Here is a 226,089-nt window from a genome sequence, read left to right on the forward strand (position 1 = left end):
AGGCCACAATACAGAGAAAATACTTGATTTGCAAAAATAACCAAATACATGTGGACAGGGCTTTGAAAAACATCACCAGGCTTCAATTTTGTATGATAGAAAGAGGTAGGCACACTTAGTCCATCTTTATTTACAGACATTGGTTTTGTCATTATTAAAAACACAACATCAATGTGTCCTTCTGGAAGCATGACTTTGAATAATCAAAAGGCTATTTCACTGTTTTTCCAATGAAAACGGTCAACAAGGTTTTTCTTTGAATTATCGTGAGTAACAAGCCTGGGCTGGGAAAGTGGGCAATAATGATGTTGAATCAGGTAGTGAAGATGTTGCAGGAACTTCCCTTTTTGTCATTTAGAAGACGTAGTCAATGTTAAAACTGCTTTTTTGGTTGCTTTCAGGGGAAATACCTTTGCCATTTTTGTAGCAGGATGACTATCACATTTTTAAGTGGCAAAAACAGCTTCCATTTGACTTCATTGTGTGCCAAGCACAGAACTGTGACAGAGTTGTACTAGTAGAAGAGATTGAATTTGCTTGGATTTTAAGAGGCATTCATTATTTTTGGAACAACACATTAGTGTTGAATTGTTTGAGGAGTCAACAGCGGTGGGAATCCGATATGAAGGCGGATTTTATGTGCAGTCTCGTTACTCATCCCAAGAAGAGTTATGTCCTCAGGAGACTCCTTGATGACATAAGAGGAATCACTGATATCTTTAAAAATGTCAGATCATGCTCGCAGGCAACAGATTCTTATCAGTTAGCCTTGTGTTACAGTGGACATGTTTATGACTTTTAATCGTTTCGTCATCAGATTACTAACCGTGGGTGGGTGGTATTTAGGATTTTGTGAAGCAAGAAATCAGATAAATCAGGGCTTTAAAAAACATGTTTAGAAAGTTGGTGTCCCAGCATTAACTCTGGGTTGAACTCTGCAGAGGAGGGGATGCTGTCAAGTTTCAACATTGGAAGTGAAGTAGAGGCATTGAAGCTTGACTAAAATGTATGATAATGCAAATGTGGAAGAAGGTTTAATTTTTACTTACATTAAAGAGGCAAAAGAAACAAACAAATGTACTCGTGTGCATACATCAGCATTAAAACTATCTATAATGAAGGGAACCATGTTTGAGAAACATATACACTACCAGTCAAAAGTTTGGAAACACCTTCTCATTCAATGGTTTTTATTTATTTTAATTATTTTCAACATTGTAGATTAATACTGAAGACATCAAAATTATGAAATAATCTGGTTTTGCCATAATCTGGATTACAACAGTAGTCAAATAAGGCCATCCATTGTGTACTAACCCTACCTCTGAACAACACAACTGATGGTCTCAAACACATTAAGAAGGCAAGTCATTCTACAAATGAACTCTTGACAAGACTCATGTTAATTAGAAACCATTCCAGGAGATCACTTCATGAAGCAGACTGAGAGAATACCAAGAGTGTGCAAAGCTGTCATGAAGGAAAAAGGGGGCTACTTTACAGAATCTAAAATATAAAACATATTCTGGTTTATTTAACACTTTTTTGTTAATTAGATAATTACACATATATTTTCTTTCATAGTTTTGATGTATTTGGTATTAATCTACAGTGTTTCAAATAATTCAAATAAATAAATATCGTTGAATGAGAAGGTGTTTCCAAACTTTTGACTGGTAGTGCACGTTCTATGATACGTATGATATTGCGAGATTCTTTCCGATTCCCAAACCTAGCATTTTCAGTTTGTCAAATTACCACTGTGTAGAGTGACTTTCACAGAAACTTTAATCTTATTTTTAGCATTTTAAAAAGCTGCATATTCCTCAAACTCATTGAGCGAACACATATTTTTGGATTACATTTAATTCTTCTAGTATTTTATTGTATGTGTTTATTCGTCATAAATCCGTCCTTGCCCCTTTTTTATTGTTATTTTACTTTATACTATTAATTCTCAGACATTTGGTTTAGTTGGCTCCAAAATCATAATTTATCAAGCACAATATCTGAACATTCTCCAAGAGTGAATAAGAACCCAGCAGACTATTTCTATGACTTTAATCTAGGACTAAAACAAAGATTAGAGGCTCAAGCAGCCCTGCATACGACTAAAGAAAGCATTAATAATAAACAAGATAAAAAGAGTGTTATCTTTTCTGTACTTAGTGTCATAAACAGAACAAACCTGTTACATCTGTACAATTAGGTGTTACAATGGAGGAGGCGGGCTTTATGGCCAGTCAGCAGGGGGAGCTCTAAATGCTTTGGCTTCTCATTTAGGGAGCTACCATGTCATCATTTTTTGGTAACTGTGGTGGAACTACTGAGATGCTGTGACAAACATGCTTCTGATTTTTACTGAAGCTCATATTCAGGACATAATTTAGCTTTGCTTGTATAGCATCTTAACTAAGGATGACTTGCTTGCTAGCGAATTTCTAGAACCAGAATTTTCCACATTGTTATTGAAGGTCAGCAGCAGCACTAATATAAATTAGCCCTCAGGCCTGTAAGCTGATTGTGTGTTCGTGTGTATGTGTGTGTCCATCCACATTGTTACATGCAACATCAGGCTTTGCCCTTGGTTTCCCACAGCAACAGTCTTCCTGTTGCTGATGGCCAGACTACTGGTCATCTCTGTGGTGGCTGGGCCCTGAACAGCTGGCCATGTGTGTGTGTGTGTTTGTTCATGTGTGCAAGAGGGAAAAGGGGGGGGGGGAGCTAGCATATGTGCATGAGCTATCACATGTCATAGCTTGGTATGCTAGCTATTTTATGTATAGCTGGAAAAAAAAAATCAGATAGCCTTTGTTGGAGAGCTAAAAGTCCAGGAGTTGGTGCGTGTCTGTGGATGTGTGTGTTTCACTGAACCTTACAGATGAGTTGAGGTATGATGATCCTCAGGAGAGGTCAAAGGTCACCATCTGAGATCAGTACAGATGACAAGATCATATAGCGTAACAGCTGCTGTTCTCCTCAGAGGAGTAAGCATGAGGCTTCCTTCTTACGCTCGTTAAGTCGCAGTCAGCTGTGTGTGTGTGCGTGTGTACGTGCGTGTGTGTCTTAAGGGAATGTGTCTGAGGAGAAAGTGTGTGTGCTGAACATCTGTGTGTGCTTGTTTAAGCGTACATGCAGGTACCATAGTATCTTTAGTTTGATTTATTGTGGGTGTGTGTGGGGGAGGATTAAATACGTGAGTGTACCTGTTTAAGTGTACACATGGGGACCACTTTTATTTATTTTTACTGGGATCTTGTGGTGTGTGTATGACATACCTTCTTCTTGTGTGTAAGGGGGTATGTGATGGAGGGGTACCAGTGTACCTGTTTAAGAGTACATATGGGGACTAGTGTCATGGTTCCCGGATGTTATGCATTGATGTGTGTGTGTTTGTGTGTGTGGTAGCATTTTAATTTTTTGACTAGTTTCAGCTCCTGTGTGTTAGACTGTGTGTGTAGTTTGTCTGTGGGTGTTGGTGTGAGTGTGTTGTGCAGGGGGTGTGTGTTGTTGACATTTGTGTATGCTTCTTTAAGTGTATGTGGGGACTATATGTTGTTCCTGGACCTTGTAGTGCATGCTCAGTTTTTCAATGTGTGTTTGTTTCTGGGGGGTAGAGAGACTACATAGGACTACATTTTTGTTCCGTTTTTTGTAGTCCATGTTCGGTTTGTCTGTCTGTGTGGATGTGGGTGTGTGTGTGTGTGTGTGTGTGTGTGTGTGTGTGTGTGTGTGTGTGTGTGTGTGTGTGTGTGTGTGTGTGTGTGTGTGTTTTATCAGGATAATATGTGTGTGTTTTGTGTGTACCTGTTTAAGTGTACATGTAAGGACTACTTTTTTGTTCCTGGATTTTGTAGTCCATGTTTGGTTTGTCTGTTGGTGTGTGGGTGTATGTGTGTGTGCCTGCGTGCGTGCGTGTGCGTGCGTGTGTGTGTGTGCTTGTGTGTGCTTGTGTGTGCTTGTGTGTGCTTGTGTGTGAGAGAAATGTATCAAGGCAATATGTGTGCGTGTTTGTGTGTACCTGTTTAAGTATACATGAGGAGACTAAAGTATTTTGGTCCCTCAATCATGTAGGTTATGTTTGATTTGTCTGAGTTAAAATCCTCCTCTCTGCGTGCGTTGTGTGTTGTGTGTGTTGTGTGTCTTTGAATTGTAATTCAGTCTTAATGTCTCACTCTTGTATCTCTGCAGAGCCTCTGTGAGACTCACTCTGACTTTAAACTTTGCAGGGAGACAAAACTACTTCAAAACTTTTATTTTCTTTTTATTGATTCATAGCGGCTGACATTTTGAAGATAGCACATTTTCACACTGCAGCTGCAGGAGAGAGAGAGAGAAAAAAAGAGACCGCTGGGAGAGATGGAGGCAAAGGTTGGAAGAGACAGAAGGAAAATAAGTGCAGGGGAAATAATGTAGAGACTGCCTGCAGGGAGATTTAAAGGTGGATTTAAGAATAATTCCCTCACACATTTCCATCTTAAGTCACATTGTGTTTGCACACAGCTGCAGCCACACGCAGACTAGCAGAAAGCACATCAGTGCTCACGAATAGACTCAAATTCTGAACTTTAAGTGAACAAAAAGCCATTACTCCTGAACAGTGCGAGAATTTAAACTCAAACTGGAGCAATTGCAAGGTATAAGGTAATAGAGTTCATCTCATACTGAAGAAAACACTCAAGATACATGAATCTTGGTCAACTCTTGTGTCCTGGATCATGAGTTGGACTAAATATGAACTTCCTTTAGTAGATTGGGCCCTAAGTGCGCAAACCACGGCTGCTATGAGTGACGGAGGATGATGACAGTCTTGCAGAGGTAACAGTCCAGTGAACTCATAGTGTTAGTTTAAACTTTGCAGCAGCAGCAGCAGCAGAACATTGTTTGTGATTGGCATATTGGCTTTGAGTCCCACCACTGTGTGCAGATTCACTTTAAATGTAGAAACTGGGGATTTTTGTGACAATATGTCAAACCTGCTATAGTCAGAGTCTGCAGGTGGATGCTGAGGAGGTGTTGGGGCTGACAGTTTGAGTGGAGGGCAGCGGTGGCTTTGGAAAACGAAGGCAAAGACAGGAAACTTTGCAGCTTTAATGGACTGCAGTCTGCTGACTGCCTTTAATAGGCGTTGATCCATTTTTGAACCCTAATACAGTTGGAGGAACTTCATTGTGGATTAAATGACGGACAGTGCTAATGCTCTTGATCAGGGAGGTCATTGTCCCTCCCTTGTAATTTAATTTTATTGTATCATATATTCAGTATTGCTTCCTCTTTATCTTCTGCTTTGGGATAATGTTGCCAAACTTTAGCCCTCTTTGCATGTCCTCAAAAACAACTAACAACCAGACTCCTTCACTTTGTGGTTTTATACCTGCTGGCTGGCAGTTCCATTTAATTTAATAACATCATTGGACAAACAATGTGTGTTTGTGCATCAGTGATTTGATTGAAACAGCGTGACTTGACTTGAAATGAAACATTACGTCACTGGACCCACAGGACTTGATGGCAGAACTGATACACTCAAATGTTGACTTTTAAGTTTGAAGAAAATATGGAACCTTAATTGATCCTCATCCCTAATGACAAATATTAAAGCTAGGGTTGGTAGTCATGGAAAACTAGCATGAATTTGAATGTAGCATTTCCTCAGGACTCTGAATTAAAAAATTATGAACAAAGTGTATTCTTAAACCACAAAATGTTTTGGGTTTTTGGGGGGGGGGGTTATTTAGATTTTTCAAAAGTGCAAGTACACAGAGACATAAGACAAGACATACACAGACATAGAATAGAAAAAATACAATATAATAGGAGACACCACAACACTGGACACAACACTGGTGGGGGGTTGGGGGAGGGGGTGGGTGGTTAAGGTACACAACAAAACATCTTGGAAAAAGAACACAAAATGTAACATTTATAACCCAAATTTGTGGTGTTTGGGGGCCCTGTTGGCCTAGCAGTCTAAGCAGGTGCCCCATGTACAGAGGCTGTAGTCCTTGTTGCAGCAGTCGCAGGTTCAACTCCTGGCCTCCACCATTGGCTGCATGTCTTCCCCCTCTCTCTTCTCCCCACGTTTCCTGCCTAGCTCCAGCTTTCCTACCCAATAAAAGCAAAAAAGCCCAAAAACAAGTGTAAACAAGTGTTTGAAGATTGTTGTCAAACTTCTAATTCTGAGGTCATTTGCAGCTTGAATACTCTAAAAATATGTTGCATATATTTTTGGCCACAATCAAAAAGAAAAACAACTAAAAGCTGATACTCCATTAAAAGATCGATTAGTTCAGTCTCTAATCTGACCTTGTTTAACTCTTAACACACTTAAAAGCACATTTCCTCTGGCTCAGTCATGATGACCCTCCTCCAACTTCTCCCTCCTCCACCTCTGCCTCAGAGACGTTCATGAATAAACCAGTGAATTGAAATCTTTGGCGAGTGACCACAGTGTAAAACGGATAATCCACTCTGAAGCCTGCATTAGCGGATTAGTTAAAACCCGCTACACATCAGGTGGTTCTTTACCTTCACGTCATGTGTCGAAATCCTTTAAAACAAACACCTCCTTGTGGATTATCCCTCGTTTAATCTTTAAATCAATACACAGAGAAGATATCTTTGTCTCCTGTCCGTCTCCTTTTTCTGAACCATCGTCTTGCTAACAGACGGATCTGGTTTCCTTTCACTGTGCCCTAATATCTGCAGCCATCGTAAGAGAAACCTAATCACACCGGTGTAATTAAAGAGGCCGGAGTGTTGGTGCAGAGGTGGAGAGAGGAGGAGGAGGAGGAGGAGAGAGGAGGGAGGAGGAGATAGCAGCAGATGAGACGAGAGGTCGAGTCTGTCCGCTGAAAGCCACTTAAATCCCTTTCTTATTAACTCTATGTGACATATGATCCACCTCCATCCCCTCTATGAAAGCACACACACACACATACACACACATACACACACTCATTCAAGTCTAACCAGCTCCTGCATCTCTGCTACTTTTCTCTGCATCCCTCTCCTCTCTGAATCTGGATAATTTCATTCAAAACAGGTATTACTGACATTTTCCAATGCAAATCAGGCCTCACCTCCAGCTGAAGAGGCCGCTGTAACTGAATGTAATTGACCAACCCTGGAGAAGTTGACATTTCTTAGGGCAGTAATGAAAAGTTCAACCTGTTCTAACTCTTGCAAGTGTTTTTTAAGGACTGTGAAGAGGGTGTTGTTGGGGGCCTTTGCATACATGTGTTTGTTTTAACACCAGCTTTACTTTCTGAAGTCTAACTACACATTTGGGGATTCTTCGTTGTCAATAAAATCAAACAGCTGTTCCTTCTTTTGCTTAATTCAGACGTATCTGACACTTTAGCTGCTGAGTTGAAAATGTGAAAATGTTTCACTGTGGCTTGGATCTCCTCCTGCATGTCAGCTCATTAAGTAAGGGGAAATGTGTGGTTAGCAGGTAGTTATGGGAAATAGAATCCCGACAGGGTGAGACAAGGGTCTTGTCAAGAGTCTTGTCTCACCCTGAAGGGGTTCTATTTCTCATAACTACCTGCTAACCATACATTATCCTGCTTATTACCCAGCTACTAACTTAAAGCTGGGGTTTGGTAGTCACGGAAAACTAGCATGAATTTGAATGTAGCATTTCCTCAGGACTCTGTCTAACCCAGGGGTGTCAAACATGTGGCCCGCGGGCCAAAACACGCCCGCCAGAGGTTCCAATCCGGCCCGCGGAATGACTTTGCAAAGTGAAGAAATTACAGAGAAGACATTAACTGCAATTTTTCAATAAAAGTAACTACTATTTCAAATTTTTCCTATGGGGGTCACATAAAATCATGGTGCTGATGGAGAGCGCACCTAACCACCATCTTTGGGGGGTTAGACCAGGGGTCGCTCATAGTTAGTTGGGTGACCCTCGAGTGGCCCGAAAGCAACTGCCGAGTGATTGTGACTCGGGTCCGGCAAGAAAAACAGCTTTTACTAAATATGACAAGTACTGCTCTTTTATTGTGTTTATGCCCTTTTGGATGTGGCAATAAGTTAATAGAAATCCAGTGTGTTTGTTATCTTATCTATTTGTTTTTCGTTTAAATGGTTAACTTTGCTCACTGTCCAGCTCAGCTCATGTCCTTAGTCTGAAAATCCGGTCTGACCAAATACTTAATTGAATTGCCCTGGTCTATTGTGTCAACAAGGAGAAGAAATATGTGCCGGAACTCTTTCCGCGGATTGATTTGTCATGATTTGTGATCAGTTTGCCTCAGGTGTTGCTCATGTCAGTGAAAGTTAATAACCGTTGTCAAGGGGTTTTGATCAATCAGAATCAAGCATCTTACACAACCAGAAGATCAGTAAGAAAGCCGGGTGATAAAAGTAAAGAAGGAGCACATACAGGACATGAAAACACTCCGCTCAGGCCTGGTGTAGGAGATAAAACAGGAACCATGGCAGACACATTAAGGTGTCGTGTTAAATGCGATGGATTTTCCAGACTGAAGCCACTGGAGGTTATTCTTTCATGCTACAAATAGCTTCTCCTACACTTGAAGCGCTCTCCACTTCTGCACACTGTGTCCAGACAAAACTGTAAATGTAAAGGGAGCAAGGCGGTCATGTTTTTTTAGAAGAAAACGCTTTATTTATTTATGAGAACAATGGAACATTTTCCCATGATTCAGTTGTGCTGAACCTCACAAGAACTTTCTTTAAAAGCAGATATGTTCCTGTTGCAGAAAACAATTTTGGCATGTGATATATAAAAAAAAAACCCACACTGATAGAGGAACTCAACAAGCACTCAGAGCCAAACTCTGTTGTTCAAGGTCTTGCTGGGTGAGCTGCTTCAAACACTCAAATTACTGGACGAGTGCTGTAGCAGATTGAATTTCCTGTTATTTTTATGACGTGAATTAATAAAGAATACATCAACAAGTAAGAATAAGTGGGCCCTGGACCAGAAGTGTTCTGGTTTTTGTTTGTAGTGCTTAGAGAATGGTATGCAAGGGTTCAAGAGGACATTGCTTGCATGCAGGAAAAAAGTCTACGTGTAAATCCTGGTTTATACTCCTGGGTTGAATCTACGCCTTAGATTCCCATAAATAAAGTCTGACCCTCAGTGACCCCTCAGGTTTATATAAAGGCTGATTTAATAACTGATAAGATTAGAGACCGGAATAAAAATCCAACTCTGGAAAAACCCATCAAACCACAAGTTGCAGACGTGGTTAGACCATCAGCATACTTTGTAGTGACACCGAAAACAATTAACTTGTATCAAACTCACTCAACTGTATCCACAGCAATCTGTGCTTCAATTAAAGAGGGGACGCTCATGTGTTTGTGATTTTGTGTGTGCCTGCACAAGTGTGACTTACGCACATTCCTACTGAGCTAAACCACTGAAGCATCTCAATCCCTGCTGTTCCATTGTTTTTGGAATCGCAAAAATAAAAGCCAGTCGTTGTGTTTCTATTCAGATCTCCAGTGAGGTCAGCTGCCAGGTTTTCAACTGAATTACTAATAATTATGTGAAAAACATCTTGATATTAGTTATCACCAAAGGCTGATTTAATTCTACCATTGTTTTATAATCAGCAATTAAAATAATGTCTCATCTCATGCCTATTTATGAGCTTTAAGGGCCTGTCTCCACCAGCTGCATTATTTCATTAGCAGTGTCCACAACCTCAATGACAGCATGCTTCTCACTGGTGCTTACTGTTTCTAAGTTACAAAAGTTGACCCACGACCTAAGTGGTGACCATAAAGACTATTTTAAAATGCTCTATGTGCTTTTCTTTTTTGCTTTGATTTGATGGAATTTGAAGGAAAATGTAACAATTGATAGAAATCATGTCATACTATTAGCAGCAGCTCTAGACCTGGAAATTGTACCTTGTGTACAAGTATGATTAGTATGTCCTCCATACTGACCTCCATTATTACTGTTAACAAAGCTGGTATCAGAAGTCCCGCCCCTTCTAGACTTGGATTGGTTTGTGATGGAGAAGTGACATTGATGAAAATAGCAAAGTCCTAAAAGTTGAACTATTAACAGATGATAGCACTGCAGTTCCGTGTTCTGAGGGGTGGCCAAGGGTGGCACTGGCACCCCTTGAAATCCTAAACTATGATTGGCTGTTTGCCTTGTCAGAGGTGGGGTTTCTATTAAAATCTATAATTTGGGATGAGTTAAAAGGCTGACAGTAGATTTCTTTATTAGTGCCCTCAAATGTGACTTTGAAAAAACATCTTTTGTAAGTCCTTAAAGAATCAAACTTAGAAGATGTATGCCACTTTGTCATGTTTTTCTTTTGAAGTCAAAAGGAATGTAACAACTGTTTAGAACTTTAATGAACGTTGGTTGTGAAGACAGAAAGGGTAAATGTTATTTATTTGTAAATGCACTGGCCACCCCTGCCTATGTGAGGGCCTCAGTTAGGCCACCCCGGTCAAAAAGTTCTGGACACGCCCCTGTAGCACTGCAAGAGAAGCGAGTAAAAACAGTTGACACTGAGTGTGTCAGGTGCTGAAAATGTTAAATTGCACTGGTCTTGCATAGACAAAACAAATTACATGCTTGATCAACAATTTAAGGCCCTTTCAATCATCTTGTCTGCTGCTGCTGTCAAGAAATGAGAGATGAATAGAAAAAGAAGTAACAGTGAGTCGCTGCCCTAAAAATAAATAATTCAGCCGTGTTTGATTTGAAAGCAGATTACACAAATCTAACCCAAGATTACAGATTTCAATAGTCTTCTTTGTACAGTAGATGATTTAATGATGCCGATTACCAGAGTGGGCGGCAGGAACACAGCTGCGGTCAGCAGCTCCCAGCTGGGGCCATCCATGCTCGAAATTGATGCACCCATGCTCGCCCACCGTAACTTGGCTAAAAGCCTACATGGTTTAATTCTGCTGCCTTAAGTAACGTGAGCTGACTGTCATGACTGTTGGCATGTGTGCGGACGGTGTAATCAAGGACAGAGATGTCTGCCATTGTCCCGCAAGTGAGATACCATCGAGAGAGGCTTGGACTTGTTCCCAGGTTCCATGGCTGTCGTAGAGTTTTGGTAAGTGCGGGTCAAGTGACGACAGAGGACTCTCACTGGGAAGTGTTGTTGGTTTTCACATACGAGCGTCGCTCATTACTGACAGGACTTAATGTGTGGCGCCATCTGTGCAGGGTTTGAGCCAAGAGAATATAAAATAGTGTGAAAGTGAATGTGACTGTTACAGCTGTGGAAGGTAATGAAGGTATCATTCACTGTGTTATTACAGAGTGACAAAAGCCAAGCATCACCACCTTCTTTCTCACTAATGGATCCCTCCATTATTTACTGGATAAATCCTCCTCACTGTGTCTCTTCTTCTTTGTTTCCTTTTTTCTTCCTGTCCTCCAGCTCCTCATTTCGGCTTCCTTTTATCTTTTCTCACCGTGACCCTTTCCTCGTGTTTCCGCCTTTTGCTGCTGGTTCTCCTTCCACCTCGTCTTCATTTTCACTTTCTCGTTAAAACCTCCTGCTGCCCTCGTTCTGGTGCTCTTCTGCCCCACCTTTTTACTGATGCACTCTTCATCTTCTCCTCTTCCACCTCTGTTCACAGCTCCAGTGAAGCAGAGCGAGATGTCGCAGAAGAAGATATTCCTGATCTGTGTCGCCATCAGTACCGTCAGTCTTCTGCTGCACCATGGGGGCCACTTAAGCTGGTGAGTGATCGAAACACACCTTGCACAGATGATCCCTCTCTGAGTCCATATGCTGTTAATTTTTATATAAGATATGAAGACCGTGAGTGTTGAAGCATTGTTATACATCTCAAGGGACCAATTATAAAAGTAGAGGGATCGTATAAAAGGCATTGTTAGGCATTGTCAGCCCTATATTCAGCTCTCCAACACTTTTCAACTTTCTACATTTTCTCATAAAACTTTTTTCCAATTCCTGTTTTTACTGCCTCTGTTAGTTTAATGTTATTGCTCAACCCCCCTATCTTTCTAGTCTCTACATTTTTTCACATTTTCTCAATATCCGGTCATCTGCTGTGAGGCTACACGCTGTAATACTGCAGAGGAGTCAATATATATGCATCCATTCTCTGTAGGATTGAACTTTCCTGGGATTTTATCATAACATCCTTTGTTATGGCGACATTGCGTCATTAATATTCATCCTTACTAGACTACACTCATACTGCTTAAACTTAGTTTTTATGCTGTAAAAGTAACGTGTATGATTCATTCATACCTGATGCGCATGCAGAAATTTGGGCTGGGACCAATGGCTGAAATCAGTACTACCATCATGTTGAGATAAATCCATTAAAAATGATCAAACTAATGATGTGCATGTGACAAAACTCTTTCAACACTGAACACAGACTGGATTATACAGTGTTCAATTTAACTAGGCTGTGAAATATCCCTTTAAAAGTCTAAATTCTTTAAAAGATAACTTTTTAAAGCTCCTGTGAGAAGCTTTTAACTAGTTTTCAAACAGACTGAAATTAATTCTGATGCTTTCGTATAACCTACGAAGCACACAAGACCGTCAGCAACAACAATGATTATTTCTATATAGTCATTTTTAATGTTTGTAAGCGCAACCATGGGGTAAGGCAAGGCAACTTTATTTGTATAGCGCATTTCATACATGAGGACAACTCAATGTGCTTTACATTAAAACATTAAAAGCATTGGAAACATTCAGACAAGCATAAAAGAGCAAAATTAAAAAGACAAATATGATGAAACATAGAAAAGAAAAGGAAAATTTGAAATATATTAAAAGTAGATTTAAAATTTAGCATTTTAAGCAAGTTAAAATAAGCTAAGATAGAAAGGCAGTGGCAAATAAAAAGGTCTTAATCTTTGATTTAAAAGAGGTGAGAGTTGGAGCGGACCTACAGCTTTCAGGGTAGGTGTCAGCCTATGTTTAACTTTTCTACAGTAGAAACTTACAGACTAGTGAGTGATATGTTTCGCTGTTCTAAGTCAGGAGGATGTTATATTTAATAAGAAACGTAAACATGACCAGGATGAGATCAGAAAAAACAATAGAGGTTCCACTTTGTCCACAGGGGGCGCCAAAATCAAGGCAAACGAAATGTTTCCTCACAGGAGCTTTAAGTACATACTTTTAAAATGTAATTCCACTTAAATTCAGTAAATGATCAATGAGGAATAATGTCTAGTGACTGGGTAGTTCTGCAAATTAGAATTCCGACCAGGTGAGGAGGACTTTGTGTGGAGAAAAGTAGGAAGAAGAGGACCTAAAAATGCAGATTAAAAAATAAAGAACTTAACAAAACTTACTTTAGAACAAAAACACAGGAAACACAGAAACATGAGGACAGATACAGGGGAAACAGAGGAACTAAATACACAGAGTAATTAGCACAGGTGTGGAACACAGGACACAGGTGAAACTAATGAGGTCAATCAACAAGGAGGGAAACACAAGGGCAGAAAGGAACTAACCTGGAAACACAGGGGATTCAGAACTACAAAACCAGAGATCACAAGACAAGACTAAGAAACACCAGAAAGTACAAAAAGAGACATGGATCACAAAACACACAAGGGACACAACAAAGGATAACTGATACTGAATAAACACAGGAGAAACCAAGGCATCCCATAGGAAAAGAAATTTAGAGAGGAGATCTCAAAAGTGTTTCATTTATGAGATCAACAATGAGATCTGTTTGAAAGCAAAATGAGACTATAGCTTATGTCTCAGCTTAGTCTCAGTTTCAGTTCAAAAGGAGATCTCATCAAAATCTGAAATGATTCTCAGGTATTTCTCAAGTTTTGTGACTCCTTTTGAGCTCAGGTGGAGAAATCAGGGCGCTCTCTCAATTGTCTCAATCTAACCTCATCTAATAGTTTTTGTCAGACTCAGTTTTGTGTCTCAAGCTGAGCTCAGATGGAGCAAAGAAAGAGCCTGAGCTCATCTTTTCATGAACATTTATAGTGCCCTGCAAAATTAAGATTTCAATGTCAATTTCAGCAAATTTTTTGAGCATTCAGTACCTTTGATGTTGTGTGGCGATTGTTCTGGACAGTATTTATCATTGTTTTGGATTGCTGCAATAATAATAAACATGCATTTGCATAAGGCAAGCATATTTGTCCACTCCCATGTTGATAAGAGTATTAAAAACTTGAAAATGATCCCTTTAAGGTACATTTAGAACAGATTAAAAAATGTGCGATCAATTTGAGATTAATCGCCAGTTAACTATGGACAATCATGCAATTAAATATTTTAATCGAGACCAATCAGAATCAAGTATTTCACAAGTAGTATTTCGGCTGGGTCATTGTTCATTATATGCCCCCCTGCTCCTCATTTTAGCTCCCCATAAATTAATTTTTTGTTGCCTTCATTTTCATACTCTCCAACATATCAGCCTCTTCCATTTCTTTGCAAAACCGTCACTAATGTCAATATATTATCTGAGGAAGTGGTCCTCTTTCAGAAGTTAACAGAGATTAAGTTTCAATATTCCATTTCCTTCTTCTCTCTCCAGGACCATAGAGGCCTTCCACCTCAGCTGTCCAGGCCTCCGTTCCCTCCCTCTGTGGGGCCTGAAACCGAAGCACACCAATGTGGCCTTCCTCAAGACCCACAAAACAGCCAGCTCCACCATGCAGAACCTGCTCTTCCGCTTCGCTGAGCGCAACAACGTCACGGTGGCGTTGCCGGTGCAGGCCTGCAGCCACCAGTTCTGCTACCCACACTCCTTTACCTCTCACTTTGTACACCAGCATACAGTACCACCGAACATCATCACCAGCCACATGCGGTACAACAAGGCAGAGCTACAGCGCCTGATGCCCAACGATACACTATACATTACAATCCTCAGAGAGCCTGGGTCCATGTTTGAGTCTTTGTTCAGTTACTACAACCAGTACTGCCAGAGCTTCAAAAGGGTCCCCAATGGATCCCTGGAGGCTTTCTTAGAGGAACCTTGGCGCTACTACAGACAAGATGAGAAGGACTCAATGTATGCACGCAACACTGTCACATTTGACCTGGGCGGAGACAAGGATCGGCCTGCAACAGATGTTGCATATGCCCAGACCTTTTTATCAGAGGTAGAGCGAGTTTTCTCACTGGTGATGATAGCTGAGTATTTTGACGAGTCTCTGGTTCTCCTTAGACACCTCCTGTCTTGGGATCTGGATGACATTTTATATGTTAAGCTCAACATGAGGACGACCAGCTCAAAGCGAAGCCTGACACCGGGCCTTTCTGCAAAGATCCGTGCCTGGAATTCCATAGATGCACGTCTCTACGACCATTTCAACGCCTCATTGTGGCGCCAGTTGTCCGCTCTAGGTCCTGCCTGTGTGGCGAGGGAAGTTCGACTCCTTAGGCAAGCCCAGGAAAGGTTAATGAGAAGCTGCTTTGGTGGACGCATGCCCCTTTTACGCTCTGCCACGCAGATAAAGAACAAGGACCTCCGCCCCTGGAAGCCCAGTGGAAAAGTAGACATTGTGGGCTATGACCTTCCAACAAATCTCAGCCGTGGCTTTTCAACGCAGGCCCAGGAGCTCTGCCTCAAGCTAGTCATGCCTGAAGTCCAGTACACAAGGGTTCTCCTACGCTCTCAACTGCTGCGCTATCGTCGAAGCTACCAGCTCCGGTCACCACAGCAGCCACGTCCCCCGCAGCAGCCTATACGCACAGTCATGCTGCGGCATCCTCAAGGGCAGCGCAACCAAGCTCCCCAAGCAGCCCCAAACCCTGCATCAGGAACAGGGTCCACCTCCACCACAAAGCCTGCTGAAGGGGCTCAAAATCCCACCACAAAGTTAGGGCCCAAATCCTCACAGAACGAGGCCTCTGACTGAAAAATAGAGAGACTTAGACAAAATCTGAGTGCCCAATAGACTGCATTGTTCCACCCATCCTGACCCTTAAGACGATGATGCTTGATTGGGAGGTTGGGGGGCGTTGGAAACATGGGTGTCTTTTGGAAATCAATGTCTCCCCTGTTCCTCCCAGCCAGTTTGTGATAAAAAATACATGAGGAGAAAGAAGGGGAAGGGGGGGTTAGTAATTTCGGGACTTGAACTTGAATCCCTCCCCTCTCTGCTCTGTGAAACAGTATCAGAGTTGGCAGACACAAGAGCTGGAGAAATCTACACTAGGACTCGGCTCAATTGCACTCCTCTGCAAACGGATTGGAGAGGTTTTAGGTGAAAGTGGTCCTTTGAAGCAAATCTGTTATATGGGACAGGGACTCAATAGGGAAGTGGCGATATCGGGCCTATTGTGAGGCACAGAGTGGGCTTTGTGTGTATCACACTGGTAAAGTATCACGTTACTTGCTTTCATTCTCTGTATCTGGAGCTCTCTTTCGTTCTCTCTCCCTTACATATGCCATTAAAAGTCCTTGAGAGAGACATAATGACATAAAGGGATCAGCTGTCAGGCCTCTAAAGAGCCTCCTAGGAGGCCAGACAGACACTGAGATCACCTTTAAGCATTAATACAACTGCACAATCAACAACTCTTCTCTTAGAAACTCTAAAGGCCTGAAGAAACAGTGGGAGGGGGGTTAAAAGCGAGGAAAAACACCTCGTCCAGAGGGTTAGTCTATACTCATTACTGCTGAGACTCAGAGACTGGATGCACTCATAAAGCCAGTGTCCCTTCAGCCTCTCTAGTTCACTCTCTGCATCCTCTGATCCCTGCTGCTGCCCTGTGGTCACCCCTCTCAACCCAGAGAGCTGCACCAACATCTCACTTCCTTTACAGTCCCCCCTAGGACCACCAGCTCAGATCACTTCTTTGCATCCCGCAGCGAAGGCGAGGTTTCTGGATGTTGGGGTTTTTATTGCAATACGATCCCCAGGCCTTCATTCTATATGAAAGGCATGTGTTTAATGACCTACCAGCAACCCCCCACACTGCATACATTGGCACAAACAAAAACATAAAGCAGCTTGACAGGACAAAGACTTGAAGCCTGTGGGTCGCAATGTTTGAATATTTAATTCTCTCTTCCCTCATGGGGCTCCTATGGCCCGTGCACTTGGGTTACATGTCGGTACATTTTCATAAAGAATGCAAGGACTGGGCAATGCTAATCATGTCAGAACCTGGAATCACAGGTGAGCGAAGCAAAATCGTCGGCGTATGCAGTGATGCTGGAAAAACCTGCGAGGCTGGTGGGCCGGCTGGGCTGTCTACGAACTGACAATATCATCACTTATCTCAGCGGTGATCCATGTTTAATGCATTCTGCTCATATTTAAAGTGTCATTTATGTTATTCCATTCTTCCAGTGATCAGCAGGGTACTGCTCAGTGACGGAGAAGTGGAGGAAGGACATTTGTGTGTGTTTGTGTGTGTGTATGTATGTATGTGTGTGTGTGTGTGTGTGACACTGAGTATGTGGGCCAGGAATGTTGTATTTTTTCATGGCCGACCAAGTTGGCATGGCAACAAAAGGATGTAAAGTGTGTGAGATTTATTAAAACTATGTATTATTTATTATCGGGACCTGAAGAGTCCCATTACTGTATTTTGAATTGTTATTTTTCATGAACCACTGGATAAACACTCTTCTTTGCTGTGGACATTTATGTGTCCAGGAAACCACTTAAGGCAACACAGATGGTCAAGGCATGTAGAGAAGATATAAATTATTAATTTATATATGTTTTTACATAATGCAAATCTACAAAAACCACTTCTGAAAAACCGCACATTGAAGTAGTCGCTTTAAAATTGCTCTTTCAGTCAGCTGTGCTTGAGTGTTTGAGCGCTCAGAGCTTTTGTGGTTGGGAGTCTGTCACACTGTAGGTTACCATAATGAAAAACCCACAAACTGCTGCTGCTCAGATGGGAGACAAGAGCAGGAGGAAGAACAGACACAAGTCAAGGAGATACGATTTTGTTGTTCGGGATAGGGAAATTCAAAATTTGCTAATCTGAACTTGACGGGAAAACATCAGCTTTTGAAGCACGAGATTCACAGCTGTTTTTATTTATTTGCGGGTAAATTAATTGTTTTCCTATATTGATATTCATATATTCATATATTTGACGTAACATTGTAAAACTGATTTAAAAACGTATATTTTAGATGAGGTTTCTATATCAAAGAAAATCCCAAACGAAAAGACCAAACTAACAATGAGTCCAGTCCAATGACTTCCTCAACATCTCTGTTGAGCACAGCTTCAAATGAGGAAGTGAGTGATTTAAGCAAAACTTATATTCTGACAGAGAGACGAGCCTAAAGATAAGAAAACAACAAGAAAACGGTCAAAACAGTATTTATTTAAACACAGGAAGTTTGGGGTAAGATTGTGACTAAGGTTAGCAGAGCTAGCACCACCAGCCTCCAACCTCCTTACAGGGATGGTCCTTGATCATATGCCAGTTTAAGATATTTATACAACTTTAACTGCACCCTGCTATGAGATGCTATTTGTCACTTCCTGTTAGATCTGGGGTTCCAAAATTGTGGGACCCCCTGCCCACATAGCAAACTTGGTCTGGCCCGGTTCTGGCCCACAATACACTTAGACTCGGCCAACCTACCGCAAAGAATGACGGCCCTTAAGTGGCCCAGATATAGTTTGCCAGAGACGGCCCACACATGAGTCAGCTCAATCACAAGCTCAACCTTAATAAGCCCAGATGTGGCATTGGACAGATCTGGGCCACATAAACCAAGCCACAATCGGGCCAGATGTGGCATGCCATCATATATACAATGCCATCATTGCCAGACCTGGTCCACATCCGGTTGACATACCACTTGCCATGCCAGCAGTGCCGGCTTGACGCCAGTTCTGGCCCAGACCTATCTGCTATGTGCGTGGGGGATCGTGAGACACCTAGATGTCCTCGCTAGATGTCTTCCAGTTTTTTTAGTTTTTTTTTAGATAATCTAAATTTGCTTATTTGACCAATTATTGTAAAAATATAGATACAAATAGTTACATTTTAAATAAAACCCTGCAAATAACTACGTTTCATTAGTTTTCTGCCTTTCTTTGTTGCCAGATGATTCCTAAAGTTAGAGTTAGGGTTAGCTAACAGGCAGAGGCAGCTGTGTAACTGACGGGAGCTCTGATCTGAGGGGAAAATGTCAAGAAAAAACTTTGTTAAAGTGAGAAAAGGCAGGATGTTTTAAGCGCCAGTGAGGACATTTCTGTTGATGTTGATTTTGGCGCCTCCTGTGGACAAAGTGACACCTTATCTTCCCTTGTCTGAAAAGGACAGTAGTAGCAGGTTAACTCACAGCAGAACAGGAAACAGCCACATGTGCATGTAGATAAACTAATTTTAACCACTTGGAGGGACAGTGGGGGTCACAAGTCTTTGGCCCCTACATTTTGGGCGTCGCTGGCTGAAAAGTTTGGGCATCCCTGTTTTAGATTTCGATGTGGCAGTACAGCAGTAGCCAATCAATGGAAGCTACAGCGCTGGCAAGCGTCGGGTGTATGTGTTACAGCTTAAACGCAACATATGACCAACATTTTGGACCTAGATTAATAAAAGTATTCATAATTTGATTAACTGACCAGGTGAGGACAAGCAAGGGTGACAATCTTTAATTCTTTAGTCGACTTAATGTGAAAATTCCTTCTCCAAACTCTCTAAACAAATCACATATTAACAAGTTCATATTTCAAAAAGGCTCAATAAGTTCCAGCTGGTCATTGTAGTTCTTCACAAAGTTACAAAGGGACTACAGTTAGCTGCAGATGGAAAACTCATTTACCACTCAAATGACATAAAACTCCACACTAGTTCATTGTAATCATGGAATATGCTCCCAGTGCACCAGAGTGACACAATGACATGCTTTTCATTATTGATTTTTAATTTATTTTTAACATCAGTAGTGGTCAATAGCACACGCATTATTCTACATTAGGCTTTGACAACACAGTCTGTGCTTTCCAGATGGATAGAGTCACTGTTGGTTTTGGTCTTTTCATGGGATTTTTTTTTCCTCAAATGGAGAAATGTAAAACATCAAAAGCCTTATCCTTTAACAAGTTCACATTTTAAACAGTTTAAAATAAAGCTGCTGCTTCGACAATGCTTTAACCTGCTGAAAGATAACACTGAATTTATGTTTTTGTCTGTCCTTGTTTTTTCTTAAGTGTTCAATATTCAAAATACAGAATAAGATCATGAATTGTACTATCATGGGAACAAATACAGTCAGATTATAAAATAATTTCACTGTTAAGTAATCAGGTGACAGTTTCTGTTTTAATCATGATGCCGTTTTATAAAGTCTGGGGCCTCTTCGGGGTAAAGGCAGCTGGAGCTCTGATCTGATTCATTTGACTTAGACGCTTTGGAAAGTGGACGTTTTGTATTAAAATAACAAGGGAAAATGTCAAGACAAAACTCTGTTAAAGTGAGAGAAAGCGGGATGTTTTAAAGCTCCAGTGAGGATTTCGGTTGATGTTGATTTTGGCGCCCCCTGTGGACAAAATGACACCTCTTATTTAACACTAATCTCCTGTATGAGTGTAAATCTCATCCTGCTGTCTTTTAACACTCTTATGGTACTCATCATGAATATTTGCTTTGGAAAGCCTCAAAATAGTGTCTTATTCGCCTCGAGTAAATCACCTTAACTGACACCTACCCCCTTGAAGTGGCTTCAGGCGTTAAAATGACACGATAGAAACCGTCAGTCTTTTTGCTTTAGGTCTCTTTTGCTTTTGTCCGGCCATAAAAAGGTTGCAATGTTAAATTTCTAGCGGTTTCAAAACCAGCTGAAAAATCCTCACAGGAGCTTTAACATTTCAAAGATTATGTCATATGATTTAATGTTTATGTTACAGATTATGTCTGTATTTTTTTGCATAATGGGTCATTTGTAGACCAACAACGGTACATGAATTAAACAGTGTGGGAAACAGTATTTATCAGATGTCTGATTGGGAGTTAGTTAAAGATTCTGCTTGGACCTCTCCTCCTGTAACTCTTCATTTTTGTCTGTTCTTCGTGGCTGTGAGTCTCTTTAAGTGCTCTTTTGATTGTACAACTTTTCTGCTTCTTGTGAGTGAATTCCTCTAATGGTCCTGCTGTCATGTCTCGAGTTTCAGCAGTTCTTCTTTGAAATGACTAAGAGATCTGAGGAAACGGTACACTCTTCGTCTTCTCATACAATGCACCTCCTTTCTTCACAAAAAATGTCTTTTTATTTTGTTTTAAAAGAAAGTAAGAGATGGTTTCTTTGAGTTTGAATGGACTGAACAGCAAAAAGGAGACTCCATCATCCGGTGGAAATGGCGTATTTATAATTCTCTTACTGTATTTTCCTCCATTGCCTCTTTAATCTGCTCACAATTCTGATCCTCTGTTATTTGGGAACTGAGAAGAATGAGCCTTCTTTTATTTCATTTGGGTGACTGACTTGAAGAGTTTGGGTGGGTAACGGGGCGCTGAAGAAACGCCTAATGACAATCAGAGCTAGGGGCCCCAAAGCTTTGTAATGAAGGACTGTGAACGTGAAGAATAAAGTTTGAATTGATTCAAATCAACTGCTGGTGCACATGTTTTCGTCTCTTCCCTGTCTCCTTTCAATGCAGATTTATTCAGTTATGCACAGACTTGAATTATTCTGAATATTAAGATGAGACACACACTCACACACACACGCATGCACAATCAGCAGCATTATGCAACACAGCGACAGTTGGGTCAATTAAGATTCTGATCCTAAATGGTTTGTATTCCCCTGAAGACCTGGAGCACAGATTTGAGCCTGCAATCAGTCGTTTGAAATTACCTCAGTCCAGCTCGCCGGCCTAAACGAACGAACAAATTGCTTCTCAGAAACACAAAAACAGAATGCAAAGCGGTGTGTGTTTGATACAGCTGTGATTGAAGCAATCACTAAGCCACGTTGACCTCTCCCTCCAGACTGAGGGGGGGCTTCAATGGCGCCAGTTTTTCACAACTGTGCCGCCTTTGTCTGCTGCTTTTACCCTCCATATAATCAAATTATTACCATAAGCAATAATCAAAGGAAAGAAAATCATCATAACAAGATGAAAAGAAGCAAAACTGGACTTAACCCTGAAAATGACGCATTGTAAATCAAGGTGCCAGGCAGAATTCTCATCATTTCTTTCCTCTAGCCTCTTCCTCTGATAAAAAATGTGAAACGTATGTTTATGAATGCATGAACTTATGGACATTTTACATAAATCTACAATATTATGAAATATCAATGATATCAATGACTTTTCAGCCACGCTAGTGCCATGGCTCTGCACAGGCAGTCCACCAGAGCCGGCTCTAACTGACTTGGTGCCCTAGGCAAGATTTCAAATGGTGCCCAACTCCACCAACAATCACATCACATATATACTTAAATAAAACTGATATACAGTTTTATGTTTAAAGGTTTTCTTCATTTAAAATAAAAAATACCTCCAAAAGAACATTAATAAAAAGGTAATAACGCTGATATTTAGCAGGGGAAAAATATACAATTTCAAAATACATAATGTAATAGTAGTATAATTAATTCAGTCATTATATAAACATAATAATTGTCCCAGTACAGACGCTTCAAACAAAGCAACAGTCATGTATTAAGTGATGACTGAAAAGGCAAAAGCAAAATGCTTATCTGAGCCTAGCCTACATTTTCTAACTAACTAAGCTTCAAAAGTGTAAGGAAAACAACAAAACAAAACAAAAACAAGAAAATCATGAACACTAACAGACTTCAAAAACTGATGTGCAAACCATTAGTTTTAAAACTAAAAGTGAATCACAAGCTTTTAAATGTATACTGGCATCATTCCACAATTTAACCCCAAATTATATTGGATAAATGATATTACTTTTTCTATTATCTTACAATTTTCTTCCTCATTCATTTAGGGGGCAAGCGATGCCCATTTGAATGGATGGTGCCCCAAGCATTTGCCTATACTGCCTTTGCCACGGGCTGGCCCTGCACTCCACAACTCTTTTGGTCTGTGCAGAAATATAAAAATGACTGACGCACAGATGTTCAGGAACAACTAAAAGACGTGTTGTTCTACAAAGTACTTTTTAAAAATTTTTTTATATATGACTCTTTCCATTTGTTTGTTTGTTTGTTTGTCTTTATGATGTTTCAATGATGACTGTTTTTATTATCTGTAAGGTGACCTTGGGTGACTTGAAAGGCGCCCAAAATAAAATGTATTATTATTATTATTATTATTATTATTATTATTATTATTATTACTTTCACTATACCCTTAAACTTAAACTCAAACTCAAACTTATTCAAGAGTGTCCACCAAGCGGCAACCTCCGTCTATGAGAAATGAAGCTGATGCATAAGTTCTAAAAACAGCAGAAACATGTTCACAGCCTGGTGCATAAAATGATTTTAGTCTGAAGAGCTTGTTTCTCTATCCACACACACTGTACGAGGGGTGAATTTTTCATAACTCATTACTTTTGAAGATATTAAGCAAAATCAGGGGCACAGCTGACTTGACTCACAGGCGGGTGAACTGTAGCTGTTTGTGAGGAGGCTAAAGGCCCGCCTCCACTCCACCTCTTTGCCTGAAGTTAGGTCAACTGAAAGTTAGGTGAGTCAGCTTTTCCAACATGGCGTCTGTTATGTTAACCAAAACCCCCCTACACACACAAACACACACACACACACACACACACACATGCACGAGAACAAACAGCTTTCCTGCTGTGTGTATAAAGAGTGTCCTGTCCCACTTCCTACAGTTTCTCTTTCCTGTATTTGTCTGATATTTGACAAAATTCACCAGCAGCACATTTTTTTAGGATGACCAAATAATACAAGTCATGTTCTAAAATCTTGTACTTGATATTACGTTATCACAACAGCGGATCCAAACGTGGACGAGACTTAGCGTTGCAGCCTTTCACAACGATCCATACGGTGCTGATCTGCAGCAATTAACTTACCAGTTAATTTTAAAAACAGCTGACTGAGAAGGTTTAACATGAGACATCACACTCTCATCACCACATTAACTGGAAGGATGGACTCTTTGACCTTTCTTTTGTCTACAGTAGCAATTAACTACCAAAGGTTAGCAGTGGTTTAAACTTGTGCCATGAGATAATATTGCGCAGTTACTTCAAACACACTGAAAAGACAATACTCACAATATCATTGGTCGCAGATGATGATGTTACACCTGTACAGATTAACATGATCTTTTGATGAGTTGTACACAATTTTGGGTTCCCTACACTGTCCCTCTGGTTCCTTTATTAGATCAAAAATAAGTGTGCAGTACTTAAAAGGCAGATTACCAGGGTGCTGGTGGCCTAGCTGTCTATGCGTCCCAAATAAAGCGGCTATAGTCCTCGTCACAGAGGTTGCTGCTTCGATTTCCAGCCACAACCATTTGCTGCATGTCTTCTCCAAGCGGCAACCTCCGGTCTAAAATTATGAGTCCAATGCGGAAGTGTTAAAAACTGCAGTTCATCAAGGATCCGCTTGAGGCTGGCTCCAGAAGTACCGGAAACCACATACACACCAATTCAAAAAAGATGACCTCTATCTAGCATGAGAACCAGACTCATGCTTGACAGACATCTACCTTTACTGAGTTGGGGTTGGATAGAGGGATTGAGGGAGATGAAGACAGAGAGATGATAGTGGTGAGATGGATAGAAGTAGCTGTAGCCACTGGAGTCTGAGCAGAGCACTTTGCAGCATTTAGCAAGTTACAGCGGCAAGGACAAACTTCCTTGAGCAGGACCAGACTCATGCTAGACAGACATCTGCCTTGACCAAGTTGGGGTTGGATAGAGGGATAGGGGGAGAAGAAGACAGAGAGATGATAGTGGTGAGACAGATAGTAGTAGTTGTAGCAGCTACAAGACAAGGGAGCTCACTACAACACTATTGCACTATCAGACTTCTTTGACTTACTTCTGGGAGTGTTGATCTCTTAGACATTTCCTTTGGTGGCCATCTTTGTATTTTCTTTGAGTAGTGTTAGGGACCAAGGCACATGACAAAGTTGTAATTTTTAAAGAAAAGTGTTTTTGTTTTTTTTCACAAAACCAAAATTATAAGAACTAGGCCTATAAAAGAACTTCACATAACTCAATTTAACACAACAAAATGTAAGGTGTGAACTGAACAAACAGACCTCAAACAATGAGACAAACAAGGAACTTATATAGTGGTTGGGCCAAACCAAGTTTAACTCAAGGGGTAAACAAAATGGAGCCTTAATTAAACTGAATTCAAAGTAAAACTAACTAAGCCTAACCCCCCCCCCATGACATCAGAGCCCATGGTCTGCTCCACTCAGCTGGCTTCAGCATTGAAGTCCTTTTCACCTTTGGCCACGCCTTTCGTTCATTCCAGGAAGTGCCATGCCTCCACAGCCAGATAACTCACAGTGTGTGTGTTTATTTGTATTCACCGAAAAATAGACACAAGCAGTGTAGAAATCTGATGAAGTGCCAAGAGCTGGTTTTTGTGATCTAAACCAGGCTGAACACCATTTTCTGTGCTCACAACTCTGCTTGTTTCAGCCCCAGAGATCAGTTAAAGACGCACATCTGTAACTGTGTCTGATGTCGAGACAGTCAGCTGAAGTTTGATTCAAGAGAAATGTTTACAACAGGGCAGAATGTACTCTGTGGCAACATTCATGAATCAGTCTTCAAGTGTAAACATCATTTTGTGCAATTTTTTTGTTCTGTATAATGTAAATTCACTTCCTGTTGATGAAAAGGGCTCTGACATTTAAAGCCCAATCATTGTGCAATCAAGGCAGAGCACTTGAGCTAACCTTTGACAGTACTGTTCTTGCAAATTACCCAGAGTTCCACTTCTGCACTTTTAAATTAATTATCCAATAATTTGCTAAACAGAACAGTATGTGCTCGGCATGTTGAAACATGTGATGGAATTAATGAGCTCCACTGAGGCGGGGTGTTTGGACTTAATGTGTCCTCTGTGTTAATTACATCGTTGGTGTCCGGGGTCTCATTTTGGTTTTGTGTTATGAGGGAAGTTTGTTTGTGTCCAAGAGGCCTTTGTTTTCATGTGTGGACGTCCAAACAAACATTAGTACAAGATTAGATGTATTTAAACTTATTTAATGCTCTCTATCCGGCTGAGAAATTTGTTGTGAGTGCACATGGCCTGATATTCAAACGAGTGTCCACATAGTAACCACCCTGTCGGTCTTGTGATGTTGTCCGTGGAGACATGGTGTTCTTTGGCTCTAATGTGTTATTCAAGTTATGCAGCATTGAAAGCAAGTGTCCACACCACAAAACAACTCAAGGTTTTACTGAACAAAATATACAAATATCTATCAACTTAGCAGACTCTGTAAGTAGCTAGCATTTACTGGTTGGCACAGAGTGCAGCTAAGAGTCACAAAAGTGTTAGCTATTTGGGTAATCTGCTTTTTGTTTTTTTGTTTTTTCAAGTTAAAGTTATGTTTTGGGGCATTTTTTGCCTTTCTGATAGGACAGTTGAAGTGGGACAGGGAACATAGGGAGTAGAGAGTGAGCCATATTGCTGCTGTCGAGTGATTGTGACGTAAAGAGGTGGGCTTTGAGCCTCCTAGCCAACAGCTACAGTGTTCACGCCTGTCAATCAAGTCAGCTGTGCCTCTCATTGGAAGACTAGTAATCTCAATATCTTTGAAATTGCCACGTTAGAAAAAAATTCAGCCCCCTGTTCAGTGTGTGTCGATCGAGAAATGAGCTATCCGGACTACACTCGTCTTTTGTACCAGGCTGTAAACATGTTTATTTCTGCTGTAAAGATCGGCTTTTTTTAATTGGTGTGTATGTGGTACTTTGGGATCCAGCCTCAAGCGGATCCTCGATGAACTGCAGTTTTTAGCACTTCCGCATTGGACTCATATTTTAAGACCGGAGGTTGCTGCTTGGAACATACAATTTTATTGTAACACAAAGTGCTGTACAAAAAATAATAAAAATAGAATAGATTAAGAAGAAAAAAAAGGTTAAGAACACAATATATGCAACAATAATAGAAAAATAAATAAAAATAAAATAAATAAATACAAATAAAAAATAAGCTGCTGAACGAACTGAGGAAATGCTCTCTGGATACCTTTTAATGAGGAAACACTGGAGGTAAAATAAGATGTTAAAACTCAACACAGGAAATTAAAATCACAAAATAAAATACATTTCTAAGATAAGATAATAAAAATAATAAAACACTAAAATATCAAACCAGTAAAAGTAAATAAGATGATATACTTAAAATAAATAAACAAAATAAAATAAATTACTAAGATTATAAAACACTAAAATATTGAACCATAAAAGGAAAATAAGATGCAATACTTAAAATAAATAAATTAAATTAAATAAATTACTAAGATAATAAAACCCTAAAATATTAAACCATTAAAACAAAATAAGTTGCTATACTTAAAATAAACAAGATTAATTACTAAGATAATAAAACACTAAAATATTAAACCATTAAAACAAAATAAGTTGCTATACTTAAAATAAATAAATACATAAAATAAGATTAATTACTAAGATAATAAAACACTAAAATATTAAACCATAAAAGGAAAATAAGATGCTAAACTTAAAAGAAAAAATACATAAAATAAAATAAATTACTAAGATAATAAAACACTAAAATATTAAACCATAAAAGGAAAATAAGATGCTATACTTAAATAAATGAAATAGAATAAAAAGTGACTAAAATTTGAACTAGATGATAAATAAAAAAATAAAACTCTTAAGAATAAAACTCAATTTAAAGCGAGACTAAAAAGGTAACACAGTAGACAGCCATTGTTGTTATTGTCTTGCAGGGCTATTTAACAGGGATTGTAAAATGCATCATTATAGGAGTGGGCGCTGTGATTTCACCGTATCGCTTATTAATATAGCAGCTGAAAGGGATGTTTTCAAAAAATCCACTCTGCAACCTGTTTCAAAAGGACTTATGATTCCCTGATTCTCTAAAATACTAAACTATAATCAACCCAAACATTCTACTCTATAATTTGATAAGTGTCACATTCAAAAGGTTTCATTATTTCATGATGCTCAGCTTTTTTCCTCCCTAAGTTAACACCAGCAGGCAGATGCACACAGCTCTCTGTTTGTCAGACTGTGTCGGCGACGGATGTTGCTGTCTAAATGTAGTCCAGCTTTCTGAGTCACAGAGAGCAAGGAGGCACCGCAGCACCAAGGTTTTAATGTATTTCTCCCTTTTGTGAGTCACAGCGTGTTGGAACAATGCAGGAGCGCAGGAGGCTGGCTAGGTGGGCTGTTAGAGCAGCTTATCCCTGTTAATGTTCGCTCATCCCCTCTCTGAGTAACTGTTCTGCCGGGCTCAGAGGTGCTGCTGACATCCAATCTACCTTTTGTTCTCGCTTTCACTTTCTCCTCTACAGAGATGGAATTTATAGTTAAACATGTGTTTCTCTCAGGCAGGAATTATGTAATTGAGCCGGATAAACCTGTGAGAGGATCACAGGTTTTTCCAGGCTGAGAAATACAGAAGTTCAAGGAAGAAGCAAGAGTAGGGAGCTAAACTTTTAATTAGGTCATTAATGCTAGTTATTTGGGTTGTCATAGTTCCAGCAGGTCACACTGGACTGTAGCTGTTTGGACATGCTCCCTATAAGCACAGCCTCGGCTTCAGTAAACAGCCAGATACTGTAAAGAGTCCCATTATTTCTTCTTTCTCTAGTATCTGAGCATTTCACTGTCTGGACTGGTAATATGTTCCAATTGGACTGGACCAGCACATGAAGATTCTGGGTGAATACAACAGTACTGCACTGTAAAAAAAAATGCCCCTCCAAAAACAAGAAAAACATTTATTTCAATAGAAAATAGAAAAAGTGAAAATTTGCTTGGTAAGATTTCTTAAAAAAAGATGTAATATTTAGAAAACTGTAATCTTAATATTAGCAGGGAAAATTTACTTTAAGCAGTATTTTAAAGTTTAGTGTCTCAGAATAAGACAGGAATGCTAACAATTAGTATTTTTTCACTCAAAAAAAGATTTTCTGCACAAATACATTTCATGTCAACTTCTTCATTTGAGATATATTCACCTTAATTTGAGTTTTATTATAGCGGCACTTCTCTGGGTTTAAGACCATCTTGTACTTGAAATAAGATTCAAAGTTTAATTTGAGCATTTTGAGATATAATGTCTTCTCATAGTTAGCTGGATATACTAATATTCAGTCATGTTGTTTTTTAGGATAAGCCAGTTATATGCTCTAAAGTAGGTGTTTCATTGTGTGCATGAAGTTTGAGGATGAATATTTTTATCTGATTTAGAAGAAACTGCCAGAAAACTGTAACCCACCCTTAAAAAACAATGTTTCTTTCTTTCTTTCTTTGTTTTTTTTTCTTCCTTTTTTCCTTTCTTTCTTTCTTTCTTTCTTTCTTTCTTTCTTTCTTTCTTTCTTTCTTTCTTTCTTTTATCAATGGAGCTGTTTTCTGATAGATTCTCCAATAAAATGCATTTACTTAAATCAAGTAAAGTGTTTGTCTTAAATCAAGATTATCCATCTTCTACAAATAAGATCTCGGCTTGAAAAGTGTATAAAATGTAAAATAAACCTTGTTTCTTCTAAATTACAACTCAAAACAAGATCATTTCAAGATTGTTTGACTTAAGATATTTAAGATGTCTTAAAACAAGTCCCTCTGTCTTGCTCAAATGTAACTTGTTCGGTAAATGTATCTTAAATCAAGAGGCATAAGACATTTTGACTAAAAATGAGACAATTTTACTTGGTAAGATTTTGAGTTTTTGCAGTGTGCAAAAGACCACAAAGATTTGACTCTACTCTAAAGCAAGTGAAAAAAATCAGATTGGTTTAAAAATAATTGATTCATTTGACTTTGATAACAGTGTCTCAGCAGATATACGAGGTCTTTCTTTAGCTTTGCCAGCCCACACACAGGGGAGTCCTTGGGGAATGTTTAACATCAGAATCGGTGCCAAGTTTCTAGCAGAGTTTACGATGTATGTGTGAACTGTGTACATTTTTCATTTCAAGTTATTCTCTTATCAGGATTCTAATTTCACCATCACAAGCTTGTATTTTTCATCTCTTTTAGGGAGTAGTATAGCATTTTCACTTGGGGATGTTCAGCAAAGGGAATGGTCAGATGAAGGGATGGGGGTGATTGAGTGATGCCTGAGTCTGGCATGAGAGGAAAAAGCCTGACTCTGTGTGTTGAGTTGACTTCTGACAGCTCTAGTCCCCCACAACAGACGGCTGGGACGGTAATGAAGCATTAGCCTGAGGGAAAGCCGGATTGACATCTATCAGACTCGATTTTTGTTGTTGTTTCTGTTTACACGAGCCAGTGAGGGGGGATGGAGGTTAGGTCTCATTTCTGTGAGCAACTTAATTAGTCTCCATCTCTCCCTCTCTCTGGTTTGTGTGTGTGTGTTGGGGAATGGAGGCATGCCTGAGGGAGAAAGAAGAGATAAATGGTTTCTGCATTAACATGAATAAACAAATACTTCAGCATGAGCCCATGCTCGCATAGGAATACACAGCTTCCTGTGTACGGGTCTGGAATCATAAAGTGACACATACTGACATGTGGGTTCACATGCGCCTTAATTAAACAACATCACATGGTTTCCTCCAAAGCTGTCTGTGTATACAGATGGAGGAGCAATTTGAATACACAGACTTAAAGGCTTCAAACATAAAGACAGGTTATAAATCATAAAGATGGCGGCTGCCATGTTGGCATACTTACACCACCTAATGGTGTGTTCCATATGGTCTTGGAAATTGGAAATTCGAAGATGTCTGGTGGATGTTTCACCCCTACCTCCCCCTAAAGTCAGAATTCTTATTCAGAAACTCAGATCAACTTCAATGACCCCTTGCTTGAAATCCAAGATGGCTTCTTCCTGTACTTTTAATAGTGTTTATTTGCAACTCAGTCTTGTTCTGCGTAATCAAATCAATTAAAAACGATTGTATTGTGCAAGTATCTATGGACATGTTGTTATGTTGCTTTTGCCGACTAGCTATCAAATAGTGTGTTGTCATCACCAATTGGCAATCAATACTAACAACAACAGGAGCTAATGGCTTAACAATTTTCCGAGTTGTATCAGCTCGTAACTGGATAGTGGTCAACTCAGAGATCTGTCGTCATTCCCAGCTCCAACATCCAACTTCTAAGGTAAATGGAACGCATCATAACTACGGCTGAAAAAACAGGTTGAGGAGTGGAGGCCAAACAGCTACACGTGCCACCTGTCACTCATACCAGCCAAGCCCTAAGTCATGCATAATTTCTCAGATCTCTTAGTCTAAATACGATACAAAATTAGGTCTAGATACCAAAGTTGTTTTTCATACCAGGTTCTAAAATATTTAATGTGGGCTCCAATGAGGTTTCCACTGCTTTCGGAGCCAGCCTCCAGTGGACACTCAAGGCACTGCAGATTTTTGCTCTCCCACATTGGCTTAATTTTTCAACACTAGACGTTACTGCTTGACGTTGACCATAGACTGGGTAGCCTCAGTAATGTCGGCCATTGGTTTCTAATGCAGAGTTTTGAAACCTATTGTTGGAGGACGCCAAGTTGGAAAAGCTGACTCGCCCAACTTTTAGTTGACCCAACTTCAGGCAACTTCAGATGTGGAGTAGAGACGGGCCTTTAGGCTCCTCGCTAACAGCTACAGTGTACCCGCCTGTCAGTCAAGACAGCCGTGCCTCTAACTATGCAAAATGTTGTAAACATGTTTTTATTGCTTTAAAGATTTTATGAATGCGTGTGTATGTGGTTTCCAGTGCTTCCAGAGCCTCTAGTGGACAGTCACAGAACTGCAGTTTATAGCACTTCTGCACTGTCTTTATTTCTCAAGGCCTGAGGTTGCGCTTGGTGTTGATGCCATTAGTAAGATGTGGATGTAAGTTCTTTGAACTAGATTCTGCACCTGCAACAACACCCATCAAACCGACCCAAAATATTGATTTGAGTTGTGTTTGTTGCAGGCTCAGTAAAGCTTAGCCTCATTTCAGAACTCTTTGGTCCATCTTGCAAGGTTTCTTGGACAAACAGAACCTTTAAAAGGTGTTCTTTATCTCATTTCAACATGTGCTTCTTATATTTTGCAGACAATTTCAGGTTTATTTTTGCTCTAGGACATTTTCTGCAGTCTCCTTTCACAGCAGGAGGTCATCAGCGTCTAACACGAAGCATAAAAAGTCACCCCCTGTACAGCGTGTGCAGAAAGAGAAATTGGCAATACAGACTGCAACTGTTTTATGAACCAGGCTGCTAACCTGGGTATTAATGGCTGTCTCATTGACTTATGCAGCCAGCCTCAAGTGGACAGTCAAGGAACTGCAGCTTCTGGCACTTCTGCATTGGCTTCATGTTTGAAGACTATAGAGTTTGCAGCGTGGGTGATATCTTTATCAGAACTTTTGCTTTTTGGAGACAGTGACTTCATGGAATATACTTTAGTTTCCATTGGTAAGTTTCCCAGTATGTTTGCAAAATGTCCAAATATTCCTTTTAGAGAGATCAAACAGCAAGAGGCAAGCAGCAAAGCAAACAGCATAATAACTAAGAGGTTTGAAGCACCGGAGAGCTCTTTGGGCCGCCAACCATCTGCTATTTTGATGCGTTGAAAAATTACAGAAACGCTGAGAGCAACCTTGCATCAAAGCCTTGGAAGCTAAAAGGGGTTAAAAACAGACGGAAATTAGGAAAAATGATGATTATGGATGATGAGTTGCAGTGAAAAGATCAGAAATGAGAGGAAACACATTAAGAAATCATGTGCTATCAAGGCGGTTGTGTGTTGTGTACCAGATGCCTGTGCTGATTGTTGATCACACACCCCCACACTGAACACACACTCGGTAATGTCTCTGCACACACATCCTCTCATATCCTGCTTCGACTGCACACTACTCTTTCCAAATGAAAGTTATTCAAACTCTAGAGACAGAAGTTTACACACTTTGATGCAGCCATTGCATCCCACATTCACCGACTTAAAAAACAGAAGACACACACAGGGAGAGGATTCACATGTGAAAACCCACAACCGTCATCTTTAGCGGCCTGCAGAGGCTCCAGGGGATGAATCAACTGCGGACCTGAAGCCTCCACCTACGACCACAATGTTTACCAAGACTCCCATGACCACAGCTCAACACACGCCTCATGCCTCCCTCTGCAGAGCACCCCTCTCTGACCCCCATGCCCACACAGGAGCTTTGATCTAAAATAAAACACACACTTTGTTCTCTGCAGAGTGAAACCCGCTCGATATCGAAAGAGAAAGGGAAGGAAGAGGGAACCTCTGAGGGATGTGTGTGTTTCTTTTCAAACGGGAGATGAGCTGGACAAATCTGTGGAGATGTGTGTTCATGTGAGTGTGTATATGTTTAACTGAGCAGTCACGGGTCTGGATCTGCGTGTACTTTTGTCATCGTTTGCGTCTTTTCACCAGGGAATGATTTTTTGTATGTGTCTAAATTTTCTTTGGAGCTTTCAGGTTTGCTCCATTATTGTTGGTTAGTTGTGGAAATTTGTCCTCAGACATCATTAGCTGCAACACAAAGCCAGAAACCCAAACCATAGCTGCAAGCTGTGTCTGTGTCAGTGTGCAGAGCAACAAAGAGCATACAGGATGCCACAGACCAAGGCTGGGAAGAGAACCTCTATTTCTATCGTCTGAACCAAATGCAAGAAGATGTTACTTTCCAGTAGCATTAGCATAAAGTCATTTACAGGAGTGTTGGTAAACCTTGTTAGATAATGCAATTCTTAAGATGCTGGCTTCACTTGGGATCTAAAAGTTAAGTTTATTATAAGAGGACAAAAAAAAACAGAGAAGCAGTCCTTGGAAAATACATTTTTAGTTCACTGACTAACATAGTAGGGATGGGTATTTAAAGCAAAACTACTACTCTATAGTCACTGCTAACTATTCCCTTATCATTTGAATAGTCCCCCACCCCGCAGACTTAAAGAGAGAGAGACCTGTTTGATTACCGTGCACAGTTGTTGTAGATCAATCAATCAATTTTTATTTATATAGCGCCAAATCACAACAAACTTTAACTCAAGACGCTTTTAAAACAGAGCAGCCCTAGACCGTACTCTATGTTAAATTACTAACAAAGACCCAACATCAAGACAGGATAAGATCCAGTCCTATCTTACAGACAGGGCCCAGTCTGATCTCATCTTAATCCACCATGAGCAGAGCACTTTGCAGCATTAAGTTACAGCAGCAAGGACAAACTTCCTTTAACAGGCAGAAACCTCCAGCAGGACCAGACTCATGTTAGACACACATCCGCTGAGACTGTGTTGGGTTAGGAAAGAGAGATAGAGGAGGTGAAGATAGAGATGATAGTGGTGAGATGGATAGTAGTAGTTGCAGCAGCAGCAGCTGGAGTCTGGCAAGTCCACAGCAGGAAGTCCAGCAGAGATTCACAGCAAACCTACGAGACAAGGGAGCTCAGGGAGAGTTAAAAGCCGTTTTTCGACCGCAGGGACTTTACCCCTGAACTACGTGCGTTTCGACCAGAGGAACCAGGGTCGAAATTTAGTTTAGGGGTAGATAATCTCCCCCCTGAAAAGCCCCTGCTTGTGGGGTAGTACTTTTCAAAGGTCCTGGGATTTTCAGTGGAACGTTACGGTGTTGGTGGAGTTTACACAGTTGTTGAAAAACACAGAGGGAGTTCCTTGGAATGCATACTAGTTTAGTTTTTTATTAAGATTTCAAAATACTATTTATTTATTTATTTTTTCTCCAAATGTCACTGGCCTGATTTGCACAATCTACCCGGGACTTCAGCCTGCGGTCGAAACGCAGACAACAATGGGGGCACAGGAACCTTTTAGTTCCGTGGAAAGTAGTTCTGGGGGCTAAAAGACCCCGGAACTCTTGGTCGAAATGTACCTAAAGTAAGTGATAGGCAGAGAGAGGAGAGAGATCGGATCCTGGTGTGTCAGTTCCCCTGGCAGTCTAAGCCTATAGCAGTATGACTAAGAGCTGGTCCAAGCCTGAGCCAGCTCTAACTATGAGCTCAATCATAAAGGAAAGTTTTAAGCCTACTCTTACTCTACTCTCTCCTCCCGGGCCCTGACTGGTACATGATTCCAAAGGAGAAGTACCTTTTGATTTTTTTCTATTAAATGATTTTTTGACTATTCAAAAATACCGACTCATCCTTACTACATAGAATTTAAGATATCAAAACAGTGCAGCAACTAAAACAAAGTAATTAAAGAAATCTGTATTGTGCTGGTGATACGATTTCAGTCGCCAACAATGTCAGTGGAAGCTTTGGAGAACACCAGAGAGGCTACATAGAAAGAGTTCCTATTTCATACTGATTTCAGAATTTCTGTAGATGTCTCTTTTTAGATGTACTTCTTTAAATGCTGACGTTTTTTAACAGTCTGGTTTCTTCTGACAGAGATTCCCTCGTATTTAGCTTTTATCTGAAAAACAAACTGAGATGTCAAAGTGTCTCTGTTTAAATTAGGTAGATTTTTTTATGTACCCTTAGTTAATTAAGAGTGTCTTTCAAGTAAAGCAAGGTTTAGTGAGCTGCAGATTCAAGTTGCTGAGCTTTTTACTTTTTTAGCTCTGAAATCCACTAATGAGTCCAGCAGCAGCGTCAGCCAAACATTTCATATTTTCAAAGGACTCCTGCTGAGTAAAAGCCCTTTCGTCTGTCTGCTACTTTCTTACTAAACAACATCAGCAGTGCAACACAAACCAATCTCATTATGTCAGTTCCGTGAAGGTAACACTGGTGATAAATGTTCCGGGCTTGAAGTGCCTAAAAACCTACCGGCCACCCACACAGGTGTTTCCACTTATGATGCCTGATTAGACCTTTTTTTTCTGTGGGAGTGAACAGACTGCGGCTAATCGACTTCCTCACTGTTAGCTTTGTTATGCCTGCTAGGTGTGAGACAAATTATACCTTCATTATTCTTCATTATGCAGCCAGATTAGTGAACTCACGTCATTAACTTCTACCTTAAATACACCCGACGGATGTGACTTAAAAACACACTATGGTGATAATACAGTGAAATCATTGCCTTATATTTAACCATACTTGTAGATTTGCTTTAAGGGTAGCAGTCAGTTCCTTTGATCCAGGCTGAAATATTTTATTCCTCAAATAATAATTTATTAAAGCTCCTGTAAGGAATTTTTAGATGGTTCCAAAACAGGCTGAAATTAACACTGTTGTGTCTTTATGGCCTACAAAAGCAAACAAGGCCACTAGAATGAAGTTATTTCTAATGTGTAAAGCAGCAAGTGTTCAAAGAGCAGTGAACAGCTTCCATTTACGTTTCACAGATCAAATATTCTCAATGAGTGATAAATGTGACTGTTAAAGCTGGGGTTGGTAGTCAGCAATCAATAAATAATGTGTTCCTAAAAAAGAGTGAAAAAAAAGCTGCTATCTACAGCCGAAGTAAACCTGGGAAAACACCAACCAATCACTGCCATCAGGAGCCAAATTATGAAACCAATCAAATCCCATCCTGCCGTTCTGCCCGCCTCCTGCGCGTACATTTCCCCGGCGTGCACTCCGAGTCCCCGTCCCCTGCCTCTGCTTCCCCTGACTCTACTGACTGCCCCTCTCGCTCGACCTCGGGCCTGTCCCCTCTGACCCGATGAGGTGCTTTGCTCAGGACTGTAGTCCGGATCAGAGTCTAAAAAGCTCTCACCACGGGGGCTCTGACAAGGGAAAGAATTAATGACATTTAGTAAGTCCTACAGAAATGTATATGTACTGTAGCGTCAGTCCGGACGCTGTAGGGATGATGAGCCGATTCGTGAACACGTTGAGTTTTAATAACCGGTCACTGTCGGACGTGATCACGCCAACCAACAAAACAACAATCAATGTTTGAATGAATGAAAAACTTATCCTCTCCTCTCTCCCGCTCACACACGCTACACCTCTCCTGATGCCTTCACTGACCGTCAACACTGTAGGAATTAAGAACATCTACACTGAACACGTTTAACAAACAGTAGAGCTGTTACAGTATTATATATGTGTTATAACTTTTCTCCTGATATCGTGTCACTGGTACAACTGGATAATGCTAGCATGACAGTTGTGAGTACTAACAGGAGCCATGTTTGTTTGTGTTTTTAACTTTCACTATGATAATGTTTTGGTGTTTTGATATGCTGAGGACTGGTTCTGAATCAGTCACGATCATATGGTCGCTAAATCAGCGGTGCTCGTGCATGTGTGCGGGGGCGTCGTTTTGGAGGAGCTCCGAGGGGAGGGGGGGAGGGGTTAGACGGAGTCCTGAGGAAATGCTACATTCAAATTCATGCTAGTTTTCCGTGACTACCAACCCTAGCTTTAATACAAGGCAGAGTGAGAGCTCACACATGAAGAGGACAAAATAACCCAAGACATAAGAGATTCTGCTTTCTGCCAAATGGTGCTCCAAAATCATCCGTTACATCATCCGTAAGTCAAGCTCAGCCCACGGAACTTCAACTGCTCTTGATGCCAGCCCTGATTAGCTGCCAGGTCAGCTGATACATCTACACATCCAGTTGGCAAATAGCAGAACAGGCGTTCTATTTAAACTGCTTTAGCCTGCCGGCTCTTGCTGCTCTCCCTGATTATACCAGTGTCATGTGTGTTGTCACTGATGCCTGCTCTGTTCTGTACCCAGGGGTCTTTGCTGCTGCTCTCTTGGTATACATACAATTTTATGCACAAACATGCAGTGGACGTGCACTTAAGGAGAGATGTCAGAGTGAGGATGCTGCCATCAATCTGCGCACCCTGAGCAGTTGAGTGCCTTGCTCAAGGGCACCTCAACAGTGCCCAGGCATGTGAACCAGCACCTCTCCAGCCACCAGTCCACTTGCCAAACTTCATGCATGCTGGGACTCGAACTGGAGAGTAACCCTCCGGTTAACCCTCCGGTTACCAAGCCAAGCCCCTATGGACTGAGCTAGTGCCGCCCCACAACCCCAAAAGGGAAAAGGCCTGCCTCTTTACCTCACACTAGCTTGGATGAAATTAGGTTAAGTTCAGCATTTCCAATATGGCACCCACCAACGACTGGCTACAAAACAGCGCTTCAGGAATATATGGGTGACATCACGAATGCTACGTCTGTTTATTATACAGTCTATGCTCAAAACCTAAGAGTACTTTTAGGTCAGAATTGTGAATACCACAATATGGGATGCTATCATTACAGTTGGATACATTTTCAAATTTCAGGCAATGAACATGTCAAAACCAACGCCTCACACACATTCAGTTATTAAAAAACACACTTTGATTTCAATTTGACTCAATGGAGAGTTAGAGTTGTACTTTTCTTATGAAACCAGCCCAGTCTGATTTATTTATCATGAAATGTTAGTTGCGTGACCACAAACTCATGTCCCCAAAAAATCCAGTCTCATACCTATTGGCATGAAGTCAGCATTAATGTTCTTTGAGCACAGATTGGATTATATCTGTATGACGTCTTCACCTGTCACATGCAGCTGACGATGCAGTTTAGGCAACAAATCCAGTTAGGATTTAGGTATTATATTTGATTCCTGGTAAAATAAGATTGCTTATGATGAAACCAAAGGAAAAAAAATAACCAAACAGAACTTCTTTGTCTGACCTCGCTTTATCCATTTCACAGCCTGACTCTGTTTTTTTCTTTCCTGCTTTTTATTTCCCCACATTTCTCCACACGTGTGAACAACAACATATGAACACCACATTCATATGTTACGCTCTGTCTCTGCATTATATTCCACTTTGATAGATTCCACACACTACGCCCACAGCTTCGCAGAACCCCTTCTTTTGTTTTTCTTCCTCTGTTTTTTGTTTTTTATGCCATAATGTCGTAATGAGGAAGGAGCAGCATGCATGTCAGGGAGATGACAGAGCCTGTCTCACTTTCATTAAACCTCACACAGACCCGTCTTCACCCGCAGATAAAAAGAGCAGGAGAGGAAGACAGGAGGATAATTGGAACAGGAGTTTATGCAAATATCGAGGCATTTAGAGGATTCAGGGATGTTTGTGTGTGTGTGGAAGCAGTGGGTGGTAGCGCTTGTGTGTTTTCCGTCTGTATGTGGGGGTGTGTGTCTTTTCCAGAGTGTCTTTTAATGGACGTTTTTTTTTGCCTCTCTGTGTGTGTCTTCTCCCCAAGCGGTTGATGTCACTCAGTAGTCGAGCAGAGGAGCATCTCCGGTTTCCCGTGCTCACAAAGAAAATAACGGGTGCTCTGTTGTGGCTCTCCATTCTTACAGGGGTCTGCAGAGACCTGGTGGGCCTTACAGAGGACCCCTCGACCCACTCATTTACAACACTTCTTTTTCTCTTCACTCAAAGTCGCTAAAACACACATTTATTTCACCCTCTCTTTGTTCTCTCTTCTGTCCTTACAAATCCAATTTCTCTTAGATCCTCTGGCCTTCACTTCGAGAATCTCCTCTCCTTCGCCAGAACAGCTTACAACTACTCGAAAAACAAAATGCTGGCAAAGAACACGCCTCAAAGGATGACAAGAATGAAGATCCAAGCGTAAATGCGTCACCTTTTTCCTCACAGTATCTCTCCGTCCTTTCTGACACCTCCGACTTGACAAAACACGGCTGAATTATGCATCTCATCTTCGTGTTTTGGCTTTTTTTCGGGGGGATAAAAATTATGATTCAGTGCATGTTGGAGATTGTGTTCCTCCCCTGATGTTAGACAGGCTGCATCTTTCATAGAGGAGGGGCCTTGTTTTCTGTAGCCTTGCTTCAATAATGCAACAGTCCAAAGCATCTGTCCATACATCATTCAGGGGGCTCAACTCTACTTTCCTCTCGCCTGCCTCCTGCAAAACTCACCTCAACATCTCCCGTTCTTGGTGATTTTTCACTGAGATAAATGTCTTTTTTAAACAGGAGCAGCTTGGTTAAAATCGATTATCACTTTATTGTTTTCTTTTTATGTCCCAAGGCATCTAAGAGTTGATCTTTCTTGTTAGGAGATATGAGCTACAGGTTGTACCAAGAGGATAATCCAGCCATGAGATCCTCTTGTTAAAAAAACAGCTTGTAATATTGAGCTTATGTAAGAGGTTACAGGAGTAAAAGCAAATAAGACACTGATGATGATGATGATGATGAGTGTCTTTCTGAGTCAGATCAATAGACGGTATTAAACATGGATGAGGCTTCAGTGACGTCACCCTTGCCTAACAAAGGAAGGCATCATATTTGAAAACCTGACTCAATCAACCCACATGTCGACTTAGCCACCCCCAAAACTATGTGGAGTTATGCACCACTCTTAATATCTCAATATGAACAAAACGGATGAGTTATTAAAAAAACACAAGCGCACAGTTGTTACAAATAAAAAAAAATTTGCTGATCTGACCAAAAACGTTTTAAAACTAGGCAATAAACATGTTGGTCCACCAAAACAATTAAATGACTTACAAAAACACTTAATTTAGTTGATTGTTTTATACAATTAGCTACAACATGTATTGTTAACTAAACTAGATAATAAAGCTTGAAAAATGTAGAAAGATAATTACAAGGTTCTTAAAGAAATTAGCTGATGTTACTTACTTACTAAAGACAGTAGCTGGGTCCTAACTGAGAGGCTGCATCCTCTGAAGGGTGCATTATAAGGAGTGTTTGCGTCTTAGTAGTGAAGCTGTCCTGCTTAGAGCACTCCTTCAAAAGTGGCTGACTAATGCATCCTTCTTTCTCTTGGCCACAAAGGATGCATTGGGTTCAAACATATCCTTTAATTCTTTGCAGAGTAATACACTGTTAAATATTAGTAATTGGGATCGTTGTTTTATGGGGTTATGGTCATGAAAAGACCAGTAAAATTGTTGTATTGCGTTGTATTGAAGTACTGCCATTGGTGCACACACTCTTTGTATCTCCTTTTACACTGCCAATGCTTACATGCACTGTAATTACAAAATCAATGAAAAGAATTGTGAAAGAAAAGATATTAGTAATTGGGATTCAACTCAATGGAATACAGAGCAATACTGATATGAATAAGGACAGACGCCTTAAAACTTTAAATAATCTTCAAATGATGGTGATGTGGGTTATTTACTTTACGTAAGATGTTAGAAGGTTAGCTAACTAGTTGCTTGGTGACATTTGCAGTGCTATCAATACAGTCAATAGTTGGCTAACAAGCTACTTTTATTTAAAGTGACAGGTGCAGTGCTATCAATACAGTTGATAGTTAGCTAGCTAGCTACTTTTTGCTTGGTTGACAGTGGCAGTACCGTAGATACTGTCAGTGTTGCGTCATAGTTGTGGGAAAACATCAGCGTGGCGCCAAACAATCCTTTTCCCAGCATGCAATGCTGCGAACATGCAGATTTTTCGCTCTGATTCTAATGCTAACAAGCTGTAATCTCCTACTGTCATCAGTCATTACTGTCAGCTGACAAAGAGTGATACATAAACTAGAAGAATAGAATCAGATTCTTGTTCATATGTTATAAATGACTTGGGGAACGATCCCACTCAATGTCTTAAAGGGACAGTAGCTGAAAGTAGCTGTAGTAGTAGCTGAATTTTATTACAAAGATATCTTAGAAAGCCTAAAAATGAGCATCATACCTCCTCTTTAAGTTTGTTTTAGTCATACTTAAACACAGGAATCACATCAATTTACAGATTTTTAAATCTTAACTTGTTTGAGTTGTAAAGAAAAGTTATACAAAGGAACGTTCTGATGAAATCTGATGAAAAAACAAACTCAAGGCCAGAGAGTGACAAACATCACTTCACTGCACTGACGATTAGCTCCTGGAAATTTGGTTTAACAAAACACTGCTTTGATCAGCAAGAAGAGAGTCAAAGAATCACGAAGCAGAAGAGAACGCACATTCATCCTTCAGGTGGTTGTAATCTGCATGGTTGGCTCTCAGACTGAGCCAATCAGAGCGCAGCTGAATGACACCGTCTGGTAGTTCAACACAGCAGACACTTCAAGACTCCATGGGAAGAAACGAGCAGAAAATACAAGAACAAGATGATTTTATATTACACTGATGGCTTCCTCAATAAGCTTTTATTAAATGAGCTGCGACAGAGAATATTGAATATTACATTTAATGTTATAATAATCCTTATGAATCAAATTTACAAAGTATGACATTTCAGTTGTTTAAGAAGTTCAGTTTTGAGGAAAGTTCTCAGTTTTTCTCCTCTCTTTCTTCTTCTCTTTTCTCTGTCATGTTCAGGATCCCAAAGAACAAAGGCATGAAACTTGAGCATCCGATAAAAGCACTTAGTTATTGGGTTATTGAACCGGAGTGGGGGGGGGTCTTAACTGTCCACTCTTCCCCCCCGTCACTCCCTCCCTCCCTTGGAGAGAGCGGGAGTTGTGGATTTAAAAAACAAATGAGCGGTTACAACACAAGGGAGGAGAGGCGTAACCTGACCCCTGTCCTGCTTTGCATCCACATTAAAGAACTACTCCTGGCTACTTCCACCTAAACACACACACACACACACACCTAAACACACACACACACACACACACACACACCAATCCTCCTCCTCTGAAAGACAGCTCTCAGAATTGGATTACCAGCTCTGAATGGGGTCGGTTCCCCTCCGCTGGGTTTCGTCTCCATCCCCTGCTGGGACTAGTGGTCCGAACACACACACTTAACATGCACACACACACTCACACACATGCACACGCACACCAGTCCTCCTTAATTGGTGGGCTGTGCCCTCATTACATGTCCAAATATATGCATGTGCTGCTATTGTCTCTCCCCAAAGACTCCCTCTTTGAATGCGGATTGAAAGCGTGTGTGCGTGAGTGTGTGCGTGCGTGCGCGTGTGTGTGTATGTGTGTGTATGTGTGTGTATGTGTGTGTATGTGTGTGTATGTGTGTGTATGTGTGGGTGTGGTGATCACAGCTGCAGATGTGTCCTTGATGGCAGTGAACTTGAATCTCAATCTGACCCTATTCTTTTAGGGGCAGAGAGGGGGGGTAGAGTGGTGGGTTCAGAGACAACGCTTCATACTGTCATTTGGGACACCCTGAGCCCTCTCTCATACACACACACACACATACACACACACACTCACATGCACACAGGCAGGTGAGCTCAGTGGGGGCTCGGAGGGGAGATGTGGTGTCTTGTTATCTGCTGCAGGCTGTTGCTCGCTGTGCTTCGCGCTGATAAATACCTCAGAATAATTACCATAAAATATTCAAACACAGCTAAGGAAAGTGGAGCCTCTTCAGCAAAAACCACAATTATCTCACATTCAAACCACGTGCGACGACAGAGAGGGAACCAAATGCATATTTTGGGTGTTCTAACATCCAGACAAGATGCTTGCTGCTTAAATTTTTGGAGAAAAAAAAATACCCCCCAGACTCAGCTTTCTGTGCCAACGCTAATTTGTCTGACTTCATCTTGTTCTGGCAGTCTGTAATGTTAGCTGTATAATCTGAGCTGTGGAGCATCCAAAACTACATTTAACATCTTCTTACCACAGAGAGTGTAAAGCATCAAGCACAAACAGAGCAGGTCTAGACCACTCTATGTCAAATTATGAACAGAGATCCAACACCGAGACAAGATAAGGATCAGTCTGACCCCACCTTAATCCACCATGAGCATTGCACCTCGCTGTATTTAGCTGGTTACAGCGGCGAGGAAAAACTTCCTTTTAACAGGCAGAAACCTCAGGCAGAACCAGACTCATGTTAGACAGCCATGCCTTGACCGAGTTGGGTTTGGAAAGAGGGATAGAGGAGAATAAGCAGTGATAGTGATGAGACGAGTAGTAGTAGCTGTTGCCGCTGGAGTCCAGCACGTCCGTATCAGCTGGAGTCCGGAATGTCCACAGCAGGAGGACGTCTACAGCGGCTCTGAGGAACCTACGAGACAAGGGAGCTCAGGGACTCCAGAAAGGTCTATGGTTAGTAACTTAAATGGGACAGGCAGAGTTAAAGTAAGTGATGGGGGGGTGAGATAGGATCCCAGTGTGTCAGTATGCTAGTTCTCCCGGCAGTCTAAGCCTATAGCAGCATAACTAAGAGCTGGTCCAAACCTGAGCCAGCTCTAACTATAAGCTTTATCAAAAAGGAAAGTTTAAAGCCTACTCTTAAAAGTAGAGAGGTGTCTGCCTCCCGGACCCTGACTGATTACAATGTTACAATGTTACAATGTCATTTAGCAGACGCTTTTATCCAAAGCGATGTACATACGAATACTGGTAGATGACGTGGGAGGTGAGGAGAGGTGCCTTATAACTGAAGGTTCTACCTCCCATACTACTAGCAGGCCTGCATGCTGGGAGCGTAGTGTTCTGGAGGGGTAATAGGGCACTATGAGCAAAGGCCGAAGCTCATTTGAAACCAGATGTGATCAATCAATCTTTTTGCCAAATCACAACAAACGTTATCTCAAGATGCTTTTACAAACATTGGAGGTTTAGACCGTACTCTATGTTCTATTATTAACAAAGACCCAACACCAAGGTAGGGTAAGACTCAGTCTTACCCCCACCTTAATCCACCATGAGCATTGCACATTGCGGTATTTAGCGAGTTATTATTTCTCCTCTTCCATTCCTTCCAACTCAGTTTAAAATTTGTGCTGGGACACAGCTGAGTAGAAGTAATAGAAACTGGAAATTATATTGAGATTTCGTGTTCTGTCCAATCAGAAACAAGAATTGTTGTTCCTACCGTTCCTTTCCGTTTTGTGAAATGTCGTCGTGTTTTGTGAAATGTTGTGTTTTGCCCTTCAGGGCCACCGTACAAAACATCTTCTTTAGTTCTCATTCCCATAGTCTGTGAGAAGTCATTTAGAAACATATTCCAGGATTGAGGGATTAAATAGCAACCAAATAAAAGCCCTGTATGAATGATGTTTTGAGGGAAAACCAACATCTCTATGTTTCTATTTTTTATTAAATCTCTTAAGGTTTTCTGTTTCTCTTCGTTCTTACATTTCCTGTGTGCATTCTTTCATCTGTCAGTCATCCAGACCTCTCACCGTTTAACACATTCATTTGTACAGAACAGTGATTAGTCATCCAGAGGTCTGATAATCACGCCTGCCATCCTACACTTAACACATCCCCCACCTCATAAAGACGATATCCTCACATTCCCGCCTCCGCACACTCTTAACATCCCTATCACTCCCTCCTCACTTTCACACTCCCGCTTGTTTCCTCCCTCGATCTGTGTCTCTGTCTAGAAGGTTTTTCTGTGCGATGACCTGACGCTGCTGACAGCGGCGTGTTTATGCAATGCATGCTAGAGCTGCTGGTGACACACAGAGACAGAGAGGAGAGAGCTGGAGGTGGTGTGAATGTATGAAGGAAACAGAAGAAAAGAGACAGTGATGTTTGTCTGTTGTTAGTGTTTGATAATGCTTAATGTATCCGAGTTTTTCTTTCTCTTTCTCTTCAATATGACGACTGAAATATGATCTATTGATAAAAAACATGCTATTTCTTTGACATGAACTCCTTTTAAGATGTAGATCGATTCTCAGAGGTGAAGGAGACTATACCGGTGGTTCATACCAGGCTGTATGCGTGTTTACTAAGCAGCTCAATGGAGACTGACTCACACTGGAAGGATAGGCTGTATATATAATGGACAGTGTCGCTCCGCCTTTTCCCATTGTACGGTTTTGAAGCCAAAATATCCTGTTCCAGAAAGCTGCTATCTTGTACATTTTCTGCAGCCAGAGTCTGCGCAGTAGGGAATTTGTGTGTTTTGACAGTAGCGAGCTCCGCCCTACAGTGTATCGTCCTGAGGTCCGATGGAGTTTCTCTCTACAGCAGCTTTCAATCAAAACAAACCCGGATGTTAAACCCCGTTTTTTAACTTCTAATAACTAATGAAAAAGACATTTTTCAGAAAAAAAGAGGCCTTGAGCACAAAACAGTGAAATAATAACTACAATATCACCACAGCATACAGATGTGAGAAACATTCGTATGACGTGTATTTATTTTTTAAAGTTTGACTGCAGCCCCATTCAAATGAATGGGGGAGACAAAGTTTTTGATCTATACTGCAGCCAGCCACTAGGGGGAGCAGTTTTTGATGCAGCCTCACTTCAAGCCGAGCGACATGACGTCCATTTTATATACAGTCTATGGCTGTTTTCGAAACCACCTACTATACTATAGTGATGGGAATTCCGGCTCTTTTTAGAGAGCCGGTTCTCTTGGATCGGCTCACTACAAAGAGCCGGCTCTTTCGGCTCCTGAGTGGCTCCTCAGATTTTTTCTTGTTTAAATTAATGTATGACCTAAAATTATGTAATATTATATGTAATGTACAGCAGGTTCCCTTCCCTGTCTTTATTCTTCACTTCTTGCACTGATGGATAAACAGTTCTAATGTCCATGACCTGGATGACTGAGATCCTTCACAGACACTTCTAGTGTGCCTTTGCAGGTTTTTTGTGGACCCTGATTGATGACATTTTCACCTTGTACAGTCTACACTCTGCCTTTAAACAGTCTATGCTGTTTAAATGTGTCTAAAGTTTACTGTTTCCTGCAGTCACTCGTTTTCTCACCTTTCCAGTGTCTTCTCTGTCTGTCGCGCATGTTCTCCCTCTCGTCTCCCTCCTGTTGGTGTGCTCACTGTGATGTGTGTGTCTGTAAACCCTCCCCTTCCCATTCTGCTCAATGAAGACACGTGATTGGTTAAGTCGCCACCATGTGTTGACCAATCACATGAGGCTTTAACAGAAAAAGACGAGAAAAAAACCCCAAAACGGCTCCCAGTCAGGAGCCGGCTACCGTCGTTCACTTCTTAGAGCCGGATCGTTCGTGACCGACACATCACTACTATGCTAGCAGTACGTACTGATTTGGCCAAAAGTCAGTATGTAGTATGTAGTAAGTGAACAAGAGCAAAAATCTGCAGTATGCCAAAACTCCCCGGATGTCTACTTCTGGAAAATTTCATAGTATGCATCGGACCAGTCTGCCTTGCGTACTGTTTCCCACAATGCACAACACTCATTCTGCTTTTTCTTTTCTTTTCTTATTTTGACGGGAGGAACTCAATATTTAGATGCTGTGAAAATTATTAAATTCCATATAAACCACTTCCTAACATTTTAAATCATAAGTGATGCTAAAGAAGCAGTTTCGCTATTAGCTCAGCTGTTGTGTACTTCCGCTTTCCGAAACCGGAAATTCAGTGACGTCTGGCCCAGCATACTGCAGATCAGATCGAACAGAACAGTCATACTACAGACTAAATTCAAACACAGTATGTAGTAGGCAGTACCTACTACCTACTACATTAGTAGGTAGTATGTAGCAGGCCATTTCAAAAACAGCCTATGATTGGAAGCCACCTCCAAGTGGCCACAGCAGGGGGACAGCAGTTTTAGGTACTTCATTTCTCCAACTGAAAATCTACAGCATAAATATTACAGATTTTACATTTACAATTTACTGAGGAAGCCTCAAATTATCAACTAAGTGAACAAAGTTATTTGGAGATTGTGTATAATGTAATTAATCGACTGGGAATTCGAGAAAATCTCTCATCTTGATCAATGCAATAGGACTGGTTTTGAAAAACAGTGTTAGCTTCATTATGCATGACATGAATTTCATATTTAACTTCATATTTGAAAGCAAGTTTGAAATTCCATATCAACACCAAAGAAAAAGTTTTAGTGGATATATATTTTTACTTTCTCTAAAGGAGCCTTTTAAGGTTTGGTGTTCCTTTCCACTCTCACAAAGATAAGTGTAATACCGCCAGACTCTCCAACCCCTGAACACGACTTTCAGGTACAGGGAGTTTGGATTTTGTGTTATCACCTCCGTCTCTATCAGAAGCAGTAAACACGGTGTGTAGAGCCAGACGGCTGCTGTAGGAGATCAGGAGTCGAGAGCTGACGGGCGACATCTCTGACAGATGTAGGTGTCAAAACATTTTCATAAAGCGTCTGTTCCAGTGGATGAGCTGTGATATGGGAGTTCTGTCTGTCACTTTGTACTGGTTCACTCCTTGTCTGTCTTTATTTGACACAAGCATAAATACACACAGAGGAAATAAACACTCTTGTTGGTTAGTTATAACGTCTCTGTAAGTCTGAACAATATTGTTGGCACATTGGCATGAAACAAAAATGATATTAATTGATATTCATTTGTAGCCCTGTGATAGGTTGGCGACCTGTCCAGGGTGTACCCTGCCTTCCGCCCGAAGCCAGCTGGGATAGGCTCCAGCCCCCCGTGACCCCTAACGGGATAAGCGGTCAAGATAATGGATGGATGGATGGATATTCATTTGCAGAAACATCATCCACTGATGAAAAAAAAGAATGTTTTCTGTAAAGTACGGTCAGGTGATTCAGTTCAATGTCAACAAGTTACCTTGAAATGTTGAAAAAACAAAATCCAATATTTAGCTCTTTAACACTGCAGAGGAAATCGAATCAGGTAACGTGAATATCTGACCGACATGTGACATTTTAAAGCAATGAACATGAAATGCATTTAAAGTGTGTACCTACAAGTGTGCACTATCAAATGTGTACTTACCAGTGTGTACTTACAAGTCTGCACTATCAAGTGTGTACTTATTTGTGCACTGTATCAAGTGTTCTCTTATAAGTGGGCCCTAACGTGTGTAGTTACAAGTATTTACTTATAAGTGCGCTCTATCAAGTGTGAAGTTATCAGTGTGTACTTACAAGTCTGCACTATCAAGTGTGTAATTATAAGTGCACACTTTCAAGTGTGTACTTACAAGTATGTACTTATAAGTCCGCTCTATCAAGTGTGAACTTATCAGTGTGCACTATCAAGTGTGTACTTACCAGTGTGTACTTCCAAGTCTGCACTATCAAGTGTGTACTTATAAGTGGGCACTAACAAGTGTGTACTTACCAGTATGTACTTACAAGTCTGCACTATCAAGTGTGTGCTTATAAGTGCACACTTTAAAGTTTGTACTTATAAGTGGGCACTAACAAGTGTGTATTTACAAGTATGTACTTATAAGTGCGCTCTATCAAGTGTGAACTTATCAGTGTGCACTAACAAGTGTGTACGTAGATGTGTACTTAACAGTGTGCACTATCAAGTGTGTAGTTACAAGTGTACACTATCAAGTGTGTACTCATATAGTGTTTGTGAGAGCCAACTGCAACCACCTTTAGCTACTACCTGTTAGTGTGTAAGCTAGTGCTTTGCTAGATGTGAATGAATGAGCTGTTGAGCTGGCACCTGGCCTCAGACCGTGCGCCACTGAGAGAACCTATTACCTGGGCCCACTGTCCCGAGGGAGACCCACCGTTTTTTCTGCGTCACCATTTGATACATCCTCATCACCGAGGAGGCGAGTTGCGGACTTCTTTGCTGTTGGTTTTGGAAGAGGCAAGTTCTATTATTTCATTTTGACACCAGAGGTTTACTTTAGTGTTGCTCTGAAAGATTGATTTTGTGAGTTTATTCTATTTCATTTATAAATACTGAACACATCTATTTTCGTTAATGAATAATTTAAAGTTCATGTTCATCTCAGAGTAGTTGATACAAAAAAAGCACTACATAGTGTAAATATTTTCTTTGTGTTGAACTAAAAGCAGTCCTGGTGTGTCTTCTGTTTCCTTTATTTTTATTGAGGTCAGATAGTTTTGGTAATAAAGAGATGTTTACTTTGTAATTTTTGTGTTTACTCTTCCTGAAGTCGTTGTTTATTAACCTTGTGTGTCAAAATAAATGGAACATTTTGGACTGCAGAGATTGGTTTGTTGGTCGTCACTTTTAATATTGAGTTCTGGTCTCCCCTAGGCCGGGCATGTAAACATAAATTTCAATTCATACACTGTTATAAATACAAATGATGTCTGATTTGATACAATGATACAACATATATGATATTTGAGAGGAGAGGAGAGGATGATATGATAGGAAGTGATTTGCACAAAGAGACATGCATATGTGAGCGCAGTTTGTTGAGAGTCAGATGCAGTGACGTCCAATTCCATCAATCTATCCATTATCTATACTGAGCATCCTGTTAGGGGTCACAGAGCTCTTGAGTTAATCTCAGCTGTCACTTGCCAAGAGGCAGGGTGCACCCTGGACCTTAATATGTACGTTGATATGGCAGTAAAAACAAGAACATTTGAGTTTAAGACCATTTTCTACCTCTTTTCCACAGTTTAACAATTAACCAGGTCAAACTCTCTGAATATCCCGTCCACTTGGCAAACACCAGCTCTTCTCACTCTGAACAGCAGCTTCATGCTGCTTTGTGACTGGCCTGGAGGATTAGCAGACTGTACCCTCGCCCGGCTCAGCCTGGAGGAACTCTTTCAGCCCTCCTCTGGTCCAGCACAAACAGCTGTGCTCCTGCGTCCGCTTATTTGGCCTCTGCGGTTGTTATCCAGCCACAGACTTCTGACTTTGTGACTCAGCTGTCAGTTTCTGGGTCGGGGAGATGCGAATAAGGTGTCAACTCGGCTGTGTCGCCGAGCAGGGCGGCGGAGGACTGATCTGTGCTGAAGGGGAGGCGGACAGAGAGACAGACAGAGGAATAATAGCGTGCAGGGGAAACGAAGAGCCAAGTCAGCTCTTCTGCCTGTTATCATATGCTGCTCAGGCCGCGGGCATTCTGGGAAATGTGCATGTGAGAGTCTTGGCACGTGTGTTTCGCGTGTCTGTGTGTGGATCAAGTCTCAAAGTGACATTTTTCTTCTCCCTCAGGATTCTTCAACATATTCAAAGTCATGAAGAAGGTTGAAAGGGTCACATTTAACATATTTTTCTTCTTCTTTTGTCTTCTTTTACGTCCTCTTTGCTCTAATTTTGAACAAAATGACTGATCTGACCTACTGCACTGTATGGATATAGGTGCATGTTATAAATCACATCATATAGCACTATATGTATACATATGACTCACTCTTGAGGTTGCAAAATTGAAGCCATCCACATTTTTTGAGCTCAACTTTTCCCAACTTTCTCCAGAATTCAACCCGTCAGATTTGGTGTCTTTGGAAACTTCAGGATCTTTGCTCGGATTCAAAACAAACTTCAGTGGGTTTGAACACTATCTGGCAGAACAGCTTGGGCTTGTATTGACTGACTCACCAGTGGCACAGTGGGGGTTTAAAAGCTTAAAAGTGTTATCATGCAGCTGACGAGCTGGAGTGGAATGACATGTAAATTTACATTTCATAGAATTGATCACAAAACAAAATCCTACATTGTGTAAGTGCTCCTTAGATCGGTTATTGACCTCGGAGACCAAATTTGACAAAGTGACATGAGGTCCATTCGTGGATGGTTTAATCCAGTCCTCCACAGCAGACGGAGCTTACGTTGTTGTCCTGGATTAGTCAGTTTTCAAATATAATGTTTCCGAGGTCAAGAATAAACTTGCAATCAGTCATCGTCGTACACAGAGAGGACTTACTGAGAAGGTTTCATGGGTACAGGCTCAGGGGCCGAGAGAGAGAGGAGCTCATCCCAAATAATACCAGTCTTAAACAGCATAACCACAAAGGGAACAAAGGACAGGTCAGACTAGGATTTTTATGTCTGTTACGATGGTCGCTGTGTTATATTAAGTCATCACAGGACCATAAATATGTGCTGTAACTTGACAGACAGACTACACATGGTACAGGACCAATCATCATGACTGGGCTAGATGCAAGAAGACTGTTACTATCATGAGCTGCTTTGGTTTTGTATTTCCTTTGTTGTATTCTGTCTGATTTCTGGTTTTATTCTATAGATTGTCCTTGCGTTTCTTCCCTGTTTTATATCCTTTATTGGTTATATGTGAGCTTGTGTCTGGTGTGTATTTCCTAGTGATCCTTGTGTGTGTTTCTTGTCTATCATGTATCCGGTTTTTATTTTGTAGAAATAGTCTCCCAGTGTGTTAAGTCTAGTTTTACTTCTTGTGTTTTTCCCTCTTTGTTGAATGTTCTCACCTGTGCCTTGTTGGGCTCACCTGTGTCCTGTTACTCATTACCAAGTGTGCATATAGTCTCTGTGTTTCCTCCATTATGTTTGAGATCATTATCTACCCCACCCGCATGTTCCAAGTGTTTGAATTGTTTCCGTGTTTCCGGTGTTTTTGTTCGACAGTACGTTTTGTTCATTATGTTTTGTTTGCCGTTTGCTGAATCATGACAGTTACGTTATGATGAATAATACGCAAGCTTCATGCTTATGCTAACAACGGTTATTCGCCGGGTTGCTGAAGCATGTGTCGGCTTTTTCTCACCAACATTTCTTTCAGTGAGTCATGGCTGTCCCTCCACGACACATCATGAAGGCAGGGATGTTGTTGCCAGAGGTCAACAGACTTTTATTCTGTCTCAGTTTCACCTTAGGCCAAATCTGTCTCCGGTCCGTCTCTGTAGGAAACAATCAGTTTGCTACTTTGGGCTATAATCATGCTCATAATGACTAGTCTGACGCTCTCAGAATCAGAATCAGAAATACTTTATCTATCCTGGGGAAGGAAATTGGGTGATTACTGTTGCTCTATACACAATAAGTTATACAAATACAATAATAAGCTATGTAGAACATAAATACGTGGTTGAAGTCCCCGGAGATCAGGAAGAGGGCACTCTGGTGGTCTGTCTGGAGTCTGGCTATAGCAGTGTTGAGAACATTGGACTCAGAGGCAGAGGGGGGATGTAAACAGCTACCAGTATCACATGTGAGATCTCCCTGGGCAGATTACATGGTCGGAGGCCCACAGACTCGACGGTCTGCCTGGACAGTCTGGAAGCCGTAAATGGAGATATTGTGGTCGGGAATATCCTGATGCATGCAACAGGTCTTGTCGTGGTCACTGGTTCGACTCCCGGCCACGACCCTGTGCTCTATGTCTCCCTCTGTTCTCTCCTCCCCAAATGTCCCTTTCTCTCATGAACTATCCTGTCTAAGAGGTAGGACAGCTGAGCCAGCTGGAATCAGCTGCCACCGTCATCATAAACATACATCCCTTTGAAGGATAGGATAATAATAATAATAATACATTTTATTTAAAGGCGCCTTTCTCGGCACTCAAGGACACCGCACAGATATATATATACATACACGAATTTACATTAAAGGAAACAAAATCAAAGTCAAAATGAAATCAATATAAACTAACAAAGTGGTAAGAAAAAATAGAAACAATAACAAAATGACAGTGCAATTGGAGTCAGACGAAGTAGGCGGTTTGGAACAGATATGTTTTGAGTTGTGATTTGAAATGGGGTAAAGAATCTGTGTTTCTGAGTTGAGGTGGCAATGAGTTCCAGAGACGGGGATGACCCATGTCCCTAAAAACACATTTCCCCAATCCTTCTCTCCTTACATACACCTCCCCTTGCATCACTGGTGGAAGAGACGAGGAAGATGCAAGTGAGTGAAGCATGAATACAAATGTAGGGACTTGGGAAATAATGTCCCTGACAATACAACAGCAGGAAGGGCGCGACGGAGCTGTTTCATTTCTGCACCCAGGGCCACATCGCCTCATAATCGTCCCATGATGGAACCGGCAGTGTGCTCATAGAAATTTTCCCCTTTATGTAGATGAATCTGAAAGCGGGCCGTATGTGTCAAACTGTCTGCACATTACGTCAAACATCCAGTGATGATTACAACGAGCAAAACACATTTCAGAGCTGAGGGGGCCATAATATCTCAAGTGTTGAAGTGGGCACACACTCACATACAGTATCTCTTCTAGACAAACAACTTCCCCATGCTCTACACAGTGCCACTTATTGCTCTGCAGCTACCTGTCCCCTATCCGTCATCACGGCTCCCCTGAAGAGCTCTCGAGTTGACGCGGAGAGGTCTGAACAGCAACACGCCCGCCTGTCTCTGTGACCTCCCCACGGCATATGATATGAGCCCACACACTGTATCTGTCTTGAGTGTCACACGATGACACTCTCCATACACACACACACACTGGCAGTATCCTACATAAGCAGTGTCCGTGTCTATGCTCATTTCTCTCCCGGTGACTCAGAGATGCTTTGTGCCGCGTTGAGACCACAACACATCACTTCCATTTTAGTTCACACTATGAAGAGCTGTGGGCGGCATCAGTGTGTGTGTTTGTGTATGTGTGTGTGCAGAGAGAGTGCACAAGGGCACAAAAGGGAAGAGAGATAACTGATGTGCACGTGTGCTCCAATTAATTAGCATTAGCTTAGTGCTGTTGGTTTCCGAGTGGCTGCAGATTGCCACTCTTGTGGTTTTTCCGCTCGGTGGACGGAGAGCCCCGGCTCACTGTAATCTGGCATGTGGAGGATGCTGGAGAGAGGGAGCTGTCTTAGAATGGCAAACACCCAGCTATGACACACACACACAGCCACACATCTGAGACAGAGTTCCCCCCCAAAGGCGTTCAGCAGCAGAACACATCCTGAGAAAAACTGGACGATTATAAAAAGACATCATGTTACCTAACATGGAATGACACAGTTTCTTGAGCCAGCTTGGTCAGAAAGCAGGGGCGGATCCAGAGGGTTGTAAGGGGGTGGCCTGGCCCCCTTGAAATCTGATTGGCCACCCCTGGTCCCAACTTAAAATCTGTCAACCGTCATTGACTATTCAATTCAATTCAACTCAAAACCTTTATTTATTCTCAAAAAGACATTGAGGTTTCCCTCATTTCCAATGTCATTGAGATCACAGGCATATTAGAAACAACGAACAAATGCACAATCATTCACAAAACAATATATTAAAACAGTTACAATGTGAGACACAGTGGTCTGAGATCAAAATCTTGAACTCTGCAAAAGAGGGAATGGATATCAACTTTAAAGTCTGCTGGAGGGTGTTCAATGGAAAATGCTGATCAACCCAGTTCAGTATTAACTCGAGGTGCTTTAAGAATGAGCCAATCAGAAGAGCGAGTCCCGTAGGAACTATAATTCCATTCCAATAAATTCCCACAATCTAACTTCTCTCAAGCAGAACTTGCTTTAGGCTTGCCATACACTCAATGATTTTAGACCTGATTTACCTCCACCAATGATCAGGGGGCATGACCTGATTCAGGGCTTGTCGTAACCAATTATTTGTAACCAAATAATCCTCATGTGTGATGTCAATATGACAATGTTCCTGCTTCTGTCGTGTCAGTGCACTCCCCAACTTGGGATCGTAAATATCAACCATGTCAGACTGCCTGAATAACCGCAATAACCAGTGAGAGGAGCAGCCTGGGAAGTGTCACTAACTGGATGTTGGATACTTTTACAGCTCACAAACGCGGCAGTGGACATAAACAAAACTGTAGAATACAACTGTAAATTATTTGTTTTCCTCACTTTTAGTTTTTTTGCTGCAAAGTAGACCACACGCCAGGACAGCCAGCTCGTCAATCCTCCTTCATGTTTGCTTGTCTTCTGAAGTCACGTTTGATCATGCAAGTTTCTGTGAGATCTCGTGTCTGTGGAATCACCACTGTGAAATTGTTACCACGAATGTTAATTATGTGGTCTAGCAGTCTTATTGAATGATCCAGTGTGTGTGTTCAGAGGACTGTAATGTTGAAAATTGGTCAGAGCTTTCCTCGTGTGTGTGCGTGTGTGCGTGTGCGTGTCCATCATGTTAGAGTCAGTTAAGATCTAAAAGTCGTCTAGTGTCTGGCCAGACTTTAAATCAACTATTTGGGCTGTAATGTGACAAACTGCTAGTAGCTGTCTTTGCATTTCAGTGTTGCACATTTCCTTTTGTTATTACTTTGGACATGCATCATCTTTTTTTGTCAGTAAAGAATTTCAAAGATTTGTGTTGTACTTTTTAAGGTAAAAAAATGTATATACTGTATATCACATTTTCTAAATACCATAATGTTGGTAGTAGATATGTTTTTTTTTATAAGCTATATTTTTGGCCCTTTTGCCTTTATTTGATAGGACAGCTGAAGAGAGACAGGAAATGTGGGGAGTAGAGAGAGGGGGAAGACATGCAGGAAATGGTCGACCGGCCAGGAATCAAACCGGCAACCCCTGCGCTGAGGACTGTAGCCTCTGTATGTGGGGCGCTTAGACCACTAGGCCACCAGCGCCCCAGTAGTAGATATGTTAAGTGGAGATAGAAAAGGTAAATACATGTTATTCATTTACATATATAGGCCCCCACAGCTGGGCCACCCCAATCAAATAAGTCTGGATCCACCCCTGTCAGAAACAAGCTATTAATATCACCGTGCATAAACATTGCAGCCAACCTTAAATTAGTGTTCACAGTGTTCAACGAAGGAAGGTTACAACATATTACATGCACAGTGCATTATGTTTGTTTTGCTTTTTGGGAACACAAAACAAATATTTGAATAAACTGTCATTGATCCTTTGATTCTGTTATTTAGCCCCGAAACACAGACGGAGTGAACGTTAGCACCGCTGAAGCTCCCACCGGGGACACAGAGGTCCCATCTGTGTTTAAAGGCTTTGTGGTGACGTGGCTTAAGGGGTCGTAGTGTCACTCTGCCAAGCTTAAACAATCACATGGAGCATCATGAAAACTTGTACTGACATTTATGTTCCCCTGAGGATGAACCCTGCTGACTTTGGGGAACCCCTGACGGTTCCTTTTGCCAACGTGTTCTCACTTCCCATTTGTCAGATATGGCACTTTGGGCTACGGCTCTTGGCTCCAAAATATAGATATTTAGGTAGAAGGCTAGGGACAATTTGGTTGGATTGACTTCAAAATAAAGCTAGCTGATTGGGGCACCTGCAGAGCTCAGTGGTAAAAGTGATACCCCATGTATTGAGGCTGTAGTCCTCGTTGCAGCAAACAGACTTTTTTTTTACTCCCAGCATCAACCCCTTTACGCACGTCTTCGCCTGCTCTTCTCATCCCACGTTTCCTTTCTCTCCTCAACTGTTCTGTTCAATAAAGGCAAAAAAAGCCCCAAAAAATAGATTGTTAAAAAGAAAAACAAGGCTTACTAATTACATTCCAAGTTCTACATGCTTGCATTAGCATTAATCAATCACTCAGGGTTAACATTATAAAACAGTCAGAGTTACGTGAAGGAAAGGGATCATGGTTGAGTATATCGTTCGTATGCTAGCTTCTTTTTCACTTTAAAGCTAGGGTTGGTAGTCACGGAAAACTAGCATGAATTTGAATGTAGCATTTCCTCAGGACTCCGTCTAACCCCTCCCCCCCCTCCCCTTGGAGCTCCTTCAAAACAACGCCCCCGCTCACACCGCTGATTCACGACCATATGATTATGACTGATTCAAAACCGGTCCTCAGCACATCGTTTGTGTTTTGCACTACGTCAACTCATGTCTGACTCAGCGGTAAGAAAACACCGAAACATTATCATAGTGGAAGTTAAAAACACAAACAAACATGAAATGTACGCGCAGGAGGCGGGCAGAATGGCAGGACGGGATTTGATTGGTTAGATAGTTTGGGTCCTGATGGCAGGGATTGGTTGGTGTTTTCCCAGGTTTATTCCGGCTGTAGATAGCAGCTTTTTTTCGCTCTTTTTTAAAGAACACATTATGTATTGATTGCCATCGGGACATAAAGATAATTTTAACCAGCATAACAAAAAGTGTATCTAAATCTGACTACCAACCCCAGCTTTAAATGGTTATGCTACAAAACTTCAAAGACGTGCGACTGAATAACAGCACCACTGACTTTCAGATATTTGGTCTCATGGTACAAGCTCTAAATCACCTTTAATTCAGGTTCATCCAATCACAACAGTTTAACTAATTTGGGGGCGGGTTTCAGCCCTATTTAAGCCCCATGTGCCTTTCACATCCAAGATGGCTGCCATGTAGGTGGAACATTCAAGATCTGCAGCTGTGACAGTGTCAAGCTAACTGGATGGTGGTTCACATTAAGCTCTACTGGTAAGTCTGTCATGCTACTGAATCATGTGATGCCAAGTGTCTACACATAATGTTGAAGTTGAGGCTGTTTACTGGATGTTTGAGGTAAACTGCTAGCTTAAGATGCTACCACTACTACACACTTTAGCTGTAGCTTACTTCATAACACTTTCTGGAGATGGAAAGTAAAAGCTTACAGACTAATCTGTGTGTGTGATTAAGGCTTGTTTTCAACAAATTCCCCTGAAACAGCAGCTCCTCATAGAAAATATGATTTCACAGTTAAACAAAGAAATTAACATTTTTTTTTAGGAATCAACATTGAGAGGAGAAAACTCTTGAGTGTGACCAAGCTGAGAGCAGGAATTAGTTTACAGGAAGTGTCTCCAAACATCTACACTATAGCAGAAAGTAGGAGGACTGTAAACTCATTCAGTCACTCCTTCCAGTCATCACTTTGTAAGTGTCATTGTCATCATTTTCAAAATGGCAGGATTTCACAGTTACACTCATCATCTGTGAGTTTGAATCCAGAGAACTTCAGGGAAACAAATCTCAGTGGCAACAAGAAAACAAAACCCGATTGGATTAGAGTGTGAGCGAAAGAATGATGATGGTTTTTAGATGGATGGGTGAGACGAGGAGAATAATAATTATTCATCAAACATCTGGAGCTGCCAAAGCACCAACAAACACTGCGGAGAGAACAAGCTAATGATGAGGAAGGAGTGTTAGCAGGGACTTTAGAAGAGATCTGATCAGGAATCAGATGAAGTGACGTGGGTTTAGGATGGGAACGGAAAGTGTGAATCAAGCTTTAGACTGATCCTGTGCTAAATCGTGTTGTCACGCGTAGTTACTTTCCACAACTCAATTCTTCTTGTTACCACACAAGTCAGAACAACAGATACAGCGAATGAGATCAAACAATAATAATGATAATAAAAATTAATAGGATTGGGGCGCTGATGGCCTAGTGGTCTAAGCGCCCAACATACACAGGCTACAGTCCTTGTTGCAGGGGTCACCGGTTTGATTCCCAGCCGACCATTTCCTGCATGTCTTCCCCCACTCTCTACTCCCCACATTTCCTGTCTCTCTTCAGCTGTTCTATCAAATAAAGGCAAAAAGCCCCAAAAATCTAACTTTAAAAAAAAAAAATTAATAGGATTTATATAGCGCTTTTCTTAATACTCAAAGTCGCTTTACATAAAAGAAAAGTAAAAATAAAACCGGTAAATAAAACAGAACAAGGACAGAGGTTGGGAGGGGGTAGAGGTCACCTTTTTGTATGCTTTTTTGAACAGGTAGGTGCTGAGGTGGTTTTTGAATGATTGAAGTGAGTCAGAGTTGCTGATGTTTGGAGGGAGAGAGTTCCAGAGAGCTGGGGCAGCGATGGCAAAGGCTCTGTCCCCCAAGGTGCGGTGCTTGGACTTGGTGATAGGGGACAGGAGATTGGCATCTGATGATCTGAGGCGGCGAGATGGGGAGTGGCGTTTTGAGGAGGTCAGTCAGGTATGAGGGGGGCGAGGTTATTGAGGGCTTTGTACGTGATGAGCAGGATCTTGAAGTGGATTTCGGTGCTGTATGGGGAGCCAGTGGAGGTGATGAAGGATGGGCTCTGGAGTGGGAGTGGAAGGGAGGGAGCATGACATAGCGACCAAGACCCCAACAGAAAGTGAGGAAAAGTAAACTACATTTTTGCCAGAGTGTCAACAGGCAGAGGTGAAATGCGCTATGTGGTATGACACCTACCCATGTCAACATGATTATGGCATTAAATATGACAGTACAAATCTGTCAGTCTTGTTGCTGGTGGTTGTGAAATCATTGTAAGTTTCGGTCTGTTTCATAACCTGATAAGAACTCCTCACAGGAGCTTTAACACAAGACGGTAATACATGTAAACAACACACACACAGGGACATAGAGAGAGAGTTGTTGCAATCCAGATGCAAAAGAGTGAAGGATGTAATTTCACATGAGTCATGAGTTTTATTTGTTTGACATTTTTTCCAGAATTCAGTTTTAATGTAATTATAAGACATTATGAATAAAGTTTGTTCAAATCCCATCATAAGATACCTCTGCAGCACCTTCCCAAGAAGCCTTTTACTTCTTTAATTGAGCCATTATCTCTCCCTCAGTGGTCGTCCTTCTGCTTTCAGCCTGGCTTAAGGCGGCCTGTGGCGCCATCCAGTGGACAGAAATTAAATCACACTCTCACCTTTTCAAAATGAAAAAAAAAAAAAAAAGAATAATGATGGATGCAGCAGTCCAGAAATAGCTCATACACTAGGAGGGAAGAAAAGTGCGCTGTGCGTCAAAGTCCAGCTCTGGTTATGTGACGCTCTAACAGCTTTACCATGGACACAGTGTTAGAGGAGTGTGAATTTTTTTTTTAGTATTTAAATGCATCATTACAGACGTGCATAGGTTAAATTAGCATTTTGAGAATCTGGTCTGATCTACCCAACCTAAATACAGCGTGGTTTATGAAATGAATGAATGTAGAGGAGGGTTTGAAGATTTAAAAGGTGGATTGTAGTGATTTTAAAATACTTTTTGGGCTCTCATTTGCATCTTTTAAATGTTTTATAGTGTTAACCTGTTGATCCTATAGTATATTGTGGCTTTAAATTGAACTATTAAAGGTATGTTTTTAATTCAGTGTACACAACTTTAACATAATTCTGTCTTTTTTGGAGTTTTATGCATGATGTTACAAAAAATATTCTGATACATGATTATTTTGTTGCAGAAAACGCCCTTTTTCGTTGTTTTCTAATCGACAAAAAGTGATGTTACAGTCAGAATTCCTCTCTCTCGGTGGCATAATGTGGTGTGTGAGTGTGAGTGTGTGTCAGAGTCAGAGAGGCGGGAGGGGGAGGGTTGGGGGGGCACACACACAGTGTCTCTGCTGTGACTGTGTATCACTTCAGATGCTCAGACAGAATTAAAAATGCGCTCCTCCGCCTTGTCACCAGTGTTGTGCGCATTTTCTTGACGCGCCCGTGTTCCCACAGCATGGTGCTCGGACTCCTCGGCTCAGCACTCTTCATCAGTCACCCTTAAACTCACGAGGACGCCTAATTAGCCAGCAGCAGCACCTGTCCCCACCTTCACTGAAGAGGTAAGTTATTCTTTCTGGAGATGCATTTACGCTGTAAAGTGCGCGCAGTGTGCGTTTTCTTTCCCACGAAGTGAAAGAATGCAGCCGGAGTTTCCTGCAGAGTTTTCACATGCCTTCTGGCTACAAGCTGCTGTTTCTGTATTAAGATCTTCTCCTCCCTTTTTGAAGGTTTTCTTTCTATTCTCAAGTTCAAAGCGCGTTGGCGTTTGTTGTTTAACGTCGTTTCCGGTCAGCAGGGGACGTCTTGGTAAACAATGCTGCTCGGTGACTCATGCATATGTGACATTCAAGCTATGCCAATTAATCAATTAGTGACCAGGGCGAGCAGGATATGGAAATGAGGCTATCCCACAGCCTGGCTGCAGCCCAAAATGTGTCATAATTTAATAAAAGAAGAGTTATTTTCATCCATTGTAGAACAAAAGTGAGTTTGTCTGATTGTTTCAGGCTGAAATGAGGTGTAGGTGTTCAGAGAATTCTCATTATTGGCAGACAGGTCTGTGCTCATGATGTCAGAGGCGCATTTGTTTCCTCTGTTTGAGCTGACAGCTGGCTCTCCTATACAAGTTTGAGAGATGACTTTTCAGTGCAAGGCTGCACGTTTTGTCTCGTCTAGAGGGAAACAAAAGCCTTCAAAGTTTCCAGTCTCTGTATGCAGGAGCAGAAGTTTAGTTTGTGTTTGTGTGTGTCTTTAGCAGATATTTCAACACACAGAGCTTAAATCTACCTCTTTCACAGCTCTCAGTGTTGTCTTTTTATACACCTGTGCTTCTGTGCCTCTCCACCAGCCAGAAACACGCTCAATTAGCCACTCAGACTTTTATTTTTGATCCCTCGTCTCCCCTCTGAGGGCAAAGTGAATGTAATCTCACACCATTGGACTGTTACATAACTTTAAAACTGAAGTGCCATCCTGCCTGCGTAGGAGTGGATGTGATGTTCCCACTTCCTTGCTGTTGTTTTGCTCGTTAATTCTGAGAGGCGCATTACTGTAAGTGGCGTTTTGTGACTTTGCTGATTTTTTTTTTGGGATGCAGATGAGGCCTGGGGCAAGACTGATTGCTTTTAAAAGTCCTCGCTGTGATTATTCAGCCTACCTACATGAAGTCTGTGATTGTTGAGGTCGCACTGACATGTTGATTTCCACCAAATGTGTGTGCATGTTACTGCTGCTTTTGTGTGTGTAAGTGTGTGTGTGTGTGTGCTGCATTCGGGCCTGTGCTGTGTAGGAGGAGTGTGATCACAGTGTGCTCGAGCATGACGCTCAGAGATGTTGGACACATTTCAGTCTTCTGCTGAGCAGTTTGTCCTCAGCAGTGCACAGACAGACATGTTACAGTAACCTGACTCATGGGTACATCATATGGCAGGCTTCCCCCAGCTCTGTGCATGGACTGTGTCAGCATGAACATGCAACACTGATAGAATGAACCAATAAAGAAAATCACACCATTTTGAAAATATCTGGCAGCTACTCATGAAAAAAATGATGGACAGTTAAAGAAAACCTCATCAGTGTAACACTCTATGAAGCAAAGTTGCCCTGGGACCCTTGTATGTTACAGTTAGGGTTGCACTTAGATAGGCTGCGTCCATCTCTCTCCGATTCAATTGCCCAGACCCTCATCCATGCTTTCATTACCTCCCGGCTGGATTACTGCAATGGAGTCCTGTTCGGGGTACCCAAGGACAGGCTCCAATACATGCAGAACTCAACTGCCAGGGTTCTCACACACACCAAGCCCTGGCAGCACATCACCCCCACTCTCATGCACCTCCACTGGCTCCCTTCTAAGTACTGCATCATCTATAAGCTCCTCCTCCTCACCTACAAATCCCTGCATGCCCTTGCCCCCCAATACCTGGCTGACCTCCTCCACCAACACACTCCATCCCGGAACCTATGGTCTTCGGAGTTGGGTCTCCTTTCCATCCCCCGGACTAAGCTGCAGACTTTTGGAGACAGAGCCTTCAGTGTGGCAGCCCCTACTCTGTGGAACTCTCTCCCTCCCAACATCCGCAGCGCGCCAACCCTGGACAGTTTTTAAAAAGCAGTCAAAACGCACCTTATTCTCAAGGCCTTTCCCCGTTAGATATCCTCACCTACCCTCCAGACCCCCTACCTGACCCTGTGACGCAACCTTGGGTTTCTTGAAAGGCGAAATATAAATACCAGTTATTATTATTATTATTAGATACTAATAATTCGTTCCTTGGTGATCCAGTGCAAACAACGAGAGTCCATGAATTGTGGCCCCAGAAATGTGGTCCTGAATCTGCAGCCTCCAGGTCTGCAGACACATGCCCCTCCGTCTTCCAGCACTCTTATAAGTTTAGTATGCATTCACTAAAGCCTTTTTCATACTTATGCCCAATCCACTCCATATTATATGTCTGTGTAGCACTAAACCTACCTGACGTGCAGCACCTCAAAAATGTAACCTCACTTCGAATCAACGCAGACCCCATGCCCTGTGATTGGTCCGTTGGATAGCATCATAACTTCCTGCATTTACAACATTTTCAGTATCGCCGCCCACACTGATTCAGCGGCCGCACACTCAATCTCCAACTTCAACATAATGCGCTCTGATTCAGCCACCATAATTTTGGTGCACAAAGAAGCAGCAGAACTAGGAACTGCATGAGTTGCTGAGCACATTAATCGCACTGCCAACTAGTGTTGAGGGGGAGTATTGCAGAGTGATGCGAACGCTTCAATGCACAAGAATGTACATCTCACGACGGCTTGTGCCACTACAGCATATCAATGACTTTGAGTCAAAGCAGGAGAATTACCCAGATTTTACTATGATGATGTCACTGTCAGAGTGAATCTTGGTTTCTTATTCAGAAGTAGATCCTGTTTCTCCCTCAGAGCGAGGAAACTTCTCGTATCTACAACTTGTCTACCTCTGATAGATTACGGTGATGTGTTGTATTTGGGGGGCCTCGGCTAAATGTTTGCAGTCCTTAAATAGTGTACATCACTGTGCTCTGAGGTTCGTCACGAGTGCACATGCCTCACTCATCAAAAGTTTACGTCAAAGCTGACTGGCCATCCTTGAGTCAGGCATACACATTGGCTACGTCTGATTTATAAATCCCTTCTTGGCTTGGTCTGGACTTATTCATCACAGATGGATTCACTGAATCAACACGTGAGAGGAGATAAGAGCGAGTAACAAAGTTTCAACACGGCTTTAAAATAATTTTTAACTCAAAAAGCCGTGGCGGAGATCGGCAGTGTTTTGGTATAAACAGCAACCCTGTTAAATGCAGACTTTCAGCCGGATGCATCCCTCATAAACGTGTTTGGACGATCATTAAATATCTGATGAGGATATTGAATCTTAAAACTCCCTCTGTGTTTCAACAGCTGTGTAAACTCCACAAACACTGACATGTTCAGCTGAAGGTCTCCAGTTTACAGGGTCAATTTTAAAACCGTAACACCGGGACACCGCATTCGTGGTGGGCTGAGATAAGACTACTGTTACAAGCTGTTAAATCAAGTGAATCACAGCTTCTTCTTTTGAAAAGTACAAACACATACAAAACAGATAGAACAAATGAAAGAAAGAGAAATCAAGTGAATCACAGATGTGTGTAATGTTATTGTGGATGATGGGCGAAATAAAAACACTGCGGTTAATCTAGACACGTTCAGCATTGCAGGTCCTGCCCCCCAAAAGCCCCAGGGCTTTTTGAAAAGTACAACCCCCCCTAGCAGGGGCTTTTTAGGGGGTAGATTATCTACCCTTGAACGAAATTTAGACCCTAGTTCCACCGGTCGAAACGCACGTAGTTCAGGGGTAAAGTCCCTAGTTCTGGGGTAAAGTTCCTCCGGTCGAAAAACGCCTTTTGTGTGTACCTACAAAGATCAAAAAGCCACTTTGCCTTACGCTCCTGCGACATCTTACAAATGATTGTTCCCCGTGTTCGGACAGAGTTCGGTAAGAGAGCAGTTTTGATGCTCCTACTGCTTGGAATCGATCCAGAAGGACTTGAAGTTGTCTGATTTTATTTCACTTGACACCTATGGCTCCATCTTAAAAGAAACACACAACACAGAACAGTGCCTGTGTTTAAAAAAAAATGCTGTTTTGTGTTCACGAATTGCATTTTATTTACAAATTAGTTGCAAAAGATTGATTGTTTCTACACACTCAGTATTTATCTCCATTCTATTGAACTGTACTATTTATTTTGACGTGTGCTGCTGACCTTTTGGCCAGGTTGCCCTTGTACAAGAGGTCTTGATCTCAATGGGTTCTCATCTGGTTAAATAAAGGTTAAGTAAAATAAAACTTGGAGCAGTTAGGGCTCAGTTTATTTCCCAAACACAAAATAAAATTTAAATTTAAAAACATATATTTTTTGATTTTAAAAACTCTTGCTCATGCACACCTCAGCATTTGGTTGTGAAAGTGGGCACAAACCACCAACCTTCCAATTGAGAAACAACTCTACCACAGACCGAGCTCCAGCCGCCCACAAGTGTTACATCTTGTTTTCAAAATTTTGCCCACTGCACTGGCGGCCATTTTTTTACTTTTACAAACATTCCTAGTTGTGGCTCGTGATATCTGGACTTGTCAGGTCAATGTGGCTTATATGAATTAGAAATAGGAGGCATACACTCGGTAGGATTGAAGCTTTTTGCTGTGTGAACATTTGAGAAGAAGATTCCAATAGATAGCAGGTGAAAATTACACTGCAAAATAACGAAGAGGACAAGAAGCAGTGGGGGGCAGAATTAAAAAAAATGGCATATTTTTTCTGTTTATTCTGTCTTTTTCTCAGAATTCTGAATTAAAAGTCAGAATTTTAAAAACAATCTGAATTTTATTATATTAAGTTTATTTATTAGCAAGATACTTAAAAATTACAAACACAAATTTAGAATATATTTATTTTTTAAATGTCCTTACTTGGCACTCAGTTTGTCCGTCCAGTTTAGAAACTTTAGGGTCAGCTTAGTTTAATCTCATCAGGTGTGTTCAGATTTAGTTCCATGCTGGTTCATAGCTAACTTTAACTTTATCCTTAAAGCTGGGGTTGGCAGTCTCAGAAAACTAGCATGAATTTGAATATAGCATTTCCTCAGGACTCTGTCTAACCCCTCCCCTCCTCCCTCAGAGCTCCTCCAAAACGACGCCCACATGCACGAGCGCCGCTGATTTGCGACCATATGATCGTGACTGATTCAAAACCGGTCCTCACCAAAACATTATCATAGTGAAAGTTAAAAACACAAACAAACATGGCTGCTGTTAGTACTCACAACTGTCATTATAGCATTATCCAGTTGTAGCAGTGACACGATATCAGGAGAAAAGTTATAACACATATATAATACTGTAACAGCTCTACTGTTTGTTAAACGTGTTCAGTGTAGATGCTCTTAATTCCTACAGTGTTGACAGTCAGTGAAGGCAGCAGGAGAGGTGTAGCGTGTGTGAGCGGGAGAGAGGAGAGACAAGAGGAGAAGTTCTTCATTCATTCAAACATTGATTGTTGTTTTGTTGGTTGTCGTGATCACGGCCGACAGTGACCGGTTATTAAAACTAAACGTGTTCATGAATCAGCTCGTCATCCCTACAGCGTCCGGACGGACGCTACAGTACATATACATTTCTGTAGGACTTACTAAATGTCATTAATTCTTCTGCTTGTCAGAGCCCCCATGGTGAGAGCTTTTTAGACTCTGATCCGGACTACAGTCCTGAGCAAAGCACCTCATCGGGTCAGAGGGGACAGGCCCGAGGTCGAGCGAGAGGGGCAGTCAGTAGAGTCAGGGGAAGCAGAGGCAGGAGACAGGGACGAGGAGTACACGCCGGGGAAATGTACGCGCAGGAGGCGGGCAGAACGGCAAGATGGGATTTGAATGGTTTAAAATTTTGGCACCCAAAAAAGGCTGATTGGTTGGTGTTTTCCCAGGTTTACTCTGGCTGTAGATAGCAGCTTTTCTTTGCTCTTTTTTAAGAACACATTATGTATTGATTGCCATCAGGACATAAAGATAATTTCAACGAGTATACATTTTTTTTTATCTAAATCTGATTACCAACCCCAGCTTTAATTTACTGTCTCATAGTTGTAATATTCAGTGTAATGTTAGCGTTTGTTTTTGTTCTTTTAGTAGTCAGTGAGTGTCTAAAAGCCAAACTGCTCTTGTTGTTCTACTTTTAAAAAAAAGAAAAAAAATCTGCCCTGATAAGTTAGAGTTACTCTTTAGTAGAGAAAAATGTCAGAACTCCAAAAACACCCTCAGATTTCTGCACCTCCTCCATCGCTCCATCCCATCACTCAGCACACACCTCCGCCCTCTGACCAACCCACAACCCAACGGAGTCAACACCAAAATATCAAGAATAACCTGCAGCAAAGAGAACACACAAGACTACTGTCTCATACTGCAGGTACTTTAATCATCAACATGGTGGACGTTCAATGCACCGTACCATTGATTCAGTTCAGTCTCACTGAGGTGATATAATATGGAGGGTGACATCTTGGTGCTGGCGTACTTGTCACAGTGCATAAAATCAAATCATAGCAAGAGCATCTGTCTTATTAAAGGTCACATAGATCTCATTAGACTCAATTTAAGCCACATTCACCTGACAAGTCCAGATAAACATCTTATTTTATGATGTTATTAGCAAAGAATATTGCTTTTGATGGGCAAAAATATCTGTCAGTGCAGTTAGCAAATACAGAAACTCTGCCTGAGTATTTGCTACACTTCAAAAACTCAAACCTTGCCAAGTGTAGCTATCTTAGAAATTGTCAGCAGAATTTTCTTGATGTGTGAAGAAACTTTTGCGTAATACATTGGCAGATATTTCCACTCATTACAAGCAAATCAGGCCTTATGTTGGGTTTGTAATAAGAAGATAAAAGCAGAAGATGAAGGTGTACTTTATTTATCCCCAAAGGGAAGTTTGATGTTGTCACTCTGGTGTTGCACATGCATGCTGAGAACAAACATGCATAAACAAGATCTTATGGATATGCACTGTTGGAGAGAGTGAGGGAGCTACACACGGATGCACCCGAGCAGATGGGGGTTGCCACTCAGCAGTGCCCAGAAGCCTCCCCAGCTACAGGTTAAGTTTCTAAATGTAGTCCACACCTTATTCCCTCCTAAAGGTTACTCCACCCGAACAGGGACTTGAATCCTGGACCCTCAGATTAAAAGTCTGATGCTCTACCGACTGAGCTATCCGGGCTCTGCAATAATGCATACAAGATGTTTAAGTGGTCAATGTGGCCAGCACACTTCTGATGTTTTTTCTTGTTAAACAAAATACACTTTTTGCTATTCACTGCATATTAAATGCACAACATCACTTTATTTCCATCCATTGGAAGCTGTGAAGCCGAAAGATGGTTACTGGTACAACCAAAGCCTGCGCAACCTGGCTGGTAGAGTTGCACGACTGACATCACACCCACAACGCTCACCAAAACACACATTAAACCTACCGAACAAAACATGAAAAATCCCCCAGGTGGGTACAATCCACATTAGAACAGATTCTTGTGTGGGTTTCAAGCAGATACTTATGGCTTTAGAAGGTTCAGTGAGTGTTGTGGTGGAGTTTGTTATATATTTCTCTAGCTGGTCATCCTCTGCTCTGCTAATCCTGTACTGAAGACTGCAAGAGATAGGATTTGTCAACAGAACTGCCAATCAAATGATGTTACACCTGCTCTTTTTAAAATTAAATGACTCAATAAAACTAAACTTATCAGTAAAATAAACACTTGGACATAAATCTGCATAATAGGAACTAGGGTTGCAAAATTCCGGGAATATTCAAAGTTGGAAACTTTCATGGGAATTAACGGGAATTTATTGGAATTAACGGGAATAAACCATGAATTTACTAAATTGATTGTTGGCTCTTAATGGGGAACTTAAATATAGTTGGGGAAAATATATTTTAGCATAATCCTGACTTAAACAACCAGATTTCATACAAGTACAGTTGAATATCTATGCTATTCCTCAATCACATGCACATAGCACACTGCTTACTGCAGGGCTATTGAGACCACGCCCCCTACATGCACTGTGCATTCCTCCATCACATGCACAGATGATTTCTAGAATCCTGCAGAGGCTTGAGAAGCTTGAGGGAAGATGCTTTTTTATTTGCATGTTGAATAGGACTCTTTGGAGGGGAAACGACTCTTTTAATTTAACATTTTGAATGGGACTTTGTTGGGATTGCATTTTTATTGATTTTTAAATGGGTTGGGTGGGGGGATGAGTAATATGTAACTCAACATTTATGTTTTTTGTTCTTCAATGAAAGAATTGATTGTTCAATATTTATTTAACACTTGATAAAGTTCTACTTACAAATAAATCTGTTTAAATTGTATTATTTTGGATGGCTGTCTGCTTATAACAACAAATATTTATGCTTAGATATGATACCTTTCCATTAAATTACCCTCAATTCCCAGTTAATTCCCATGGAAAGTTTCTGATTTTGGAATATTTCAAAAATTCCCCAGCTTAACTTCCAATGGAAATTTACCAGAAACTTTCCCGAATTTTACCTGAACTAACTCTAATGACAGACAAATGTTTTGGATGTGTATTTCATATTGATAGTTTGGCCTCTTTCCCCTCTGTTAACCTTGTGGAGGCGGGGCTTATGAACTAAACTGCTGTCAGTCAGCAGGGGGAGCGCTTAGTCTTTTTGCCTCAAAGCCAAAGATCTCATATGGCGTCAATTTTTATATACAAACTATGCTTTATGGTTTTAAAAACATCATTCTTTTGGGGTTAAATGATTAACCCTCCTGGTATGATCGATTCTCTGAATCAGCAATAATGTTCCTGGGTCAATTTGACCCGGGGCATATTCAATTATCCAAAAGTGTCAGAACCACAAAAAATCCCAACACACATTTTTTTAATCAAATTTTTAACTCCATTACTAACCATTTAAATCAAGATCAAGATTTAGTCCATTGGTGTTCTTTAATTCTCACAGATCATGCTTCAATGAGGATAACTCACACATTTTTTATTACAATTAATTTTAAAACTTTTTTTAATGTACATTTGAAAGCCCTAAATATAAATACAATAGTTTTACATGACATAGATTTATGTTTATTATATTTCACATTTGTGTATTTTTTTTTATTTTTATGACGTGATGTTGACAACTCCTCTTCTGTCACATGCTGCCCAGATTTTTATGCTGCATTTAGCTGGTTTGGAAGGCATATAATGCCTAAAATAGACTTTAAAAAGTGTCAATTTGACCTGCAACATAACAGGAGGGTTAAAAGATAAGTAGTTGTATCATTAAAGTCCAAATTTTCATGAAATGTCTCTGTTTAACAACGTTTTTCTTGACCAATCAGAGCAATTTGGGTTTTTTATCTGATAATATGGTGAATACAGACAATCTGGCTCCACTGATTCAACCATACCGTTTTTAATCCAGCTTTGTTTATTATTGTGGTGTCATTTTTTTAAAGATACAGGACTCCTTCTTCATCAGAATTACCCCTAAGTCAAAAAGTTTACCCTTGATTGTTCAATCCTTACACTCCTCAAGTGGTTGAAGACAGATTTGTGTCCCTGAATGGCCTTGAGGGAGTAAAACGCTCAGAGGAGTAAATAAAAAAGCAGAACTTGGCGAGGAAAAAGGTGTGAGTTCACTTCCTCCCTCCCTCCTGCTTCAGAGAGAACAGTATTATTACCTTACAGTATTGCAGGCTTTTGTCCTCTTGTGGTCACTCTAACACAATGTGAAAATGGAGAATGAAAGTGATCCTCTTATTGTCATTGTCGAGGCTGATTTGCATAAATGTAGAAAGCCTTGACAGTCTAGCGGATGAGACACAAACAGACATTCAGCATTGTGTAGGATGCATAAAAGCTTTAAGTAGAGAAGATTAGACATAAAGAAAATACAACATTTCTTTAAGACAGTTAGTTCTTGGAAATGATCTTTTAATTTTACATGCTCAAGTCTGATTTATAGAAAACTAATCCTTGACCTGCGAATATTTAAACCAGGTTTTAATGCAGCTAAAATTGAATTAAATTCAAAGTCTGAAGCTCTTCTGCTCCCTGATTTGGTGAAATATCTCCTTTTAACATCCAAAACGAAAACTTTAAAAAGCACTCAGCCTTTAAAGAGGCATTATTCACTCTCACTTATGGAAAACCTCTGACATTACCTAACAATGCTGTACAGAAATAACGCTCTGTATGGAGAGCTCCTCGTGTCGATCTGTCATTAGTCACACAGTGAATCACACAATTATCCAGAGGTGAAAACAGAGCGGTAAGAGCAGAATGTGTGATGTTGAGAAGACTTTTAAAGAGCATAACATCTTTCAAAATCGTGATTTCATTGATTACAAAAAAGGCTCTGAGAAATATTTACATTTCCACGTCAGGTTTTTAATTTTTCTTCTCGAAATTAACATATTTTTTCACAGCGTAGGCTCGAATCCAGCCTCAGTCATGTCTGAATTGAGTCAAGTGTGAAAGCTCTGACAGCATGCCGACATTATTCTGCTTGTTTGGTGTTTAAAAAGTGATGGAAACAAAGTGACAGCGTTTTGGAGAAAAAAAAGTTGGTTTTTAGATTTTTTCAAGGCAGACAAGGGAAAAAATTGGAACTCGATTGTTAAACTGGCAAGTTTTCACAGCTTCTTCTGAGAAGAATTTGATTTCAAAACTCAAAATGCTCGATTGGATGACCTGTTCCTTTCGGATGAATGTGGTGTCCGAAGCCAAGTGCTGCCTTCATGAAAGGCTCGAAAACATGGTGAGAAAAACAAGACTCAGTGATAATTATTCATCAGTCATTTCTTGGTTACAACAATCAACAAACAATCAAAGCTTTTGAAATCATGATCACTACGCAGTCCGTTATCCTGGCAATGAAAAACGGGGTGCCCAAAGGAAAAAAACGTGTAACCAAAAACTATATTCACTCAAAAAAACATACAATGGCAAAGAAAAGGACACACAAAATTATAGCTAATGCTGATTTGATGGAGAATCCTTCATCTGGAGACTTACAATATCACATCAATTGATTTGTGGCCACTTGGGGGCAGCAGTGACAAACACGACACAAAACAGACGTATCCCTTTTAATCTAGTGTGGCTAACATGCTAACAGATGGTTTTCTGACCATGGTCCTGCCTTATTTGACTTTGTAACATGGTGTAATGACAGCTACCTCGACCTTAATGTATCCAAAACAAAGGATATGATTATTGATTTTAGACACAATAATGTACACAAAGTTAGTGTCATTCATGGGGAAGATGTGCAGACTGTCGAGTCATACAAATATCTGGGAAACTGTGTTTGATTCCAAATTGAAGTTTGATGTCAACATAGTGTCTATGTATTGTCAAAAGATGCCAGCAAGGGAGTTACCTGCTGAGGAAGCTGAACTCTTTTAATGTCAGTAAGAGGATTTTAAGTAACTTTTATTGTTATCTTATTGAAAGCCTTTTAAGATTTTCTTTTATCTGCTGGTTCGAGGGCTTACCCGTCAAAGAGAAGAACAGCCTGCAGAGCATTATAAAAGTTTACTCCAAGATTAGAGGACTTAAACAGAGAAACTTGTGTTCCCTCTGGGAGAACCAGGTGCTGAAGAAAGCGAAAAACATTATCCGCCAGCCATTAAATGGTCTTCGTACCAAGTTCGTACTGATGCCTTCAGCTCGGCGTTTTTATGCACCCGTGAGGACAACTAATCTTTTATCCCGTCTGCTATCAGGCTTTTAAACTCAGACGGCAGTCTTTTTAGTCATTTTAAATAACATTGGTATGACAAGAGATTATATTGTCTTTTAATCATTGTCGTATCTTACTGTTACTTATTTATTACATTAACTTATTGCTGTCCTCCACAGACTCTCTAGTCCCCATGTACAGACCCGGTGCTTGACTTGTGACTTGTAGCATGTATATATGATGGATGTGTTGTAGATGTTAAATGTTGTATGGTTGTTGTATAAAGTTGTCTGAATTTTCTGCACATTCAGCAGGAAAAGAGTGGCACTGTCATTTATATGCAGTCCTTATTTTAATAAAAAGAAAAATAACTTTTTTCTACATGTTTGGTCTCCACCAACCCCTTAGGGAAAAATATGCAACTAGAAGTCCTGTAGCGTTTGGTACCCGTGTACCCGGGCAAAAGCCAATCAAGACGCAAGCTGACTCAGCTGACTGACGGAAGAGGAAGAAAAAACAAACAAAAACATGATGCTGGCGAAAACTCACCGCTGTAATGAATATAACTCGCCCATTCCCTCTGTCTCCATGACTTTTTCCATAATTGTTTTTCTTTCTTGTGTGTTTTTTCGGAAACTAAGAGGCCGAAAACAATCATAATTGCCTCTTCCTGTTGGTCAAAGTCACGTTTTACTACTCGCTCAGGTCTTTTCTTCCTGCAGAGGTCAGACTCTATAACCAATAATATATATATGTTGTAAGATATGCTTGATTTTACCTCCTTTAATTTTTAATTACTAATAATTTTTCAATAACTGATATTACATAGGCTCTTGTTTGATTTATACTCTTTTGCACTGTCTTTGCTGCTGTGACACTTAAATTTCCCCGTATGTGGGACGAATAAGGGACCATCTTATCTTATCTTATCTTATCTTATGATATCTTACACACAACGTATATACACAACTAAATAAGTAAATTTACAAATATTTCCAAAACCAATGACGCGGTGAAAAATTAGGTATAAACAATGTGAAGAACAGAACTGGGAAGATGGGTAGAAAGACGTATTGCACATGTAAGAAGAGAAGGATGAACTGAGATGAAGTGATTATTGCACGTTGAAAATATATTATATATATAATAATATAATATACTTACTATTAATCCTATTTATATTATTTTATTCGTAGTCTATTCCTTCTTTCTATTGATATTTTGACTTTTTCATAATGTGTATGGCAGCATTTTGCAACAACTGAATTCCCCCACAACTGATTTCTGATGTTTGTGCTGTGGCGGCCATTTTGCATTTTGTTCACTAAAAGTGAATAGTTTGAAAATAAACATGACCAGTGAGTCACAAGCCCCGGAACTCTTGACCAAGATCAAAGGCAGAATTGTAAAATGATGTCACAACTGACCAGGCTATAAACCACATACACCAGACACAGTCAGTGATCACAGCACCCAGCACACAGACTATTTACACAGTCAGTGATCGCAGCACCCAGCACGCAGACTACTTTAACTTCAAACTTATCAACATCCGAGACACTAACTCTACCCAGATTAGTAATGGAAAACAAGGTGAAAGTTAACACTATGTCGAATGCTAGCAACAACAGCGGCATCCAGCGCCCCTCTCAGCCAGGAGCTAAGACTCCTTATCAAAGGGGGGAGAAAGGCCACCCGGTTCACTACCACCGGACCTTTTACCAAAAGGTTGAAGGAGGCCACCAGCATCCCCACAACCATCCTGCCCATAATCCAGGATATCAGAGACCCCCTCCAAGATGGGAGGTGGAGGCAGGTCTCAAAAAACGCATTGAGGAACTGGAATTGCTTCTGAAAAAGGAGAGAGAGACAAAGAAGGAAGCAGTGCCACCGAAACCAAGCGTCAGAGAGACATCAGTGGATGAGGTTCACAGCGAGTGTGACAAGCAGATCAAGCAGATGAGTGAAGAACTTAAACACCTTAATCCTTCCTACTGCGTACCACAGGATATGTTCTATTACTCGCTGAAGACCAAAGAGGAGCTCTTAGGTGTGATTTCTGCGCAAAACAGAAAGCTCGCACAACTCCCGGCTGGCGCGGAGCCTGATAATACCCCGAGAGTTGAGAAAGAAGCACCAAAAGAGAAAGAAGCACCAAAAGAGGAGATGGAGGTCCTGCTGAATGAGGCAGTAAGCAGAAACCTCACCATCACTCTGCAGATGGAGGCCTTAGAGAAGGCTCATGAGGAGGAAAAGAAGGCGATGAATACGGAGATGGCAGAGATGAAAAAGAAGCTGAGGCTCTATATGTGGGATCCAACAGAAGAACCAATCAACGTGGAGGAGGACGAGGAGGTCCCTGATGAGAATGGTACTTCAGACCTAGCTAGAGATACTTCTGGAGAGGTTGGAAAATGGTCAAAAATTCAATATAAATCCACCATTAAGGCGACAAAGAAAACTGCCAAGGTGCACGAACTCCAAAATGTCATTGCATCTCTTAACAAGCAGCTGCGAGCTGAAAGGCTCAGGTCCCACACCCTCCAACAAGAACAGTATCAATTTAGGTGTATGCTTAAAGACATAGCAAGCCAAGACCCAAACCAGGCTGAGACACTGAAGGCAGAGAACATTTCCCTGGAGGAGAAGGTGAAGGCCCTGCAGGAAGAAGTCTGGAATATCGCATCAGAGGAAACAGATAATACAGACAAGATTCAACAGCTTCAAGCTAGTGTTGAACGTAAAAACAACCAGCTGCAGGCTGAAAGACTCAGAGCTGACAACCTCCAAAAAGAAAAGGAGACATTAGAGTGTAAGCTTCATGAGATAGCCAGCCAAGACCCAAACCAGGTTGAGACACTGAAGGCAGAAAACGTTTCCCTGGAGGAGAAGGTGAAGGCCCTGCAGGAAGAGGTCTGCAGTATCGCATCAGAGGAAACAAATAATACAGACAAGATTCAACAGCTTCAAGCTAGTGTTGAACGTAAAAACAACCAGCTGCAGGCTGAAAGACTCAGGGCTGACACCCTCCAAAAAGAAAAGGAGACATTAAGGTGTAAGCTTCAAGAGGTAGCCAGCCAAGACCTAAACCAGGTTGAGACACTGAAGGCAGAAAACGTTTCCCTCGAGGAGAAGGTGAAGGCCCTGCAGGAAGAGGTGTTGAGTAAAGCATCAGAGGAAACAATTATTCCAAACAATATTCAACAGGTTCAAGCTAGTGTTGAAAATAAAGACAACCAGCTGCAGAATGAAAAGCGATTAAATGAGACCCTTCAAAAAGAACTGGAGAAATTTTGGTGTACTCTTGAGGAGGTAGCCAACCAGGACCTAGAGCAGGTTGAGGAGCTGGAGGAGCAGAACCTTTCCCTGAAGCTGAGGGTGAAGGACCTGCAGGAAGAGGTCTTCAGTAGAGCAGCAGAAGAAATTATTAATACAAACAAGATTCAACAGCTTCAAGATAGTGTTGAACAAAAAGACAACCAGCTGCAGATTGAAAAGCAATTAAATGACACCCTCCAAAAAGAACAGGAGACATTAAAGTGTATGCCTCATGAGGCATCCGGCCGGGACCTGGAGCAAGGTGAGACCCTGGAGGGGGAGAAACTTTCCCTGGAGCTGAAGGTGAAGGCCCTGCAGGAAGAGGTCTTGATTAGAGCATCTGTGGAGTCTGAAAATAACAGCGAGATTCAAGAGCTCCAAGATCTCCTTTCAAGACAAAACGACAAGCTGCAAAATGAGATGTTGAGGGCTGACAACCTCCAGAAACTAAGTGTGGAGGTCGTTAATCACATTGAGGAAATGTCCATCAAAGACCGGAAGCTGATTGAAAGGTTTAAGAGAGAACAAGACTCCCTGAAGCAGGAGCTCATGGACCAGCAGAGTGAGATCATCAGCATAGAGAAGGCAAACAGAGAGCAACTGGAGCTCTTGAAGAACCAGCTCACAGAAAAGACCAGAAGCTGCCTTAAGCTGGCCTCCAAACTAGACGATCAGGAGCAAGTCAGTCAGGTGTTAAAGGAAGAGGTGGAGGGGCTCCATGAGGAAATAAAGGCGCTGACGTGTGAGGAGAAGGCAGAGCCCTCCCTTACATTAGACACAATCCAGGTCAACGGTGAGGGAGACACTCCAACCATGGTCGAGGAGACATCTGAGAATATCCAGGCAACACCGGAGATGGTCAAGGAAACACCAGAGACTGTAGAGTCAAGACCCGAGATGGAGAATGTCTCTTTGTGGAGGAGGTTTAAGAAGTTTATGACCCCTCACAGTCGCCGCCAATACAAGCAGCAGAGACGGAAGAACCAGGAGTGAGACCCCAAAACACACAAGTCATCAAAAATATTTGATTCAATTCAAATAGCTCTAAAAAAAAATCAATAAAAACAAACAAACAAATTAATTATATTCTTGGAATACAAATCATTTCTTTATACATGGATTTCTGCATTTTTTTTTTTATTCTGTAATCTGAAATTTTGAGCATCTTACTCTAAATTCCTTGCATTCTAGTGAATATTTATGGGATCATTTGTGCTGGAAATTAAATTATGTAAATAATGAAACCCCAAATTGCTGATACATATATACAAAATATATATATTCAAATCCCTGAAAGAAGCTTACAATCTAGTAGAATTTGATGTTATTTTTCATGAGGTCTTTTTCAAACTGAGAAGTTCAATTTAAATCAGAGGTTAAAAAATAACTGATTAAACACTTATATTAATAAACACTTTCTGGGGTGTTAAAGGTGACGTATTATGCTCTTTTTCATCAAAAAAAAAATATTGGTCTAAGAGGTCCCCAAAACATGTCTTTAAAGTTTATTGCTCAAAAAAACACTTTGAAATCAGATTTTGGTCTGCCTGTAAACCCCTCTTTTTTCAGCCCTGCTCAGAACAGGCTGTTTTCTGTGTCTGTGCCTTTAAATGTGAATGAGCTCTCTGACCACACCCCCTCAGGAAGTGGATGTGGCCTCGGCTGTCCAGCACGTTGATCTAATGTTTACATGTTGGCTGAATATACACGGCTGCTCACAGACCCGTGTTACTTCAACCCTCTGAATTTGATCCAGAATCTGATCCTGACGGAGAGGCGCCTGCAGCAGGACCTTTCTGAACGATTGGTCACAGATTTTGTGTTTCTTGTTGTTTTATTTGTCAGTATGTCGACGTGTGTCTTGGTACACAGCTGCGAACATGTAGCTATGTAGCTAGTAGAGCTGTAAAAATTGCTCCAAAAGGACGTTTGAATATTCCCTCTAAAAAAAAACATAGGTTCGAACCATTCAAATATCTATATTTGCGCATTGTCAATAACAGGTGGACAAACTAATATAAGGAAACATAACTACTTTTATAGGTATTTTTATTTCAGATTTAACGTGCCTAAAACATACCTACACATTACAGTACAAGTAAATGATGCTAACTAGCGCTAGCACTTTTCCATGATAAATAAAAATCATCCACTAGATCTCCAAATCTGCAGACTAGGGAGTAAAACCGACCTTTGCGTTTATTAAGACAGCCTACAACTAGCATGACTGAACAAAATCTGAGCTCTGACTTCCGTTACAGACCGGAACACGTTATGACGTATGAAAATTACTGAAGACTGAAACGGCTCGTTCCAGGACACATTTACAGAAAGGTGGAGAAATCAAAACAGGGGCAGGATGGATTTTTTCATTTTCGGGGGGTTTGTAGACATGCTAGGGACACATATTTCAGAGAACCATTAAAAAGTTGATTTTGCATAATATGTGACCTTTAAATTAACTCCCAAATCTGTGGTAGTCAGGATCCCAATCAGTCAGGTAGAGAGAACAGGGATAGCTTTGCTAAAATAAGGGATGCTTTGCAGCCTTTTGTTTTACTACAGTATTAAGCTAAAGTAAAGCCACCCCTGGTCTGACAGAACTATTAGTGATAATGACCCCTAATGAATCACTGCACCAGTTAACCATTCTGATGCTAAATTTATGAATATTCACAGTTATGTTTAACAGTCGTTCTTCTCTCCTACAGCCCCAGTGTTACTTCTGACTCATTTCGAATGCCTTTGTACAACTTCGTCACACATACACAAACACACTCTCAGTAACACACAGCTCTCACTTCCTAGTCACGGGCCCTGAGTGCCATCGCTACGGCGCCTTTTGCAGCAGGCATCAGAACGGACACCTGTCATCAGTCAGCAGGCCCCCCGTGCCCACTGTTGCCCCCTGTGGATACTTATAGCCCACCGCAATTATGTTGTTCCATTAGTCATCCCACGCACACAGTGATGGGCTGCTGGCTATACTTAGCCCCCGTCATGGTCACTGTTGGACAAATAAAAAGATTTTACAGACTGATGCATCAAACATAGTGAGAGAAATGATTAATAGGTTCACATTTGTTGTGTAGACTTGTGTTTTTAGTTGTTCTTGACAAAGTTTGTTTGTGAAAATACAACCACAGGTCATAATGTACGGTCAACTACTTATTTACGGTTTATTGTACTAGACTCTAGAGAAACCTACTTTTTTTTGTGATCATTTGTTTATTGTTTTTTTTTTACAATGGCTTTGACATTGAAAAACATAGCATAAGTGATAGTTCAGCCATGTCATTGACCCCCCTCCACCCCCCACACCGTATGGCAGTGTACGTAGGGTAGTAATAAAAGAGGACAGGGTCATATACACCTAAAAAAAAAAAAAAGAAAAGAAGAAAAGGACCCTAAAAAATAATAAAATAATAATAATAAGATTTTAAATAATTTTTTTTTTTTTTTAATTTAATACAAATGTGTAGGTAAAGTGTAATTATAATAGTAACAACAATAATCAATTGTTAATCATGATGACATTAATGGTAAACTACGAAAAGTAAATATATAAATAAAATTCCAATCCCTCCCCCATCTTGGTATCCCATGAGCAGTCTGTTCATAAACTTAAACAATCACACATTCATAAATACATACATATACACCCATATACATACACACACACACACACACACACACACACACACACACACACACACACGTATATATATATATATATATATATATATATATATATATATATATATATATATATACGTACCCATTTGCACATATACAGTACATACATACACACATACGTACATATATAGTACATATAAATTTATGAAGAAAACATACATGCATGCATATGTACATACACCAAGATACAGGCACCTAATCACAAGTAGCTATAGCAAGCCAGAGATATTTTGTAGTAGCTTACAAAACTAGTGGCTTAGCTGTAGGCTACTATGCTAACTAGCTTGCCTAAAAAACTACTTTATATGGCGTCAACATAACAAGACATTTATCATGGCTGGATAAAGTAGCTAATACCTAAATGTGTACGTTCCATCATTAAGCATTTAGTTAGTTCAATACTTATATCATAGCCTGTTAAGAGCTCTTTATATTGGTAGCGGACATCTTTTCACAGAAATACCTCAACTGTAGTCCTGTACAGTCATAGTATTAAACCCATAGACATATAAAGAGAAGACGCCGCATTGGCTGCTGGGGCGCAAGAAATATGGCCGCCATCTTGGTCCGGTCATCCTACCCATGATCCTACCTGTAAATGTAAACTGAAGCAGCAGAGACTTCAAGATGCCAGAGCACTGTGCAGCAAAATACCTATCATACATCACATATATCACATATCAGAATATTCTACTACTGTTAAAGCTGGGGTTGGTAGTCAGATTAGATACACTTTTTATCATACTGGTTAAAATTACCTTTATGTCCCGATGGCAGTCAATACATAATGTGTTCCTAAAAAAAGAGCGAAAAAAAGCTGCTATCTACAGCTGGAGTAAACCTGGGAAAACACCAACCAATCCCTGTTTTTGGGGTCCAAAATTTTAAACCAATCAAATCCCGTCCTGCCATTCTGCTTGCATCCTGCGCGTACATTTCCCCGGCGTTCACTCCCCGTCCCCTGCCTCTATTTACTGCCCCTCTCGCTCGACCTCCAGCCTGTCCCCTCTGACCCGATGAGGTGCTTTGCTCAGGACTGTAGTCCGGATCAGAGTCTAAAAAGCTGAAGTAGTCCTGAAGACATGCTACATTCAAATTCATGCTAGTTTTCCAAGACTACCAACCCTAGCTTTAAGCCCACTATGAATTGTAGAATACGCCGGACCATGTGTCCTGTATCATACCTACATGTATGACGTTTGCAGAAAATAAAAACCGCATGAAAGTCAGTTTAGTATTCAGCAAGTTATGATTGATTAAATGCGCTGACACTTAATTGCGCCTGCCAAACAGATTACACTGAGTGGAGCGGGTGACTGGACCAAGATGGCGGCCCCACGGCTCGTCAGCGCCAATAGGTAGTATCGGTCGATGCGGCATCTAGTCTTTATATGTCTACCATCCTCTTTAGGAGAAACAGCTGTGATTGGCTGGGACAAGACTAGGTTGGCTGGAAAAATGTGAGGACAAACAAATCTACTACATCATATAAAACATGAGCTTGTGTTAAATATTTGTAAAACATAAAACCAGAATTATTAGTCATTATATATACATAGCTCCAACACTAAGCTTCATCTCCATTTACCGTCCAATTTTCTCCACATCGAGAGAGACAGCGAGCACAAAGTTACCTTTTCCAGTGTTGACACTGTTCATGGCCACTTGAGTATGTGAGTGTGCTGAACACATTCAAGTAAAGTTTGAGATCTACTTTGCACTTGAGGTGTCTCTTGTTCATTTCTGTCATAATAACAAGTAGAATGTCTGAGGGTGTTTTTAAGATTTCAAAGAAAACGTTTCTGATGGCTTCATTAGAAATGGCAAATGAGTCATTTCTTTCAGTGTATCTGGCAACTAAAGCTTCTTTCACACACGCACTTCTGAAAATGTCTAAAGTTTCAAGAGTTCTGCGGCCTATTCTTTGCAAGCTCGCTCCAGAAAGTATGCTGGGTATGAACAGTGATATTTGTGTCACATCTGCAATGAATCGACTACATAATAAAACGGTATGAAGTGTCCCTCTCCATCCAGATCATCATCATTTATGTGGATATAATTTAGCGCCATTAGAATAACATCGTGCACCCATAGACTGTATAAAATATGAACGTAGTATCCGTGACGTCACCCATCTGTTCCTGTGCGCTGTTTTGAAGCCAATCGACGGCGGCAGCCATATTGGAAATGCGGAATTCAACCAGGAAGAGTGTGAAGTAAAGGGGCGGAGTTTGAGCCTCTTAGCCAACAGCTATGTGTTCCTGACTGGGAGTCAAGTCAGTCATGTCCTTATTTGGGCAAAAACTTGTAATCTTAATATATTCTGAACCGTCATGTTAGAAAAAAATTCACCCCCATACAGTGTGTGCCGATAGAGAAATTAGCTACGTAGGGCCAAACTTTTTTCTAAACCAGGCTGTAAACATGTTTATTAATGCTGCAAAGCATGGGCTTCATAGTTTGAGACCGGAGGTTGCCGCTTGCGTGCACCACAGCTCAGGGTGAAGATGCTGACAGCTCATCTGAGTCACAATAGACGCAAAACAAGAGCAAACTGCACAGAGCTGAATGCCGTGTTTAGAGCAATGTGGTTTTTTATATTTGACCTTGAGACAGCGCAGATAGCCGGGGGAAGTGGTGTTCAAATTTTAAAGCTTTAAGTTGGCACAATCAATTCTTGGTGAATTCCCCACAGTGTATTTTTCATTACAATATGGTAGATGAAACAAGAGAGTCTTACACTATGATGACAGCTTTTTAATTCAGATCAAAATGTGCACCACAAAAACAGTCTTACCAAGTGTATTTGTAGAATTTCTAGTCAAGATGTCTCATTTTATTTAGTATAAGCCACACCGACTTGACGAGACCTGATATAAATCTTATTTCAAGATGGTACAGGACAAAAGTAAAGACTTCAATGATTCAAATGAGATTGTGCAGTGTGTGAATGAACGGATGTGTTTTCGTCTTGACAATCATTCTCCTTCTTTGGCCTCAGATGTTTTTATTAGAGATGGGCAATCATTTTTGAATATTCTAATATTCGTTCACTTTGTAAAAATCGAATAGTTACTTTAAATATTTTCTCATTTTAAAAGTACAATCTTTCATGGTTTTTACCTGTGCCTGGTTGTAAAACAGTATTCCCACCAGCCGGTGGCCATAGAGCGTCTTAAAGCTGTTTGCTGACCACATTAGCAAACAGAAGAAGAAGAATGCTAACTGCATTAAACATTAAATAACAAAAGAAGAAGAAAACATAAGTGACAGTCGTGACGATTTTCTCCGTTTCTGAATCTCACACAGCTAGGTGCTCAAGGAACTACTTGGTGCCAGACCCCCCCGGCCTGTTTGATGGTCATGTCTGGCCCGTGTATTTGAAACACAAAAACACCAGCACACATCTTTCCAGAGACTGAGCATGGCTGTAAAATGTAAACACACACACTATGCTGCGTCACAAAAACACCAACATAAAGATCAAGAGGGACGCTGACCGCTACTAGCAGCACCTCGTCCTGCTGCTGGTTAATGTGACCGCCACACAAACGGGCTGTTAATGGGACAGGCGTATGTGTGTGTGTGTGTGTGTGTGTGTGTGTGTGTGTGTGTGTGTGTGTGTGTGTGTGTGTGTGTGTGTGTGTGTGTGTGTGTGTGTGTGTGTGTGTGTGTGTGTGTGTGTGTGTGTGTGTGTGGGGGGGGGTTATTTTTTATTTTTATTTTTATTAGTCTTCTGTGTTGCCCTTCTTAATTTGTACCCTGCCTTCTCGCCTGAAGTGAATTTTCCCAAACATTACGTCCTCACATCACGTCTACATGTTGTGGAAAGTTACAAGAAGGCTGGCGGGAAAAAATCCAATAAAGTCAGGGGTAAAGTTTGTGTTTGTGTTCACCTTCTCCTGAAATTTATGGAGGAAGAATTCAGGAGTTTAGTGCATGTGTGAATACAGCCTAAGTTCAGTTCTGCAGCTACCTGAAACCGACTCAAAATATAAATGAGGAAACTACACTGAATGTATGGACAGTGAAATTTAGGGAGACTCTAGATTTGTTTAGACTGAAAAAATGAAATTACTGGACTGAAATATCCCATTGGGTGAAAAGAATGTCAAAAAAGTGGACAACAGCATCCTGCCTGACCAGAAGAGAAATGAACTCTGAATATTCGTCCAAAGCAGCATGTCTGAGATCTTGAACAGACCCAAAGAGTGTGAGATTAAAAAAAATGTCTGACAACGAAAAAAAAAGCAAAGAAATGACCAAATGTGAGAATTTAGTGAGCTGGTAGTTGCCTGCTTATCAAAATCTCCAGATGGAAACAGCGTATGTAGGATGTGACAGTGAGCAAAGTGCACAACATCGCTGTCTGTTTTCAGTTTCACCATCATGACATGTTCGTTGGCTGGAGGTTACACTGGTGGAGGAAAAAATGTTGTGAAGACTCCGTGTTGCATCTTGGATGATGAAGCAGAGGACGGAGATGGTGTGTAAGTCAGCGTGGAGGGGGCGGGAGGTGCTGTGGAGGATTCAGTTTTCCTCCTCTTCCTCCCTCTGATGCTCTCTAAAGTCTCTGGAACTGAATCTCAACATTTTTTTCCCTGTGCATAACGTGCAAAATATAATCTACTGAACATATGATTGATCACTGAGACATTAAAAGCCTAAAGAACAAATCTTCTTCTGCAGCCTCTGCACTCCATGTTTTGGATAAATCATCAGAGATGTTTGGAGATGAGGCAGATCATTTCCCCTCTGTCTGAATCCTCATGAAACAAGGATGCACTGAAGCTATAAAATGTCTTCAAAGGCCATTTTTCTTCACTGCACTCTTCTTCATTATGGCTCCATCCGCCCACGCAGAGATACTTAACTCGATACAAGTTCTTCTGCATGTAAAGGCTGCCAGAAGGAATCCTGGGAGATGTAGGAAACCACAAGTTGGATCTTTAGAAGAGGAGATTGATTGAGGCAAAGTGAAAGTATTTAAAAGCAATACCAGTGACTCCTGTTAGACTCTACCGATCCACTGATTTATATCTATGTATCATAAGATGCTGCTCTGAACGGGCTAGCCTTGAACAGAAAGCAAGTGTTGTGTTTTTTTCTGAATTGTTTTAGTTTTTCATGAAATACTTTACATTTTTAAAGTTAGATTTTTGCCTTTATTCCATAGGACAGCTGAAAAGAGACAGGAAACGTTGGTAGCAGAGAGCAGAGGAAGACATGCAGGAAATGGTCGTGGCCCGGGATCGAACTGGCGACCCCTGCATCGAGGACTGTAGCCTCTGCATGAGGGGTGCTTCGACCGCTAGGCCACCAGCGCCCCGATTTTACATTTTTAAAGGTTTTTGCCCCCAGTGCAATGTTTTTTGCAGTCATGAAATGTCTGTTCAGTTGACTTTCAGTGCCACCGTACGATTCCCCTCCTTCCAACAAAAGTCAACTAAGGCCCAAGTCTTAGATGGTTGCAAAGCCTATCTTCTCTCAGATTTACCTGTACTTAAACAATGCTAGGCCCGATGTTCCCTGTGAGCTGAGGAGAAGGAGGCAAGGACGACGTGCTGGTATTGAGGTGCAAGCTAAGAAAAGACGACATGGACCTGTCCATCCACCCACCGTTATGGGGAATGTGAGATCTATCTACAATAAGGTGGACAAGCTAACCCAGCACCAGAGGGAATACTGGCAGAGTAGCATCATGCTAACAGAGTTAACACCGGACACGGACGCCACATTGTAAGGATTTCACCTGCTGTGGGCGGACAGGATACAGGAGAGCAAGACTGAACTAACTGGATAAGAAGGCCAGCTCAGTCCTGGACCCTGTGGAGGTGGTGGCTGACAGGAGGATTATGGCCAATCTGTCGTCTTTGATGAACATTTCTTTTTTTTTTTTAGATATATATTCTGACAGATTAGACCTCCTATGTTTGTAAAAGCGTCCAGAGATAACGTTGTTGTGATTTGGCTCTATACAAATAAAGATTGATTGATTGATTGATACTTGTCTGCTTTGAGGGTGGTCGGGCCACGCTGATTTGAAATTGTAATTATTAAGCATGTTCAATATTTACAATCAGATTCCTGTTCTGTCGAAAGAACTCTCAAGGACGCACTCTTTGGACTGGCATGTGAAATGGAACCATAGCCAATCAAGTAGCAAGCTGACTGAATAAGGAAGCACAACAAGCACAGCACAAACAAAGATGAATGTCAGAAATGGAGGACTACCTTGTTGATATGTGGCAGGAACACAAGTGTTTACACATGTCTCATAAAACAAACTTGGGGTTCGTGGCTGGCCGAAGTGGAGAAGGGTTCCATGTAGGGTTGGGAATTGATAAAATGTTATAAATGTCAATGCCATTGTTGATTCTGCTTATCAATCCAATTCCTTATGAACTCTCCTAACGATTCCTGAGTATTTTTTTGAGGGGAATAAAAGTAGTAGTACACAGTCTTTCGCACCAAAAGGAACCATTTTATTTTGTCCAAAATTATGTCTGCACAAGACTGAACATGAACATATTCAACTTGAACATACTGAACAATAGGTTGTCCTCATTCTCGGCCGCATGAGTCTAGACATGGCCCCTCAAGCCTGGATGAAATGACTTTGAATTTGGAGGGGAAAAACGCTTTTCCTCCGGGTGTCATCGCGGAGGTATTTTACCCGCTCTCGGTGCCTCATTTTTGGCCGCGTGAGTCCAGACGTGGCCCCTCGAGCCTGAGGGAAAGCGTCCCGAATCCGAAAGGGGAGGCGTAGGTTTGTTTTTCCCCCCAATGCGAACATGTTCACATGGAACCATTCTCCACTTTGGCCCGACGCAAACTCCAAGCTTCAAGGCCGAGTCGACAAATGCTTCAGCATATTTGAGGTTATTTGCACCTCGGAGTTTTACATTGCAGAGTGTGTGAGATAATGCAACGTACTGCGACATGAGCTGACGTCATGCTGGGAAATGAATCGTTAAGAAGAATCGATAACATTTGAGGTGTACAATTCCGATGGAATCGATTAATTGGAACCGGTTCTAAGTCGGATCCGGTTTTTCGATTCCCACCCCTAGTTCCATGTGAATATGTTCGCGCCAGGGAGGCAAACCGTCGCCTACCTCTCCCCTTTCGGAGTCGGGACGCTTTCCCTCAGGCTCGAGAGTCCACGTCTGGACTCACGCGGCCAAAAATGAGGCACCGAGAGCGGGTAAAATACCTCCGCGATGACACCCGGAGGAAAAGTGTTTTTCCTCTCCAAATTCAAAGTCTTTTCATCCAGGCTCGAGGGGCCACGTCCGGACTCATACGTCCGAGAATGAGGTCAATCTATTGTTCCGTATGGTCAAGTTGAATATGTTCATGTTCAGTCTTGTGTCCTGTGTAGAACTACTTTTTTTCCCCTCAAACAAATACTCAGGAATCGTTAGGAGAAATGGTAAGGAATTGGATTGATAAGCAGAATCGACAGTGGCATTGACATTGATAATTCTACTCAACACTTTGTCTTTTTTTGCAAAATGCGTAATTAAAAAAACAAACTTCCTCCCTGGCCCTAAAACTCTTCCGTAAAGTGCTCATCCTAATGTCACAACAACATAATAATTCATACTCTTGGGTGATTATACATTCATGAAAACAAAAAAAGTTCCCCCTGAATGTCAAACACTTTGTAGACAGATCTTCTCACACCTTTCATGAGACACCACACGTCATTGTTTCTCCTTTACTCTGCTGTTAGTCCTCTCCTCACAGACGCTGATCTGTAGGTGGTTCTCCTCACAAACACCTGACAACACTCTTCACCTTCGCTCTCTCTTACTCTGGTGATACATATCATGACTGAGCAGTCATCAGGGAGCATCTGGTGGTAGCTCAGAGTGTTGCCATTGTTCAAAGAAAGGTTGAATCTTACGGAGGGGCGCCGCTGCAGCCTGATTGGTCTCTGGTCTGGAGGTGTACAAAATCTGGACTCCATGATGTTGTCCATCTGCAGCAGGCTGAGCTCCTCACCCAGCAGCTGCTCGGTGTCACCGATCTCTCGTCCTACGTACACTGTTCTTCTGAACGATTAAAAAAATATTTGTTTTTTATCCTCCTCCTCAGCTTCACTTCCGCTCACCTCCAGCCTTGAAAGACTTCCTTTTTCTCTCCAGTTTTCTGAGGATTTATCTCATGAAAGACCAGGTGGATATCTGCTTAACAGATCCGTGACACCGTGGTCCGATGAGTGACAGCTGGCGATGTTTTCTGCGTAGATCATCTTATTCTTAGCCTGCCAGATTATTTTTTTACACCTTGAAAAATTTACAGTATTCAACACTAAACCTACAGCAGCAGATATATATCTCTAATCTGCCAGAGAGAAAAAATGTCTACTGTGAGTGTTTGAGTCACTCCATCACCCCGTCAACACTCGCTCAGCGAACACGTCGGTCAGTCCTTCTGTGTCCACAGTTTTTCATCTCCCATCAGTCAAGATCTCTCATGATAGAAGGTAAATTAGACTCATTTCCTTCATAGGTTCAAATATATTTCTCAACAACAGTATGCTTTCTCTCACAACAAACCAGCCTGATGAAGAAATGAAACAAGAAACCATCTGATATCTGAGTGAACTCTGTCCTTTCCTCTGTCCCCCCCTTTTTTCCATTTAGTGTTGATTTAATCCGTGTTTATACTTTTAATACTAATCTTTTTAACTGCATGACCAACACCACAATAAAAAGATGTGATATTAGATATAATCATCTTTCTCCAAAACACCCATAAGCACCCAGAGGATGTTTGTAATATCAACACTTACCCTGACTGTAAAGAACAACTGAATGATGCTTCTTGTGCCTCAAGTTGCATTCTTTTGAATGGCCAGTAGGGGGATACTCAAGTGTTTGCAAAAGGACGCATGAAAGTTACCCTGCTTGATGTACTTAAAAAAAAAAGTGATTTATTAAGCGTTTAGTTTCGTAAACAACAAGGGAAAAGAGGTTTTATTTAATTCTAGAAAACATGGCTAGATCAAGAGTAAAACTGGTGGTACAGAAATATATGTTTTATGACTTGATCGCCTGTGACGAGCTCCAGCTACGGCAGGAAGTCAACCAGAATAGAGATCTAACATTTAGCTCTTACGTAGCAATATTACACTGTTACATCTTGTCTACTTTGTGTTACGCACAGAAGCATAAGGTTGGTCCACCTCTGATCCTCACTCAGATGAAGTAACAGAAGTAGAATGGGTGGAAGACGGCTGTAAATAACCCAAATTGTTTTCTGTTGTTGTTTATTTTACTTTGAAGGTATCAATCTTCTTACACTAACATTTAGTTGTTTCCTACCATGATGAAGTATAAAGATTGATGCTTTTATTTTGAAAAGTTATATACCAGAAGTACGAAGTACCGCAGCAGTAAAAACAGCATGCACAACATTATTAAGTTACTTTATGTTGATAAAGCAACCGGTTGATAGATGCATAAGGTTGGTATATAATTTGTTTCTTATGCAAAATGATAAGCAGTGACTTCATGACCTTTTTTTGTAGTTATATTAATTTTTTATGTGAAAGTGTTTAAGCTAGCAAAGATGCTACAACTGTAACGTCGGTCATGTTAAAAGAAATAAGCTATCTTTAAAGTTTGAATCCCGTTGATTGGGTCACACTTTGTATCACAACCAAATTCAAGATCTGTGTCCGGCTCGTCTCCGATCCATCACAGCACCGGATCTGATAGGTTTCTATTCTGGTTAGTGTGTTAACTTCCACTGGATCTGCTCCGTTGCGTTCTGGCTGCGTCTCTGATCCGGCAGGTCGGAGCCCTCCGGATCAGAAACACAAGACTTCTATTTTTGCCGGATGCCGGAGCACAACGCATCAATCTCAACAGAGCAGATGGAGCGGGACAGGAAGTCAGGCACCAAAAAAAATGAAAACATCCGGTAAATTTTTAGAATAAAACACTCTGTGTTATCACCAGATCGTATTTCACTTAACTACAACAACAAATCGTCATGATGAGCGGAGCCAGGCCTGGAGTCAACAAGTCAGAGGTTTTCAGAGGACCAGAAAGACAACATGGATGAGGAGAGGAGGAGGAGTAGAATCCTTGATCCAGTGATTGCCGCGGGAAAACCTCGGTCACATGACGACTCCAGCTGTCCGGCGGTCCTGCTCTGTGCTGCGTTCCGAAAACGCAACCAGTGGGTGTTGAAGGACGAGAGAGCAAAGAGCCGGACCGCAGCGTAACGGAGACGGTCTGGACACGAATCTGGTGGAAGTCCCTTGTCAGTGTGTATTTCATTTACAATTTATAGGCTGAAGTGTGCAAAAATATTGAGGTTAAAAGAATGCATGGGCTAATTATACGCGTGCGTGGCGTGCGTGGCGTGCGTGGCGTGCGTGGCGTGCGTGGCGTGCGTGGCGTGCGTGGCGTGCGTGGCGTGCGTGGCGTGCGTGGCGTGCGTGGCGTGCGTGGCGTGCGTGGCGTGCGTGGCGTGCGTGGCGTGCGTGGCGTGCGTGCGTGGCGTGCGTGGCGTGCGAAAAATGTTTCTTTCCACTTGCAACTCAAAAACGCAGTCAGTGGACACAGGCCCTTTATAAACAAGTTGCCACCACAGCCACATGTCAATTAGAATAGAGAGGTAACAGTGCCGATCTAGCTGTTTGAATATGGTCACTTGTGGTTTAAGAAGACAAAGATATTGGCAGGCAAAATGTTAAACAGGATACTACACAAACCAATGAGCTGATGTCATAGTGGCTTTGTCGTACAGTTTTTGCTCTCTTCAGTTTTCCTCGAACAAGCACCTTCCTCCTCTGAGTCTCTGCAACTAAAGAAGAGATGTAAATTAGAGTTTTCTGAAACACCACTTCCCTCTAAATTCCCACAGGCTCACCACTCCTTTGCCTCCCTCACTCAGACAAATCCTGCCCTGACTGTCTCTTCATCTACTTGTAAAGCGCACATTGTGATCTGAATCTCTACCCTATCCTGCTGGGTTCCCTGCTGCTGCCCTCAGGTGCAGAAACACCTTGTCAGTTAGCCTACTCAGCGCGCCTCTCCTTTTGTTTAATACACTTTTTGTCTGCCGCCTTGAACCGCGGCGCTTCAGGCCCACTGAAGTTTTGGATTTCCTAACCCAGCTTTAATTTTCAGTCTCGGCTTTCCTCATCTCTCTTCATGGTTTTATCTTTTATCTCTCTCTTCTGTTTCTCCCTCTATGTGAGTCGCTCTTTCTCGGAGGGAATTACATAAGTCTTTCTGTGTGTGTGTGGGCAGCGTTGCATTTTATGTAAGGTGGACCTGGAAATGGCTAGCAAAACACTAGGGTCTTGCTCTCTGTGATGTTTTATTCCTCTTTCTCTCTCTGCTTTTCTTACAGCCTTGTGTGGTTGGGTCATCGGACTGTGGATCTGCGTGGTGTTTGGCTCCTGATAAGCAATGAGGTGACTCTTCAGGCCCACTCAGAGTCACACTCAACGCTGTTTTTAAGCATACCTTAAAATAAGAAGTTTTGATTTCTAATTTGAAGACGATGATGCTCGTTGACTTGTAGTGCTCTGGTCTGTTGGAAGTGAGGGAAGGTGGATCTGTGATGGCTCAAATTGTTTTATTTATTTGCAGCTATTAGCTTATCAATACTACCTCAGCTAAGTTAATATCACAGTTAGAAAAATCTGTCTCCCCCATTCAAATGAATGGGGGAGACAGATTTTTTGACCTATACTGCAGCCAGCCACCAGGGGGCAGACACACTGCTGAAAGCCTCACCTCCAGGGCCGTATCCGGCTCGCTTTATTTGGACACCCTAGGTGCTACCCCAAAATCCCAAACTATGATTGGCTATATACTTTGTAAGGGGCAGGGCTGTGTTTCAATCAGTTGGTTGTCAAGCTCATGCCTCAGTGCTTAGCAAAATTCCCTGCAACATTTGTTATTTTCCTAAACATTTAAAACCACAGGGATAATAAGTTAATAGTTGTTGTTTTTTTAAGTTTTAACAAGCTTTATTTGACTCGCCATCTTAAAGAGACAGAAGCCAAACAGTATAAAGTAGGGGCTGATCCAGAGAGGTGGCCAGGGTGGCATGGGCCCCCTTGAAATCTGATTGGCCACCCAAAACAAAACCCCCAAAACCTGAACTGTGGTTGGTTTTCTGCCGTGGTTGTGCAAGCTTTCGTTGCATTTAAATCCGTAATATTTCCGTTTTTAAAGTTAAATAAATTGTTACTTTGGACATATGTCTACTTTTTGAGGTCTTTCAGAGTTAAGCCAAGGATATTTAATCGTGCCACCCCGCAGAAAACTCAATGCAGAGGTGCAAAAAAACCTGCAGTACCTCAAGTGTCCACTTGAGGCTGGCTCTAAAAGCCCAGGAGACCTAATTTACTCCCATGTTAAAATGTCTATCTCTACATGCAGGAATAAACACTTTTAAAGCCTGGAGCAAAAAACAGCTTTGGTCTGAATATCAGTCTTCATTCCAGCGAACAGTATTGGGGTGATTTTGAAATTATTTCCCTTCTGTTTAAAGAAATTAAGGCTGAGAGTTTTGCATTGTACACCTTAATCAGGGGCTTGGCTGATTTTGACAGGTAGGCACATTGTAGCTGTTTGCTAGGAGGCTAAAGTCCTGCTTTGGTTCTACTTCTGGTCTGTTTCCATTACCAATATGGCCACCACCATCGTTGGATGACATCACTGTGACTACATCCATGTTTGATAGAGAATGGCTGACACTCTGTTGTGTAGCTTAAGTATTTAAAATTTGTTAATATAAGTAGCTGACAGACATTAAAAGTCGAGACAGAAATTATGAATATGCAATATGTTCATACTTATGCCACCTTGTATAAGACGGTTCCCCAGTCTGGCCCCTGCTTCTGAAAAGTCTGGATCTGCCCCTGCTTATAGTTTTCATTTTGAACTCCCTTCAAGCACCTCGCACTTTATGATGTCAGGTGTGATTACCATGCTAGATTATGCATATGATATTGCTCTCCTCTCTTGCTCTCTTCTCTTTTAATCATAAAAGTTTCACACAGTTTCAAAACAACCCTGTGTGTATTATATAACACTGACGTCCTCCTTTGATTGATACGTACTGTACTTGATTCCTGACCCCTCCAGCGTTATTTACCATTAGCTGTACATTGTCCTAGAGAGTGTAAATAAGCGCTCAGATATCTCAGTGTTTCCGGAGACGAGGGGAGAGTTATGTAATAAGTGGCAGGAGGTGGTGAGAAAAGTGAAAATTCAAATGTGTTATTGAATGAAAACAATATTCATAATGCTTCCTCTGATACCTCCAAGCAGGTTTCTGCTGCATCTGATGTTAGAGCAGCATAATCCCTCCTCAGGGATAAACTTTGATCCTCTCATGAGAGAGAGGAAACAACCCAAAAAACAATAATAATCATGATTGCGTCACTCTTATATTCTACTTTTAAAAATGTATTAATTTATCTGCTGAGAAAGACGTAAGGCATCCTGGAAATGTTACACCTCTGCACCCCGGAAAACCTCCAAGTGTGTGTTCATCGTTGCGTGTTTTCGACAGTGTGGAGACGTGTTTGTTTGCGTGCACGCGCACCATCCAACTTGCCGGAGAAAGGGTGTTTCACTGAGTGGGAATGCCTGGTAGGATGTGTAGGCCCAGGTTGCCATGGCAATCATCTGCTGCTACACTCACAAGCGTTTGCCAGCAGCCCACACAGTGTGACATCCAGCAGCAAGCCAATCTGAGAGAGAGGGAGAGAGAGAGAGAGAGAGAGAGAGAGGGAGGAGAGAGAGAGAGAGAGAGAGAGAGAGAGAGAGAGAGGGAGAGGGAGAGAGGGAGACAGAGAGAGGGAGAGAGAGAGAGAGAGAGAGAGAGAGGGAGAGAGAGGGAGAGGGAGAGAGGGAGACAGAGAGAGGGAGAGGGAGAGAGAGAGAGAGAGAGAGAGAGAGAGAGAGAATCTGTGATCGAATGCTCACATTAAAGGGCCAAAAAATCACAAAACACAAAGTTCACATCTGAGGGATTGTTCTTTTATGGACATGTAGAGGTGTTTTTCTTTTTCTCTCTCCATAAAGTGTAAATCCACAATATTATTTCTTTAGGAATTCAATTTTGAGACATGTATTGACATAACAGAAGGAGGAGAGGTGTGCAGCATTTACAGCAACACGCTGAAGCACACAGTAACAGTAGGACTGTTAATAGAGCGAACAGAAGGATGTAAAGCTGCTTTGAATTTTGAGCACTTTGAGTTTAAGTTTGGTGAAAGAAGTTACATTTACGGACAGCAGGTAAAAGTTAGTCATTCTAATCATGTGTAGGTCATGGGACAGCAGGCCCGTCTTTAAAGACATTGCTTTGATTTAGAATCAAAGCTGTTTGTGTTAAACTTTCTTTCTTTCTTTTTGTTTCTCAAATGTTTGAAGTTGTCCTCTTGTTTTCTTTTTGCTGCTTTAAAGTTTTTGTGTCTTGGCGGTTAATGAGCATCTCTCAGTTGTTTGATAGGGGTTTCTTTATTGTCAATTAGTGTCTCTTTGATGTTGTTGTTTTGTGTCTCATTGTTGTCAACAAGTGTCTCTTTGCGGTTAATTTATACATCTTTGTTGTCATTTTGTATCACTTTTTTGTCTCTTTGTTGTTGTTTCGTGACTCTTTGTAGTCATTTTGTCTCTCTACGACATCATTTTGTATTTGTTTATTGTTTTCTTATATCTCCTTTAGTTTTCTGTGTCTCTTTGTGTTCAGTTTGTGTCTTTTGTAGCCATTTAGTGTCTATTTTATTTGTTGTTTTATGTCTCTTTGTTGTTGTTTTGTGACTCTTTGTAGTTATTCTACATCACTTTGTAGACATTTTTTTCCCATTGACGTCAATTTGGTATTTCTTTGTCATTTGTTTCTGTCTTTTAGCCTTTTCTGTGTCCTTGTGTTCAGTTTTTGTCTTTTGTAGCCACTTAGTGTCTCATTATTTATTGTTTTTTTGTCTCTTTGACACAATTTTTAATTTCTTTGTTGTTGTTTTGTGTCTCTTTGTTGTTTTGTGTCTTTTTGTAGTTATTCTACATCACTGTCGTCATTTTGTTTCTCTTTGAAGTCATTTTGTATTTCTTTGGCATTTATTTCTGTCTTTAGCTTTTTGGTGTCTTTGTGTTCAGTTTGTGTCTTTTGTAATAACTTAGTGTCTCTGTTGTTGTTTTGTGTCTCTTTGACGTCATTTTTTATTTCTTTGTTGTCTTCGATCTCTTAACTTTTTGTGTCTCTGTGTTCACTTTGGCTTTTGTAGCCATTTAGCGTCTCTTTGTTGTCACTTTGTGTCACCTTGACTTCACTCTGTTTCTTTGTAGTCACTTTTTTGGCTGTTTGTAGTCACATTGTGTGTCTCTGTCTTCTTTTTGTGTCATTCTGTAGCCTTGAAGTGTCTATTTGAAGTCATATTGTTATATTGTTGTCAATTTGTGTGTCTTAGTTTTTGTTTGTGTCTCTTTGTTGTTGTTGTTTTGTCTCTTTGTAGTGAACTGCAACTTTGGGTCTATTTAACATTTTTACTCCACAGCTCAATTCCTTACAAAGCACCAGCCTTTACTCTGACGAAAAGAAAAAGTCAGTGTTGGTTACATCAATAAGTGCTTGCAGTGAATGTGTATATGTGTAAGCAGCTACAGGCAGAGTCACCAAACCCTGAGTCCCAGTTGAGTCTCCAGTTCTCAGTGTTAAAGTCTGAGTCAAGTCAGAGTCACCAGAGAATAATCAGAGTCAAGGCTGAGTCCAGCCTCCATTACTGAGTCCAAGCCCAAGGAGAGCAGCTGTCACTCTTAACTATTGACTTTATGATACTGGACCGAATGTGAGACCTTCTCTCCTGCGTAAATGCAGATCACAGATGTCTAATGATGTCTAATAAACACCAAAATACCTGCAACCTACCTGCTTTTATAATGAGAGTTTTAACCAGACAAACATCTTGGACCCTAACCGACAGTAAGAACTTGTCTGAAGATTGTATCATAACCCTTTAAATGTGTTTCAGATGCAGGGGGTGGGCAGTTCCCAGAAAGACTCTCAGCGGGCCTTCAGCGTCCTTGATCGTCTGCTGATTACACATCCTGTGTGGCTCCAGCTGTCACTCAACCAAGACACCGCCCTCTACATCCTGCTCAGAGAGCCAGTTGGGGTACGGATAAGTCAAGTATTACAATCGTTTGACTTTATCATTAATAACAAAACATGTAGCGGCTAATTTTGACTAAATAATTCAATCGAGTAGCCACTTAGGGGTGAAATAGCCTGGCACCAAACATCTGGAGCCGTTGCCTTACAGCACAACCCAAGGCTCCACCTGGTGTTCAGTATTGGTATTACATGTTGATACAAGATCTAAATCAGAAAGAAATTAAACAAACAAAACACACGTTTTTCACTCAAATGATAAAGTTTGACATTGACAAGTCTTGGACACACGAAGAAGACATTCATTTTTAATCTTAGCCACATTAAGCAGCATAAGTGAAGCCTTTGATGATAAGCTAGCTAGGCTCATCACAGAAGATATAAAACCTTAAGTTTCATCCCTATAAATATTTGCTTAAAAAACTCAAGACAACTATTTTCTTAACCCTCCAGTTATGTTCGTTTCTCAGGAACAGCAATAATGTTCCTGGGTCAATTTGACCCGGGGCATATTTAATTACCAAAAAGTGTCAGAACCCCAAAAAATCCCAATAAACATTTTTGAAATCTCATTATTTACTCCATTACTAACCATTTGAATTAATATTCAGTGCAATAGTATTCTTTAATCCTCACAGATCATGGTTTAATGAGGACATCTCACTCGTTTTTAATGAAATTTCATGTTAAAATCAGAATCAGAATCAGAAATACTTTATTTAAACAGGGGGGAAATTCAGTAGAATAAAAGGGTGTGTGTGTGTATGTGTGGGATTGGGGTGAAATATGTCACACAGTTGCAAAGAAACAGTTAGTATTTGACACTTCTGACCCCTTTTAGCCTCCACCTTGACTGCCGGGTCAAATTGACCCACAAACAGTATCTATATCTATAAACATGCAATGGGGGAGAAGTTTCATGCCGAAAAAATACTATAAACATTTTTTTTTTTTAATTTTAAAAAGGGTCAATTTGAACCGCAACATAACAAGAGGTTCAACATTTTTGGTTCAATAATATAGCTCTGCTAGGTGAGCTAAGAGTTTTAGCTGTTGATTGCTAACACAATGTTTTTGTTTCATTTGGACTTGGGGAAAAGAAAACTATTCTATTTCTACTTCCTGAAGGGAGATAAAAAAACTGATAGAGGCCTGCTTTGATTTGCTGTAGTTAATTAACAGCTTATGTCGGGAGGTGATTAGCCTAGCTTAACTAAACCCTGGTGGCCATCTTGGTTATACTTGGGGCGGCAGTAGCTCAGTCCATAGGGGCTTGGCTTGGCCACCGGAGGGTTGCCAGTCCCAGCATGGACGAAGTTTGGCAAGTGGACTGGTGGCTGGAGAAGTGCTATTTCACTTGCCTGGGCACTGTTGAGGTGCCCTTGAGCAAGGCACCAAACCCCCAAATGCTCGGGGTGCACTGGTTGATGGCAGCATCCTCACTCTGACATCTCTCCCTAAATGCATGTCGACTGCATGTTTGTGCACAAAAAATTGGATGGATATACACCAAACTGTGCGTGTAGCATGACCAAACATAACACAAGTGGAAAAATGTAATTCCCCCCCTGGGTATTGATAAAGTACGTTTCTTCTTCTTCTTCTTCTTCTTCTTCTTCTTCTTCATTAAGTAAACCTCCTAGCACGTGTAAAGCTAACTACAAAACACAGTGTTTGCTCATTAGCTCACAGAAAATTTGCTGTTTCATGAGTATGACTTTAGATACCAGGCAAGTCTACCCGTGTTTCCACTTTTTAAGCTAGGCCAAGCTAATCTGGCATCATACTTACAGACAAACATCAGAATGAGTAAGCATATTTCCTAAAACAAAGTTTGTTTCTTTGTTTTTATGAAATTCATGAATACCGGTATAAAACACAGACTCACAAGTCTCCAAATGGACTGTAAAGAAACTGTTATCTAGCGTTCTCTTCTCTTCTTAAATTGCTGTTTTGACCATCTGTGCTTTGTCCTGAAAAACCTGTGAAAAGAATGTATGTCTAAAAAAAGACAGTAGCATCACTGGATTCTTATTTCTGTTCTCTGGTGCTTACAGACCTTTTTGGTGCGAAAATGCAGCTCCAGCCAGAGGAAGGTGCTGTGTTTCAGGGTGACAGCCGAGAAAAGTGCCTCCTCTGTAAAGGAGTGCTTCATCTGTGAGGAGGACTCCAGTGAGTATAAAGAAAATAAACTGTATTAGCATGAATTATCCACATTATATCCCTTCACATATTAACTTTAGTGCTATGCAGTTCATACACTTGCTGGGTGTGGGACAGAGTAGATGGGCCCTCCAATGGTTTTGAAGCTGCCATAGTTCCTGTTGAATTTGAACCAATCTCTCACTGCCTCCATAGCTGTCAATCACTCTCTGTTCTATAACCAGCATTCGCCTTGGAGAGCTCAGCACTCAGCTTCCCTGACCTGTGTCGACTCGTGGCCTTCTACTGCATCAGCAGGTGATGTATTATTTTTAACTGATGCACATAATTAGTGGATGGCCCTGTCCCTGAAACTCTTTGTTTTTGCTTAGCTCGATGTGATCGTGTTGGAATGAGAAGTAGAGGTTGGAGAAGAGTGCATAAACTTTTGCATAAAAGCTCCAGTGCTTCGAAGGTTTTTTATCAAATATTTCATGTGAGAAGTATTTGTAGCCAAAATGATCAACTTGTTATTCAGTTTAACTTCATCATCATATTTCAGAGTTTTTCCATTTTTTTGTAAAACATAATGAGAAAATGATGACTCACCTACACTCAGAGGTAAACTGATTTGTGTCCAATGAAACGCTGTCTTGAATTATCATGCCCACCTGGCACTACGAGGACACCTCTACCCATCACAGGTTTTTACTCCCACTGGGCCCCTTGGGAACACTTATGTCCAACAGATTTTTTGGACTAACTACAAAAATCCAACAAAAATGTGACTCTCATTGGGCAGCTTGGGGATGCTTTTGTCCACCAAAAAGTTTTCAACCACTGAATCCTTTTCGGCCACATTTGTCCGTAAAAAGTTACAACCACCGGACTCTTCTAAGACATTTCTGTCCAACAAAAATTTGACTATAAATTGTGTATCTCAAGTGCACTTTTGTGTGGCTAAAATATCTGGAAAATTTGGTGCTATAGACACTTGTGTCCTTCAAATTTTTTGATGATAGTTGGCACCTGTTGGACGATTCAGCTGGCAAAAATATAACACCAATTTTAAGAACACTTTTGTCCCATGAAAACAATCACTTGTAACCTTAGGGCTAACTTTTCCGTCCAAAACTTCGAAAGACTCTTTGGGTGCTAAGGATAGATTTTCATACAGAAATTTAACAGCCTTTGCACCTTTGGGACATCTTTTTTCCAAAGGTTTTATACCCACTAGTGGCTTTGGGGGGCCTTTTTGTCCATCCAAAATTTTCCTATAACAAGGTACTTTAGGACTATTTTTCCCAAGCGGGGAGACATTGGGTAAATGTCTGCTTTCCTGAATGTTTTCTTCCACCTCACCCTTGAGGACACTTTTGTAAAATATCACACTTGTTATGTAACTTCGGGTGCACTTTCATCCATCAAAAAGTAGTAGAGAGAGGGGGAAGACATCCAGCAAATGAGAGTCGAACCCATGACCACTGCGATGAGGACTATAGCCTCTGTATAGAGGCACACGCTTAGACGCTAGGCCAACGGCATCCCACCTCAGGGCCACTTTGGTTGAAAAAACATCTCACCAATTTGGGGCCTTTTGGACAATTTTATCCAACAAAGATTTCACACTCACCGGGCACTGTAGGGAGAATTTTGGTAGCCATTGGGAGCCTCAAGGACACTTTTTTCACCACTAATTACACAGCTACCAACAGTCTTAGGTATACTTTGGTCATTCAAAACCTTGACATTCACTAGGGACCCTAAAGGAAAATGTCATCAGCCAAAAATTGGACAAGTCCTCTCCATTAATGATTAGTATTCTCTTCCAAAGAAATACCTTCAGCCAACCTCCTTTCCCTCCCAAGATGAGAGAATCACATAAACAACAATCACATTAGGTTGTCCACATTCTTTGGTCATGCATCAAACCCAATGTAATTCAGTCAAGTCCATGGTTACACACATCCCCATGGTGTGAGTGAATCTAATTCAGTGTTCATTTTGTTTCTTGTCTGCAGAGATGTGTTGCCCTTACCTTTGGAGCTACCTGATGCAATTGCCATGGCCACAACACACAAGCAGCTGGAGGGCATCTCACACATGGGACAAGGTGCAGTGGAGACCTTACATCCTTAACGACTTAAACGTACTAAGTGCTTTACTTTGACTTTAGTGGGATTTTCCTTGGAGCAACAGTGACAGTGTTTCTGAAATTGCACAATTCATTGCTCAACAATCTTCTTCCTGTTAAAGCTGCTGTTTGTAGTCACAGAGTGAACATCTGTTCAAAGAGAGGGACTTCGAATGTCAACACTATCCCTCCCAACCAGATTTCCTCTTAGCACCCCCAAGCATGTGATAGTTTCAGCTAAATGGTAACATCATCATGTTGACAAGCCTACAATGACAGTGCTAAAATATTGATGTTTCAGAAGCTATCTCATGGCGTTAATAACACCCTGGATACTGAGATCATCCCAAAGTCTGACAATAAGGAGGAGGAGGAGACTCACATCTTTATTATGGAAGGCTTTCTGCTCTACACCTTTCAGGACGTAGTAGGGGCCGCCCGTTAACCAATCAGGACAGAGGATGGAGATTAGCTATGATTGGTCCGTCATAATGGGAATGAGGGGAATAATAACATTGCTTGATACAAAGGCATTGGAAAACACAGAGATGTCACGATAGTCTCAAGTAACTCCACTTACTGATGAGTACCGATGGGCATTATGACCTTTATTCTGAACCCAGCAGAAAAAAGTAACTTTTTTTTTTTTTACACCATTCCTACCAACAACAGCTTTTCCTCGCAGTACCGTCAAGTGCTAGCAAGAAAAAGTTAGCTTGCAAATATGCTGAACTTAGCTGGTGGAGAAGACCTTTGTGTTTCAAATACATGGGCCAGACATGACCATCAAACAGGCCGGGGGGGTCTGGCACCGAGTAGTTCCTTGAGCACCTTCTCTTTTTGCATTCTTCGTACGGGATGGAAATAAAGTAACGTTGGTTTAACACGTTGATCAAAGGCTCAAAGGTATAGAGCAGAAAGCCTTCCACAATAAAGATGTGAGTCTCCTCCTCCTCCTTATTGTCAGACTTTGAGACGATCTCAATATCCAGGGTGTTATTAACGCCATGAGATAGCTTCTGAAACATCAATATTTTAGCACTGTCATTGTAGGCATGTCAACATGATGATGTTACCATTTAGCTTAAACTATCACATGCTAGCAGCTGTGATGCTAACCCTGCTAGCATGTGTGTACCATCTTAGTCTTACTCACTGCCACTCTTCTTTTCTACTTTCACATTGCTTGGCTAACTGAGCACAATTTTCTTTACATTAACCGTATAGATTTTTTCTTATGACGTGCAGATTTTTCCGGATTTGGAAATGTTTCGAATGGCCACTTTTCAGCATCTTACTGCAAATGTGAGAAAGTCAGGAAGAAATAGCCAGCTAAAGTTACTGCCAAGTGACTGCCAGCTTGCATCTATTTTAACGTGGTAACATGTACTGATGCAGCTCAGTAGCAGGGAGAGAGGTGTGACTTTGAGATGGCTAAAAATGACACACTGTATGTGTCAGTGACTGCAGTTTAAAGATAAAACACACTTTCTCACTGTGGTTCTGCTCCTCTAGTAAGGTTGCAGTGGATTGTTGTATGTTGTATGCAAAGTATTGTATTTCTCTTTACAGTTGTATTTGTAAAAAATGACAATATGCTATCTCTTCTTGTTCTAAAGCAAGTAAAGTAGAATACAAATAAGGGTTTTAGCATTTTGACACCAGAATGAATCTTGCCACATTGAATTTGAAATATTTGGATATAGAAATCTGTGAACAGACTCCAGACAGATTGGTCGGTCTGCTATCATTATGTGTAACTGAAAATCTATCCAAGTTTTCTTGCTGGATCTACCCCCAGATTTCTGGAACGCTCCGACTGCTGCAGAGATCCAAAATGGACCGGTGGATCCGATTCCTTCTACCAGCAGTGGCAGCCAGGTTCCGAAGACGCTCACCCTGGATCAGTGTACCCTACTGACACGAGGCAAACAGGGCAAACTCTGCTTCATCAACCCGCTCTTCCTTCAGCTGGAGGTGGCCAGGGTCAGTTGTGATGTCTGAGGATTACTGAGTAATGACAGCTAGTTCAAAGTTATCTGTCAAGTATATGTCAAGTTTTTAAAGTTGTCCATCTACATCTATCCACTTATACAACTGCTAATACAGCTACTATACACCTCTCACTCTACTTAACACTCCTTGAAAAACAAACAGCTCAAAAAGCCTTGAAAGTTCTCGTTAGATAAATGACTGACTCAACTTTTTGTTTTTCTGCAGCAGCCTCAACTCGTAAACCACAGTGCCTCTAATAAACGGCACCGCTTCAAGCGCAGCATGCGGCTCCGGCTCTCCGAGTCCTCCATGAATCTGTCCCTGGAGGGGATCGGCTCCTACTCCCCTCCCTCGTCTTTGGAGCTGCCTGGCCAGTTGGAGAGGCTTCATAAAACAGGCACCAATCAGCAGCGAAGAGTTCACCCCGGGGCTGGGGTCCTGAGGAGAACCCCCGCCGTGTCACCTGGTTCAGCAGATGAAGAGGACACGATCGCCGTCTATGTGCAACAAGTAATGCATGCTGTTTGAATCTGACACAGTGGTTCATCAGTACCTGCGAGTTTTGTTAAATAACCCTGAAGAGTAAGAGAGGAATCAACAAGCTGAAAGCATTAGAATAATTTATCCTCAGCCTCCTCTGATTGTTGTGTAACTGCTGTGCACAGCACGGCATAAAAGGTAATGTATTGAGAAAAGTAATTAGATGAAGCAGGTGTTGGGGGAATTCTATTTGCAGTTAAAAAAAAGTCATTAATTTCAATGCTGTCAAATAACACTTTCTGTTTTTTTCAAGACATCTTCAAAGGTGGAGGATCCTTCTCAGCCCCATCAGGCCGCCAGAGGAGCAGAGCCAGGCACCGAGGTGACAGCTCTGGCCCTGGAACGCCGCCCGGCTCCATCCTTGGCTGAGCTGGACAGCAGCAGCTCCTTCAGCAGCATGGACGAGGACAATGACTCAGATTCAGAACCGGAAAGCATGGCCAGAGCCCAAACTCACATGTACCCACGCCCACCGTTGGTGCGCTCTCGAGGCCGTGGTGGGCTGCACCGTATGAGCGAGGCATTTGTGTGTTTCTTCGCTCCGGACAAGCGACTGACACGACTGGTTGAAGACCTCTCCAGAGACAGGCGCTCCGTCTTCGGGGGCATGGTTCAGGACTTTGTCCTGGCACAAAGAGAGGTGCTGAAATCCATGGCATCCTCTTCGTCATCTTCGTCTTCACGTGTGACCTCTGTGCAGCTTCTGCAGGGTTTGCGCCTCTTTTTGTCCCAGGCAAAGTGCTGCCTGTTGGACAGCGGAGAGCTGGAGCCTCCCATTGAAACCCTGGTGCCAGAGAATGAGAAAGGTAAATACAAACAAACCTGTGGAAAAACACCAACAAACAAAAACAACATGACTCACAGATAATGAAAATACATTTGATCCACACAGGGACTGAACGGACTGACTGCTGACTTTTAAATGGCTTTTGAACTCCCAGGACAAAGAACAGTCACATTGAGTTTTGATAAATAACTAACCAGCTAACTAGTCTGTTATATTCACAGATCCATTAATAGTTACAATCAACTCTGTAGCCTTCTTAAAATAAGCTAACTTACCTTCTCTTATTCACATTGAGCTGATCATTTCAACTGATAGTGAATAAAGATGCTGCGCCAAAACGTCCCAAGTGGTTGATGTAACTTTGTGTCAGGAAGGAGACTCACCGTTAAGATGACACCCAAAACTTAGACAAGTGCATTGATAATCAACACTTGGCAGTAACCTGTTTGGACAGAAAATGATACTGTAGCCATCACAAGGTATTCAACAAGCAGCAACCTCCGGTCTAAAAATATGAGTCCAATGCGGAAGTGCCAAAAACTGCAGTTCATCAAGGATCCGCTTGAGGCTGGCTCCGGGAGTACCGGAAGTCACATACGCATGAATGGGAAAAAGGCGATCTTTACAGCAGAAATTTACAGCCTGGTACAAAAGACGAGTGTAGTCTGGACAGCTCAATTCTCGATCAGCACACACTGTACAGGAGGCGATATTTTTTTTAATGCGGCAATTTCGAAGATATTAAGATTCAAGTCTTCCAATGAGAGGCACAGCTGACTTGATTGACAGGCGGGAACACTGTAGCTGTTGGCTAAGAGACTCAAAGCCCACCTCTTTACTTCACAATTGCTTGACAGCAGCAATACGGCTGCCGCCGCCGACAATTGGCCTCAAAACTCAAAACAGCGCTTCAGACTTAGACAGGTGACATCGCGGATACTACGTCCATATTTTATACAGTCTATGGTATTCAACTGTCATGAAAGAGGCCTAAACTTTAAAAAATATCCCATGAAGATACTTAAAAAAAGTGAATTAACACAGTTTAAGTTACTCTCACTGTAAAGATTCTCAAACAAAGTCACTGAGTTAATTGAATTCAGCTGACTGTGCTGCTACTCCACTTTTTCAAGTTTTCTCATATGCATGCGTGATTAGTTTATCACATCAAAAAACGAGGCGACATCGAGTGCAGCGGGGGACTGGAGGAGAGAGACTGTACTATTAGAGAACACAAATTCAATAGAGCACAGTGCCAAAGGACGCAGGTCTATGGAAACAGACAGCCTTTCTGATAAATGGTGGGCTGCCCAGGCTTTAGTGAAAGGCACTGTCAACACTAAGTAGTTTGCGTGGGGGGCCAGAGCCTCATTCAGTAGAGCTCATATTGTCTCTTGTATTTAGAAAACAGCATTAGGAAAGCCCTGCCTGACGCGCCTGCACTCACATCCATCGCATTCAGCGTGTGATTCTTCTTGTTATTGTAAGGACAATGAAGGGTGTTACTTTGGAAGGATTCAAGTTAGATCTTTTGACACAGTCCTGTGCGTAGGTTTTTCTTTTTTGGTCTCCTTTGTGTGCGGGCTGAGTTTGTGCTCCGCAGGTGTGTTTGTGTGTAAATGTGTGATGATGGATGGTTGCTTGGCAGTGCAGAGGCTTCAGGGGAGAGTGCTCGGCCGCTGCCTTCCTTCCTTCCTCCCTCCCGCCCTTTCTTCCTGCGCTCTGAGTCTGATTTATCTCGCATTGCGTCGGTGGGAGGCATTTGCATTTTTTTTTTTTTCTCCCCCTCGTTTATCATAAAAAGATATCACCGTCCCACGCTCACTTGAAGAGCAGCACGATTCAGGCGAGGGTGGGAGGGAGGGATGGAAATAGGCAGGTTACTCTGAAAATGTAATCAGTTACAGATCTCTAGATGATAGCTCAAAAAAGTCTGCTTTTTCTCACCACGGGACGGTAACTATGAACACTGTAATCGCATTACATGTAATCTGTTACTCTCCTGAGCTGGTGAGAGAGAGAGGCATGCTGGGAGGGGGGATGAGAGGGCGGTACAGTAGAGAAGCAGAGGATGGATGATGGTGTGAATGATTAATCACAGGGGGCTCTGATATAGTAAGGCAGATGGGGAGAGATGTTGGGAATTATACAGGGGGATAACATGAAGGATGGAGTGGTGAAGGAAGAGGAGGATATTGATGATGAGTGGAAAACAATGTGCACTGGAGAATTGTTACCACTTAGTCAGGACTGCCCACTGACTGCAGGAGAATCACTGTTTGTGTGTGTTTTCACGTGTAAGAGCCTGCATGCATGTGTAACATATTCACGAGTTTGTGTGTTACATATCATTGTTGCGAGGCAAAAGTAGTTTTTCAAGCAAAACAAAGAGCAGTGTTCGGGACTGATGGCTATTCAGAAAAATATAATGAAAACACTTTAAAAGGAATGTGTGTTTAGTGAGCCAGGAGGCAATTAGCTTAACACACCAAGACTGCAAACATAGTGGAAGAGGTAGCTTTGATCCGTCCTGAGATGATTAAAGCAAACCAGCACCTCCAAAGATGATTTAATAGAAGCTTTCTTCTTTATTTACAAAAAGAAAAAAATAATCTCATTGTTCTGCAGTGAACTTAGTAAACAAATTTGCAGTATTGTTTAATTGCAAACTAACTTGACAGTGCAGTTCTTTGAAGGAACAAGAAGAGCCTGATAGTCGCTAACATCAATCCTTTTAGCTGTCCCAACATCACTTCTTAATTTATCACAGAATTTAAACTGAACAACAAAAAAGGGATTGTGCTCACTAATAGAGTGAATAAAGGTATCAAGCTAGCTCATCAATTAACTGGCTAACTGACCCTTTAACAAAAAGTTACTTTTATTCCAAGCTAGCTGTTGTATAGATTACTGTTATCTTATCAGCAATCTAACATTTATCTGACAGTACATTTCCAGTTGGCAAATGTTCAGCTGACACACAAATTTCAACTAACATTTAACTGCTAGCTAACATTCAGCTTATACAACAGCTAGCTAATGTTTAACCATAACCACATTTAATTATATTTTACCGCTGGCTAATATTTAACTTACATTTTTTTCCGAAAGCTAGCTATTACAGGGAAACAGCCATTTTCAAACTGATGTTTTAAAGCTAGCTAATGTTAAGCTGACAAAAGTGATACCTAGCTAACAAGTTGTGAGGAGCTTAATTTTAATTGGCAGCTAGCTAACATTTAACATTCATTTTTCTTACAGCTAGCTAATGTTTAACCAACAGTTGTATTTCAACTTACATTTTAAAGCAAGCCAATGTTAAGCTGACAAAATTGATACCTAGGTAACAAGTTATAGGGAGCTTTAGTTTTCATTTGCAGTTATCTAACATTAACATACATTTTTCTCAGCGCTAGCTATTTTTACAGCCATATTTACTTGAATTCAACAGCTAGCTGATTTTACATACATTTTTTCTGACATTATTGTTTAAGCAACAGCCATTTTCCAACTTATATTTTAAAGCTAGCCAATATTAGGCTGACGAAAGTGATACCTAGCTAACAAGTTATAGGGAGCTTTACTTTAATTAGCAGCTAACATTTAACAATGCAGTTTAGGCCAAGGGACAAAACATGACTGGACTGAAAACTGACTGCTGACATTAACGTTATAGGTAATACAATTATTAATATGTTCTATCACAGTGCTATTATCAAGCACGGTCCATTTTCAAGCATACCAGTAAATATATTTTGTGTGGCTTTGTGGTGTGAACAGGACTCAAATATAAGTCACATTTTTTTGTAGTTATTGAAAACATGCAGTTTTCAAACAGGCTTGGTAATAAAGCTTTGAGGTGTCATCACCTAATTCTTAGGCCAGGTCTTGAGTGGTGTCCTTCGGTCTAAAAGTCTGCTGATGCTGTGCTCCTCAGTTGGTATTTCCTAAATTCATAGCTTCAACAAAGTGTGAACCCACCGAAAATTAGCAGGAAAGGTAATAACTAAAAAAAGATGGTGTGATATGTGGCCAAGGAAAAATAATCCCCCTTGTTTCCCCTCAAGTTATTCCATCTATGGTTAAATGTGTTAACTTGTATGCGAGCGACTCCTATAGGGTTTCATCCTCTCTGATATGCTGTAGTTAACACACTTCCTTGACAGGATGGACATAAAACATGAATGTCTGTGTAATCTGATGCAATCCAACACGGCTGCCATGCAATAAGTCCTTCCTATTCTTATAGATGAAATGCTTATATTTGTCATGTCTACGTCAGAACATGTTGATTCAAGGCTTGTTTCTTGCTGCAATGATAGTATTTTTGTAAAGTGTTAGAAAGATTATATTTTCGTTTCTGACATTTCCTTCACCTTAACACTTCCATTGCAATAATCAACATACCTGTCTGGGCCTCTTGCCAGTGCCTCAAGATATGTAGACACATTCTCAACTTGCAAATGATGAAATAAGCAAAGACCCACTTGCAATTCTATCCACAATAACGGAGTCCCTGAAATTCATGTACTGTTTCCTCCGTCCTCAGACCTGGCGTTGGAGCGGGCCATGTTCTCCTGTGTGCTCAGGCCTCTGAGGTCCTGCCTTGATAAAGCTCTGGTGGAATTGCACAATCAAGACGGCTCCAGCCAGCGTCTCAACCAAAACCTGCTCCAGCTGAAGGGCGACGCAGCCATGGAGCGGCTCGGTGTGAGGACAGGCGTCCCTGACAGCCGCGAGGTGGAGAGGGTGAAGCAGAAGCTCATCCTAATGCAGCGAACGCACTCGCCCATCGACAAGGTGCTGTTGCTGCTGCAAGTGTGCAAGTGCGTCCACAAGGCCATGGGGTCCTTACACGGTGAGATCAGATACTTACTGAAATGCAGGAAACCAAAAGATGTTTTATTTGTTCTACCATTTTTGAACATGAAGTCTTTGCTGCTTGAAAGCATTTCTATAACAGGACTGAAGGTCAACAATCTTTGAAGCAGAGAGCATCTTGTCACTTTGAACATTGGTACACTTCAGACATACTGAGACTCTGTGATCTGTACTAGACCTGTCTGCTTTCATCTCGACCTGCTGCTGATGTGAAACAACAAATGCATTATTATGTCAGAACAGTTAGATATACGTTAAGTTTGGAATCTGTGCACAGTTACTGATTTCATCTTTAAACAAGTCTGGGCCAAATTTAAACTCTCACAGCTACCTTTTAATTTTCTATCAATTTGAACCCTCAGTTTTAGTCCAAATTTGTCCCATTTCCCATCTTTTGACTCATACATGGCTAAAAATTAAGCACCAGGCGTTGAAATGTTAAGCATTAAGAGCATACATTAAATCTGGGCTCTGCTCATTCTTTTTCCAGGACATGAAGTGAGCTGGGATGACTTCCTGCCGTCGTTGTCTTACGTAATTGTGGAGTGTAACCGGCCTCACATTCTGATCGAGGTGGAGTACATGATGGAGTTACTGGAGCCCTCCTGGCTTGGAGGAGAGGGTAAGATATGACTTTTAAATGAAACCTGCTTACCTGAATATTTTTTGTTCAGAAGCTTTTACTTTGACATCAAATATGTGTTTCAGTTTTTCACACCATAACAGAGGGTATCAGTCAGTGAGAAAGACAAGGAGTGGTAAAATAAGGAGGTAAATAGGAGGAGTAATATAAAGGCAAACTCAGTTTCAAGTACAAGTAGACTTCCTCACCTTTCATTGACCCACAACTTCACTTGGTCTTGTGTTCTACAACTTAAGATATATCTTGGTGATGCTAGCATCACTTTTAACATATTCATGTTTGTATTTTGTTCATTGTACCACAATCTATTGAAAAGTAATTTGTCATATTTATATATAGAGAGCAAGTAACAAATATGAAAAACATTATGCTTTATGACTTGGTGCCAATACTCCTTCCATCTCTGCCCCAGTATGAGAATCTTGATATCTTTGGAAACTTATTTACATTTGGCACCAATGACTTGGTCTTATAGAGTTTTATTTTAATTTAATTTTTTTACCTTTATTTTACCAGGTAATTCAATTGAGAGCCAATTCTCATTTACAATAACGACCTGGGCAAAAAGGCAACACAGGTGGCATGACAATAGATAAAAATAAAACAGAAAAGAGGACATACAGAGAAACCTACAAACAGAACAATACAATACAATCACCTGTTGCAGGGGCAATGTTATTAACATAAATGTTGAACAGTGTAGGACCCAAAATCCCCCCTTGTGGTAAACCAATAGAAAGGGGCGAGGGATCTGAAAGGAGCCCCTCCACCCTTACAGACTGAGGACGATCGGAGAAGTAATTCCCAAACCAGGCAAGACAGCTCTCAGAAAGTCCTATGTTTCTAAGCCTGTCTAGCAGTATGCCATGGTCCACAGAGAGTTAATTGTCAAAGGTCAAGGGTCACTGTAACTTCCATCAGAACGCATTCTAGTGGGATTGGGGGTTTTAGCAATATCCTACATCATATCACCCAAAAATACAACGATTCTAAATAATTTCAGCTCTAGAAATCTTATTTTAAGTCATAAACATTTGACATACTCCATCTTTTTCTTTGAATAATTACATCCAAATACGTCATTTAACATTATTATTGGTTTGATGTGTAGTTTAACTTTATTAGAAGTGATCCTAACATCATTAGTAGTGTCCGGTCATCAATAACCAGGTATTCAATTACTTTAAACTTTTGTGTGAGACTTTTTGCCTCTTTTTTTATGAATCCCAGAATATACATAGTAGCGTGTTGCCCGGGTTTAAAACTCCTACTTGTCCTTTCTCTGTATTACTCTGCTTTTTTTCTTCATGCAGGTGGGTACTACCTGACCAGCGTGTATGCCAGCCTGTGTCTGATCCAAAGCCTGGACAAAGACCAGCCGATCTCAGCCTGCCTGACACCGGAGGCCCAGGAGGCGCTCAAAGAGTGGAGCAGCAGACGCAGCCGAGAGGCTCAGAGACAAAAGGAAAACCAGCAGAACCAAGTAGGTGTTTTTCCAGATGTTTTGATTGTAGTAGTACTCCACGGAAACACTGGCGGTGTTATAGTATGTGTGGGTTTGTACAGTGCTCTACTTTATAGCTGCCACACATAGCTGCCCAGTGTGAAGTGCTGATTGATGAGCACACAATAGGGACTCCTGCTTATTATGCAGTGAAACAATTCTATGGGATACTCTCCACTGTACTGTATGAGTGACAGCATGTAAATATTAGACCAGGAAATGTCTTGTTTTCATTCTAAATTTACTGTCAGTGACGAAACCGTGTGATTTTGATGCGTGTGGAATTTGCTCCGTCTTTCAATGAATATTGCTGCTGTGAGAGGATTTGCCGATGAGAAAAATAATTACTTGCTAAGTGAAGCCGGCAGAGTCGAGTTGTACAAAGCTTTCTAAAATATAGGCTGGAACACAAAATGGGTTTCAGGTGGCTGAATGTGGATCAAAGGTTGTAAAATACTACAGCCACTTATGTAACGTGGTTTACAGAGGTTCCTTACTGGTCTTTATTGGAGGTGTTACCCACTGGGGCCAAACAGTGTTGTCCAAATAGCTGCTCCTGGTGTTCTGTTTATTTGTATCCCCGTTAACTGTTACCTTAGCAACATTTGCAGGGGTCCTGGGGTGGTAGTGTGCTGTTTTAGATGGAGTTTGTTCTGTTTTACTTTGGCGAAAGTAGCAATACCAAAGTTAGGAAATTATGTGTTACATAAAGTGCTGGTTTTTAAATTTGACCTTCAGAAAATCTGAAGTATAAACATCAAAGTGCACTTTAAGTATTTACAGTAAAAGAGCACATTATGTAAAATGTCTCATTTCAGAATAAGATACAGTGTGACATTGGGCTCTGTTCATTGATGCACTAATGTATCCACCACTTAAATGTATAAAGCATTATTTGAAGCTTGCTGCTTATACATTTTTCTATCATGTCTAATATTTCCAATGTTTTTCAATCATCTCTGTGATTCTATTTCCCACTTAAATTGATTTGATGTGTTTTTTGCATAGACTGTATAAAATTTGGACGTAGTATCCGTGACGTCACCCATCTGTTTCTGAAGCACTGTTTTGAGGCCAATCGGCGGCGGCAGCCATATTGCTGCTGTCGAGCTAGTGTGAGGTAAAGAGGCAGGCTTTGAGCCTCCTAGCCAACAGCTACAGTGTTCCCACCTGTCAATCAAGTCAACTGTGCCTCTCATTGGAAGACTCGGAATCTCAAAATCTTCGAAATTGCTGCGTTATGAAAAAATTCACCCCCCATACAGTGTGTGTAATGAGCTATCCAGACTACACTCGTCTTTTGTACCAGGCTGTAAACATGTTTATTTCTGCTGTATAGATCATCTTTTTTGAATTGGTGTGTATGTGGTTTCTGTTATTTCCTGAGCCAGCCTCAAGCGGATCCTCGATGAACTGCAGTTTGTAGCACTTCCGCATTGGACTCATATTTTTAAACCAGATGTTGCCGCTTGGTTTTTTGTCATATTAATCTGCATCAGTGAATTTACTAGTGTCTGAAGTTCTGGAATGTATTCAGTGAAGTCAAAGGCAGGAAACTGGCCTCTCAATTGAGAGGAGTGAAAGTATAGAGTCTATAAGCTTAAATTACTTTTTTAAACAAAGAAATAAAAAGATAAAACATCTGAAAGCTGGGTTGGTTGATTGTGGAGAATATCGTTCTGAAACCTTCTATTTATCAAACAAGGGCTAACTGTGAGTTTGCAACCTGTCGCTGCAGCTCCCACTGCAAGGAGAGACAGTTTGCCAAAGCTAGCTAGCCAGTTCCAGAAATGATGGCAGTGCTAGTTAGCTTACGTTGCCATTAGCTAGTAAGCTAGTTAGCTAGTAAGCGGTTCAAGGCTTCGATAGCTAACATCTAATGTTAGCATCAAACCATGTTTGTTGTTACATGACATAGATAGAAATAGTTTTTGCTAGCTAACATAAAAGTTAGCTAGCTAACAATGATGTTAGCAAGGAATTGTTCAATATAGAAGTTAGCTGTTGTGACTTTGTGGTTGGTATCACCCAATGGCTAATCATATATGCTATACAGTGAAATATGGTGTGATATCCCTCCAGATTTTCACTGCCTGTTGCCTTTTCAGCTGCTGGATTCATCAGATCTCCTGTAGTGCTAACACACAACAGACAGCTAGCAGACCATGTGGAGAAATAAACTGGATTAGATTGACTCACTGCACCTTAGATCTAAGAAGACATAGTGATATTTGAATACCAGCTATGTTCGTGGTGCCGAGATGTTGAAGAAAAAAAAAGGTTAGGGTTCTGATGGGTGGATGGGTAATGAATACATTGAAATTTCTTCACCTGAATTATGGAACATTTTATTTAAACTGTGATTATGATCAGTACAGTTCAACCACATATCAAGTGTTTCTCTGTGGATTAGACAAAAAAGTTCCTTTGGTTTTAAAGAATATAAGATCAAATTAACTTTTTCTAGTTAAAAAAGTTAATTTGATCTTACGTGCTTTAAAAACCGATGGAACTTTTTTTTAAGATCAAAGGAATTTTTTATTCCATAAAAAAAGTTCCTTTGAACTTCCATGCTTTTAAAAGCAAATTAACTTTTTAAAGATCAAATTAACTTTTTTTTTTAGTACAAAAGAATTAATTTGATCTAACATACTTTTAAAACCAAATGAACTTTTTTAAGATCAAAGGAACTTTTTTTAAATAAACCAAAGTTCCTCTGATCTTTCATGCTTTTTTAACCAAATTCACTTTTTTGTACAGTTCGAAACATGATGTATTTCTGTAGAGGAAACTACCCACCAGGAAACAAAATGATGAAAACAAGCCAAACCTTTAACAGCAACAAAAGCATGAAGAAGGATTTGAGAGCAGGACTTTTTGTTAGTGCTGAGTATCACCTTTCCAGGACTTAAAACTGTGATTTTTGCTGTATAAATGTTGAAAAGCTTCTATTTTAGAGATCTATCAGAGTGTATTTTTGGTTTTGGCGCACTTCCCTCAAAAGCAACCTACCTTTAATGATCTTTCTTTAAACTCCAGTTGATAAGAAGTTCTAAGCAGACTGGTGCAAACTGGTTTCAGTGTTTTATAAGTCATATTTTATGTCTTTTGTATTTCACACATCACAAACTGCAACAAATAAACGTTGATAATCCATCCAAAGAGCTCAGATTTGACATTAATTACATTGATGCATTGTAGACTGAGCCTAAGCAGATTATCCTACACTCAGAGGACATTGGCAGGTAGGGCAGGGGGAAAAATTGTGACCCATATTTGAATCTTGGGTATTACGGCGCCTGCTTGGAAAGTTAAGACTGTCACATTTTTTCAGGGTAATGCTAAAGGTTTCCAGTTGAACCAAAGGTCATCCCCCAAAAGCCAGACACAACACCTGGATTTCCCTCCTTTGCTCGGAAACCATTTCAACATTCGTTCCAGGAGATTACTTATGGGACGGTTTTTTTTCTATCGGAGGTAATCCTCTGATGTGGCACCACCGGCTTACGTCAGGGCATCCACTAATGCTCACATACACACGCTTTGACTTTTACCTACACTCTCCTATTATAACTGTACCAGCTCCAGATTGGTAAAAACGGTCCGCCAGATGCCATGGAAAAAAGGCATTGTCATCCACAACGTTTCTGTCTCGTCACGTGGTGCCTCTCCTGGCTTCAAATAGCCGATCTAACTCACCCGGCAGCCAGATTTTCCACTGACACAGGCGGGGATCAGTGAGCCAAGTGCTATGAAGAAGTGGGCGGTCAGATAACATGAAATTTATTGAGCTGCATCTACCCATCGAAGCAGGCAAACACAATATGCACACGGACAGCGAGGAGCTCAGTGACTCTGTAAGTTTTGCTGATGGCAGACCTGTTGATTCTAATTGATGCTGTGTGTTTTCTCTGTTTTTTTTAAAGAGCATATTTGAGCACTTGTGCATGTGTGTGTGTTGGTGGTGTAGTTGTGTGTGCAGGTAGTCTCTGTGGTGTGTGTGTGTGTGTGTGTGACTTACGGTTGGATGTTTGGATAAAAGGATTTTGTTCTGTATGTTTTCATTGTGTGTGTATTTTAAAGAGAGTTGTGAGGGCGTCTGTAGGTGGCTGAATCCGACATTATATAATAGCTCAGGTAGAGCACAATTGCCGGTAAGTGTTTGAAGAGTGGCAATTGTTTAGACAGACCAGTTATTTGTGTGTTTGATCGCTTTTCGCTCTGTGGAAAATGTCAGAAAGTTAAAGTTTGAGATTTGAGCGCGTGGGGGAAAACTTCACCAAAGCAGCGAGGTAGAGATTTAACAGATAAGATGTGGTCACTTAGGTGTTTTTGTTGGAGTTTGTCAATGAGGCTGTAACATGCAACAGAGAGAAGAGCAGTTAGAGAGGATTTTCATGTGCAGCTCTTGGACCTGCTGGTTGTGTGTGTGGGAAGCCGGAGCCTTGTTTCAGGGAGAATATCTTTTATGAACATCATTTGGGTTCATTTGTTGTAGTGGATTATCTGCCTGTGTGCCTGCACATCTCTCACTCCTCCTCTGGCTCCATCTCTCTCTCTCCTCCCCCTCTTTTGCCCTCACTCCATAAGCCTCTTGACCTCTGTTTTGCATGAATACAGTATATATTCACTGTTTTTTTTTCTCTCTCTTCCCTCTCCTCCCCTCCCCTCCCTCCCTGCAGAGGTGCGTTCGGATACTGTTCCAGGACGGGGAGCGGAGCGCCGTGCGGACGTTGCAGTGGAACGCCGGTGAAACCAGCCAGGCCCTGGCGCAGCTGTGTGCCTCCACCTTCGGAGTGTCCGACCCGCAGCAATACACCCTGTACTGGCGCAGCGGCGGCGAGATGCGGGCCCTGCCGCCTCAGGCCCAGCCCCAGGACCTGGCCAGCCACAGCGAGGGAGGCCCCTCGCTCTCCTACCTGAGGACCGACCACGACTTCAGCAAGATGCGGCGGCTCACCAGAGGTGGCGCCGTGGACCTGAGCGAGTCGGTGTGTGAGGAGTGAGTGGGAGGATTGGAGGGAGGAGGGAGGAGGAAGGAGGAAGGAGGAGGAGGAGATGGATGGTTGCGCTGGCTTTCTCTCTCTTTCTCTCTCTTGTTCTGTCTCTTTCTCTCCGGCGGTGTGTTGTGTCTCATCGTGGGTCAGGACTTGTTGTGAAAAACTTCAGCCCTTCTCCAGAGCAGGAGCAGACCTTAAACGGTAAACTCTTCCCTAAATGGACCAACATGCAGAGCACAGCAGGACCAACACAGGGACTGTTGCCAAAAGTTGTACTGTGCAGCACTCAGTGTGGCTGCTGCTGTAAAGGAGTGTGCTATTTGTGACATGGAAAATGTGTAATAAATGGATTTGATTGTAATCAGAAACATGAACCCAGAGTTATACCATGAAGTGATTACATCATCCGAACGTGAGGAGGCTCAAATCCAAAGACAAATTCTGTGAGACTACTGTTGCCTGGAAACAAAACCACTTCCTGTACGCACAGGAGAAGGCAAACTGTCCACCTTGGTGATGTAACCCTTTCACTGTATAGTTCTGGGCCAAATCTTAAAGACACTTGGATGTTTTATTTCTTTACTTCTACGTGTTACAGTCTGCAAATCTTGATGGAACCTCGTTTTTTAAAGGGTTTGGGGATACAAACCTTTCTGTGCCCCCTTTGAATACAGCTTGTCAAAAAAGGCTGATGCGTTACAGCCAAGACCAAACCTTAATACCAAAGTGACAGACACAGAAGAGAGATAGACGCCATTTTTGATTCAACAGGTGTTTACTTTGAAAGAAATCAGGTTTACAAGCTTAAAGGAAGGTTTTATTTTTAGATTCACCCACAGAGACTATATTTATTTTTGCTTTTTTGAGAAAAAGCGCAGCTCTCCTCCGTTCTCGCGTATTCTATTAAGTGTTTTTGGCAGGTGGAGTAATGAGCGAGTAGGAGGGAGGTGATAGAAAAGCATCAGCTCTGTGGTTTTTTAAAAACCATGTGAGAAGAAAGAAAATCACATCCTCGCTCCGAGACAACCTGCAACAGATTTACTGAATGACTTGCGAATGTATTAATCTTTTTTTTTTTTTGCCTGTTGGAACTTAATCCTTTCACAAACACACTCATCTCATGTTCAAACCACTGCTTTTGAGTTCTTCTGTTTCTCTTGGCCGTGATGTAAAATAAAACTGCGTTACAACCGGACTGAGAGGACAGTCGGACCGATGAACCAGCACCTCCTCGTGCCTGGTTGAATGTACATTTTTAAAAGTCACCAGCTTCTGGGCGACTCCTGCTGCAAGTCATCACTACCACCAGACTGTTGAATCAGCGTCATCCTCGATGATCATATTGTGTATTTAAAGCTAACTTTGAATTGTTCAATTTGTTGGGTAGATATCAAACCTAAGTATGGATTTTTAACCAGCTGAGGAGGTTCATTTTTGAGAACTTTTAACGTGTTTTGGACATTATTGCATGCTTATTTCATTTTAACGTAAAGGTTCTGCGAATGTGGTGTGTGTGTGTGCGTGAAGCATGTGTTCAATGTGAGAGCTCACTATTTATTTTCAGTGTGGAAACACAAATCTGTATTTTTTTTGTCAGGTAACTCAGTATCGCAATAAAAAGAATTGCAATATCTGTTCACAATGTTGTTTCATCCACTTTGGTTTTGTGCTGAGAGTTGGGATTTGATGCCTTACAGAGAATCAACCACCAGGGGGCAGCAGATTACCACAAGTTTTATCCTGCTTTTACACTCTCCTCAAATTTTCTGTTTATTAAAAGTTTGCCATGAAGTCAAATGTTAATGAAGTATATATTTTAAGTCTATTTAAAAAACAAAAAGAGCCCATCCAACTTTAAAAAAATGTTTAATAGCATTTATTTTTAAGCTTTTAAGATTTGTTCAGCAGAAACTACAACACAGTCAGAATTCTGCAAAATGTTAAAAAAAAAAACGTTTTTCTATTTTAAGAGTTACATCAAACACAGAAAACTTTGTTCCTCTAATCTAGTTTAACAAATCTGGGATTATGTACCATGTTGACAGTTTTACAGTCAGTGCCACCGTCCCTCTGTTTGTTTGAAGGAGGCCTTTATTTGAGGCACAGAAACAACTGGCACTGTACTGTTTTGGTATTCAGACAAAATAAAACCACAATGTTAAAACATTTTTAATCAACGTATGAGCCTTTTCAGAGGATGAATCTAGACCCATATATAAATGGCACATAAGAAAGTAACATAGTTGGTTTGCTTTCATACTGAATTCAAACCTCTAAAAAGTTTCAGGGGTCCAAATACTGTAAAGGTTCAATGTGTGTGGAACAAACAGGAATTTATAGCAGAAATGTAAACTTTACGCTTTATAATTGAACTAATTTACCACTTTTTACATTTTTTGTCAGTCAGCTATGATTGTAATAGAAAGCATCAGAGAGCGTAAATTAGCCATCAACTTTTATCCCAGGAAGTGGGAGACAGGAAGTTGATCCAAAAGTGTTAAAAATATAAAATCTGCGTAATGTTTTTCATCTTATCTGATTCCACCTCCCAGTTTCTGCAGCACGCCCAGGCCTTTCTCCTCGTACTCTGCCCTCGATATCCAGAAGGAGTCTTTGTCTTTCATGATGTTGGCGAGCACGGCTCCGCCCAGGAACACCATGTGTTTACGCCTGGGAGGGTCCTCGATGCGGATCTTGAACTTCTACAGAGGTGAAGAAAAGAAAGATGTGATCGAAACACAGCGATCCACATGCTCATATGATGACAGCTTTCATGTTTGAGTGTATCTCTGCATAGAAGAGCACCAAATATAACTGCTGTAGAAAAGCGACTTTACAAAAATCGCCTCAATCGTTCTCCATAACTGAGATGAAACTTTTTTAGCCAAAATATTACTATGAAATATTTGTTTTCATTGACAAAAAAGATAATCTAACATTGTAATAATTCATCATATAATACATTGAATTTTATATCAATTAATTTCTTGGTTTTATTAAAAAATTCCACTTATTTTTTAGGAAAAGTAACTTTTTAGTACAGTGTTTAAACAAGAAATGGACATGGCGACCTTGATGTCAACCATTGGTTTGTGAACTGTACTATTAAAAAGTTAATTTAGCATTTTAGAAGAAAAGTTTTGTTTTATCGGAGCAAAAAGTGAACATTGTTGGACAAATGTTTGACACTAGAAAGAACTGATGGGTTCACAAACAGTAAATTATCAGCTAACACCTAAGTTAGCTTGGTTAGCTAGCTTAGTGCAACATTTTCTTTATTGTAATTTTGATATAAATTATGATTCTACCAAAAACAGGTTTACTGGAAATATTTCCACAACTGACTTTTACAAAGTATGTAGTGTTTTTCAAGCTAGCACCTCTCAATCAATACTGAATTTCCCTTAGGGATAAATAAAGTACATTCTATTCTATTCTATTCTATTCTATCAAAAGATAGCTACACCTTCTTCTTTTTTTTTTTTTTACCTTAAATAGTGCTGGAATTCAAATAATAAAACATAATGCTGTAGTGAAGAAGACTACAACAAGGATATGTGACCATTAATACATAATTAAAAAGTTAAATGTAGAATTAATTTGAGTGAGAACACATTTTCTGTCCATAGACTCATATACAATCCAACTTCTTTTTGGGACCAGCTCAGTCTACCCCTGCTTGTTGTGGAAGGACTGCAGGTTTGAGAGACTCTTGTGTCTTTATTCAGACCAGAAGAAAACCACCACCATTTTTTAATCAGTGTTTTGTAATTATTGTCAATGGCAGGTTTTTCTTTATTTTTAACATTATTGTATCACTATAAGGAACTAAACACTGCTGCCAGTGAGCCTTTTCAACAGTGTATTGTCTATTTGTTTTCAGTCTTAATCCTAATGACTATGTAATATTGCTTAAAGCCCTGGATCAAGTGGGCTGGTGGGGTTTCATTTCCCACTGCAATCATCATTATGAATATTGTAAAGCAATATTATGTCAATTCTATGTAAGATTTATCACATTCATGGAAACTGTATTATTTTAGCTTTAAGGGGTTATGGCACAGGTTATTCCTTAATGGATTATTGCATTTATTTAAAGCTATCAAAGAGTATCAACGGTTGTGTAACATCTTATTTAACATCCTGTATTTTCAAATACAGATTATGGAAGGGTTAAGCTCCTCTACATCTCTCTGCAGTGAGGCGTTTCTTACCGATAGCTTCTTTGTGTCTCCGTCCAGCACTCTCTCCAGGTAGAGCTGCTTGATCTCTCTCTCCAGCCTTGATGGAAGGCCGGGGTACATGGTGCTCCCTCCTGACAGAACAATGTGCTTATAGAAGTCTGCCCTGCGCACATAGACAAGACGTCAGGAGAAAAAAATAATGTGCTGTGTGCATGTGTAAACACAGTAGTTAAAGGGCATTAGTAAAGACAGCAGTGGGCAGACTCAGACCTGAGGTCAATGTCTGCTGCTTGGATGGTGTTAAACAGCAGCTCAGCCACTCCTGCCCCCTCAATGTTGATGAGATGAGGCTGGAAGAGAGCTTCAGGGGCCCCAAACCTCTCACCACCCACTTTCACCTGCCGGCCATCTGGAAGCTGCATTAAAGAGAGAGATTAGCTCAGTAAAAGTCTAAATATTTCTGATTTAAAGAGCTTCCTTACAGAAATATAGCGGTTTAGATCTGTTTATACAAGCAGCTTCTTATAACCAAAACTTATGTTTAGCATAAGTTTTAACCTCTAGTGGCCATTAAACGTATAACACAATCAAAAGAGAAAGTCAGGTGACAGTTTTAAGAGCAAGAAAGTCCACGTAGGGTGAAGACTGGTTTGAATGATGAACATCAGGGCACATTTAGAGCCCCTCTACTGACTGACTACAGTATATGCCTCCTCCATGTAAACAGACGGGACATGAGTTGAACTTTAAAAATCAAAATACACGTCAAATAATGTTTTTCAAACATGGTTTCTGTCATCATAGTTAGGTCTTATCAAGCTATTTTATGTGCAAGTGTTTGTTTTGGGGATAATTTTAGTTTTATACTATAAAAAAGAAGTGTAACTCCGTGATTGAGAGCTTTATTGAGAGATGCGGTTCCTGAAATGCTTTGTAAATAGGTTTCGCAGAGTAGAGAGGGAACTGCAACACTAACACAAGAGCAACTTCAGTTTCCATTACTGAAAGTGTCTACTTCAAACTGACTTAATGATCAGTTCTACGGTAGAATGAACCAACCTGAGTGGTTGTTTGTGGGTTTTGGTAAGCAGAAGAGATGGAATGTCAACACTGCAGCACCACCAGTCAATCCTTACTGCACAGACTCTGGCTTCAAATGTGCAACATGTATGTTAGCTTCACTTCTGTACAACTGGAGGATGGTGAGAAGTGTTGTCCATCTTCATAAAGTCAATGAGTCAAACCAATAGCAGACTTTCACCCAGGAGAATAATGTTAGTGTTCCATTGGTTGAATAAAAGTCAAGTAGTTTACGAGGTCAGCTAGCTTGTTAAACTTAGCTCACAAGCTTAATATTCAGTTTGCTTGAGCTATATAACTTCCAAATCCGTGTAATTTTATACCTCTGTTTGGTGTATAGGTTTTTTTAATCATTGGATGTTCTTGTAGGCTAATTCTTATTCATCCTTGACCCGCTGTTTATCCATATTAAGCATATTTCCCAAGGTTTGGGACCTTTCTTTTCAAATATTGAAAACCCCTTAATATTATTCTTCAACCTACCGTGAACGACTCCACCAGGTAGGTAGTCTCTGTTGCCAGGCGTTGTTCCTGATCAATGTTATACCCAACATAGCAGAGCTTCTCCTTTAGTATACGCACTGTTTCAAAGTCGGCAGTGTGGTTGAAGGCGTAACCCCGGAGAAGCAGGAGCTAATTGCAGGAAAATAAAAGACAGGGTATGAAATAGTCTGTATTTTTAGGCAATTTAATTTTTATGCAGGTACAAAATTCTAATTCAAATTTTTTTCTCAATTTTCCTTGTATTTCCATTTTAGCCTTACTTTTATGAGGTAGCGTGTGATGTCACGTCCTGCAATGTCCAGCCTGCGTGTGAGGTGGGGTAAAGAGTAGCCCTCATACACCGGACAGATGTGGGTGACACCGTCCCCTGAGTCGATGACTACACCCGTCAGCAAACCTGCAAACAGAGGATCATTTTAAATGATCAGTAAATCATTTACTGATACATATATTGATGAAAATTTGAGTTCTGATGCATTACCTTGAGCATACAGAGTCAGCACAGCTTGAATTGCAACATAAATGCTGTGGAACTGGTACTTCTCAAACATGACCTCTGTTATCTTCTCTCGGTTCTTGTTGGGATTCATGGGCGGCTCGGTCAGTAAGATCTTACAGAAGCAAATAACAGATAAAATGTGATGTAATTTGCAGTTCTATTACAGTAGTAGTAGCACTATGGGCTACATGCTAGTGTCAAACACAATTTAGCAGCAAAACTCCTGATATTTAATTTTCTGAACTCAAAAAAATACAAACAACATGTATTTGTGCAAATGTATAAAATGCACATAATTCAACATTTGGTTAGCTGTGTTTCTACCTTGCACTCTTTTGGGTCGAGGTCAAGACGGTCAGGGCCAAAGGTGTGGTCCCACAAGTGGAGCATGTCATCCCAGCAGCGCACCATGCCGTTCTCCATGGGATAAGACACCTCCAACATGGAGCGACATTCACTTGCCTCATCACCCACCATCAGGTCCTGGTGGAAGAGTTACATTTTACAGAGGCAGATCTATTAATGCCTATTCGCTTTGCGGAGTCATGCTAACATACAGCTAGTATCAAAACTTTCATGTTTTTACTTCAAATTGATGAACTGCTGAGAGATACCGTATCATTTCATATTGTATCATACCATATCGTATCGTACAGTATCGTACAGTATCGTACCGTATCATACCATATCGTACTGTATCGTATCGTACTGTATTGTATCGTATCACATCATGTTATTCCGTATCCTACCATATCGTATCGTACCGTATCGCACTGTATCCTACCATATCGTATCGTACTGTATCAAATTGTATCGTATCGTATCGTACCATATCATACCATATCATACTGTATCGTATCGTATTGTATCGTATCATACTGTATCGTACTCCATCATTCTGTATCGTACCATATTGTATCGTATCATATCGTGTCATATCACATCGTTTCGTTTCATTTAGTTTTATATCGTATCGTTTTGTATCGCATCGTAATTTTTCATATTCTAAATTATAGAAAACAAAATCTCGGGGATGGTCTTATGAAATTTCGGCAACTAAGCCAAATAATCTTCCCCCTGTTCTTCAAACTGTGTAAGAGTTGGCAGTTCAATGGGGATAATGACTGAACGATCTGTCCATGAACTGAACTGCGTTGTTGGAAGGTGTAAGACACTTACAGGTAAGAGCTGAGAGGAGGAGGTACAGTAGGTCAGGTGTTTAATGAGCTGAACAAGTCTTACAGTGTACGTCTAGACACAACAGACTGTCAGTCACTTTGCTTTAAATAGAATACAACCACATGGAGACAGTGGACGAGGAACTAATGAGATCTTTTAATTAGGTAAACCAGTGGCACACTGTAATACTCCCCACTCTAAGTAAAAGTCCAGTATTAACTGAATTAAAATTAGATGGTACATTTCAAAAGTAGGAGCACTCATCTAGCTTCACGAGAGATTCCTTTTTGTGGTCAGTTTATCATAAAAAACAAAATTTTAAGAGAAATGTTCTTTTCACTGGGCTGAAAATTGGCTGTTGTTTCTCTTGAGCCTTTGACAACATATCTGATGGAAACATATGCTTTCAATACCTGGAAAATATTAAAATCAAGTCATGAAAGAAGGAATTTTATAGACTAATTCTCAAAAATCACATAGTGGGAGACTGGTACACTCATTTCAGCTGCTAGCTTAAGTGAAAGATAATAAAGGGGGTTCATTTTCACTTCATAGTAATCTTACCTTTATTTCAATGTTGCCCACTTTGGTGTTGGATCGTATGATTGGTCGACCCACCATTGCTGGGAAGATGTGATCAGGGAAGTTGGATCCAGCAAAGCCGCACTTGACAAACTGAGAAGGGAAGTTAGAATAGTACATATCACTTTTTTCAAGTTCTCTACTAAAACTAAAAGTGTTTTCTGTAGATACAAACTGATCCTGCAAATTAATGTATTCTTGAATAATCCTTTATGTGGCTCATTTTGATTTATAGATCAGTTCCATTTTGTGTTACCCTTCATTAGGGTTTATACGTGTGCAGATCTGTGTTCATTTATGAGATTTTCTCTGACTTATAAGCTGCATTCCATCACTTTTTTAGCAGCATATCAGGTCATTAATCTGGCAAGCACAGGTAAATATGCATGTTGTTTCAAAGCTTTTAAATGCATTTCACCCCAGACTGTCTCTTCTTCTGTCTGTCATGACTTTAGCTCATACTGTTACGTCTCAACATGTCTTTGTGGCCACAGTGCACATTCCTTAGCCTGCAGGGATGCAATACATTCCAAGCAGAGGGGAAATATAGCATACACCTAGCTCTTGGATACAGGTGTGGTTCTTATCTCATGTTCATTCTAACTGCAACATTTAGAACTGAACATTTAAATGCCACAATGCAAACTGAAAAGCACTCTTGACCTTTTAGTTCCCCTAATGGCTCTTCCTACTTTTCATCCAATTGCTGCTCAGTTCAAAGCATCACAACCTTTTATGGTGTTGTGTTCACATTAGAGGCACAGTGACAAGTCCAGACAGATGTGGAATCAGGCTGCAGTATGCAGCACAGATTCACACCCTGCAGATTTACATGATCCAGTCTACAACTTTAAACTAAAAGACAGGTCTGTTACACATCTGGTGTGTGTTTGCATCAGAAAGATTTGCAATAACACTTTGAATCTACAGGAAAGAAGAAAGAACAGCACAGCACAAGCACAGGTAATGGGCTGTGTAGCTTCTGTACAGTACAGGATACTTATGGAATTGACTTACCCCTGTCCCATTGTCACAGACCGCCACTTTTCTCCCCGCGTTGTCCATGCTTAGATAAATACTGTAAACAAGTGAAGAAACTCCCTCCTGTCAGGACAGGGGTCTCACCTAAACAGAACCAATTCTCTTGAATTTAGAAGTGACTGCAACTGACAGGTAAGCAGACGTTCTCCTGTTACTCCTCCAAGCCTGGGCGGGGCATGTGAATCTGGGTATGCCCATTTCCTGAGGCCAAGAGGGAAGTAGACTGAAGCACAGTTTTCAATTTCTTTTGATGACAAATTTACAAATGCGTTTTAGGATTAACATTTACCAAGACTTACAACTGTGTAAGTGGTTCATTGATAGTTTACATGACCTCATACTTAGCACACTCAGTACAGACTTTTCAATTCTTGCTCTAGATGGGGAAAAAAAGAGAGATTGGGTTTTTTTTAAGGATTTTTTTTAAATTGTGAATTAAAAAAAATATACTCATAAAGAAATACAGTTACCTTTTTGTGTCTCTCTCTGTTCAACATTTAGGAGCCATGGTTAATCAAATCACAAGACGACTGCTGATGATTTCTGGTAAAACATATAAAATATAATGATCCCTTTAAGAGTCTAGCTAACTAATACAAAACATCAGGAATCAGAAATATTTCTCATTTGTTTCAATAATATTTTATGAAAATTAAGATTTTCTCTCATTTTGATGAAATGCAATGCAATTCTTTCTTGTTGTATAGCCGATTTATACATTTCTTGTTGTGCTTGTGATTGTTTAAAATCATTTTCACACCTTGAAGTTTGTGTAATAGTATAATATTTGTATTATGAATTCATTCAAAGAAATAGAAATGTAAAACATGTAGAGTTTTAAAATACATTGCTTGTATTTTATGTCCATCGCCACTTTCTCAAAGACCGTCATGTCATCTCCTCATGTAGCTTTTAGTCATTTTTAATCGTATGGTGTTATTTGTTCTTTTGTTTGTATTTTATTTTATTTTATTTTACTTTTTTCTTTTTGTTTAATCTTGATCTTTTTAGGGAGCCTTTTTAACATCTGTCAAGGGACTATGAATGTACACTAGCCTTTTGCCTAAATCTGGAATATTTACAAAAATGTTAATTAATATGCATGAACCGATTAAAAGACAAATAAAAAAGAAATTTACATAGAAGCTGTTCGTTGCCACATTTTTTGTGCAGCACTGCAATTCAAAAGAAAGGCTTAGCTAAACCAATTTTAGGTTTCAAAACTGAGATCATTTATTTTTATTAGTAGTGAAACTAGCTTACTCTGAATTAGTTTGCTAAATAACAAGTTTTAGTCATAAAGATGTTTAATTAAGAGCTCCTGTGTGACTCTACTTAAGTCGTTTCCGCCCCTGCTTATTGTCCCAAGAGTTAGGACTAAACACGATGAGGCATCCTTTAGTTTTTATGCACCAAATATCTGGAACAAATTACCAGAGAACTGCAAGTCAGCTGCTACTCTCAGCTCCTTTAAATCAAAGCTGAAGACTTTTCTGTTTACCGCTGCTTTTCATTAAATCAAATAATTAATTATTTATTTATTTATTAAACTGTAACTTTTTATTCTTTTTATTCTTGACAATTTAATATGTTTTTACGATTTTTAATGACTATTTTTAATTTAATTTAAATGTTTTTTAATGTTCAGCTGATTTTTAACTGCATTGGTCATTTTATGTAAAGCACTTTGAATTGCCTTGTAGCTGAAAAGCGCTTTATAAATAAATTTGCCTTGCCTTTAAATTCGACCGTTCCAAGAAACAAGATAAGTGTACGTTCCTTCCGGCCGCCATCTTTGTTTACTTTCTGAAGCAGAAGCAGGTCCTGAACAGTTTTCACTTCTTCTTCACCAACAAAAACGGTCTTTTATGTTCTAGCTGCGTGGAAACATACTTTTGGAATATGGAAATACCCTGAAAAACATTGGTAAGTCCTTTCAAACAGTAAAGTGTTGATTTTAACCTGAATTGTTTTCAGAAACATGCTAGCTTGAATGTGACTTAGCTTAAACTTTAACAAGAAACAAGCAAGTCCTACAGTCTTAGACAGTCAGAGGTTCTGATATATAAAACACAGTGTTGCATAATCAAAGAGTAAGTTAGTGTAGGTGATAGTAGAGCATGTAATTGGAAAACTGACAGATTTTTTAGCCAGACTAAAAGAGAGATAAATGGAGAGTTGATATTGTACCTTTATTTATCTGGGGGCAAAAAATTGAAATTGCATGAAAATATAGAACACCAACTTTCTTGTAGATGGACTTCAAGTAGATGTGCGAACACTAACCCAGGGGTGTCAAACATGAGGCCTGTGGGCCAAAACCGGCCTGCCAGAGGTTCCAATCTGGCCCTCGGAACGACTTTGTAAAGTGAAAAAATTACAGAGAAGACATTAACTGCAACTTTTCAATCAAAGTAACTACTGTTTCAAATTTGTCCTGTAGAGATTCATAAGGACTTTTTAGAGGACTATAAGATGATCCACTAACTACTAACACTAGCACTACACCGCTGCATACAGCACTGTCCAGCAAGCAAACTGTTCATGCTGGAGCTGAGGGGTCCAAAATAATCAACTTTACCTTCTTCATTATTATAATCTCTGTTCTTTTGCAGTAAACATTACACTCTGTGTGTCAGGTGATTGGGTAACCTGTTTGGTGTGTTTGCAGCAGGTTTCAGGGCTTAAAGAGTAAAAGATTCTGCCCACTATGAGACTCATCATGGCAAAAAATACAGCAGCTGTTTTTGTAGAAAGATGGTTCATTAAATGTGAACATTTTCAGAATGTACTTGTACTTTTTTTGCACTAAATCAAAGGGAAACATTTAGAGTTTTCATTATTTATAGGTTATTATGTTATGATCTTAGATCAACTTGGGCTGTATGTGGCCCCTGAACTGAAATGAGTTTGACACTGCTGCACTAACCCAAACGACAGTACTCACCAAACCTTCACATCCACTTTTTTCTTCTGACTTTGGCTTGAAGAGGGAAGTTTAAATGCTGTTCTAATGTTGTAGTGGTGCGTTCAAGGTTGCTCTGTTAGCATCAGCTCCGATTGGGGAAAGCTGTATTTATTTTAAATATCCCTTGTTTTGCAAACATGGGGCAACTTTTGTCTCTGTTTGGTGTTACCATTAAATGTAGCTTTGTGGCAGTCCTAGATTAGGGGTCTTATTTTTGGGGTCAATGTAGAGATTTTGGACAACGATGAGCAACACAATTTATTTTTGTTTTAGCTTATTGTTTTGGTCGCAGATATAAATGAAGTACTCTTCATTGAGATATAAAACTCATGGGGTGCCGTTGGCCTAGCGGTCTAAGCATATACTGTACATATACAGCAGGTATAGCCCTCGTCACAGAGGTCGCAGTTTTGATTCCAGTCTTTGCTGCATGTCCTCTCCCACTCTCTACTCCCCACATTTCCTGTTTCTCTTCAGCTGTCCTGTCCATGCATTAAAAGGCGAAAAGGCCCAAAAATATATATTTTTTATAAAAATGGTCAAAAAAAGATATAAAACTTACTTAATCAGTGTTTAACCTTTAAAAAGGACTTGAAAAAATATGGAAATATAAGTTTAATTTAAACCCTATGTGGAAAATGATTAAGGAGAACCAGAGGAATAAGGCCTGCTCTGTTCAGGATCCTTCATTAAATCTATTTTGGGATTCTCCCAATACACCCATACACTGAGTCAGCATAACTGTGGATAAAAATAAGTTCATTTATTTACATAAAACATTTACAAAATACATTGGGTTAGAAGAAATGATGGTTGTAAGAAAGAAAGCAAACAGTAGGCCTTTTAAACCTGTCATTCCTGAGAGGGACACAATCACATCCAAACCAGGTCTTCACTATTCTCAAATGTCACAGGCACATTGAGCTTAGACCGATCAGTGCTTTACATTCTCGCTGTTCCATCTTTCATCTGTTTCAGCTCCTGCGGGATCTTCAGAGCAGCTCAGGAGCGTGTGACGAAAAAAAAAGCTTGACAGATTTTCAAACAGTGACGAAAAAAGAGGAGTGGACAGGTAAAAACACAGGTGGTAACAAAACATGTTGTGCTTTAGCAGCAAAATCTGTGTCATTAGTAGTAAATAATGCTCCCATTATTATTAAGTATATAAAAGAATGATGATGCCTTTAGTTCCGTTTTAAGGCAGTGAATTGAATTCCGTCACTATGTTTACATGCATGTTACAACCTGAGTTCTCTGAATAACAACATTAAGGTAATAAAAGTGATGGGAAGCACGGCATAGTAAGATACCAGATCACACATTTACACCATTAACATGACGGAATACTTGAGCACAATCTATGCTAAGCTAATGCTGGTTATGAATTAACTCATCGGCCATTAATGTGTTTAAATGGACTCTTCCATGTTCCTCTACTTTGAGATGAACAAGTATAACGGTGCATGTAAATGTAGCTCCGTTCTTTAACAGCCTACTCAAGGCATTGATCATTGTGTCTTCACAGCTTCCATACAAATGCATAATGTAGTTCTGATCATAACTACAGGAAAATGATCTATCCAAAAATATATACTGAACCAGTTCAAAGATTCATATGAATATGCACGTTATCTAAAGACCATCTTCTTCTTGTCTATAAATACTTTGAGTGTTTGAATTAAAAGAACCAGTTCTGCGTTCGTCTATCAGACATGCTGAGTCGTGATCAGCTGTAAACTACTTCCTATAACAGTCTGGGTCATGTGCCATGGTGCTTCTTTAAGTGCATGTTGTTTTTGCATATTATTCCCTTATAAAACATCCTCTCACAGCCACATCAAGTGGTCTCATCTTCACTGAGAACACCTCCAGTGTGTCCGCAGCCACACTCACTTCAAGTGTCTTAAACAACAAAGTCCAATCCTCGGGACGGAGTTCATGAAAACAAAAAGAGTCTCAAGACTCGAACTCGCTGTCGCTGCTGACGGAGATCTCGGGGGTGGAGGCTCCCGTTCCCCGGCGCTCGTTCTCCGTGCTGCAGTCGCTGGCCTCCGGGCTGCCCAGGTGATGAGGGGAGGGAGGCAACATGTGGGGGTGATGGCGGCGGTCCTGATGGGAGCCGTCGGGTGAGCTCTCAGAGGGCATGAGGGACGGGTCCTGCTGGAGTCTGGATGGAAACAGATCAGAGAAATGAGTCAGAAGTCTTACTTTTTGTCTTCTTCAAAGAGTGCAATCAGTAGAGGTCAGTTCTGCTTGTCAGAAAGGGTTTTCACAAGTTTTCATGAGCCTGTTTTCTTTTTTTTTTCCTCCTTCAATTTCAAATACGACACACTTATATCACTTTTTTAGTCACCTGTTCTTTGCAGATGCAGCACGGTCTCTCTGCCGCCGGTTCTTGAACCAGTTGCCGACCTGTGTGGGTGTGAGTCCTGTCGCCTGGGCGAGGTGGCGTTTCCTGGACGGGTTGGGGTACGGGTCTTGGAGGTACCACTCTCTCAACAAACTGCGAGTCCTTTCCTGAAGGGGCACCAAAAAAAAAGAGGCTTTAGGTTAAATCCTGTGAAGTACACAAGTCCGTTCTTTTACCGCGAAGGAACGCCTCACGTTTCCCAGAAAATCAAAGCCTATCACTTTGAAAAGGCACCATATGTTGTTTAGATATCATCCTATTAAACCTCAATAATCTTATCACTCTCTTATGATGCTCACTATAATCTTATAAGACTGGATTTATTATAGATTATCACATTTACAGTAGAAGAATATATAATATATACCCTGTAAATTGGATCATGTTAAGGGGCTTAATAAGCTGTTGGAGAGCCTAAAGATTACCTTTACTACTGAGACTATACCTCACCCCGCCACAAGAGGGGGATCACACCAAGTCTGCTTCTTACATGCACTAATTTACTGAATTACAATCCTGTGAGGTGACACTTTTTAGTGATTTTTAGTTCATTATTTCATTTTAAAAAGTTTGAGCATGACTTAAAGTGAAGTTGTAGAGTATATGAATCTCCCCTTTAAGACTGAAAATGTAAGTGCCTTTATAAAGACTATGCCCAAGATACTAAGCGATCAAAGCAGCAGAAATTTCACTAAGAAAATATTTAAAAATGTTGCTGTTTGATGGCTAAAGGTAGTGTTTTTGCATTTGACAGCTGCTTATTTAAGATTGCATGTAATTTAACTGTGATAAACAGAGAATCTGACCCATGCACTGCACGCCACACATTTTACAGCAATTAAAAAGAATATAAAAAAGGAAAAAGCGAATCTGGAGTGGCAATTTAAATAAGAAAATATTGGATTTTGGAGAAATTAAAAGAGCGTTATATTGGCCTGCTTCAATGTGAAGTTGTTCGAGGATTGTGAATGTCATATATTAGAGAAATAGTCGAGGATATAAGAAAATAATCAGGATTTAATGCTGGACATGTGTCAGAAGAACCAAACTCAAAACAATATTACAATTTGGGCATTTTTAAGAGTGACACTTCTCTGATTCTTAGTGTTTGACAGCATGAATCCTCTCTTCATGTGTAGTTTTCTGCAGTTTTAACACTCAGTCGAGCTTAAAGTGGACCTCCAGTAGAAGGCTGGAGGATAACCGGCTCTGATTATCACCTTAAGAGCTCAGAGACCAGGCGGATTGATGCAGCAGAGGCAGGTTAAAAAGCACCACACAGGAGAGCAGCTGATGTCCCACAGCTTAGAGTTAACAAGCAGAGTCATGTAATATAACAATGTTTGAATACTGAGGAATACCTGCCTCTGATTGATCTATCTTTACCCCCACAGACACACGTGGTTGCGTAAATGTGCGTTATAAACCACTACAACACACTTCAGGTTTTTTTTATTTACCTTGAAGCAGTGCGTCTTCTGCTCCCCGTCCCAGATCGTGCGGGGTAGAGGGAACTTCTTGCGGATCCGGTACTTCTCCACCGGGCCCAGCGGCCTCCCCCGCAGCCTCTCCGCCTCCCGGTAGTGCGCGTCCAGCCACAGGTCCTGCAGTTTGGCGTGCGACTCGCGCGTAAACCTGTAGCTCTGCAAGATCTGGTAGAGAGCCTCAAAGTTCCCCCCGTGAAATGCAACAAGCGCTCTCGCTCGCATCACGGACTCGTGTCGGTTCAGCGCTTCTCCGGCGGATCCGGGGACGGCCGCCGGTAGGGACCACAGGAACCTGCCGAGGCGCTCGATGTCCCCGGTCTCCTCCAGGTTCTCGCACACCCGCGCCACCTGGTCCGGTGTGAACATCGGCAGCGGGAACATCTCGGCTGGATGCTTCTTTGTAGCTCACCAAAGAAGTTAGGAAACGCTCAAAGGGCGCGTAAAATGATGCATCCACCCGTGCGTAAAGCTCCGCGCACCGCTGACTTTTATTTTTTGGAGACGATTGAGGTTTATTGACACTTTCAGCATCTATCCGCCGCCTCTCTTATGTAACTGGAGCTCTTGTTGGTGTCTTAAATGTCTCAGAAAAGCCTGTGCGCAACGGAGGCGGCTCCAAGTTTCCAGTGTGGCTCGGGCCGAATAAAGAAAGAGGACAAGGAGTCAAACTGTATTTATAGCGAGATACAATTAGCATCTCTGTGGTTGTTTTGAGAAGGATTATACGTCCCGGCCATTAGCTTCTTAGTGGGGGGTAGTGTGTACAGAGGTGACTGGCTGATCAGCTTGTTTGGCTTAGCCTGAGGATACATTGACTGCCAGGATGACTTCAGTGAGCAAACAAGCAACGATAGGTTATTTAATAGGTCGGATCTGGAGATGGAGCCCTGCCTCAGGAGGAGGGCATGATGGGAGGAATCATCTCAGCTTTTTTGACAGCAGGAAGAGCGAATTCATGATGCAATCAAAACACAAAGAGAAACACTGTCAAGTCATCCTGTTTACAGGAGTCTAAACTTTAAAGCTCCAATTAAAACTCTGCCACACACTTGAAAGGCTCCTGGTCATGAAAACCAGTATCACATGTGCCTCGACATTTGGCCGAGAAGACACTTGAGGACATAAAGCTGCAGCGATCCCCTCCCAGCTAATACCCCTGTAATTAAAACAGACATGTTGCACCTATAGGCGATGTCCCAGAGACCTCTGACAGGGCCGAGACGCACCATAACGCCCCAAGACATCAATGCCGGACAGAGCAGCTCCAGGACAAGGAATTAATGATGTTGTATTCGCTTCAATCCCTCTGATCTCAGCAGCTCATTAATCAGTCTCAGGACAAATTTCTTATTAATCAGGCTAAGGATCCTGAAAGCATCTGTCAACTATATTTGCAAACATGGAAAACTTCCCTTGCACATTGTAGCCCAGAGGAGAAATGTTTCTGTTAAGCTAAAGCTGAGCATCAATGGGCTGGAAGCTGAATGAAGACATGATAGTTTCACATTGTTCTCTTAAAGCAGAGGAGAACACGCAGACAAAGATAAACCCCTGCAGTGAATATGAGGCCTTGCATAAAGGTTGCAGTCAGGTGAAGGATGATCCGCCTCCAAATCCGTCTACAATACAGATATGATTAGGCTAGACACAGAATGCTAATCCTTAAAATCAGGAGTCCTGATATGAAGCTCTCTCTCCTCCTCTCCAGAAAATAATTAACTTTAATGATTAAATCTTTTTAATTTTGTTGCATTATAAAGAAAAATAGATGTCTATGCGTGTAAGAGGAAAGGATTCATATGAAGACCTTTACAGACACATCAGTATGTGACATGAAGATGATCCAATATGTGACACTCTTAAAGTGCAATTTAAGGCAGCCATAAGAACAATAAATGACCCACTTTTGGGGTAATTTTAAATCCGCTTTGAATTATTTATTGATCTTTCCTGTCTTTAAACTATTCTTAAACTATCTTATAACGGTTGTTTATCAAGTTAAAACATTTTTTTGTTTTATTTTCTTTAATTATTGTAATTCATTCATTCATTCATTTAAAAAATGTATGTTGCTGAATTATAATTTTGTGTAATTAAATACAAAATAATATGAATTAATAAGTGAATCATAATGTAACACATGTTAAGTTTTCAAGTTTGACTCTAAATTGATTAAATAAAGGCAGAGGAAATACCTGCACACCAACTTAACTGGGCTCCAACAACACAATGAAGTCCACAGGCAGAGTCAAATGTAAAAATTGCCCCTTTAATTATTATTATTAATAATAATAATAATAATAATAATAATAATCATAATAATCATAATACATTTGATTTATTACGCACTTTACATTCTGAACAAATCTCAAAGTGCTACATGACATTAAATGGGCACCAAGAATAAAACAGGGTTAAAAACAGGCAGTAAAATGCAGACACTTGTTAAAAACAGTGTAGTTAAATAAAACAAGTAAAAGCAGCCGGGTAGGTCAGATAAAAACTTGGGATAAAAAGTATAGGGAAATGAAAACTAGGGAAATGTCCTCCGAAACCGAAAAGTTTTCAGTTCCTTTTTGAAGGAGTCTGTGTCTGAATTAAGTCATGAGTGGTCAAAACAAAGCGCGCTCACAATTCAAAAAGGTGAATAAAAACCGTAGCAAAGGTTCCAGTCCTTCACCTTCATCACTTCATCAGTAGCACAAATTTTACCTCCAGTACAGACACACTCAAGAGTCACCTTTTTTTCTTTGATACCCCGTGTCGGCAGGGTCCCAGCATCCTGATACACTCTGAATTGATAGACATGATTTTTTTTAATAGTGCTATAAAAATGTAAATCTGGTTTCATAAAGCAGGCTTTATTTTTTCTCATCATTGGAATCAGGACTGAGACTGAGATTTAACAAGTGTCTGCAATAGAATTTTTTTAATATTTCAGAGAGAAACTGAGGGGCATTGAGAGACTGTATACCTCAGTAAGATCAACTTTCTCTGATTTGTGGATCTGCAACAACTACCGAAATCTACTTTAATTACTTTAAGATTTGTGCCAAAACATAGCTATGCATCATCATTTCTGCTGTATATTTATCATGGTCTGTGGAGGTTCTCAGTCATCCAGGTCATGGTAATTCAAAGCTTTATCCGTAAGGCAACTGGACTGGTAGAAATTCTTGAAGACGTTGAAACGTCTTTAAGAATTTCTACCAGTCTTCTTGCCTTACGGATAAAGCTTTGAATATATATTTATCATTCACTTCTGAATTAGGAATACTTCACACAGAAGAGCATTACATCCACTTTAGAAAAAAAAAACCTGGTCTGTTTTGTGAATTAAGGAGATACCAGCTCTTTAAAATCTCAGTGGAGCTCTCATTTAGGCTGCTCAAGGGAACAACCCTGCCCAGATTAATTTTAGTTTGGGTTTCAGAAACATTAAATATTGTAGTCTTTAAGTAACAAAGACTGTATTGTTTTTAGTTTGTTGATTTTGCAAAATCACACGAGGACTTTGCAGTAGTTCGGACATCAAGTCCTGTTCCTCAGGATCAGTTGATCTGATAAAGAAAGCTTCGCAGATGTAAGAGGATGCATCTGAAATGCTCTCAGATTGATGAAAATTAGCTTAGAAGCTAAGAATTTATTTATTTTCAGACAGTTTTCTCATTATTCCAGGATGATTGTCTCATTAATTCAGAAAAATAGATGACTGTTCTTCTGTAACTCAACAAATATTTTAATAAAAATCAAGAGACAATTGATTATCTTGATTAAATGTAAAAATATAATGCTTAAGATGTTAAACATCATTACCACAGCAGCTAGATCTAAAAAGTGCTCTTACAGAAGAACAGATTTTTTTGACCTCTTTATTGATTGCATCTACTACAAAATTCTGGGCTTCTCTCTTGGCCTCTTGCTTCACCATTCCACTAAGTTTCATGAAACCTGGATGTGTAGTTTTTCTGTAATGCAGATTAATTTATAAACACTTAAGTGGATAGTTTTTGTGCATTTATTGACTTTATTTAAAGGAAAGGATGGTGGATGGAGCGGGAAAAGAAAATAGGCAATGACGTGCAACAAAGGGCTGAGTGTTGGGTTCAAATCATGGCCGCCCATATCCAAAACTAAAGCTTCTTGACATGGTGCTCACTATTTGATCACTGAGTTAAACAGCTGCCCCCTCTTTGCCCTTTTAAACTACTCCACACCCTGTTCAGCCTTTTTTTTCCAGCAGTGTGACACCCACATTTATTCTGTTTAAATCAAAAGAAGTCAGAGAAAAGCAAAACGTATTCCAGTTTAAGCAGCTGACAAGAGCTAATATTTACAAGATAAATTACTCTTAAGCAAAAAATCAATTAACTGGACTGTTAATATTTCATCAGGCGACTAATCCTCCCAGCAGCAGTCATGGGGGGAAGCTAAGACCAGCTCTGGAGACGCTGCTGAGTCCAGTTTCTGTTAACGCGTGTTGAGTGACTTTAGGAGCAGTCGGCAATCATTTGATACGTGTTAGATCCTAAATCTAGATTAAAATACCAGGTGGGATCTGAGGGCTAAATGGAAGAGGGGGTAGGTGTGACTGAGTGTGTGTTAAGTGTGTGTGTTTAGTGTGTGTGTCACAGTCTCTGGCACAGAAGGGGAGAAATGAGCTCAGTGAAGATCATGCTCGCGGTTAATCTAACCCTTCCAAGTTTCAGACACTTTGCGCCACTGACTACCTCATGCACACGCACACACACACTCACACACACACACAGGCTCACCTTCATTATGAGAAATCCCCCACCCTGCCCAATCTGTTTAACACTTTGAGGGCAGACTGAACTAAAATCTGCTTAAGCGCTCCCAAGCCGTTAGAACAGGATGAATGATAAGATGGTGATGGGATGAACAGATGATGGATCTGTTAGAGGAAGGGCAGGGGGTCAGGGGGGCTAATTATGGGCTGTGTATTTGTAAAGTAGACCATCTTAATGTCATTAAAGACATTTTACTACTGAGGAAAGTATGACTGACAATAACCTCAGTCATTAACTAATGTTAATTATTTTGTTTATATGTCACATCTTGACCGTATTTTTCCTCTGGAGGACCTTTCACTGTCACCTTGATGATACGTATCTGCATTTGCAACAGTATATGCCAGACTTTTATTTTGAAATTGAAACCCAAAATGTTTTTTGAAAAGAAACATTTTTGGTTTCATTTTCAAAATAAGAGCGAAATACAAAAGTTTGAACAGTTGTTGAAGTCCTGGATTTATCCTTATTAGTTGCAAAAGTTTTCATTAGGCCTTCATATAGATGCATTTAAGAACCAGTGAGTGCTGTTGGTGGATCATCCTGACGTGGCACTGGTGGCCTAGTGGTCTTAAGCGCCCCACATACAGAGGCTACAGTCCTCGTCGCAGGGGTCGCCGGTCTGATTCCCAGCCGGTCGACCATTTCCTGCATGTCTTCCTCCGCTCTCTACTCCCCACATTTCCTGTCTCTCTTCAGCTGTCCTATCAAATAAAGGCAAAAAGGCCAAAAATATAACTTGGAGAAAAAAAAAAAGCAGCACTTGAAGAGACCAGAACTGCTGGTGCATTCAGGTGCTGTGGGTGAGGTAAAACCCTGTTCAAGTTGAATGCTTGAAGCGTAGTGTAAAATCCACAATATACATTGCACCGGTATGAAAGACACGGTCTGTTTTTGGGGGTAAAAGGTTTGAACTGAGTTCCTATATCAAGACTTCCAGTATGTTCAGCAATGTGTAGTTTCTAAGCAGCCGTGTAGCTCTTTATAGTACCATCTGTTATCACCACCTGCCAGCTACCTGTAGCTAAGCTCAGTCGATGGTGTCGTAGAGAGTAGTGAGGTAGGGATGGACCCAATGCCTGCGACCACCTCCCAGATACTTGCACTACCCCCCTTTCGCTGTCTTAAATTGAAGAGTCTTTTCAATCAAACCAGCACTCCTCCAGGTTTATTTATTTATTAGTACACCACTGCTTTCTTCAAATACAAGAGTGTAACCTAATGAGGGGCTAAAAGGTTAAAAAGTGGCATCGCTAGACTGGTCCACCTTGTTAGCATGCTTTGCTCAATGAAGCAGTCTCTGGCTTATTCGCCATATTCTTGGTGAAAAAGCATGACACAATGCACCTCTCTCAGCATTTCATGTTGGTATATTAGTCACATGGTTGTATAGAACGTAGCCAACTTTTCAGATGACAGAGAGTATTTTAAGTGCACCTTATATTCAAAATTTTACGGTAAAGGGCCAATCAAATCCTTTGGGATCAAATTCATTGATCCCCAAGTTAATAACAGAAGTTGTTGCATTCACCTCAGCAAATGATGGTCAACTGGTGAACAATAGAGCTGTTAGGTCTCAGATTGATTTGTAAGAGCAGCCCTTTTACATTTCCAGTTCAAGGTGGGACCTTTATGTCTCTGTAGCCTTGAATGTGATTGTCACAGAGGTGTAATGGTCCAAAGGAAAAGTGTACTGTAGCTTATCTCTCAGGAACACAGTTTAAACCTTTTCCTTCTGGAAGACTCAAAATAATAGACAGTGTCTTATATACCAGAATGACTTTTTTTTCCAGATTTTACGGTGCCTAGTTTTATAACGCAACTTCCACAAGACCCTGTTCTACATTTGGTACCCAGCTTGTAAGTATTAAATTGTGGATTGACTTGCAACCAGTCTGTGTTGTACCCTGCTTTATTTCTAATACAGTGTCTTCTATGTTTTAGTTCCTGGTTGGTCTTTTATTGCTTGTCAGGAAGATCGTGTGGGGAAATAGGCTGGTTGTGTTGTGCTGTGTCCCGTGTGGTGACGAATGGTGGTTGCCTTTTCTTTTTTAAGTATATGTTGGTCTCTTAATACCAGTAGACAGAGCAAGAAACAAAGGGAGAGAGTGAGGAAAGGGGAGCTGGATTTGAACCTGGGCCGCCTGCCTGAGAACCACACGCTACATACATACATGAGATGGGCAACATAACCACGAGGCCAAACTGGCGCCCCAGTTTCCCTATCCATATAACGTGATGATTCGCAATGCCTGTATGATTTAACCTCCAGGAGGCATTCTAATCTTTTTATACATGTTTTTTTGGTGATATTATTTTAATCAAAGAACACGGGAACATGTTTAACCAGTAAGCAGCCATGATTCAAGCAGACACACACACACACACAGTCACGCAGAAGGTGGAACGCCACTTGGCATAATTAATGAGAGGCTTAAACAGAAGCCTCCTGCTTAAAAAATGACCTGTTGATTTTGCCAACAGGCAAAGTGGTGTGTGTGTGTGTGTGTGTGTGTGTGTGTGTGTGTGTGTGTGTGTGGAATGGGGGGTATTACCATGCTGTATAAATCCACACCACCACAATTAACAAGCAATTGGGAGGAGAAGTAATTAGTATTATCTGCTTATCACCCTCAACCCCTATTCTGAGGAAAATAGGTTAACACACACACACACACACACACACACACACACACACACACACACACACACACACACACACACTAATTCCCCCAGGCAAATGTGTAAGGGCTAATTACAAGCTCATTAGCAACAGAATAGCCGTATCCTCTCAGACAGGTCTCCCCCCTCTCACCCCCCTCCACCCCTCGTTCCCCTCACACTGTGTGTTAGCTTTACCCATCAGCCCATGCTGGGGGCACTCGCCAAACAAACGTCAAAAAACTGCGTCTTTGTCTGTCTCTGTGGAGTGAGAGGAGGAGAGAGAAAGATCTCTTGTTTCAATAGACACAGGTGATATAAAGTCAATGTGGGCGGCACTCCAGCAAACACTGAGAGGGGGATGAATTAGATGCCAAGTGAAGTGAAGTAGGATGGAAACACATTAATATCTGTAAAGCATACATTTTGGACATCTGGGATAATTCTCTAGGACTCAAATCTTAGTTTCCTTAAAACAGCAGCCCAAAAGTCAGCCATATTAGACCCAGTATTATCACAGGGTTTAGGGAAACCAATATTTTGATGTCTTAGGATCTGGAACCAGTGAGTTTTGGCTATTCACGCTCCAAAGCTACTGAAAAAATTGACTCCTGAATTTGATGAACATTTATTCCTTTCAATCTTCTAATCAACGAATGTCAGTACACTTCCTATGTGTTATCTGTAACGCAACCAAGCTATTATTTTCTTATCTAACATTTTTAATCTGTTCAAAATTAAGTTGAAGTAACAAATATTCATCATTATCACAACATGAACATTTGCAGTGAGCACATCACTAAAGTCTAACATTGATTGCAATAAAAAAAAAAAAAAAAACTTTATTTAAAAAAAAAAAAAAACAGGCCTTGATATAATCAGAATGTGCTAGCTAGCTTTTAGTGACCCTCACATGAATTGGTGACATAAAATGAATGCCCTTTGATTTATTTTGGAAGAATGTAAAAACATATTTTGTTATCACAGTATTCCTAGATTCAACCACACATTGATATTTGTTTTTCTCCACTAATATCATTGCGCTTCCGTTAAAAAACATTGTTATCATGGTGAAACTGTACCTTAGGAAGATATTACCAACGTCTCGTTTGAGAGATTCCTCACTTAATGTAATGTCTCAGAAACACAGTGTTCATACACCTCTTAATAAATATCTTGGATGTCATCTCATGGGCTACCTCTACTTTTAACAAGTTGATTCCAGGCTGGCAACAAAGCATCTATTTTGGTTGCCAAAACTGAACCTGTTTATTTTTTTCCCTGTGATCTGTTACTAGAAAATAAATTCCTAAAACTTGTTTCAGCTTGATAATAACAACTTGACAGAAGAGTGTCAAGAAACGTCAATACATTAACAAAACCAAATTATTTTTGCTGTATTTATAAGCGATACTTGTTCATTTGCTAGTATTCAAATATTGACCATAGAGCAGCTGTTTTTATATTTTTAAAGACTCATTCATCTGATCCAAGAATAACTTCAACAAATATAAGATAAGTATAAAAAATTTTGGGCGCACATTTAACTGCTACCTGTCCCTATTTTGGATACAATAAACATTAGTTGTTACCAATAACTTTGAGCCAATACTTGCTTGGTCACCAATTGCGATTTGAAACCTGCTCTGAACCAGAATTAGGTCTGATTTCGGAAAATTTCAAGATGTACTTTAGGATTAGATCAACTATTGTGGAGCATTTGTCGTTCTGGATTTACAATGTTACAATGTTACAATGTCATTTAGCAGACGCTTTTATCCAAGGCGACGTACATACGGGAACAAGAACAACACAAGCAAAGATCTCAAGAGGAAACAAGATCAGTACGAGTAACAAAGTGCTTCAAGTCAATTTGGGTGCAGGTACTGCCAAGCAGTGTAAAGGCAATGCACAAAAGTAAATAAGGATTTTATTATTATTATTTTTTTCAAAATAAGGAACATCTACAATGAAGCAACCAAACAATTTAAGACCTTCCATTATCATCATCAACAATTGACATCACCACAATAATGACCAAAGTACCAAGTGCTGGGTCACTCAAGAGCTGAACACAGATTCCCAGAGTAGAGCAGGACAGTGCGAGTCAATTGTAGCTGGAAGAGATGATCTGCCACTGGGGACAACAGTGGAGAACAGTCTAGCTAAGTGACATTCATTCATTCTTCAGAAAAGGGTTTTGTAAAACAAAAAAGAAAAGAAACCTTACATCACAAGCAATTCCAGAAATCACTTTCCCTCTGTAAGACTTCTACAAAGTATCAAGAACCCACAAAGAGGTTCCTAAGAGTCCCCGATCATGTGTCAGGTGACTTCACAGCTCTGATAGTTGTGCTGTGTCACCGTGCCTGCTGTTGAACTTCTAGCGTTTCCAGGGGAAATCCCATCTGTGTGGATTTATTCGTGATTCCCAGCAGCTGTCTCCTTTACACTTCAAGGTGTAAAGAGAAAAGGCGTCTGGAGATTATTTGTTTAACGAGATGTTCTTTCCAGGTATCCTGAACCAGTTGATCGGGTTGTTGTTCCCTTCACTACAATGAACCAGCCGCAGACAGTATCATGTTCGCTGTTTGAGGGATCAGCTTACTGCAAGCTCACGGGTAGCTGGCAAACTCTAATTTAAGCCTTTAAAAAATAGCCCAGCAAATCAGTGCAAGCACTGGATTATTTGTTTTGTTGTTTGCTCACTGTAGTCACGGAGCTCTCAATGCTGGGAGGTGACCGTCTGGGTGACACAGTTGTAGGTGAAGTAACAGGTTGATTTAAAGGGGATCATTTTTAAACCTGGTGGTTGACACTAAAACTAAGAAAGCACTAAACCCTGTTTGGCTTTAGCTTAAAACTAATCTGGTGAAAATAATAAGATTTTTTAATTGTGATTTTCAAAAAATTTGGCCAAATTCTTACATTTTTATCTGTTTAAACTATCTGTTGTGAATTTTGAAGAAGTTGAGCTGACTAAAAACCATTAAACAATATATACTGGATGAAACTAAGTAAGATTAAATACATAAATGAATTATTATGTGGGGTTAAAATGGCTCTGTGGACTATTTTCTAAACAAAAACATTTATTTTTAGCATTATAATAATAATAGTAATAATACATATATTTATATAGCACCTTTTAAAAACAGGTTTACAAAGTGCTTTACAGAGTGCAGAACATAGCAAGAGAAAACACAAAGGCACATGACAATGGTTAGCAGAACTAAAATTAGTTAAGTAAAAGACAATAATAAAAACCATGCAGAAATTAAAAAGTCAGTGATAAGTTAGGAAGTAAAAGCACATTTTACAAAGTGTGTTTTTAAATAAGATTTTGATGCCTTACAATCCAGATAAGGTAAAAAAAAAAAAAAGAGAGAGAGAGAGAGAGAGAGAGAGAGAGAGAGAGAGAGAAGTAAGAAAAAGACTTTAAAAATGATCTTTAACCTTGAAAAAGCTAATTCATTTTTTTTATGATTTTGCTAACTTCCAAATATTTCCTCTTCCTTTTTCGTTAGAAGTTAATTTCTTCACTTCCATTTTTGGCACAATGCTATGCATCATTGAACGTTAGCACGACCTACTTGTTAAACAGAATAGTATGGAGCTTCGGCAGTATGTTAAACTTTAAAAATAAAGCAAAACAGGGGTCCACTTATATTACTCCACAGCACTCCTAGTGGTCAAAAACACCACAGAGTACCTTTAATGTTTTCTGAATGGGTGAAAAAAAAAACGCCACTGACAGTAGGTAGCACCTTTTTTTTAAAGGCACTGCACATATACTCTTGTGTTGCCTTTGTTAAATACTATCAAGTATATAAAAATTGTTTCTCAAGCCCTTTGTCGATTCCTTTTAAGAACCCCTTGGGTGGCGTTTTTAATGGTTTCGCCTGCTTTTATTGCTATTTCAAGTTTTTCAGTAAAACTTGATTCTTGTTCTCAATTTTAGGCTTCATCACCTTTATTAGATAGGACAGTGGGTGAGACAGGAAATGTAGGGAGTAGAGAGTGAGGGGAGACTTGCAGCAAAGGGTCCTGGCCGGGGGTTGAATCAGTAGCCATTGCGACGAGGACTACTCTGTATATGGGGTGCATGCTCAAGCCACCAGGCCAATGGCACCTTTTTGTTCTCAGTTTCAACTGGTTAATCTGACTTTCTGAGAAGAGCTTTAAGATTTAAATGTACTTTCATCAAAGCTGGAAAACACCTGAAGTGGTGAATAAGCAGATGACTCTAAGGTTCCATTGGTTCCATGTCCAGGAGTTAGCTTAAAAACTTGCTGTAATAATGTGAATGAAAAGGTGGTGCACAGCTGGGTTTTACTTGAATATTGCCCAACATTAGTATTAAACCAAAGCTGGTGTCTTCCTCTGCTTCGTCTTCCCTCCACCATCAAATGCAACAGGTGTTACAGGAGTTGTTTAGGAATCCTGAGGGATTTAAGGTGGGACTTATTCTTACCTAATACTATAATGCTCATTAATTCCTGCTTTGGTGACTTATGTCCCTCTGATCCTCTCTGGTTGGCCCGGCCCAGACCGGCCCATCCTCACCCTCTGTGCTGCTGACGCTGTCCGTGTCCTCACAGAAAGGCCGCTCAGCTGTCAGCCGGGAAGATGAAGTGGAGGATCATTTGTCTTTTAGCGGGAAACTGAAGGGGAAGGCGGGAACAGGGGATTGTGATATGGGGGTATATGTCTGCATGGGCGGGACACTGATACTGTGACACAATCTTTTTCTCAATTCGGGTCGGGAAGGAAACGATAAGATCTATTTTCTACCATGATGAAGTCCCTTAATGGGAAAACCACACAACCACACGTATTTGTTTGATTTCAGTAGTTTGATTGTTCTGTTAAATATTCCTATAATTTGGATTTATTAAGTAAGTTTGGACCACTGTGATGAGCTCATTGGAATGCAATTTGCAGATTTCAACATTCACAAGAAAATAATGTCCGATTTTTTTATCCCCTTGCATCAGCTGATAAATTATTGGGATTTACTCAACAAAAATGGAATAGTGCACAAAATAGATCAATTCTTGGTTTGGTTTGCACTTAATTTTGGAGTCGATTTTGGAAATAAAATATCTTTTACTAAGATAAAGTATATGTATAAAGTCATAAGCAGTACCTCTTGTTTGGTGTCAAAATGAGGACTTTGAAAAATGTGCATTTTAAATACAGTATATTGGAAAAGTACGGTGCCTCTGATGTCCCAAAATGAAATATTTTTTATTTTGAGCGCATAAGATAATTATAACCCTCCAACAAGTTCAGATGTGTATTGTCAACATAAAGCCGAATGGAGGACACTATTTTAATTAAGTTGTACTTGATATTATAGCTGCTCTTGAAGACATGGTACTGTTATCTGCAGAAATCAGCTGCTTCGCTAACTGAAAGACAACAGGCTCAGCCGGAGTCTTTTCACTATCAAACATCACTGACTGATTGGACGCTGCAGCGGCTCGGACTTCTCAGAAACTTCACATCACTTGAGTTTAATAGCGGCGAAAAGACAAACCTTAAAACAGTCCCTAAGATCATAAACAAACGTCAGTTTCTAAACAGTCAGTGTGTGATAAGCTGAGATTAGAAAGTGTTTGATGTGAGTTTTAAACACAAAATACTGAAGATAAGAACAAAATGATAAAATCAATGTAACAGAGGATTACTCCAGAGTTTTATAGGCCTATTTGTTTGTTTATTTCCTAATCACCGTATAAAGAAATAGAGTCATAAAGCCTAATATAATAGATAGAATAGAAATATTCAAGCAATATATAATTATCTCGCAGGAGATAAAAAAAATAATTTTTGGGGGGACTTCAGGGGCTCCCTAGAAAAGAGTAAAGTTAAACATATATTAAACTATGTACAAAATATGAACACATGAGGGACCTTAACTATTGGATCAAAGCAAAAATAATTACCCCTCTTTGTCAAGTTATTTGGGATGAAATATTTGTATTGTTTTTTAAGTTAAACAGTCTCATAACCTTCAATTCAATCTATTTTTCAAATTTTGTTGAAATAGTGCCCGTAATTTCAAAAGTTCAACTCTCTCAGGACACTTGACAGAAAAAGAAAGCCTAGACCGACCTCTTTGTTATTTTATTTACAGAGACCCAAGGTCAATCCACCTATGAACAATCCCTTGATAACATTTCGCAACATTTGCATTAAATATGTGCTTTTCACAGCCAAAAACCAGGACTGGCATTCGATTCCTAAGGAGAAAGAGTACTTATCAAGACAACTTTGCAGTACAGATGTTTTCAAACACTCATGAAATAAAAAAAACATGCCGTTGGTGACCTTAGGAGGGGTTGGGTTAAGAGTGACTCACGTACCCCAGTGGTGGTCACTTTGTGCAATGTTTTGTAAAGGCTCATGTTTGGAAACACTGGGGGTGGGGGGTCTTGTTCATAGTGACATCTGTCAACATGTGTCACGCGGCACTAGCTAATGAGCTGATCATCTTTCACATGAAGCAAAACATGAACACAGAGCGGTCGTGTGGGCTGACATCAGATATGTGACTGCACTTATTTGAAATGCTGAATGTGTTGTGCTGACACTCAGACACTTGAATGATGCATTTAATAGATTGTGATACAGAATATTCTGTATAATGTACTCAGTGTCCGACAGTTGTTGAGATGTCTCAGTGTGTTATCTCACATTTTGATTTATGTGAATTATTATCTTACGGTTTTTCAGTCTCCATGGCCAAAGTATGCAGGTCAATATGTAAACCATACTTAGATTGTACAAGCAACACAGTTTGAAGTATCATTTATGCTTTTTAAACAATCATAAACTTGGAGATCTGACATTTTTATGCTGTATTATCATGTTTGAATAGCATAAGTCAATCCCTCTTATCCCTGAGAGGAGTTTCTTCAAATACAGCACAAAGGAGCTCAAACACTGATTGCAATTCGGTAGCCTAAGGTCAGAGGTCACAGTGATGTCTTAAAAGATCCTTATAGCCATGACTGAAGAATTGATTTGCTAGATATGACAAAATGTAACACCTTCCCGCCTCTGTCTTTTGAATTCAACATATTTTTTGGCATCATGATGCCTTAAAAACCAGATAAGGATTAAGAAGAAATAAAAATAAGAAAAAGACTAAACATTTTTTCTTTAAACTTGAAAAGGCAGATTTTGATTTTTTTCCGATTTTGTTTACTATATATATTTCCGCTTCCTTTTTTTGTTAGAAGTTCATGTCTTCGCTTCCATTTTTGGCGCATGCATCATTGAACGTTAATACAACCTACCATTGTTTTGTTTTTTTAAGTTATATTTTTGGGGCTTTTACACCTTTAATTTTTCTTATAGAGGAGAGGACAGTGGATAGTGTAGGAAACTGGGAGAGAGTGGGGGATTGACATGCAGGAAAGAGGCTGCAGGCTGGATTTAAACCCGGGCCACCCGTTACATGGGCGCAAAACTTAACCACAAGTCTAAGTCCGCGCCTCGACCTACCATTGTTAAACAAAATAGTGTGAAGCCTCGGCCGTATGTTAAACTTCAAAATAAAAGCAAAATATGACAAAATTTAACACCTTCCCACCTCTTTCTTTTAAAAATGAAGTGCCTGAAAAGCCTAACGAGAACTTTATTTTTGGTATCTTAAACGTCTCAGTCTCAGAAAGTTTTAAGAAATAAGCAGATGACAACTCTTGATTTTAGATAAACACAACAACCACTGGATTACAGAAACATATTAACATAGGAACCAGAAGGTCCATATGAGCAAAGGTCTTGACAAGTTTCTCTACACACCTGATTGTGAGCTTCCTTGAGGTGACTCACCTGGTTAGACAGAGTCCCTGACATTTGTGTCAAGTGTAGGCTAATTCCAATATATTACTTTCTGTTGCTTTTATGGGTCCAAAATACACCTCAAGCATTGAACACATCATTTCAGACTGTTTCATAACCCGTAAAAAACTCCCTACAGGAGCTTTAATGAGTATGCAGATTTTTTGATAAGCTGTCATTCACCAATTCACCCACTAACCTCCATTATTTTTACACAATCCTGACAGCATGTTAGAAAGAAAGTCCCCAAACGTAGTGAGTTCAAGAACAGTCACCCTCACTGCTCACTGTCTTTTAATTGGTTTAAAGTCATGTTCTGATCTTTTGATACAAGGGCTCACAGCTCAACCAAAATTTAATCTGTCATATAAATCCCACCTAATCTCCTCTGTTACATCTGATTTATTAAGTATGCTAACTGTGTGTACCATGATTTTAAAAACAGTTGTGCTTGATTTGACAAACTTTGTTGATCAGTAAAGGAAGGAAACTGAATTTGCCCTCGATAGATGATATCAGTGAAATCCTTCGCGTCATCTCTGAGACATTGTTGGCGCACAGCCAGTGTGTGTTGCCCAAACATTGAGGTAATTGTATCATAGCTTCCATCATCTGCTGCTGCTGCACTGTGAGAAATGAGCTTTGTATTAGCGCATCGATCGAAGCAGAATTAACTCCTGTAACCATGAGAGTGAGTGGAGGGTGGAGAGAACTTGTTTCAGTTATCATACAGCGTGACATATGGACGCATGATGGCTTTACATGATTACTCACCTGTGTGTGTGTAACTGTAGTGGATATGAGTGTTGTGTGTTTTCCCGCTGGGCTCATGTGACAGCAGGGGTGGGAGGCTAAGAGGCGTTAGCTTGGTGAGAAGGATTACCTCTATCTGTTAGGCCTCCTTTTCTCTCCCCCGGGCAGTGTCACGTCTCATTACTTGTGTCCTCCAGCCCAGATAGTCTGGCTTTAGCCGGGATACGTTTAAACCGCGGGCAGCCTGGGCGTCCAGGAACACCGGGTTTAGAGGCACACTGATATGTGTGCCCTCTGCTTGAGAGGCTTTTTCTCAGTAAGCAGACAGGTAAACTTCTCCCAAAGCTGGCATTGATGGCGGTTAAGCCATCACTTGTTTAAGTGAAACGGATGGCTGCACCGCACAGAGGCGAGCTCAGCGTGTGGTTACAAGCTGTTGTTGTGATGGTCTCATCCAGAAAGAGTCTGTTTTCAGATAACCTGTGTGTGTAATTAACATGTTAGATTGTAAATGTCACGCGTGTTCAGAAGGAGAAAAATTGGAGTATGTTGTTTAAAAAGAAGGTTCAAGTTTATAGTGGGTAGTTTGTTTGAAGAGGAAGTGACATTGGAGCAGAATACACATGATCAATTATTGTTAAGTCATATTGAAGTGTCTACAACATCTGAAATGTTTGATATCATAATATTTAAAATGTCTTTGTTTTTTGACGGTTTGGACAAACCAAGTCATCCTCAGATTTAAAATTTTAGCAAAAATTCAGCTGCTGCGATCAGAAAAAAAGGTTTGGATATTAAATAAATAACTGGCACTTAAACCGGTGCAGTTTTAGTAAAATAAGGGGCTAAAGTAGGGATGCACGATATTGGATTTTTTGACGATATCCGATATGCGGATATTTTACAACTCATTTAGCCGATTACCGATACTGATATTTTTTTCCGCACACCTAATTGCAGAGATCATTAATTCTCTTCTGTATTGGAATTAGTGTACAGTATCATGGTGATACTCTTATCACATTTGTTATGTAATATTCATTTCTTGTGCAAAATAAAAAAAAAACCTAATACTTAAAACTGCATATTTATTTATGACAATTGCTTTCAAACAAAGTTCATACAAAAAGATACATCCTACTTGAAACTTGGACGATGCTCTCCCTGAGACAATCATAACAAAACCCACAACCAGGGCAAATTTGGCCAATTTCATTTTTGAACTTGTAAGTAAACCTAACCTCTGTTCACAGGGAACTTGTGAAAAGTGCAACTGTACAGCAATTAAACCCAAATTAAATAAAATGGTTTACTCTTTGACAGTAAATGTGCCTAAATTAGTCAGCTACATGTACCTTACAGACTGCTGCTTAAATTCAAATTTAACTTAAAACATGAGCCCAACATGTGTGCTGCAGCCCATTATTTTATCGGTTAATTATATCGGCGTGTTGGCCGATATCCGATAGTTAATTTTAAGCATATATCGTCCGATACCGATAATGTGCCGATAATATTGTGCATCCCTAGGCTAAAGTTCTCTTTTAAGCCTGCCGATATTCTCTTTTCTGGACCCCAACATTTCCATTCACATGTATATTTCTTGAAGTTTTGTAACAGTAAGTAAAATTAAATACCTAAATACAAGGGCTGCCAAAATGTTTATTCTGTTAATGCCAATAACTGCGGAATGTCATTAATTTATCGTGATTTATTGCGTTAATTCCATGTTTAAAGTTCCACTGTTTTGCATTACAAAACCATTTTTAAGTCACCATTTTTAGTGTCACCAACAGGTCTGTAGTGATTAACACACTACAAAACAGTGCTAAGTCGGCATTTGTAATGCATTTGCCCATTGACACCAGTCTGATAAGCTGCACCTGTATGCTTAGCTTGTAGTACTTTGTTGATAATACCAGTTCGCAGAAAGTGTGTCATTCTTGGAGTGTTAATTGAGCCGTCTTGGAGGGTAATTTTTATAGTGCAACGTGTCATTCAAAAGCGCAGTGGTGTTATTTCCATCACAGCGGCAGAGGGAAGCAGGAAGACACTGCGGCAGCTCGACTACAGAGTGCTGTAAGGGACAAAATAGAACGTGATTCAAAATATTAACACGTTCATTATTCTACATGTAGTTCAGTTCTTATACTATATGTGCTATTATTCATATGAAAAGAGCAGAAAATCAGGTCTTTTCATTACAGAACAGCGATGCTCTTTACATTTATCAAGCAAACATACTGGACAGTTTGTTTGTTGTTATAAAATGTTACCGTATGATGATTGTTTCTGCTTTCTATCTTTATAAAGTTTAATAACGTAGTATGTTTGGGGGTTTGGACCCTTTTGGAACAAATAAGAAATTAGATGACGTCTCAATGGAATCTGTTGGATTGTATTAGTAATTTTAATCAATTTTCTTGCATTGGATAGAGCAAAGGCTTTATCGATGATAAAATGTCCTCATAACAGACCGTTGTCAGATAGTGTTTGAACCTGTATGGAAGAGTAACAAATAAAATACAACTTCTAGTTAAAGCTCCAGTAAGGAACTTTCTGTGTGCATCCATTTGGGCGCCCCCTGTGGACAAAATGATACCTCTTATGTCTTTTTTGATCCTGTCCTGCATTTGTCTTCATTTTCACAGTCAGACGTGTCACATGTTGAGAATATTTGCAGTAAGAAGAGTTAAGAAAGGCTAATCACTTTTTATGACACCTATCCCACTGAGCTGTTTCAGACTTGTAAAATTACAATATTTAAATAATCAATCTTGTAGAATCCGGTCTTGTTTGCTTTTTAAGGTCATATAAAGGCGCCAGTATCAAATATGGTCAGTTTCATGACCAACTAAAAAATCCTCACAGGAGCTTTAACTTTTTAATTAAAGAGGACACATCAAAGAAAGTGTAAAGTGCCTCACAACTTGGAAAAACAAAGTAATAGAAACATACCTGAAGGACTAAAAGAAAGAGTTCAATGATTTAAGGAGGACACAGACTCTTTTCCCTTGGGCAGCTTGTCCCAGAGCCTTGGGGTCTAAATAGAGAAAGCTTGGTCCGTTTAGTTTTCAGCCTGGACTCCTGAAGAGAAACAAGATCATGGAAACATTAGATGAGGATTACCTCACCAGTAACAGTTAAGTAAGGGTTTATTGGAACTCTGATGTTGTTGGACCATTATTTGTTACAGAAATCTCCAACAAACTGTCAGTTTTAGGATGAAATTTGTCACAAATCTCTTTGAAACACTTGAGTCAATTGAATGACTATGTAATTGTGACATTCTCTTGAACCATTTCTCTGAAGCGTTTGGTTTAATCACACTGCAAATCCTTCCAGTCAAGTGGCTCATTAGTGGAAATCACTGAAGTTAAGCTGAGTGGCATAAACATCCTCTATAGGCCTTTTCTCCTCAGACTGCTGTTCGACATGCTACAGAGGACAAACAGCCGATTCAGTCGTCCCATGTTTCATTTTATGAATTCCTCTCATCAGCACAGGTCACCGACTCCTTCATTTCTCACCCATTCACTGACCCAGAAGAACCCGTGTGTCTACAATGCCTGTGTTTTGACCCCTCAACTCTCTTCAACCCCCCTCACCTCCTCCTCTCCCTCCTCTTGAGGAACCCCCTGCCGCCCGCTGATCTCGCCCTCCAGCTGGTTCCCTCCACCGTCCAGAAGCCGGCGAGCTCTCCCGGCCTGAGCAGGGCGGCTAATCTAGATGGCGGGAGGCCTCCCTCCTGCTAGCGTACACAAGAGAGGGCAGCCCTAATTGCTTATGTCGTAAAGCTCCCTGACCCAGATAAGCCTCCACTCCCCAAAGCTGTCGATGTAAACCCCACTTTACCTCACCAAACCTGCCTCTCCTGATCCACACAAGCCACCCCCCCCGTTACATTTCTGCACCTTCTGCCACATTATTAGCACCCTGGACAGAGCGGGAGAGGAAAGCCGACACCATAGACAGACCAAGTATCTTAAAGAAGAGTTATTAACTTGTCTTTCGTTGAGAGGAGTCTTGTGTTGCAGGACAGATTGAGTTCAGGTGTAAATGTATTCATCTTTTAGATGTATTTAAAAAGATTGTGTTTGTGGAACTTCAAGGAGAGTGAAAAAAAACTTTCAGCTGCTTTAAAAACCAACTTTAAAATTCAGAAAATATTCAGTTTTTGCTTCAAAGTTGTAGAAGTTGAAGACGAACCCAACAGAAAGCAGAAGTGCGACATACTTGGGTCCAAACAAACCGATAGGTGTGCCTCATGGAAGCCAGTCTGAAGCTAATTCACAGAGTTGCGTGCCACTCGCTCTCGCGTGCCGGCCTCATCACTGAGCCCTGTAATGCAGGCTTAGCCACTGAAATGCCACAGAGATGCCTCTGACGGTCGTCAAGCGCCGAATGTCACACGTGCTCTACTTTACTGACAGATGGCTGGGTCACCAATCAACACTTGGGCAGCTTAAGACGCAAACACAAACACGTAGTTATGTTTTTATTTTCAACTTTCTCAACGATTTGTAAACATATTAAATTAGGTTGTAGTAAAAAATAAAAAAAAATAAAAAAAGTGGTTTCTCAGGTGGGGAAATTGAGTCTTCATCAAACTTGAACCTTCCTGAAAATTCCCTGAAGTCCACTTTGATACAGATCTTAATTACTAAATAGGAGCTTTTAATTGGATGCTGGCCTGCCTTGCTCTGTAATCACCCATCACATGCTACTGATGCAGGGATGCCTTTAAACCCCCCCTATTAAGCCACGTTACACCACAGGTTCATGTCAACTGTGTCAAGCGTTTGGTGAACGATACTCCTACGCAGATCAGGTTGACGTCTCTCCCACAATGAGTGACCTTCCACACGAACAAATCCATGAACCTTCGGACGCAAAACGAGTCAAATCTGGCGCGTTATGTTCGTTTCCCCGGACGTTAGCCGTCACAGTTCTCAGCTTTTCCATCGGCTTCTTCGCGTCCAATTTAAGTGATACTTCAAGAACCTCATTTGACATGACTTGTCATTACAAATCCCTCTGGTGAAGTTAATTAATTGGATTTCTTCATGTTCAGGCGGGATGACTCAGGGTGTCATTCAGCGGTTGTAAGAAGCGACTGATTCCTGTAAAAGCAGAATGAGTCAGAGTTACGGGTAAGATAAAGGTCACCCAGCACTTTTAATAGAAACTCCATCAAACAAACAAATCAGGCTTTGTATTGTGTTGGAAAATAAATAGAAAACATAAATGCATTTTCCCCCAAAAAAAGAGATATGAGAAAAAAACACAACACCACAAAACAAAAATAATCTCACATCAAAAATAAAGTGATATTAAAGTTGTTTTAAAACACAATTTCATGCTACAGTTTCCTGCTTGAGGTCGTTAAAACATGATTCAACCAAACATTAACAATAATAAATATCTTGTCAACAACAGCAAGTGAGGACAGAAATACTCAAAACAAAACATATTGGTGTTCGCACACTTGCAGTGTTTGTGCATCTCCTCTAAACAGACATGAAAGAGTGATAGTCAAGGTTTAATACTGCATGATCTACACCTACCTGTAGGTTTATGGATAAAGTGTAAATTATAGTGTTAACATAAACATTTCTACTGCAGTCCTTTTGTCCACACAGGCTGCTTTTGATTGTAGTTTTTAATGTGCGTTTATTTATCGCATCTACCGACAAACTGCTACGATTATACCTCAAGCCCACTGACCAGAGAATACCCCCCTGCAGCAACTCTAGATAATCCAACGATTACTACAGCAGTATGAAAGCCTCAGTGCTGTAACAAAGTTTTCAACAGTCTTTCCGTTATTTAGTGTCATACAAAAAGTTTCTCCGGGCTTCGTTGTCCTCATGACTTGTTAGTGACCCAGGATTTAGCCACTAAAGATACTGATGAATTCAAAGACCTCCTCTATTGGCACCAAACAACACCTGTGTTGTGTAATCTCTGTTTCAAACGCTCACTGCAATCAACACACAAGTGTCTGTTGCCCTCTGGTGGTCAGAGCATGTAACTGACTGGCACAATATTAAAAACAAACAAAAAAACATCAGTCATGGTTGCACCAAAAAATTTGAAACAGCAACCAACTCCACAATTTAACATTTTGTTTTGTCATTGTTATTGAAAAAGTAAAAATGTCCCTTTTAATCGTCTGAAAACAGGACAGATTTCAAATGAGCAGCTAGTACTGAGTGGCATGTTTGTTTTCTGCTACAGTATGAAGGAAATTACTCCCCGTCTTTGAAACAGCCAATCACAAGGCCATATAATACCAGTGTATGGAAGCCCACTTCACCCAGCAAAAATTTGACATTTTTAAACTTAGTAATGGTGGTAAAAAAAACAACAACCGTCATATTCAGTCATAATAAAAGGAAAAAAAACATAGTGAGAAAAAAGTAATTCAGAAAAAAATCAGAAAAATGTGTTAAAAAGTCAAAAATTTGAGATAAAATGTCATTATTTTGAGATATGTCAAAAATACAAGGTCAGAAGTTTTAATTATGAAATAAAAGTCAAATATGAGGTAAAAAGTCTCAATTATGAGAAACACTGCAATTATGAGAAAAATGTCAAAATTTAACATTTTCATCACAGTTTGGGTGTAGCGTCAAAAAAAATAATAAAAAGTGAAAATGATGACAAAAATTCATTATTATGGGATTAACATGAAGAGGGAGTGAATCCAAATTACAACATTAAACTTTTTAATTATAAGTTAAAATAAAAATATGGGATACAATATTTGCTGTAAAAGTTATCATTACGAGATGAAAATATGTTATGAGATATTTAGTCATAATTATGAGTATGTCATCCAAAATTGAACTTAAGAGGTAGAAATATGTTATCATGAGATGAGAAGTCAAAATTATGAAACAGGAAGTGACAATCATGAGTTTTACAATTTTGATCTTTTCTCTTACAATCTCAACATCTTTTGTTATTTATGGGTTTCACCTAAAATTCAACTTTTCATGTCCTAATAATGACTTTTATAAAGATTTTAACATTTTTCTTCATAATTTCAGTATTTGATTTCATAATTTTAAGTACCTATAAATAATTGTTCTTTATAACCTCACAGTTCAGACATTTTATCTCATAATAATGACTTTATGATTTGAAATCTTTAAGGCTTATTTTTTTACTGGTGGAAATGGGCTCAACAATACTTCAGCTCTGATTCCCAGAAAGAAATGTCTTTAGTTCTTTTATTTATAAAAGAATTATGAACTAGCCATTTTTGATCAGCTGTCGTGAAATGTTGAACTTTGAACTTAATGTTTTGTACAGTAAAATTAGAACTTTTGTTACATGTCTCTAAAAGGATATATAGAATCTCAAAGTCACAGTTTTTGTCTATTTTTATACCTGGATAAGCTCAAAATATTTTAAAGTAGGAAATGTTCCTCATATGCCTTTCAGTAAATGTCAATCAAACACCTTCTAACTGCACATTTGCATTTGAGTTAAAGCAAACAGGAGTCTCATGAGTTGCCAGCCGATTTTCCAACGTCAAATAAACATTTCTTCTTTTAGCAGCTAGCTGTCACAAACCCCCAGAGAACATCTCCTGCTGCTCTTTGTCAGCCAGTCTTGAAATAAACCCAAGAGTTTGATGAGGTTAAAACTACTGTGTCATCATCAGAAGAAATCGGAGTGAAAGTGGGACGTGTTGGACAGGGAGAGCCTGACTGGAAGCTAAATCTGGCTGGATTAAGAAAAATGAGCATCCATCATTTTAGCAGATAGGTCGTAGTCCTCGTTTTGTTTCAGCAGCGCCGGTTGGAGGACGGGTATTTGGTTTTCAGGCCCTCTTTGAAGCTGCGGAACAGAACCCGGTTTTGTTTGTTCTCCTCGTCCTTCTTGGCGTGGAACTCCCCCTGGATCTTGAAGCCGCGGTGCACCACGAACGCCGAGCTCAGCACCGAGAACTTGTACCCGGCCACGTGGAGCTCACAGGCCTGCGGGGGGGGGAAAAGATGGCAAGACAGGATTAGAAAAGGAACACATGGAAGTAGGAAGTGATGAGGGGGGAAAGGAGATGAGAGGGAAAGTGACAACAAGCAGGAAAGAGGAAGAAAGGAGGAAATGTGTTGGAGAAATATGTCAAGAAGAAGATTAGTAGAGGCGTAGGAGTTAGAATAAATAAGGTTAAATGAGTATTCAGAGAATTCATCATGGCATAGAGGTGTTAGACAGAGGTTGAGCAGTGTGTAGATATTTCTACAGGGACAGAGGGATGGGGAATCAGCTACACCTGAAACAATGACCTATCTTATGCACTCCTCGTACTTAATCACACTGTCTGCAGGTAAACAATTTCAACGTGTTTACGGAGTACTGCTACGTTAGCAAAGCAAGCAGCACCAGCCTTTGGTCCTCCTTGCAGGTTAACATCCACATGCCTGTGTTTGTCATGCTTCTCTCTGGTTATGTAACATGATCCGTATTTCGTGCCTGCGTTAAAAAATATTAAAACACGTTTAACTGGCTAGTAATTCTGGAGTTGACTAGTGAGGAAGACAACATTGAGTCCTGACGTCAAATAACGCACATATCTCTGGGTACGGTACGATAGGATCATAGACTGTAAAAAATATGGACGTAGTATCCGTGACGTCACCCATCTGTTTCTGAACGCTGTTTTGAAGCCAATCGGCAGTGGCAGCCATATTGCTTCTGTCGAGCCAGTATGACGTAAAGGGGCGGGCTTTGAGCCTCCTAGCCAACAACTGCAGTGTTCCTGCAGGCAGCTGAGCCTCTCATTGGAAGACTAGTAATCTCAATATCTTCGAAATTGCCTAATTAGAAAAAAATTCACCCCCCTCACAGTGAGAGGATTTCGAGACATGAGCTATTCAGACTACACTCATCTTTTGAACCAGGCTGTAAACATGTTTATTAATGCTGCAAAGATCGTCTTTTTCCCATTCATGTGTATGTGACTTCCGGTACTTCCGGAGCCAGCCTCAAGCGGATCCTCGATGAACTGCAGCTTTTAACACTTCCGCATTGACTCATATCTTTAGACCGGAGGTTGCCGCTTGGATAGGATACGATAGGATACGATGGGATACGATACAAAATGATTTGATACAGCATGATAAGATACAGGACGTTACAGCACGATACAACAGGATATGATACAAAGCGGTACGATATGATACAGCACAGTACGATACAAAACGATACAATACGACACAGCGCGATACAATAAAGTATGGTACAATACGATACGGCATGGTGTGATACAGTACATTATCACCTGATACAAACTTATACCATGTAATAAAATACAATACAATTTGACACGATAGAAAATCAAAATCTGAGCACAATACATTAATATTGCTAAATACAGGATAGTGGAGTCTGCAGGTAAACAATGTCATCGTATTTTACAGAGTACGGCCATGTTAGCAAACCAAGCAGCACTAGCCTTTGGTCCTCCTTGCAGGTTAACAATCACATCCTGCGTTTCTTAAGAATCTCTCCGGCCATAACAAAAGACCCGCATTTCGTGCCTACATTTAAAACTAGTAACATGTTTAACTGACTAGTAATTCTGGTGTCGACTAGCGAGGATGACAACATTGAATACTGTCGCCAACTGAATGCACACATCTCTAGGTACAGTAAGATATGATACGATATGGTCGGTACAATACGGTATGATATGGTACGGTACACTTTGAAACGATACGGTATGGTATGGCCTAGGGGTGCAACGGATCAAAAAACTCACGGTTCGGATCGGATCACGGTTTTGAGTCACGGATCGGATCATTTTTCGGATCAGCAAAAAAAAAAGAAAAAAAAAAAAAGAAGACAATTCAAATATAACTTTGTCCTCCATTTATTTTGTAAAACCCTTGTAAACTTTTGCCCATTAAATAAAAAACAAGATTCAACTCAAAATGTACTGCTTGTGCAAAGCACCCCATCTGTGGGCCCAGTCCTGCCTCATTCACTGCATTTCATGGCATGACAAGTGAAGGAGCAGAGGAACTTCAAAAGTTTCATTCCATTCTTCTTTCATTTGCCGATTTTCACCGTCCACTTTTCTTTGAGCTGCAAACTGTGAACACACCGTTTTCGTGCATTCTAGGGTCCTACAGCTGGCAAAGTGCCAATATGCGAACCGCTCCAGAAACGAAAGTGAAAGTTAAAAATTTCACTCGCAGCATTGAACTCTAAGTGACCCAGTAACAGCCGGTCTGCGTATCTGACATGGAGACAAGTCCCGGTAAACACACTGTGACCCGACCAAAACACAGAGTGAAGGAATAACAGTTCGGGGGCCACAAATAGGCGGCCGGGTGCGGCCCGCGGGCCGCGTATAGACTGGTCTAGTGGGTGCGCAACGGAGTTTCATAACGTGGCTCAAGCACATTCAGCATTCACTGTATTTCACAGGGAAACCAAAATGCTCCCATACATGTGACTTACAAGATGCAGGAGGTTTTTCAAGTCCCTCTGCTCCTCCACTTGCCATGACAACAGCTGCGCTTGACGAGTGAGTGTGGATTGAACATGCGGTCATCACGTGAACACGCGCAACTTTTTTCATCAACCGATCCGCGGACCGTGGAGAGGCATCCGTACGGATCACGGATCAACGATGATCCGTTGCACCACTAGTATGGCCACTATGGTACGATACGGTACGGCACAATGGGACACGATACAATATAATATGGTGCATAAGGCACAATATGATATAGTATGATAGAACAATACGGTATGATGCGATACAAAACCATACCTTACAACTAATTACTGTATGATACGAATCGACAGGATACTAATTCAAATTCCAAGACTCAGAAAAAATGTCAGAATTGAGCAGAAGACATTTAACACAGCTAAGGTTGACAACATTTAATCCTGTCCTCAACGAAATGCACACATCTCAAATATGATACGATAGGAAATGAAACGATACAATACGTTATAGTAATTCTGTTGTCGACTAGCGAGGGTGACAATGTTGAATCCAGTCGTCAACTAAACTCAAGCATACCTAGTTACAGTAAGATATGCTACAATTGATTGTCCCTGTAGGGAAAGTTGACTCCGAGTCCAGGGCTGCACACATTTAGCTGCCTCCACAATAGTGCTAAAAACAAACAAACTGCTACGACAAAATGACACCTCAAGCCCAAAGCCTGTATGATGTGATCTGGATTCATTCCTTAAGGCCAGAACTTTTTTTAACAACCTGAGCAGTACTTTTTGTGAGTTCTTTGTTCTCTTCATCATTAATGATGGTTAATTAAAAATCTGTAAAGCAGCTATAATCCTTGGTATGGCTGTAAAAGAACATGACTGGATTGTAATTAGAGCAATAGCAATGGGCATGGATTAAGTACTATTGAAAGAAAGTGGTTGCTGCAATTTCGACAAATAGAGGCCAAAAAAGCTTGTGTGTGAAGTAGAGGTGAACTGAGAAGTGAAGAGTGGACCAGCTCCAGACTGTATTTAGAAATAAATCCTGCAAGGGATTGCATCAGGGCAGTGCTGATGTGTGCCTAAAGCAATGTTCTACCCACACTGGAGATGTACCTTACACAATACTGGGCTGTCAGAGTTTGGTTTCATCACTTCCAACATTTCTGTACAAAAACTGACAAAACTGTGGTCTCTTATTTGGCCTGTTTTAGTTCAAAACCTGGTGTCCACTGCAAACTTGTTCCACAGTCCACTCACTAGCTTTTTCTATCGATTGATTTGTATCAGTGTTGATTAGCTGGAATGTAGACTTTTGATTTCAGACGAGGGTTTTAAGGTCTAATATGAACATCACACACACCTGGCTGATTCGGTTGAATCCGTATTGCTTGAAGTTCTCATCATAGAGCGGCACAGTGTGGGGCCCGATGTAGAAAGGCTCCCAGGGGTCCACCCAGGTGAGCGTGTAGGCCACCTCCAGGGTACCAGTGTCTCTGACATGGCTGTTGACCCAGCGTGAGTAGTTGGTGGGGGCTTGACAGCGAGGACACAGCTCATCGTAGAACGGCCTGACCTCTCCCACCTGATACAGCTGAACCAACTCAGACTTGGTGCCTGGCAGCTTCCTGGCGTGGCGGATCTCAAAGGCAGGAAGGACGAAGACCTCATCGCTGGCTGGCTCGCGCTTTGTGATCATGTCCAGGAAGTGCTGGTGCAGGTCGGCACTCGGCATCATGTCGATGTCAATGACCAGGATGTGGGAGGACTCTGTTCCACTTCTGGCGACGTTTCGAAGAAGGTTGTTGGGGTACGAGACGTTTCCACTGATGGCGTAGTTCTTGTGTTTGTCCCTGTAGCTCTCCAGCCTGGAGAACACAGAGGAGCAGTCCTCAAGACCTGCAAAGTGCTCCCGGTCCTGCTCTGGGAAGCTCGCCATCTCTCCAGAGAGGCACACTAAGTGGAAGTCCACCAGGGCCTGAATGTGGGGGCAGAAGAAGCTGAGCGCGTAGACCAGGGCTGTAGCAAACCTGACATCTTGATCGTGTGCGAAGATGGCCACAGAGAGAGGGTTCTTCCACCTCTCCAGAAGAGACTCCAGGTGATGCAGGTTGTTAATGGTTGTGTGTGTGCCCAAAGCCAGGACATTGGGGTCAGATCCTGGTTTTAGATTGTTGGTGAAATCACTCTTGATCAAGTTCTTGTAGACCCTGTACTGCCCGCTGTTGTCAAAGATCCCACCAGTAGACAGTGAGTACCTCAGACGCTCCCTGCGCGAGTTCTTCTCGGTGTGCGCATTCTTCTTCCCCCCCGAGCCCCCGAAGAGCTCCGAGTACCGGTACCGCTGCTGCTTACCGTGGAACTTGGACAAGAAGGACAGGTAGATGAGCTGCAGGAGCGCCACGATCAGCAGAGCACTCAGCACCACTTTGAAGGCGGAACATTTCTTGGAGAGATGCATTCCAGAGGAGCTACAAACCGGACGATTTACTGGTCACAAAGCGGGTCCGACCCCGGAGCAGGCAGGCTGGCTGTCCCTGCTAACATCACCTACATAGCTCTCACCATGCTAACACGGCAGCAGAGGAGGCTGGAAACGCACCGAGTAACTGACTGCATGTTTTCTGGGTGATGGCAGAGCTGCCCCAGATCTTCATGCAGCTGTCGAGGTCACGAATCAAACCAGAAACCGAATCCAGGTTCCGTGTTCGCCATCAAAACACAGCACGGTTGTTACCATTCGCTGCTGCGCTGGCTGCTATAGGGGCGCATGCACAAACTAGAGATGGGACGTTCGCGAACGAGTCGGTTCCTTTGAACGGCTCTTTTAAGTGAACGATGAGAATCGATTCGCAGTTGCAAGCCGTTCATTTGGGAGCCGTTTTTCTTCAATTCTACAATTTAATTTAGGAGACGCTTTTGTCCAAAGCGACGTGTTAGAAGCACAAGCAAGAATTTAGGAGGGAAAAACCTTAGTAAGTGCGACAAAGTGCTTCAAGTTGATTGGCCACAGGTTCTGCCATCTAGTGCCAGATTTCATCAAAATATATTGGTCTAAGAGGTCCCCAAAACATGTCTTTAAAGTTTATTGCTCAAGAAAACACTTTGAAATCAGATTTTGGCATGCCTGTAAACTAGAGCTGAAGATATTTGTCTAAACCCGAACCCGACCCGACCCGACCCGACGGTCGACCCGACGGTCAGGTCGGGTTCGGTCATAATTTCTATAATTTCTCGGGCCGGGCCGGGCTTGGGCTTGCGCGGTAAATGAGCCGTCAGGTGAATCTGGACCCTCAGCAAGCAGTCGTGCGTCAACGGCACGAGCACTGGCTCACGCGAAAAGTGATAATACAGGACCTCTATAAGATCGCATCATTCATCTGTCCAAAATTTAACCAGCTGAGGATGTTGCCCCACTCAGACAGGGAGGCCGTACATGCTCATGCCCGCACTCTTCTGCAAGCTGTGCACGGTGCTGCAGGTGCACGACGAGATGTGGAGACTCGAGACCCAGAGCTCTCCAGAGACGAGCGCGCTCACCCTCCGGCAAAAAGAGTGAATTTTGAGGAGTGGGAAAATGGAAGTTATCTGTAGCCTGCGTAGTTTTTATAGTGCCACAAAGTTTTTTAGGTGAGGGAAAATTCAAAATAGATGATCTCACTGTCGAAGCATGGGGATATGGCAACATCTTATGGAATGTTTACAATGCCAAATTAAATTATAATCAATATTTCAGAATAATTCCCACCAATAGAGTATATATATATATATATATATATATATTGGTGGGATGTGTAAGTTTGAATTATTCTGATCCAAATCTCATCTTATAACTGCTACCAGTGATTGTTTCCTTGATAAAAAACGAGTTACCCCTGGTTGACTTCTAGAAAATAAATAAATATAACAATGAGCCAAAGAGTCATTCTATTGAACGGCTCTTTGAAAGGAACGGCTCCCAAAGATCAGGTTCCCTTCAAAGAGCCCTAAATCCCATCTCTGCTACAGCGGCGCATGTAAATACGTAACTACCGTAAAGCTGGTAATAGACGCGCAGAGGAATCTGCTCCTGAAGCACTGCTAGCTAGTTAGCAGTTAGCTCGACTGTACTCAGGAGTGAGAATAAAGGAGCAGTGACACTACTTTGACATTAACCACGAAGTGGACTATGTCAAGCTGTTATAGAATACATAAATACTGTGTGATAATTCCTTTTTTAAATTGGGAATAGCCCTTTAATGGTGCTATGTAAGACGAGGTGGCCGAGTGGTTAAGGCGATGGACTGCTAATCCATTGTGCTCTGCACGCGTGGGTTCGAATCCCATCCTCGTCGAACAGTACATTTTCCTTTTGTCCTGACATGGACTAAATGAAACACACATATCTTTGGGCGTTTTTTGAAGCAAAAATCATGTAGGTTATTTTTGATTTTGATTTGATGTCTTTATTTCGAACATTTAAAAGGAAAAAAGGAAAAAAAACAGGAAGTAAAAAAAAGAAATAGTACCAAAAAACCCAAATCCATCAGTTCCATAAGCAAGCACTGAAACATTTTACTTTACATGTAGGAGTACAGAGTATGAGATATGGTGAAATAAGTGAACAGTAGAGAATAAGAATGTTCTTTAATAGTCTAGGTTTATTTTTCACCCTTTAACTGGGTTTTATTCTCATAACAATTTTATTTCACCTTACTTACTTTATTTATTATCTAGTTCAAATTTAAGTCACCTTTTTAATTAAAGCCTCCTAGTTTATTTCACTGGTTTAATGTTTTAGTGTTTTAATATCTTATTAATTTATTTTATTTTGGTGAGTTTAATTTCCTGTGTTGAGTTTTAACATTTTATTTTTCCTCCAGTTAATATTCGTCGGTTAAACAACTTCTTTTTTATTTTTCATTTATTTATTAAATTTTTATTATTATAATAATAATTATTTTTGCATGTATCATGTTCTTAACCGTAGGATTGTGGGGTGGGTTTGGATTAGGATTTTTTTTTTTTACATTTTTAATTTATTCTATTTTAAGTTGTTTTTATGTACAGCACTTTGTGTTGCACTGCCATTGTATGAAAAGCCTGATTAAATGATCTCAGATTTAATTAATAATATCCTCTATTTTTTCAGACAGGCAGAATATTGAAATGCTAAAGACTTTTAGGCAGGTTTTGGTTCTTTTTTTTGGTCACACTGTTCCTTTTTTGGAGGCTTACCCTGAAATCTGATGTGGTCTTTGTTTCTTAAAACACAAAAAATGCAGCACATTTCGTGACATTTTTAATTAATAATCATTAACAAAAACATTAGTCGTTAGAACAACATGAACAGTGTGGACAGCACACACCAGGTCCTAGATGGCACTTCCTCAGTTTAGAATTTATTCCAGTAAAATGAAGTTTACGCATATCCTCCAGATCAAAAAGAATGACACGTTTATTTTGTGTATTCAATGACAAGAATTTATTATAAATGTGTGATACGGTAAGACCGACTTCTTATAATGTCACAGCATGCACTTAAAGAACTGAACACAAACTGAGCTCACATCAGTGCTACAATCACAACCCAGCTAACATGTGGAGACAGTTTAGGAGAGAACACATTCTTATTGATCCATAGTGGTCTGGTTTGACCGTATCTTATGTTTCAGGGTCGTAGCATGTTTTTAAAATGTCATCCAGGACCTGAACCGTCTCATAGGGGGCGTTTTGCAAAGCTTCCTTTTGGGCCTAGTGAAATCAAGAATTTTTAAGTTGTTAGTCAAAGAAATCAGAAGTCTACAAAATGCAAAAGTGTGTTTTCTTTTCCTCTTTAATGTAATTGTATGCATTTTTTTTTCAAGTAGGGGCTCTGTATTGTTATCTCACATGGGGTAAACACTTTCATGACTGTACATTTGATTTACTATGCATGTCTAAATTAGATTAAGACTTAAACAAGTGTTTGATTTCAATTATTTTAATGTGCCACAGTATTTCAGAAATAAAAAATAGCTCACTGAAAGGCAAATGCAAGACAAACCTTACATTTCACATGCACTACTTTTCACATACGCCGCACTAGTTTTCAACATAAGCAGAGTACTACTGTTTGACTTTGTGTTTTAAGTGTTTCCATAACAAGGGCTGCGTGTTTTTGCAGAAATTTAACTGCTCTCCAAAGTTCCCCCCTGTAAAAAGTAACGTATGTCAACCTAGATTTAACGACCCCAACTATAACATCAGTACTGCAGAAATCAAAAAGGCCCAACCGTCGCTCTCCAGTACTACAAACTACGACACTAAAACACCGGCTCCACTTTTCGACCCGCTTCCTTCGCTGTCCTGCGAAGACGCAGCCGTCTGGCCTTGTCCCTCTGATTCGCCCTCGCCCACCAGCCGGATGTTGTAGCGTTCCCGGTACTCCGTGAGCTCGCGACCTTTCGACTGCATCTGTGTGTTGATGGACTCGACAATTTTGGTGATCTGTGGGTAAAAAAAAGAGAGAGAGTGAGATTGTGCCTCAAGTTATCTTCCTACTTGTGTTTAATTTTGTCAGAAACACACATCATGACATAATGTTTTGGTTTCTGGTAGATCAGAAGGTGAAATATATGGAGCGTATAGATGTTGTGTCAGAATCTAGTTTAGGATTACATAAGTATTGAACGTATGTTTGTGCTAACAGGCTACAATTAATCAATCTTTATGTAGCACCAAATCACAACTACTTTATTTGTACCTGTAGGTAAACTTGTTTTGAGGCCAGTGAGATGTTGGCTCAATTAGGAGCACATATAATCCTCCAAAAAGACAGAAGAAACTAACATGAAGACGCCAACTTCTCACTGCTGCCGATGTTGCAGCCGGTGTTGCCGTGCAGCAACACTGCAAACAAATCAAGTTTATAAAGGTTCAGGTTTTCTGTTTTGTCCTGTTTTAGAGAGGTTTGATTGAGATTTATTGTCATTTCAGAGGATTAAGGCTTTGTTGGCTGTAATTAGGTGTTTCTAGTATCATGTCCAACCCATTAATTAATGAGGATTGACAAAGTAATAACTACATCTCTCTTTACAATGCAAAGCACAAGCTCCAAACAGAGCATAAAGGTGAATCCATGCCATGTATTTTATTTATTTAGGTGTTCCTAATACTAAACTTAATCTGAAAAGAGACTTTGTAAGAATTAAGAACTATCATTTGAAAAAGTTTGTGGTTGGCATTTTGAGTGAAAGTGAGCTGGGCCTTTAAAAGTGATTAACAATGAGTTTGGACTTGTCTTGTTCATTTCAAGTGCCAATGAAAAAAGTTAAATAGATGTTTTATTATTCAACCTATGAACATTATGTAAAGACAAACAGCAGGTCTAGACCGTACTCTATGTTCTATTATTAACAAAGACCCAACATCAAGACAGGATAAGATCAAGTCCCATCTTACAGACAGGACTCAGTCTGAGCTCATCTTAATCCACCATGAGCAGAGCACTTTGCAGCATTTAGCAAGTTACACCGGCAAGGACAAACTTCCTTTAACAGGCAGAAACCTCCAGCAGGACCAGACTCATCTGCTGAGACCGAGTCGTGGTATTTAAGGTAATGCACTTGTACATTCTTCCCCCCTTCATCACCTGTTCTTTGTTGCTTTCCAAGGCGGGTAGAACTTCTTTTACCGTCCTCTCCACCAACACCCCTCCCACCAGACGGAAGCATTTCCTAGATGGGTCCACCTCCCGCAGGGTGTCGATTACTAAGCTGGATGTGAAAGAAAACAGTGTTAAAAAAAAACAAAACTGACTCAGTCATGATGTAACAGACTCAAACAGCTGTAAATATGGTCCATTCTGATTGGCTGATGAGCAAGAGAAACATCTTTCTTGATCAACAGTGAATAATAAAAAAAAAGGCTGCACATGAGACAACACATGTCACCAACCTGTGCTCGTTGATCTGCATCTCCATCTCGGCTGATTTAGAAGCCATACTGCGCTGCTCCTGACGCATCTTCTGAAATGTTGCCACCACCTGAAACGCACACACACACATACAGCTTTCAGTAACAACAGAGACTCAAAGACTTAAGCACTACTTTTAATACTGATATTTTTGGATTGAGCTGAAGAGACGTTCAGGTACTTGATCACGTCTATCAAAGAACAATACTATTAACAGGCTTAAGCCTTCAACAGACAAGGCTATAATATCTATACTGAATATTACATCAGTCAGAGTAACATTTAGATTTTTCTTAAGTTATATTTTGGGGTATTTTCCTCTTTATCAGATAGGACAGCATGAGAGAGACAGGACATGTGGGGAGTAGAGAGAGGGGGAAGACCATAGACTGTATCAAATATGGACGTATTATCCGTGACGTCACCCATCTGTTTCTGAAGCGCTGTTTTGAGGCCAATCAGCGGTGGCGGCCATATTGCTGCTGTCGAGTGATTGTGACGTAAAGAGGCTGGCTTTGAGCCTCCTAGCCAACAGCTACATTGTTCTCTGTACTTGGGCGCATGCTGAACTGCTAGACCAATGGCCCCCCATAATTTTGATTTTTTTTATAGTTCAGTTTTAAAACAACCCTCAGGTAATCAGCTCAAGCCTTATACTTTGGTTATTTTTCAATAAAACAGAGGCATGCAGCTCTATTATCTGTTCTGGGCAGACACAAGTATCGGAACAGGACTTGGTAGGAGCAGATACTTGCTCATTTAAAAACTGTATTGGGATAGGGAGCCAAAGAAGCTGATCTGGACATCCCTGTTTCTCTATTTAATTTCCATTAAAGTGAAAGTCCTGCTGATTAATAGTGTTCTACTTTTTTGTTCTACAACTGTGTTCATGTTTACACTTTGCACTAAAACACTAAGGCAAAATCCTTGTAGGTCTATCCCTACATGGTACCATCCCTACTTCTGATTTAAAGCTGCTGTGAGGAACTTTTGATTTATATCAATATTAGCGCCCCTTTGTGGACAAAGTGATACCTCTTATCTCTTGTTCTGTACATGCAAAAGTAGTGTTTTCAACAAAACCCTCACCCTGCTGTCTTTTAACAGCCAGATGTATCACTCAATGTGATTATTTGCCATGAAAAAAGCCTTAAAAGGATGTTTCTAAAGACAAATGTCAATCATGTGGTCTGACACCTACCCCCTCAGAGTGGTTTAAAGCTTTAAAAATGACAACAGAGAAGGTATCAGTGTTGTTGTTTATGGTTTTGTTTGCTTTTGAAGGTCATAAAGAGGCATCAGTGTTGGTTTCGGTCTGTTTCTCAGCTGGTGAAAAACTCCTCATAGTGCCTTTAAGTCCACATTATTTATGATTTTAATTATTTGAAAGGGAGAGTTGTATAGCTGTAATATGTCTGGCTGTAATTAAATTAATGACATTAAATTTTGCAACACTTGATGTACTTTTAGCAGCAGTCAAACAGGGTTGGCTGATCTCTGGGATAAAAATAGCTCCTTCCACTTTCTCTTATTGGGCAAGACCCATTCACTCCAGCAGCTCAGCAGACCTACAGAGGGGTGTGTTTATTTATTTATTTATTTAAACGCTTCTACATCCCACTGACCTGTTCACAGTAAGCTTTAATCACTTTAAAAGGATCATGAATGTTAATCACGTCCACGCTGTTGTAGCTGTAATGATGAGGAAGCACAAAGATAGCAGGATGATGGCGATGAGGAAGCTAACGGTAGCTTCAGCTCGCTTCAAGTCGGTTACTCGGCTTTAACTTCACCGGACAGAACCGAACGACAACACCGACATGTGTACCGACTACAGACACCCGAGGGGGACGGGAATGTACCTGTTCGGCGGACGGGCCGGACGGTTTTCCTCCGGCGCTGATGCTGGATTTGCTACCCGTGCTGCTACTGTTGGCTGCCATCTTGGAAGGGTGTTGCAGAGAAGGACCCTGGGCAGGATATGGATAGGTAGCTCATGAGGGTGCCTGTCCGGAAATGATGTCAAATTTGAAAGATAAGCTAAGATAAGATAAGATAAGATATTACTTTATTGATATATTCAGTTGTTGCAGCAACACAGACATAAGTACAATCAAGTAAAAGTTCAAATTAGTAAAATAAAAATAGATAAATAAAGATAGAATACAATTTAGATATATAAAATGTTACAAATGGAATTTAGATAAATACAAATGTTAAATTGATTAAATAGCAGTAATTAAAGGCAGTATTGAAAATGTTTAAGTAGTGACAGATTGACATGGTGTGATTATGGTTGGTAATGACAGATTAAGCAATATAATAAATATGGGTATTTGATATGACCGTAAGTTGTAGTAAACTATAATAATTTAATATAACATAATAAAATATAGCAATTATATAATATAATTTAATATGCATTATAATGTCATCAGCAGCCAGAGAGTCAGTACAAGATGAGATGAGGGAGTGTGACAGACATGATTTGACTTATGAGTTTATTTAGATGACCAAACCCTAGTTAGGCTACTTGATGATGAAAAACTAATAAAATAAATATTTTTTTCTCCATTTTTAGATTACTTTTCCAGCACAAATTCAAATACATTCAGATTCCCCCTAAAATATCTTACATTTACACGACACCTGACACAAAATAATCAAATGACTAATGACAGTTCCCCCCCTTATGGACAACCAAAAGGCATAATAACTACTTGAATTGGACTTGAATAATTTACTCAAAGAACATTTACGCTGAACAAATAACCAACTAGTATGTTTGACTAATTTTTCATAGCACAGATACAAATACCCCCAAGCTCAGATGACAAAGGCAATGTTCTGTGGAATATGCTGTCCAGCAGGTGGAGGTGTTGTGCCTCATTTCTGGATAAAGAACAGAGAAGAAGAAGAAGGAACCACGGCTGATCCCTTCTGCAGCACATTGAACAGAATCTAATTTAATGTGACACTAACATGGACTAAACAGTGGAGGGGACGTGCTGTGGGAGTCGTTTGGACCAATGTTAACAGCCAGGTGCATTGTGGGAACATCTGCAAAGTATCTGAGACAACAGATCAAGCTGCAGAACAGGTGTGTTTACTATTCTGACAAGGAAATGTGTGTTCATATATCTAATAACTAGTCCTAAACAGGGAACATATGGAGGTGTATTCAGTTTTTAATCTTGACATTTAATGAGACATATTTTAAGTTAGTTATCCGTAGAATGCTGCACTATAATGTGCATCAGATATCTGACAGATTAACTAGTGCAGTTAATGATAAACCATGTTTGACCTGATATATTCACCTGGCATGCAGCCTCTCTTCTCTGAACATAACAACGCCGACCTCTCTGTGCAGGATGTCGACTCGTCCTCGCCCCGTGGCTGCGGTGTGTCAGGTAACAGCCACCCCGGACAAACAGGCTAACTTCTCTGCCTGTAAACAGCTGGTGGAGGAGGCCAAGGCTCAGGGGGCCAGCATGGTGTTCCTGCCTGAGGGCTTTGACTACATCGGATCAAGTCGAGAGGAGACTCTATCTCTGTCTGAGAGCCTGACAGGAGACACCATCTCACAGTACACTCAGCTGGCCAAGTAGGTAAAATGTTTTGTGTTTCAGTTCTGAGGAAATTTGTGGCTTCAATGATAATTCATACGTGTTTGGGATTTCTGTATGACTTTTAAACCTCTCCTTCTTCCAGGAAGCTGGAAGTGTGGCTCTCTCTTGGAGGATTTCACGAACGAGGACACGACTGGGAGTCTGACAGACGAATCTATAACAGTCACATCATTATTAATGATAAAGGTAGCTTTTATTAAACATGTCTTTGTATACACTCTCTCACAACAACCGAAGATCAAAACTGCTTTAAGAAACTAGATATTACTTTTAAGGCTTTAGTTCCATGTTTGAAACTTCATTTTTCCATATGAAATACAGTGACACTGACATGTTGTCACTGCCTCCACAGGTGACATAGCTTCGGTCTACAGGAAGTCCCATTTGTTTGATGTGGAGCTGCCAGAAAAAGGTGTATCCCTTAAAGAAAGCGCCTTCACCATTCCTGGGCCTGCCCTCGTGCCTCCAATTCAAACTCCCATCGGCAAGGTGTCATTTCATGAGAGAATAATCAACACTTAGTATAGCTTTAAATATGCTCGATTACAATAGGATACTAAATGATACTATACACTGTACACTAGATACGATACGTTACGATATGGTATAATACAATACAATATAATATGATAGGGTATGATATAATAAGATACGATAGGGTATGATAGGATAAGTTACGATACAATAAGATATGTTACTGTATGATACCATACAATAGAATACAATGGGGTGTAATATGTTACTGTATGATACAATCGGGTATGATACGATATGATAAGACAAGATAAGATATGATATGATACGATATGTTACAATACGATACGATACAACACAATAGGGTATGTTATGATACGATACAATAGGTAATGATACGATATGTTACGATACAATACAAGAGGGTATGATACAATATGATACCAAACGATAAGTCAAGATAAGATATTATACCATATGATACAATAGGATACGATATGATAAGATAAGATACGATAGGATAGGGTGTGATACGATATGTTACGATACAATATGATACCATATGATAAGTCAAGATAAGATATGACACCGTATGATACAATATAATATGGTTTTGATACACTATGATATAATACGATACAACATAATACAATACTCTTCTATATTTCAATACTTTACCAAACACAACGTTTACAATATAATACAATACTAAACAGTATAATATGATACAATACAGTACCATACCACACAGTGCAAAACTAAACAGCATGATTTGATAGGATATGATACTAAACGCTATATGATACCATACAATAAGATACAATACACTTTTTCGTCTTTTTCGAAAAAGGTTTTATTACTGAAAGAAAGTTAGATATCAAGCTTTCAATGGTTGGTTTGCATCCATGTTGGCTGCTCATTTGTGTTGTGGCATTAAAACCAGGCTGTGGTCTTTGTCTCTGTATGATCATTCCTGTTCTCTCGTCACAGGTTGGTCTTGGAATCTGCTATGATCTGAGATTCCCGGAGTTATCTCTGGCTCTTCAAAGGACAGGAGCTGAAATTCTGACCTACCCATCAGCCTTCACTGTAGCTACAGGAATTGCTCACTGGGAGGTGTGATGAGTAATGATGAGACAACAAATCCCAAAGAAGTACAAACACCATTTAAAATGTCTTATATACATATATATATATGTTATTATTTTTTGTATGTTCCCCTAGGTGTTACTGCGTGCACGGGCGATTGAGACCCAGTGTTTTGTCTTGGCGGCAGCACAAGTCGGGCCGCACCACGAGAAACGCTCGTCGTATGGACATGCCCTAGCGGTGGATCCGTGGGGGGAGGTTGTGGGTGACTGTGGGGGGGAGAAACCAGGCCTGGTGCTGGTGGAGGTTGACTTGGAGAAGGTGAACAGCACAAGGAGGAACATGCCAGTCCAACAGCACCGCAGGGACATGAGTTTCTATCAGAGCCTGGAGAAGACTTGACGACTGGAGGAGGACACTGAGAGACAACAAACTACACAGGATGTCTTCTTCCACCTAACGAGCCAATCAGGATGTTCCTTTTTGACAGTTTCTAACATGCTGCGTTATGAGTGCTTTAAATCAATTCATGTTTGATTCATATTTATGCTTTTGTAATCAGAATGAAGAAGGTGAGAGGGTTTGAAACTTTGTATGACAGAGGGAAAGACGCACACATTTGTGTCAAATCAAACTGAATAAGTTCAAGAGAAACATGGAGTACGTTTTCAAATCTTGTTGAAATAAAAATAGTATCAGAGTTCATTATTTGCGGCTTGGGCTGAAATCATTTCCCTTGGCTTTTACTGCTTTTTCAGACTTCCTGGCTCAGGTTTGAGTCCTCTTGTCATCTCTGCAGTCAAACCACAGTTCAGGCGTATGATGTGCATAAGAGGAGTTACTCACACTGGTCAGCAGGTGGTGCTGTTGGGTAGTAAGGATGTAAGGAAAAGGAGGAAACTGCGAATATTCAATGAAACATTCCCCTTTATCATTTAAAGTAAATGATGGTGAATGCACATGTACAAATTCAGTTGTGACTTTATAGTGTAAAAATAAATATAAAGATAGTAAACATACTTCAAAACATCAACCTCATCTTGTTTAGTTGTCATTAAGTCGGAAGATCAAATCCCAGAGTTGCTAAAGCACAAACAAAGTAACAAACCGGCTTAACCTTCCACCGCTGCTCAGTTTTAAAAGTAAAAATGCAAACTACTTAAAAAGTCTATCTTGTCTTCTTTCCAGGCTTTTGAGATCAAATAAGCAAGTTTAAACACGTCAAAATTAAACAACCATTCTAGTTTTTGCACATCTGTCCACAACACAATATTTCCGGCTGTTTACAGGCAATTTCTTGAATCAATATCTCTCAGAGGTCATAATAGTTTTTACAGTAAAAAAGAAAATGGGACTTTGTTTCCACTTCATTCAAATCACACAACTCAGAGTCTGTTTTCTTCTGGGATATTTTTGAATCGACCGACCTCATTGGCCAGAGGAAGAAAACCAGATCATAACTGTGCAACAGAAGATCTTTGGCTTCTAGATAAACAAGAGGTCACATATAATTCTAGGATTATATTATCTTGGCTTTTGTTATTGAGCATTGATGTTTTGTTTTGTTCTTTTATATGTGCAATACAATAAATATAAATCAATAAGGTGGTGGAGGTGGTGGCTGACAGGAGAATGATAGCAAAGCTGTCTTCTCTGATGGTCAACACGTTACACCCCCTGCAGGAGATCATAACAACACTGGGAAGCTCTTTCAGTGACAGACTTCTTCACCAAGGTGTCTCATGGAGAGATACCTCAGGTCTTTTCTTCCTGCAGTGGTCAGACTTTCCAATCAACATCACCAAATCGGACTCATGTGCAATATTTCCCCAATCTATTTAATAACGTGCAATAATTACTCATCCCTTTCTTCTTACATGTTGCAATAAGTTTTTCTACCCATCTTCTCGGTTCTGTTCTGTACACTGTTTTTAACCTGCTACAAGTCTGTGCACATTTTCACCCCATCACTGGTTTTGTAAATATTTGTAAATGTACTCATTTGGTTGTATATGTACATCATAAGATGTGCTTATTTTGACTTCTTTAATTTGAATTGCTAATAACTTTTTAATAATTGATATTTTTTATGGTCTTGTTTACTTTATACTGTTTTGCACTATCTACTTTGCTGCTGTAACACTTCAAATTTCCACCGTTGTGGGACGAATGAAGGAATATCTATCTATCTATCTAATTATCTATCCATCTAATTTTTCAATTTCAATTCAAATTTGCTTTATTGGCATGAACAACACGATGTTATTGCCAAAGCACATAAATTCATACAGTACATTATATACATTCACAACACATTACACTCACTGTATATATATTAATCACACACCATATTCATTACATATTATATTCATCACATACATATCAACCATATATTACATATTTTATATGCATTAATGAACGATGGTGTCACCTATACAGCATATCTCAATGTCCTCACCCGATGCGGCGCGCTCACAAAACCTCCACCCAAAATCAAACACCATGGGATGGTGCGTCCCTCAGGCTGTGACAGGCAGACACATATTTAGCAGCCAGAGGAGCTGCTGACCCTTCCCCCTGGAGAACTGACAGTTTCTCTTCTGGGGTTAATATTGGGAAGTTTATCTATCTATCTATCTATCTATCTATCTATCTATCTATCTATCTATCTATCTATCTATCTATCTATCTATCTATCTATCTATCTATCCATCTATCCATCTATCTATCTATCTATAAATCACTGCTTCACACAGCAGCATGCACTAGCACAGACTGAGTGTCTCTTGTTTTTTTATACCAGTGGTTTGATTGCAGTGACTGGATGAATTATTGATTCTTCCTCTCCTCCTCCCTGACTCTCTCTTACTATCTCAGGGTCTCAGGGTGGAGGGTCTGCTTTCTCCTGCTGCCTCTGCCTGCTGCTTGCTGGGATGGGAAACAGGAAGTGAACGTCACTGACACACTAGGAATGGGACTGAAAAAAGAAAACACCATGATGATGAGGAGGAGAATGTCAAATCCACTCGTTTAGGAAACAGAAATCAGCGTTTCCACTCAGGAATAAAGGATGCATTGTCGTGCTCGAGCTGGAATTGAGGCATCAGGAAGGTACGTGATGTTTCTTCTTCGTGGGCTTTTTTTTTGTTTTAAATTAACAGTCATGGCGGTTCACATTAGCTTGTGTGTGTCTCTCCATCCGAGGCCATCCATCCAGAACTCAGGGCTTGTTTTTGCAGACAAACAGGTGCTAGCTTGTTCCACAGTTAGCTTCAAAAGCTAAAGCCGTGTCTGTGTGGATTCACAGTTAGCTGTGTGTGTTTCCTCCATGTCTGCTACATCTGTGCTTTATTTCACGCTGTAAGAAGAGTGAGGCCCTGAGCTGCAGCCAAGTGAAGCTGCTTTCACACGTTCCCCGGTTAATGTGCTCCACTCTCCGGGGAGATTTTCACCGTGTAATGCAGATGTAACGACAGATTTTGCACAGCTAAGTGCTGCAAAAGGACCGTTTGATTTGGTTACCATGCTGGCTGTGTCATGGTGCTGTTTTAAGAGGAGCACTGGAGGCTACATTTTGCCTCCTTGCCAACAATTTTATTTTCCTTAAAATTAGTATTTTTTGTGGGTGTAACTTATTAAAAACTGGGAAAAGTTTGGCTGAATGATACACCAATTTTTGCAGATTGTTTTGTCTGATATTCAGGTTTTTCTGTGTAAGTCAGAACACATATCTATCAAATACCCTGGTTTTTTTTGCAATTTAAAAAAAAAAAAAACCTTTTAAATGTGTTTTGTTTTAGTCAGTTTAAAGCAGTTTTTGTCAAACTCATTAATTTTTACAATTTCCAACCAAGAGAAGTGCAACATGTTATCAGCGAGTATATGTTGTAGGTGTAACTTATTAAAAACTGGAACTAAATTTGGTTAGTTGAAAATAAAATTAGCTACAAATTAAATGTTAATATTACCTGTCATTACTGGAGTGTTGATATAGTTGTCAATGGTATTGTTTTACCTTGAAATATAGACCAATCACCTTCAGCTGTTTAATGTCCAAAGAAAAAGTACTTAGATTCCAAATTCTACATTTTGACAGAAAGTTTTTAATTTCTATTTTAAATGCACATTGGTTCTATATTGGTTAATTAGCTAACTAGCTAACCTTTAGCTAAGCTTGTCTTTATTAAGCTAGGAATCTATGCTACTGCTAGTGTATCGTTTAAGGGTTGTTTTATATTGTTATCTGCCCTGAAAAACCAATATTAGCCGACCCCTAAATGATGCATTAGCATTGGCATAAAGTCCTAGCTTAAATTCAAGCTTAGCTTAAATTTGGTTAGTTAAAAATAAAATGAGCTACAGGTTAAATGTTAATATTACCTGTCATTACTGGAGTGTTGATAAAGTTGTTAATGGTATTGTTTTACCTTGAAATATGGACCAATCACCTTCAGCTGTCAGTATTTTCACTTGTTGATTCATCTGGAATCAATGAACTTACAACATTTTGTCAAACTCATTATTTTTTACAATTTCCAACCGAAAGAAGTGCAACATTTTATCAGTGAGTATTTTTTGTGGGTGTAACTTATTGAAAACTGGAAAAAGTTTGGCTGAATGATACACCAATTTTTGCTGATTTTTTCCCTGTTAATCAGGTTTTTCTGTGTAAGTCAGAACACATATCTATCAAATACCTTGGTTTTTTTTCAACTTTTTTTTTTTTTTTTTAAACCTTTTTAAGTGTTTTTTGTTTTAGTGAGTTTAATCCAGGGGTGTCAAACTCATTTCAGTTCAGGGGCCACATACAGCCCAATTTGATCTCAAGCGGGCCGGACGGCCTGGACCAGTAAAATCATTACATAATAACCTATAGAGCATAGGCGTTTCTAGCCCGTTTTTTGGGGGTGCTGAAGCACCTCTAAATTCAATCCTAGCACCCCTAAAGTTTGATAGATTTTTTTTTTCTTTTTTACTGTATGTCCTTTTTAACAAGCTACAAAAGTTTCAAAACCACACAGTACTTGGTTGAAACGTAATATTTTAACAACAAAAATACAGCAGCTCCCCTGTGTTATACATGTTGTACATTGCAATTCAAATGAAAGTTAAAAAAATAACTTCAATGTCAATTTTTGGTATTTTTGGTACTCACTATAGGGGGCTGGTTTACTCTAGAAACACACATACTGTTTATGTATATGTTGAGGAGCTGCTGAACAAAATGTAATGTCTTCCCCCAGAAATGAGGGTTACTATATGTTTATTTTATGATTCCAATCCATTTCTCTTTTGCTGTGGCTCAGCATTTAAATAACCTTTATCAGATTTGATGGTTTAGTCACAGTCTTTCCCCAAAAGCGTCATCCTTTTCTTTCACAAATGTGGGAATGAAATTTCATTAAAATGTACAAAACAGTGAAATTTATCTTGCCCGGCTCACCACTCCTGAACATCCGATCCTAGAATAAAAGCACATAGTTCCGGGGTAAAGTTCCTCCGGTCGAAAAACGCCTTCTGTCTCACCTGAAGTCCCGCCCACAACACTACCTGATCAGCTAGAAGTCCCACATCTGTGGTGTTGAAAGTTTGAGTTTTGATTAAATATTTGCTAAAAACCCTCAAACAGAATCTTTCGGTGGAGTTTGTAATATTCCAAATTCTACATTTTGACAAAAAGATTTTCATTTCTACTTTAAATGCTTATTGGTTCCAAATATCTGTTAATAAGCTAACTAGCTAACCTTTAGCTAAGCTGGTCTTTAAGCTAGAAACATATGCCAATGCTAATATAACATTTAGGGGTCGACTGATATTAGTCTGCCCTGAAAAAACAATATAAGTCGACCCCTAAATGATATAGCATTGGCGTAAAGTCCTAGCTGAAATTCGAGCTTAGCTTAAAATTGGTTCGTTAAAAATTAAATTAGATACAGGAATTGGTTAAATGTTAATATTACCTGTCATTACTGGAGTGTTGATATTTAAATAGTTGTTAATGGCATTGTTTTACCTTGAAATATTGACCAATCACCTTCAGCTTTACAATTTCCAACTGAAAGAAGTGCAACATTTTATCAGCATTTGGCCTCCATGTGAATATGGTGAAGAGCTTTCCAAAGTTACTCATTGCTGGATGAATCCTTCAGGTGCTGGCAGACGAGATGTCTCTGACTTAACAAACGTTAATGTTCAACATGAACTCAAGTTAACGTTTCCCTGCTGTTACCCTTTTCATCTGAACACCGTTCAGCTGTTTGTTATTGATTTATAATTAGCTGTGCTCTTGCAGCGTTATCAGAAATCTGTTGCAGGTTTCCTTTTTCCTCATGTGGGTTACAGGTCAAAGTGAAAGCAGTTCTGCAGCTTACCTTATTAGATTTAACTGATGGTTTAATCAGAGCTCTGATTGTGTTATGTCTGCCTGATGTGTCTGTTTACCCCGACCAGAAAGGCTCGTTCACAGACAGACAGTCCTGATGTCTCATTGGATGTTTACCTCTTTTCTCCCAATATTTTTAAAGTGTATTAGACCTCAAAAGACAATATAAATAAAGCGACATTTTTTGTTTTTACTTACTAAATCAGTGTCTTTTCTTGTCTTTCACTTCCTGAAATATTCAAGAAAAACATCAGCAGGGACGATGATTAGAGACGATCCCACTCCATTACCAGTACTGGCACAAGCCCTAAGACTCAGCGACTGTCCCAGTTAAAGGACTGATCTAATACAGAAACCAATTAGTCCTCAAGTATCTGCTGGTTTGAGGAACATAATCTTGGGACAACAACAACAGGGCAGTGCTAGCACCGAGAGTAAGCTAGCATAGTGTCGGCATTTGGTGGTAATTGTGTTTATTTATATCACAGTAGCATTGAAGTTTTTTTTTTTACAGATATAAGTTAAGGTATCTGTATTTGTATCATGATTTGATTTTCACCACACAATGGATCTGTACGATTTAAAGCAGACTCCATTTTTAATTCTAGGATGCATCCTCTGCTGCCTCCCTGGGAAAATAATACTCCCAGACTGGCGTAGGCTGAAGGAAATTGATATCTGACAAAGCCTCATTGATATCACACACACACACACACACACACACACACACACACACACACACACACACACACACACACAACCACACACACACACATTCATGCACACACACACAAAAGCAGTTCTACAATGACTGTGTTTTTTCTTCCTTTTGGGACATCTATTATTCATCTTTCAGCCTTCAGTTTTTGAAAGAAGCAACTTCATCTATCTTCAGTGCTGCTTGATATTTTTCTTCAGCAGTGTTCCTCCTCGAGACAGCCGCGTGTTCGCAGCATGACTCGCAATGTTGAATACATAACCAGGATTCCAGGCCAATGCAAACAAACTACACACAGAACTGCACACATCTTGTACTGCAGCAAATTATTTCACTATTTCTCAACGTTTAAGGTGTTGAATTATTAAATGATAAGAAAGTTAAGGATGTATTAATTATAACTTTTTTGGGCCAATATAATAATTTTTTGTCTCAAGTTTTGATCATAATGAACCAAAAAGAGTTTTAACTTCTCCCAAATAACAATAAGACTATTAAGCTCATGTTCATTATTGCGGTCAAGTGTTAAAAACTGCAGTTACTCAAGTGTCCACTAGAGGCTGGCACCGGAAGTACAGGAAACCAGTAATTTTCTTTGATTAGGGCTTGAGCTAAGAACAAGCAAATGTCAAAAATGTCAACCTCCAGCCGCAAGAATTGAAGCCAATGCGGAAGTGCTAAAAACTGCAGTTTATCGAGTGTCCACTTGAGGCTAGCTCTGTAAGCACCAGAAACCACATACACACCAATTCAAAATCGCCGAGCTTTACAGCAGAAATAAACATGTTTACAGCCTGGTACAAAGAAACGAGTGTAGTCTGGATAGCTCATTTCTCAATCGGCACACACTGTACGGGGGTGAATTTTTTTCTAACGCAGCAATTTTCAAAGATATTGAGATTACGAGTCTTCCAATGAGAGGCACAGCTGACTTGATTGACAGGCGGGGACACTGTGGCTGTTGGCTTTTCCCCCTCAAATTCAGATTGTATAACCACAGAGAATAATCATATTTCTCTTACACAGTTTTTATTATTTTCCTCATAGATTAACGACTTGGATCTTGAGTTTTTTTCTGAATTTTGTCAGCACATTTATTTTCCTTTCTTCACACCCTAAAGTGGAAAATTCTGAAAATTCGGTTTTATTTACTTTACTTTTTTTCTGGTCATAAATCAAACAGTAATATATTTTTTTGACTGCAAGTTAGACACAAAGAAGGCAACTCTATGTTGGTTTGAATGTGAATTAAATTACTCAGACTCTCTAATGAAAGTTTGTTTGAATCCACTTAATGACTAAGTGATTTCATGAAAGTAAAAAATGGATGAAGTCATGATCTAAGAATTGTTTCTTTAACCTACTGAAGGCTGGAATTATGACGAAATGTGAGGAAGCAGTATAAGATAGAGGTAACTAAATTATTTGAATTAGTCTGACTTTGATGTCACCTTCAGGTCTTAAGGTATATCTCAGTATTGCTCCATGACTTCAGTGTGTCTGTATCAGACGGTCTCCATGTTTGAGGGAAGCTCTGTGTTGTGTTGAAGCGGCTCTTTGTGGACGTTTTGTTCCATATCCATCCACCTGCCCGCCACCTGTTTGAGTGATGTGTGTGAACGTATCCCTCGTCTCTGAAGGAGGTGTGAGTCTGACGGACAAAACGCTGAGTCATATCCCAGCAACGGTCGCCCGAGCAACACCTCCATAGTGACCAGGCGGAGGAAGATACGACAGTGGTTGTGTAACATCAGCACAAAGTTTTGTTTTTTTCGTTGTTATCATCAGTCGGGCACACACTCCTCTCTGCTTAGACACTCCCTGCAATGAGGACGTGAATGTGGGGCTGTAAGTCCTCAAAAATCCACACACTCATGATTACTGTTTAGAAGAACCAGAGATCACACAAATTAGTTCACAACCAACAGTCATAATTAAAGCTCTCAAATGTCACCAACATAGAGAGAAATGAATCAAAGGATGAGTTCTATCAGAGCAGACCGTCATTTAGAGGCTCAGTGTCACCGTTTGTTTGATATCACAGTTTAACTTCAAAGATAATTAAACAACTTTCATATTTAACTTTGTCATGATAAGCAACATCCATCAATCAGTGCTGAGGATGGGAACTGTTATGACTTAATTGATGGTAAAGTCATCATGCATTACTTCCTGTTTATCCTGTTTTATATGAGCTTCCTTTTAACTGATGATCAATTTTAAGAGAGGAAAAAATATCTATTAAGCTCACATGAATGGATGGAGTGAAAATCAAAGGTTCATTAAGGTTTCAGGGGTTTGGCCAGTGGTAAATTTAGCTTTTCAAGATCATTGGCCTCACCATTGTGTCTACTGGCCTAGGAACATGATTATGAAATGCAAACGTTCAATATTTTGTGTGAAGAAAATATTTATTGTGAAAAACAGTAATCTTGTGTTCTGGAGTTTGCAAAAGATACTTTGTTTGCACATGATCATGGTTTGTTTGCACAAGGTGATCAACTTGTACATAAAATGTCATCTTGTACACAAGATAATAACTTAGTTTGCACAAGATACAGACTTGTTCTCACCAGATATCAACTTGTTTGCACAAGATATCACCTTTTGCCCACAAGATATGAACTTTTTCTCATAAGAATAATTATTCACCCAAAATATCACCTTGTGTGCACAAGATAGTAACTTTTTCACACATGATGACATGTTCACCCAAGATATCAACTTGTTTGCACAAGATATCACCTTTTGTGCTCAAGATAGTAACTTTTTAGCACAAGATAACTCGTTCACACAAGATAACAACCTGTTTGCACAAGATATCACTTTGTGCATACAAGATAGTAACGTTTTCACACATAATTACTTGTTCACTCAAGATACCAACTTATTTGCAAAAGAAATTACCGTGTCCGCACAAGATAGGAACTTTTTCACACAAGATTAATTATTCACCTAAGATTTGAACTTCTTTGCACAAGATATCAACTTGTTTGCACAGGACAGTAACTTTTTCAAACAAGGTAACTAGTTCACCAAAAATATCAACTTATTCTGCACAAGATAGTAACTTTTGTGCACAAGATAAATCATTAACCCAAGCAATCAACCTGTTTGCAGAAGATATCACCTTGTGTGCACAAGATAACTCATTCACCCAAGATAGCAACTTGTTTTTGCAAAAGATATTACCTTGTGTGCACAAGACATTAACTTTTGAACACAAGATAACTAGTTTACTCAAGATATCAACAAGTTCACCCAAAATCTCATCTTGTTTTGCACAAGAAATTGTCTTGGGTGTTCAAGATATTAACTAATGCGCACAAGATAAATAATTTACCCAAGATACGACCTTGTGTGTGCACAAGATAGAAACTTTTTCACACAAGATTTCAATTTTTTGCACAAGATATCAATTTGGTCAAACAAGAACAACTGTGTGTTCACAAGATTCTAAATGGTTTGCACAAGACTTTTGGTAAACTTTGAGGCATACAACCCTAATGGAACAACAATTTATCGGTTTTCAACAGGAAGTGTTCTTGATTGAAGTGTTCTGCTTTAAGCTTGTATCCAAACTAAAGAAAGGATAGAGACAAAGAAACTTTTGTGTGATTGTGAAAAAGTTGACATTTCAAATAGTTGGATTTTTTATTTTATTCCGGGCTGAATCACGCCAGATCTGAAACTAAAAGTTAAAGAGCAAATAAAGGGCACCATCACATGAGTTCTCTCTCGACATTTATTCCACAAACAAGCTGAATTGAATTTCCTGTCTGCACTGATTCAATCGAGCTCAAAGGGAAGTCCTATCTCCTGCTGAATCAGGGATGATGTTGGCGAGGGGGGAAAGTTTCTCTTTCCTCTTTGCCTCACATTAAACAGTTTGCACCAGAGAGGATCAGAGGTCTTTAGTTCCACTGTTGGTGTTTGCAGAAGAGTTGAGCTCACGTTAGCTTGCGCTGTGATGTGGTTTTACTATCATCACAAAGTGTCTACATTTATTAGGCGGGGGTGAATGGCTCTCAATGCAAAACCCTGAACACATCTAAAGATTGATGCTGAGGCAGAAACTGTTTTTAACTATGAAACAAAACAGCATGTGGAATTATAAAAGCCAACAAACTGCAGTACCAAAGACAAAATATATGTTTGTGGTAGTTTAAAGAAGAAGCTGTAAGGACGTACTTATGGGATTAGCAGTTTGTGTTTCAAATCAATTTATGGATTAATGTAAAACAATGAGGTTTAGCTTATATATAGCTATCTGACTTTTTAAATTGTCCAATAATTCTAACAGTGTGGCTTCAAAAGTTCAGACATCTGTTCTTAAGTAAAAAAATATGTCATGTCACCTCTTGTGGGGACGAAATTTTGAAAACAACACGAACTGAAGAAACATTTCACCCTCCCCTACCTTCAGTTTTTACTCTCTCTGCATTTAAAGATATGTTTCATTCCAAATGCCCTTTTCACACTTTAGAGAAATTGTAACTCTAAACTTTAATCAAGCTACCTTCACCTTTTCTTTTCCTTTCTTCCTTTTCACTGTGGCCTTTTGTGAATGTCACCTCAGTCCACGGCACACTGCAGGGGAGAAAAATCAAGACTAAAAAAATTAAGGTGAAAGAGGAAATCGAAACCGCTCGGGTCGATACGGTCGCTCAGAAATCTATTAGACTCTGTCCTTTTTTCCCTGAGATATGAGGGGATATGAAGCCGGCCTTCAGAGCGTGAAGGATTAGTGCAGATCAGTCGGGCTACAGCAGCGGGGCACATTAAAGGTCTGTCTTTCTCCTCTCTGTTTCTTTAATACTTTGTGACTCATCACATCTCGGGGTGGATATTCATATGAAGGCCTTCTGGTTAATCTTTAATTTTCTAGAGTCGTTTTAGGTCACATCCGAAACTGTTGGAGTCACGTTTGTGGTTGCAGATTGTGTTGTAGTTCCCACATTTTCCACATGGGGGCGAGGTTTGAGCAAAGGTGCGCTCTGTGAGATTCCATTTGTCCAGCAGTGCTATTATTATTATGGCTATAATCCTGTCATTGTAGGTAGGATGTCCGTGTGTCCTTTTTAATCCCTCGCTCTATAAATACACCACAGTTCTGATGACATTTTGTCCCAGGCAGGGAAACGAATAAAGAAAATAAGGCCAGAAAGTATCAGCAATTCTCAAACTGTAAAGAAATTCAGATGTTCCTTAAAAAGTAACGACATTGTTATAAGTATTTAATGAAGAAACTCATCTATAGGAATTATATTTAATTAGAAAATTTAATGTTTTCTACTTTCCCCAAATCCAACACATTTCATTTGATGTTATAAAAAATCTAACCATTAATTCAAGTGTCCTCATCTCAAATTATAGGTAAAAAAATAATGTTTTCTTATATCAACAAAAAAAAGAGTGTGAGACAGAGGTGTCAGTCACATTTAGCTATAGTATTGACTTCTCTGTTGGATGTGGTTTCGATGTTTTTGCATCACTCAATGTTTTGATCCAAAATTCCTCATCTTCTTCTACTCACATCTGTAGTCAAACTTGTCAAATACTTGTTCTGCGTCATTCAAGCTCATCACCCTGACGTGGCTCATGAAATCCACTTTTTTTTTCATCATCATCATGAATGATCCTCCTCTTTCTGTTAGGCTCCACTGACAGCACTCATTCATCTTCATCCGTAATAATGGATCAGCTCAAACTTTCATTCTTTCCACACCTCATTCCCTCTTGCTCTTTCTCCATCTTTCATCATCTTGTCCAGTGATTACAATATTTATTTTAGACTCTGAATCTCCTGAGATTATTATCTGCATCAGAACTCTACGGATATGGAATTTTTGAAAGACACTATACCAAGAGAGGAAAAGATTCACGGAAGCCCAGTGTTTTGGGTCAATGAATTTTTAAATGAAGATAGGACCTTCTCTTCAAGGCTTGTTTAATAGTTTTACTCCAATGTAAAAACACAAAAGTACTCATCAGGCTGCTTTCTTCAAATCATACATTTAGATTTGGAATCTTTTTCTTGCTTGTTGGTAGTGTAGTCTCTATGAAAGTCAGAGGGGAGACATCGGAGGAAATTAAATGTACAGCCGATGTATGGCAATATCAGAAGTATTGTAAATGCAGGAAATACGATGCTGCCAAATGGACCAATCACAGGGCTTGCATTGGAGAGGAGGTGCATCGGCAGCACTTTAGCAAAGTTCACCCATCACGCCTTTGCACTTACACTCTGAACTCCGCAACTGTCTAATATTGGTGCCTTAGTGTTTGATTTCGCGTTGCATTACGGCGTTGCGGAAGCGCGAGAAAACACACAGCAGGAGTTCCACCTACACACACATTGCCACAATCAAACCCCCTTCTTCAGAAGGCTGAACAACTTTTCTCCACCATGCCGTCCTTGAAATAGCAGTATGTAAGAGCTTTGTGGAGTGTGAGTGAACACATTCTGCTGAACAAACTATGATACTACACCTTCTGTAAATCACCTGAAGCATTGTACTAGATGCTTAAGAACAAAACTTCAATTAGGGCATTGATCAAAAAAAGGCAAATTCCATTGTACCTGTGATAGTCCTTATTGGCCTGAGTATATCGTCCCTCTGATATCCGTAGATGTATGTGTCAAGCTGTATTCCGTATTGTGGAAATGTAGTACCAATTTTTGCCCATATTTGTGGTTCTGTGTTGACTTTTTGCCATTTTTTTCTTTACTGATGATCCCCTCTTCACCAAAAGCCCTTGGACGGAGAAGGACATTTAACTGGATTGCTAAAAATGTAATTGAAATTGAAAAGCAAGACAAAAATAGGAAGCAATTTTTGGTAGTTAGTTGTCTGAGTTGAATGTTTGTGAGTTATTTTTGTATTGCTTTTAGTTCATAGAAGACTTTTCACCAACTTTGGCTCTTCTGGTTCTGTTTTTTGCGGTTTGTGCTGAACTTTCTGCTGGTTTGAGAAACAGCTCTGGTAACTGGTTGGTTTTGTTGCCATTCAATGGATTAAGTTGTATTTTTCTGAACCATAAATGTGTCTATGAGGACAATCCCTCCATCACAGCCTCACTCTCGTTTGTCCTTCTATCTCTGCTGTTCAGCTGTAAGTCAGCTTGCACACTAACAACCCCCCCTACTGATCATCTTTACCTCTCAGACTCACACAGACTCACCTGGTAGCCTCTTTAATCTAGCATCCTCACAAACACCGTGTGTGTAATCTCCACCACTCCCCTTCCTTTCCTCTTTCCTTCCCTCCTTTCCTCCCCCCTTTATCATCCAGGGCACTGGCGTGTTGCTAAATGGAGTCGGAGCAGCTGTACCACAGAGGCTACTGCAGGAACAGCTACAACAGCATCGCCAGCGCCAGCAGCGACGAGGAGCTGCTGGATGGAGCCGGCGTCATCATGGACTTCCACACCACCGAGGATGACAACCTGCTGGATGGGGACGCTGCCTCCCCAGGTAGGGGGACAACACCTCAAGTCCAGACCCCCACCCCCCCAGAGCTGTGTGATTGGTCCTGTTGATGAACCCAATGACCCTCACTCTCCAATCCTTGAATTCCCAATGAGCTTCCAGTCAAGCCAAATTCTTTCTGTTGCTGCGACTCCAAGTCCAGAATCTGAGTTTATCTCCAGGTTCACACATTTGACCAGACTCCACAGTTGTTGCTCGGGTTGTGCTTCACCCTGTCGCTGATGTCGAGACGCTTCAAATGTGTGTTGCTGTCCTGTGACACTGCCGCTCTGCCATCTGCCCTTCCTCAGCTCCATCCACTCCCATCAAGATGCTCCATTTGTTGACCCGTCCCACCCTTTATACCCCTGCTGTTTTTACCCCGCTCCCTCTTTGTCTGACACTGCCTCACAAATGGTTTTAAAACTATTAACTTATTAATTATTAACTTATTGGGTTATTGTTTCTTTAATTTGGGCTTTTCCTGAGAGATAGGACGACAAAAACAGTGAAAAGAGAGTGAGGAACAACATGCAGCGAGGGCTAGAGGGTGGGAGTCCAACCTTGGCTACTACTTTATGGACAGCAGCCTCCTGAAATGGGACGTACGCTTTAACAACTGGGTTAAACCAGCCCCTTAACCCCTTAATTAGCTTTCTAAGAATGTGTCGTCTGCATGCACAGTCTTTCTTTAGCTTGGTAGCCGGAAATCTCAACTCAGAGTGAAATACCAAATTATCTTAACCTTGCAATGAAATATCAAGGTCATCATCAAGACAGATAATTCAGATTTATTCTCATGACATTAGTAATTACACAATTGGAAGTAGAGTTTGGATCATGTACAAGGTTGAGTGCATTCTGTACATTGGTGCCAGCTATAAACCAGTATAAAATGCAGAGAGGTTTTGTACCCAGAAGAGGGCACTAAACAAGCTCACGGACATGCCTGTCATGCTGTCACTACCGCCCACTTCATGCTACTCAATGTGGAAATTGGTCCCAATCCATCCTCATGAGTTCATAATCATGCATTTAAAGAAAAAGTTTTTACTGTTAGATAAAGTAGATATCTGGTTGTTTTAGTCAGGAGTATGCTTAAATATATTTGCCCCAACTTCTGAGTGGATAAACCTTGTGGAGTGCTGCTTTGATTGGAAGGACTCCAAAGTTGACAACAAGAGACTTTTGGAGATGGGTGGGGAGTCCAGGCCAAGTGGTTGCAGGCAGGGCCTCACAAATACCAATACTAGTAGGCGGAGCTCAAATACCATACTGGTAGGTAGGTAGCAGGGTTGCAAACTCCACAAAGAGAAAACAGATGATACTAGAAAGAGCTACACAGCTGCACAGAAACTACACATTGCTGATTTTCCTAAACGTAAAGGGAGTTTTTAAGCAGCAAGACAGTTTTGGGGTTTCTTTTAAGCAATATTTTTTGGGGCTTTTTCGCCTTTATTTGATAGGACAGCTGAAGAGAGACAGGAAACGTGGGGAGTAGAGAGTGGGGGAAGACATGCAGCAAATGGTCGTGGCCGGTTGTCGAACCAGCGACCTCTGCGACTTGGACTATAGCCTCTGTATACGAGGCGCTTAGACAGCTTGGCCAATGGTGACCCAAGCAGGAAGACAGTTTCTCCATTTGAGAGACCCAAAAAACTGACTGCATCTCAATTACAAGAGCTACTTTTATTTGGGTTTTATGGTAAATTCAGATGCTTTCTATACAAATGCAAGCATCATAAATATATTCTTATATAGCAGAATGTCGCAGGGCTAGGTAGCTAGCTAGCTTCTACTTTGACATAATTTTGAAGGTAACAGCGTGACCTACCAGCCAATTTGTTGTGTTATGAATACATTAAGTACAATCCACATCAAAGTAGCTGTCTTAGTTTTTATATAGGTCCAAACAGCTCTTAAACCCGCCCCATTTTAGATAAACAGTTGTGATTGGCCCAACTAAAACCAGGTCGGATCGCTTCTGGGTGAGAGACTAGACAAATATATCACAAGCAGATTCAATATTTGCTGGATCCCATACTCCTGCATCATCAAACTGCTCTTTGAATGACCTATTAATAGTATTTCTATAAGAATCTTTTTTAATCTTACATATAAATCAATGTTCAACTCAAGCTATATGCTGATGACTTCATAATTTCACTTTTAGGACTTCATTCTTTCTGATTCATCCTTTTAAACATGAGCTAATGAATGACCTTGAAACCATTTGTAAGGCTTCAAGTCTCTTTCTTATTGTTTAATAATCACATATTTTATCTGCCGTCATGTATTAACTTGTCCTCAGTCTTACTCTTCTTGTAGTATTTGTTCCTTCTCTTCACAACTATGACTGGACTTTCACCTCAACTTAGCATGCTCTAATAGTTTCACCTGCTCCTGTATCCTGTTTGTGTTCTCTTGACCCTGATCATGCTCCTGCTTCCCGCTGTTGTTCGTGACCTCGCTTTTATGTGTGTGTTGGCGTTGGTTGTTGATCCTCCCGTGTGTCTTATTGGTTGTTCTTTCCCGTCAGGTAGCAGTGAGAGGTAAGGTTGTAGTAAGAGCTCAGGTATGCCTCTGCCTCTGTGCTTTTGTATTCATAAATGTGTCATCAGCTGGCTAAATATAGAGCTGAGGTGGAGTGCGGTGTCAAAGTGAGACACTGTGATTACAATGTATTAATTATGTAATGATCAGCTGTGTCATCATTTACAGGTAGACTGCTAGAAATCATGACCGTGGTGTCTTGGCTGCTACGCCTCATAATTATAGCCGTACCTGTCTTTCCAGTGCAGTCACGTGTTGCCCATTCATTCAGCTTTTTCTCTGGCACTCTGACTCGTATATCAGGAGTCTGATCATTTTATATTCTTCGTCCTGGTTGGATCTTCCTCTTCCTCCTCCTCCTCATCTCTTTCTTGCTTTGCAGCTGGTAAAACAGAAAACGCAGAGGGGGTAATGTCGAAGGTCTCGGCTGAGCTTGGCTCTCCAAACATTGTCTTCACAGCTAGTTTTCGAACACAAACTAGCGTTAGTATTCATGGTTACAGACAGTGAGAGCTGTTTCAACTCAGTTTCAATTGTTTGCTGAGTCAAGAAGTTAAATCCTGTCCATTTAAATTGGATAATTAGGATTAACTGGCTTTATTTTAGTAGACGCAGTTTTTGCACGGTTGCAGTGGGAGTAAACAGACAAGCTTTAAGGAAAGGAACCTTTTTATGCTGCCTTACTATCTGCTGATACAACTTTCTTTAGTTTAAGCCTGATCACTGCATTTCCTAAGGATGCCCCAGGACTTGATCTATTTAAATATCCTGTTTCAAACTAAATGAGACGTTGGAGGGTTCAAAAGGCTGAGGTACAACATACTGGACTCCTTTCGGCAGATTGATTGGACGTGTGGGATCTGGTTATCCTTGGCGTTGGCTTCTCTGTTGAGAATCAATCACCTTTACCATAATCAATGGTTTCGACCAATTAGACTCAAATATTCAAGACAACTGGATGATAATCATTATTATTAGTTTTCAACAACTAACAGGCTGTCTGATCAGCTGTTATACTATTTTAAATGCTGCAGACCGTGTTGAGAGTATTTTAACTGTTAAGTCAAAAAAACACTCTACTTAATGAACTACATAATGGCACAATTTCTAAATCCCTCCCCCAGCATTGTTTCCTGCTTAAAATGTTGATTGATGACATTTTATAAAGGCTTTCACAAGCGGCAACCTCCGGTCTAAAAATATGAGTCCAATGCGGGAGTGCTAAAAACTGCAGTTCATCGAGGATCCACTTTAGGCTGGCTCCGGAAGTACCGGAAACCACATACACACCAATTCAATAAAGGCCGATCTTTACAGCAGAAATAAACATGTTTACAGCCTGGTACAAAAGACAAGTGTAGTCTGGATAACTCATTTCTTGATCGGCACACACTGTACGGAGGGTGACTTTTTTTTCTAACGTGGCAATTTCGAAGATATTTAAGATTACGAGTCTTCCAATGAGAGGCATAGCTGACTTGATTGATTGACAGCAGCAATATGGCTACCGCTGACGAGGCCTCAGCGCTTCAGAAACAGATACTACGTCCATATTTTATACCGTCTATGGGAATTCATTGGAAAACAATGCTGATAACAAAGTTTCACTGTAAAAATCTGATATTAGCTCGATAGCATCGTCCCACCAATATCTGTCAGGCTCCAACCCTGACTTCTAATTGTGTGTCAGACTTCAGTAAATACACTATTTACAGCGACAGTGGTATTCCCTCAGTTGATGTACCTGTTGCTTTTATTTGTATGATTTAACAGTGTCATAAAGAGTTACAGTGATGCAACAACAGTAGAGTCTAGACTCAGCCTATTCATTATTAATCAGGAGACCGTGGGTGAGCCGCCCATTCAGTACGACACATAATTGACTACAGTATATGAGACACCATGTTCAGTGCAGCGGGAGGCAGACAGCAGTGGGATTGTATAGAAGAAGATCAAAGTCTAGCTAATGAGACTGTAGGACAGGTTTGACCGGTAGTGCAGCGCCGCTAGAGTGTCAATGCAATTATAACATAACTAACTGAAACATTGTTGACCATATATTCAAGTACTGCTCTACATCCCTTGGCTCCACCTCCCGCTCCTGTCAGTCTTCTTCTATGTCAGCCATCCTTTGCAGTGACATTCCCATGAACCAGTTTGGCTGGCAGCCTGTGTGAACACGCGTTTCTGGAAATCTCTGAATGAATGTTCCTTTAATTTGTGTGGTGCCTCTCTCTGCCTCCCCGAGCTATTTTTACATTGAAGTGAGGGGTGGGTTCTTCGGAGAGTGTGTAAAGAACCTCTTCTATGCTGTGACTGCAGCGTGAGCGCGGGGCCGAGTCACTCTGTTACCTCGTGGGGAGTTGTGCTGAAACTTTTTGTTCCCTGAGAACACATTCGGGCAATACATGGAACAATGCTTTGGAAGATATGGGTTCTTGGACTCATAAGGAGATACTCTGCTTTCTTTTAACTCGGATTCATAAGAGTGGAGATACTTTTCTTGCTATTAAGCTGCTTTGTTGTCCTAATTGGGACTTGTTAAACAGAGAGGTAACAAACTATGACTGACATCACCTTCGACATTGCTTAGCAACAGGAGCCCTGCTGAAAGGTAAGAGGTATGACTGATATTTTCATAACATCATGTGAAATGTCAGGGTCTCATTGTTTAGGCCTGAAGGATCTAACTCGAGATGCATTGTTCAATGTTAAAACAGGATTACGTTACGTTTACAAAACACCTGACAGTGATTTTGTATCCAGAGGATCCACTTAAGTACAGTTCTCATGCTATCAAAACAGGATTTCAGGCATTTTTCTCAGCAGTGAAAGGCAACAATATTTTTCCTTTTTCTCCCAATAACAAAAACAACAACAGTTCATTTCAAGTGGCAACAATCTCTGAGAAAGTCTAGACCCTTTATGGCACGAGTTTCTATGATATTCATCAAGTGGTTGAATAATTACTTAATCAACAAGTTCTTCCTTTATTTTGAAAAATTAGTTGATTTAAAATGATTAAATTTAACATTATGTTCAACTCATTAACATAGCAGCAATATATCTTTGAAGTCACAGTGAAGTGGGAGGCTAAAATGCTGCACCATTGTATTTCAAGTTTGAGACATTTGTTAAATTTTTTCTTTCATCAGCCCAAATGTCAAAGCAAAACAACATTTGAGTACTTATTAGCTAAACAAAAACATATCAAAATAGCTAACACAACACACTACTGCTTGCGGTTCAACTTAATTGTTTAAAGGTCTCACATGATATAAAAGGAAAGGCATAAATTACTAGCTAGCTAATATGTAAGTTAAGTAGTGCTAAATAATGTTAAAACAAATTTCGCTGGCTGTAATGTTGGCAAGCTAACAGTCATTTTAGCTTACAATGAGCTGATTACTGGTGATAGACCAAGCGGCAACCTCTGGCCGCGAGAATTAAAGCCAATGCAGAAGTGTTAAAAACTGCAGTGCATCAAGGGTCCGCTTGAGGCTGGCTCCGGAAGTACTGGAAACCACATACACATCAATTCCAATTGGAAAATTCCAAATTGGAAACTTTGCATGGGAATTTATGGGAATTAACTGGAAATTGAGGGTAATTTAATGGAAAGGTATCATATCCAAGCATAAATATTTGTTTTGTAATAAGCAGACATCCATCCAAAATAATACAATTAAAACAAATTTAATTGTTAGTAGAACTTTATCAAATATTTTATTGAACCATCAATTATTTCATTGAAGAACAAAAACATGAATTTTGAGTTAAATATTACTCATCCCCCCGACCCAACCCATTCGAAAATGAACAAAAATGCACTCCCAACAATGTCCCATTCAAAATGTAAATGAAAAGAGCCCCTCTCCCTCCCAACAAAGTCCCATTCAACATGCAAATATAAAAAAGCATCTTCTTGCATGAAATCTGGTTGTTTTATGCTAGAATATATTTCCCCCAACTATATTTAAGTTCCCTATCAAGAGCCAACCTTCAATTTGGTAAATTGCTGGATTATCCCCATAGATTCCTGTTAATTCCCATGGAAAGTTTCCAACTTTGAAAATTCCCAGAATTTTACAACCCTAGCTACATCGCTTTATATTTTTAATAAAACAAATGTGTATTAACATTAAAACGTTCCTCAGCGTATTAACTTGCCTACAATGCTGTTATATGTGACATTAACTCCCCTACACTTGCTGTCAATGGAACATTCCATGTCCCAGCTCACGGACACCCCTGTGACCCGTCACCATGGTCTCTCCCGTCCCAGGCAAGGCTCACTGATCTCCCTTAGCAACCAAGCAGTGCACGACTGACCGGCCGAGCGCGATCATCTTTCCCTCTGAGTGTGTGCGTGGTGACATCATCAGCTCCAACAGTCAGCTGCTGCAGTGGAGAGAGAGAGAGAGAGAAAGAAAAGGGAGGGAGGAGGAGGACTCAGAGAGAGAGAGAGAGGACTGTGCGCTCACACACACTCAGAAACACGCACACGCTTGTCTTCCCTTTGGTAAACATGGCAGCGGCGGCGACAGACACACACGAAGCGAGGAGTGCGTAGTGAAATGTTAGCTTAGCCTAGCTTTAGCTTCGTCTTAACTGTCAACATGGAGGAGGAGGACGCCGCGGCCGACCCCTACTTGCCCTACGACGGGGGAGGGGACACCATTCCCCTGCAGGAGATCCCTAAAAGAGGTACATAACGTCCCCTCTCCTTCTTCCTCCCCCTTTTTCTCCCTTTTTCCCACACTGGTGAGATGACCGAGGCCACCTTCCTCCACCACACCCACCTCCTCCTCCTCGTACAGTGAGTGCATGCGAACATATGGCAGGTGGAGGAAAAACGCTGCCTCATGTACTGCTGTTATATCTGAGTGTCAGGGCAGATTACAAGCTGCCATTGCTGATGTCAACGCTGAATGCTGTGTGGCTCTCAGGCCTTCATATTTCCACATCCACCTGTCACTCCTGTGGATGATTAACCAGCACTGTGTGTGTGTGACATTCAACCACAGATAAGGAGATAATACAGAAAGCTGATTTAAAGTCCAGGCTTCTGCCGGGGCCTGTAAAAACAGCACCAACAACATCCCTGGCTTCCATTTTAATTCACTCAGGGACACTCAGTGCGTCACCTACTTTATATATGAACTGGAAAGTCGTGGATCAAGGCTGTGTGTTGTGGGGTTTTTCAAAATTGGAATCCTGCTGTGTGATGACACCTGTTGGCCATAATCAGGATGTCACATCACATCATTCACAACCCGCTCCTCGGGGTGGAATTGCACCAAAATATCACTTGTTATTCCACCACAGATTTGTCTTTGTACGTCGTATTCTTGTTTTCCCTCCCTGTGCGGCGGCCTTGAGGGGGTTTGAATTCAGCTGTGTGTGCGTGTGTGTGTTGGTTCCTCCAGGCCTTGTTAGATTTTTACAGTGAGCGAGCAGAGACAAAAAGCCCCTGGTGAGTTCAGGACAGCTTCGTCGCTGCCTGCATCCAAACTTTAACCTCCTTTCCCTTGCAGACGCTGTTTCACTTCTTCCTTTGGCATGTTTTATTCTCAAATATTGCCAGCTTCCTGTTTTAAAAACCTTTTGAAACCATCACCAAATGTGCTATGTCATAAAAAATATATTTTTATTTTTTTTAAGTTATATTTTTGGGGCATTTTTTGCCTTTATGGACAGGACAGCTGAAGAGAGACAGGAAATGTGGGGAGTAGAGATTGGGGGAGGACATGCAGCAAATGGTTTAGGCTGGAATCGAGCCTGCAACCTCTGGGATGAGGACTATAGCCTCTGTATGTTGGTTGCTTAGACAGCTAGGTCACCAGCACCCCTAAAAAATATTTATTTTTTAATTAGACAGCAGTTTAATAAACAGAGCATTGACATAAAGAGAATATTGCTCATTTCCTCTGCAGTCCCCTTTTTTTTAAAGATTTTTAAAACTGAATACAGTGAGCCAGAAGCATTTCAGGGAGAGATCAAGCGGCAACCTCCAGTCCCAAAATATGAAGCCATTGCGGAAGTGTTATAAACTGCAGTTCATCGATCGTCCACTTGAGGCTGGCTGCAGAAACACCAGAAACCACATACACACCAATTCAAAAAAGACGATCTTTGCAACATTAATAAACATGTTTGCAGCCTGGTTCAAAAAACAGCTTGGGTCTACGTAGCTAGTCTCTCTATCGGCACTGCACATACTGTTTCTAACGCGACGGTTCCGAAGATATTAAGATTACGAGTTTTGCCCATTTAAGGACATGAGTGACTTGATTGACAGGCGGGAACACTGTAGCTGTTGGCGAGGAGTCTCAAACCCCGCCTCTTTACCTCACACTAAGTTTGGTTGAGTTCAGCATTTCCAATATGGCTGCTGCCGTCGATTGGCTTCAAAACAGCACTCAGGAATAGATGGGGGACGTCACGGATACTGTGTCCATTACTTATACAGTCTGTGAGCGTTAAGTGACAGAAAATTTATCACGCCAAAAAACCCACAAACATGCAATTTGCTAAGACAAGACAGCATCACCGGGCCCTTAAATGGTATCATCCACAAAATCTGTATGGAGGGGTTTTACATAATTAGTCCATTTTATCCAGAGTTTGATAAATACATTCTTCTGAAGTTGTAAACAAAAAGTAATCCTTTCAATAACATTAATATTATTTACTATATTAATCCACTCCTGTATTGTGGGAGGATCAGGAAGCAACCAGCGCATCGTAATGGCTTTTTTTACAGCACAACTCAAAATGCCAAACCATTATTAATCAACAGGCCTAGCCTCCTAAGAACAGTGTAGTAAATTGTGAAGGCAGGTCTATAATAAAGTTGTATTTTTTGGGGGGGAATTTTGCTTTTATTGATAGGACGGTGAGGACGAGACAGGAAATGTGGGAAGTGGAGAGTGGGGGGAAAGATACAGCAAATGGTTACGGCCAGGAGTCAAACCGGCGACTTCTGCAACGAGGACTACAGCCTCTGTATGTGGGGCGCTTGGACCGCTAGGCCACCATAGTCTATGAAACTCTATCCAGAAGGGTCTTAACACTGGTTATTCCCAGAAGATATGCCAGTGGTTTGCTTCCTGAAATCTACACAACCTCCAACACGTTGAATCCCTTCCTGTGAAATGAGCGTTCTGCTTTGGTGTGACAAAGAAACAAATAATTTCCACTGGAGTTTACGCACATCTAACCAAACCTCATTTGGCATCAACAAATGACCCTCTTTCTCCCATTTCTCTTCAACATATTCAGTGGTTTGTTGTTTCTTTATCATAAATCCCGTATAAAGTTTAGAAATTACACCAACTGTGCTATTTTTGGAAAACTAAAAAAAGGAACTGGGTTGATTTGAGGACATTCGCCTGAGGCCTTATCCCGGGTATCCAAAACCAACATGTCATATGTAAACAACCAAAAGAAACTTGTGCAAAAGGGCCGTTTGAGTCCATAGGGATTTTCAGACTTTGGTCTATTTATTCGTCAGCCTTTCGTGGGACTGTGTGGATTCCGTCTGCAGGTTATAAGAAGGCTGTCGGGTTGAGTTTATGATCACATGACGTCCGAGCAGACTAACCATACTCTGACCTTGCTGACCTGGCATGTCTTAGCCAACTGCTCCTAAACCTCCCTGATCTGATTTACCCAGTAGTAGTAACGTAGGCCTGTTAAAGGAGAACGCAGGGGTGCTTTTGGACGAAAGAAACATGACATTTCTACACTCTAAACACATCATAGTAAGACAGGAAACACATGTCCATTTAGAGAAGTGTGCCGTTGTGGCTTCGGCTTAACAGAATAGCCGAGTCAATGTCTTAACACGCAGGGGGAAGGAAACTGAAGCCGTAGCTTTGTGTCTTTTTTCTTTCTCCTCCCCAGAGAGCCGATGAAGCGTGATGCTGACGCCGTGCTCGTATGCAGCACCCTTAGGGTTTCTGTTTTCCAGTGGCGTCACCCTCGCTTGGCGCGGCACTCCTGATTTGATGGATACCAGTAGTGCAGTATCATCACAAAAGGAGGGGGGTTTGTGATTTATCTCTTCAGTAAAACCCCCCGATGTTTCTCTGGAGATTGAAATGTTGACTTTTTGTTCTGCCAAATCCGATCTGATGCGCTCTGTAAGCTGGACATTTTGCAGAAGTTACTGCAGTGAGGAGCTGCAGTCTCATCTTTAAGCTACGTCGTTTTCATAGACAAACACAGCTGGGTGTTATTTCTCACAGATGCATTTGTTTGCCCATCCCATCTGCTCCTCCATACATCCATTTCAAATGCTTCAAAACTGCTGTTATACTTTTGCCTCAAATCATAGAGACTTCTGTAAGATTATTTTCATCTGCTTGCTTCTGGACACAGACTTTGAAACATCTACGACTCTGTATTTTTTGTACCACATTATTATGGTCTTGTGTGATCACCTGCAGCACCCCCTCTTTATACACACTGCAGTCCTGCCCAACCTCATGCTGTCTCTCTCTCTCTCTTGACATCAGTCATCAGCAGTACATTTAAAATGACGCCCAAATAACACAACTCATGTTTTGATATCTGTCCCTCCATATTTCAATGTTATAACGAGGCTGAGTCTTGCTAACAACAGAGGGGAGCCTTCAGCTTTTTCGCTAACAGCTGCAGGGTGCTCGCCTGTCAATCAAGTCAGCCATGCCAGTATGTGCCGATAGAGAAATGAGCTATTCAGACCAAAACAGTTTTTTGAACCAGGCTGTAAACATGTTTATTTCTGCTGCAAAGATCGTCTTTTTTGAATGGGTGTGTATGTGGTTTCCGGCGTTTTTGCAGCCAGCCTCAAGTGGACGCTCAAAGACCTGCAGATTTTAACACTTTCGCATGGGCTTGATATTTTAAGACCGGAGGTTGCTGCTTAACAGAAACCAGCTGAGCATGACTTTAAAACAGCATTATGGAAGATGTCTGTGAAGAATCTCAGCCATCCAAGTCATGGTAATTCAAAGCTTATATTTTCTCGCTCTTCACCAGTCTGGTCAGAACTGAAGAAGCCTTTCGGACAAGAGGTGAAACATCTTCAAGAATTTCTACCAAGTCCAGTTGCTTTTTTGGATCAAGCTTTGAAGCATTATGGAGGGTTCATATTTAACATGAACGGCCAACAACGACATGAAAATGCCTCCCAATCATTGCATCAACGGGAGAGTTGAACTTCAGGGCTTCTCTTTCCCTCTCAACACCAGCTGTAAAGCAGGTGCCAGGTGTTTCAGGCTATCAGATCCAACGGTCAAAGATTTAATGACATCGTCTAGAAAAATGGAAACTAGTTGGTAGTATACTTGGGCGGCCTGTCTGGGTATCATCCATCGGGTGCCTGACCATCACACCAACAGAGGCTGTAAAGATATTTTATTCCAATGCTATGATATGGAGTTGGTCCCCCTTTTGCAGCTACATCAGCGTCCACTCTTCTTGGAAGTCTCTCTGTGGGAACTCGTGCCCACGCATTCTGCAGAGCATTTACAAGGTCAGGCACTGATGTTGGACGAGAAGGCTTCTGTTCCAGTTCATCCCAAAGGTGCTCGATGGGGTTGAGGTCAGGGCTCTTTGTGGGCCAGTCAAGTATTTCCATGCTGAACTCATCGAACCATGTCTTTGTAGTCTTTGCTTTGAACACTGGGGCACAGTCATGTTGGAATAGAGAAGGGCTTTCCCCAAACTGGTGCAACAAACTTGGGAGCATAGCATGGTCCAAAATGTGTTGGAATGCTGAAGCATTAAGATTACCCTTCATTGGAGATAAGGGGCCTGATTGAAACACCTGAGTTCAATTATTAACAGGTGGGCCTAAATACTTTTGATGTTGTGTATTACCAATAAGGGTCTGCAAGGCCTGGTAATCCAACTAACGTGGATCCATTTTGGAGCCACATTGGCATTCAGTAAGTGGTCTGAAAGGTCCTTTAAGAAATCAAGATGGTATGCAGTACTTTGAGTTCAGTCCTGTGTCTCCTGAGAAACCGGGCCCAGAACAGGTTGTCCAGTTCCTTCAGAGGCAGATTTATTACCCTTACACCCCCACAGCTGGAGTTACTCTGCATTGTTTTGGACTGAAACCCTCCAGCTGTTGGATGCCCAGGGTCATCATGGTCTGGAAAGAACACCCAGTAACTCAAGTATTTGATTCTCATTCCCTTAATTTGTGCTGGTTCACAGCTATGCATCCATTTAAAGCTCCTGTGAGAAGTTTTTAGGTGGTAAAATAAATACTCTCTACGATCTAAAAAAGGAAACAAGACCATGACCATGCAAAATTTTCCCATGAAACCCCCAAATACTCAAGCTCCTCTACGCTTGTAGGTGTCCAGGTTGTCTGTTGATTGGTTCAGAAAGGACATACCTGAGCCCTTTCCAGAAAAACAAAATCAGACCTTTATATCCAACTGCTTTTGTTGAGTCAACACTCGAGTCACACACAAACACACACAAAGTCCCTGGGGAGTCCAGACTGCAGCCGTCACTCTGATCAAATCAAAATAAAGAACCATGTCTCCAGCCTCCCTGCCGAGCCCGACACTCTCACTGCTGCTGACTCCGCAACAGCTCCAATACGCTGACACACTCACTTCTTCTTTCACTTCTCTGGCCTGGATACATGTCTTCCACTTGAACAACATCCATTTTCTCTTGTTCCTTAAAGACTATTGCACAATTTTGGACTTGTTTGTCCTCTTTGATGGCCTACTTGAACATCAAACCCAGCGATATGAGCTAAAGGGCTGCATGTTTGAATGCTGAAAATGGGGCCAGTGTGCCAGAGCTTCTTTATCAGCTGGTACTTCCTTTCCAGCCATTGGTACATACCGATGGCTGGAATGGATGCAGGTCCATTGAAGGGATTTTTCCATGAATGGGGCCTTGTTGTGTTGTCACGAACCAGCCCTAGTTTAGTAATGCACAGGAGATTAAAATCCTGGAATGGAATTCGACGTTCACTCTTTAAATGACAAGATTTCATTTGGATATCACTCCTCTTGCCCATATTTCTGGGGTTAAAACACTAATGTTCTCTCTGTTTCTGTAATCTCAAGTGCCACTTTGGCAACACACCAACCAATCATTCAGTCTTAATTCTTCAGTAATGTTCATGTGTTTAGATATCTGACTGAAGTTTGGATTCGTCGGACTCTGACTTAATCCTCTTAGGGTTTGACATTATCCACAGTTACAAAAGGTAAATCTGTGGCCACTAAACATTACTTATAGGCTGCTCCATGTGGCCACCAAGTTTCATCCCCAGTGCAACGTAACAGTGACACAAATACTGAGATTACTCCTGGTTAGCTGTAGCAAAGCTGCTGCTCTTGTTCTGGAGCGGTTCCAGCATTGACAGAGCTTGTCAGGCGAGGCTGACACACGTATTCAACAGCTCATGTGAAAGAACATGTACTATGTGTTAAACAAAGAAATTCAGATTTAATTTAAAGAAAAAAATGTAAATGTTTGAAGTGGGACTCGCATCATATCCTATTGCATTGTATCATATCACAAAATATTACATTGCACCGCATCCTATTGCAGTGTATCATATCTTATCTGTCATATTGCATTGTCATATCCTATTGCTAGCATGGTATGGCATCGTATTGCTTCACATTGCATTGCGTCGTATCTTATGGTATAGCGTTACATCTTCTGCTTTGCATAGCTTTGCAGCGCATTGCGGTGTATCTTATGGTATAGCATCACATCGTTTTGCTTCGCATCATTTGCTTCGCATCAAATCCTATTGCATCGAATCATATTGTATTGCACTGCATTGCATTCTATTGCATCACATTGTATCTTATCATATTGTTTTGCATCGTATCTCATCATATCCTATTGCTAGCATGGTAACCCATCGTTTTGCTTTGCATCGTTTTGCTTTGCATCGTTTTGCTTTGCATCGCATTGCGTCGTACCTTATGGCATCAAATCGTGTCCCATCCTATTACATTGCATCGCAACACATTGGATCACACCACATTGTATCATATCCCATTTGATCGCATTATATTGTGTTTATCCAGGGCATCGCAATTCATTATCACTTAGCATCTTACATAATCGTAATCACGTGATAGTATTGCTGTTATAAATATTTTTGTAGTACGCTGAGTATAGCAGTAAAATATTGCGATCTATATATGAGCTTTTCTGTCCATTCAACTCACTGCAATGATTTTTATAGCTGCTATAAGGTTCTCAAGTAGAACAACAGAACCACAGCAAAATTTCATTATTTTTGTACCAAAAATCTCAATATATATATTCGCCAACAACACAAAGATACCTTGCTGCATAGACTCATTTTGACATCCCTATGATGTGTCCACTCTATTCATAGCTTTCCATTAGTTGAGGTGACATAGTTAAGGCAGGCTGTGTGAAGTTAAAGTGCCAACACCTTAATGTTTCTAAATAAACTCACATTTAGGCTCCAAAAATCTACTTTCGGTGGCCACAAAACTTAGAGGGCAGGAGCTCAAAAACTTTAGCACCTTCCCCTGAGGCTTTACTCTCCTACTCTCTTCCAAAAGTCTTATCATAGAGTGCTTCAGCGACAAAATGTCTGACTGAAAAAGTATAGCGGCTAACAGAGATGAACTGTAACAAATTAACCGTATAACAGCAATCCTGTGGGGCTAAACTCGATGCTGCATGCATACCAACACAAGAAGTGCTCTGACTTTATCTCTGGGGTCGTTTCTTTCCAAAGAACAAATCAATATCAGAGTGAGGGAAATATCTTGTATTGATGGAATAAAGACATTTTGTACAATTTCCTATCTTTGCAGCCGTTTGAGGAGTCACTAAACTCTATCATATTTTCTTGTGGAAAGCAAAACCACAACCATGAAGCATTTATCTTATTTGTTTCAGTCATATTTCTTCCTTTGAATACTAAATATTATCTTCTTGCTCTTATCTGTGCTCCCGGTGGTGCCTTGTCGGTTTTCTTTTATAAATTTCACATCATCCCTTGCCTTTTAATCCCTCAAATGATAACCTTGCTGTGAATTTCCATTTTAAGAGGAAATGTTTCATTACAGAAGCTTTAATTTCTCCCAAAGCCACATTTCTGCAACTTTAAAGACCAGTTTCTCTCAATTTCAAACATATTTTATTCCTTTTTGAGTACTTTACCTCAGTTTTTAGTCTTTTCCCTTCTCTTCGTCTCTTTTTCATTGGTGGAATTAGATTCACCCTCACTGTTTGCACATACAGCAGTGTACACTCACTGTCCTGTGTATTAATCTAATATTGCTGAATGTAAACAAACCAGATAGACGAGTGTTACTCTCGATTCGTCACTCTGAAACCACATATTTGTCTTTGTCTCTCTGACAGAAGCATTCTCCTCTTTGTCTTTTCTGCACACACTGCTCTGCCTTTGTGCTGCTCATGAAGAAGTCTCACATATTTTTGTCGTCACAAGAGGGAGAATTAGGCTCCGCTATTTAGAATGTGGGAGGTCTGGTTTCTACCTAATTTATCAAATACGCTTTGTAGCAGATTAAATCCTGGCAGTGCTTTAATGGCCCTCTACATTTGGTTATTGGCGTTGGCTTAATGACTTTAGGGGAGAAAAGAAGATGAGGAAGGTTTTTGCTCGTTGATTTAGAAAAATGTATCCAATATTGCTTTCTTTTATGAAGGAAATGTCTCATCATGCAGCCAGAAAGCCCTATGGCAGCAACCATCCACATCCATAGACTGTATAAATAATGGACGGAGTATCCGTGATGTCACCCATCTGTTTCTGGAGCGCTGTTTTGAAGCCAATCATCGGCGGGAGCCATATTGGAAATGCTGAACTCAACCTAACTTCTGTTGAGCTAGTGTGACGTAAAGAGGCGGGCTTTGAGCCTCCTAGCCAACAGCTAGAGTGTTCCCTCCTGTCAATCAAGTCAGCTGTGCCTTTCATAATGGAAAACTCGTAATCTTAATATCTTTGAAATTACCGCGTTATGAAAATTTCACCCCCAGCTATCCAGGCTACATTCGTCTTTTGTATCAGGCTGTAAACATGTTTATTTCTGCTTTTTTCAATTTGTGTGTATGTGGTTTCCGGTACTTCTGGAGCCAACCTCAAGTGGACACAGGGGGAACTGCAGTTTTTTAACACTTTTGCATTGGCTTCAATTCTCACAGTTATATAAGAGGCAGGGAGAGTTAGCCCTTAGCTCCATCCCAATGTGTGTGTGTGTGTGTGTGTGTGTGTGTGTGTGTGTGTGTGTGTGTGTGTGTGTGTGTGTGTGTGTGTGTGTGTGTGTGTGTGTGTGTGTGCGCTGATGTGTTTCCTGTCTCTTCCTGTGTTGAATCTGAGCCTCCAACCGGAGCAGTCTTTGCCTCTTTGCAGTAAATAAACAGCTCTACATCATTCCTCTGTAAAAACTCACTTCATGTATCTCATTATCGCGTTAGTGCACTCTCTCCAAAGTCCGTCTCATAATGTTAGCTTTGTATTTTTTTATCCTTAAATCTGAAGTATGAGCTGCGACTAATCATAGTCATGTTAAAGTCCTTAATAAACGGACTCTACATGCTTATTGCAGTGACATTGTGCTGCAGCCTGTAGGGCAATACAATCAGAGCAGCTCTAATGAGACTGCCAGACATCATGGGAGTTAAAGGTCAATGAATAGGAGGACTCCAAAGAAGCCTAAAAGCCATCATGATAAAGGTTTCAATGAAATTAAATGTTATTTAGTCATGCTGGGTCATTAAACAAAAGATCTTTTAGTAGAAGTTGTTAACGGGATGACTCATTAAGATGTTCCAGCGCTTCAGATTAACCTCCACTTCCTAATCAGATTTGTTCCAGATGAGCTGCTGGGTAATGTGGAAGATGTTGATCTAATGTGCAGCACACAGCACTCGGGTGAATCTGTTATTTCTTTTCAGAAGATGCAAGAGATGGACAGTGTAGCAGTGTGACCAAAATACCACATCACGAGCCCTTCTTTTGTTTGCTCTTAACATAGTACAGTTTTTGATCTGTGTTGCAGAGGGGGGATTGACCTGCTCAGCAGAGCTCAGAGGGTTTCTCTGTTAAAATGACTTCAGAAAAAAAGGAATATTTGTGTATCGGAGTATCAGCAATTTGGTTTCTGAAGCAGAAATAGTTTAGAAAGTGTTTTAATATGTTTGATTTAAAAACACTGTTTTTACTCAAAAGTTGAATCAGCGTATTACAGACTCTAATTTACTTCCTGTATATAATATGTGATGTGAAAACCTTAGCCAAGAGTTTTTACAAAGTTCCTAAATTGAATCCCATCTCTGTCTTTGCTCTCAGGGTCTAACTACGCCATGTCTAACGGGGGCGGGGCACCCAGCAGCACCACCCACCTGCTGGACTTCCTAGAGGAGCCCATCCCTGGTGTGGGGACCTACGACGACTTCCACACCATCGACTGGGTGCGAGAGAAGTGCAAGGACCGAGAGAGGCATCGTAAGGTGAGGAGGCGGCTCACAAAACCCGGCGCTCAAAGGCAATAGAGTCAAGCTTGGCTGACAGAACATCAGCGTCTCTTAACAGCTGACAAATAGAAAAATGGGCATTCTATTTAAACTGCTTCAACGTACCTACTCTGCTGCTCCCCCTGCAAACCACTTTGCAACCCACCTCCACCCTAGCTCCTTCTTTCTATGTCATATGTATTGTCACTGATGGCCGCTCTGTTCTGTACCCCTGGAGGTCTTTGCTGCTGCTCTCCCTGCCTTAGCTTTTCGTGTGTGCATATGAAAGAGATGAGAGGTGTGCTCTACCTGTACCAGGCTTTGCCCTTCCACGTAGGCACATAGAAGGGCAGGGAGCTCTCAGAACACAGACATTCCACCAAATGTATTGCATTTCTAAAAGAGGAGCACAACACCGCCCACAAACTGAATCTTCCGTAGAGTAACTCCACCCGTTTATGATCCAACAAGCATTTTGTTTAAAGGACGCTGAGACCTTGAGTCACACTTTATGGAAGGATTATCAAAGGCTTCTTGAAAACACTGCTCAATGAACACAAGTATCCTTGAATCTCAGTCCATGCAGCGGTTCCATTTAACTAGTGTCAGCGTATTAATCCTCTGCTAACAGGAAGTGATGTGCAACACACTTCCTGTGTGGCTACTGATTGTTTGATTACAAAATAGAAGAACTTGGTCGTCCGGCTGAATTTCAGTGACTTAAAAATGTAACGGCTTTAACAAAGAAGCTGCGAGACACCACAGATCTGATCCAGACCGCACCTAAAGTTGGACAAAATTTAGACCAAATTAAACTCTCAAACTGTCTAGCCATGCTAGACATCCTGTTCATAGTTAAGTGAACCAGAGTGAATGGACACACACTGATACACTCTGTCTTTGTCAACACATTATACAAATATTGACACAACTTTACAGCCCAGGTGATTGAAAGCAGGACTCCTGCATGGATACTTCTTCAAAGTTTTATAGCTTTATTCAAAGAGATAAGAGTATTCAAACATTCAGTTCAGTACTTCTTCATACAAAGACATCTTCCGTATGCTTCTGAAGAGATTACTGTCTGACCTTTGTTTGCTAACCTTTCTGTGTCTTCTCCGTGTCACGTTTCAGATTAACAGTAAGAAAAAGGAGTCGGCATGGGAGTTCACAAAGAGCCTGTACGATGCCTGGTCTGGATGGCTGGTGGTGACGCTCACCGGCCTGGCCTCAGGTAACACACACATGCAATAAAAAACACACACATGCACACATGCAGAGCTGTTATCTCTTCTGCTGGTGACTCTCACATGCTTCGCCTCGGGCAGCTCACGCTTCCTTTTGACCTCTCGTCTTTATGCTTTCATTCAACCTCAAACTGAAGCTTCTTCTGTCTCCTGCAAGAAACTCACTGGACAGAGTTCAGTGTAACGCTCTCAGATGATTCATGTTAACGTGGTCTCTTAAAGAAAGAGCGTTGATACCAATCTTGTACCTCATAGCTTTTCATTCAAAGCAGCAAAAAGAGCTGCAGGTTTAGGTAATTATCATACAATGATGCTAACAACAACACAGCATTGTTAGCCAGAGGTGTAATGTCAGTTCCAGCGTAATGTCAGCATTTTTTCTTTTAATATCAGCTGTTTAATATTGTCTTTTTAAAATTCAAAGAGACAGAATAAAAGAAGTTTGATGTTAAAAAAAATCAGGATTTCTCTAATGCTCTTCAGTGGACACACAGGAAGTCTGGAAGGGCAGCTAGCAGAGCAGCCGCTATTGTTAGCCCAGCTTCTTTCAATCCAGTCCAGCTTTATTTGTACAGCACCTTTCAGACAAACAAGCACACAGTCCAAAGTGGTTCACATAGAACTAACGGACTGAAGAGTTACAGTCATTAATAAATAGAAAAAGACTAATGCAAGAAAAGTTGATAAAAATAAATAAAATAAAAACAATTAATTAAATAAATAAAATACAAAATGTAATTAATTGAATGAAGGAGTAAACTAAAATCAGTGAAAAGTTATCAAGAAGATTAATAAATACTTACCAAAAATAAGTTTAAAAAAACAAACAAACTGATTAATAAATAACAATTAGTAAAATAAATTATATTCATGATCACATTCATTAAAATGGTAGACCAGTTACTCCAAATTAAAAGCTGTATTAAAAAAATAGGTCTTTAGTTTTAAAAACAGAGAGAGAGCTTCCTGTTCTGTAAAAAGTTAGTGAGTTTCAGAGTTTTGGAGTATGAACACATAAAGCTTTCTCCCCTGAGCTTGTGTGGGATTCATGAGGAACATTTAAAAACATTTCAGTGGCAATATCACAAAATAAAAAAGCAATCATATCATATGCAAACAGGGTCATTAATAGGGGGACTCAAGTGGAGGTATTTGGATTGTTTCAGGAACAAAAAATAAAACTCAGAGCGAGCTGTTAAATCATCTTTGTTAAGGGTCTGTGGGGATTGATATTTTTTGAACGGCACGACAGACACAATTTCATGCCACCTGTGTTGCCCAATGAGAATTGGTTCTCAATTGACTAACCTGGTAAAATGAAGGTTAATAATAATAATTGAACTGAAAAAAGTCAGCTCTGATGTTTGAATGGAAGATTTCTGTAGTTTTGAACCATCACTGATATTTGATACACGATAATTATATTTATTTTAAGGAGTATCTGACGTCTGATGTGCAAAAAGTTTTGACTGGATTTGACTTCAAACGCATCATTGCATTTATAAAGATGCATATTTAAGGAGTCTATGTGTAGTTTCCTTGCTCTTTGGCTGTTTGCATTAGTGCTGAATGTTTTAGTACCACACAGCTTTATCAGGTTTCATTCTGTATTTTTATTCAGATACAGTAACTTTTACAGACATTTCTACAGAACATATAAAATAAAAGTCTTTCAAAACACACAGGAAGCAAAACCAGCAAGCTAACTGCCTCTTCTCCTCTTCTCCTCTTCTCCTCTTCTCCTCTTCTCCTCTTCTCCTTCCTGCCTGACCTCGCCCCCCTCTCTCTCCTTTCCCTCCTGGTTTCCTCCTGCCAGGTGCTTTGGCTGGCCTGATTGACATTGCTGCTGATTGGATGAACGACCTGAAGGAGGGCGTGTGTCTGAGCGCCATGTGGTTCAACCACGAGCAGTGCTGCTGGACGTCCAACGAGACCACCTTTGCTGAGCGGGACAAGTGTCCTCAGTGGAAGAGCTGGGCTGAGCTCATACTGGGGCAGGCGGAGGTAGACGAACACGGGGTGGAGGAGAGAGTTTAATCAGACAGGCCACACATAGAGGGAAGGGTGTTATGAATGCTTACCATAACAATGAGAAAGATGGTTTCAGTGTTTAAACTCCTCTGTTTCCTCCTCCCTGCAGGGTCCTGGCTCGTACATCATGAACTACTTCATGTACATCTACTGGGCTCTGTCCTTCGCCTTCCTGGCCGTCTGTCTGGTCAAGGTGTTCGCTCCGTACGCCTGCGGTTCAGGGATCCCTGAGGTGAGGAAAACGTCTCTTATGAAACCCTTTCATGCTCACAGGAAACTGCTTTGAAACCTCTCTTCTGTGGTGCATTCAAGCTCTCCTTGGAAACTCCAACATCCAGGAGATAAGAGCCAACTTTCACACTCTTTTTTTTATCCCTGGAGGTTTTTCTTACAGTAGAAAGAATCCTCATGGAGCTGAAAGCTAGTTTTTACCACAGAAGGAATCTGTTTTCTCGTATTGATGAGGTTAGCAGAGAGTCTCTGTTTGTCTCTCTTCTTCTGAACGTGTGCTGGATCTATTGATGTTCTGTTTACTCCCCGGCTCTCTCATTTCATCCTGTTTGATCAGTTTGCTTGCAGTGTCAGAAACTCGTAGCAGCACATGAAGTCGAGTGTGTAAATCTCTGCAGCTCTCCATGAGTGGTCTAATTGGTCATGTGCTCTCTCTTGGATCCACACTGTGTGTTTTTAGCGCTCACGAGTTTCCCTTTAATGTCTGGAAGTAGCTTAAATCTGCTTATTCAGAGAGGAGAAGTGAGAGATTAGAAATGTTCCCCCGGGGATTTATGAAGTATTTCTGGTTCTGATTCTGTTCGTGGAGAAAAGTCTTAAAGTTAAGTTTTCGCCTCATCTTTCCTCAGATTAAGACCATCCTGAGTGGGTTCATCATCAGGGGCTACCTGGGAAAGTGGACTCTGATGATAAAGACTATCACTCTGGTCCTGGCCGTGGCGTCGGGCCTCAGTCTGGGAAAGGAGGGCCCACTGGTCCACGTGGCCTGCTGCTGTGGGAACATCTTCTCTTATCTGTTCCCCAAGTACAGCAAGAACGAGGCCAAGAAACGAGAGGTGAGGGAGGAGGGGAAGGTCATGTGTTAACCCTTTAGACCCTGGTGACATTCAGAAAGATGAATAATGAATCGTTCCTGTCAGTCTTTGTTCCTTTTATTCACACTGAATGACTGTTTTGTTCTCTCAGGTTCTCTCTGCAGCCTCAGCGGCAGGAGTTTCTGTTGCTTTCGGCGCCCCGATTGGAGGAGTTCTGTTCAGCCTTGAAGAGGTACAGTCACACTTCCTATAATAAACTCATAAACACACCAGAAATAGCATAAACACTAAAACTAATTTCATAACCTCTTCTTCTTTTTCTCCTCCAGGTGAGCTACTACTTCCCTCTCAAGACGCTGTGGCGCTCCTTCTTCGCCGCCCTTGTAGCAGCCTTCGTCCTGCGTTCCATAAACCCGTTCGGTAACAGCCGCTTGGTCTTGTTCTATGTGGAGTACCACACGCCGTGGTACCTGTTCGAGCTCATCCCATTCATCCTGCTGGGAGTGTTTGGAGGTCTCTGGGGCGCCTTCTTTATCAAAGCCAACATCGGGTGGTGTAGACGGCGCAAGTCCACGCGCTTTGGTGAGGACTGCATCTTTAAATGTGATTTAGATTGTCAGCTGGTACAGGTGTTTGAAGGCATTTAGCAAGTTACAGCAGCAAAGACAAACTTCCTTTAACAGGCAGAAACCTCGAGCAGGACCAGACTCATGTTAGACACACATCTGCTGAGACCGAGCTGGGGTTGGAAAGAGGGATAGAGGAGATGAAGACAGAGAGATGATAGTGGTGAAATGGATAGTAGTAGATGTAGCAGCAGGCCATTTACAGCAGCGACTCAAAGGAACCTACGGGACAAGGGAGCTCAGGGACTCCAGAAAGGTCTATGGTTAGTAACTTTAATGGGACAGGGAGAGTTAAAGTAAGTGATAGACAGAGAGAGAGGAAAGATAGGATCCCAGTGTGGCAGTCTAAACCTATAGCAGCATAACTAAGAGCTGGTCCAAGCCTGATCCAGCTCTAACTATAAGCTTTATCAAAAAGGAAAGTTTGAAGCCTAATCTTAAAAGTAGAGAGGGTGTCTGCCTCCTGGACCCCGACTGGTACATGATTCCAAAGGAGAGGTACCTGATGAATGAAGGCTCAACCTCCCATACTATTTTTAGAGACTTAAGCTACAACGAGCAGGCCCGCTTGTTGGAAATGTAGGATCAGAAGGTTCAGGATGACACGATCACTTGTCTCTCTCCAGGAAAGTACCCGGTGTTGGAGGTGATCTTGGTGGCAGCCATCACCGCCGTGGTCGCCTTCCCAAACCCGTACACGCGTCAGAACACGAGCGAGCTGATAAAGGAGCTGTTCACAGACTGCGGCCCGCTGGAGTCCTCTCAGCTCTGTCAGTACCGCAGCCAAATGAACGGCAGCAAAGCCTTCAGCGACAACCCCAACCGACCAGCCGGGCCCGGAGTCTACGCCGCCATGTGGCAGCTCTGCCTGGCACTTATATTCAAAATCATCATGACTATATTCACCTTTGGACTCAAGGTGAGGCTCTGGGTTTTTCTAACAGGGGTAGATGTTTTATGTAGTATGTCGTCATCAGCACTCAAAGCGGTCTGTGTGTTCCTCAGGTGCCGTCGGGTTTGTTCATCCCCAGCATGGCCATCGGAGCGATCGCAGGGCGGATCGTCGGCATCGCCATGGAGCAGCTCGCTTATTATCACCATGACTGGTTCCTGTTCAAGGAGTGGTGCGAGGTGGGGGCGGACTGCATCACCCCGGGGCTCTACGCCATGGTGGGGGCCGCTGCATGTTTAGGTGAGTCTGCCAGGGGGAGGTCACTGTGATGATGTATGAATCTGCTGCCCTGAGAACAACATGATCACAGCGGTGTTGGAATTCCAGAATGATCATGAAATATTAAATTCATGGATTTCTTCCTCAGGCGGTGTGACCCGCATGACCGTCTCCCTCGTCGTCATCGTCTTCGAGCTGACCGGCGGCCTAGAGTACATCGTCCCCCTCATGGCCGCGGTCATGACCAGCAAATGGGTCGGCGACGCATTCGGCCGAGAGGGCATCTACGAGTCGCACATCCGCCTCAATGGCTACCCCTTCCTGGACGCTAAAGAGGAGTTCACGCACACCACGCTGGCTCGAGAGGTGATGAGGCCCCGACGTAGCGACCCGCCGTTAGCGGTGCTGACGCAGGACGACCTGACGGTGGAGGACCTGCAGGCCGTCATCAATGAGACCAGTTTTAACGGGTTCCCTGTGATAGTGTCCAAGGAGTCTCAGAGACTGGTGGGATTCGCTCTGCGCAGGGACATCACCATCGCTATAGGTAATTACTGAATGACGAAGAAAGCACGAGAACAGGACTTTGGTCTTGTTTCATGAAAGTTATCCCCTGACGACAACAACTGAATCAGCAAAGTGAACAAATATGAACATGTTTATGTGTCTCTAAGGAAACACTAAACCTGACACTGTTCCACAGTTTTACACATGACAGAATTAATGAAAACATCTTAATATAAATGATATAAAATGTGATGATTCGGTGAGTTTAAGGAGTATCCTGATTACAAAGAAGGACCAAAGAAACAGGATGCTTCATCAGTTTTATTTTGGGCTTCATCCCGTTTTGGATGCAGAAGCAAATGCTGCTAACATCAGCACAACTTTTCTTTAGAGAGCTTCCAGTGGAGCTGACTTTTCCTCAATCTAGCCACACTAACGATTTAAAACAACACAATCCTCTGAATTCATAGTTTTCACGTGACGTCACACACTTATGGAACGCCCCCAAAGAAGTCTTCTTACTGCTACAGGCTACGGAGAAATGACCGGACTCTGCTGCCGACTATATGTTTAAACACTTAAAAAATGCCAGACAGTTGTTTTTCAGTTATATGACGAAGAGACAAGCCCGGGTTCTGCTTCTTGAAGGGATATTTCACTGTTTTTGAAGTGGAGTTGTATGAGTTTTATGTCACCAGTAATTATACTAGCCACTCTAGACAATTCCTCAAGACTGTTAGAACACACACTTGATGTTTGAGGTAACTATAAATCATAAGATCTTGCGTCATCAAACGTGACTTCAGAAGGTAAACAAACATGGAGGGCAATTTGTGCGGCGTGTGTTCTGTCACGCAGCAGCAACAAAAACGAGAGAAAGAATATAGCCCAGGTAAATAATGCCACAAGCTGGTCTTCTGTTTCTATACTCTACTTGGCTCAGGGTACGTTTGTGTTTACGTTCGCTGCCATGCTCGTGAGCTGTAAAAGAACACAACATCCAGTTGGTGAAGCTTCACAGTCTACTCCTCTCATTAGTTATTATGCTGTCGGAGGCAGTTCGACCTGGAATCATAAATATCAAACATGTGTGACATTTATAATCCAGAGGAGACTCCGAAGCGGCACCCTCAGGAATACTTAAGACAAATAATCAGTAACGACGAGCTCTGAATTAGGTCCCGCGGGATTGTTTGGCCCTAAATCTGGCTTAAAATCATCTAGTGTGTCTCTAGCTTCAATGGTCTCCTGCTCTGAGAAACAAAAGCACATGCTCATAATAACAAGTAAAAACAGCAGCTTCTCTTCAAAACCTGTGCTGATTCAACAAGATTTGGCTTATACAGCATGTCAAATTAAGACCAGCATCCATGCATGATCTGAAAAATGAGTGTGTCCAGATTTGATTGTTATCCACGTAAATTTAATCCTACAAAGATGCTCTCTCTCAGCTTTATCTCACTTTGATGAAACATTAAGGAGGAAAAATCTAACATTCTTAAGGCTTCTTTGTTTATGTGGTTTTTGCATAATTTAGCAACAGTTTACAGCTAAGCAGCTCGTTCAAAGGGCCTTAAAACTTCTCTTCCACCAGATCCCTCCTCTGTGTTTTTAAGTTATGAGATATGAAAGGTTGCCTCTTTTTTTAGACGATCATCTGTATTTTCTGCTTCCTCTCCCGACAGAAAACGCCCGTCGAAAGCAGGAGGGCATCATGTTGAACTCCCGGGTTTACTTCACCCAGCACGCTCCCACCCTGCCGGCCGACAGCCCCCGGCCCCTCAAGCTGCGCTCCATCCTGGACATGAGCCCCTTCACCGTCACCGACCACACCCCCATGGAGATCGTGGTGGACATCTTCAGGAAGATGGGCCTTCGTCAGTGCCTGGTCACTCACAACGGGTGAGTACAAAAGTGAATGAACGGAGGAGAGGTGTGCTGAGAAAAGAAAGAGAGAGAGAGGGTGAATCTCTCTCACAGTTTGGTCTGCGCTTGTTTTGATTGACTAACCCGCCCGAGGTCGACACATCACACATGTACACACTGAGTGGTGTTGCATGGGCTCTCACATCCCTTTGTAGTCTGCATGGCTCGGTCTAACAGCTGTGCTGCACTCCCCTGAACCCACCCCACTGAGCAATAACAGAGCCGCTGAACTAACTGCTGCACTACATAACAGGGACAGAAGGGGAAACGCAGTCCGTCAGAAAGCTAGAGGAGGGGAGTTTGAAAAGAAAATCTGAGCATACTGTCAGCATTTATCTTTGAGCAGGAACAGTGAGGTTTAATCTCGCCACCTGTTGGTGTGGTGAGGACATGACAGGACGATTTATGTTGAAATACAGAACACAGACCTCAGTCAGCACCCCTTTAGCTGTGCCTGGTTTTATTGACACTCTTATTTTTCACCTATTTTTATTTTACTATATTTTTATGTCAAATTCTGAGCCTGCAAAATTCTATATTTTCTTAGAGTCTATGAATCAAGCATGTTCACCTCTCATTCAACACTTGAATCTTTAAAATAAGCTCAAAGGTTTATAGATTTCTATTATTCAGTAACTTCCAGAATCAGCTCCCTTTGTGGATTATAAACTGGGGACTATTTTCTTGTGGATTGATACATTAAGTGCTCTAATGAGTATTTACAACAGCAGGATAAGGCAAATTTGCTGTGACTGATCAAGATTGGGATTCACAAAAGCAAAGACATGTATAGTGAGTGCCTATTACAACAGAATATTGTACATCCCAACTATTGAAGTACAAAAATGATAATATAACAAGCCATTATTTCCTTTTTCAATTTTTCAGAGAAAAAAAAACATGACATATCTCCCCAAAAATACCTATATATAGTAATAATGTTAATAACAGTTATAGGGTTTTCCTGTTTATTAGAATCATTTCACGTCACCCAGTCTGATACATCGGTGTGTTTTTAGAGCTCAGAGAGGAGAGGACTATATCAAACTTTAGTATGACACTTCTTTTTACAACACCAGTGTGTTTTGTTTTTAACCTTGACTTGTTTCGACTACAAACTTCCTCCAGTCTTCCTCAGAAGAGTCACATGATGTTGTTGTGACTTGTCTGTCAGCTGACTTATAGAGGTTTGGTCGTCCAACCTGAAAAGACAGGAATATCACGCCCCATGTTGTCTGTGTGAGGGCATGTTGGCCCCCTCACCCCAGCTGATAGAGAAGTCACAGCAACACCATGTGACTCTTCTGAAGAAGTGACAAGGTAAAAAAGAAGAGGTAGAGACAACTATCTTACTAAAGTGTACGGTGTCAGACCTTATGAACCTTTATGGACTATATCAAACTTTGAATAGAGACGTATTTAATTGTATTTAACCTGGTTAGTCCCAGTGAGATCAGTGAACTCTCTTTAAAGGGAGAGCTTGTATAGAAGTAAATCAGTCTCATCAGATTTTGAATTTTTTTAAGCCTTTGAATTCCTAGCACTGAATTTTTTTTTTTTGCATTGAAATTATGTATCGGATTTTTTTGTCATTACGTTTAAGCCTTAAAATTTTCAACAAGTATTTTTCACTTTTATTTTATTTTTTTTATTTTATTATTATTTTTTTTAAACTTGATATTTTTACTCAGAATTTTTTAACATTGAAAAATAACAGGAAAAAATACTTCTTGAAAATTTGAAGACTTAAACTCAATGACAAAACATTCAGATACATAATTCAATGCAAAAAAAATGTAGTGCTAGGAATTCAAAGGCTTCAAAAAATCTAAATATGATGAGAAGTCAAGACTTTTTATCAGGATTTAAAAACATTCATCCTAACCAAGTTTTGAAATTTAAAAACAGACTGTAGATTCTTCTTTGTGCGACATCTGGAAATTAAAAAAACAAGGACTATCAGTGAATAGAGTATTATATATAACCAGTCAAAAGTTTGGACACACCTTCTCTTTCAATGGTTTTTATTTATTCTAATTATTTCCAACATTGTAGATTAATACTGAAGACAGCAAAACTATGAAATAATCTGGTTTAGCCATAATCTGGATTACAACAGTAGTCAAATAAGGCTATCCATTGTGTACTAACCGTACCTCTGAACAACACAACTGATGGTCTCGAACACATTAAGAAGGCAAGTCATTCTACAAATGAACTCTTGACAAGGCTCATGTTAATTAGAAACCATTCCAGGAGACCACTTCATGAAGCAGACTGAGAGAATACCAAGAGTGTGCAAAGCTGTCATGAAGGAAAAAGGGGGCTACTTTACAGAATCTAAAATATAAAACATATTCTGCTTTGTTTAACACTTTTTATGTTAATTGAATAATTCCATATATGTTCTTTCATAGTTTAGATGTCTTCAGTATTAATCTACAGTTTGTAAAATACTTAAAATAAATACAAACCGTCGAATGAGAAGGTGATTCCAAATTTTTGACTGGTAGTTTACATACTGTAGATATATATTTTTGCATTTCAATCACAAGTTTCCTTAGAATTAAAATCGGAATAAAATATTAAAATAAATGTGAGAAAATGTCAATAAATCTGTGTAATAAGATGCAAATGAAAGCATGATTTCTACCACCTTTACTGTGTTAGTTTGAGTTGGTTTGATGCCTTGAGTTTAACAGTAGGTGGCGCTAATTATCTCAGAATGGGATCCAAAAGCAGAGCAGAGAAACCTCCAACTTTAAACATCATGATTAATAGTTTGATAGTGTTTACAGTACGAGTTGTTACCTGTCAAATTAATTTATTGTATTTTTTACAAATTGATTTTTTTTGTATTAATTTATTTTGGTTTTATTTGGTGTTAAATTAAGTTGTTTAATTTCAGTTCCACCTGTTATGTATGTTTTGTGCTGCTGCTGTCTGTTCTCTCTGTCTCTCTTCTGTTTCTTGTTTTTGTTTTTTTGTTGTTGTTGTTGTTGTTTTTGGGCAGTGTACCGAGTAACGGGTGTGTGTTTCAGGATTGTGTTGGGCATCATCACAAAGAAGAATATTTTAGAGCATCTGGAGGAGCTCAAGCAGCAAGAGGAGCCCTTGGTGACTAGCCCCGCCCCTTTACACATATGACCCCTCCCCCTTACTTTCACGCCTGTCTTTTTTTAGGCCCTGCCTCTTTAGAGGGATGCATGAAACTTGGTGTGAAGAGCTGTTGGCAGTTCCCAGCTAAACATGAAGCCCTCTTCTTTCTTCTTCTTCCTCCTCTTCTTCTTCTTCTCTCTCTTTCTCTCTCTCTCTGTTGGCTCTCTGTGGTCGTGGGTTTGGTTTGGTTTGGATTCACCTCTAATGAAGTTGTAGATCCAAGAACTCTGACCTAATCTTCATCTCTGGTAGCCGTCGTAGATTTGGAGTGAGAAAAGATTTAGTTGGTCCTGTAATGTTGGACCTCTGAGGGAACTGTCACCCACATCAGGTTAGAGCCCCGTTCAGACATGTAAGTGAAGTTAAAATGTACTGGAACTTTAAAGAGGAGCCTCGTGAAGGTACTCGGACTTTGTAGGAGCTGGTACTATTTTCAACATGACTCAGATCTGAGCTACAAGCTGTTAGAAATAGACGCCTTATGTACCTGAATCAAACAAACCTGCCCGCAGGGATTAAGTTGCATCCAATGCGGATGTCTTAGCTGCTGTTAATTTGTACACTGAAGTAATTTCAAAACTTTCTGTCCCAGTGAAGGAGCTCAAACTGAGAAGAGGATAAGGCCCAGGTTAAAAAATCACCAGGTCTTTGCTTTAAAGCTACAACAGGGCAATGAAAGCAGACAAGAGATGTTATATAGGTGTCACAGTGCACTATAGAACACTATAGAGACATGACATTAAATTATCTGAATTATTTGTACAAAGCAACAAAGTGAAAATTAAAATAAAATGAAGAACAGCAATAATAGCGTTGGAAATGAATGCATGAAACTATGCACCATCATTATAACGTATCCTACTTTAGAAAAGATACTTTATTGATCTCCCATTGGGCAGCTTACAACATGGGACAGGGTAATACAACAATTGTACTTACATAGTTATAATAATAATAATAATAATAATAGTTATAATAATAATAATAATAATGACAATAATAATAATAACAATGATAAAGGTAAAATAAAGCAAATATTACAGATATATACACACTATGTACACTTCTATCTTATGAATACATAGTAAGGTAAGTTATTGCACAAATAAAATTGCACCAGGTTATTAAAAAACATACACAGTATGAAAACACAGTGTGAAATCACTTTTTTTATTTATTCATTTTACTTTATTTTTATAGCTTCCTATTTTCTGCTAGGAATTGTATTTATTTATTTATTTGTATGTGCAATATTTAAAACCCAACCCACTGAATTCAGGATTAACCCTTAGAGAGGTCAATGCTAGTGCATTTTTTTCAACAAAATCTCAAATGAAAATTTACTTTTTATTATTGCAAAGACGTCTTCCTCCAGAACATCCATTAAAAAGTGGATTTATGGTTCTGTCCTGGTCTTTCTTTTTAATTTAGAGCATTATTAGACTGATTTATAAGACATACTTTATGGGGGAAATTCTCTTGTTACAGCGGTCTACAACAAAGACAGTGGAGTAAAGTAATGTACTCACATTGTTGAAATAGAATAATATTAAAGATAACATAAAAAAAATATATATAGCAAATATTTACACTTCTTTATTATTTGTTTTATTTATTAAGTTATTGCACCAGGATATTAAAAACACACACAGTATTAAAAACAAACAGATTGATTCTAATATAAAATGTTAAGAATGAGTTTTTGGATGTGAATCATAAATATTAAATAATGAGAGAAGACACAGAAGTAGTGCAAATTCATAAAGCCAGACTTAACATTTCCACAGGCTCAAATCTGATTGTGTCTTATAAAGCATTCATATGTCACCTGTGGGACATCAGCAGTGTTCAGTCATGTCTGAAAGGGGCTCTGTAGATTCTCAGAGTGCAGATTTGCATCTCATTCCCACTCAAGTACGTTCATACATTCATGCTCGCACCTCGATGAGATGTTTTACTTTAAGAGGTCATTTAATCTGTAGTCACTCAGTAGTTTAGATTCCTGTAGGTAAATAATCAGTCAGGGACTCAGCAGTATATTCAGTCAGACAGCATGTGTTTGTTTCCTCATCCTCCCCTCAACACTTCAGTTTCATTTCACACAAAGAATTCAACCCCCAAAAGTTTTGAACTGTAACGACTGATTTCTCTTCTTCTTGTGTTTTTTTAACTTCTCCCCTATCAAACCCACCATACCCGCTGGGTCTGCACAGTTCGACGACATCTGACCTCTCGCCGTTACAAGCTCTCGGCGAGTAGCTAGCCGCCTTGGGAAAGCGGATCTTTGTGGTTGTGATATTTTTTAGAGGGTGGTGTTAGTTAGAAGAAGGGAGGGAGGGAGGAGATCTGTAGTGATAAGACTCATCCTGTACTCCCCTCGTTCTGTAGTGGCAGTGATTTGCTGTGTTGGCGTGAAGTTGTTGTGTTGATTCGTGCTAGTAGTGAGCTAGCTGGTTAGCGTGTGTTGATGAAATAATAACCTTGATGAGATGCTGAATTTACTAAAACCTCTGCTTTAACACAATGATGTTTCCTCTAAGCCAGCTGTGTCCAGTCCTCAACAGGTTTATGATGATGAGAAAAAACACTTAAACTCTGTGTGTGAAAGTAACAACACATGGAGGCACAATGAACACAAACACTGGAACAGATTCACATGATCCCCTAAAAACTGCAATAGAAATTGCAATACATTTAACTAACCTCACCATTCAGTAACAATATTAAAATATTTAAAAGAACACGTGAATACAGGCACACACTCACACACAAACTACTCACACTATAAGAAGTGTCCATGTGTTTCAAACAACTTCATCTACAGACGTCTTCTGCCATGATATGAAGAAACAGCACAGCACTCTTAAACAGGACACAAAGAAGGATGAGTTAATATTAGACGAAGGGAAAAATGGAAAACAAACATTTTGAATAAAGAAAGAAAGAATTTAGAAGTATATATTTATTAGTTTTTAAGGTTTTTTTAAGTAATTAATTAAATAAGCTGAAATTTTAGAGCTCTGGTGAATTTTCTAAAAACGATCTGAGAAATGCCTGAAAAATGCTAAAAAAAATTAATAGATTTTTTTGTATTTTGTCAGGCAGTAACGTCTTCTGTTCTAGTGCCACTGATATCAAACAGACCACACTGTCTAGAGCAACTATTCCCCTCTTTTATATTACATTCTCAAACAAGAGCCAGACTAAGGTTTGATATCTTCTGATAGGTTTTCATTTCAAAACAGTGTCTTAAAAATGAAAACAGTCTCTGATCTGACAAGGGTTTAGCAGATTTTCAAATCTACACTGCAAAAAACTCAAAGCTAAGCCTAAGTGTTTTTGTCTTATTTCTTGTAAAAAAAATTATCTTGTTAGACTTTCTTGAAATCCAGATAATGAGAAGAGAATAAGGGCCGCTGAAAAAAAATTATGCCATTTTTTGTCTTCAGAATTCAGAATAAAAGAAATGTCATCAAGAATTTTGTTTAAATGGCTCCAATCCTCTTCTGTGTGATTCAAGGAATTTAACATTATTAGACATTGTTACTATTTAACATTTTTCTTAACCCATTGGTTAATTGGCTCCTCATTACAAACAATCCAGGTCTTGTTTTTTGGCTATAAGTATCTTGAAATAAGACGTTTATCTGGACTTATCAGGTAAGTGTGGCTTAAATCAAGTCTTGTGAATTTTGTTTTTAACCAGAAATAAGAAAAAAAAAATCCATTAGTTTTGAGTTTTACAGTGTAACCCTCGTCATACTAGCATGGATGAAAACACTTGTCACATGACCGAAAACCCAATCAGGAAGTGAGCGCCAGACAACAAAACAGTCACAAAATGTTCAAACCAAAGCAAGAATAGCAGGAGATTAAAAGGAGAAGTGAAGACGCTCAGCAGAAACTCTTCACTCACTTCTTCTGAATTCAGCTGTGTTTACCCGTTGCTGCTTTAAAAGTCGACTGTAGAGAAAGAGAGTGTGTTGACTAAATGTAAACAGGACTTAACATCAGCTCTAGGTAGACTTTAAACTGAATTTCATGTCTTAAATGAATGTTTTGTCTACTCTACACTTCCTCATGTTTTTGTCGTCACCTGGAGATAAAAACGTGGAACACCATCTGACACAGCTGGCTTACAGGAGCATCGTCTTCACCCCCCTGACCCCTCACACACTGGTGTACACCTGGTTCCCCCGAGCCTCTACGACTTTGTCTTTCTTTATTTTGCTGCTTATAGAATAAAAGAAAGACGTGTCGTAGATCTGCCAGCTGTTGGGGGAACCTGCGTCTGACCCATGTGACGTCTCACCAGTGTTTCATGCCTCCTGCTGCTTTGTAGCTGTAGCTCTAATCTCCTCCACAACACCTCAGACCTGGGTTCAAATGTTTGTTTTCACTCTGATAACTGTATTCACTTTTCCAGGGTTCAAATGAAGCTGAACATCAACACAGTTTTAAAAATAGCATCTTACTGAGCTTTTTGGACCCAGCTCTGCTCTCCTCTGTAGCTCTGGTAGCTGTTTTACCTCTGATGCTTCTCTTCACTTGACCTCAGACAAACACGTGCCGCAGAACTTAGGAGCACAAGATCAAGCACCTTGTGTTTTTTAGCTAATGTTAAAAACCTGCAAATTAAAACCATATCAGCTGCAGTGTGCTGGAATAAAAAGTAGGATATATGATAATGCATTTGTTGTAATTGCACATTGTACAAACAAATTTATAACGACAATTCTCCTGAATCAGCAAGAATAATCTTCCCTGGCTGAATATTTGGCAGTGTGGATAGATCCAGTCTTGTTAGTTAAGATGTAAATGTGATTCTTAGTAGAAGAAAATGAGGAGGAAAAGGAGGCTTCTCTGTCACGAGTCAGAAATTACCTTAATCACATCACTCCAAAAACAACTTTACACTGTACAAACATAGAGCATGGTTTTTAACTGTAAATAAATGGATATTTTTACAGCTTAGATCATTTTTGATAACCTCTAAAAGTTAAACCCTTCACCATTTTCTAAGACAAATATTACTCCAGTGGGTACAACAGGTTTGCCATTAAAGAAGTGAGATACATCAATTCAATTTAAGGTCAAGATTTAAACAACATAATCATGATTGTATTGTCAAACTCTAATCAGCTGCAAATAAGATATAACAATAGTAATAAACCTTAGAATAGAAAACCACTTAATACGTTTAATGTTATTTATTGCACAGATACATATAATAAAAGTCTGTTTCACTGTATGAGTCGAGTTCCAATAGAATAAGACAAAAACATGTAAGAGATACAAACACATGTACACACTGGTTCAATCCATGTCTACATGGTGCCCACCGATACATTGTGACTGGATAATTACAGTCGTAAAGTAAAAAAGGATATGAAATGAGAGTATGGCACATTAGTAAAAATTACAATATTGCTTATGCATCAAATAAGAATATTTCTACATGTTTAAAAATGAGAATATCACACGTGTTAAGAAAAAAAATATCCCACATGTGAAAATAGATCATTGCACATGGGTAAAAATAGGAATTGCACATGTTTTAAAATAAGAATTTTGCACGTGTATAAAAAGATAATTGCACATGTATAAAAAGATAATTGCACATGTGTAAAAATAAGAGCTTAGAACGTTTAGAGATGAGAATCTCACGTGTTAAGAAAGAGAATATCCCACATGTGCAAATAACACCATTGCACATGTGTAAAAAATAAGAATATTGCACATGTAAAGATAAAATTATTGCACATGTAAAAAATATATTTTTGCACGTGTAAAAATAAGAATATTGCACATGTATAGCTTAGTAATAATGTACTGTATTTCTATGTATAAAGCACCGTCTGAAATATTGTTACAAAGTGCTTTGCAATTAAAATAAAGCAGATTCAAAAACAAAAGTAGTCGAAGTTACAAAAATGTGCAACTGAAAACAAATTAACTATACAACTTTTTAAACCCAAATAAGAATGTAAAATAGAACCAAGATATCTCATGATATAATGCAGACTTGTGATAAAATCCAACCTGGAACTTAGCATACTCTGACCTCATGTTAAACCAGAGCTTTTGCTAAGATTATAAATAACAGTAACAACCACTTTGTGATTTCCAGTTTCTGCTTCAGAAATGTAGTTTGTATTTCCAATACTTTATATTTTCAAACCAAGTGTACCGTCTGCTCTGGCATCTTGTAGCAGCTGCAGGATCAGGTGCACAACAAAGCTGTAGATACAAAGAAAGAGAGGAAGAAAACAAAAAAGACATTTTAAATCAAAGTGAGACATCTTCTGAAATAAAACCATCTTATCTTTGTAATGATTTCTGACTCCTGTGATGAAGAGGACGTTCCTCTCTCCTTCTCCTTAGAGGTTCTTCACATCCTGTTCACCGCTTGTGTTTCCTGTAGGATCACTTCTTTCCTCTCACAACTTTTATTTTGTAGAAATAACAAAACAAGGCGAGGGCAGAGCCTGAAACGACACCTCGCCCTCTGGTAGTCGTGTGCTGTTTCAGACCTGCTTTCCTCCCTTGTCTCCTCAGGTTACTCACTCCTTCCTCTCCTCCTGCTGACTTTTTCTTCCTCAGGGACTCGTATTTTTGTTGGCTCATTTTTATTATAAAAAAAACCAAATCATTAATTTGTTTTTGAAGATTTTCTTTTCATTTAAACAAATTAAGCCGACAAAAACATGACTTTATTTCCTGTCCTTCACTTCCTCGGCACCTCTTCACTTGTCTAAACCTCTCTTTCTTCCCTTTCCTCTTCCTCCTCCTCCTCCCTCTCCTTTGTCTCCCCCTGCAGGCGGCTTCTTGGTATTATCACAAAAAAAGATATCCTCCGTCACATGGCTCAAATGGCAAACAAAGACCCCGAGTCCATCATGTTCAACTGATCCGCTCCTTCCAGGACGGCTGGGGGGGAGGGGGAGACGGCGGCGAAGACGAGGATGAGGAGGAGGTGGTGCGCCTCCTGGACGGCTCCAACCTCTGACACTCGGACCTTTTGTTCTTTCTTTCCTTTATTTGAGCTTATTAGACCCTGAACCTCGCCGACTGAGAGACTAACCGGCCACGAGACGGGAAAAGACTTGATACAAAACTTTATATCAATCCGGCTGCTGAGGACACACAGGGGGTCACACACATGAGGAATGCACTTTTTACCTAAACACTCGCAAAAATCACACACTTTTGCACCTGCAGACTCTAAAGACATGCATGCTCTCTCTCCACACACACACACACACACACACACACACACACACACACACACACACACACACACACACACACACACACACACACAACCTGAACCTGTACAGACACACACACACACACCCATCTTTTGCACTCTTCATGTGCCTCACCCTTTGTCCGCTTCCCGCAGAGGTCAAGGTAGAAGTCGCCTGGCCGGGGGTCAAAGGTCAGAATGAACCGCTGATGAAGGACGCGATGAGGGACCTTAAACCTCCAGGCTTCAGTTTAAAAAAAAAACAACTCACTGTCGTCCAACCCCTGCACACACACACACACACACACACACACACACACACACACACACACACACACACACACACACACACACACACACCAGCCCCGTCCGTCCTGCAGAGAAATACATTGTTTACCTGTGAATTAGGTGTCGAGTGTGTGTGTGTGTGTGTGTGTGTGTGTGTGTGTGTGTGTGTGTGTGTGTGTGTGTGTGTGTGTGTGTGTGTGTGTGTGTGTGTGTGTCCTTCACATCACTACATTCCAGCCATGTTATCATGGCAAGTGAGAGGAAGTGCATCTCCTACTCTGCAAAAACATGGCAGCAGCATATCATGATCGCATGGCTGTACGTGTGTGTGTGCGTGTGTGTCTGTGTGTGCGTGTGTGTGTGGGAGGTAGAGACATAGATGGGTACTGTATTCAAGAACAAACATTTTCTGACTCCTCTCAGAGGGAAAAAACGTGGAAAGAGAACGACCTTTTGTGTGTGTGTTTTCATTTCTGAGCCAGCTTCAGCTGTGTGTGTGTGTGTGTGTGTGTGTGTGTGTGTGTGTGTGCTTGAGTGTGTGCGTGTGTGTCAGTGCTGTCGATTCATTCATACTGAAGGCAGGTCGAGTGTGTACATAAAACAAGAAGTAAGGAGAAAGTGTCCGAGTTGAGTTCTTCTGTTCGATCTGTTACTGAGGAGAAAGATTCCTTTCTTCCTCTCCATCTTTCTCTGATTTCTTTAGATCTTAGAGCTCAGACTTCACTCACTTGGCTCTCTGTGGTGTGAAACCAAAACTAAACTGGAAATCTTCTCCTTTTTTCCTTTCCTTTGAAATCTGTTTTCTTTGAAGTTAAAAAGTCTCTTTTTCTTTAAACCCTTACAAACACTGTTCAACACTCCTTCCATTTCAAAAAAGAGGAACCTATTACACAACAAAAAACACATTTCCCTTCATCAAAAAGCCCCAAGAAACAAAGTGAAAAAAATACTTCCTCTTTTGAGTGTCGTCCACATCACACTTTCATGTTTGCCAACTGAATTCAAGCATTTTATATATTTTTGTTTTAATCTGCATTGTGTGCCAGATTAGTGGAAATTAACGAGTCATGTGATTAGTATTTAGTAAAACAAAGGAAAAACAAAGAAAAAAGATAATTAAACATTAAAACAAACACTAACAGCTACAAAAAAAATGAATGACAATATTTGTGAATATTACAAAATTAATACTTTTAATGTTTTCATGACTTTTGGTCAGACTTTCCTCTCTAAAAAGCTTGAGTTGTTTGTTAACCAGTCCTAAATACAAACACAAAAGGTGCATTTCGACCAAGAGTTCCGGGGTCTTTTAGCCCCCAGAACTAAAAGGTTCCTGTGCCCCCATTGTTGTCTGCGTTTCGACCGCGAGCTGAAGTGGTAGATTGTGCAAATCTGGCCAGTGACGTATAATAAAAAAATGATATTAAATAATATTTTGAAATCATAATAAAAAACTAAACTAGTTTGCATTCCCAGGAACTCCCTCTGTGTTTCAACAGCTGTGTAAACTCCACAAACACCGTTACGTTCAACCGAAAGTCCCAGGACCTTTGAAAAGTACTAACCCCAAGCAGGGGCTTTTCAGGGGGGGAGATTAACTACCCTTGAACTAAATTTAGACCCTGGTTCCTCCGGTCGAAACGCACGTAATTCAGGGGTAAAGTCCCTAGATCAGGGTAAAGTTCCTGCGGTCGAAAAACGCCTAAAACAAGACAATCTCCCAACCAGGATGTTCAGATGTTACCTGCACCACATGGACTATTAAGACAACACCCCCCCTCATTGGCCAACACTAAGTTTTAGTAAAGTGGACTACTATCTACTTTGTCTACGGCGGCCATCTTGTTTGTTTACTTTAACTCCTCAATGGTGACTGAACCCTCCCCAGTGGCTCGACTTCAACTGAGTCTGAGAATCAGTCCAAACAGGACAAAGACCAGATGTTTGTAGAGGAGCGAATAATCTGGTTTCCACACTAAAAGCCAAAAGAAGTAAATTTTGTATTAAAGAACATTTGTTTTTCCTAACTATTGAGCCTTGCCACATCTGCCAAGTGCCTGGCAAAGTTATTTTTAGGCTTTTTACATGAATATTTAATCCTCTAACCTAAAAGAAACTCCCATCCACTTTCCCTCTTTGTCCCGAGAACAACACGTCGTTAAGGGTGAACAGTGAAGGGAAATGTTGTGACTGAAAGACGCTGGACAAACAGTAGCACCTTACCTGTAGAGTGACGGCAGTGATCTATGTGTGTGTGTGTGTGTGTGTGTGTGTGTGTGTGTGTGTGTGTGTGAGTGTGTGTGTATGAGGTCGGGTTTATCCTGTGTACTCGTTTCGTTGCAGTGACTGCTCCTGCAGGGCGTCGTCTGTGTTAACAGTGGTGTTGCCTAACATTGTGTTTCATACTGATCTCGATGTTTTATTTTGTTTTTGTTTTTTTTTATTTATGGGTAGTGTCGATAGAGTTGTGCATTATTATGAAGAAATTTTATGTATGATTACATGATTGTTTGATTGTACATTTAAAACAAAATATGTAAAGATTAAATTTTGTTTTAAATTAAAAGGAAAAAAGGATTCAAGTTGCACAGAGTGAGTCTCCATGCTTCATTTCTCAACAGCTTCTAGATTCTTTATAGATTACAATTTAGGTTTCCAGGCAGGTTTATAGGTTATATCACCAAATAAATAAAAAATCATACAGCTTTTTTCACTGACTTTAACATTTACAAACAACTTCCACTCAAAATCCACTGATTGAAGAAAACACTGTCACCACACAGCTTCTCAGAACAGATCCAGTTCTTGATATGAAGACTTCTTCAAGTTTAATTTGGAAAATATCAAAATCAAAGTTCCTGATTTTCCAAAAAGGTTCAATCCCAAAAACATTTGAACTGGTCGTCTGTCTTTCACAGGAACATCACATTACATCAAAGAGCGAGTACGATATATAGCGAT

At 40.5% G+C, this 226,089-nt stretch overlaps 9 protein-coding genes and 1 non-coding gene across 18 annotated transcripts; 6 read left to right on the forward strand and 4 right to left on the reverse strand.

Annotated features, from left to right (window-relative positions):
• The first annotated feature begins 261 nt into the window (after positions 1–261).
• Positions 262–21,544, forward strand: gal3st3 (galactose-3-O-sulfotransferase 3). 2 transcript variants are annotated; one of them, XM_034676172.1, is made up of 3 exons: positions 262–266; positions 11,608–11,710; positions 14,536–21,544. In XM_034676172.1, exons 2-3 carry the CDS (start codon positions 11,628–11,630, stop codon positions 15,863–15,865), a joined length of 1,413 nt encoding a protein of 470 aa, XP_034532063.1. In that variant the 5' UTR covers positions 262–266; positions 11,608–11,627; the 3' UTR covers positions 15,866–21,544. The 2 variants fall into 2 exon arrangements, with proteins under 2 accessions (XP_034532063.1, XP_034532062.1); XM_034676171.1 differs by lacking the exon at positions 262–266 and having other exon boundaries at positions 11,566–11,710.
• Positions 21,545–57,864: 36,320 nt separating this feature from the next.
• On the forward strand, positions 57,865–117,269 carry si:ch211-168d1.3 (ras and Rab interactor 3). Of its 3 annotated transcripts, none has more exons than XM_034676194.1 (13): positions 57,865–57,967; positions 60,973–61,079; positions 95,862–96,005; positions 98,059–98,173; positions 98,389–98,461; positions 100,165–100,256; positions 102,079–102,263; positions 102,501–102,782; positions 103,066–103,618; positions 108,149–108,457; positions 108,971–109,102; positions 110,437–110,606; positions 115,310–117,269. In XM_034676194.1, exons 3-13 carry the CDS (start codon positions 95,862–95,864, stop codon positions 115,631–115,633), a joined length of 2,379 nt encoding a protein of 792 aa, XP_034532085.1. In that variant the 5' UTR covers positions 57,865–57,967; positions 60,973–61,079; the 3' UTR covers positions 115,634–117,269. The 3 variants fall into 3 exon arrangements, with proteins under 3 accessions (XP_034532085.1, XP_034532084.1, XP_034532082.1); XM_034676191.1 differs by having other exon boundaries at positions 57,889–57,967; positions 102,498–102,782; XM_034676193.1 differs by lacking the exon at positions 60,973–61,079 and having other exon boundaries at positions 57,885–57,967; positions 102,498–102,782.
• LOC117807121 (kinectin-like) lies at positions 74,289–77,225 on the forward strand. The gene has a single exon (XM_034676185.1). The coding sequence runs from the start codon at positions 74,408–74,410 to the stop codon at positions 77,135–77,137; it is 2,730 nt and encodes a 909-aa protein (XP_034532076.1). The 5' UTR covers positions 74,289–74,407; the 3' UTR covers positions 77,138–77,225.
• A 431-nt stretch (positions 117,270–117,700) lies between the features above and the next one.
• On the reverse strand, positions 117,701–125,265 carry zgc:101810 (uncharacterized protein LOC493612 homolog). Of its 2 annotated transcripts, XM_034676196.1 has the most exons (12): positions 125,167–125,265; positions 124,996–125,072; positions 124,827–124,897; positions 124,673–124,733; positions 123,638–123,748; positions 122,219–122,377; positions 121,877–122,006; positions 121,656–121,792; positions 121,375–121,524; positions 120,082–120,227; positions 119,842–119,974; positions 117,701–118,329 (listed from the first exon to the last, which is right to left on the reverse strand). In XM_034676196.1, exons 3-12 carry the CDS (start codon positions 124,892–124,894, stop codon positions 118,159–118,161), a joined length of 1,266 nt encoding a protein of 421 aa, XP_034532087.1. In that variant the 5' UTR covers positions 124,895–124,897; positions 124,996–125,072; positions 125,167–125,265; the 3' UTR covers positions 117,701–118,158. The 2 variants fall into 2 exon arrangements, with proteins under 2 accessions (XP_034532087.1, XP_034532088.1); XM_034676197.1 differs by lacking the exons at positions 124,673–124,733; positions 124,827–124,897; positions 124,996–125,072; positions 125,167–125,265 and adding an exon at positions 124,074–124,203.
• A 1,210-nt stretch (positions 125,266–126,475) lies between these two features.
• Positions 126,476–225,720, forward strand: clcn3 (chloride channel 3). 5 transcript variants are annotated; one of them, XM_034676186.1, is made up of 17 exons: positions 126,476–126,622; positions 128,643–128,736; positions 174,128–174,361; positions 185,646–185,827; positions 203,715–203,875; positions 205,013–205,112; positions 206,942–207,129; positions 207,266–207,388; positions 208,017–208,223; positions 208,354–208,434; positions 208,532–208,784; positions 209,455–209,747; positions 209,834–210,020; positions 210,148–210,546; positions 212,192–212,408; positions 215,474–215,549; positions 222,412–225,720. In XM_034676186.1, exons 4-17 carry the CDS (start codon positions 185,665–185,667, stop codon positions 222,598–222,600), a joined length of 2,637 nt encoding a protein of 878 aa, XP_034532077.1. In that variant the 5' UTR covers positions 126,476–126,622; positions 128,643–128,736; positions 174,128–174,361; positions 185,646–185,664; the 3' UTR covers positions 222,601–225,720. The 5 variants fall into 5 exon arrangements, with proteins under 5 accessions (XP_034532077.1, XP_034532080.1, XP_034532079.1 ...); XM_034676189.1 differs by lacking the exon at positions 185,646–185,827 and having other exon boundaries at positions 126,477–126,622; XM_034676188.1 differs by lacking the exon at positions 215,474–215,549 and having other exon boundaries at positions 126,477–126,622; positions 222,412–222,615.
• On the reverse strand, positions 129,149–131,942 carry six7 (SIX homeobox 7). The gene is made up of 3 exons (XM_034676199.1): positions 131,535–131,942; positions 130,018–130,181; positions 129,149–129,831 (listed from the first exon to the last, which is right to left on the reverse strand). Exons 1-3 carry the CDS (start codon positions 131,940–131,942, stop codon positions 129,621–129,623), a joined length of 783 nt encoding a protein of 260 aa, XP_034532090.1. The 3' UTR covers positions 129,149–129,620.
• b4gat1 (beta-1,4-glucuronyltransferase 1) lies at positions 152,800–160,960 on the reverse strand. Its single transcript, XM_034676195.1, has 2 exons — positions 159,483–160,960; positions 152,800–155,631 (listed from the first exon to the last, which is right to left on the reverse strand). Exons 1-2 carry the CDS (start codon positions 160,578–160,580, stop codon positions 155,440–155,442), a joined length of 1,290 nt encoding a protein of 429 aa, XP_034532086.1. The 5' UTR covers positions 160,581–160,960; the 3' UTR covers positions 152,800–155,439.
• trnas-gcu lies at positions 162,372–162,453 on the forward strand. The gene has a single exon. It is a non-coding gene; the product is annotated as a tRNA-Ser (tRNA).
• Positions 163,569–168,048, reverse strand: pfdn2 (prefoldin subunit 2). Its single transcript, XM_034676200.1, has 4 exons — positions 167,918–168,048; positions 166,037–166,125; positions 165,732–165,855; positions 163,569–164,587 (listed from the first exon to the last, which is right to left on the reverse strand). Exons 1-4 carry the CDS (start codon positions 167,996–167,998, stop codon positions 164,396–164,398), a joined length of 486 nt encoding a protein of 161 aa, XP_034532091.1. The 5' UTR covers positions 167,999–168,048; the 3' UTR covers positions 163,569–164,395.
• Positions 168,579–171,958, forward strand: nit1 (nitrilase 1). The gene is made up of 6 exons (XM_034676198.1): positions 168,579–169,155; positions 169,429–169,662; positions 169,770–169,873; positions 170,040–170,176; positions 171,152–171,277; positions 171,386–171,958. Exons 1-6 carry the CDS (start codon positions 169,085–169,087, stop codon positions 171,650–171,652), a joined length of 939 nt encoding a protein of 312 aa, XP_034532089.1. The 5' UTR covers positions 168,579–169,084; the 3' UTR covers positions 171,653–171,958.
• Positions 225,721–226,089: the final 369 nt, after the last annotated feature.

This window comes from Notolabrus celidotus, chromosome 23 (genome assembly GCF_009762535.1).
Source record: "Notolabrus celidotus isolate fNotCel1 chromosome 23, fNotCel1.pri, whole genome shotgun sequence".
NCBI classification, from domain to species: Eukaryota; Metazoa; Chordata; class Actinopteri; order Labriformes; family Labridae; genus Notolabrus; species Notolabrus celidotus.

Excerpts from the sequence above, each read along its gene's own strand:
- gal3st3 (XM_034676171.1), top strand. The coding sequence starts at position 11,568 with ATGCACTCTTCATCTTCTCCTCTTCCACCTCTGTTCACAGCTCCAGTG. Across the intron at positions 11,711-14,535 it reads CATGGGGGCCACTTAAGCTG|GACCATAGAGGCCTTCCACC; the intron begins GTGAGTGATCGA and ends TTCTCTCTCCAG.
- LOC117807121 (XM_034676185.1), top strand. The coding sequence starts at position 74,408 with ATGGAAAACAAGGTGAAAGTTAACACTATGTCGAATGCTAGCAACAAC.
- si:ch211-168d1.3 (XM_034676193.1), top strand. The coding sequence starts at position 95,862 with ATGCAGGGGGTGGGCAGTTCCCAGAAAGACTCTCAGCGGGCCTTCAGC. Across the intron at positions 98,462-100,164 it reads GCCTTCTACTGCATCAGCAG|AGATGTGTTGCCCTTACCTT; the intron begins GTGATGTATTAT and ends TCTTGTCTGCAG. Across the intron at positions 102,264-102,497 it reads TTCAGCTGGAGGTGGCCAGG|CAGCCTCAACTCGTAAACCA; the intron begins GTCAGTTGTGAT and ends GTTTTTCTGCAG.
- zgc:101810 (XM_034676196.1), bottom strand. The coding sequence starts at position 124,894 with ATGGGCATACCCAGATTCACATGCCCCGCCCAGGCTTGGAGGAGTAAC. Across the intron at positions 121,793-121,876 it reads GCTGACTCTGTATGCTCAAG|GTTTGCTGACGGGTGTAGTC; the intron begins GTAATGCATCAG and ends CTCTGTTTGCAG. Across the intron at positions 120,228-121,374 it reads ACCTGGTGGAGTCGTTCACG|CTTCCAGATGGCCGGCAGGT; the intron begins GTAGGTTGAAGA and ends TCTTTAATGCAG.
- six7 (XM_034676199.1), bottom strand. The coding sequence starts at position 131,942 with ATGTTCCCGCTGCCGATGTTCACACCGGACCAGGTGGCGCGGGTGTGC. Across the intron at positions 130,182-131,534 it reads AGAAGACGCACTGCTTCAAG|GAAAGGACTCGCAGTTTGTT; the intron begins GTAAATAAAAAA and ends GTGCCCCTTCAG. Across the intron at positions 129,832-130,017 it reads GCTGCATCTGCAAAGAACAG|ACTCCAGCAGGACCCGTCCC; the intron begins GTGACTAAAAAA and ends GTTTCCATCCAG.
- b4gat1 (XM_034676195.1), bottom strand. The coding sequence starts at position 160,580 with ATGCATCTCTCCAAGAAATGTTCCGCCTTCAAAGTGGTGCTGAGTGCT. Across the intron at positions 155,632-159,482 it reads GATTCAACCGAATCAGCCAG|GCCTGTGAGCTCCACGTGGC; the intron begins GTGTGTGTGATG and ends CCCCCCCCGCAG.
- pfdn2 (XM_034676200.1), bottom strand. The coding sequence starts at position 167,998 with ATGGCAGCCAACAGTAGCAGCACGGGTAGCAAATCCAGCATCAGCGCC. Across the intron at positions 166,126-167,917 it reads CCGGCCCGTCCGCCGAACAG|GTGGTGGCAACATTTCAGAA; the intron begins GTACATTCCCGT and ends TGTGCGTTTCAG. Across the intron at positions 164,588-165,731 it reads TGGAAAGCAACAAAGAACAG|ATCACCAAAATTGTCGAGTC; the intron begins GTGATGAAGGGG and ends TTTTACCCACAG.
- nit1 (XM_034676198.1), top strand. The coding sequence starts at position 169,085 with ATGTTAACAGCCAGGTGCATTGTGGGAACATCTGCAAAGTATCTGAGA. Across the intron at positions 170,177-171,151 it reads TTCAAACTCCCATCGGCAAG|GTTGGTCTTGGAATCTGCTA; the intron begins GTGTCATTTCAT and ends CTCTCGTCACAG. Across the intron at positions 171,278-171,385 it reads CAGGAATTGCTCACTGGGAG|GTGTTACTGCGTGCACGGGC; the intron begins GTGTGATGAGTA and ends ATGTTCCCCTAG.
- clcn3 (XM_034676186.1), top strand. The coding sequence starts at position 185,665 with ATGGAGTCGGAGCAGCTGTACCACAGAGGCTACTGCAGGAACAGCTAC. Across the intron at positions 207,130-207,265 it reads TCATACTGGGGCAGGCGGAG|GGTCCTGGCTCGTACATCAT; the intron begins GTAGACGAACAC and ends TCCTCCCTGCAG. Across the intron at positions 210,021-210,147 it reads GGGGGCCGCTGCATGTTTAG|GCGGTGTGACCCGCATGACC; the intron begins GTGAGTCTGCCA and ends TTTCTTCCTCAG.